The sequence below is a fragment of the Rhinolophus ferrumequinum genome, chromosome 4 (genome assembly GCF_004115265.2).
Source record: "Rhinolophus ferrumequinum isolate MPI-CBG mRhiFer1 chromosome 4, mRhiFer1_v1.p, whole genome shotgun sequence".
Classification (NCBI taxonomy): domain Eukaryota; kingdom Metazoa; phylum Chordata; class Mammalia; order Chiroptera; family Rhinolophidae; genus Rhinolophus; species Rhinolophus ferrumequinum.
Genome location: NC_046287.1, coordinates 59,966,401 through 60,254,758, shown reverse-complemented (window position 1 = coordinate 60,254,758; position 288,358 = coordinate 59,966,401). Strand labels below are relative to the sequence as shown.

General features: G+C 35.6%; 4 protein-coding genes and 3 pseudogenes across 5 annotated transcripts; 6 read left to right on the top strand and 1 right to left on the bottom strand.

Moving 5' to 3' along the window:
* Positions 1 to 2,958: 2,958 nt before the first annotated feature.
* On the top strand, positions 2,959 to 4,035 carry LOC117021437 (annexin A1-like; annotated as a pseudogene).
* LOC117021179 (annexin A1-like) lies at positions 3,358 to 4,020 on the top strand. Its single transcript, XM_033104016.1, has one exon. The coding sequence runs from the start codon at positions 3,358 to 3,360 to the stop codon at positions 4,018 to 4,020; it is 663 nt and encodes a 220-aa protein (XP_032959907.1).
* Positions 4,036 to 44,936: 40,901 nt separating the features above from the next.
* On the top strand, positions 44,937 to 46,211 carry LOC117021599 (60S ribosomal protein L4-like; annotated as a pseudogene).
* A 26,919-nt stretch (positions 46,212 to 73,130) lies between these two features.
* On the bottom strand, positions 73,131 to 169,032 carry ADAM2 (ADAM metallopeptidase domain 2). The gene is made up of 20 exons (XM_033105169.1): positions 168,970 to 169,032; positions 168,316 to 168,392; positions 166,250 to 166,305; positions 161,253 to 161,331; positions 154,131 to 154,207; positions 153,600 to 153,768; positions 149,290 to 149,346; positions 127,756 to 127,827; positions 127,165 to 127,331; positions 125,884 to 125,965; positions 122,007 to 122,143; positions 118,861 to 119,041; positions 116,951 to 117,049; positions 116,641 to 116,836; positions 103,240 to 103,345; positions 98,638 to 98,821; positions 83,336 to 83,410; positions 82,972 to 83,104; positions 74,413 to 74,572; positions 73,131 to 73,164 (listed from the first exon to the last, which is right to left on the bottom strand). The coding sequence occupies exons 1-20, from the start codon at positions 169,022 to 169,024 to the stop codon at positions 73,131 to 73,133; spliced, it is 2,196 nt and encodes a 731-aa protein (XP_032961060.1). The 5' UTR covers positions 169,025 to 169,032.
* Positions 169,033 to 188,567: 19,535 nt separating this feature from the next.
* Positions 188,568 to 203,797, top strand: IDO1 (indoleamine 2,3-dioxygenase 1). 2 transcript variants are annotated; one of them, XM_033105168.1, is made up of 11 exons: positions 188,587 to 188,701; positions 189,282 to 189,465; positions 191,966 to 192,061; positions 192,176 to 192,295; positions 195,338 to 195,456; positions 196,445 to 196,459; positions 198,987 to 199,086; positions 199,638 to 199,755; positions 200,802 to 200,853; positions 201,692 to 201,840; positions 203,240 to 203,797. In XM_033105168.1, exons 4-11 carry the CDS (start codon positions 192,182 to 192,184, stop codon positions 203,593 to 203,595), a joined length of 1,023 nt encoding a protein of 340 aa, XP_032961059.1. In that variant the 5' UTR covers positions 188,587 to 188,701; positions 189,282 to 189,465; positions 191,966 to 192,061; positions 192,176 to 192,181; the 3' UTR covers positions 203,596 to 203,797. The 2 variants fall into 2 exon arrangements, with proteins under 2 accessions (XP_032961058.1, XP_032961059.1); XM_033105167.1 differs by lacking the exon at positions 189,282 to 189,465 and having other exon boundaries at positions 188,568 to 188,701.
* A 6,581-nt stretch (positions 203,798 to 210,378) lies between these two features.
* Positions 210,379 to 211,815, top strand: LOC117021178 (serine/threonine-protein kinase PLK4-like; annotated as a pseudogene).
* An 8,401-nt stretch (positions 211,816 to 220,216) lies between these two features.
* Positions 220,217 to 269,910, top strand: IDO2 (indoleamine 2,3-dioxygenase 2). The gene is made up of 10 exons (XM_033105166.1): positions 220,217 to 220,493; positions 234,610 to 234,705; positions 247,225 to 247,344; positions 249,564 to 249,682; positions 251,574 to 251,588; positions 252,935 to 253,034; positions 254,692 to 254,809; positions 260,493 to 260,544; positions 267,319 to 267,467; positions 268,710 to 269,910. The coding sequence occupies exons 1-10, from the start codon at positions 220,395 to 220,397 to the stop codon at positions 269,063 to 269,065; spliced, it is 1,224 nt and encodes a 407-aa protein (XP_032961057.1). The 5' UTR covers positions 220,217 to 220,394; the 3' UTR covers positions 269,066 to 269,910.
* Positions 269,911 to 288,358: the final 18,448 nt, after the last annotated feature.

Below are 288,358 nucleotides of genomic sequence, written 5' to 3'. Positions count from 1 at the left end.
TTAAAGCAGTTTTTGAGAGTAATTCAAATAAGACTCATGCATATATGCTTGAGTTTTAGACAGTAATTATTCATAATACCCCAGTATGATTTTGTATTTTTAGAAGAATTTAATTAAATTTGAATAAATCAAAATTACTCAGCAAAATGCATCCAAATATAATTACTTGCTAATTGAGTAAAGGTAGTATAACACTAAATGTCAGTCATTTGCCCAGCGGTAATATAAGGAGTATAGTTTGTATCAAATATCATGCTCTGTGGTTCATATTGTCTTTCTAATGTTTGTAGTAACAAGTTTCAGATTAGGTGACTTAACCAAAAGTCAAGCTGAGCTGCAGACCTATGATCTCTTAAATCATAGGTCAGTGCTATTTTCTATGTGCTGTGTTTTTAGGATAATACTTTTCATTTTGTCATTTCTTTGTTTTTGTTTTTCTTTTTCAATTCTTATTTGTATTTGAAAATATTATTTGCCATTGTCACAGAAAGTTTTGATCAAGGTTTAATACATCACTTAAAAATAAAATTAAGTAATACTTTCTATAAGATCCATTAAAGAGAGTCTAGGACATATTCCTTATTTTAATAAATAAATCTTTGACCCAGAATTGAGTGACTTGACATTTCACATATTTTTAAGTTCTAATTAAAACAAAGATGTTTAGGTAAGAATGAACCATTCATGTGTTTTCTTCCTCTAATATATGTTCTATAATCCCCACAGAACTTACTCAAGTGGGCAAAAATTTTGATCTTTTGATGCAGTTCATTCATTCATTCATTCATTCCTCTTTTATTCATATATTTGGCTCCTACCTGGTGCAGGTATTTTTTTTCTTATGTTACCTCTTTTCCTTATGTTACCAAAAACCGTAGGGTAAAAGGCTATTCCAAAGTAGCCTAATATATTCGATATATGAATTAACAAACAGTATTTTTAATTTTGCATTATTTTAAAGGAAATTTTAATTTTTAAAGTAACTGTAGAAGTTTAATCAGATTAATCATATTTGTCCATTAAAAAATATATTTATATTGAGTGTGTCTGTACCCAGAGCTGATGATATTCAACAAGACATTTTGAATAAATCTGTTTTTCTTCCCACCAAAAAAAGAGATAAAGACAGTAAAATATAAACACAAAAGAAATGTAAAACTTCTACTTTTGCTGAGTGCAGCTTAAAGGAAAAAATAGAATGTTGAAAGAAAAATGAGGCGTAGTGGACCAAGAAAATACTACCAGTTCTCATTAGTCTCTAGCTGTCAGCTCACTCCTTCAAATTTGTCTCAACAATACAGACACACCTCACTCAAGGGCAACACATATCCAATGATTAATTGAGGTTGGTTATAAAGGCCTGGACATTTTGGCCCAATCAGTCACAAAATCAGGTACAGTTTGTACTCTGGCAAGCTGTTTATGCTCCATAGCTATCCATGGGTTAGGTCAGGTCTTCGTTGGGCCTGCATGTCAGTTGGATTTCTCCTCTGCTCCATCTTGCTTCCTCTCTCTGATTTCCAGATGTTCAGATCAGTAATAAATACCTTATATCATACTTCATCTAGATTATGGCTTTAGGAAGCTCCAACCACAAACAGTTGGTACTCAGTATAGTGTGTGAAAATAGCCTACAAGATAAATCTTGAAAACTAAATCACTCACTGTCAGTGAGAACCCCATCACTGGTGGAAGCTGATAATATATACGCTGAGTGAACTGGAATAGTATACTCGTGAAAGAAAATGCATTAGCTGGTACAATTAAAATGTACTGGGGAAAATAGTAGCTGTAAGGACAATGGGATTGAACGGCTATTATTAGCAAAATTGAAATCTACAAAAAGATAACAAAAAGGTATGCATTTGAAATCAAAGTGTGACCTGGAACCTCCCCCGACCACCACCTCCCATTAACTTATAAAGAGGCTTTCCTTTCTTAAAATAGGAGTTTAGGGTTGGTTGATAACTTTATTTTCAAATTGAATGAACTCCAGAAAAGGTTAAATTCTCAACCAAGTCTGTTTTTGCCAGGGTTAAGGTTCTTTTGGGGAAAAAACGGAACCTGAACTTGGGATGGGAACAATTGAAAATATTTACCCCCAAATTTTCAGCCTACAAACTTCTGAATCTATAGAATGTAGAACCCTGTCCTCCCATTCCACCACCTGCTCCCAGTTAATGGTGTGTGTTACCCTTGCTTGAAAATAATGCAGAAACCTATCATTCCTAACAGAAATTGTATCCTTGTTGGGATCTTCTCCTTTGCCCTCCTGGCCACTAGCTGAAAATAGAGTTATGGCACAGCAGAATAGAGGCAGAATGTTCTGGAACTAATTAGTAAATTACTAGTATTTTAGTAAATTAGTAAAAGAACTATACCCCATTGGAACTGTAGGTCCAAGCCAGCAGTTACTACCAGTATTCATGGAACTGGATTCTGAGAGTGCTTAATCATAAGACTGGATGAAGGAACATAAGTTTGGATAGGAGAGAGTTTACTGTTTTGGGAGCACTCTCCAAGATATAAGATTTAGCATCCTGACAAGGATCCTAGAAGATAGGATCCAAAATTGTTTCCAGAAGCAAGGAAAAAACATGACGGCCCACTCTAAGTGAAGTTTAAATGACAGAATTATGATACAGACAGTGGAAGAAAGGAAGAAAAGACTCGGGGAATTACATATACTGTAATTTGTATACTGTATGTGTAAGGCCAAATGATTAGACCCAACAGGAAAGCCCAGTGACAGAGGGAGTGTGCTGGTACTAGGGGTGCCAGAATCACTATGTTTCAATGATGAACTTCTCTGTAGCCCCGGGGTGATGGCAGGAGATGGTAGGAGATGACAGAAGTAGGATCACTAGCAATGGGCGTTGTAAGATCTTGAAAAAAATCAAGGCCAGGAGTGTGAAAGGATCAGAGAAGAGTCTCTCTTTAGTTCTTTGGAAGAGGTGGATAAAAAGAAACTTCTTTAAAAATGGCAATGGTATCAGAATTCCTCAAGCAGGCCTGGTTTATTGACAATGAAGAGCAGGAATACATTAACACTGTGAAAGGATCCAAAGGTGGTCCCGGGTCAGCAGTGAGCCCCTATCCTAGCTTCAATCCATCCTCAGATGTTGCTGCCCTGCATAAAGCAATAATGGTTAAAGGTGTGGATGAAGCAACCATCATTGACATTCTCACAAGAGAAACAATGCACAGCGTCAACAGATCAAAGCAGCGTATCTCCAGGAAAAAGGAAGGGCCCTGGATGAAATTCTGAGGAAAGCCCTTACAGGTCACCTTGAGGAAGTTGCTTTGGCTCTATTAAAAACTCCTGCCCAATTTGATGCTGATGAACTCCGTGCTGCCATGAAGGGCCTTGGAACTGATGAAGACACTCTGAATGAAATTTTGGCATCAAGAACTAACAGAGAAATCAGAGAAATTAACAGAGTCTATAGAGAAGAACTGAAGAGAGACCTGGCTAAAGACATCACTTCAGACACATCTGGAGATTACCAGAAGGCTTTGCTTTCTCTTATTAAGGGTGACCGATCTGAGGATTTTAGCCTAAGTGAAGACTTGGCCGACTCAGACGCCAGGGCATTATATGAAGCAGGAGAAAGGAGAAAAGGGACAGATGTGAATGTGTTCAATACCATTCTTACCACCAGAAGCTATTCCCATCTTCGCAGAGTGTTTCAGAAATATGCCAAGTACAGTAAGCACGACATGAACAAAGTTTTGGACTTGGAGATGAAAGGTGACATCGAGAAATGCTTCACAACAATTGTAAAGTGTGCCACAAACCAGCCAATGTTCTTTGCTGAGAAGCTTCATCAGGCCATGAAGGGTGCTGGAACACGTCATAAGGCATTGATCAGAATTATGGTTTCTCGTTCTGAAGTCGACATGAATGATATCAAAGCATGCTATCAGAAGTTGTATGGTATCTCTCTCTGCCAAGCTATCTTGGATGAAACCAAAGGAGATTATGAGAAAATCCTGGTGTCTCTCTGTGGAGGACAGTAAACATTCCTTTGATGATCTCAAGCTTTTTTGATCAGAAGATTTTTTAATCATCTCTTTTCATTCCATATTATAGACTTAAATAGGAAAGTTTCTTCAGCAGTATTAGTCTAGCTAACTGCCTTCTGAAAACTGTAGCCTATAAATCATTTTTTTGTATCACAACTCTGTATAATAGAAATAAGTTTTTGAAAAATATTTTTACCCCGACTATAAAACCCCATAAACAGGTTCTAGTAACATTACCTGAGAAAGATGTCTATGTAACAGGAAATAAAATGATTTTACAGGACAAAAAAAAAAAAAATCAAGGCCAGGATAGCAGAACTTGGCTGCCAGAAACCAGATGGATAAACTTATTGTAATAAGAAGTAGGAACAGAGTAGCAGACATAGATACCTGATCTACAGACGGTCAGAGAGATAGCTAATAGAATATGATTTCTATTCTATTGTGTTCTATGAGAAACCAACAAGGGTATTACCCAGTGTGTACCAGCAAAGGAAATAAAACATGAATGACTAGGAGACCAAAGAGAGTTAACTTAATGAATGCCATAATTCTATGTCCAAATGCTGAATCTAAACCAATTTTCAGAAGTAAAACTCATAGACTTAAGGGGAGCTTAAGGGCCCAAAAGGAAAACTTTATAGCACCTTAGCAGATATTCATGTTAGCAATTCCCCTACTACATCCGTAAATGACATATAACTATTTAATCAGGTGTCTGTTCACCGGGGAAAAGCAAATACCCAAGCATTTTGGAAACTGGTGAACAATTAGTCTTAATTGCTGTGCATACATGGAAGCCCAGTGTCACCATGGTTTCTCTGTGAGAATGCGAACTTATAAAGATCAGGAAATAAATAGAGTCCTTACCAAGTTTCAGTTTACAATGGCTCCACTAAGTCCACAAATTCATTTGGTTGTTATTTCTCAGTCCTAGAAATGTTGTAAGAGAGAGACTCTGTAACTGTCCTCTTCCAGAAATTAGTGCTACCTTTAAAAATCCAAAGGATGCAGAGGTGGTTGCCTGTATAGCCACATTTAATTACTCAGTCTGATCCCTGCATAAACCAGATGGTCCCTGGAAGTTAATAGTTACGTGTTGCGAATGTAGTCACTTGGTAGATGAAGCAGTTGTATCTACTGTGCCAGTGGGCGTCTGTGCTAGAGCACATTAGCCTGGCCTCAGATATGTGGTAGAAGGGTAGTTATTGATCTGGCAAATGTGTTTTTCTCTATTCCTGTTTGAAAAGAGAATTTGGCTTGGAATGGATAATGGCATGAATTTTGAGTTTTCTTCCATGGCTATGTTTATTCTCCTGCCCTCAGTCATAACATAGTTGAAGAGATTTGGGTATCCCAGGAAATACCACATTGATCCACTCCACCAAGGATTTTGTACTAATCTGACTGAAAAGCAAAGTATAGCTACTATGCTGGAGGATTCATAAAAACACATGTGCTACAAAGGGCAGGAAACAGACCCTGGAAATATTCAGGAACCTGTCACATCTGTAAAATTTTTAGGAGTCCCACGGTCAGAGGCACGATGTGGCATCCCCTACAAAGTAAAAGACAAATAGTATCTTGTATATCCTATGGGAAAAATAAATAAATAAAAGTACATCTGGAAGGTCTCTTGGGGTTCTGGACTCAGTATATTCCAAATGGAGAAGTAATGCTTGATTCTGTTTACTGGGTGATATGATATGTTGCTAATGTTGAATGAGGTGAAAAGCAGGAAAGGGTTCTGCAGCATGTCCTGACTGAAATACCAGCAGCCCTGCATTTTGAAACATAAAACATGGCAGACCCAGTAATATGAGAGGTGTAGATTGTGAAGGAAAAAACCGTGTCATTTGGGGCATATACCAAGGCTCTTTGGGAGAATGACAGTGCAATTCCCTGTGGTTCTACAGCAAAGCTGTGCCATTGAAGCTGGGGAAATGTACCACTTTGACAAAACAACTTTGGGCACACTATTTAGCCCTGTGGAAATGAGAATCTGACTTTCATATACCAAGTGACCACGTGTTCATAACTGTGCATCGTAAGTTCAGTCATACCAGAATCACGAAGTTAGATGATTAGATAGATTTAAGTCATTCATTCATCTTGGTGTAAGCATACTCAACAAAGAGAAGGCAGAAGAAAAATCCATGAGCAGAAAATCCATAACAGAATGTCTTTCTCCTGCTTACACCTTTGCTTCTCCCTCAGCTCACACATGGGATTGATTTCATTATGACCAGCTGACATACAGAGGGAACAAGCCTAGGCTTTTTTTATAGATGTGTTCGCTCAGAAACTGGTTATAAAAGGACATTAGCCATACTGTGATCCCACTTGGGAGGATGCCTTGAAAGATACTGACCACCTGGTCATCCAGTATCTGTGGAAGGAGCAATGGCTAGAGGTTACAGTATAGAAGTATTCATGGACAGTGACAAAGGGCCCAGCTGGTTGGTGGGGAGCCTGGATATGGAAAGATTGGAAAATTAGGGACGAGAGTTCTGGGATAGACATGTGGATAGAGACATGGAAATGAACAAGAAATGTGAAGATCTTTGTATTAATTTACCAGGTTAACACTCACCAAAGAGCACCCACCATGGAAGACACACAAAACAACCTAGTAGACATAATGATTTAGCCAGTTTACGTAAACCATCCTTGGTCATCATCCACCCCAGTGCCTGTAGGATGGGCACATTTCTGAACTCTTTCTAATTATTTTTATTACTGCTTCTGAAATAACTGATTCTTTCCTGAGTTTAGATTATATCTTTCCTGAATACTAGCACCATCTGGTCAAATGCAGCCCGGTAACAAAGATATATATATATATATATATATATATTTTTCTTTCTTTTTTTCCCCCTTAACTCTTTGCCTAGGGCAACAAATTCATTAAGGCCATTATGTCCCATTAAATTATTGAGAAGATAGTTTTTCCAAATGTTTTGTCATCACAAATCATGCATCACTCTCCTTTAAGTCTCTGATAATCTTTTTTTTTTTTTAACCACCTCCTGCCAAGCTCCAATTACAATGCCACATATTTTAGGCATATTTTTATAATAGAACTCCACTACTGGGTATCAATTCCTGTGTTTAATGAAATTAAAATAACCCTCAAATGTCTGATATTTACATATCCAGTACAGCTCTTCTGCTATTCCCCATTGTCTGTACAATGACACAGACTGACAGATGAGCCTCTACTTAAAACATTGCTTATCAAGAATATGGTACTGTAGGTACTAGCTTCACAGGCTTTTTCCCATAAATGACATGTTTCAAATATCTCATTTCATTAAGCAGAGCAATTTACAGGGTCAAGCTTTATACCCATTGGAGTAGGAAGTATGCTTTACCACAGGGAGGGGAAGCACATTGTTTTTAACGATAATATAATTTACTACAATAGATATAATCTTTTTCTGTGTTCTATTAGGTAAAACAATTGTTTCTTTCTACTTGCATTGGTAAGGTATACATGGGGAAAATATGGTCAAGATGATTTTTTTGGTTACGCAATAAGTGTTTCATTAGCTTTTTATTGACAAAAGTTTTAATTTGAATTAAAAATAATAATTTAACAGATGTGTTTGCATTTTAAGGTGCTCAAGGTGCTCCATTTGCCTGTTTTGAAGAAGTTAATTCTCTTCGCTATAGAATTGGAAACTGTGGTTTTAAAAATTCACAGCCATTACCTTGTGAACCAAAGTACGTATACAAAAATGATTGTGTCAGTGAATTATATGTTACTTGTCAAGAGATACTAAATAATAATGGACAGTAAATCATATGCCAAGAGAATATTTTGAAATGGCATTATATGTATTTTCCTTACATACAATTGTTTTCTTTTCCCTTATTTTTTTTAGCCTGGTATTGTCCTAATAATGAGACTAGGCTAAAAGAAGGAAGAGGCTTATTACCAGAAGTTGGAGGTGGGCACAAACTGCCAAAAAGTCAGAAACTTGTGCCCTCTATTGAGAATTAAAATTGAATTTTTTATTAAGTCAATAAATGATAATGATCCTAAAGCAAGTGCTTTAAGACATAGCATTGTTTTGAAAAATAGTTTTTTTTGTTTGCTTCCAAAACACTGATATGTAAAGCGTGGCAGTGCTTATTGATAGCTGAATATGGAGTTCTAGAATATAGTTTTACTATAAACCATAGAATAAAAGAATTTATGAAATCCAATAAAGAAAGTACCTATTCCACAACAGATGCTTTCTGAATTTCCTATGGATATTGAAAATGAAAGAATCATAAAAATAGTGACAGATAGAAGGTTGACCAAGATGGTGATATATAGGAGGCTTCTGAATTCTTCTCCTGGCACAGATACACTGAAAGCTCAGGAGAACATGGAGTGATTACCTCTGAAAGAAATACAGAAACCAGCTAAGTGATTCCTATATATCAGGCAAATGAGAAAACAGCTACATCGAAACAGGTAGAGACATACTCTCACCATAAACCCAACCCCTGGCACAGCACCATACAATTGAAAGGGAACTTCCAACTCCCAGTTTTCCCCTAAGAAGCAAAGGATTTGGATCCAATATTTAAGACTCTCACCTGAAGGATGAGATCATAAGATATGTAGTTCTGAGAGCCAAAGAAACTTGCATCCAGGAGATCCACAAGACTATAGCGAACAAAGGAGTGGTTGTTGGACTGTAAGCATTTGCCATGGATTTCTCCCTGGGCGCTGTGCAGAAAGAGCAACAAAAATCACTCATCTCTCAGTCTTTTCCTGAAAGAAATCTATGTGCATACTTAGAAAGCTGCCCCCTTAAGGGTCAGGTTTCTAATTTAGCACACTACTAGGGACTGGCTGCATTCCTCCCCAGAGACTTGGGAAACTAAAGGACATTTCCCCGGCCATCTCCTTGTAGTTCACTGCACCGATTACATGTGGAATCCAAACAAAGAAACCAAAAAATCAAATGCATAGAAATAGAGCATAGAAAAGTGGTTGCCTGTGGGGAAAAAGGGAGACGTTAGTAAAATGATACAGATTTTCAGTTATAAAGTGAATGAGGTCTGAGGTTCTAATGTATAACCTTGTGACTATAGTTGATAACACTGTATTATATGATTGAAATTTGCTAAGAGAGAAGTTAAGTGTTCTCAAACAGAAAAACAGGATAAATATGTGAACTGATGAATGTGTTAACTAGATGGGTGTACACTGATATCAAATCCTCACTTTGTATGATTTGACGTCATACAAATCATAAAACACAGACTAGGAGATTTGTAAGTCTCTTAGAGAAGCCAGTATTCCACCCAATGATCGATTACAAATGGCTAACTAAACTATTTATAGGATAACCTTTGGTATGCTTGTGGCATAAAGGGGAACTAAAAGTTCCTTAATTATCAAGGGAAGAGTGCAGAATTACTGGAAGTATCAGCATGTTGGAAGAATCTTAGAATAAAAATAGAGTCTGTGTATGTGGGGACAGAGTCCCAGAGAGCAGTTTCCAGGCTCTCGACCTCTCGTGAAAAGGTGCTGGCTCAGGTAGTAGATGGCCAACAGCTGTGACTAATTGGACATCAGCTGTAGCCAATTAACCATTGGCCACTAATATAACTGCCGTGGCTATGCTGCGGGAGTTAGTTGGTTGGCAGAGAAGCTGATGGCAGGTTGCGGATCGTGTGGTTCCTGCTTCCTGTGTCTTCAACCCAGCCACCAGCGAGAATACAGTGGTATGACTCCCCTATCAATGGCTCCGTTGTTGTTCCTTTTTGGCCTCACCATATCTTGCTTTTTTGTGCAGGGAGCGGGAGCTGAGACCCTACATGACAGTACTACAGAGATGTACTGACTAAAGATAGTGACAGGGACTCTGGGCATAATCTGAAGGAACTTAAATGGCATACAGAGTGTAAATAAATGCAATCAGCCACGCTCAGCAAATGTTGGGTAACAGATAACCAGACTGGCTAAGCTATATCAAAGTGGGGACAGGTTATGAATTTTTCCCAAAAGGAAAAATTAGGTTGGTATTAAGTCCAACCTAATAATAAAATATGATGAATGCTCTAATACATCTGGAGGCTAGACAACAAAGTTGACCTCTGAAATAGGAAATGAAGTCATATCTGCCAATTTGAGGTTGTGTATAATTTTCAGTTCTGCTGCATTGCTAATTAACTGGATTGCATTCAGTTGTTGTGCATCATAAAATAACGATATTTTGGCATTTTTTTCTGGTTTTAAACCATCAAACAGTATATATGTTACTACCCATGTAATATAACTCTTATTTGGAACTTAGTATCATTAAAAGACAAATGATAAGGACTTTTCTGCTTTCCATTTCCAGGGATGTTCTCTGTGGAAAATTAGCTTGTGTTTGGCCCCATAAGAATACTTACAAAAGTAACATTCAATCTGCAGTTTATTCATATACGCAAGGGCATGTGTGCATATCCATTACTACTGGGTCATCAGATGGAAGTAGATCAGATGGAAGAGATTATGCCTATGTGGCTGATGGCACTGTGTGTGGTGCACAAATGGTAACAAAACACGTTCATTTATATTTAGCTGTGTTAAATCACGTAATTATCAAATATGTTACATGATGACGATCACAAATATACCGAGTAGATTTCAATCAGGTACTATCACTTATTACCCACATTATATTGAAAAGGTAATTAAACTAAGCCTCAATTATCCAATAATACTTTTCCAGTTAATTATCAGTCCTATTGAGAAGATATGCATGTGTTTTAAGCACAAGATTCCACTGTCACTTATTTCCCACATTATATTGAAAAGATAATTAAACTAAGCCTCAGTTATCCAATAATGCTTTTCCAATTACTCTGTCACCAGTCCTTATTGAGAAGATATGCATGTGTTTTAAACACAAGATTCCACTAACAGGTGAATTTTTCTTTAGATCTTTGAATTCTAACAGCTTTAAATCATACAATTCTAATTTTGAGTTTTCAATTTTCCCTGCTTCACAAAGAAACATAATTGAGCTTTCATATTTGTTAAATCATTTACTTATATATAAGGCCAAAATATAAGTGTGAGAAGTTTGGAAGAAACAAACAAGAAGTGTGTTCTAGGAAAGTACTGTTGCACTGATGTACAGCTCATGTACATATGCATATGTACATACATATGAACATTTACACTCACATAGTCATAAGATAAAGGGAGAAGAAAAATGGTTCAGAGATGTAGTTACTCCATCTGGAATTATGAGGGCACACATTCCAGAAAATATAAGGCATCTGAGATTAAAGCAGTTGTAAATCAGTGTGTTGCATGAAAATGGCATTCAGCACTTACTTGCTGAATAAAAATAATTGTATACTTGAAACCTGTATGATTTTACTAGCCAATGTCACCCCAATAAACTTAATTAAAAATAAATAAAACTAAAACAAAACCTTGAAATGGAGAATCACTTAGCCAATTCTTATATTTGGGCGCAGCAATCCTATTCCCTTGGGAAACTTGCTTGCTGTGGTAGGCAGCTTCTAAAATGGCTCCAGAGATTCCACTTCTGGTATTCACTCCCTGTATAGTTTTAGGGAAATCAAAAGAATATAAACTAGGAGAACAATTAACAAAATAGAAAATGATACATGAGACACAGGGTCACATGTCCAGGTGACTAATTACCACTGGATTATCCATTTTGACTTAACAAGGGTTTTACAATGGATACAAATTAAGTTAAAATGTTTATCTTGCCAGATCATTCTGATCACTATTATAACAAAGATACATGATAGTTTACAATCCAAAATATTAACTCATATTTGAAACCCAAACAAAATTAATGAACTATCTTCCAATTTTTGAGGTGGCAAATCATTAACATTAATCTAACCAATTATAACAGAACATTAACATAATATAGAAAACTCCTTTGATGGAGATTCGCAATTTAATTCCCAATTATAAATATGTAAACAAAATTACATGACATTATTGCATAACTAAGTTAAAGCAAACACCCTAAGATTTTTTTCTTAAATTTATTGTTGTTTAGATTTTTGTATTGGTATGCCAGTATCTTTGTATCAGAATCAGAGTAATATGGAATAAAAATCCTCAATTTAAGCATCTCTTATGTATATATAACAAATAATTTTTTTCTCATATCAAATTTGTGAATGATTATAAAATATTGCTTTTTTTTTTAGTACTGTGAAAATAAAACCTGCAAAGAAATTAATTTAATGGGATATAACTGTAATTCCACTACAAAATGCCAAGGGAATGGAGTAAGTAACTTTTATTTTTGTAGTGCTAAATTATGTGTTATGTTTGTGATGAATTTAAAGTAAAAAATGTATCCTGTTTGGGAGAATTAAGGGTCTAGGTTACTTTAAAACTGACCTTGCCTAGAACTAGCTAACCAACATAAAGAAAATCAGCTGAGCTAATTCAAATGCTATTAAACAAATTGTACTGTAGAAGTATTGAGTTTATTTTAAGTACCCTCAGTTTATGAATTAGGAACATGTTTAAATGAAAAACATTTATTTTCTTATGCAAATAAATACATGTTTTATTCATATTATGAACATACCTTGTTCTCCCTCATACTCTTAATAATTAAAATTTATAGCCATATAATATTTTGCAGAGAGTATAGTTAAAAAACATGTTGCCATGTTATAGAATTTTCTGTTTGTTCTTATGAAAAGGTTTCTAATAGAAAATATATTCTCACGTAAAAAACTTAATTTCTTCTCAACTCCTGATCTATTTTAATCTGGTAATACAAATTTGTTGTTACTTTTACATTTAATTTTCATTTCTTAAAATTTATAATTTTGGTCCTTTGTTTTATTATTTTCCTAAAACAAAATCAGTGTATATAGTCAACATTATATGAATGATCTCAAATTCACCAAATTTATCACTATCCAACTTTATAATTTTAAAATTGGTTTAGAATATATAAAATGCCACTACATGGTCTTTAATTTTTTTGTAGGCTGGGAACAAAAAGGATAGCTACATTTGTATGTTTTGTATTTTATTTTCTATAATTGCAATTATTGGCCTGATCTTTTGCTTTCCTTTGTTTAATTATCTGTTTTAAGTCTCAGCATTAATATTTTTCAATTTAAATGTCAAATAAAATCTAACTGAATCTAGGAGAATCTGTTTACTTCCCAATGACATCTCAACAAAAAAGGCAACTCTATCATTTAGAATTAATAGAGTTGATTTACAACTCTATCATTTACAATTCCTGTCAATTTTATGAACATGTAGTTGTTCAGAAATCTCATTAATTGTGAAATGTTGGCAGTTAATATAGTGTTGTTCTTTCTGCATTTATGATATACTTTTTTTTATTGGTAAGAGCTTATTTTTTAGCGCAGTTTTAGGTTCACAGAAAAATTGAGGGGAAAGTAACAGAGATGGTCCATGTATCTTTTGCCCCCACACATGCATAGCCTCCCCAGTTATCAACATCCTACGTCACAGTGGTACATTTGTTGCAATTGATGAACCTACAGTGACACATCATCATCACCTACTGTCCATAGTTTACATTAGGATTCACTCTTGGTGTTGTACATTCTATGAGTTTCAACAAATGTATAATGACATGTATCCATCATTATGGCATCATAAGAGTATGTTTACTGGCCTAAAAATCCTCCGTGCACCTATTTATCCTTCCCCCTGCCTCAGCCTATGGCAACCTCTAATCTTTTTACGGTCTCCATAATTTTGCCTTTTCTGGAATTCATATAGTTGGAAATATACAGTATATAGCCTTCTCAGAGTAGTTTCTTTTACTTAGTAATATGCATTAAGGTTTCTTCATGTTCTTTCATGGCTTAATACCTCATTTCTTTTAAGCACTAAATAATATTCCATTTTCTAGATTTACCACTGTCTATTCATTCACCTACTGAATAACATCTTGGTTGCTTCCAAGTTTTTGCAATCGTGAATAAAGCTGCTTAAATATTTGTGTGCAGGTTTTTGTATAGACATAAGTTTTCAATGCCTTTGGATATATGCTTTTCTCTTGATCAGTCTCCCTAGCAATTTATCATTTTATTACTCTGAAAATTAGTGATCTAAGTATCAATACCAAGAAGTTAAGAAAAGAACAGGAGATTATATTGAAAATTTTTGTCCATGATTGACTGTAAGTGTTAGACATTACTGTCTGGTCCCCATTGTCATGGACAAAAATTTCAGTGTTTCACACTTTACTGTAAAATTTGCAGTATATTTTTTAAGGTACTTCCTATTTGATTAAAGAAAATAATTTATATGCCTAACTTGCTGTGTTTTTTAACCATGAATAGATGCTAATTTTTATTGAAGACTTCCCCCTTTAATCTGTTAATGTACAAATAAATTTATTGATCCTTTAATATTTATCCAACCATTAATTCCCAGAATAAAATCAACCATGGCCTTTTAAAATTTAATTTGTAATGCATTATTTATGTAATTGTTTCTATTTTATAAATGAAACTGATTATACGTTTTATATCTTATACCTAATGTAAAATGAGTCGGGGTGATGTTCTTTCATTATACATTTTTCATAATAATTTAAAAAAATAATTAAATTAATATACATTCTTAAAAGAAGTTTCAGAATACGGTTTCAGGTTACAGAAAAATAAATAGAAAGTATGAAGAGCTCCTCTGTGTTCCTTTGTCCCTTTATGCCCACCCAAGTTTCCCCTGTTGTTAACGTCTTGCAATGTTGTGCTACACTGGTTATAATTCATGAACCAATGTTTATACATTATTATTAATTAGAGTCCATAGTTTACATTGGCATTAACTCTGTGTTTTATATGTTCTACTTATTTTGAAAAATATATAATGTCATGGATACATCATTACAGTATCATACAAAATGTTTTGGTACCCTAAAAATTCTCACATAGTCGACCTTTCTTCCCTCCCCACAAACCCCTAGCAGCCATCATCTTTTTACTATTTCCATCGTTTTGCCTTTCCAGAATGTCATAGAGTTGGAATCATAACTGTGTGTTTGTGTTTTTCAGATTTCCTTCTTTCACTTTGCAATATTCATTTGTTTTCTCCAAGTCTTTTCATGGCTTCATAGCTAATCTCTTTTCATCACTGTATAATAGTACATTGCATGATGTACACAGTTTGTTTATCCATTCCTCTGTTGAAAAACAATTTGATTTCTTCCAATTTTTACAATCATGAATAAAACTACTGTAAACATTTATGTGTACATAACTTTTGTGCGCACATAAGTTTTCAACTCATTTGGGTAAACACCACGGAGCACAATTACTGAGTCATATGGTAAGAGCATGTTTAGTTTTGTAAGAAATCACCAAACTGTCTTCCAAAGTAACTGTACCATTTTGCCTTCCCAACCAATAGCAAATGAGAGCTCTTGTTACTCCACATCCTTACCAGCTTTTGGTGTTTTCAGTGTTTTGGATTTAGCCATTCTAACTGTTGTATAGTGGTAACACACTGTTTTAATTTGCAATTCCCTAATGATACATGATGTTTATCATATTTTCTCATGCTTATTTGCCATCCATACATCTTCTTTGGTTAGGTGTCTGTTCATATCTCTTTCTAAATTGAAAATTGGGTTGTTTCCTTATTGTTGAGTTTTAAGAGTTCTTTGTATGTTTTAGATCAGACCTTAATTAGATCTGTCCTTTTAAATTATTTTTTCCCAGTCTGTGGCTGTTGTTTCATTCTCTGAAGAGTGTCTTTAACAGAGCAAATGTGTTTATTTTTAGGAAATTCCATGTCTTTCCTTCATAGAACATACTTTTGGTTTTGTATCTAAAAAGTTATCTCCAAACCCAGGGTAATCAAGATTTTTTCCTATATTATATTCTATGAGTTTTATAGTTTTGCATTTTACATTTAGTTATATGATATATTTTGAGCTAAGTTTTATGAAACACGGAAGTATTAATTTTTTTGCATCTGGATCTCCAGCTCCATCTGTTGAGGCAATCCTTTCTCCATTGAATTGCCTTTGCTCCATTAGCAAAGATCAGTTGACTAGTTTTTTGTGGGTCTAATTCTGGTCTCTCTATTCTATTTCATTTATCTGTTTGTATATTCTTTTGCCAGGACCACACTAATTTGATTACTGTATCTTTACAGTAAGTATCAGTGTCAAGTAGTCAAATTGATACTACTTAGTTCTTCAGTATTGTGTTGGCTATTCTGGGTCTAACATTGGTTTGCCAAATCAGTTTGTCAGTATCCACAAAATAACAAACTGGGATTTCGCTTGGGACTGTTGAATCTACTGATAACAATACTGAGTCTTCTTATACATGTGCATGGAATATCTCTCCATTTATATAGAATTTGTTTCGTCAGACCTTTGCAGTTTTCTTAATATAGATTTTGTACATATTGTGATTAATTTATAATAGTATTTCCTTTTTTGGTGCTAATGTAAATGGTATTATATTTATAATTTTCAATTATTTCAATTTTCAATTATTCAATTGAATTTTCAATTATTTATTGTTGTATATAAGTAAGCAATTGATTTGGTATATTAATCTTTAATCATACAAACTTGGATAATCACTCCTCAGTTTCAATAGTTTTCTGTTGATTCTTTGGGATTGTTTACGTAGACAATTATGTTATCTGAGAACAAAAACAATTCTATTTCTTTCTTCACAATTTTTATATCTTCAAAATTTTTATATTTTTATATCTTTTATTTCCTGTTCTAATCTTACTGCATTTGCTAGGACTTCTAGTATAATGTTAAAAATAAGTAGTAAGAGGAAATATCTTTGCCTTGGTCCTGATCTTAGTAGGAAACCTTCTAGCTTCTCACTACTTTTTAAATTTATATTTCATCAATGTAGTATGTTATGTTATTTGTACATTTATAAATAAAATGGAACAATTTCTTATTTGTATATTTAAAAATAAATTCAAACCTTTGAGAAAGTCATACTCAAATAACCAAAAGTAATAATAAGTTTCAGTCCCTGAAAAACAATAAAGGGGATGAAATTCATAAACCCAGGGAATACTTCTCACATTTCTTTTTCCTCTTCTTCACATTTTTCTTTCACATCATTTTATGTTGGAGCCTTTCATCTATGACCATTGAAAGTTCACAAAATAAATCCTCTTTTTCTCTGAACCTCATGGCTTACTCTTTTCTCTCCCCTTGTTCTCTTTTTCCTCTTTTTCCCTCAGCTTTGACTCTTTTTAAATCTCTGCTCTTTACTACTTCTCTTTGGGCTTTCTGCTCTTCTCTTTTGTATCTTAGCTTCACTTGTTCTCTGCCTTTTTTCTTTCTTTTTATTTAGGTGTAATTAACATATAACATTATATTTCAAGTGTGCAAATAATGACTCAATATTTCTATCTATTGCAAAATGATCACCACAATAAGTCTATTTAATATTCATCACCATACATAGTCACAAAATTTTTCTTGTGATAATGACTTTTAAGATTTACTCTCCTATCAACTTTCAAATACAGTATGATTATAGTCACCATACTGTATATTATAGTCACCATACTGTATATTAAATTCCCATAACTTACTTTTTTTTATAAGTGCATGTTTATACCTTTTGTTTATACCTTCACTCATTTTTCCACCCCTTACCCCTGGCAGCCGCCAGTCTGCTCTCTGTATCTGAGTTTGTTGGTTTGTTTTAAATTCCACATATAAATGAGAACATGGTATTTGTCTTTCTCTTTCTGACTTATTTCACTTAGCATAGTGCCTTCATGGTCCACCCATGTTGCTATAAATGGCAGTATTTAATTCTTTATATGGCTGAATAATATTCCAGTGTGTGTGTGTCTGACATCTTCTTTATCCATCCATCAGTGGGCACTTTGGTTGTATCCATATCTTTGCTATTGTAAATAACCCTTCACTGAACATGGAGGTGCACATATTTTTTTGAAGTAATGTTTTTGTGTCTTCAGATAAATACTCAGAAATGGAATTGCTGGATGACATGGTAGGTCTATTTTTAATTTTTTGATGAACCTCCATAGTGTTTTCCACAGTGGCTGCACCAATTCACATTCCCAACACTGGTACACAAGAGGTTCCTCTTCTCCACATCCTCATTGACACTTGTTATTTCCTGCCTTTTTGATAATAGCCATTCTAACAAGTGTGAGATAATATGTTGTGGTTTTGATTTGTATTTTCCTCATGATTAATGATATTGAGCATCTTTTTATGTACCTGTTGCCAGTTTATGTCTTCTGCTTCTCACTATTTAGTATAATGCTAGCTGTAGATTCTTTTTTGTAAATATTCTTTCTCAAGTTGAGTGTTTCCCTGCTCTATTCCTGGTTTTCCGAGAGTTTTTATCATAAATGGTGTTATGTTTGGCCATGTCCTTTTCTCTGCATCTATTAATATGATCTATAACTTTTCTTTTTTAGCCTATTGATGTGATTGGTTATAACAATTGATTTTCAAATGATAAACTCACCTTATATACCAGGAGTAAAATCCATTATATTGTGTTATGTTATTCTTTTCTAAGTTGATGGATTTAATTTGCTAACATTTTTGAGGATTTGTCTATTTATATTTATGAGTGATATTGGTCTGCAGTTCTCTTTCCCTGTACTGTCTTTATCTTGTTTTGGTTTTGGAGTATTATGTCTTCAGAATGAGTTTGGAAGTGTTCCTTCTGCTTCATTATCTGGAAGAGGTTGTAGAGAATTTCGTGTAATTTCTTCCTAAAATCCTTGAGCAAATTCATCAGAGAACATAACTGAGACAGGTGCTTTCTGTTTTGGAAGTTTATTAAATTTGATTTAATTTCTTTAATAGATATAGATATTTTCAGATTGTATTTCTTGGGTGAATTTTTGTAGATTGTGTCTTTAAAGGAATTGGTCTATTTTATCTAAGTGATTAATTTGTGCACATAGAGCTGTTTAGAATATTACTTTGTTATCCTTTTAATGTCCATGAATCAATAATGATGGTACTTCATTAATTTCTGATATTGATAATTTGGATTCTCTCTCTTTATTTTTTCTTTGTTGGCCTGCTTTTGGTTTTGTTAATTTACTCTGTTGATTTTCAGTTTTCTATTTCATTGCACTCCCTTTTAATTTTCATTAGATTTAATTTGAACTTCTTTTTCTAGTTTCCTTAGGCTAGAGCTAGATTATGATTTTAGATATTTTCTAATATATGCATTCAGTAGTATACATTTCTCTCTAAGCACTAGTTTTCCTGAATCCCACACATTTTGGTAAATTGAATTTACATTTTAATTTAGTTTGAAATATTTTTATTTTATGTAAACTGCTAGCAATGCAAGCTTGTCATAAAGTTCTATGTTGTTGTCCATTTAAAATACTTTTTGCATCCATCACATAACAACCATGTAGGTAGTGATTTTGCCATTGACCATTATGTTGTCAAAATTTTCACTACTTTTTCTAACCTATTTCTCATATTTCAGTCAATGACTGCATGTACGACTGTGGTCCTATAAAACTGTCACTGAGCTGAAAAATTCCTGTCACCTCACGATGTACCAGCTGTCCGAGCCATTGTAACTTCATAGCACAATGCATTACTATTAAGTCGTGGTGATGCTGGTGAAAACAAACCTATTGTGCTGCTAGTCATTTAAAAGTGTAGCACATACAATTATGTACACTGCATAATACTTGAAAATAATAAACAACTAGAGTTTTGGTTTATCTATTTATTATCTATACTTTTGTTATAATTTTAGAGTGTACTCTTTCTACTTATAAAACGGTTTGCTGTAAAATGGTATGTTGTGTTATATTGGTAGCAGTCTCATACATCTCGTGTTTACCATGTGTATTGATTGCATAATTTTGTCTTGTGCTTGATTTAATCTTATTTAATACAGTAACATGCTGTACAGGCTTGTAACCTAGGAGCAATAGGCTATACAGTATAGCCTACATATGTAGTAGACTATACCATCTAGGTTTGTGTAAGTGCATTCCGATGTTCACACAATGCCAAAATCGCCTAACCGTGCATTTCTCAGAATGTACCCCTAAGTGGCACTTGACTGAATATAGTCTGAATAAACTTAGGAAAATAGTAATTTTATTCATTAGAATTTAGGCATTTTTATATAATATATTAAGACTAACATGATTTATAGTGATTATATGTTTTTTCTGTTTCAGATATGTAATAATTTGGGCAATTGTCATTGCTTTCCTGGCTATCGGCCTCCAGATTGTGAATTCCAGATTGGTTCACCAGGGGGAAGTATTGATGATGGAAATGTTCAGAAATTTGGTGAGTAGAAATTAAACTTTTAAAACAAAATAGAATATTGTTTTATGAAATAATCAAAAAAATGTACTGACAAGTCAAATCTTTCATCATCTCCTGAGTAATTAAGAGTTATCATGAAGAGTAGCTTTAATTAAATTAGTGGTAAACAAAATTTGTAATGAGATTTTTTTCAGAGACACTCAGTTTTAATCAACTCGATTAAATTGGTTAGAATATAGTACTCATAAATTTCAATAAATGTCTGACTTATTTCTCGTAGTATTATAATCTCAAGATCCATCCATGTTGTTGCAAATAGCACTATTTCATCTTTTCTTATGGCAGAATAGTATTCCATTGTGTATATAGTCCGACAGAAAAAGTAGAGAACCATATGATTTCACGGATATGTGGTATATAAAACGGAAAACAACAAAAGAACAAGAAAAACAAATGAAGAAACAAAACTCATAGACACAGATTATAGTTTAGTGGTTACCAGAGGGTAAGGGGAAGAAGGGTGGTAGATGAGGGTAAAGGGGATTACATATATGGTGATGGTAAGAGAACTGACTCTGGTGGGGTGAACACACAGTGTGATACATAGGTGATGTATTACAGAATTGTACACCTGAAATCTATGTAACTTTGCTAACAATTGTCACCCTAATAAACTTTAATTAACAAAAAGGAAAAAAATTTTTCAATAAACGTCATAGTATGAATTAAAAACAAACTCAAATATGGAAGAATTAATGATTTACATTCCATATTATAAAACACTTGGTAGGTTATTTAAAAACAATATAGCTGATGTATTACAGAATTGTACACTTGAAACCTATGTGATTTTACTAACTGTTGTCACCCCAATAAATTTTAATTTGAGAAAACCATAGGATAAAGTATTCATTATGAATGAAATTTGGAAAAACCATATGGCAAAATATGAATGTATATATTTATTACAACATAATAGTAAATCACATTTTGAGTGAGGGAGTACATGTTTATACTTTCCCTTTTTCCTATGAATGAAGACAAGTGTCATACACTATTCTTTGATTCTGTCATTCATTCCTTCATTAATACATTTACTACACAAACATGTTACCAAGTATCTGGCAAGGCAATGAAATTGAGATCCACGTTTCAGAAAGTCTACTCCTGCAGCGATGTGGAGAACAGGTTTCAGTGCATGAGTCTGAATGAAGGTAAATTACTTGGAAAGCAATTGCTTTAATTAAAAGGCCCTGAAGTAAACACTGAAAGAGCAGATACAAAAAGTCATTACATAATATCAAATATTTGTGAATAGCAATGAATAAGAAATGATGACCAGTTGTGTTTGGCACATGGAAAAGAATGTGTAATGATGATATATCCACGTTTCCACAAAAGAATGAGAGGTTTGACAGTGGATGAGATAATGAATTTAATTTTGAATAGCTACAAATTTGGGTTACCTGTTGAAGAATCTATGTGAAGATATCTCGGCATACATTAGAATTTGATAATAATGTTTCCAACTCAATAGGGACATCAGAGATTGGTATTCCTTAGTTACTTTATAATTAAAGTAGTTCGTGGAATGGTAAAAATGTGTATTTTTCTGTGAGATAAGAGATTTGGGTATAACTTCAGGAAGCAATAATATTTCAGAGACATGATGTCTGACATTATTGATAATTTGTAAAGAAAGATAATAAAAACGAGTAGTCACAAGGACCTCTATTTCTTGCCATGATAGAAATACTAGAAAATTACATTAGGTATTTGTTACAGGGCAATAGTATAAGGATATGATTCTTGAGAGAAGAGAAACACATAAGACTCACCATTGTATGTTTGTGAGACAATATCAATCATCCTTGAATATGTGTAATAGAAGATTCAGATGAAAAGGAAAAAGAGAATGAATGTACAGAAAAGATATTTGATAAAATAATGCTCCCAAATTTCCTAAACAAGGTGAAAAATATAATACTCAAATACAAGAAGCTAAGTGAACCTCAGGCAAGATGAATATGAAGAAATCAACAAGACAAGTAATAACAAGTGCTGGAGAGGTTGTGGAGAAAAAGAAACCCCTATACACTGCTGGTGGGAATGGAAATTTGTACAGGCACTATGGAAAACAGTATGGAAGATCCTGAAAAAATTAAGAATGAATTACAATATGACCCAGCAATCCCTCTTCTGGGTATCTACCCCCAAAATCTGAAACCTTTTATCCATAAAGATATATGTACCCCTATATTCATTGCAGTATTATTTAAAGTGGCTAAGACATAGAAACAACCGAAGTGTTTTTGAATAGATGATTGGATAAAGAAGAAGTGGTACATATATACAATGGATTATTACTTGGCTATAAGAAAAAATGAAATATTGCCATTTTTGACAACGTGGATGGATCTTGAGATTATCATGCTAAGCGAAATAAGTCAGACAGAAAAAGTCAAGAACGATATGACTTCTCTCATATGTAAGATATAAAACTGAAAGCAACAAAGGGACAATACAAACAAACAAAGAAACAAAAACTCATAGACAGATCAACAGTTTAGTGGTTACCAGAGAGTAAGGGTGGAGAGGGTGGTAGAAGAGGGAAAACGGGATCAAATATACATGTATGGTGATGGAAGGAGAACTGACTCTGGGTGCTGAACTTACAGTGCAATGTATAGAAGATGTATTATAAAAATGTACATTTTAAACATATTATTTTACTAATGTTGCCCAATAAGTTTAATAAATAAAAAGAACAAATTTTAAAGCAGCTGGAACTAGATTTCTGATATCCTGCAATATAGAGGGAGAAGGTCAACAAAATCATGTCTAAAAGCAACTAAAAAGATTGACTAAAACTGTCAAAACCTGCCATTTCATTACTGTGGAAATTAATCAAAGGCAATCTAAAAACTGTTTATTCTTGAAAACAACTTCAGAAAATAGGAGTGAGAATTTGAGTTCTTGAGGCTGCTCCTATATCTCCTGCCCTAGCTCTGTCAACAAGGTAATTTAACAAAGACTCAGTAAGATACGAACACCATTAGTTTTGCTGCCACTGCTTCAGGATGGGTGGGAAGAAAAAGGGGGTTACTTGATTTGTTGGAGTATTGTCAATTACAGTGCCAATCATTTTATCGGCAGAATATGGAGGACTAACTGCCTTGCTGTACTGAGATGGCAGCCCTTTTAGGAAAAACAACAGACCAGGAAATAACTATGAAGTTAATAGGCAGTGTCAGGAGATGAGACTGTCATAAGGGAAAAGATAAGCTTTCTTTCGCGGTTCCACACAAATTTTAGGATTGTGTTTTCTGTTTCTGTGATAAAAGCCATTGGTAATTTGATGGAGACTGCATTGAACGTAGAGATAACTTTGGGTAGTATTTAACAATCTTAATTCTGATCCATGAACACAAGGTGTCTTTCTTTTTTTTCTTTTTTTCCAATTTCTTTAAGCAAAGTTTTGTAGTTTTTGTTGTACATATCTTTCACCTCCTTGATTAAATTTATTCCTAGGAATTTAATGTTTTGATGCTATTGTGAATGTGAGTTTTCTTTTTCTTTTTCAGATGTTTTGTTGTTAGTGTATAGAAATGCAACTAATATCTGTATGTTAATGTTCTATCCTGCAACTTTACTGAATTTGTTGATTAGTTCCAACAGGTTTTTTTTGGTTAAGTTTCTGGGATTTTCTGTATGTTAGCTCATATTGTCTGCAAATAATAACAATTTTTCTTCTTCCTTTTTTTTTTGGGGGGGGGTGTGCCTTTTATTTCCCTGTTAACAATAGAACTATCTTATGTCCCAGCGATTCCACTCGTATTTATCCAAAGAAATCTGCAACACTAATTTGAAAAAAAAAAAAATGTATGCACCCCTATGTTAACTGTAGTGCTATTAACAATAGCCAAGTATTTCGTCTTTTCTTATGGCCAAGAAATATTCCATTGTGCATATATATGTACCAGATCTTCTTTATCCAATCATCTATTGAAGGACATTTTTATTGTTTTCATGTCTTGGCCACTGTGAATAATGCTGCAATGAACATAGAAGTACATATGTCATTACAAATAAATAAATGTTTTTGGATTTCTTGGGTAGATACCCAGTAGAGGGATTGCTGGGTCACATGGTAATTCTATTTTTAGTTTTTTGAGGAACCTCCATACTGTTTTCCATTGTGGCTGTACCGATTTACATTCCCACCAGCAGTGTATGAGGGTTGCTTTTTCTCCATAGCCTTTCCAACACTTGTTATTATTTGTCTTGTTGATGATAGCCATTCTGACAGGTGTGAGGTGGTATCTCACTTGTGGTTTTGATTTGCATTTCCCTAATAGCTATTGAGGTTTTGCATCGTTTCATATGTCTGTTGGCTGTTGGATTTTCTTCTTAGGATAAGTATCTGTTCAGGTCCTCTGCCCATTTTTAAAATGGATTATTTTGTTGTTGTTGTTGAGTTGTATGAGTTCTTTGTATTTTTTTGATATTAGCCCTTAATCAGAGGTATTGTTTGCAAATATCTTCTTCCATTCTGTGGATTGTCTCTTTGTTTTGTTGGTGGTTTCTTATCCTGTGCAGATGCTTTGTAGTTTTATATAGTCCCATTCATTTATTTTCGCTTTTACTTCTTTTGCTTTTAAGGTCAAATTCATGGTTTAGAAATGGTAGCCTTTTAAACAAAAGGTGCTGGAACAATTATATGTCCATGTGCAAAAACAGAGAGAAAATTTTGAGCTGTATCTAACATCATATACAAAAATTGACTCAAAGTGGATCACAGATCGAAATCTGAAGCCAAAATATATAAAACTTCTAGAAGTAAGCCTTTATAACTTTGGTTAAGCAAAGACCTTTGAATATATGACACCAAAAGCACAATTCAAATAGAAAAAATGATAAATTGGACGTTATCAAAATTATAAACTTTTGTTCTTCAAAAGTCCCTATTAGGTATTTACTTAATAAAGTATTTGCATTCAGAATATATAAAAAATTATAATCACAACATGTAAGTAATCTTTGAAACTTAATAATACAAAACAACCCTATAAAAATGGGCAAAATATTTGAACTAATATTTCATCAAAGAAAATATATGGATGGCAAATAAGTACATATAAAGATGCCCACCATTGTTATTTATCAGGGAAATGCAAATTATAATCACAAATATATATCATTACATTCTTTCAAAAAATGCTTAAATTTAAAGGACTAACCTCATGAAGCTTGGCCAGAATGTAAGGATAGTGTCTCATAACTGTTGTTGTAATGTAAAATTGTACAAAACAGTTCCACAATTCCTTAAAAAGGTAAGCATTTACCTACCATGTAATCCAGTCATTTCAATATTTACCTGAGAGAATAGAATGCTTAAACCCATGCAAAGCTTTGTATACAAATGTTCATAACAGCTTTATTTGCAGTAGATAAAATTTGGGAACAACCCAAATGTAAATCAAGAGGTGATGGATAAACAAAGTGTGGCATATGCAAACAACAGAATACCACTGAACAATAAAAAGGAATTAAGTATTGTTATACATGTACCAATGTGGATGTGTCTCAATATTTATGGTATGAGTAAGAAGCAAGACTAAAAAGAATAAATTACTGTCTGATTGTTTATATTAAATTGTAGAACATGCAAACTAATTGACACTGAGAGACTGCAGATCCTAACAGTTGTTGCCTTTCTGGGGGAGCGGCAGCATGACAGGATTATAAAGTAGCAGAGGAAACTTTGGATGATGGATGTATTCATTATTTTGATTGACGTAATGGTTTCATGGATATACGTGTATACATATAACAAAACCTACCAAATTGTACATTTTAAGTAGGTGAATTTGTTATGTGTCAAACTACCTCAATAAAGCTGCTAAAATAACAAAATTTAAATAATGTACATGAGGGTGTTCACACTATTTTGTTGTCAAATCTCAGACACTAGTCAAACCCATTTTATTTTTTATTAATAACCCATTGTAAGAATTTTACACTCAATGGAGAAAACACACAGACGTCAGAATAAAATAAAAACAAACTAAATATTTGCCTCATTGGGGTATACGTTTGTCAAATGTTATTCATTGGTACAGTTAAAATGTTTCCATTTCATTATATATAAATAATAACTACAATAAAGGAAGGAAAATATCAAATATATGCAACAACCAAGACCATCGTCCCCTAATGAAAATATAATTGTTACAACCAGTTTGGAAAACCATTAGAATATTTGCTAATGTTGAATGTAGGCATCTACTATGACTAGGCATTGCCACTCTCAAGGGCATATATCTGCAAGATATGTGTACATACATTGACTTAAAGACAAGTAGTAGAATATCCATAGCAACATAATTCGTAATATCCACAATTGCAAATTGCCCAGAGGCTCATAGGGAATAGAATACTTTAATGGCTATTACATCTATACAAAGATATAGCATGTAGAGATGAGAAGGAACATTTTGCAATTGTAAGCAACAATATGGGTGAATCCCAAAATTAGGTAAGAAAAAGAACATTAATAGGATTCTATTTATATAAAGTTTAAAATCTGCCGAAAATGATATATGCTCTTAGAGACCAAAGTAGTTGATTATTTTGGGGAAGAATAGTGACTAGAAGAAAGCAGACTGGGGTTTCTAAAGTGCTGGTAATACGTTTTCTGGATTTGGTGCTGGTTATATAGATGTGCTCAATTTAGAGACTTGTTTGAGCTGTAAATTATGGCATGCATGTATTTCTGTTAACATTTACTACATAAATAATAATGGAAAAATCAAGATACTTGGAACCTTTGGAGAGGAATGATGATTAGAAAAATGACCTGTGGATGCGTCTGGGATTCTAGTAGGGTCTGTTTTGAGATCTGGGTGGTTTTGCTAATTCATTGCTAATATATTTGTATATTGTATACTTGTCTGAATTGTGTAATACCTCAATTTTTAAAGTGTAAGAAATAACAAAAGGGTATATAACATATTACAGAATGTTAATGAGGGGAAAACACATATATTACATATAAGTACATAGATATAGATGCAGATACAGGTATAGGTCTAAATAAGGATTTTATTTATATGCATAAAATATAAATACTAGATGGAGAAATACGAGTCATTTAAAAATGGTTTTCTCCACGGAGAGAAACTGACTTGGCAAGGGAAGATGATGGGAGTTTTTTTACAGTATATTTCTTTCTAAATTTTTAACTTAAGCCGTACTAATGTATTATTACCTTTTCAAATATTGATGTCATAAATAAGATAAATGTAGTAAGCAGTACTTAAAACATATTTACAGTACCATAATAATTAAACAAATATGCATAAAATACAAATAGAAAATTTATGGAAAAAGTTTTGGGTTGTACTTAAATGTCCTTTGATTTTCCCTATAAGAGTTTGCAATGTATTAAAATTTCAGTTATGATTTATATAGGAGTGTATATAGGTACATATATATGATTACAGTGAAAGAAATATAAATTTATTTAAATATTCAGTGAATATCCACTGACCTCTACCTTTCATTTCTAGATATAGTTTTTAATAAAACAGACTATCATCTACAACAGAACAACTGGCTTATTCTGAGTTTCTACATTGCTTTGCCCTTTCTTCTACTTTTCACCATTATGATCACGAAACAAAATGAAATAAGAAAATCATGCAACAGAGAGAATGCAGGATATAAAGGGTAAATAATATGATATAAATAATTTATTATCATAAATTGTACTGGTCACTGACCAGTGTCATAAATTTATGTTACATTTTAGGATATTTGTTATATTTATTCCTAAGTATATGTTATTTTTCATCTAATATAAATGGTATTTTTATAATTTTGTTTTCCAAAAGTTTGTTGTTGATACACACACACACACACACACACACACACACGTACATATATAAGTGTATATATAGGGGTGCCAAAAATTTACACATTTTAAGAAAGGAAAAAAACTGTATTAAAATTGTAATACTCAATATATACCAATAATGAAAGATGAATACAAGTCATGTGTATACATTTTTTTGACACCCCCTGTATATACATATATATGTATATAAAAGAGGCATGAAAAAAAATATTATCAAGTGGGGAACCAACAGAACATGTTATGTAAAAGTGAAATGAATTTCTCAGAAATTTCTTTCAGTAATAATGTATTTGTGTATGTATTTATTTATATCTACCCATTTACCTTTTAAATATTATTTATTTATTTCAGTTACAATTGGCATTCAATATAATTTTACATTAGTTTCAGATGTACAGCATAGTGGTTAAACAGTTATATAATTTACACAGTGGTTCCCCTGATTAGCCTAGTACCTACCTAGCACTATACATAGTCAACATTATTGACTATATTCTCTGCAGCACTTTATGTCTCCATGATTATTTTGTAACTACCAATTTGTATTTTTTAATCCCTTAACTTTCTCAACCAGTTTCCCAACACTCCCTCCTCTCTGGCAACCATCAGTATGTTCTCTGTATCTATGAGTCTGTTTCTGCTTTCTTTGTTTTTTTATTTTGTTATTTAGATTCCACATATTAGTGAGATCGTATAGTATTTGTCTTTTTCTGTCTGAATTCTTTCACTAGGATAATGCCGTCTAGGTCCATCCATGTTGTCAAAAATGATAAGATTTCATTCTTTCTTATGGCCGAGTAATATCCCATTGTATATATGTATTACATCTACTTTATCCAGTTATCTATTGATGGGCACTTGGGTTGCTTCCATTACTTGGCTATTGTAAGTAGTGCTGCAATGAACATAGAGGTGCATATATCTTTTTGAATTAGTGTTTTGGATTCTTCTGATAAATACCCAGAAGTGGAATTGCTGGGTCATATGATAGATCTATATTTAATTTTTTGAAGAACCTCCAAACCATTTTCCATAGTGACTGCACCAATTTGCTATTCTACCAACAGTGCACGAGGTTTCCCTTTTCTTTTTGTTTATTTATCAGGCCTGGGGTAGCTCCACAAAAGGCCAAGGGTAACTTGAGGCCGTTTGCCACCTGCCAGTTCCTGTGAGGCTCAGACACTAATAGAGCCTCAGGTGGTACATGAGTTGGCTGAGGTGACATCGCAGGGAATCACTAGACTGAGACGAGTAGTGTTCATCAGGTTAATGTATATTCTGGTTTCGTGTCAGAACTGAGCTGAGAGCTACTCAGTCTCAGAGCACACTGAGGCCAGCCTCCACCCACCTGGGGCCCATGCATCACCAAGAGTGTCTACGAATGAGTGCAGAGTTGGCAGGGTTGGCTCTTGGCCACAAAAGTGCCTCCAAAGTTGCGCAAGTTAGGTAGGAGGAGTCCCAGAGAGTCACCAGGGTGGAGTGAGCAGAGTTCACTAGGCCAATGCAGATTCAGATTTGGCTGTGTGGATAGGCTCAAAACAGGAAAGATTGTGCCCATCTGCCAACTGCACAGAAGGAGAATTCTACACAGGGAAAATGGTGACTGTCCCTCTAGTCCACTCCCTTAAGCCACAGAACTCAGTCCCTTACTATATATGTCTCTGATGCCTCCTGTGTCACCATCCTTGCACTGGAGCCCAGGGTAAGTACCTGTGAGTGAGTGAGTCTGTTCATAGGCCCTTTAAGAAGATGTCTGGGTTTTCTGCAGCCTCTGTCTCACCCAGATGGGCAGAATCCCCACTGCTTTTCACAGATATTGTGGGTTCTCCTCCTCTTGGTACTAGTCCTCCAGGCTGGGTAGGCCAGTGTGGGTCTGGGGTCTTTTGCTCCTCTGGAGGGAGGAGACCTCCATGGCCTGAGATATCCCTACCAATCTTCACTGCCAGCACAGGTGTGGGGCCAGCCTGTTTCGCATCTCTGCCCCTCCTACCAGTCTCTTTTATAAAGTTTCTTCCTTATATCCTTAGTTATAGGACTTCTATTTAGCTAGACTTCAGATGGGTCTCCAGGTCGACTGTTCTATAATTTAGTTGTAATTTTAATGTGGTCAAGGGAGGATGCAGGCACAGTGTTTTCTACTCTGCCATCCTGGATCCTCTCTTTTATCCACCTATCTTTTCATTTGTTACCAAGTACCACTTTCTCAGTCATGAGAACTTGATCATGACATAGCCTTGTATTTTAAATGACACTTGGGCATAGAACAATGTAATATGTTAAATAACTGTTTAAGAAAACAATGTAAATTTACAAACTATTTTTTTCTGAAATCATTAACCTCATCTCACTCGCCTCCACATATCTTAAGATAAAACTATATAGACAGTTTCAATTATTTACTGAGGTTACTAATTTTGCTTTGCAATGATTTCACAAGTTTGGATATTTCAAAGCCACAAGACTTCATATAGCATACTCATATAAAGATTCTATTCAAATACAATGCATTATTGGTGAAACAGAAGTTTTAGATGTGCAGTTCACTTCACATACAAAAATATTCAGTTGGCTCTCCACATGGGTTCAAGTAAGTCATCTGTTATAATTGCATGTTATAAATTGTAATTATTTTTGTTGAAACAGTCAATTATCTTCTTAAAACAGCTTTATTAAAATAAATTTCATACACCGTACAATTCACTCATTTAAGTGTACAATTCAGTGATTTTATTTTATTCACAGTTGTGTAATTATCACCACAACAATTTTAGAACATTTTTTAGAACATTTTTATCACCTCAATAGAGAAATTCTGTTTTCATTAGAAGTTAATCCTAGTGGTTGTCAGGGGCTGGGGTTTGGGGGAAATGGGAGATGTCAGTCTAAGGGTGCAAGGTACAAACTCCCAGTTATAAAGTGAATAATTTCTGGGGATTTAATGTACAGCATAGTGATTATAGTTAGTAAAAGTCTAAAGTATACAACATTTTGGAAAAAAACTTGGATAATTTTGTGGATCTAGAACTATACCAAGAGTTCATACACATAAGAACAAATCATGAAACATAAGGAAAATTTGGATTTAGTCAAAATGAAAGATATTTGATCTGAAAAATAAGAGTAAAAAGACAAATTGCAGTTTAGTAGAATGTGCTTGCAAATCATATATTTGCAATGATTTTCATATATATATATGTATATATATAAATTCATGCTCAACATTTTAAAAACTCTGGTTAGAAAATGAGCAAAGAGATGAACAGAGAATTAGCTGCAGGGATATATGGATGACAAACAAGCACATTAAAATATGCTTAACATAATTAGTCTTTGAGAAAAGGCAAATTAAAACCACAGTGAGATATCATATTTCTCCCAACAGAATGACTAAGATAAAAAATAGTTATAATAGCAAATACTGATGAGGATGCTGAAAACTGGATCACTCATACATTGCTGGCAGAAATGCAAAACAGTATAGCTACTGTGGCAATCAAATTGTCAGCTCTTATCATACAACCCAACAGTTTTACTCTTGGGTATTTTATCCTAGAGACAGGAAATTTTGCATTCACACAAAAACCTGTGCATGAACATTCATAGCAATGTTATTTGTAACAGCTACGAACTGGAAATTATACAAGTACCCTTTTGATGGATGAATGATGAAGCAAACTGTAGAACTGTTTCCAGTCCTCATCATTCCTATCTCATCATCCCCAGACTATTTAAAAATTATCTTTATAAGACACAAAATATCATCACTTATTCACACTTAAAACTCTTGGATGATTTAATACCACTTTTAGGAGAAAATTCATTGACATTAAAGTCATTCATTCATCCAATTTAGCTCAAATTTTAAATGTGATATCCTTTCTGTAGCTACACTTGATATACGTAGAGAAAACTAAGTTTAGCTATATTCCCAGAGAACTTTGTACATCATGCTAACAATAAATTTATAATTTCTATACATTTCTCTTATACATTTCTGGTATCTGGTCAGCCTTGACTTATTTGGATATAGGAATGATGTCCTTCATATTTCGAGAACCCAGGCCTACTGCTTGGTTTCTAGTGGACATTCAAAAAACAAAAAAACTGTTGAATTGAATTTAAATGATTTTACTGTCTATCATCATGAACATTAATAAAAAAATTATAAAATATGCCATTCTAGTAAGACAAAGAAGAATTTAAATAATAGTTTCCCTTTTGGTGAATTAATTGAACACCAGGGATTTAGTAAGATCATGAATAACTAATATTTATTATACCTTCAATATATATCACAACAAAAAAAGTCAAATGGTTAATATAGAAATCATAAAATAAACAGATGTGGCTTTTGGAGGGTTAAATGTTCTGTTAATTATTACATGCACTCAAACAAATATTTTAAAAGAAGCATGGAAAATATATTTTTAAAAAGCTATCTTTATCTTTTTTTCTGTTGACAAACAGGAAAAGTAATCAATTTTTGATTTTAAAAAAAATATTGGGGAATATTGGGGAACAGTGTGTTTTTCCAAGTCAAGTCATTGTCCATCAATCTAGTTGTGGAGGGCACAGCTCACTGGCCCATATGGGAATCAAACCAGCAACCCTGTTGTTCAGAGCTCGCGCTCTAAACAACTGAGCCATCCAGCTGCCCCCCGAATGTTTGATTTTGTCAATAAATATTAATTATAAGGTATAAAAGCACAAGTTTCACGGATGGAAAATTTAAGAATGCCTTGTAAAAAAGTCCTTGCAAAATTGAAATTAGGTAGTTCTATTTTTATATTTGAAGAATTGCCACACTGTGTTCCACAGAGGCTGTACCATTTTATATACCACCAACAATGGCCAACAGTTCTGATTTCTTCACACCCTCACAAACACTTGTTATTTCCTGTTTTTGATTTTTTCGTGTTTTTTTGTTTGTTTGTTTCCGTTTTAATAGTAGCTATTCTAATGGATGTGAGGTGGTAGCTCATTGTGCTTTTTTTAAATTAAATTTTACTGAGGTGACAATTGTTAGTAAAGTTACCCAGATTTCAGCTGTACAATTCTGTAATACATAATCTATATATCACATTGTGTGTTCACCACCCAGAGTTAGTTCTCTTTCCTTCACCATATATTTGATCCCTTTTACCCCCTTCCACCTTACCCTCAGGTAACCACTAAACTATTGTCTATGAGTTTTTGTTCTTTTGTTTGTCTTGTTCTTTTGTTGTTTTCAGTTTTATATACCACATATCAGTGATATCATATGGTTCTCGACTTTTTCTGTTTGACTTATTTCACTTATCATAATAATCTCAATATCCATCCATTTGTCACAAATGGAACTATTTCATCTTTTCTTATGGCAGAATAGTATTCTATTGTGGATATATACCACAAATTCTTTCTCCATTCATCTAATGAAGGACTGTTTGGTTGTTTCCCTGTCTTAATCACTGTAAATAAAGCTGCAATGAACATTGGAGCACACGTCTTTATGGGTAAATGTTTTCAGATTTTTTGGGTAGATACCAAGGAGACGGATTGCTGGGTCACATGGTAATTCTATTCTTAATTTTTTGAGGAACCTCCACACTGCCTTCCATAGCAGCTGCACCAGTCTGCATTCCCACCAGCAGTGGATGAGGGTTCCTTTTTCTCCACAGCCTCTCCAACACTTGTTGCTATTTGTCTTGTTGATGATAGCCATTCTAACTGGGGTGAGGTGATATCTCATTGTGGTTTTTATTTGCATTTCTCTGATGATTAGTGATGTTCAGCATTTTTTCATATGTCTATTGGCCATTTGTATGTCCTCTTTGAAGAAATGACTCTTCAGGTCCTCTGCCCATTTTTTAATTGGATTGTTTGTTTTTCTTTGTTGTGGAGTTGTATGAGTTCCTTATATATTTTGGACATTAACCCCTTATCGGATGCATTGTTTGTAAAAACCTTCTCCCATCAGGTTGATTGCCTCTTTATTTTTTCAATGGTTTCTTTTGCTATGCAGAAGCTTTTTAGTTTGATATAGTCCCATTCATTTATTTTAGCTTTTACTTCCACTGTTTTTGGAGTCGAATTCATAAAATCCTTTTTGAACCCTAGTCCATCAGTTTAGTACATGTGTTTTCTTCTAAGCGGTTTATTGTCTCAGGTCTTATATTTCGATCTTTGATCCATTTTGAGTTAATTTTGGTACATGGTGACAGATAGTAGTCTAGTTTCATTCTTTTACACGTGCCTTTCCAGTTCTCCCAGCAAAATTTATTGAACAGGCTGTCTTTTCTCCATTGTATGTTTTTGGCTTCTTTGTCAAAAATTATTTGACCATATTTATGTGGGTTTATTTCTCGGTTTTGAATTCTATTCCATTGGTCTCTGTGTCTGTTTTTCTGCCAATACCATACTATTTTGATTATTGTCCTGTAGTACAAGTGGAAGTCAGGTCGTGTTATACCTCCAGCATTGTTCTTTTTTCTTCAGATTGCTTTGGCTATTCGGGGTCTTTTGTGGTTCCATACAAATATGATGTGTTTTTTTTTTTTTGTTTTATTTCTTTAAAAAATGCCACTGGAATTTTGATTAGAATGCATTAAGTCTGTATATTGCTTTGGGTAATATGGCCATTTTAACTATGTTGATTCTTCCAATCCATGAGCAAGGAATGTCTTTCCATTTCTTTGTGTCTTCTTCAATTTCTTTTAAAATGTCCTATAGTTTGCAGTATATAGGTCTTTTACATCTTTGGGTAAGTTTATTCCTAGGTATTTTAATCTTTTTTGTTGCAATTGCAAAAGGAATTGGTTTTTTTGTTTGTGTGTTTGTTTGTTTTCTGAAATTTCATTGTTACTATATAGGAATGTAAATGACTTTTCTGCGTGGATTTTGTAACCGGCAACTTTACTGTATTTCTTTATTTCTAATAGCTTTTTGGTGGAGTCTTTAGGGTTTTCTATATATAGCATCATGCATGCTGCAAAAAATGACAATTTAACTTCTTCTTTCCCAATTTGGATGCCTTTTATTTCTTTCTCTTGCATGGTTGCTCTGGCAAGGGCTTCCAACACTATATTGAAAAGCAGAAGTGATGGGGACAGCCCTGTCATGTTCCTGAACGTAAGGCAAAGGGCTTTAGTTTTTCACCAGTAATTATGATATTAGCTGAGGGTTTGTCATATATGGCCTTCATTATGTTAAGGTATTTTCCTTCTTTACCTATTTTATTAAGTATTTTAATCATAAATGGATGTTGTATCTTGTCAAATTCTTTTTCTGCATCTATTGATAGAATCATATGATTTTTATCCTTTATTTTGTTTATGTGGTGTATCACATTGATGGATTTGCAGATGTTGAACCATCCTAGTACCCCCGGAGTGAACCTCACTTGTTCATGATGGATAATCTTTTTAATGCATTGTTGCATTTGATTTGCTAGAACTTTCCATCTCTATTCATCAGAGATACTGGTCTAATTTTCTGTTTTTGTACTATCCCTTGTACTAGGTTTTAGAATCAGGGTAACGTTGGCCTCATAAAATGAGTTAGGAGTATTGTCTCTTATTCAGTTTTTTGGAAGAGTTTAAGTAGGACAGGTATTAGATCCTCTTTGAATGTTTGGTAGAATTCACTAGTGAAGCCATCTGGTCCCGGACTTTTGCTTGTGGGAAGGTTTCGGATGTCTGATTCAACTTCCTTACTGTTGATCGGTCTATTTAGATTTTCCAGTTCTTCGTGTCCATCCTAAGAAGGCTATATGTTTTTAAGAACTTGTCCATTTCCTCTAGGTTATTGAATTGGGTGGCGTATAGTCCTTCATAGTATTCTTGGATGATCCTTTGTATTTCTGTGACATCCATGATAACTTCCCCTCTTTCATTTCTGATTTTGTTTATTAGTGTCTCTTTTTATATTAGTGAATCTAGCCAAGAGTTTGTCAATTTTATTAATCTTTTCAAAGAACCAGCTCTTTGTCACATTAATGTTTTCTGTTGTCTTTTTCTCTATTTCATTTAGTTCTGCTCTGATTTTTATTATTTCCTTTCTTCTGCTGACCTTGGGTTTCATTTGTTCTTCCTTTTCTAGTTCTTTAAGGTGTAATATGAGGTTATTTATCTGGGATTTTTCTTGTTTCTTGAGATAGGTCTGTAATGATATAAATTTCCCTCTTGAAACTGCTTTCGCTGCATTCCAAAAATTTTGGTAGGATGTATTTTCATTCTTATTTGTTTCTATGTATCTTTTGATCTCCCTCTTATTTCTTCTTTGACCCGGTCGTTCTTTAAAAGTATGTAGTTTAATCTCCACATATTTGTGGTTTTTCTTGCTCTCTTTTTGCAGTTGATATCCAATTTCAAAGCCTTGTGATCAGAGAATATGCTTGGTATGATTTCAATCTTCTTAAATTTGCTAAGGCTAGTTTTATGTCCCAATATGTGATCTATCATTGAGAATGTTCCATGTACATTAGAAAAAAATGTATAGTCTGATGTTCTAGGATGAAGTGCTCTATAAATGTCAATTATGTCCATTTCATCTAATGTGTCATTTAGGACTACTATTTCTTTATTTTCTGTTGGATGATCTGTCTGTAACTGTCAATGATGTATTTAGGTCCCCAACCATAATTGTGTTTTGGTCAATTTCTCCCTTTAGTTCTGTTAGTAGTTGCTTGGTATATTTTGGTTCTCCCTGATTGGGGGCATAAATATTGATGACTGTTATCTCTTCTTGTTGTATAGTCCCCAAGTGGGATCTATCTTTGTCTCTTGTTACCGTTTTTAGCCTAAAGTCTGTTTCATCTGACATCAGTATGGCTAAACCTGATTTTATCTGGATACCATTTGCTTGGGGTGTTAATTTCCACCCTTTCACTTTGAGTCTTTGTCCTTGTAGCTGAGATGTGTCTCTTGTAGGCAGCATATGGTTGGGTTTAGTGTTTTGATCCAATCTGCTACTCTATGACTTTGTATTGGTGAGTTCAATTCATTTACATTTAGGGTTTTTATTGATGTATGAAGATTTCCTATCATTCTGTCTTTGGTTTTCTGGTAGGACTGTGTCTTCATTGTTTCTTTGCCTTTTTGTTGCTGTCTGTTATTTCAGTGTGGTAGTATTCTATGGTTTTTCCCTCTATTTCTTTTTTTATGTTAGATATTTCACCTTTGAATTTTTTTGAGTGGTTACCATTATGTTTATGTAAAAGAAAGTTTCATAGTTAGAGTATTCCATGTTCTTCAGCACACTTACTTTCTTCATTCCCCTATGCAGTTCAGGCCTTTACTCTCCCCCCTTTTATGTTTTGTTGTTGCAAATTATCTCTATTTATTCTGTGAGTTGATTCCTGCACTGCAGTAGCAAGTTGTCGTTTTCATCTTTTTTTTTAAGTGTTTTGTTTTCTTCTTTATCCTGTATGTTATTTTAAATGTATAGTGTCTTATTTGGTGTACAGTTTGCCATTTCCTGCTTCTTTTTGTCTGTTCATAATACTACTCATAGTTTTGTATTCTTTTGCTTTTTTGTTTCAGGTTGATAACCTCCTTCAGTATTTCTTGAGTGCAGCTCATGTGTTAGAAAATACCCTCAGCTTCTGTATGTCTGGAAAGGTCTTTATACCCCCTTCATATCTAAAGGATATCTTTGCTGGATATATTATTCTTGGCTCATAATTTCTCTCTTTCAATAGTTTGAATATTTGAATCCACTCCCTCGTGACTTGTAGAGTTTCTGCTGAAAATCTGATGACAACCTAATGGGCTTTCTTTGTAGGTTACCATCTTCTTTTCCCTGGCTGCCTTGAGTATTCTTTCTTTGTCATTAATTTTTGACAGCTTCAACACAATGTGTCTTGGAGAAGGCCTGCTGGTGTTGAGGTAATGAGGTGTTTGATTTGCTTCGTAGATTTGAGGATCCAGTTCTTTCTACAAGTTTGGGAAGTTCTCATCGATTATTTGTTTGAATATACTCTCTGTTCCCTTCTGTATTTCTTCTCCTTCTGGTACGCCCATTATTCTTATATTGCTCTTTTTGATGAAGTCAGAAAGTTCTTGTAGGGTTCTTTCATTTCTTTTAACTCTCAAGTCTCTCTCTTTTTCCATCTGTGTCATTTCCAGATTTCTGTCTTTGATGTCACTGATTCTTTCCTCCATCTGGTCAGCTCTATTACATAAGCTGGCTATTTCATTCTTCATTTCTTTTATTGAGTTCTTAATCTCCAGGAATTTTATTTGTTGTTGTTGTTTTTAATTTTATTCTCTTTGGTAAAATGTTCATTTTGTTCTTTGATTATATTTCTGAGTTCATTAAACTGCCTATCTGTGTTTTCTTGTATCTCATTGAGTTTTTGAAAACTGGAGTCTTGAATTCTCTGTCACTTAAGTCACATATTTCCATGTCTTTAAGTTCATTTTCTGGAGACTATTCATTTTATTTTCTGAGCTGCCTTGTTTCCTTGGTTATTCATGGCAATTAATGAATTATTATTTCTCTTCCTAGGCATGTACAGAAGTGGATTCTGCAACAGGTTGGTAGGAAGTAGTCTTTCCTTTGCTTCCCAGAAAATGCTTTATTTTCTTTCCAACTGCAGCCTTTAATTCTCTCTCATGCTGTAGTATTATATTTTCTCTGCACTGTTCCAGCTTCTCACACCATCAAGGGATTCTACGGAAGGTGGGCTTTTCCTCTGTTAGCAGGTTGCCTGTTCTCAGGGCACCACCTCGTTTGGGGGATTTGTGAAGCTTCTGAAGTTCTGAAGCTCTTCCTGCACCAGATTCAGGGCCTGTGTGTTTCAGTGGCTCTGTTTGCCCTGCGGGGATCTGCCCAGGTAAGTGGGGGTGGGGAGGGGTGGGTTGTGAGAGGTGGTAGTGAGCAATGGCAGAGACCACCAGCACAGCCCAGCCTGCACCCAGGGCTCCCTTCTCTTCTCCAGAACTAGATGAGCTGCAAGTCCCTGGCTGTGGGCCACAGTTCTCAGAACTGTAAATATTTTGTTCTTTTGATCTGACACTGCTACTGTTCTGCTTCTAGCACTGGGCAGTTGGGGGTGGGGCAAACTCTGGGAGGGTAGGTAGGGCCTGCTAGGCTCTGTGCATAAGCCTTCCATCCTCTGCTTGGCAGTGAGGGCTTAAATCGCCATTTTCACCCTTCTTCCCTCAGTCTTTGCTCCAAAGTCTCTGCCGTGAGCATTGGGTTCAGCCATATTATATGTTGATCCCTGAGGTGGGACTGTGGGCCATAACGGGATCCCTAGCAGTCAGAATTCCTCCCCCTCCTGCAGCTGTGGTAGCTCCGGAATGCAGGGAGCTCAGAGCTCTGAGCTACATCTGCGTACTCTGCCCAAGGCCTGCGTCTGTGTACTTCCTGCTTCCCCCATCCACCTCTCGCCCTATTTGCCCACCTTTAGATGATTTCAGTTGCCCGTCTGTTAATCTTGCCTGTCTGCTGCGTAGGGAGTCCTTTGTGAAATTGTAGTTGTCCAATTTGTTGTAAATTCCAGGGGAGATTTCAAGAGGCTCACCTCATGACTCCATTTCTATGATGTCATCTCATTATGCTTTTTATTTGCATTTTCTCAATGATTAGTGATGTTGAGCATCTATTTGTGTGCTTATAGGTCATTTGCATATCTTTTTTCTTCTTTTTTTTGGAGAAATGTCTGTTCAAGTCCTTTGGCCATTACTGAATCAAGTTATTTATTTACTTTTTGCTTTTGGTGTTGAGTTTTAGGATTTCTTTATATAATCTAGATATCAATCTTTTGTCAGATACATGATTTGCAAATATTTTCTCCAGTTTGTTGGGTTACCTTTTTACTGTGTTACTATTCTAGACATATTTCCAAAACAATTAAAAGCAGAGTCTCGAAGAGATATTTGTACACTGATGCTCATTACAGCATTATTCACAATAGATAACAGATGGAAGCAATTTAGATATCAATGGATGTATCCTTGATTGATGAATGGATAAGCAAAATATGGTATATACACGCAATGGAATATTATTCAGCGTTGAAAAGGAAGGAAATCTGACACATGCTAAAACATGGATGGACCTTGAGGACATTATACTAAGTGAAATAAGCCAATCACAAAAGTTGAATACTATAGGTCCACTTTTATGAGGTATCTGGAGTGATCAAATTCCTAGACAGAAACTAGAATGGTAGTTGCCAGGCTCTGGGTAAGGGAGAAATGGGGAGTTATTGTTTAATGTGTACAGTGTTTCAGTTTTGCAAGAAGAAAAGAGATGGCTGTGATAATGTTTGCACAACCATGTGGATATACTTACAAGCAATGAACTGTACACTAAAAATGGTTAAGATGGTAAATTTTATGTGTATTTTAGCACAAAACATAATTATAAGAAATAAATTTTGAAAAAAATTAAGAAGTCACCAACCTATATATTCAAACATGAAATAAAAGTTCTTTCCAAATTAACTTTGTTGACTTTCAATGTGTGAGCTCCATATTAATAGGGAAAATTCTGTACTCACCCTTTTACTTAATTTTCCCAAGCCATAGATTTTTCTAGAAACCAAACGTGTACAAACCTGAACAAATAAATTGATTTAAATTGTTTTTCAGAATCATTTCAAAGTTGTAATTTTTTGTTTCATACTTAAATTATAAATTAATACTGAAGTAATAAAATACATATACACATTTAATATTTAGCTATTAGGACTCCTTAGTTTTCTAAGAAAAAAAAGTTATCTGTAATAGAATTGATTTTTGATATGTGTGTGTGTGTGTGTGTGTGTGTGTGTGTGTGTGTGTGTTTTGATCTGAGATTTAAAGTAGAAAACTGGCAGTAGATATAGTTAAAACAGGCAATTGTCTGCTACTAAACATATTGTGAATTTCTATCTTCTTTTTCCTTCACTACAGTAATTCAGCCATTGTACCCGTCAACTATGACGTGGACCCTTAATATTGACAAGAACTTCACCAGCAAATGGCCTACTTCCAGAGGAGAAAGTGTGTGCTTTATAACCCCTATGTGACCCCTGAAGTTCTTTAAGATGTCAAATTTGGGGAAAATAAAGCATGTGAGCAGCAGGCAGGCTCCCATAGGTTCCTGTGTGCTATGGTGTGCAGGGGGCTTGGGTGGGCGGGCAGAGCAGCTGCATCCTCCACCTGCCACCGCCCTTTTCCTCCTGCTGCCCTGCACCCAGCCAAGCGCTGTGCCCAAAGCATGAGCTGCCACTGTTCCACCGCCAACTGCCATCACTGTGGGGAGGCGCAGCGGTCACACAATGCTTTCTTTCTTGCTGATCCTTTCAGGCCTCGGCTGGCTGACCGCTGCAGGCCATCTTAAGTGGAGGAACTGAGCCATAGGAGGGCTGTACAGCGCAATGCCCATGGCATGGCAACTAAAGCCCTCCTTGCTCCAGAACCCTGGGCGGGGCTGGAGAGAACCCAGTGTCCTGTCAGAGCCTGCCTAGTTTCAGGGTCCTGCTGGGCAGAACCCTGGTTGAATGGCTCAGAACAGGTCTAGGGCAACTGTCCCTCACTTACCTGATGCTGCACTGGCAGGAGAGGGCGCCCATCTTCTGGGGAAGTGGGGAAAGGAGAGAGCCTGGATGGTGTCCTGAGACCAGCACTTCTTTAGGCAGGGCTGATGTCAGCCAGTTGCAAGTGTCTGGAAAATGGTAGGGTAATACTCCCACATCCACAAGAGCCTCTTCCTGGAATCCTAAAGCGTATGAGAGAGAGAGAGAGAGAGAGAGAGAGAGAGAGAGAGAGAGAGAGAGAGAGAGACTGGAAGTGCATGTGATAGGAGAGGCCAAGTATGTGAAAAATTAGGATGCTCTATGACCTCTGGGAATGCTCTTTGATTTGTGTGGCAGCTGTGTCCTATGAAGTCTCACAATACTGACTAGCTAATACTGCATCATTGCTCCTGGGGAAAAATATATATGTATCTCATATAGATTATAATCTTACTTCCAAAAAACAACTCATCCTGGGAGATTCTATTTTCTGTAGTTTGCAAAAGAGCAAAGGAGGTTCAGAAGAGCAAAGTGACTTGCCTGAGGCCACCCCACTAATATGTGCCAGGGTTGATATTCAGACACCCCCCTAACTAGCCACAAAACACAGGTCAGCCTGTCCTTTGAATCTTTAAAGACACATAATGTGTCTAACTTCTCCTCTCTAGCTATGAAAGTCCTCTTTTTCCAATATCAGGCTTTTCTATCTACAATGGAAATCTGTTGTTTAGTGTAGCCACCTTCATTAATTACCTTAGCTAGATCTGCTGGGTTACATGCTGTAGCTTCTATATCAGCTCTTGCTGCTTCACCTTCATATGTTATGGAACTGGCCCCTTTCCTTAAACCTCATGAACCTACCTCTGCTAACTTCAAACTTTTCTTCTGCAGCAGCTTCACCTTTCTCAGCCTTCATAAAATGGAAGAAAGTTAAGGCATTGCTCTGGGTTAGGATTTGGTTTAAGGGCATGCTGTGGCTGGTTTGATCTTCTATCAGACCATTAAAACTTTCTTCATATTAGAAATAAGGCTGTTTTGCTTTCTTATCATTCGTGTGTTCACTGGAGTAGCAGTTTTAATTTCCTTCAAGAACTTTGCATTCATAACTTGGCTAACTGTTGTTGCCCGAGGCTTACCTTTTTCCTTATCTTTGCTATCGACATGTCTTCCTCACTAAGCTTAATCATTTCGAGCCCCAAAATAATTGCAATAGTAACATCAAAGATCATTGATCACCAAAAATATATATAATGATAAAGTTTGAAATACTGTGTGAATTGTCAAAATGTGACGCAGAGATATAAAGTGAGTAAATACTGTTGGGAAAATGGCACTGATAAACTTGCTTGATACAGAGTCACCACAAATATCAATTTGTAAAAACTGTTATATATGTAAATCACAGTAAAGCAAAGCACAATTTTTTAAAAAACAAAACGTAGTAAAATGAAGTGTACCTATACATTATGTTGTTGAAACAGATTTCTGTCTTGAGTAACAAAACAATATATGGTGATGTTATTATTACATGATATCAGGAATGTGGAGGGCTAATTATACATTTTTATATTCAAACAACAGGATAAAGGAAGGATACTAAACGAAATATTTTATTGGTTTGTTTCCTAGAGAGTTTGTAGCAAACACAGTTATAAAATTCAATGTGGCATTAACCTACAAGAGCAATCAATGTCCCACACCACATTAACAGAGCAAAGGAAAAGAACCATGTGATCATCTCAATAATTCCAAAAAAAAATCATTTGATAATATTCAATACTCTTTCATGACAAAAACACTCAACAAACTAGAAACAGAAGGTAACCACCTCACAATAATAAAAGACACATGAAGAAGCCAGTAGCTAACATCATATTCAATATGAAAGAGTGACAAGATTTCCTCTAAAATTATGAAGAAGGCAAGGACGCCCATTTTACCACTTCAATAAAGTACTCAAAATTCCAGACATAGCAATTATGCAAGAAAAAGAGGAGGCATGTAAATTGAAACTGAAGAAGTAAAATTATCTTTGTTCACAGGTATCTTATATGTAGAAAACCCTAAAGATTACACACACACACACACACATCTCTTAGACCTAATAAATAAATTCAGCATAATACAAAATCAAAACTCAAAAATCAGTTACATTTCTATACATTTAACAGTGAACAATCCAAAAAAGATATTAAGAAAACTATTTACAATAGCATCAAAAAGAATAAATATTTGTAGACAACCAAGAGGTGAAAGAGGTACAATGAAAAATACAAACATTACCTATAGAAATTAAAGAAACAAATAGACATTGATTGGAAAAAAATATATTGTTAAAATGCCAATACTACCCTCAGCAATCTATCAATTCAATGTATCAAAATATGACTTTTTTCAGAAATAGAAAAATCCATCCTAAAATTCATGTGGAATCTCAAGGGGTCGCAAATAGCAAAAACAATCTTGAAAAGGGAAAAGTTGGAGGACTCACACTTCCTGATTTCAAAATTAATTACAAATCTACAGAAATCAAAACAAAATGGTATTGACTTGAAGACAAACATATAGACCGATGAATGGGATTAGAAAGTGCAAAAAAAAAAGCCTTTCATGTATATGGTCACATGATCTTCTACAAGGGTGGCAATCTCATTCAATGGGGAAAAGACAATCTTTTCAACAAATGGTGCTGGAAAAAACTGAACATTCATATGCAAAAGAATGAAAATTCGACCCTTTCCTAACACCTATGGTATTTTGCTATAGCAGCCTGAATGGACTAAGACAATTAAGATGTCTTTGATATCAAGGATTATGTGTATGTACCTATCTGTGTATTACTGCACCGTGACAAATGTAGGATAACCCTCAATGAATAATAGATGAATGAGCCTGGAGTGAGTGGGCATCACTTAAGTAAAAGAATTAACAGTGGGGTAAAGATGATTTAAAGTTAGCAGCTTGGGTCTGCACCTTAACTATGCCACTTATTAGTTGAGTGACCTTGGGTGATTCATTTGTAGTACTTTGAGCCAGTTTCTCAGAATCTGTACAAAAATTTTCTCAGGATCAATGGAAGACTTAAATATAAGAACTAAAACTATAAAAGTCTTTGAAGAAAGACTAAGGCTAAAGCTCCACAATGTTGAGTTTGGCAATGATTCCTTGGTAACAAAAGAAAAACATAACTTTTCCTGTGGGAGCCACCGGGTTCAGAGGAGCATGGCTGTCTCTTCTCCTTGCCATGGCGTGTGTTTTTCCACTGATATTGGTGCACTCTGAAAAGTGGGAATCATCTGGCAAAAATGTCATTTTGCCTGCTGTGTTCAAAGCTCCCATTTGACCAGACATTGTGAACTTTGTTCACACCAACGTGCACAAAAACAATAGACAGCCCTATACTGCCAGTGAATTAGCAGGTCTTTAAACCAGCGCTGAGTTGTGGGGTACTGGCAGAGCTGTGGCTCGAATTCCCAGAGTTTGAGGTGATGGAGCACATTGTTCTGGCCAGGGTCCTTTTTGCAATATGTGTCGAGGGGGCTGCATGTTTGCACCAACCAAAACCTGGAGCCATTGGCACCACAGAGTAAACAGAACACAGAATCTGTAAGCCATCTCCTCTGCCTTGGCTGGCCCAGCCTCACCAGCGCTGGTCATGTCTAAAGCTCATTGTATTGAGGAAGTATTTCCTTGGGTGGTTGAAGATAAAGTCGAAGGTTACAAGGAAACTGTTTTGCTTCTTAAGAAGCTTAAGACCTGGAATGGTATCAAACAGGTCTATGCCTCTCAGCGAATGAGAGCTGGCAAGGGCAAAACGAGAAACCATTATCGTATCCAGTGCAGGGTACCTTGCATCATATATAATGAGGACAATGACATCAGCAAAACTTTCAGAAACATCCCTGGAACTACTCTGTTTAATGTAAGCAAACTGAACATTTTGAAACCTGCTCCCGGTGGGCAGGTGGGCCATTTCTACATTTGGATTGAAAGTGCTTTCCACAAGTTAGATGATCTGTATGGCACTTGGGGTAAAGCTCCCTCCTTCTAGATTAACTACAACCTTCCCATGTACAAGATGCTCAATACAGACCTTAGCAGAATCTTGAAAAGCCCAGAGATTCAAAGAGCCCTTCGAGCACCAGGCAAGAAGATTTATCACAGAGTCGTGAAGAAGAATCCACTGAAAGACCTGAGAATCATGTTGAAGCTAAACCCGTATGCAAAGAGCATGTGCTGGAACACCACTCTTCACTATGCCAAGAATCACCATCTCCAGGTGGATAAAGCAGCAGCAGTGCTAGAAACCAAGTCAGATGAAAAGGGGGTGCCAGGCCAGAAGCCAGGAAAGAAGGTTGTTGATGCTACAAAGCAGAAGAAGCCTTTGGTGGGAAGAAAGGCTGCAACTACCAAGAAACCAGCAGCTGAGAAGAAGCCCGCAGAAAAGAAACCCACCATGGAAGAAAAGAAGCCTGTGGCATAAACTTAAATTTGTTTATTCCATAAAGGTCAAATCACTTTGGACAGCCAATTTTGAATAAAAGCCTGATCAAAGAGTCAGTGAGAGGTCCCACGGCTGATTTCTCCCGCCGGGAGGGCAGCCAGAGGGCCCTAGGTAAGACAAAGAACACAGTCTCCATATGTGGGCCCCTCCCCCGCCCCGCTCTTCCAATCCTACCCTGCCCTTCCAGAGACTTAAACCGGCCCCTGAACTGAGGAGAGGTGTCAGATTACAGAGGAGCCGTAGTAGTGCTCAGGCTCTGGGAAGCCTGACGGGCAGCCCTGACCCAGGGAGACTGGGAAGTGTGTGTGATTTTGGCTGGGCTAGGAGAGAAGAGACTCCTCCACCCCCAGCCACCACCTTTTCTGGCCTGCGGGTAGAGGGCGACAGGCGGCTGGGCTGGGAGAGTGAAGACCCCTCCATCCCCAGCCCCCACCCTTCCTGGCTTGCCTAGGGTGGGGCGGGTGCAGCTGCAGAGACACACCTGGAGATCAGCAGTGAGGCAGGCTCAGCTCTGGGCTTTCAGCAGATCAGAAATCTCCCGCCCGCACCCATACACACACACACTGAAGAAGTGCCTTAAGACTCAAGAGTATTGGACACGGAACTGGTGCTGCCACTCTCAGTGTGCATATGTGCAGGCAAGGGCAGAAACTGCACTGACTTTGTAAAAACTATCATCCAGACCCCTCAGGCCCATGCATTTAAGTCTGCAGTCCCAAAGTTTCTCTGGGCACCAGGTGACCGGCTCTGCCTGCGCAATAAGTAGGGGGCTCTTTGATACAGCAGAGGACAACCTGGACATTGCTTGGTGGGCTCAGGCCGAGACGGTCACTGCTTTTTGTTTTGCTTTGCTTTGTTTTGTTTTGCTTTGTCTTTATATCTTTGATATCTTTGCCTGTGTCGAGCGAGGGTTATTGGCTGTTTTTTGCATGTCAATGTACTTGATTTTATTCTTTGCTGTTGTCGTTGCTGTTGTGCTTGGTGATTTGCTTTGTGCTGAAACTGCCCTGCCGGGGCCCAGCTTGAGAGGCACGGGATTCAACATATCCAGGGGCCAACTCCAGACCAAACCGGAGTGCTCCTGGGTTTGACCTGCAGGTCACACACCCAGAGGGGGTTCTCTGCAGGCACTGGAGCCCATAGAGGCCAAACCACATTAGGGTGGTCAACCCTCACGCAGCAGAGCGCCCTGCGGGGGAACAGGAATAGAGAGTCCAGAAATAAATCCACGCCTATATGGCCATTTAATCTACGACAATGGAAGCAAGAATGTACGATGGAGTAATGACAGTCTATTCAATAAATGGTGCTGGGAAACCTGGACAGACACATGCAAAAAAATGAAGCTGGACCACCTCCTTACACCATATACAAAAATAAATTCAAAATGGCTTAAAGACTTAAATGTAAGATCTGAAACCATAAAATACCTAGAAGAAAATATAGGAAGAAGCTTCTCAGACATTACCCGGAGTAAGATTTTTACTGATATATACCCTCGCTTGAGGAAAGTAAGAGAAAAAATAAACATGTGGGATTATATCAAACTAAAAAGTTTTTTTCACAGCAAAGGAAACCATCAATAAAACAAGAAGGGATCCTACTGAATGGGAAAAGATATTTGCCAATGATATATCTGATAAGGGATTAATATCACAAATCTATGAAAAACTCACTCAACTCCAAAAAAACAAACGATCCAATTAAAAAATGGGCAGAGGACTTGAAGAGACATTTTTCTAAAAAGGACATACAGATGGCAAACAGACATATGAAGAAATGCTCAACCTCACTAACCATCAGAGAAATGCAAATAAAAACCACAATGAGATACCACCTCACCCCAGTCAAAATGGCTATCATCAATAAATCAACAAACATCAAGTGCTGGCGCGGATGTGGAGAAAAGGGAACGCTTGTGCACTGTTGGTGGGATTGCAGATTGGTGCAGCCACTATGGAAAACAGTATGGAGGTATCTCAAAAATCTGAAAATGGAACTACCCTATGATCCAGTAATTCCACTCCTAGGTATCTATCCAGAGAAATCCAAAACTTCAATTCAAAAATCTTTATGCACTTCTATGTTTATTGCAGCACTATACACAATAGCTAAGACATGGAAACAACCGAAATGCCCATCGGTAGATGACTGGATTAAGAAACTGTGGTACATTTATACAATGGAGTATTACGCAGCCATAAAGAAGAAAGAAATCTTACCATTTGCAACAACATGGATGGACCTAGATAACATTATGTTAAGTGAAATAAGTCAGACAGAGAAAGATAAGTACCATATGATCTCACTTATTTGCGGAATCTAAAGAAAAGAATAAGTGAATGAACTAATCAGAAACAGTTTTGGAGACAAAGAGGAAAAACTGAGGGTTGCTAGATGGGCGGGAGGGGTGGGGGTGGGTGAGGGGATTGGAGGGCAGTCGGTGACCACAGGATAGCCACGGGTTTGAAAATTAATCTGGGGAATGTAATTTGGTGGTTACCAGAGGGTAAGCGCGTTGGGGGGTGGGGGATGAGGGTGAGGGGAATCAAATGTATGGTGATGGAAGGGGAGCTGACTCTGGGTGGTGAACACACAGTGTGATTTATGGATGATGTGATACAGAATTGCACACCTGAAATCTATGTAATTTTACTAACAATTGTCACCCCAATAAATTAAAAAAATAAAATTAAAAAAAGAGTCAGTGAGAAAGAAAAAAAGAAAACAAAACATAGACAAATTGCCTTCCATAAAAATTAAAAACTTGAGCATCAAAAGACACTACAGAGTAAAAAGACAACCCACATAGTGGGAGAATGTATTTGCAAATCACATATCTGTTAGCAAATCATATATCTGATAAAAGATTAATATCCAGAATATATAGAAACCCCTAAAAGTCAACAACAACAAAACAATCTGATTCAAAAATGGCCGAAGGACTTGAACAGACATTTCTCCAAAGAGATATACAAACGGACACTAAGTACATGAAAAGACTCAAAAATACTCAACTTCATTAATTATTGGGGAAATGCAAATCAAAACCCACAATGACATACCACCTCACCCCCATTAGGGAGGATACTGTCAAAACCCCCTGAAAATAATAACTGTTGGTTTGAAAATAAGAATTGGTGGAACAGGGAAAAGAGAGTCAAATATATGGTGATGGAGGGAGAACTGACTTTGGAAGGTAAACACACAATGTGATACATAGATGATGTATTACAGAATTGCACACCTGAAATCTATGTAACTTTACTAACAATTGTCACCCCAATAAACTTTAATTTTTTAAAAAAAACATATTGAAATGGGTATGTAATTTCCTTGTCTTGTTATTTCTTAGCCTGGTTTTTTAACAGGTTAATGCTGGCCTCATAGAATGAGTGAAGAAGTGTTCCATTTCCTTCAATTATTTTGGATATTTTGTGTAGAATTGAATCATTTCTTCATGTAATGTTTAGTAGAATTCACTAGTGAAGCCATGTGGGCCTCAAGATATCTTTCTAGACAAGTTTTTTACTATACAATTTTAATTGATACATATAGAGTAACTCAAGTTATCTATTTCTTGAGTGAGCTTTAATAATTTGTGCCTTTCAAGGAATTTGGTAATGCATGTGAGTTTTCAATTTTATTGGTATGAATTTCTGTCAGCAACCTTTTATTGTATGAAGTAGCAGTAATGATGGATATTCTTTCATTCCCAATACTGATAATTTGTGGTCTTCTTTTTGGTCCTCAACCAACTGGGAACGTGTATAAATTGTTTCAATTTTCCCTCAAAAAAACCCCACAAAACTTTCTGTTTCCTTGATTTTATATATAGTTTCTCTGTTTTCCATTTTGTCATTGTTGTTTTAGAGTGGACTTTGTTTACAGGGCAGCTTTAGGTTCACAGAAAAACTGAGCACAAAGTATAGATGTTCTCATATGCTCCTTAATTCTCTACATGTACAACCTACCCTACTATCAATGTTCTATACCATAGTGGTACATTTATTACAAGTGATGAGCCTACATTAAAATATCACTGTCACACAGAGTTCATAGTTCACAATAGGGTTCACTCTTGGTGGTGTACGTTCTATTGACTCTGTCAACTGTATACTGATATGAACCCACAATTATACTATCATATATAACAGTTTTACTGCCCTAAAAATAATCTGTGCTGTACCTATTCATTCCTTCCTCCTTGTGACCCACTGGCAACCACTAATATTTTTGTAGTCTACATAATTTTGCATTTTAGAATGTCATATAGTTGGAATCATACAGTATTTAATGTTTCACATAGATTTTTTTCACTAAGTAATATAATATACATTTAAATTTCTCCATGCCTTTTCATGAGTTGATAGCTCATTTCTTTTAGCATTGAATACTATTTCATTGTCTGGATGTACCACTCACCTACTGAAGGACATCTAGGTTGCTTGCAAGTTTTGACAAATATGAAGAAAGACTCTAAAAACATCTGTGTTTAGGTTTTTTGTGTGGAGAAAAGTTTTTAGTTCATTAAAATAAATTACAAACAATGTAATTGCTGGATTGTATGGTTTTCACTTTAGTGGTGCCTGGTACTGGTCACCTCCCCCAGACCAAGGATTCAGGATGGCCGACATAGACCCAGGTACCAAACCCATTACTGCAGATTCAAGATCCAGGCCTATCCCAGTGAACCCAGGCTCCTGGCATGCCCCTAGGACAGTCCTCATGTGCCCAAGTGCCATCTCTATCCATTGCTGACCCAGGGACACACATACCTGCCCAACGACTTCAGCAGCAAGCATGCTCATGGTCACCAATAAATGGGCTACCCAAAATCTTTGGACTGTTGACTAGTAAAGAGTTTTCACTGCCAAAACCAGTCTGTAAAGAATAATCTTCTTAATGACATTCAGTGAAGTACAGGAAAACACAGATAGACAACTAAATGGAATTGGGAAAAGAATGAACAAAATGAGATGTTAAAGAATTAGGAAATATTTTTAAAAATCAGAAAACCTAGAGTTGAATAAAATAACTGAAATTAAGAATACAATAAAGAACATCAACAGCAGTCTTGATGAATCAGAAGAAAGATTTAATGAACTTAAAGACAGAACCTTTGAAATCATTCAATCAGAGGAGCAAAATGAAAAAGGAATTAAAAAGACTGAAGAAAGACTACCTGATTATGCAATACTATAAGAGAAACAATCTAGCATTATTGTATTCTTAGAATGAGAAGAGAAAAAGGAGCAGAAAGTTTATTTAAAGAAATAATGGCTGAGAAATTCTCAAATCTGGGGAAACATTTGGATATCCAAGTTCATGAAGTGAATTAGTCACCCATAAGTCTCAAACAAAACAATCTTTTCAAACACCTATTATAACAATGCAGTATAAAATCAAAAACAAAGAAAGTATTTTAAAAGGAGAAAAGGAAATTTTTATATATAAGGATATCCCAACATGATGACTCTCAGTGAATCTCTCATCAGAAAACTTGCAGGCCAGGAGAGAGTGGGATTCAGGTGTCAAAAGAAAGTAGTCAACCAAGAATACTTTTCCAATCAAAGTTGTCTTTCAGAAATTAAGGAAAGTCACTACTAAACAAATAAAAAATGAGGGAGATCATCAACACTAGACCTGCCTTAAAAAAGCAAAAAAGCTCTACAGCTGAAATCAAAGCACGCAAATTAGTAACATGAAAATGTAAAAAAAAAAATCAGTAAAAGTAAGTATACAGTAAAATTCAGAGTATGCCAACACTTTACTATGGTAGTGTATTAATCATTTAACTCTCGTATACAATTTAAAGAACACAAGTATTAAATATAACTCATAAACACAGACAACAGTTTAGTGGTTACCAGAGGGTAAGGGGGAGGGCAGGTGGTAGATGAGGGTAAACGGGATCAAATATATGGTGATGGAAGTTGAACTGACTCTGGGTGGTGAACACACAATGTGATATATAGATGATGTATTACAAATCATACACCTGAAATCTATGTAACTTTACTAACAATTCTCACCCCAATAACCTTTAATTTAAAAAATGTAACTGTAGCTACAATAACTTCTTAAGGAATACATAACATAAAAAGATGTAAATTGTGACATAAAAAACATAAAATGTCAGTAGCGAGTTAAAGGGTACAGTTTTCATATGCAATGAAAGTTAAATTATCAGCTTAAAATAGACTATAACATCTGTAAGATGTTTTCTCTAAACATGTTGGTAAGCACAAAGCAAAACGTACATAGATACACAAGGGATAAAGAGAAGGAGCACAACATTACAGAAAATCATCAATTCAAGAAGAAAGTCAGAAATAAAAGAAGGGAATATCAGAAAACGATTAATAGCATAGCTATTAGGATAGTAAGTCTATAACTATCAATAATTACTTGAAATGTAAATAGTCTAAATTATCCTGCCAAAAGACATACAGTAGATGGATTGAAAACACAAAACAAAAAAAAAAAACTATTATTCTGCCTACAAGACACTCACTTCAGCTTTAAGGACACATGTAGGCTGAAAGTGAAAAGATGGAAAAAGATAGTCCATGCAAATGGAAACCAAAAAGAGTAGTAGCAGTTATCAGAAAAAGTATACTCTTAAAAAAAAAAGTAGCAAGAAACAAATGACATTATATAATGATGAAAGCGTTAATTCATTAATAGGATATAACATTTATAACTGTTTATACACCCAACACTGGAACACCTAAATATATGAAGCAAATATTACCATATCTGAAGAGAGAAATACACAACATGATGATAGTAGGGAACTTCAGTACTCTCCGTTTAGCAATGGACAGGTCATCCAGACATAAAATCAACAAGGAAACATTGGACTTGAGCTACACTTTAGAGCAAATGCACCTAATAGATATATATACAGAACATTCTATCCAACGACATCAGAATATACATTCTTTTCAAGCACACATAGAACATTCAACAGGATAGATCATTATTAGGTCACAGAACAAGCCATAGCAAATGTGAGAAGATTATAATCATACAAGAATTTTTTCAAAAAAACGACAGTGATGTAGGATGTTGCGTAGTGAATGCTATGGTTCGCAGTCTCATGGAGTCAAAGAATGGATACATGGTCCAAGGAGAGGCAAAGAGTGGCACAGGAAGATAGTTTATTATAGCAAGCAAAGAATTACAGCTCCCGAGCGGGAGGGGGTACCCGAAACTGGGATGCCCACTAGCTAAGGCAAAAAGCTTCTGTTTATGTACCTTCATTTCTACTTGAGAGGGGGATGTTAGGGTGCTGGTGCCTATGGATACAATGTTTCCCAGACTAGCTCTACTGCTCAGCTTGTGGGAGGCTTTTGAAACAAACCCATTTGCCCCAGAGTATGATTGATGATATTTTTGTCCAGGTATGGTTGACCTGTTTTTGTTTTGTTTTTGCTCAGTCTACCAAGGAGTCTCTAACTGCCTGATTTCATACTAACTAACCTGTCTCAGTCCCCACTCTGAAGATGAAACCCTAACTGCCGTTAGGGAGTGGGGGCAATTGACTGCTGTGGCTACTTCAGGCTGAGGAGGGGCATAGAGAGACCGGCAGCTAGGGCTTGTCCAGAGGTCTATCTAAGGGACCTGGGAGACGAGCAATTCCAGATGGGGATAGTGTTATTTCCCAGGCCATCGTAGCCTCCCAAGGGCTGGTCTGCAAGCTGAGATACACTGTAGACCGCAGCATGAAGTAATCCCTGTAATAATGAATAAAAGAAAAATTTAAAAAGCTTCTGAAGTCCCACTAAGCTAGGAAGCCAGGAAATAAGGAAGGATAGATCTATATCGAAAAATCCTGTCCACTGTTTAATGTTGGAAACTATGGTATGAATTTGTTGAACTGTATTCTCATTTAGCTGAGAATTGTCAGAAAGGTTGAAACAGCATAATCCTTTAAAATTGTTACATCCTTGATTATGTTTGAGGAGTAGGTAGTCTATGGCAGCTCTGTTTTCGAGAACTGCTTCTCTGACCTGTCCTAACTCTTGTCCCATGGCATGGCATGAAGTGCCTGTGAAGTAGCATTCAGGGCCTTTGCCATTGAGCAAGCTATGTGACTAATTTCTGCATTTAGGGCAATGGTCACAGCAGGTACCACAAAAAGAAATAAGGATATGTATTCAGCTGGGCTGAGTAAATGTACATCACTGTTGCAGCTAGAAACTAAAGTAACCTCTCTGCGATGTCTGCCTTGATGGGGCTTTTGGGGAAAGAAAACAGTTAAACATTCGAGAGAGTGCTGGTCCCCCAGTATTGTAAGCTGTAACATAAAAGCAGGCAACCTTTCCACAAATGAGAAACCATCCGGCGGGCAATTTGATATGGGCATTGGCATAACTCATAAAAATGGTGGAGCTACAGTTTAGGCTATAAGTGGCTGAAAGACTAAAACATTGTCTGGAGCAACCAGTAAAAACAACACATTGGTCAGCTGGAGTTACAGTTCTTACCTGTAAAGAAAACATTCCTCCATCCTTTTGGGTGCTGGTAGGACCCCAATTGTAAATATCAGTGTAGGTTATGGGTTTATCCACAAATTGAAAGATGGTGTAATTTTTCATATGATTTAAGGGGGTGCAAACTCATACTAAAGAGGAGGTGAAAGTTTGTTCTACGTAAGTTCCTCCTTCAAGGCAAAAGCTAGATACATTCATTATGTGTTTGGCTAAATAAACCCACATGTTTTCATTTCTCTGGAATGGTATGGAGATCTCTTGTGTCTCCTTTTGAAGCATTGTCAGGAGAAAAAACTCCTGACAGGAGAAAGGAGAAAGACTAGATAATAAAATATGATTTATTAAATGGCAGTATTGTTAAGGTCAGAAAATCTCCAAAGGCCAATTAAAATACAGCTTAGGAAGGCAACGCAGAGTACTCTGATTCCTAGACCTATCCAGGACAAGTAATAGCAGAAAGAAATCGAACCTAGGATGGCACATGTAAGTGAAATGAAAAAAAGAAGAAAGCCACTAGCTAGAAGGGTAAAACCCACAAATATACTTTTTCTGAAATCAAATTTAGTCATCGGAGTGCTTATCTGTGCAGTGCACAAAAAGTTTTAGATCCTCTAAAGGCTGACAGGAATATGTAGGATTTTTATCTTCATCTTCTGAGGAGTGAGCTTGTCCAGGGGTGGTTTATCCAGGAGTCAAATTCTGGGGCTTTTACTGCTGTGGGGGTATAGAGAATCATGGTGTAAGGTCCTTTCCACACTGGATCTAGCTTTGGAGACAGAGAAGGAAGAGATTTAATAAGATCTCCTGTGTAAAATAGGGATTTGTGATCCATTCAAGGCTGAGCCTCTGACAATTGTTGAATGGCTTGTTGCAACTGTGCCAGAGAAGTTATATGTTGAGTTAGTTCTATTGTCTCATGATTAATCAGGAGATCATTGGTTAGGAAAGGTCTACCATACAACATTTCAAAAGGGCTTAGGCCACGCTTAATTGGAGTATTTTGAGTACGAAGGAGAGCTATGCTATGGGGAGTAAAGTTATCCAACTTTGACTAGTTTCTTGTGATAAGTTTCTAAGATGTTTTTTGATGATGTCATTGGTCTTCTCTACTTTACCAGAAGATTGTGGTCTCCAACCACAATGGAGGTGATAGTCTATGCTCAGGGCCTTAAAAACACCCTCAGTGACTTAGAATTTAAAAGAAGGCCCATTGTCACTTTGAAGAGACTGGGGGAGGCCAAATCTAGATATATTTTCCATAATTAGTGCCTTAACTACTTTTATTGTCTTTTCTGTTCTACAAGGAAAGGCTTCAATCCAGTGGGTGAAGGTGTGTACCCATACTAGGAGATACGTATATCCTTTGGCCTTAGGCATACGGGTGAAGTCTAATTGCCAATCCTCTCCTGGGCATTTGCCTTGTCTCTGTATCCCTATGTGTATCTGAGAGTGAGTGAGGGGGTTATTCTTATGGCAGACTTCACAGGATGAAAGAATATGTTGAATAGTCCTATGAAGATCTTTTCCTGTGAATAATTTTCAAGCCATTTGTAAAGTTTCGTCCCTTCCTAAGTGAAAGTTTTGGTGGAGAGTTTTCAAAACTTTCCATTGATTGGCAGCTGGGAGGTGTAATGACCATCCTCTCCTAGTAACCAACCCATGGGTTGGGCAGTGTAACCTCTGGTCTTAACCCAGTCTTGTTCTTCTTGAGTATATGGGGCTTAATTTGGGTTACAGTCCCATCCCAAACTAGAGGAGCTAGTATAGGGCTGAGACCCAGTTTGGCAGCGTTTTTTTTTTTTTTTTGGAAGGAGTGACGTTTTTATTTTTGGTGTTTTTTTGTTTTTATTTATTTATTTTAAATTTTTTGTATTAGTTTCAGGTGTACAAAACAATGTAATAGTTAGACATTTATATCCTTCACACAGTGATAACCCCCCTCCCCCATCTACTACCCCTCTGACAGCCATTACGTTTCCACTGTCTCTATTTCTAATGCTGTACTACACTTGTAACTATATATATATATAGTTACTATATATATATAACTATATATATAGTAACTATATATATAACTATATATATATAACTATATATAGTAACTATATATGTATAACTATATATAGTAACTATATATATATATAATATATATATATATTCATATAATTGTAGTTGACATTCATTATTGTTCAGCTTTAGCATCATGTGTACAGTGCGGTGATCAGGCATCTACATCATCCCTGAGGTGGTCTCCCTAATGAGACAAGTGTCCATCCATTACCCTACCAAATCTTTACATTATATGTGGGATCTAAAGAAAAGAATAAATGAATGAACTAATCAGAAACAGTCTCAGAGACATAGAGGCAGCATTTTCAGCTGCCTGATCTGCTAATCTATTGCCTTCAGAAATTTCATCACTCCCCTTTTGATGTCCTTTGTAGTGTATGATTGCTATTTCCTGAGGAGAATGTACCGCCTGTAACAGTCAGTTGATTTGGTGATATTTGATGGTTGAACCATTTGCTGTTAGGAAGCACCTTTCTTTCCAAAAGCTTCTGTGGGCATGTAACACCAAAAAAGCATATTTTGAATCAGTATATATATTGGCTCTCTTTCCCTTGCTTAACTGTAATGCTCAGGTGAGAGCTATTAGCTCAGCCAGTTGTGCACTGGCACCAGAGGGGAGGCTTGTATTTTCTAATATGTTATATAAAGTAACAACAGCATATCCAGCTTTCCAAAAACCATTTTCTACAAAAGAGCTCCCATCAGTGAAGAGCGTCCAATCTGGGTTGTCTAGGTGTGTTTCTTGTAAATCTGCTCTAGCAGCACAGGTTTGTAGTAAAACTTGTTGGCAGTTATAAATTAATCCTTCTTCCACTTTAGGAAGGAATGTAGCAAGATTAAGAGTGGAGCAAGTCCGTATCTGGGTTACAGGACCTTCTAATAAAAGAGCTTGATACCATAGAAGGCAGCTATCTGTAAGCCAGTGACTGTCATTCGCATTTAATAGTCCTTGAATATGGTGAGGGGCATAAATGGTTAAGTCTTGTCCCATTGTAAGCTTGGTTGCCTTGGGGACCAGAAGAGCAGCTGCTGCTACTGCCCGGAAGCGAGCTGGCCAGCTGCTTGCCAGGAGGTCCAGTTCCTTACTTAGATAGTCCACAGGTCGTTGTGTTGGTCCCTTGGGCTGTGTTAGGACTCCTAAAACCATTCCTTTTCTCTCTGTTACATGAAAGGATTTTCCTGTAGATGGGCTTAAAGCTGGGGCACTTAAAAGAGCCTGTTTTAAAAGGCTGAAAGCCTGTTCTGCCTCTGGGCTCCAAAGTAACAGGCAGGTATTTGCACTTTGAGTGTTGTTAATCAGTTGACAGAAAGGGTGGGCTATTTCTCTGTATCCCAGGATCCACAGGCGACAGTAGCTGGTTATGCCTGGAAAGCCCTGCATTTGTTTAAAGGTTTTAGGTAGGGGATATGGAGATGGGATGGATTCTGTCTTCTCCTAGGGCCCTAGTCCCTTTAGAGATAATTAGCCCAACATAGTTGACAGAAATCTGACATATCTGGGCCTTAGCCTTGGAAATCTTGTAGCCATTAGAGGCTAAAAAATTTAGAAGAGCAGTGCTGCCTCGGCTGTTGAGGTCTTCAGATGGAGCACACAATAGGAGATCATCAACGTATTGTAAGAGTGTGCAACTATCATAAGAAAAGTCTGACAGGTTCTTAGAGAGGGCCTGTCCAAAGAGGTGTGGACTATCTCTAAACCCTTGGGGAAGGACCGTCCAGGTGAGTTGTGAAGTCTGGCGTTCAGGATCCTCAAAAGCAAAAAGATATCGTGAGTCAGGGTGTATGGGTAGGCAGAAGAAGGCATCCTTTAGATCTAAAACTGTGTATCATTTGGCAGTCTGAGGTATTTGGGCTCGGAGCATGTAAGAATTTGGTACTATAGCACGTATAGGAATAACTGCCTCATTGATGCTCGGAGGCCTTGAACTAATCTCCATTCCCCATTTGGTTTTGGCATTCCTAAAATGGGGGTATTGCAAGGACTACTGCATTCTCTCAGGAGTCCTTGTTATTTGAGATTGTTAAGGATTGGTATTAGTCCTTCCGTGCCTCAGGTTTTAGAGGGTATTGTCTCCTGCGAGGAAATAGAGTGGGGTCCTTAAGATGGATGTGTACCAGGGGTAGCTGTTAAGGCGCGACCCCCTGTGTGGCCCAAACATCAGGGTTGGTGTCTGCTTCTATTACCGGGAGGCAGCTAGGAGGACTTCCAGGGGCTAAGAGAACAATAGTGCCCATCTCAGTCATAATATCCCTTCCTAATAGTGGGCTACGACTTTCTGGCATGATTAAGAAAGAATGGGAGAACATTAGGTCACCCCATACACAGCCTGAGATTGGTATTTGGCTTGCCAGTTACTCTGCAGATAGTAACATATGATTGGAGAGGGTCCCTGGATTGGAGAGGAGGACGGAAAAGTGGCTCCTGTGTCTAGAAGGAAATCAATGGATTTTCCTTCCACATCTAGGGTTACCCGGGGCTTGGGAGTCCCGATAGCGAAATGGGATGAGGGAGCCATTGGTAGAAGCCCTGAGTCCGTCCCATCAGTCCCGAGTGGGGGTCCGGCTGGGTGAGGCTGGCCCCTGGGGTGGAGGCCTCCGGGGACAGTCTGACTTCCAGTGATCCCCTTGGCAAATGGGACAGGGCTGCGGCGGTCTCCGAGTAAGCTCTAGTTGCCATGGACACTCCCTTCGCCAGTGGCCAGACTGTCCAGAATGGTGGCAGTCGGACTTTCCTCAGGTACCCTGTTGAGCTGTGGTCTGTAAGGCAGCTGCTAACACCTCCGCCTTTTATTTTCCTCTCCTTGTCCTGGGCGTTCTCCTGGTCTCGATTGTAAAAGACAGTGTTGGTTACCTTGAGTAACTGATCCAAGGTGCCTTTGGGACCATTAGCCAATTTCTGTAATTTCTGGCGGATATCTGGGGCAGCCTGTTATAAATTTATCCTTTAAAAGGATTTCCACTTCAAGAGAGTCTAGCCCAATAGGAATGTACTTGATTAGGGCTTCCCTAAGTGTTTCTAAAAAGGCTGAGAGATTTTTCCCCGAGTTCTGGCTAATGGTAGATAGTTTTGAATAATTGATGGGCTTAGTCCTAGTTCTCCTCAGATCTTCTAAAATGCATGCCTAAAGTGCTCTCTCTGCCAATTTCCCTTAGGTGTATCAGGATCCCACTGTGGATCTGTAGTGGGTACTGCTTGCTTTCCTGTAGGAAAGGCTCCAGAGTGGGGTCTCGTTCTGTTTGTTCATCTTGATGTGTAAGGAACTGATCATCTCCAAATATTTTGGCTGCTTGTAAAGCTGCCTGCTTTTCAGAGTTAGTAAGAGTCTGATTTAATAGTAACATAACATCCTTCCCAGAAAGGTCAAAGATCTGGGTTAGGTTCTGGAAGGCTTCTATATATTTGTCAGGGTCATCTGAAAACTTCTCTAGGTCCCCCTTTATTTGTCTGAGATCCTGTAGGGAGAAAGGGACTTGAACCCTGACAGGCCCGAATTCTCCTGGCATTTCCTATATGGGAAGGAGATTTGTTCTTAGTTGGGAGTGCCTTCGTACAGGAGGTCCCAGATATGGATATATGGAGGACAATAAGACAAAGCTGGGGTAGGAGGCAGCTCAGGAGGAAGAGTAGGGTATAGAGCTTCGGGATGTTCCTCTGGCTGAGGATTTGATGGGGGACCCTCCTTTAAGGAGGAGGGTCCCATTGGGGATTCCTCGAGGTAATCTCCTTTGGAGGAGGTGGAGAAGAGACTACAGCCGCAAGGGTTGGGTCTATCTTACACTTTTGGCAAAGATCTGGGTTATCTCTTAGAGCAAAGAAGGCCTATACATAAGGAACTTCTGACCATTTGCCTTCCTGCCTGCAAAATAAATCTAATTACATAATAGTATTATAGTTAGTACTTCCCTCAGAAGGCCAAATGTCCCCATCTTCCAACTTGTATTGTGACCAAATCTCGGAGCAAAAGAAAACCAGGCGCTGCTGCTTCTTCAAAGTCTGAGGGTCAAATTCGTCCCAATGTTTCAAGATGCAATTCAGGGGGGTGAAGGTGAGGGAGGGTTGATTGCCCATCAGGAAGGGAGGAAGAACAGAAAGGTGTCCCTTTGCAATTTGTCTCCCACCACCTTGTCTAGGGCATTCCCTAGAGGTCTGGACCACGGAGACTGCACAATTGGTTCTGAGGCATGTGGGGAGAATTGGCGCACCAGGGTTAATAGTGCTTACCTGGGCTGCCTGGCCATGTCCCCAGTGGGCGCCTACCCAAGTCCATGGATATCCCTGCCTGGTTCTTTGGTGACGACCTATGGGCCAGTAAAGGCTATGGCCAATAATGAGATGTTTTAGAGTACAGGGGTGTATGCCCCAACTTTGGGCATCACAAAAATTGGTGGCATGGTCAATATAATAATGACCTTCTAAATAAAAATATTTAAGAAGGGAGTATATATGATTAAGGCTTGTAAAGATGGCATATGGTCTGGGCAAAAATAGGAGAGGGGTTTTGATTTCCAATAAGTGAGAGGAGGTTAAAAAAAAAAAAGGGGAACAGAAGCCCCAAACGATGTCAGACAAAACTTCTTCTTTGAGGTAAAGTGTATCTGGGATATACTGCTTTTCTCCAAGGATCTTAGCTGATGGTTGGCAGAAGCAAAGATGAAAAAGGAAAGCAGAGAAATATTCAGGGCCCTAGGAGTGCTGTCCCTGGTGCACTTGGGCTGCTAGACAGTTATTGAATGATTGGCAATTAAGAGAGACATCACAGAAGCAACAGAAGGGTTTAGGATGTGCATCAAGACATAGCCATCTACACTGTAATGTTTGGAGAAGATCCCAATGAGATAATATGAGCAGGTGAGCTAAATGCTAGAAAATCTTTATCCTGAGCAACAAGGGATGTCCTATAGAGACAAAGATTCATGTTCTTACCTTAAGGTGTCTTGAGGCTGATGGAGGGTGTTGAGAAGGTTTCACAGGGAAGAGACCCTGGACCAGCATCTCAAGAGCTGAGGAGAGAGTGACAGAATGAAAAGAGCAGTATGGGGGACTCATCCCACTGACACCCTCACGGGTGGTCGGGTTGGGAAGGGACCAGAGAGACCTTTGGAGCTCACCATAGAGTAGCACGGTCAGAGTCCCTCAGTTGTTTACAAAGGCCCACAATCCTGGGTATGTGCCAGTATTCAGCTTCCTCACAGAAAGGGGGGGAAAAAAGCAGAAGGAGTAGGAGAAAGCAGCAGAGAGGGGGAGGGAGAGCCTCTGGACAGCACCCTTCCGGGCAGTCAGGCTAGGGGAAGACCCAGGGAACCTTTGGGACCCATCACAGAGCAGCCGCGATCAGAGCCCCTCAATTGCTGCCAAGAGCCATTCATCCCAAACCTCGCGCCATCTTTGGGCTCCCCTCCTTACAAGAGAGAAGGCAAGAGGAAAGGCAATGTTCCTCCAGCTCAGTGCCAGAGGAGATTAACCAGAGCCCTTCTGCAAAGCCTGCCCTCTGAGTCTTAAGGTTGGCAGCTGTGCTATTCACTTTTAACTGGCTGGCGGAGTCCCAATATTTGTGTGACAGGAGAAAGAGACAAAAATAATGAAAGCCTGTAAGTGGGCAAGTAGACAAGCACAGATAATATTTGCCTCTCCCAAATCCCGAACAAGCCCCAAATGATGTGGGATGTTGCTTAGTGAATGCTGTGGAGCCAACGAATGGATCTAGGAGAGACAGAGTGGCACAGGAAGATAGTTTATTACAGCAAGCAAAGAGTTACAGCTCCCCAGCGGGAGAGGGTAACCGAAGCTGGGATGCCCACCAGCTAAGGCAAAAAGCTTCTGATTGTATACCTTTATTTCTACTTGAGAGGGGGATGTGGGAATGCTGTTGCCTATGGATACAATGTTTCCCAGACTAGCTCTACTGCTCAGCTTCTGGGGAGGCTTTTGAAACAAAACCATTTGCCCCAGAGTGTGATTGATGATATTTTTGTCCAGGTACAGTTGTCCTGTGTTCTGTTTTTGTTCTGTTTCTGCTCAGTCTGCCAAGGAGTCTCTAACTGCCCTATTTCATACTAACTAACCTGCCTCAATAGTATGAAAATAGAAACCAATGACAGAAGCAAAACTAGAAAACTTTTAATAAGAGGTGGAAATTAAGCAACACACTCTTGAAAAACAAATGGGTTGAAGAAGAAAGCAAAAGGAAAATTTTAAAAATATCATGAAACAAACTTTTTAGTTTGATATAGTCCTATTTGTTTATTTTTTCTTTTGCTTCCCTTGCCCAAAGGGATATATCAGTAAAAATATTACTAAGGGCAATGTCTGTGAGTTTAATTCCTATACCTAGAGAATATTATGCTAACTGAAATAAGTCAGACTGAGAAAGATAAATACTACATGATCTAACTTATATGTGGAATCTAAAGAACAGACTAAACAAGCAAACAAAACAGAAACAGACTCAGAGATAGAGAACTGATGATTGCTAGATGGGAGGAGGGGGACTGGGAGTAGATGAGAAGCTGAGAGGATTACAAAGTACAAATTGGTAGTCACAAAATAGTCACGGGTATGTGAAGTGCAGTATGGGGAATATAATCAATACTGTTTAAATTATGTAGGGTGCCAGATGGGTACAGGACTTATTATGGGTACATGGGATCACTTCATAGATTGTGTAGATGCCTGACCACTGCACTGTATTCCTGAAGCTGATGTAGAATAATATTGAATGTCAACTATAATTATATATTATGTTATCTGACAGTTAAGTTCGCGAACTTGTTGCAATGATGTTGCTAACCTTTTTTGATATCAGAGGGATTATTCATTATGAATTTGTACCAACTGAACAAACAGTTAACCAAGTTTACTATTTGGAGGTGCTGAAAAGGCTGAGTGAAAATGTTAGATGACCTGAACTTTTTGCCAACGATTCATGGTTCTTGCATTACGACAATGCACCAGCTCACACAGCATTGTCTGTGAGGGAGTTTTTAGCCAGTAAACAAATAACTGTATTGGAACACCTTCCCTACTCATCTGATCTGGCCCCCAGTGACTTCTTTCTTTACCCAAAGATAAAGGAAATATTGAAAGGAGGACATTTTAATGACATTCAGGACATCAAGGGTAATACGATGACAGCTCTGATGGGCATTCTAGAAAAAGAGTTCCAAAATTGCTTTGAAGGGTGGGCTAGGTACTAACATGGGGGCATAGCTTCCCAAGCGGAGTACTTTCAATGTACAGTGTGATATTCAGCAATGAGGTATGTAGCACTTTCTAGGATGAGCTCGAGAACTTAATTGTCTGACCTCGTGTGTGTGTGTGTGTGTGTGTGTGTGTGTGTGTGTGTGTGTGTGTGATGGGATGTGAGGTATAGCATAGGGAATGTAGTTAATGGTATAGTACCAGCTGTATATGATGTCAGAGGGGGAATAGACTGGGAGGGGTGTTATCACTTTGTGAGGGGTATAAATGTCTAATCATTATGTTGTTTTGTACACCTGAAACTAATTTAAAAAACAAGTAAACAAATAAATAATAAAAAAATAAAAATAAAAAATATCTTGAGACAATTGAAAATGGAAACGCAAAATACCAAAACTTATGGATGCAGCAAATGCAGTTCTAAAAAGGAAGTTCATAGAAATAAGACCTCAAATAATCTAACGTTACACCTCAGGAAGTAGATGTGAAAGAACACACTAAGCCCAAAGTTAACATGTGAAGGAAATAACACAGATCAAAGCAGAAATTAGAAAGTTTAGAGAAAGATACCTGGGCACTGAAAATGGCTTAGTATGAATCATAATGATGAAAAAGCTGAAATGTGTTAAAGGAAGTCGCCATCACTTATTTTAGCTATGCATCAAAATAAACCTACGTTCTATTTATCTTTAGTTCCCATAATTATAAAATGGATAAAACAGAACCATAGCTAGCTTATAAGTATATTGTGATACTAAAATAAGGTATTTTATAGAGTGCTTAGCCATAATGCAAAGAACATATTTTTTACATTTTTGTTATAACCAGAAAGGTACAGGTACATTATGTTGTCGAAACACAGATTTTGGCCTTGAGTAATAGTATATGGTGATGCCATTATATGATAGCTAGAATGTAGAAACAAATTATACACTTTTTAAAATTTTCAAACAATGGGATAAAGGAAGGATACTAAAAATATTTTGTTGGTTTGTTTCCCATAGAGGTTTGTAGCAAGCATAGTCACTAAATCCATCTATACACAGTGTTTTAAAACTGGTATCAAATAACTGTATATTGCAAAACTAAAACTTTATACCCTTTGAACAAAACCCCCCCTTTTCCTATCCTCCCTGGCCCTAGGAACCACCATTCTACTTTCTGTTTGTAAGAGTTTGACTACTTTAGATGCCTTATATAAGTGGAATCATGCAATATTTGTAATTTTGTGACTGACTTATTTCACTTATTATAATGTCGTCAAGGTCCATGTTGTAGCATATGACAGGTTTTCCTTCTTTTGCAAGACTAAATAATCCTTTCTGTGTTTTTATCAGTTTTTGTTGGCCTCTGAAAGGAGTAGGCATGAGTAAGATTGATGTTATATCATCTTAAGTATTTGCTAGATTTCAATGAGGAAGCCACACTTAGAATTTTCTTTATGAGACCTATTTTAATTATGATTATGATTGCTTTATTAACTGTTCTATACAGATATTTAAATTCTTCTTAGGTCAGTTTGAAAGTCTTTAGATAAAAATATTTGTATTTTAAGTAAATATTTAAATTTCTTATTATTTGTAATTACTGTAAGTATGTACCTTTTCTTTCCTGATATTGCTAATTTGCATGTTGAAAATGTTTCTTTACCTTGACTATATTTTGAAAAATTAATTTTATTAGTCTTCTCAAAGAAATAACTTTGGTCTTATTTTTGATATTGTAATTTTCTTTATTTTTCATTACTTTTGTCTCATTTCTGTATTATTTCTTACCTTTATTTTTTGATTCATGGATTATTTAGCAATGTTTTGCTTATTCAAAATATTTGGGGATTGTCATATTTTTATGTTTGTCCTAAATTTTCTTCAGTCTGCAAACATAATCTGACATATTTCAGTCATGAGAAATTGGTTGAGTTGTCTTATGCCTAAGCATAAATATATGTGTGTGTGTGTGTGTGTGTGTGTGTGTGTGTGTGTGTGTGTGTGTGTGTGTACATGTATATATATATGTTTCTGGAAGATATTCGGTTTGAATCAGGAGACTGAGTAAAGAAGGTCACTCTCAGAAATGCTGGTGGGCATCATCCAATCTGTTGAGGCCCTGAATAGAACAAAAAGGCAGAGGAAGGGTGAATTCACCCTATGCTTGAGCTGAGATTTCCATTTTGTCCTGCCTTTAGACAAAGACTAAGTGCCTTTAGACACTTCTGGTTCTCAGACCGGGACTTATACAAGCCCACCCCCAATCCCACTCTTAGACTTTTGGACTTGGACTGAATTATACCACTAGCGTTTCTGGTTTACCAGTTTGCAGATGGAAAGTTGGGGGACTTCTTGGCCTCCATAACCATCTGAGCCAATTCCTATAAAAAAATCTTCTCTATATATATATAGTCGTATATATCCTTTGGTTTTGTTTCTCTGGAGAACCCCAACTAATATAGATTAGGGGATTTTAAGAATGAGTTTTCTGAATTGATTTTGGGATTTCTGGAATGATTTCTCTAATTTGATTACATTTAAAGATGCTGATGACTCTATTTTCAGTAGTAGAGAAAGTACTGAGAATCTATGGCATGAACCTTTTACAGAGATATGCAAAATATCTGCATTGGATATTCTTAATCGACCACTTGTAGGAAGCAAAGAGCCAAGGGACTCTGTATATGATACTTCTGAACATTTTTGGAAAACTAAGGAATATAACTATATTGGGCTGATTGTTCCTAACATTGCTAGACAATGTGGTGAAAGTAAAAAATGAGCTGAGGGATTTGAATTCCCAGGTCAATCATTTCATAAATGACCTAAGAGCTTATAGGTATGCCCTGAAGGAAAGACTTCTCTCCTGAACCTGCAGGATGAAATTGCTGAAAATTAAATGGAGAACCTCATCTTGTGATGGACTAAATTATAGTGCATGTTGAACTCCCAGACTCACAGGATGTCTACTATTAAAGTGAGGGCATTGATTGGGAAAAAAGGGGATCCTGTAAGTTCAGAAGGGGATGTGTGGGAAGACTCTGATGAATCTGGGAACCTTGAGCCCCCAAATTCCGATAAGCCTTCCTTGTAGAAGAGACCTCCATCTACAGTGGAATTGGCCTCCCCACCCACAGTGGTATCAAACTTTCCACCTTCATTTGAGGTGATTAACTATGAAATGGTAATAGTCTCCCCTGAGGCAGCTGTCATGCAAGACAATGTTGATTCTCCTCAGGAACCACCACCCTCACTACCCTTTTTTGCTTCTGGACCTACAACTAGACTCAAGTCCCAGCAGATCCTTAAATTTAAGGTACAAAGTGTGACCCATGAACAGGTGAACTACTCTTCAGAAGAATTAGTTGAGTATAAATTAGGAAACTTGTATAAATTAGGAAATTTATACAAGCAGAAATCTGGGGAACCTCTGTATAAATGGATACTAATGGTGAGATAATAGTGGAGGGAACATAAAGTTGGCTCAGACCAAATTTATTGATATGGGCTCACTAAGCAGAGCTTCTGCATTTAATGTTGCAGCTCAGGGAGTTAAAAGTCCTTTTAACAGTTTGTTTGGTTGAATTAAATATGGCCCACCATGAGAAAATTGTAAATGTCCAACCTCTTTTGTTTGATGTAGAGGAAGGGATTCAGAGATTAGTTTCACCATCACACACTTTCATGATGCAGGGGTAGTGATTCCTACAACATATCCATTCACCGATTCTATTTGGTCTGTGCATAAGAGATGGATTATGAAGAATAACCATGGATTACATTAAGCTTAGTCAGGTGGGGACTCCAGTTGCATCTGCTATACCAGATGTGGTTTCATTGCTTGAGCAACTTGACATATCCTCTGGTTCCTGGTATGCAGTGATTAATCTGGCAAATGCCTTCTCCGTCCCTGTCCATAATGCCCATCAGAAAGTTTAATTTCAGCAGGCAAACCCAGTAATACACTTTCACTGTCCTACCTCAGGGGTCTATCAACTCTCCATTCCTAAATCATAATATAGATCTTGATTGCCTTTCCCTTCTACAAGATATCATACTAGTCCATTACATTGATGACATTATGATGATTGTACCAAGAGAGCAAGAAGTAGACACTACTTTAGACTTACTGGTAAGACGTTCGCTGTCAGAAGGTGGGAAATAAATCCTACTAAAATTTCTGAGTCTTCTAGCTCTATTTCTAGTGAAATTTTTGGGGTTTAGTGGTGTAGGGCATGTTGAGATATCCATTCTTAGGTGAAGGATGAATTGTTGCATCTGGACTGTCCTACAACCAAGAAAGAGACACAATGCCTAGTGGGCCACTTTGGATTTTGAAGAGAACATATTCCTCATTTGGGTGTGTTTCTCCAACTCATTTACCAAGTGATCCATAAAGCTGCTAGTTTTGTGTGGGGCCCAGAACAAGCAAAGTCTCTGCAACAGGCCCAGGCTGCAGTGCAAGCTGCTCTGCCACTTGGGCCATACGACCTAACAGATCAGATTGTCCTGAAATATCAGTGGCAGATAGGGATGGTGTGTGAAGACTTTGGCAGGCCCCATAAGTGCATCACAATATAGGCCTTTAAATTTTTGGAGGAAGGCCCTGCAAAAGAAATGTGGCAATGGCCCTATTCTCATGGCTTTCACGAGTTCCTCACTATCCTGAAGCAGCTGGCTTGATAGAATGGTGGAATGATCTTTCAGACACTCAATTATGGTACCAGCTAGGTGGCAATACTTTTCAGGGCTGGAGCAAGGTTCTCTAGAAGATGGTATATGAGGTCGGACAATGAAGTTCGCAAACTCATCCTAGAAAAAGTGCTACATACTTCATTGCTGAATATCACTACAGTCACCTTCGAAGTACTCCCCTTGCAAAGCTATGCACTGACTCCAGTGCCTAATCCACCCTTCAAAGCAATTTTGGAACTCTTTTTCTGGAATGGCCATTAGAGCTGTCTTTGTATTACCCATGATGTCCTGAATGTCATCCAAATGCCTTCCTTTGAATATTTCCTTTAATTTGGGTAAAGAAAGAAGTCATTGGGGGCCAGATCAGATGAGTAGGGAGGGTGTTCCAATGCAGTTATTTGTTTACTGGCTAAAAACTCCCTCACAGACAGTGCTGTGTGAGCTGGTGCATTGTCATAATGCAAGAGCCATGAATTGTTGGTGAAAAGTTCAGGTCGTCTAACTTTTGCACGCACCCTTTCAGCACTTCCAAATAGTCAACTTGGTTAACTTGGTTTGTCCAGTTGGTACAAATCCATAATAAATAATCCCTCTGATATCAAAAAAGGTTAGCGACATCATTGCAACAAGTTCATGAACTTAATTGTCAGACCTCGTACACATTAAATCAGTGTATACTATATGGTGCTGTTTCTCCCATAGACAGGATTCGTGGGTCCATGAATCGAACAGTGGAACTAGAAGTGGCACCACTCACTGTTATGTCACTAGTGAAATTTTTGCTTCCTGTTTCTATGACTTAATGCTCTGATGGCCTAGAGGTCTTAGTGTCTAAGGAAAAAATGCTTTCAGCAGGAGACATAATGATGATTCCTTGAACTGGAAGTTAAGACTACCACCTGGCCACTTTGGGGCTTCATGACCCTGAACCAACCAGTAAAGAAGACAATTAAGGTGTTGGCAGAGATGATTAGTTTTGACTATCAAGGGGAAATGGGCCTACTACTCAACAATGGAGGTAACAACAAGTATGTCTGGAATATATGAGATCCCTTAGGATGTCTCTTAGTATTACCATGCCCTGTAATTAAAGTCAATGGACAACTAGAACCACTCAGACAGGACTACTAATGGTCCAGACACTTCAGAAGTAAAGGTTTGGCTCAACAAACCAGTTCAGGTGTGTGCTGAAGTCAAAAGGAATACAGAAGGGGCAGTATAAGGTACTTACTTATAAATACCGGCTACAATGACTAGTTATAGAAAGGAAGACTGTAATGTTATGAGTATTTCCTCCTTATTTTGTAATGAATACACTTGTGTGTATATATACATATGAGTATATTACGCAAATATTTTTGTTTTCTTTCCTCTCTTATTCCCTTATCATGTAACATAAGATGTATTGACTTTATGTGAGTATTTCAGTATTGTTATATTACATCATAGTATTGAAGTTATGAGATAAATGGAGAAGAGTAAACATCATTCAAGGATCTTATCTCTTCTGGGGAAGGAATTAGTGCACTTTCAGGTGTATGCAGGATAGCTATATCATGTTAGGCAGAGTTATATCATTTATTTGGAGATTAAGTATGGTTCAAGGAGATCTCTATGAGTGCCAAGTTGACAAGGAGTAGATTTGTGATGGTTAATTTTATGTGTCAACTTGGGGATGACCAGATATCTGATAAAAGATTATTTCTGTGTGTGTCTATGAGTATGTCTCTGGAAGAGATTAGTGTTTGAATCATTAGACTGAGTGAAGATTATCCTCACCAATGCAAGTGGGCATCATCTAATCCTTTGGGGGCCTGAGTAAAATAAAAAAGTGGAGGAAGGGTGAATTTTCCCTTTGCTTGAGCTGAGGCATTTATCTTTTGCTGCTCTTGGACATCCATTGGCACTCCTTGTTCTTGGGTTTTTGGATTCAGACAAGAAAGTAAACCACTGACTTCCCAATTCTCAGACCTTCAGACTCATACTGAATTACACCACTAGCTCTCCTTGTTCTCCAGATTGTAGATGGCAGATCATGGGACTTTTTGGCCTCAATAACCATGCAAGCCAATTCCTATAATAAATCTCTATCTATCTATCTATCTATCTATCTATCTATCTATCTATCTAATCTATTTATCTATCATCACCTATTGGTTCTGTGTCTCTGGAGAACCTTAGCAAATACATTTGTATTATTGATTCCTCTTAGATTGATGCTTTGCGTTATGATATATTCTTTATCTCTACTAATACTTTCAGTGTTAAAGTCTATCATGATTTCTTTTGATTGATTATGGATCATCAGATTATAACATAACTATATACCATTACAATTTAAAATATAATAGTAGCCTTTAATGATGGCATCGCATTTATTATAACTTTTCCTGATCTCAGGTCTGCTGGTTAACATTGTTCCTACTGACTAACAGAATTAATATGAGATAACTTTAAAAATATGTAATATAAAAACTCCTAAACATGCATTTCTTACAAATAAATTATCTATGAAATTATATATTATAAATGTTATATAATATAAATAATATAACATAAATTATATATGAAAACTTCTATTTTTTTTTTGTCAGATCAAAACTATAATATTCAGGTTTTGAATCCCAGGCAATCAGGCAATACATGTACTGTTCCTTTTTCTTTTCCATTTTTCCTGTCCAATGAAGATAATTACTCTGGAAGAATAAATAAAGGGGAAAAAGTCACCTGTATGTCCAATCAAGTTAAAAATGATGGTTAATTCAACAAACAGCATGAAGGTAACCTCATTATGAAGTAGAGTTCTATAATGTAATTTATTTTGGTGTTTTTACTTGTGTTCATAACAGCTTTATTGAAATATAATTCACATACTATAAAACTCATACTTTTAAAGTGTATATTTTAGTGGGTTTAGTATATTCACAGAGTTGTGCAACCATCATTATCTAATTTTAGAATATTTCATCATCCCAGAAAGAAACCCTATATGTAGGTCCCTCTGGCACCTGGCAACAATATATTTTCTGTCTCTGTGGATTTGCTTGTTCTAGACATTTCATATAAGTGGAATCATGCAATATGTGGTCTGGATTCTTCCACTTAGCATGCTTTCAAATTTCATCCATGTGTAGCATGTATTAGTACAACATTTCTTTTTGTGCCTGCATAATATTCCATTTTATGAATATACCACATTTTATTTATTTATTCATCAGGATGACAGCCATTTGCATTGTTCTTATTTTTTGGCTATAATGAATAGTGCTGCAAACAACATTTCTGTACCCATTTTTGTATACATGTAAGTTTTCATTTATCTTGGTTATGTAACTAAGGAGTGAAATTGTTGGATAATAGGTAACTATATGTTTAATCTTTGAAGAACTTCCAGGGTGTTTTCCAAAAAGCCTGTATCATTTTACATTTCCACCAGAAGTGTGTAAGAATTCTACTTTCTCCGAATCCTTCACAACTCTTGTCATTATCTGGCTTTTTGATATAGCCACGTTAGTGGATGTGAAGTGGTACCTCATTGTGGTTTTGATTTGCATTTCTCTGTTGGCTAATAGTGTTGATATCTTTTCATGTATCATACTTATTGACCATTTGTATATCTTCTTTGGTAAAATGTTTAGATCTACTGCCCATTTTAAAATTGGATTATTTGTCTTTTTATTGTTGAGCTGCAAGAGTTCCTTATATATCCTGAATATAAGTCTCTGATTCAAATATAAGATTTGTAAATATTTTCCCCCATTCTGTGGATTGTATTTTCCTTTTATGATGATGTCCTTTGAAGAATAAAACTTTTTTATTTTGATGAAGTCCAGTTTATCAATTTTTCATTTTATTGTTTGTGCTATCAAAAAGGTTTTGTCTAACTCAAGGTTACAAAGATTTACTGATATGTTTTCTTCTAAGACTTTTAGTTTTACACTTAGGTCTCTCATCGTATTTTGAATTAATTTTTGTATATGGTTTGAGGAAGGGGTTCAACATCATTTTTTTCACATATGTACTCGTATATCCACGTGTTCTAGCACCAGTTGTTGAAAGACTGTTCCTTCCCCCATTGAATTATTTTGGCAATTTTGTCAAAATCATCTAATTTATTTTTAATCAACATTTTGAATATGCAAATGCTAAAGAATTAAACATTATTAGAAAAAATTTAAAAGATAACAATGCAATAAATTTTAAATGACAAATTGAATGTAATTTATAGTTTCCTATGTCTAGTTTACTATGTCTGTGATATAGCTTGCATTATTGAAAAATATCCTCCAATATAATTTAAATTATATGCATCTATATGATATCACCATTTAATATATATTTATATTCCTTATATTTATCTCATACATTAAAATGTCTCTGTCTTTCCCTCTTATCCTTAAAAATATGTGATACTCACTGTGATATCATGGATTCTCTGTTTTCCATGCTACTCTTTGAGTTCATTCTCACTTTCAAGTTGCCTATATATTTAAAAGTAAATATAATCACTTAAAATTATATTTTCTTCAAATATTATTCTACAAAACTCTGTACCATCTGTAAGTACTGAAATTTTGAATCCCTTATGAGATCTGGGAGCAGCTACTACTTGAGAACATCTTACCACTGAGAACATCTCTCAGCTGGTATTCAAGACTAACGTGAGAAAAATGCTCAATACTGTAAGTTTACCTGAAAATGAACTCATCATTTTCATATTCATAACATTATTAGCTAACTATCTTAAACATGTTTGCCATGCATCTTCTGCCCTAATTATTTCTAGTAATTTTACTAGCTACTTTTTCACCAAAGATATTTGATGTCAGTTTTACAATGAAATCATCCAATCTAAGAAAATCCCTTTAATATGTTCAAGTATTAACTGAATGTTAGTACAGTTAACTGTTATACATGCTGCATATTATTTTAGCAATTTTACCTAAACTTTTCAAAATATTTCCATTAAATGTATTCCCTTTTAATTTATATTATCATCTCATCTTTAAATATTATAATAAAATTCATTTTAAGTAAAATGGAGGACCCAGATATAAAACTCAAAAACAGAAAAATTTTTATATCATTCCCTGAAGAGACAGAAACTAATTTTAATATTTATTTTTATTTTTGAGCTATATTTTCAGATATTTCCAAGGTGTTTTAATGAAAAATTATTTGTTTTATTTTTTTCTGTAGATTAGCCATGCTATAATCTAGATTTTTTCAATGTTACTATTATATTACTATTTTAAATTTTTTTCTCTCTCTGGCTGCTTGTAACTCAATTTACTTAACTGCACAAAAGGCTAACAACTCTTTTGGATTTCCTTGGTACCTTTTAATAAAGCAGTGCATGAAAAATTTTTGAAATGTATAAATATTAAAAATGTTTAATACATTTTAATAAAGATCAAATGATAAGAGGAGGTAGATAAACATCAACTAAAAATCATTTCTACTTATTTTTAACCCTAACAGAGTCCAAGTTGTTATAAGATTAAAATTGCTGACCTTTTAAAAAATTCTATTCATTATTCATTATATTAATCATTGCTATATTAACTATTTAATGTCCATATGAAGATAAAAATTAAATCTTTATTGTTACTAGTAACATTATCATGATGTTATTTATTAAGATGTTACTATGTATGCCAACAAATTATAATTTGTAATAAATAATAAATTTTAATAAGTAATAAATCTTAAATATGAAATTAACATACTCATTGCTTGTATACTCCTCAGTTTTCCTTTTTTTCCTTTGGAAATAAACCTTTACCAGGATTGCGATCATTACACAGAGAACAACAAAAAACGGAATGAGTAGGAAAACTGGCCATCTCGTAGATTTGGGGTAGTAAGCATTCTCAATATAGAGCCTTTCTAGGAAAGAAAACACCAGTGATTTGAAAGCAATGACCAGAAATACAGCAAAGACATTTCTGTATTTTAATATAACTAGTAGAATAAAAATTTAAACTATCTTATAATTAACATTTTTAATGAATTAGATAAATCGACAGTGTAAGTGCCCAAAGAGACTCTTCTAATTCTTACAATAATAGTCCTATCTTTTTCTTTTTATTAAGAACTTCTATTACATGTAGTCAATTTTCAGAACTGTATAATAGGGATGAAAAGAATTAAAGTGTGATCCCTATAAAAGTTGAATTTTTCTCAATCTCTATTTTTAGTAAGAAATACTATACATATGAAAATTGTAATAAAGTCTAAATTATCTTTACTTTTATTGCATTGATATATGTTCTTATCTAAGAAATTATTGCCGATCCCAAGATCATGTAAAAATTTCCCTATGTTTCTTTCAAGAAGATTTATAATTTTAGCTTCTACATTTAGATTTATGATCTATGCCACATGAATTGTTGAATAAGTTAAAATCTTTGAGATTCTTTGGGGCTTAGTTGTGAGACAGTACAATGTTTTGAACTGACTTTCCTTCCCCCTTGAACTGTCTTTGTACTTTTCTTGAAAAATTGATTAACCTTATATTAAGGGGCAAATGTCTAGACTCTCTGTTTCATTTCATTGATCTATTTGTATATCTATCCTTAACAAATGCCACACTATCTTCATTAATGTAACTATATACTAAATCTATTCTATACTAAATTCAATATAAGGCAAATAGATTAAATTGTCCTTTTTTGTCACTTTATTTTTTTTTTCAGGATAGTTTGGCTATTCTAAGCACTTTTTGTATGCTTCATTTTAAAGTTTATTGGGGTGACAATTTTTAGTAAAGTTACATAGATTTCAGGTGTACAATTCTGTAATACATCATCTATATATCACATTGTGTGTTCACCACCCAGAGTCAGTTCTCCTTCCATCACCATATAGTTGATCTGATCCCCTTTAACCTCTTCAAATTGTTAATGTCTGAAAAACACATGCTTTTATTGGTTTTTATAATTTGGTGAAAATTACATTTTAACAATGATAAACCTTCCAATAGGTGAGTATGGCATATTTTCCCTTTTATTTGTATGCTTAATATTTATCTCCATTTTGTTTTAGCTTCAGTGTAAAGATCTTATGCATCTTTTGTTAAGCTTATTTCTAATATTTTATATATTGATAGTATTGTAAATGGTACTAATTTTAAGTTGAATTCCACTTCCTGCTACTATTGTATAATAATACTACTGACTTAAACATTTTTCCTTTAAACTTTCAAAAAATATTCATTATTTCTGGAAGTATTTTTGTAGATACTTTTGGACTTTCTATGTAATTCACCAAATCATCTGTAGTCTCATTTCGTTCTTTCCAATCTTTATGCTCCTGATCTGTTCTTCTTTTGTTATTGCGATGGCTAGGAATTATGGTAAAAGGTAGAATAGGCATGGTAAGAGCATACTTTATTCTCTTGCTCTCGATATTTTGGGAAAAACAATGCATTTCATTATAAAATATATTAACTATGTTTTTGTTGATGCTTTTTATCAAATGATGAAGTTTCTTCATGTTAGTAGTTTTTTGCTTTATTAAAAATTCATGAAAATGTGGTGAATTTTGTCTAATGATTTTTCTGGATCAAGTGAAAAATCATACACTTTTAAAAAATGTTGTTGATTTGGTGAATTGCACTAAATTACTTTCAAATGTTAAAAGAGTCTTGCATTTCTAAGATAAACCACATATATTCTAGATTATTTTCCTTTTAATGTAGACCGTTATATAGCATGAGTTAATATTTTGTGGAGAATGTTTACATCTATGTTCATGAAAGAAATTATTCTGTATTTTTTGTTAACTTCTTTGTCTGGGTTTGGCATTAGGGTTATATTTTCCTCATACAATGAGATGATAAGAGTCTCTCTCACCACTGTTTTCTAAAAATGATATTTCTTCCTTGAAAAAAAATCGTGAAATTAACCTGTATTTATACTATCTATATCTGTATTTTTGTTGGTGGTGACTTTTAAAAAACATAAAACCACAAATCAAAGAACTTTTGGCTAGGGTTTCTTGGTTATACACTTTAACTTATAATTCATCTTCCATTAGGAATAACCCTTTTTATATCTGAGTTGCTTCTTTCCCATAATTGATTGGGACGCAATCAATTGGGACGCAAAGAACATATGTACTGTTGAAGTCTCACCAATAAAAAGGCACAGAGTAATAGATTAGATAAAAAAAACAAAACAAATTTGCTGCCTCCAAGAGACACATCTTAGCTACAAGGACAAATATAAACTCAAAGTGAAAGGGTGGAAATTGATACTCCAGGCAAATGGTACTCAGAGAAACTAGGTGTATCAGACGAAACAGACTTCAGGATAAAAAGGGTAACGAGACAAAGATGGACATTTCAAAATGGTAAAGGTGACAATACAACAGAAGAGATAACGCATATATATATATATATACGTATATATATATATATACGTATATACATATATACTCCCAATCAGTTAGCACCAAAATATATAAAGCAACTACTAACAGAACTAAAGGGAGAAATTGACAAAAACACAAGTATAGTAGGTGACCTAAATATGCCATTGACAGCTATGGAAGATCATCCAAACAGAAAATCAGTAAGGAAGTATCAGCCTGAATGACACATTAGACCAAATGGACATAATGGACATTTATAGAGCACTTCATCTTAGAACATCAGACTATGCATTTTTTTCTAGTGTACATAGAACATTTTCAAAGATAGACCATATGTTGGGACATAAAATTAGCTTTAGCAAATTCTAGATTGAAATCATACCAAGCATATTCTCTGATCACAAGGGCTTTGAAATTGTATGTCAACTGGGAAAAGAAAGCAGGAAAAGTCACAATTATGTGGAGACTAAACAACATGCTATTAAAGAATGACATGGTCAAAGAAGAAATAAAAGATCAAAAGATACATAGAAACAAATGCGAATGAAAATACATCTAGTCACAATTATTGGGAAGCAGCAAAATCAATAAGAGGAAAATTTATATCATTACAGGCCTATTTCAAGAAAGAAGAAAAATACCCCCCCAAAACAACCTAATGTTACATCTTTTTTTAAATTAAAGTTTATTGGGGTGACAATTGTTAGTAAAGTTACATAGATTTCAGGTGTACAATTCTGTATCACATCATCTATATGTCACATTGTGTGTTCACCACCCAGAGTCAGTTCTCCTTCCGTCACCATACATTTGATCCCCTTTACCCTCATCTACCACTCCCCTCCCCCCAACCCTCTGGTAACCACTAAACTATTGTCTGTATGTATGAATTTTTGTTTCTCATTTGTTTGTCTTGTTCTTTTGTTGTTTTTGGTTCTTATACCACATATCAGTGAAATCATATGGTTCTCTGCTTTTTCTGTCTGACTTGTTTCGCTTAGCATTATAATCTCAAGATCCACCCATGTTGTCACAAATGGTCCTATTTCATCTTTTCTTACCGCTGAATAGTATTCCATTGTGTATATGTACCACAACTTCTTTAACCATTTATCTACTGAAGGACATTTTGGTTGTTTCCATGTCTTGGCCATTGTAAATAAAGCTGCAATGAACATTGGAGCACATGTGTCTTTATGCATAAATGTTTTCAGAATTTTTGGGTAGATACCCAGGAGAGGGATTGCTGGGCCATATGATAATTCTACTCGTAATTTTTTGAGGAACCTTCACACTGCCTTCCATAGCGGCTGCACCAGTCTGCATTCCCACCAACAGTGGATGAGGGTTCCTTTTTCTCCACAGCCTCTCCAATACTTGTTACTATTTGTCTTGTTTATGATAGCCATTCTAACTGGTATGAGGTGTTATCTCATTGTGGTTTTTATATGCATTTCTTCGATGATTAGTGATGTTGAACATTTTTTAATATGTCTATTTGCCATTTGTATGTCCTCTTTGGAGAAATGTCTCTTCAGGTCCTCTGCCCATTTTTCAATTGGGTTGTTTGGTTTTTTATTGTTGAGTTGCATTAGTTCCTTGTATATTTTGGATATTAGCCCCTTATCAGAGGCACTGTTTGCAAAAATCTTCTCCCGTTCAGTTGGTTGCCTCTTTATTTTGTCGATGGTTTCTTTTGCTGTGCAGAAGCTTTTAAGTTTGATATAGTCCCATTCAATTATTTTAGCTTTTACTTCCCTTGCCTTTGGAGTCAAATTCATGAAATGCTCTTTGAACTCGAGGTCCATAAGTTTAGTACCTATGTTTTCTTCTATGCAGTTTATTGTTTCAGGTCTTATGCTTAAGTCTTTGATCCATTTTGAATTAATTTTGGTACATGGTGACAGCAATCCAGTTTCATTCTTTTGCATGTGACTTTCCAATTCTGCCAGCACCATTTATTGAAGAGGCTGTCTTTTCTCCATTGTATGTTTTTGGATTCTTTGTTAAAAATTATCTGTCCATATTTATGTGGTTTTGTTTTTGGGTTCTCAATTCTGTTCCATTGGTCTACGTGTCTGTTTTTCTGCCAATACCATGCTGTTTTGATAATTGTTGCCCTGTAGTCAGGGAGTGTGATACCTCCAGCATTGTACTTTTTTCTTAAGATTGCTTTGGCTATTCTGGGTCTTTTGTGGTTCCAAACAAATCTGATGATTTTTTGTTCTATTTCTTTAAAAAAAAGCCATTGGGATTTTGATGGGAAGTGCATTAAATCTGTATATTGCTTTGGGTAATATGGCCATTTTAACTATGTTGATTCTTCCAATCCATGAGCACAGAATGTATTTCCATTTCTTTGTGTCTTCTTCAATTTCTTTTAAAAATGTCTTATAGTTTTCAGCATATAGGTCTTTCACATCCTTGGTTAAGTTTATTCCTAGATATTTTATTCTTTTTGCTGCAATGGCAAAAGGAATTGTTTTTCTTTTATTTCTTTTTCTGAGATTTCATTGTTAGTATATAGGAATGCAATGGACTTTTGTAAGTTGATTTTGTAGCCGGCAACTTTACTGTATTCATTGATTGTTTCTAATAGCTTTTTGGTGGAGTCTTTAGGGTTTTCTATATATAGCATCATGTCATCTGCAAAGAGTGACAATGTAACTTCTTCATTCCCAATTTGGATGCATTTTATTTCTTTCTCTTGCCTGATTGCTCTTGGAGGACTTCCAACACTATGTTGAAAAGCAGAGGTGATAGGGGACAGCCCTGTCATGTTCCTGAACATAGAGCAAAGGACTTCAGTTTTTCACTGTTAATTATGAGATTAGCTGAGGGTTTGTCATATATGGCCTTTGTTTTGTTAAGGTATTTTTCTTCTATACCTATTTTATTAAGTGTTTTAATCATAAATGGATGTTGTATCTTGCCAAATGCTTTTTCTGCATCAATTGATATAATCATATGATTTTTGTCCTTTATTTTGTTTATGTGATATATCACATTTCAAGCAAGGCCTCAAAAAATTTCACCACCAATCCTTTAGTGTTCCTCCTTAGGAAAAAATCTACTTAAACGCAGAAGATGTTTTTTTTTCTCTCCAAAAAGAGATGAGACTATAACATTACATCTTAAAGAACTAGGAAAAGATGAACAAATGAAACCCAAAGTCAGCAGAAGGAAGGAAATATTTAAAATTAGAACAGAACTAAATGAAATAGAGAACAAAAAGACAATAGAAAAAAATTAATGCAACAAAGAGCTGGTTCTTTGAAAAAATTAATTAAATAGAAAAACCCTTGGCTAGACTAAGATAAAAAGAGAAAGACACAAATAAACAAAATCAGAAATGAAAGAGGAGAAGTTACCTCTGTTACCACAGTATAAATGATCATGCAAGAATGCTGTGAAGGTCTATATGCTACCAAATTCAATAACCTAGAAGAAATGGAGAAGTTCATACAAGCATATAGCCTTCCTAGACTGAAGCACAAAGAACTGGAAAACCTAAATAGACTGATCAACAGTAAGGAAATTGAATCAGTCATCCAAAACCTTGCCAAAAGCAAAAGTCCGGGACCAGATGGCTTCACTAATGAATTCTATCAAACATTCAAAGAGGATCTAACACCCGTCCTTCTCAAACTCTTCCAAAAAATTGAAGAAGAGACAATACTTCCTAACTCATTTTATGAGGCCAACACTACCCTGATACCAAAATCTGGTAAGGAAAACACACACAAAAATTACAGACCAATATCGCTGATGAATACAGATAAAAATATTCTAAACAAAACTCTAGCAAAATGAATACAACAATGTATTAAAAAGATTATATATCACAATCAAGTGGGACTCATCCCAGGGGCACACAGATTGTTCAACATATACAAATCGATCAATGTGATACACCACATAAACAAAATAAAGATAAAAATCATATGTTATCAATAGATGCAGAAAAAGCATTTGACAAGATGTAACATCCATTTATGATTAAAACACTTAATAAAATGGGTATAGAAGGAAAATACCTTAACATAATAAAGGCCATATATGACTAACACTCAGATAATATCATAATTAATGTGAAAAATTGAAGCCCTTTGCCCTACATTCAGGAATAAGACAGGGTTATCCCGTCACCACTACTATTCAACATAGTATTAGAAGCCACGTGCAAAAGAATGAAACTAGACTGCTGTCTGTCACCATATACCACAATTAACTCAAAATGGGTGAACGACCTAAACATAAGACCTGAAACAATAAATTGCACAGAAGAAAGCATATGTACTATATTTATGGACCTTGGCTTAAAAGAGCATTTTATGAATTTGACCTCAAAGTCAAGGGAAGTAAATGCTAAAATAAATGAATGGGACTATATCAAACTGAAAAGTTTCTGCCCAGCCAAAGAAACCATCAACAAAAACTAGAGGCAACCAACAGAATGGAAGAAGATATTTGCAATGAATGCCTCTGATAAAGGGCTAATATCCAAAATATATAAATAACTCATACAACTCAAAAACAAAAAGACAAACAATCCAATTAAAAAATGGGCAGGGAAACATGAACAGAAACTACTCCCAAAAAGACATACAAATAGCCAACAGAAATATGAAAAAGTGCTCAACTTCACTAGCTATTAGGGAAATGCAAATCAAAACCTCAATGAGATATTACCTCACACATGTTAGAATGGCTTTCATCAACAGGACGAATAATAACAAGTGTTGGAGAGGTTGTGGCGAAAAAGGAACCCTAATACACTGTTGATGGGGATGTAAATTGGTACAGCCACTATGGAAAACAGTATGGAGGTTCCTCAAAAAATAAAGAAAAGAATTACCATGGAGATAGAATTCCATGCAAAATGGAATAGTACTCTGCCATAAGAAAAGATAAAATACATCCGTTTGGGACAACATGGATGGATCTTATTATGCTAAACAAAATAAGTCAGACAGAAGTTGAGCATCATATGATTTCACTCATTTGTGGAATATAAAACTGAAAGCAATGAAGGAACAAAACAATCAAACAAAGAAACAAAAACTCAGAGGGTAAGGGGGGAGGGCGTGGTAGAAGAGGGTAAAGGGGTCAAATATATGGTGATGGAAGGCGAACTGACTCTGGATAGTGAGAACTGAATGTGATATATAGATAATGTGTTATAGAATTGTACCCTCAAAACCTATATAATTTTACTATCATCACCTCAATAAATTTCATTTTTTTAAAAAGTAGGAAACTACATTTTTTAAGCTCCTTGACTTTCAGTCTATTAGTTAGATTTGGCCTATGGGAATCACTAGATAAAATTTTAGTTTCAAAAGAGTAAAATAGCCATGATATTTATCCCCCTTCCTCTCCTACATCTCCAATACTAGCGGTGAATGCTCTATAGGTCTATGTCATGCTGGACAACATCTCTCCCTGTGGTCTAGATCCTGATATGTAGCTTTGACCAGAGTTATATATCATGCTAGATGGCTCAGACTCTGGTTGTAGAAATACCACCTCCTTCTATTGCCCCTCCAAGCACAAGAAGTGATAGTGGATGCCTGCTGTTGCTAATCTCTAGTTTGCCTCACCATTTTGTGATTGCTTTTCATCTCTGCCATTATGTCTTACCCGGTGCCTTATATTAAATTCCTTCTGTATAAAGGAATGTGATTTATATTCTTTTGCCTGGGTCCTTACTCATATATTTCATCTATAATGTTCATTATTTATCTTATATTACATTACTCTCTATAGGTAAAACATAAATAGCCATATATTATTTATTATTGATGCCAAAATATAATCTAAATATAAATTGGTAGGCAAGATATTATTATTGAATTTAATAAATTAAAATGTTGTTTTAATTATCTTTTCAATTTGTTATTAATACTTACCAGGGTTGCGTGCTGATGCAGGTGGAAAATTTCCACTGTCAACACTCCCACCAAGCCATGAAGTATCTTCAGTTTTGCAATCTGGAGGTAAAAATGTGGGGTTACAGTGACAGTTCTTTTTATTATTACATACCTGAAAAAGGGAGAAATATCACCTTATAAGATAAGTAGCTCAAATTATTTGTGGTCAAGTATAGTTTTAAAGTAATACCGAAGTCAGATAAGGCTGATTTACTTGTGTGGTTTATGAGTATATGAGTGTGTGTGTGTGTGTGTGTATGTGTGTATGTGTGTAGCTGTGTGTTTGCTTTCCTAGGATCACTCTCAATGATTTGCATTCTTGCCTCATAATACTGGTACTTACACCCTGATTGTTGCATTTTTGTGAATCACAGTCATAGGTGATGTAATTATCTACACATTCCTTATTCTTGCACACCTAAAAGGGACATAAGCCAAAATAAATCAACTGAAATGTCATCTGCATTTGGCATCTAATTAAGAGGGGTTCATTTAACAATAAATATTAACATACTAGCAATAATTGATTATACTGGTGCTGTTTTCTGCACTAGATGAGACTCTGATGATCTGAGAGTAAACAAAACAATAAAAGCATCTTCCATGCTTATGTTGAGATAGAACGTACAGATACAAAATAAATAAAAAAAGATAAACATGTGGTAATTAGTATAATGAAAAAATAAAATACAGAGGATTTATCTCATATATGAGAACAGCAAAACCTTATTGAGCCCTAATGTTGAACAGAACTTAATGAAACACAGAAATGAAAGACAAGGTACTTATAGGAAAAGAAATGATATTTAAAATGACTCTGCATTGGAACATGGTATGAAACTGTTGAGAAATATTAAGGGCAATGTAGCTGTTACACAGAAAACAACCATTAAATCATTAATTAACTAAATGTGTGATGTCTACAATGTGCCTGTCTTGAGAACACAGTAATGAACATAAAAGTTTCATATTGCTGATATTGCAATAAAAGATATAGAAACACACACACAGACAAAAAAGCTAAGTGTGATATGACAGAAGTTGTTATGGCAGGATTGTGTAGGACCTTCCAGTTTTAATCAGAAAGTTGGCCTATAACCTATAAGCAATTGTTTGCATTTAGACATTTCATCGGAAGATGGGAAGCTAATAAAAATAGGTTTTGAAAAAGAGGATGGAAAGGAAAAAAAAATGTAGAGACAAATTCGGATGCCAGGAAAATGATAACCTTAGAGTGAAACTGAGTAATAGTGGCTTAGATGGAAACCAATGATTGCATTTGAGATATAGTTAAAAATTTAAGTATAATTTAGTAATAGATTGTATATGGAAGATGAAAAGAGAGATGAGATGGGTCAATGACACCGAGGTTTCTGGCTTGTCTAACTCTCTTGGTCATAGTACAATTAACTGAGTTATGAAAAGCTAAGCATAAAGCTCAAAAGTTTAGAATATTATTTTTTCAGAGTTCTTTCAACTTGTAATATTAAATAATTTCAAACTAAATTATTTCAAACTATGCTTCAAACTAAAAAAAAAATGTTTATTGCAACTCATAGAAAGCCCTAGAGTGACTGATGATAAACCAAAGAACATGTAATTAGAAATATTATTTTTATATAAAAATGTTTTCTAAATAATATTGGCAATATTTTTTGGATTCTTTCCTGTTGAAAAATATGTGACCATAATATAATAATTATTAAGGTCAGAGAGTGAATCTACTCACATAGGTTTTGCTAAGCATTACTGAATATGGAAAAATATAGTGTCTGATAATTATGGCAACATATACCTCTGTTTAAAACTTAGAAGGAAATATACTGATGAGAAATAGATAGGTTATTTTGAGAGATTGTGGTAATAGTCTAAAAGTTCTAGCTCTGCATACACACTAGTGCTGCTATCGTTAGAAACATATCTGTTCTGTTAGAGTGATCCCTTCATACCTAACTAGAACTTGGGCAGAGAAACTAGTTATATTATAATCTGCAGAGCTGTTTTGCAGAAGAATATAAACCTAATTTTCAGGACAGTTAAATAATTTCTTTGAGCCAGACTAGAAAGAAGTTGAGAAGGGATTATTGGTATTACTGGTATTGTTTCTGTGTAATGAAATATTTTTTTTCTGATTTAGCATGCTTATTTCTGTTGCATCACGCAGGAAGGCTAGGGAGAAACACCATCCAAAGTAGGAATCTAGCTACAAACCACAAAAAATATTTATCTCCATATAAGAAAATAATGATTCATCACCAAACTCTCTGAAATGGATATTTTTTAAATTTGTTATGAGATAAGAAAGATAATTCAGCTTCTTATTCCTTTCACTATGGCAGAATAAGTTTCTACAGACACCTTCTTGTGTGGAGAATCTAAAATGACAAATAAAACAAAAATATTGTACATATTCATTTTTAAAATAACATGGTTTTTACTGGAGATAAAGTAAAAGTTACTTTTAGGTTCAGAAAATGTGAGACAATGTGATTTCTCAAAAAAACCAAAACCTGAGGACAGCATTCCTCCAGGGACTATCAGTGATCCATCATGTAGGATTTAAATGATCATGTGCACACTACACCAGTGACAATTACAAGCAAGTTTTACCTAATCTTGAGGGGAAACAGTCTGGAGAGTGACATCAGCAATGTAGTTCACTAGAAAACGCCCAATCTTGTTCTCCCTTAGTGATATTTTTTAAAAGGAAGGAAAGAAAAAAGGAAGGAAGGGAGGGAGGGAAGGAAGGAGGGAGGGAAGGAGGGAAAGAGAGAGAGAGAGAGAGAGAGAGAGAGAGAGAGAGAGAGAGAGAGAGAGCCCATAGGAGCTCTGGAAGCAGTCTAAGTTCTGTGGCAATGAAGCAAATTCCAATCAAGAAAAAGCCACATTCAACCAACCTAATGGGAGATGATTTTTGCAAACAATGCCTCTGATAAGGGGCTAATATCTAAAATATATAAGGAACTCAAACAACTCAACAACAAAAAAAACAAACAATCCAATTAAAAAATGAGCAGAGAACCTGAAGAGACATTTCTCCAAAGAGTACATACAAATGGCCAATAGACATGAAAAAAATGCTCATCACCAATCATAGAGAAATACAAATAAAATAATGAGATATCACCTCACCCCAGTTAGAATGGCTACCATCAACAAGACAAATAGCAACAAGTGTTGGAGAGGCTGTGGAGAAAAAGGAACCCTCATACACTGTTGGTGGGAATGCAGATTGGTGCAGCCACTATAGGAAGTAGTGTGGAGGTTCCTTAATAAATTAAGAATTGAATTACCATATGACCCAGCAATCTCTTTCCTGGATATCTACCCAAAAAATCTGAAAACATTTATCCATAAAGACATATGTGCTCCAATGTTCATTGCAGCTGTATTCATGGTGGCCAAGACATGGAAACAACCAAAATGTCCTTCTATAGATGAATGGATAAAGAAATTATGGTATACATACACAATGGAATACTATTCAGCGGTGAGAAAACATTTGCGACAACATGGATGGATCTTGAGATTATAATGCTAGGTGAAATAAGTAAGACAGAAAATGTGAAGAACCATATAATTTCACTGATACGTGGTATATAAAACTGAAAACAACAAAAGAACAAGACAAACAAATGAAGAAACAAAAACTCATAGACACAGACAATAGTTTAGTAGTTACCAGAGGGTAAGGGGGGTGGTGGTAGATGAGGGTAAAGGGGATCAAATATATAGTGATAGAAAGAGAACTGACTCTGGGTAGTGAACACACAATTGATATATAGATGATGTATTACGAATTGTACACCTGAAATCTATGTAACTTTACTAACAATTGTCACTCCAGTAAACTTTAATTAAAAAAGTAAAAAAAAGAAAAGAAAAAGCCACATTCACAATAATAGAAAATGTTGTTGCTTGTTTGTTCCCTGTTGCCCTACTCCTTTCCTGGCATGGCAAAGTCTTACTCTGGAGATGGCAGCAGATGAGTTCCCAATTCCCTCCCTTGAACTGAACGGAGCAGAGGAAACCATATTGTCAATATTACAACCTGTCTGAGAGTTGCGTGATGGTCTAGGAAAGATGCATGCTCATGAAAGATAGCAGAAGACCACAGCTTTCTCCTAAGACTGACACTGACATAACAAATCAGTAAAGGACTGTCCCAGCACAAAGCCAGTCTGCAAACACTGGAAGTGACTGTTTTTTTCAAATGTTTCAATTTTCAACAACAAAAAAATTACAAGATATAAAAAAGAAACAGGAAAACATAGCTCATTTAAAAGAAAAAACTGAAGTGACAAAATACTATTTTTAAATAACTGTACTAAATATGCTGAAGAAACTAAATGAAAACATGGATAAAGAATGAAAGTAAATCAGGAAAACGACATAAACCAAATGAGAATATCAACAAAGAGACAGCAATTATAAATAGCAAACAAAAGAAATTGTGGTGCTGAAAGATACAATACAAACATACTTCACGCTCCACTTTATTGTACTTTACAGAATCTGTGTTTTTTACCAATTGAAGGTATGTGGCAACCCTGCATAGAGCAAGACTATCAGTGCCATTTTTCCAATAGTTTTTGTTCACCTTGTATCTCTGTGTCACAATTCAGTAATTTTCACAATATTTTAGACTTTTTCACAATTATATTTGTTACGGTGATCTGTTATCAGTCACTTTGATGTCACCACTGCAATTGTTTTGGGGCACCATGATCCATGCCCATATAAGATGGCAGATATAATCAATAAATGTTGTGTGTATTCTGACTGCTCAACCGCTGGCTGTTCCCAAATCTCTCTCCCTCTCCTCAAGCTTCCCTATTCACTGAGAACAAGGAATATTGCAATTTGGCAAATTAATAACCCTACAGTGGCTTCTATGTGTTCAAGTGAAAGGAAAAGTCTCACGTCTTTCACCTTAAATCAAAAGCTAAAAATAACTAAGTTTAGTGGGGAAGCCATGTCAAAAGCCGAGATAGGTCAAAAGCTAGACTCTTGTGCCAAACAGTTAGCTAAGTTGTGAATGCAAAATCAAAGTTCCTGAAGGAAATTAAAAATGTTAGTCCAGAGAACACAGAATGATAAGAAAGCGATACAGCCTTCTTGCTAATATGGAGAAAGTTTTAGTGGTCTGGATAGAAGATCAAACCAGCCTTAACATTCCTTTAAACAAAAGCCTAATCCAGAGCAAGGACCTAACTCTCTTTAATTCTATAAAGAGTGACAGAGGTGAGGAAACTGCACAAGAAACGTTTGAAGTTAGCAGAGGTTGGTTAATGAGGATTAAGGAAAGAAGTGATCTCCACAACATAAAAATACGAGAAGCAGCAAGTACTGCAGCAAGTTATCCGGAAGATCTAGCTAGATAATTAATGAAGATGGCTAAACTAAACAACAAATTTCCAATATTAAATATGAAACATTTCAATGTGAAACAGGCTTGTATTGGAAGAAGATGTCATCTAGGATTTTCATAGCTAGAGAGGAGAAGTCAATGCCTGACTTCAAAGCTTTGAAGGACTAGCTGACTCTCCTGTTAGGGGCTAATGCAGCTGGTGACTTTAAATTGAAGCTTATGCACGTTTACTATTCTAAAAATCTAGGGCCCTTAAATTATGCTAAATCAGCTCTGTCTTTGCTTTATAAATGGAACAACAAAGTTTGATGACAGCACATCTGTTTACAACATGGTGTACTGAATATTTTAAGCCAAGTGTTGTGACCTACTGCTTAGAAAAAAAAAATTCCTTAAAAATATTACTGCAAGGGCTCTGATGGAGATGTACAATGAGATTGTTTCTTCATGCCTGCTAACATAACATCCACTCTGCAGCTCATGGATAAAGAAGTATTTTAGTCTTTCAAGTCTTATTATTTAAGAAACACATTTTTATAAAGATATAGCTGTCATAGATAGTGATTCCTTGATGTATCTGGGCAAAGTAAATTAAAAATCTCTGGAAAGGATTCACCATTCTAGATGCCATTAAGAACATTCATGATTCATGGAAAGAGGTCAAAATATCAACATTCACAGGAGTTTGAAAGAAGTTGATTCCAAACTTCATGGATGCCTTTGAAAGGTTCAAGACTTCAGTAAAGGAAGCAACTGCAGACATGGTGAAAACAGCAAGAGAATTAAAATTAGAGGTGGAGCCTGGAGATGTGACTCAATTGCTGCAATCTCCTGATAAAACTTTAATGTATGAGGAGATTCTTCTTATGAATGAGCAAAAAAAGTTGTTTCTTGAGATGAAACCTACTCTTGATAAAGAGGCTGTGAAGATTGCTGAAATGACAACAAAGGATTTAGAATATTACATAAACTTAGTTGATAATGCAGCACAAGGTTTGAGAGGAATGACTCCAATTTTGAAAGTACTACTACTGTGGGTAAAACACTATTGAACAACATCACATGATGCAGAGAAATTATTCATAAAAAGAGGCAATTGATGCAGCAAATTTCATTATTTTAAGAAATTGCTACAGCTATCCCAACCTTTAGAAACCACCATCCTAATGAGTCAGCAGTCATCAACATCAAGGCAAGACCTTCTACCACAAAAAGTTTATGACTTGCTGAGGGCTTAGATGATTGATACTATATTTTAGCAGAAAGTATTTTTAATTAAGTTATGTACATTTAAAAAAGAGATATAATGCTATTTCACACTTAATAGATTACAGTATACTGTAAACATAACTTTTGAATACACTGGGAAACAAACAAACAAACAGTGTGACTAGCTTTATTACAATATTCACTTTATTGTGGTGATCTGGAACAAACCTGCAATATCTTTGTGGTTTGCCTGTAACTGAATTGAAAAATTCACTAGATGTGTGCAAGGACAGATTTGGGTAAGCACAAGAAAGAATTAGTGAATTTGAATACAGGACAGTTTAAATAATCGAGTCTGAGATGCAGAAAGAAAAAAGAACAAACAAACAAACAAAAAAGCCTAAGGTATTTATGAAACACCATCAAGTAGATCAATATACACATTATGGGAGTCCCTGAAAGACATGAGAAAGGAAAGGACCAGGGAGACTATTTGAAGAAATGGTGGCTGAAAATGTCCCATATTTGAAGAAAGATGGATTTATAAATTCTAAATCAATGAATTGCAAGTAGGATAAACACTGTGAACAAAAAAAGAGAGCTACCTTGGCAAGCCTGAGAAGCTCAGTTACTGAAAGTAACCACACAGGGTGTTTTAATTATTTTTTTAAAAAATTCCTAACTGAGCAAGTTATGGTGGGAAGTGACATCATAAGGCCTATATGAGAGATTAATCTCTACCTGGATCAAGCCTTGTTTATTGTTTTTGTGCATCTAGAATAACATACTTAAAATGTCAGAATGACCTTTTCTCTAGACCTCCAAAGATAAACACCCATTTGTGGTGAGACAACCCCAACATTCCACATTATTATCATTTACAACATATCTCTGTAAAATATGAATGTTAAATGTTAACTATCTTGTACCCATCCATGTAAAAGAAACATGTATCTCTCCATTTTAGTTTTTATCCAATCTTAAAGATTTCCCTGCTTTACTTTCTCCTGCCTTAATCTGCCATCAATGGATTTCATGTAACTTTTTAAAAATCTTCTCCTTTTATTCAAATGCATAAAATAAACTGCAAAACTGCATTATCTCAACCCTTTGAGATTTTTTTCTAGGACTAGCCCCAAATCCTTGGCTCAAAATAAATTCTTTTAACCTCTTAAGGTTTGGAATTTCTTTTGTTAACAACACAAAGAGACTCACACTAAGACACATTATAATCAAACTGTCAAATGCCAAAGAAAAAGAGAGAATCTTGAAAGTGGCAAGTAAAAATGAATCATCACGTACAAGGGAACCTCAACAAGATTATAACAGATTTGTTAGCTAAAACTTTTGAGGCTAAAAGGCAGTGAGCTGATATATTTGAATACCTAGAAAAAAACAACAACACAAAACAAAAAAATATCCTGCCAACTGAGAATTCTATATCCAACAAAACTATCTTTTAAATTGATGGAGAAATTAAGACATTCCCAGATTGAAAGATGAACAAACAAAAAGCTGAGGAAATTTATTACCATGAGACCTGGCTTACAAAAAACAAAACAAAACTAAAAGGAATCCTTCATGATAAATAAAAGGTTTCTAATGTAACTAAAAGTCATATGCACAAATAAAGAGCTCTGGTAAAGTTAAATAAATGGAAACATAAAAATCTGTATTAATGTAATTTTAATTTATAACTCCATTTAATAAAATTTCTATGAGGTTTGAAAGACATACATGAAAGTAAATAATTTTAAATCTATTTAATGGCTACACAACATAAACATGTAATTTTTGACATCAAAAATAAGTGTTGAACACAAACTGTAAAGGAGTGGAGGTTTTTTATGTGTTTGAAGTTAATTTGGTATCAATTCAAAATAGATTATTATAAATTTAGTATGTTATATGTAATTCTATGGTAACCATAAAAAAAAAAACTGTAGCATATACACAAAAGGAAATGAGGAAAAATAGATAAGTGTCATTACAAAACATCAACTAAACATAAAGGAAGATGATAATGAAACAAATGAAGGATTAAAAAAGCAATAAAAAATACAAAGAACAAATAAAATGGCAAAAAGAAATTCTTTTCTGTGAATAATTACATTAATGTTAATGGATTAAGTTCCCCAATCAAATGGCATGAATTTGCAGATTAGATAACATTTTTCAAATATATGCTGAAAGAGACTCTGCAAAAGACTCACTTGGTATCTAATGACACAAAAAGGTTGGAAGTGAAAAGATGGAAAAATATAATCCATACAAATAATATAAAAAAGAGCACTAATAGCTATAATAATATCAAAGTAGATCTTAAATGAACTATTGTTACAAATGAAAACACAAAACACCAAAGATTTATGACATGATGCAAAACACTGCTGATATAAATTTTAAACTGCAAACCTTCACATTAAAAAGGAAAAAAGATCTTAAATCAACAACCTAAGTTTGCACCCTAGGTAAATAAATAAAGAACATACTAAACCCAAAGTTAACAGGAAGAAGGAAATAATAAAGGTTAGACAACAATTAACAAAATAGAGAGTAGAAAAATGAAAAACCAACAAACTTAAAAAACTTTACCTGGAATGACAAAGAAAAGAGAGAAGACTCAAATATTTAAATTAGAAATGAAAGTAGGGACATTGGTACTAATTTTACAGAAATACTGAGGATTATGAGAGAGTACTATGAAAAATTGTAAGCCATCAATGTGTATAAGCTGAATGAAATGGAAAAATTTATAGGAACACCCCATCTACCAACACTGAATCATGAAGAAATAGAAAATCTGAATAGACTTATAATTCATAAGGAGTTTAATCAGTAATGAAAACCTTGAAGCAAAGACAACCCCTGGACTGAATGGCTCCACTGGTAATTTCTACCAAACATTTAGAGAAAAATTAAATCAATCTCAAACTCTTCCAAAAAATTTGAATGAGAGGGAACACTTCCAGATACATTCGATGATGCCAGTGTTACCCCCAATACAAGAGCCAGCCAAAGACACTATCAGAAAAGAAAACTCCAAACAAATATTGCTTATGAACATTGATGCAAATATCTCAACAAAATACTAGTAAACCAAGTTTAGCAGCATATTGAAGAGTTTATACAATATGACCAAGTGGGATTTATTCCTGTAATGTAAAGATGGTTCAATGTGCAAAATGTAAACAATGAAATAAATTACATGAATGGAATGAAGGGAGAAAAACACAACCACCGCATTTGATGGAGAAGTAATTTGACAAAATTTAATACCCATTAATGATAAAAACATTCAACAAACTGGAAGGAAACTATCTCAATGTAACAAAGCCTATCTATAAAAAACAAGTAGCTAACATCATACTCAAGGATAAAAAAAGCTTTTCACCTAATACCATGAACAAGGATAACTATTTTCACAACTTCTATTCAACATAGCACTGGAAGTTCTATCCACAGCAGGAAAAAGAAACAAATAATATCCAAATTGTAAAGGAAGAAATAAAATGATCTCTGTTCACAGATGATGTAATCTTATATGTAGAAAACTATAAATATTACATACACACACACACACACACACACACAATATTAGAACTAGTAAACAAATACAGCAGTTTCAGGATACCAAATCAACACATAATAATCAGTTGCATTTCTAAACAATAATGGTGCACATTTGAGAAGGGAATTAAGTAAACAGTTACATTTACAATAGCATCAAAAAGAATAAAATACTGAGGAATAAACTTGTTCAAGGTGAAAGACTTGTACACTGAAAATTACAAAACATTGCTGAAAGATGTTAAAGAAGGCATGAACAAATGGAAAGATATCCCATATTCATGCATTGAAGATTTAATATTGTTAAGTGTCAACACTACTTAAAGCAATCTACAGAGTCAACACAATCCTTATAAAATCCCAATTTTTTTTGGCAGAAATAGAAAAAGTCATTATAAAACTTATAGAATCTTAAGGGACTGCAAATAGTTAAAACAATCTTAAAAAAGAAGAAAAATTTGGACACCCACTTATTAATTTCAACCTTACTAAAAAAGCTTTAGTAATCTAAACACTGTGGTACTGACAAACAGACATACAGACCAGTGGAAAAGAATAAAGAGCCCAGAAATAAAATCTTTCAGCTATGATGAAATGATTTTTCAATAAGGTTGGCCACAGAAATTCATACTAAATATTCACGTGCAAACTAATGGACTTAGACCTTTAACTTACATCATATACAAAAAGTAACTCAAAATGAATCCTAGACCTAAAGATAAGATCTAAAACTATGAAACTCCTTGAAAAAAACATAGGGGGAAACTTCATGACATTGGATTTGGCAATGATTTATTGGATATGACAAATTAGAATAGCTATTAGAAAACATGCAAAAGAACAAATGTTGGTGAGGATGTGGAGAAATTGTAACCCTTGTGCACTAATGGTGGGAATGTAAAGTAGTAGAAAACAGTATAGGAGTTCCCCAAGAATCAAACAAATTATTATATGATCCAGCAATTCCACCTGTAGGTATATAACCAAAACGTTTGAAAACAGACACCTGAACAGAAATTTGTACAGTGATGAGAGTAGCATTATTTAAAACAGCCAAAAGGTTCAAATAAACCAAATGTCCATTGACAGATGAGTGAATAAACAACATGTGATATAAACATCAAACAGATTATTTAGCCTTAAAAAGGAATGAAACTTTGATATATGCAACAACATGGATTACTTTGAAAACATTATGCCAGGTGAAATAAGGACTCAAAAGGACAAATATTGAATAATTCCAGTTGCATGAGGTACCTAAAATATTCAAATTTATAGAGACAGAGAGTAGAATAGTGATTACCACGGGCTCTGGGAAGGGGTCACTGGGGAGTTAGAGTTTGATGGGTACAGAGTTTCTGTTGAGGATAATGAAAATTTCTGGAGATAAGAGGTGACGATGTTTGCAGAACGATGTAAATGTGCTAGTGTCTCTGAACTGTACACTTCAAAATGATTAAAAGTGGTAAATTTTATATTATACATATTATACCACAAAATGGTGTTTTATATTCTGTGTTTTATAGACTAGGATAAGAGGTGAAATCACTTAACTCTTGTTATGAAATCAATACTTGAACAACTCAAGGGTTAGGGGGGCTGATCCCAGTACAGTCAAAAATTAGTATATAACTTTTGACTTTCCCAAAACTTAACTACAGTCAGCCCTTGGTATCCTTGGAGGATTGGTTCCAGAACCCCTGTGGGTTCCAAAATCCACGGATGTTCAAGTCTCTTATATAAAACGGCACAGAGCAATGCATACTCTCAGCTCTCTGCATATGCAATTTTTAAAATACTGTTTACAATCCACTGTTGGTTGAATCCATGGATGTGAAACCCATGGACATAGAGAGCCATTTATTTATTTAAAAAATCCATGTATAAGTGTAAGTTCAAACCTGTGTTATTTGAAGGTCAACTGTATATATTGTTATACTCATCAGCTAAGGGCATCCAAAAAACCATATATTGAATTCTGTAGTTTATGAGGAATGTACAATTGGAACAAATATAATTGTTTTCCTTGGTTGAAATGGTGAGGGGAAATCAGAATATTTATTTAATATAATAAAGGGATTAAATGTGGGAAAAAAGGTGAAATCAATCCAGACAGAAATGTTTTGAAAAGTTTTCAAATACATTCATTATAATAAGAAAAAAATCAAAACAAGAAATAAAGGGGAATCCTCAAGGAACAAAGTTTTCAATGTGGTATACATTTGATTAAAATTGATTATGACTGGGGCTTCTGTTTAACAAAGTTACTGTGGTGTTTCTGACCCAGCCAGGTCACTTCCAACAATCTGCTTTATTTCCATCAGTAGTGTGATATACTGATTCGTGTATATCTGCAGGGTTTTATTCTTTTTATAAGTACACAAATGGTTTATGTTTTTGCAACTTGAAACCAGTTCCTCTTTTCCATTTTGGAAAAAAAGGCAAATCAACATTACCTTGCTCACATTTTAGAGATCTTTTCATAGTCAAGGAAGAAAAAAATAACACCAAAGTGTTGGAGTGTTCATAATGATCATGTCTGTTTTCAGTGGTGATGTCATATTCCTCATGTGCTTTCTTGTGATCAGTCATAGTGGGAAAGCTTGATAGTGAGAATCATGACAATTATCTGGGATTTCTTGTTTCTATAATATTCCTCCATGACTCCTTTAGTTGCTTCCTCAGAATCATACATTGATATTTCCTATCCTAATCTTCTTAAAATATTTTTATGAGTATCTGTATTTATTTCTTTCACAAAACAGTTTAAAATCAGGGTTTAGGCTTATAATTTCTACTTGAACTTAATATCAAAACTTTAAATAACAGATCTGGGCAAATCCTTGTTATGTTCTTCTAGGATTAACTGTGTGCAAGTAGGTGGTAATATTTACAACTATTTTGATTACTTAGTCACTAATGTTTGAGAATTGAAACAATATGTACAGAATTCAATATCTCTTCCTATTTGTTGATAAAAGAAAAATTTAAATTTCTTGCAACAATGAGCTCATTTTAAACCGAATGAATATTTTATATATGAGTATTTAAAGAAAACAATGTCTCTGTAATTAGCAGAATACATAAAACTGTTTTAGAGCACTAATATGCAGCTAGCTTGATCATCTTTTGCTAATAGATATATATGATGCCAAAATTTTGCAGCCATCACTTGGATAACACCTCCCACGATCTCCACCCAGTCTCTCTAATCTCTCTACTTTGACACAAAAACTTCTTTAACGTCATTATGTATTGTTTTTTAATGATGAACAGTAGCATGTTTTCAAACTGCTGATGTAGATATCTGTTTGATAAAGCATTACCTTGGTCATGAATACTGTGGTAAAGTAGTGACTGCCAGATATCCCTCATCCTGTTCACTAACTGTGGTGAATAAAGATGCCATACACCCTTTTCCCCCTTAGCTCTTGTTAAGGTCCGGAATTGTCCACCTCAGACAGACAGAGAACCCGCACAATAATGCAAGTCACACAGCTAGGTTTATTTTCAGCCAGCTGGGGTCCGAGTCTCTGCCCGACGCAGCGGGTTTTAACAAGGACCCCCAACACTTAAAGCCAAGGGGTTATATAGCATTTTCAAGGCTTTCCATAGCTTCAGAGAGTACTAGATAAACTTACAGGACTTACATAGCTTCAAAGAGTATAAGATTTACTACAGGACAAGGAGACCAGGAGTATAAGATAAGCTACAGGACTTGCATAGCTTCAAAGAGTATAAGATTTACTACAGGACAAGGAGACCAGGAGTATAAGATAAGCTACAGGACTTGCATAGCTTCAAAGAGTATAAGATTTACTACAGGACAAGGAGACCAGGAGTATAAGATAAGCTACAGAACTTGCATAGCTATAAGGAGTATAAGATAAGCTACAGAACTTCTAGTCTCCCTGCTGCAACTGCCCACATCTTGGAATTTTATAATTATGTTGTTTCAGGCTAGGGGCTGTTAACCCTGACCTAAAGATAGCAGTTCTCATGCTAACAGTCTCTTACACTCTTTACAATAATCCTTCTTGAAATGTGGAGATAGTTGGAGTTCCATCAACCATCTTGAAGCAAAAGGAAGAGTATCACTGTACAGGATCTATAGCTGAAAATAAGACTGAGTCTGAAAATAAGCTGAAAGTAAGACTGATAATTGATACATGATGGAACACCATAACTACTCTGGATGGACATCTCCACAATTTTTTACATGATGGGGAAGAATAACCCATACACTGTTTAAGACATTCTTCGTAGTTCTTGTTTCTGTGCAATTCCTAACTCATACAGTCTGTGGTAGGCTATTTGGAAATAATGGAGAGTTAAAAATTAAAGAGTGTTTTGGCAGTAAGTTGGGAAGTATTTTGCAAAGTGAATTTCATGAAAGCAAAGTTATTACAAAGTTTTTTAAATGGACTTTTGTGTAAAAATTTGGGGTGACAATTTTTCTTTTGTTTGCTTTTTTACTTCCTAATTTTTGAAAGAATAATAGTAAATTAGGTTATGATAAGGCTTTAATATGTGTGACAAACATTTCCATAATTATCAGGTAAAAATAATTATTTTAAATATGTATACATTCATGATTTACAACTAAAATGTGAAAAATTGTTAGATTTCATTTATACCTGGTTACATCCAAAACATAAAATTGTTACTCCTCACTTACAAAAAAAAACTTCTGTTCCCAAGTCAATTATATTTTGCCTTTCCCTCTGTTCTAAGTTAAGTGATTTAATATATTATGTTTCTTATTAAAGCAGACGTTATAATTAAAATTTTTGATATGAGAATAATTTAAGCTTGAGCTTCTTAGTGTATTTATGTATATCTATATCAGTAACATATTTCATAGAGGAAAAATCTAGGAAGGCAGAAAATGTTGATATTTATATCCATACATGCTATAGAATGATAATAGAGCAAAATCAGACAATAAGATGGGATGTTCTTGTAAAAATATATAATTAGTATAGCTAGATAAGTATTCTATATTTGTGTATATATGTATATAAATAAAGAGTTGATAGAAGGTTCATGAAAATGGAAAGAGTAGTTACATCTCAGACATATGCCTTCAATTAACTTTCACTTTACATATGCTTTACATTATTTTAACTACTATTAATTATACTACTAATTAATTAAGTACTAAGTAATTATACCATAAAATAATTCATGACATTAGAAGTATTCTGTGAAATATAATCTAATTTAATAAAATACAATTAAGGAACAATATGATTCTCAATTCAGAGAATATATATAATTTCTATGAAAAAAGCCAGTGAAATATTCATGGTGATATCATCTATAAATGAACACAGATTATATTATGTTTTTCCTTAAGTATATTTTATTTAAAAAAAATTTATTTTATTTTTGAAATTGAATGTGCACTTAAATTACAAGGAAAGTACTAAATATGCATTTAAAAATAAAGTATAATATATTAGGAAGTCGTTTGGTAATGAAAGACTACATACCTTATTTTGACCACAAATTGTTCCATCTTTTACCCACATCTTTTCATTGTCTATATGATTATGTGAATACTCCAATGAGATGCAGACATGTCCATTTATGTTAGAATAAGTAATAGTAGCATTAGGAATATGAAGTATATGTTGTCTTTCATATTTACATATTAATTTTCCACACAGCTGATCCCTATAATTTACCAGTAAATGAAAATCATTAGTTTTAAATACAGATAAATATTAGGATATCATTTCTAAAGCAAGAAATTATAAATAAAACATTAAAGTTTTGGAAAAGATGCATGCTGCAGTTAATTGTGACAAACCAAAAAAATATGAGGGCCTTGCCTACATTGTTAATAATAACTGATCACTTTTAATAATTATGAACTATTTCCTAGTTAGTCTGATCCCTTTTTTTGTAATGATTCCTTCACTCTTTTTTGATTCTTATACATAATAAATTCCTAGTTTATTCTATCCTAAAAAATTAGTAAAGTTTATCTAATCACCAGTCTCATTGGACTTCTTTTTTAGTTTCTCAAACACAATACCTACGTTCAGAACTATAACAAGAGTATGACAAGAGTTTGAGATGCACACTCAAGGAATATTATATGCAATATATATTAAAGTAAAATCACTAAAATACATCATAATGATGATGCTGTAAACCACAGGAAAAAAAATGAAACTAACAGGATATGTACGAGGAGGAAATAAAAGGCATCTGAATTGGGAATGAAAAAGTTAAATTGTCACTTTTTGCAAATAACATGATTCTTTATATAGAAAACCCTAAAGACTCCACCAAAAAGGTATTAGAAACAATAAACAAATACAGTAAAGTTGCTGGCTACAAAAATCAATGTGCAAAAATCCATAGCTTTCCCTATATACTAACAATGAAATTTCAGAAAAAGAAATGAAAAAACAAACAAACAATTCCTTTTGCAATTGCAACAAAAAGAATAAAACACCTAGGAATAAACTTAACACAGGATATAAAGGACTTACACTCTGAAACTGTAAGACATTTTTAAAAGAAATTGAAGAAGACACAAAGAAATGGAAAGACATTCCATGTTCATGGATTACAAGAGTAAGCATAGTTAAAATGGCCATTATTACCCAAAGCAATATACAGATTTAATGCAATCCCCATTAAAATTCCAAGGGCATTTTTTAAAAAATAGAACAAAAAATCATCAGATTTGTATGAAATCACAGAAGACCCCAAATAGCCAAAGTGAGGCTAAGAAATAAGAACAAGACTGGTATCAGTCTTGGTGAGGTATCACATTCCCTGACTTCAGCTTGTACTACAAAGTGACAATAATCAAAATAACATGGTATTGGCAGAAAACAGACACAGTGACCAATGGAATATAATTGAAACCCAAAAATAAAGCTACATAAACATGGACAGATAATTTTCAACAAAGAAGCCAAAAACAAACAATGGAAGAAAGAAAGTCTCTTCAATAAATGGGGCTGGGAGTATAGGAAAGTCACGTGCAAAAGAATGAAACTGCACTGCTATCTGTCACCGTGTAGCAAAATTAACTCAAAATGGATCAAAGACCTGAACATAAGACCTGAAACAATAAAATGCATAGAAGAAAAACATAGGTACTAAACTTATGGACCTTGGGCTCAAAGAGCATTTTATGAATTTAACCTCAAAGGTAAGGGAAGTAACAGGTAAAATAAATGAGTGGTACTATATTAAGCTAAAAAATTTTGACCAGCAAAAGAAACCATCGACAAAATAAAGAGGCAACCAACCAAATGGGGAAGATTTGTGTAAACAAGGCCTCCAATAAGGGACTAATACCCAAAATATATAAGGAATTCATACACCTTAACAACAACAACAACTAAAACAATCCAATTAAAAAATGGTCAGAGGACCTGAAGAAACATTTCTCCAAAGAAGACATACAAATGGCCAATAGAAACATGAAAAAATGTTCAACATCACTAATCATCAGAGAAATACAAATAAAAACCACAATGAGATATCACCTCACCCCAGTTAGAATGGCTATCATCAACAAGCAAATAATAAGTGTTGGAGAGGCTGCGGAGAAAAAGGAACTGTTGGTGGGAAGGCAGACTGGTGCAGCCACTCTGGAAGGCAGTGTGGAAATTCCTCGAAAAATTAAGAATAGAATTACCATATGACCCAGCAATCCCTCTGCTGGTTATCTATCCCAAAAATTTGAAAACATTTATCGATAAAGACATATGTGCTCCAATGTTCATTGCAGCTTTATTCATGGTGGCCAAGACATGGAAACAACCAAAATGTCCTTCGATAGATGAATGGATAAAGAAGTTGTGGTATATGTACACAACAGAATACTATTCTGTCGCAAGAAAAGATGAAATAGTGCCATTTGCAACAATGGATAGATCTTGAGATTATTATACTGAGTGAAATAAGTCAGACAGAAAAAGTCGAGAACCATATGATTTCACTGATATGTGGTATATAAAATTGAAAACAATAAAAGAACAAGACAAACAAATGAAGAAACAAAAACTGATAGACACAGACAATATTTTAGTGGTTACCAGAGGGTAAAGGGGGAGGGAGGTGGTAAATAAGAGTAAAGGGGATCAAATATATGGTGATGGAAAGAGAACTCACTCTGGGTGGTGAACACACAATGTGACATATAGATGATGTGTTACAGAATTGTACACCTGAAACCTATGTAACTTTACTAACAACTGTCACCCCAATAAAGTTTAATTTAAAAATATTAAAATGTATTGGGGTGACAGTGGTTAGTCTGAAAAGCATAAATGCATACAAAGCTTCCATTTTATATTAGTCATGGTATCCAATGCAAAGTCAAAAATGCTAGGCGTATCAAAAAATTAAAATGAGACATAATCAAGGAGCAAATAAATCACTAGATACCACTATTAAAATTACCCAGATCCTGCAATTAGCAGAGAAGTACTTTATAGCAGCTAATAAAAAATTTATCAGTGATTTCAAGGAAAATATCGTCATAATAGCTGGACGTAATCAATATACAAACAAACGGTGAATGTTTAAATAAAATAAAAATTATTGTAGTAAAAGATACATTGCCATTAATTCCTCTCAAAATACTCCCCCTTGCTTTGAACACACTCATCCCATCATTTTTGTCACTTTCTGAAGCAGTTCTGGAAGTTCTCTTTAGTGAGTGTCTTTAGTTGCACTGTCATGACTGCCTCGATGTCCTGAATCGATTCAAAATGTTTACCTTTCATGGTCATTTTGACTTTGGAGAAGTCACACGGTGCCAGGTCCAGTAAATAAAGTGCATGAGGACACACTGTAACCTTTTTATTTGACAGAAATTGCTGTACCAGAAGCAATGTGTGATATTGTCATGATGGAGGATGATTTATGGCACACTTTAAAACACACCTTCTCTCAACTATGGCTCACACACGACTGACTGCACCAAATAAGTTGAAACTTGTCACACACTGTTTACTAACGTTTGACGTGCTGCTTCCCATATTGAAGATCCCTGCCTTTCCGTTGGATGGTACACGGCAGCAGCATTCACCATATTTTCGGATCACAATAGAAAAGCTCCGTGTCACACATTACTTCTGGAATGGTAATTTCTTTCAAATAAAAAATTATGGTGTGTCCTTATCCACCTTTACCAAAGCTGGCACTGTGTGACTTCTGGTTCTTCCCCAAAGTCAAAATGACCATGAAAGGTAAACGTTTTGAATCGATTCAGGACATCGAGGCAGCCACAACAGCACAACTAATGACACTCCAGAACTGCTTCAGAAAGTGGCAAGAACGATGGGATATGTGTGTTCGAAGAAAGGGGGGAGTATTCTGAGGGGAATTAATGACAATGTGTCTTTTGCTGTAATAAATTTTTAAAAAATTAAACATTCACTGTAGTTTTTGATCACACCTTGTATGCTTTAGCAATTGTGAAACAAACTTCGGTGTATTCTAGGTTTGAGCATATGAGGAAACAACTTATAAATGTACTAAGATGTATTTTGTGGTGACCATACTATATGTCAGTCTCATTCTAGTGCTTTTCATGAAGTATCTAAATTTCACACTGGTGCCAGACCAATGATGTTAGTGGAACTGATATTAATAGTTTACATATCAGAAAAGTGGAATATATGTTCAAGATCATACAAGTAGGTAGGCAGTGTGGTTAGGATTTGAAACCATGACATCTAGCTGTACAGTGCATGTTCATAAACATAGTGCTTTATTTCCAAGATAGTAAAAATTCATATATTTTCATTCCATCACTCTAAGAGTAGTCATCCTTTGTAAATTAAAGTGACAGCATGCAAAACAAAAATAATCAGTCCTTCTAACTAATAGAAAATTAATGCACCTACATGTAAATTAAATATTATGTGGGAAGGTATGAGGATAAATTGGATATATGAGAAAGAAGTACAGACATTTTGTATTTCACGTATTTATAATTGTATTAAATATAGTCTTATTTCATGGCCAGGTGAAATTTTAATTACATATAAATTTATCTGGTAATATTTTCTAATTTAAGGAAATAAATGGAGTTTGTCAGATTTTATAAAGCATACTTAGGGTTACACTTTTTGTATCCTGAAGAATCTAAACCACAGTTCCCAGATTGATCAGTCATAGAATTAAGGTATTGAAAACACTCAGGAGGAGCTATACGTGCACCTGAAAAAAAAAAAAGTTTGCTTAGTCATATTGAACTTATACTTATTTAAAATAATTAATGAATACATTTAAAATTCTAAAATGGTTTAAAACATACTGCACAAAATAAGATTATAATATAAAATTGAAAATGAAAACTAGGCTTTTATTTCACTTATATGTACAATATAAAACTGAAAGCAACAAACGAATAAGAAAAACAAGCAAAAACTCATGGACAAAGGCAATAGTTTAGTTAGGAGAGAGGGGAGCTAGAAGAGGGTAAAGGGGGTCAAATATATGGTGACAGAAGAATATTTGACTTTGGTTGGTGAACACACAATGCAATCAGTATATAGGTGATGTATTATAGAATTGTACACTTGAAACCTATATAATTTTTTTAACCAATGTTACCCCAATAAATTTAATAAAGAAAGAAGATCACACATAACTACTTCAATGAGATAACTAGAAGTTGTGAATACTTGTTTGCTATCCAAAAATATATCTTAGACTTAAATATGGTATGCAATTTATTTTCTAATTTTAGTGACTCTAGAAATACATATCTATAAGTATATAGGAAACTTAAAAAATAATTGACTTATTGGTCAATAATCTGTGTTTGCATAAATGTGTTTTCAAGTCAAACCACTCAAATAATATCTTGCTTTTTTCATCATAATTTCCTCAGACCAAAAAACCTTGGAGCCACAGTTGATTCATTTTCACATTCACTATTTAATTCATGCACATAATGTGCATAATTCTCATTTTATAGTCAAGTGATTTTTCAGCAGAGGTTCCAAGTAGGTTGAATGGGGGGATAATCATCTTTTCAACAGTGATGCTGAGGCAACTGGGTATCCACATGCTAAAGATTTAAGTTGGAACCGTTTTTCACACCATCTACAAAAAACTAACTCAAAATGGATTAGAGACTCAAATTTAATAGTGAGAGCTATACAATTCCTGAAGAAAACAAAGGAATAAGTCAGGACCTTGGATTAGGCCATGGTTTCTTAGATATAACACCAAAATCACAAGTACAAAATAAAAGATAAATTGAACTTAACTAAAATTAAAACTGCTTCAAAAAAGGCTATCAAGAAAGTGATGAGATAATCTACAAAATGGGAGTAAATATTTGCAAAACATGAATTTGACAATAAACTTGAATCCAGAATATATAAAGAATTGTTACAACTCAATAAAACAAACAATTAAAAAATAGGTAAAGGATTTGAATAGACATTTCTCCACAGAAGATATACAAATGGCCAATAAGCACATAAAAAGATGTTCATCATTAGTTATTAGATAAACTCCAATCAAAACCATAACAAGGTACTGTTACCGGACTCAGGTCCAGTGCCACTTTTCGCCTGGGGCCCAAGAACTATAGTGACAAGAGTTGGTGAGGAGAAAAGCATTCTTTATTCTAGATTCTGGCAGATAGGGAAGACGGCAGACTAATTAATATCCAGGAGAAAACCATCTTCCCCGAACTGAGAATAATCAAATGGTTTTATAATCAGATAGGCTGGTGGGGGAAAGAACAAAGAAAAATGAGAGTCGGTCACGTAAGTTTCAGGCAATTGCCTCCCAGGGCCTGGTCTCAGAAATCGCCTCCCATGGCCTCGTCAGCTTCATAATGTTATTTCAAACTCAGCAGCCATGGCTGGAGTGTTTCGTGCATCATGAGCAAAAACTGTAAGGGACATAAGTCAGACAGAGAAAGATAAGTACCATATGATCTCACTTATTTGCGGACTCTAAAGAAAAGAATAAGTGAATGAACTAATCAGAAACAGTTTAGGAGACAATGAGGAAAAACTGAGGGTTGCTAGATGGGCGGGAGGGGTGGGGGGTGGGGGGGAGGGTGAAGGGATTGGAGGGCAATCGGTGACCATAGGATGGCCACGGGCTTGAAAATTAATCTGGGGAACGTAATTTGGTGGTTACCAGAAGGTAAAGGGGTTGGGGGGTGGGGGATGAGGATGAGGGGGATCAAATGTATGGTGATGGAAGGGGAGCTGACTCTGGGTGGTGAACACACAGTGTGACTTATGGATGATGTATTATATTACAGAATTGCACACCTGAAATCTATGTAATTTTACTAACAATTGTCACCCCAATAAATTAAAAAAAAAAAAATATCTCCTCACAAATATGAAACATAGTAAAAAAAAAAAAAAAAAAAAAAAACTGTAAGGGTGTTGCAACCATGGATCCTGGTGTCCGGGCACCTGATAATTGAGAAATTGTTCTTTCCAGATTAGTTCCCTACTGATTAATTAGATCAACAAGGTATGTATAGTCTTAAGAAAGGGAACCAAGCAGAGACATTGAATTAAACAGTGAAGGGGAAAAACAAGAGAAAATAGTTAAAGAGCAAACTGTGAGGTAAATCAGGCTATGAGCAGACTGAACTAAATCTAACTAAGTCATTAATTTTGAGTTTCACCCTTACGATACCACTTCACATCCATTAGGTCATCCACAAAATAACTCAATATTACAAGGAAATCAATTAAACTAAAATTAACATATGAATTAATATATAAATCTGATTCTTAGATTCAGATGCAAGAGCGGAGAGCCAAGTCAAGACGTATAAAGAAGATAATAAAAGCTAAGATTACTTGTCTTTGAGATATTAAAATAATTGTAAAGGTAGAGAAATTAAACAGTGTACGACTGGCATACGTAGAGGAAAAATGACCAAGAGAACTGAAGGGAAAATTGAGAAACATTCACACATTTACTTTAAAAACAACCAACCAAACTCTTAATATAGAGCATATATACATTACAGTCCATTCAAGGGTATCAAGTTATGATAATAAAGTGGTTATCAATATGCTGTTAATACTAAATTGGATATATGTCAAACGACACACACACACAGACACACAAAAATGCATTCCTTCCCCCATTCCCTCCTCTAGCCTGAGGCAACCATTATTCTACTTTCTGTCTCTATAATTTGCCTATTTCATACACTGTATATAAATGAAATCATAGAATATGTTTGTGGACCTTTGTAACTGCCTTCCTTACCTTAGCTTAATGTTTTCAAAATTCACTTACATTTAGCAAATATCAGCACTTTGTTAATTTTTATTGCCTAATAATGTTCCATATCTTGTTTATTTTACTCTTTTCTCAGTTGATGGGCATTTGGGTTACTTCTACATTTAGTCTATCTATTATGAATAATGGTACTATGAACATCTGTATACAAGGTTTTGTGGGAACATATGTTTTCAGTTTTCTTAGGTGTATACCACGGGTGAAATTGCTATGCTCAACATTTTAAGGAAGTGCCAAATTGTTTTCTAAGCCATTACAACCATTTTATATTCCTAAGAGCACTGCATAAAACTTCTGATTTTGCCACATTCTCACTAACACATGCTGTTGTCTGTCTTTTTAAATTACAGCCATCCTAGTGAATGTTAAGAAGTTCTTGCTGTGGTTTGATTTGCATTTCCTTTTTTTTTTTTTTTAAGTTAGAGTTTATTGGGGTGACAATTGTTAGTAAAGTTACATAGATTTCAGGTGTACAATTCTGTATCACATCATCTATAAATCCCATTGTGTGTTCACCACCCAGAGTCAGTTCTCCTTCCATCACCATATATTTGATCCCCTTTACCCTCATCTACCACTCCCCTCCCCTTTACCTTCTGGTAACCACCAGACTATTGTCTGTGTCTATGAGTTTTTGTTTCTCTTGTTCTTTTGTTGTTTTTGGTTCATATACCACATATCAGTGAAATCATATATTTCTCTGCTTTTTCTGTCTGACTTATTTCACTTAGCATTATATATCAAGATCCATCCATGTTGTCACAAATGGTCCTATTTCATCTTTTCTTACTGCCGAATAGTATTCCATTGTGTATGTGTACCACAACTTCTTTATCCATTCATCTATCGAAGGACGTTTTGGTTGTTTCCATGTCTTAGCCACCGTAAATAAAGCTGCAATGAACATTGGACCACACATGTCTTTATGGATAAATGTTTTCAGATTTTTTGGGTAGATACCCAGGAGAGGGATTGCTGGGTCATATGGTAATTCTATTCATAATTTTTTGAGGAATTTCCACACTGCCTTCCATAACGGCTGTACCAGTCTGCATTCCCACCAACAGTGTATGAGGGTTCCTTTTTCTCCACAGCCTCTCCAACACTTGTTACTATTTGCCTTGTTGATGATAGTCATTCTAACTGAGGTGAGGTGATGTCTCATCGTGGTTTTTATTTGCATTTCTCTGATGATTAGCGATGTTGAGCATTTTTTCATATGTCTATTGGCCATCTGTATGTCCTCTTTGGAGAAATGTCTCTTCAGGTCCTCTTCCCATTTTTCTCTGCCCAATTGAGTTGTTTTTTGTTGTTGTTGTTGTTGAGTTGTATGAATTCCTTGTGTATTTTGGATATTAGCCCCCTATTGGAGGCACTGATGATTTTTTGTTCTATTTTTTTAAAAAATGCCATTGGGATTTTGATGGGGAGTGCATTAAATCTGTATATTGCTTTGGGTAATATGGCCATATTAACTATGTTGATTCTTCCAATCCATGAGCATGAATGTTTTTCCATTTCTTTGTGTCTTCAATTTTTTTCAAAAATGTCTTATAGTTTTCAGCATATAGGTCTTTCACGTCCTTGGTTAAGTTTATTCATACGTATTTTATTCTTTTTGCTGCAATTGCAAAAGGAATTGCTTTTCTTTTTATTTCTTTTTCTGAGATTTCATTGTTAGTATATAGGAATGCAATGGAATCTTGTATGTTGATTTTGTAGCTGGCAACTTTACTGTATTCGTTGATTGTTTCTAATAGCTTTTTGGTGGAGTCTTTAGGGTTTTCTATATATAGCATCATGTCATCTGCAAAGAGTGACAATTTAACTTCTTCATTCCCAATTTGGATGCCTTTTATTTCTGTCTCTTGCCTGATTGCTCTGGCAAGGACTTCCAACACTATGTTGAAAAACAGAGGTGATAGGGGACAGCCCTGTCGTGTTCTTGAACATAGAGCAAAGGGCTTCAGTTTTTCACCGTTAATTATGAGATTAGCTGAAGGTTTGTCATATATGGCCTTTATTATGTTTAGGTATTTTCCTTCCATACCTATTTTATTAAGTGTTTTAATCATAAATGGATGTTGTATCTTGTTAAATCTTTTTCTGCATCAATTGATATAATCATATGATTTTTGTCCTTTATTTTGTTTATGTGATGTATCACATTGATGGATTTGCAGATGTTGAACGATCCTTGTGCCCCTGGAATGAACCCCACTTGGTCGTGATGAATAATCTTTTTAATGCATTGTTGCATTCGATTTGCTAGAATTTTGTTTAGGTTTTTTGCATCTGTATTCATCAAAGATATTGGTCTGTAGTTCTCTTTTTTGTGTTGTCCTTACCAGGTTTTGGTATCACGGTAATGTTGGCCTCATAAAATGAGTTAGGGAGTACTGTCTCTTCTTCAATTGTTTGGAAGATTTTGAGAAGGACAGGTGTTAGATCCTCTTTGAATGTTTGGTGGAATTCACTAGTGAAGCCATCTGGTCCCAGACTTTTGCTTTTGGGAAGGTTTTGGATGACTGATTCAATTTCGTTACTGGTATCTGTCTGTTTAGATTTTCCATTTCTTCATGGTTCAGCCTAGGAAGGCTATATGTTTCTAAGAAATTGTCCATTTCTTCCAGGTTATTAAATTTGGTGGTATATACTTCTTCATTGTATTCTTGGATGATCCTTTGTATTTCTGTGAATCCGTGATAACGTCCCCTTTTTCATTTCTGATTTTGTTTATTAGTGTCTTCTCTCTTTTATCTTGAAGCCTAGCCAAGGGTTCTACAATTTTGTTAATCTTTTCAAAGAACCAGCTCTTTGTCACATTAATTTTTTCTATTGTCTTTTTGTTCTCTATTTCATTTTGTTCTGCTCTGATTTTTGTTATTTCCTTTCTTCTGCGGACCTTGGATTTCATTTTTTCTTCTTTTTCTAGTTCTTTAAGGTGTAACATGAGGTTATTTATTTGAGATTTTTCTTGTTTCTTGAGATAGGCCTGTAATAATATAAATTTCCCTCTTAAAACTGTTTTCATTGCATCCCAAAATTTTTGGTAGGATGTATTTTCATTCTCATTTGTTTCTATGTATGTTTTGATCTCTCCTCTAATTTCTTCCTGGACCCGGTTGTTCTTTAAAAGCACGTTGTTTAATCTCCATGTATTTGTGTTTTTTCCTGCTTTCTTTTTGCAGTTGATATCCAATTTCAAAACCTTGTGATCAGAGAATATGCTTGGTATGATTTCAATCTTCTTAAATTTGCCGAGGTTAGTTTTATGTCCCAATATATGGTCTATCCTTAAGAATGTTCCATGTACACTAGAAAAAAATGTATAGTCTGATGTTTTAGGATGAAATGCTCTATAAATGTCAATTATGTCCATTTCATCTAATGTGTCATTTAGGGCTGCTATTTCATTATTTATTTTCTGTTTGGATGATCTATCCATAGCTGTCAATAACGTATTTAGGTCCCCAAGTTTAATTGTGTTTTTGTCAATTTCTCCCTTTAGTTCTGTTAGTAGTTGCTTGGTATATTTCGGTGCTACCTGATTGGGGGCATAGATATTGATGACAGTTATGTCTTCTTGTTGTATTGTCCCCTTTACCATTATGAAATGTCCATCTTTGTCTCTTGTTACCTTTTTTACCCTGAAGTCTGTTTCATCTGATATCAGTATAGCTACACCTGATTTTCTCTGGATATCATTTGCTTGGAGTGTCAATTTCCACCCTTTCACTTTGAGTCTATGCTTTTCCTTGCAGCTGAGATGTGTCTCTTCGAGACAGCATACGGCTGGGTTTAGTTTTTTGATCCAATCTGCTACTTTGTACCTTTTTATTGGTGAGTTCAGTGCATTTACTTTTAGGGTGATTATTGATATGTGAGGATTTCCTATCATTCTATCTTTAGTTTTCTGGTAAGGCTGTGTCTCCATTGTTTCTTTGCCTTTTTGTTGTTGTCTATTATTTCTGTGTGGTGGTATTCTATGATGTTTCCCTTTGTTTCTTCTTTTCTTACAGTATATACTTCAGTTCTGGAATTTTTTTTGAGTGGTTACCCTTAAGTTTATGTAAAAGAAAATTTGATATTTAGAGTATTTCATTTTCTTCAGCATGCCTACTTTCTCCATTCTCATATTCCTGTTCAGGCTTTTACTCTCCCCCTTTTTATGTTTTGGTTGCCACAAATTGTCCCTGTTGATGGTGGTCGAATAGTGTCCTTTAGTATTTCCTGTAGTGCAGGTCGTGTATTAGAAAATTCCCTCAGTTTCTGTATGTCTGGAAAGGTCTTTATTCCTCCTTCATATCTAAAGGATGTCTTTGCTGGGTATATTATTCTTGGCTCATAATTTCTCTCTTTCAATAGTTTGAATATTTGAATCCACTCCCTCCTGGCTTGTAGAGTTGCTGCTGAGAAATCTGATGATAATCTAATGGGCTTTCCTTTGTAGGTTACTGTCTTCTTTTCCCTGGCTGCCTTGAGGATTCTTTCTTTGTCATTGATTTTTGACAGCTTCAATACAATGTGCCTTCGAGAAGGCCTGTTGGGGTTGAGGTAATTAGGTGTTCTATTTGCTTCTTGGATTCGAGGATCCAGTTCTTTCCACAAGTTTGGGGAGTTCTCATCGACTATTTGTTTGAATATACTCTCTGTTCCCTTCTCTCTTTCTTCTCAGTTTGGTATGCCCATTATTCTTTTATTGCTCTTTATGATGGAGTCAGAAAGTTCTTGTAGAGTTCTTTCATTTCTTTTAAGTCTCAAGTCTCTTTCTTCTTCCATCCATGTCATTTCCAGCTTTCTATCTTCGATGCCACTGATTCTTTCCTCCATCTGGTCAACTCAACTACCTAAGCTGGCTATTTCATTCTTAATTTCTTCTATTGAGTTCTTAATCTCCAGAAATTCTATTTGGTTCTTTTTTTAAATTTCAATCTCTTTCGTAAAATGATCATGTTGTTCTTTGATTGTGTTTCTGAGTTCATTAAACTGCCTTTCTGTGTTTTCTTGAATCTCACTGAGTTTTTTCAGAACTGCAATCTTAAATTCTCTGTCATTTAGGTCACACATTTCCATATCTTTTAAGTTCATTTTCTGGAGACTTTTCACTTTCTTTCTGAGTTGTCTTTTTGCCTTGGTTATTCATGGCAATTAATGATTTATTATTTCTCTTCCTAGACATATGCAGGAGTGGCTTCTGTAACAGGTTGATAGGGAGAGGTCTTTCTTTCATTTTCCAGTATGTGTTTGTAGAGTGTTTTATTTTCTCTCCGGCTGCAGCCATTTTTTTCTCTCTCACACTGTAGTGTTATGTTTTCTCTGCACTCTTCCAGCTTCTCACACAATGGGGTATTCCCTGGAAGGCGGGCTTCTCCTCTGTTAGCAGTTTGCCTGGGTCATATGTACCGCATCCCTGTGGTATCCTTGTGGATGCAGATAACTTTTGAAGTTCCAAAGCTCTTCCTGCACCAGATTCAGAACCGGTGTTTTTCAGCAGTTCTGTTTACTCCTGCAGGGATCCGCCCAGATAGTTGGGGACAGGAGTGGGGTGAGTTGTGAGAATTGGCCCAGATCAATTGCGGCGACCACCACCACAGCCAGTCTTGCTTCCACAACTCCCTCCCCTTTGCCAGAACTAGTTGGGCTTCGAATCTGTGTCTGTGGACCACAGTTCTCAGAACTGCAAATATTCTGTTATTTTGATCTGACACTGCTACTGTTCCGCTTCTAGCACTGGGCAGGTGGGGGCAGGGTGAGCTCTGGGAGGGTTGGGAGGAGGCGGCTAGTCTCAGTGCCTACGGCTTTTGTTCTCTGCTCGGCAGTGAGGGCTTAAATCACCGTTTTCAGCCTTTTTCCCTCAGTCTTTGCTCCGAGGTCTCTGCTGTGAGTGTTGGGTTCAGCCATGTTAAATGCTGTCCCCTCAGCCCTGTGGGCCATAAGCGGAGCCCTAGCAGTCCAAGTTCTTCCCTCTCCCGCAGCTGCGGTAGTTCTGGGATGCAGCGAGCTCGGAGCACTGAGCTAGGTCTGCGTCCTGCGCCCACGCAGCTCTGTCTCCGCACTTCTCCCTTCTCTCCACCCCTTCTTGCGCAATTTGCCCACCTTTAGGTGAATTCATTTTTCCTTTAAAAGTTTTATGGGTTTTGCTTTACATTTATGTCTATGATACATTTTAAGTTAATTCTTATGTTCGGTATGAAGTAGGGGTTTAAACTCATTCTTTTGCATGTGAATATACAGTTGTTCAAGTACATTTGTTGAAAAGACTTGAAGGGTATTTTTGCTCATTACAGATTTCTAGATGAGCACTTACTTTCTTTTAGCCTTTAAGAGATAACTTTACTTTGTCTTCTGACATCTATAATTGTTGAGAAATGAGAAGTCTAAGTCTTCTTGCTCTTTTAAAGATACTGTGTCTCCTATGCTTTTGTTCTCTATTTTCTCTCAGTTTTGCTGTGATGTCTTTATGTGTTTTTAATTTTTATTAAATTTATTGGGGAGACATTGGTTAGTAAAATGATATAGGCTTTAAGTGTATAATTCTATAATACATCATCTATATATTAAATTGTGTTTACCACCCAAAGTAAAATCTTCTTCCATCACTATATATTTGACCCCCTTTATCCTTAAGATTTTTAGAGCATCTTGAATTTGAGGGTTGACCTGTTTTGAAAATTATTGGTTTTTATCTCCTTAAATATTGCTTCTCTCTATTCGTTATCTTATCTTTTTAATAACTCCCTTTCCTGAGCTAGACAGATTGGGTGAAGCAGTGATAACACAAATCGAATCAGGCAATTATGCCAGGACTGAAGTGCAGTTTTATTCTGTATTTTCCTCATTATCTTGGGTATGGCCCTTGCAAGCTACTGATAGAGAGCCTTCTAAGCGTTTATCTTTTCTTCACTGAAAGTCAGCCAGGGATAAATATATCCCCTTTAGAGAATCTCAGAACAGCTTCCTAGTCTATGAAGTCTGACAAGTAAGTTCACGAACTTGCCACTGTGCACTCACATTGGCAGCACTGTACAAACAGTTCGGTAAGGTTTTATAACCTTGGTATATCAGTGTCTCACAGCTGTGTTCGTGTTGACATATGGCGGTGTCTTGCTGAGTGGCATTCATTATTGTTGCATGCTTTTCTGTGCAACAATACATGCTTTTCTGTGCAACATGTTTTTTCTGTGCCATCACGAGAATGTCTGAACTTGAATTAGAGCAGTGAAGAAACATTAAATTTTTGTTAAACTTGTCAAGAGTGGAAGTGAAATCAGGGACATGTCAGTTCAAGTTTATGGGGATAATGTCATGAAGAAAACTGCAATGTACAAATGTATTAAACATTTTTCTGAGGGGAGAGAACGCGTCACTGATGAAGAGAAGTCAGGGCGGCCTGTAATGAGCAGAACTTATGAAAACATTGCAAAAATTCATTGAATTGTGCATCAAAATCTGACTGTGAGAAGCATAGCAGACAAAATAAACATTGATAGAGAAAGAGGAAAATCTTAACTGAAAATCTTGGCATGAGAAAGGTGTGTGCAAAAATGGTCCTGAAGGAGCTCTTGCAACACGACAATGTACCAGCTCACATGGCACTATCTATGGGGGAGATTTTAGCCAGTAAACAAATAACTGTATTGGAACACCCTCCCTACTTACCTGATCTGGCCCCCAATGACTTCTTTCTTTACCCAAAGATAAAGGAAATATTGAAAGGAAGACATTTTGATGACATTCAGGACATCACGGGTAATAGGATGACAGCTCTGATGGCCATTCCAGAAAAAGAGTTCCAAAATTGCTTTGAAGGGTGGGCTAAGTGCTGGCTTCAGTGCATAGCTTCCCAAGGTGGTCTTAGTGTTATTCAGCAATGAGGAATGTAGCATTTTTTCTAGAATGAGTTCGTGAACTTAATTGTCAGACCTGGTACTAACACAGCCATTTCAAAATGTAGCAAAAGCTTTCAGAAAGTTAAGATTTTCTTGGTGGGATTCCTTCACCATTTGGTCTTTTATCATCTTGTAACTTCAGGGAAATTTATAATCCCTTTTCAATATTTTTGACCCAATTGACCAAGTTCCTGAGCAGTTTCAGAGCTCTGGAATGCCTCATTGGAAAAAACGATCTATGGTTTTGACAGCACCCCCTTCAATTGCAACTGCTAAAAGTTTTCTATTTTATCTTTGTTTTCTAGTAGAAGATCTCTACTTTCAGAATTTGAAAATGTTCCTAGGGACGTAAATGGCTGACAGTTGTCCCCGAAGATAAGCAAAGTTTCTCCCTGTGGAAATTTAAAATATTAGTCTGTCTTTGGTTTCACTGTGCTCTAACGCCTTTAAAAATATCATCAATGAAGTGTATCTTGATTTTTCTAATAATTTTTTTATAGTTGGATCTGTCAATACTTGATACACCCTTTCCTTATTTTTAATATTTAATACAGGCTTTACATTTGATGTGATTGCTAAATATTTATATGTAAATAAACTATCTTAGTATTTGTTTTCCTATCGTATATTCTGTTTTACTCTCGCTTAAGGGTTAATCAAATATTGTTATTGCTTTTGTTTTATCCCCTTTTATTAGCTTTTAGTTTCACATTATTTTATTGTTCTTCTTATAGTTATCTTAGATTATAAACAAATACTTGACTTATTCCAATTTTTAATTTCTTTCTGTGCCGCATTTTATTGGGATGATACATTTTGCTTGGTATTTGATTTCTGGTGAAACTTATGATGTTTGTTCTAGAAGTTAACATATTTTTAACATATTAATAGCTTAATTTCATACTATTTTTTATCTTTTAAATATATATATAGTTATCATTTGTATTTTAGAAGATATGTATATTAGTCAGCAATGACTTTTACTAATTTCTTCTTATCATTCTTCTTGCTTAATTCTTCTTTCTCCTGGTTTAGTCCCTTAGTCTCCTTTATATGGGGTATCACTCACAACCAATTCCACAGAGATAAATTTGGAAAGCAAATTATCTGAGTTCAAATGCTTTAGTATACTTACCCCCCCACACACCTTTTTCCTTTCTTTTTTGTTTTTGTATGTATTTTTTAGCATAGGGATGAATTTCTCAATTCGATCTCCTAGCTTAAACAGAAGTTCTACCTTTTTAGTGATTTAACCAATGTGTTCATTTATTTTTAAACTTTAACCAGTATGACTTTCAGTTCATGGTCTTCTTCCACCCCTCTCTATAGATAGATAGATAGATAGATAGATAGATAGATAGATAGATAGATAGATAGATAGATAGATGATAGATAGATAGATAGATAGACAGATACATTCATTTATCTATCTCTTAAAAATTTCCTCACAGTGATTACTCCTGCTATCTCAGGAAAACACTTTTTCATTCTATAAGTTTCTTTCCTTTTGTTTTTGTATTGTTTATCTTCAAGTCAATATTCATTCTGATTGTATGTTCATTTTGAGAGTTGATAATAACTTCACAACTCCTTTTTTTACACAGAAATTAGAGTACGCATTGCTACTTGTTCCGGTTGAATGATGGTTTGATCCATCTGGCTGTTTCTATAAATACACTAAATATTTCCTCTGTCAATTGCTTTTGATTCCTCTGATATAGACATGAAACATTGTTGCAATTGCTGCTGTTTCCATCTTCTTCAGCAAATTATTCCATATATATGTTTTATTATGGTTTTCTTTATGGTTTTCAACCCCAATGAACAACATTTTTCAATGATTTCATCATTCCTGGATTTTTCAGGAATCCTCTAGGATTTTTCATGAGTCATCCTGGTAGTTTCCTGCTGTGAATGTGTGCATCTATCACTGTGTGTCTGCATGTGTAGTTTAAATTGTGTTCATATACCAACTTATTTATGATCCTTTTAATGTCCATAGGCATATGTATTTATTCTATATTTACTAAGAAAACAGTGGATATGGAGTGAGAGAAGGAAGTGCAACTTGTGTTCGGTCTGCTTTTTTCCTTCTTAAATGCAGATCCTATAGACTTTTAATCTTTCCCTTTATTATTTTGTGGAAATAATTTAGAATTTTAATCTCAGACAACGTGTATGATTTTTTTTCTTAAAGTATTCCTCTTTCTGTAATCCTTGAAAATTGCATTATTTAAAAAAAATCGCAATTACATATCAACATCTATTTGTTTTCCATTTTCAGAAAAATGCATATATAGGAAATCAAATTATAATAAATACCTTCACCAAATGTGTCCGTACATTGTTTTGTTCCACTTACACATATTCCATCCAGACAGAGCCATTGATTCATTCTACATGGATAACCATTATGAATAAAAAAGTCATCTTGACATGATGCAGATGATCCATTGCAATATTCAGGGAGATCACATTCATCTAAGGAAACCCTGCATTCTTGTCCTTTTGCCTTATACTGATGATATGGTGAGGTAAATGACATTGAGTAGAGCAGAATGTGAATACATAAATATGTTAAAGAATAACTTTACTTATGTAGGTAATATGGAAATTTTAAGAATACTCTTACATGACAATTTTCACAGCATTCTCCATTATCACAATTGTAACCGGCTTTTAGTGTACATGAGGCAGCCTCACAGCATTTGTTTTGCTGAGTATCACACTGCTGAAAGGGAAATTGAATACTCTTAAGGTATCTTTTAACTTTTATTTACATTGGATATGTATTTTAATGATAACAACATAGAAAATAGTGTATATATATGTGTGTGTATATATATATACACACACATATATATATATATGTTGTCTATCCTATAGATAGATGTTTAACTTATATGTTAGCAAACAGAAAAAAATAAACCAACTTATTCATTCATGTATTTAACAGAAATTTATTAGTTACCTACAATGTGCTAGACTGCGTTTTTTATATCCCTACAGTAGATTTGACTACATTGGTAGTAGGATTTTCTAAAGTCCTGGAGTCCACCAAAGCTGACATCAAGAGCTCTGGCTCTTGTAGACAGAGATAGTTAAATATAAGACATGAAATAAAAATTAAGATCTAACAATTTCATTATAGTAATTACTCATTATAGTAATTACTCAGTTCTTACTCATCCTTGATGAGTCTACTGTATTTTAATAAGTCTGTAACTTTATGAGTTATTCAAAGTTTACTGTACTTTTAATTCTCTAAAGATGAAGAGCTAGAAAATGATGTTTCTTAACATGATTGAAATTATCACCTTTATATCACTCATCCATATTTTATGATTCCTTGTTTTATGTTATAATTCATTTATGGCCATTGGTTCTGTTTTTTAAAATTCTATTATTGGGCTTAATAAAAGCAACAGATAAGAAAGGAGAAGGCTGGAAACATGATGAATTCATGCATATGCACACACACACACAAACACACACACACACACTTTTTAAATTCCCAGGGATTTGAAACAGGGTTGAATGGGCCAAAAATTTCAATAAGCTATACAAAAATAAATCAAGAATTTCCATAGTCTTAATATGAGTTATAGCATGCATGCACTTACTAGGGCACACTAAATTTGCAGTATTTTCCAGCACTATTCTGCCTAATCTATGTCATTGCTATTGCTATCTATATGGCATTCCAGAGGGTTAAGTTATATGACAGCGATTTGGGACCCAATTATATGACATTTGCTAGAGCTAAGATACACTACCATCAATTTTTATTAGAAATTTTCAAGGTGTTTCCATTCAGACCCAAACAATCAAAAACATGTGGGTGCTGGGTAATAATTTCTTATAATAAAAGCACATCACCCAACTATGCATAAAAATATACAGTTTTCATATTGGGGAGGGTACACATGAATGACCTTAGCTACTGCTAAGGGGAACGCTGAACTCCATTCATGTCTTCTTGATTCTCTCAGGTCCGTACTACTCACTCTGAGTCTCACAATCTCTCTCCCCCTCATTGCATTCCTTTTATTCTAGTCTTCCCATGTCCCTCTGATCCAGCAGCTTTTTCTAAGTTTCTATGGATTCAAAAGCTGGCTTTTATGGATTATGTATTGTCCAAATCTTTTTTACTTAAATATTGACCTGGATTAAACTACTCAAAGCCAGAAATGTGCCTCTTATGTTTTCTTAATCAACTATAAAAGTTTATATCTATCTTTTTGAATGGCAGAGGATTTTAGGTTAACAAGAAATAATAGGGAAGACTCACAAGGGCAAGTTTAAACTTAGGTCAATTTAGCTATAGGATTAATAACTTTGAAAATCACTTGTATGGATAATCTACAAACCACTGAATCTGTATACCAATATATAAATGCTCTCATTAGTTTATTATAATCCCTATATGTCTTCTTAAGTTCATTGTAAAGAAGCGAGTTTGATAAATGATGGAAAATGGCAGTGTACCACTACAAAAATTAATAATTTTATTAATTTATATGCTTCCCAATGAGTACCAACCTCCTGAGTCCCACAGTCACATTGTTCTCCTTGTTCCACTTTTCCATTACCACAAACTGCAGCTTTATATGATGGATCTAAACGTGGCTGGTTTTGAAGACATTGGGATTGTGGCTTTGAAATAAAATGTGCAAAATCTTCCATACTGCAGTTACTAAAGATCTTCACACCACTGGAATGACTAAAAACACATCAAACTTCAAATTTTTATGTAAACCTTGCTTCCATAAACTACTAGCCTTGGAATAAAACTATTCAATAGCATTCCACAACAGACAAAAGGCTCAATTTAGTTAATGTCAAACTTGCACTATTTGTGCATAAGTCAACAGTGCAAGCATTTAAATATTTTCAATAGGAATAAATAATCAATACAATTGTATTGATTCTTACAGTACAATTATTTGTGACATTGATTTCTCTTGTAGCGACTACCTCAAAGAGTGGTCCATCTCTGTTTTATTTGTTGCTTTCTTTTCCGTTCATGGCTTCTGAATATTATAATGCCCTTGTACTGATAAAAGAGATTAGGCTTTTCCCTTTTTTATATTTACTCATAGGTAATCTTATCCCATTATAGGTTTTAATAACACCAACACCTGACAGCTCAGATATTGGTTTTTCTAACTCAAACTTATCACCTAAACTCAACAGTCCAATATCCAATTCTTTACTCAGTGTTTACACACAGAGAGAACATTTTTAAGCACAAATTTAGCAGACTGTTACTACCCTTACTACTCTTTATTCCCTTAATGACATTTATTTTTCTTCAAAATATTTATCAGTAACTGGAATATTATTTATTGATAGATTGACTGAACATCTTGTCCTACTAGTTTTTTTAGCTCTAGGAGGAAAGGTATTCTGACTGTTTTGTTCACTAACACAGAGTTAAGAGTTCAATGACTATTTTTTAAAAAGGAATGAATGCATGGTTAAAACTATCTCTTATATAACAGATTCTTTGGTTCCTGTCTCATTATAATTTTTATTATTCTGAATAGTATTATTCTTAATATTAATAATAGTATTATTCTGAATAGTATTAGTCTGAATAGGTAAAGATTATAATGATGAAGTTCTATAATTTGATGGCAGATATAGCTAATGTGAAGTTATTATATTTTAAATCCATAGACTTAAATCCTAGTCACTCAGATTATTACAGAAAAAAATGTTATTTACATGAGGATTATGAACAAATTAAGGAGTTTTGAATAAACTACCAATTTTGGTATTTTTTTGTTATCACATCCAGGTTGAACATACCCTTTAGTTACAGTAACCATATCTAATGGATTTATTATTACACTGCCAACAATTTAAATGATTTCTATCTAAATGCCAAAAAACCAAAAGGGGAAAATGTGTAGAACTTTAATATTACAGAGAACCAGGCAATACAAGATATGGTTGCTCTGTGTGAACTGTCCCATAGAGGATACACTTTCTGGTAATGAAATTAATGTTACCATTAAAAAGAAATAATTAATCATAATTATATCCAATTGGAGAATTTATTTGCAGTGTGAATCTTTGCACAGATTTGCTGGCTATTCCCATTTCCCATTCTCTCATCTTTTCTTGATAATAGAGTCTCTGATTTTCAGTTCAATACGTAACTTCCTTGTATACTGACTACATTTTTTTTTTTAGCTTTTTGTAAAGTAGGAATGGGCATATATATAGGTTAGATAATTGACATAAAATGAAGCCATCAATTTAAGTTCTAGGAAATAATGTTGAGAGCTATGCTTTTATGTCCCCCTTTATTCTACTGATAACTATAAATTTGGTTAAGTCTTGTAGTTAAAGCTTTCATTATGAGCTATGAAGTGATCTTGGGAATGGAAGCCACTTGTAGAAATCAATGTGAAATTATACTGTGAAATACCACACAAGTAATATAATGCCAGTTTCCCAAAGTAAAAAGAAACTTTTCTTTGGTTTAAGCCATTATTACTTTGGGTTTCCTGTAATTCCCAGCCAAATATAAGTACAGATTCTGTCTCAATAAATACAGGTCTCAGTCAGAATATTGCTGTTTTAGTCACATTTCAAACACATATTTCCTCACTATAACATTGCAAAGCATTGACAATAGAATACAATGTTCTCATTACAATGAGATAGAGAATAATAGAATGGAGCATCTTTTCTTAATCCATAAGCAAAACACATCTCCCATATTCTGAACTTTTAGAAGAAGCAACACTATTAGAAATTTGAAGAATAAAACCTGTCTTCAAATATAACTTTAAAGGAATTATTAGAGGCATCTGAATAACTAACTAAAATCAGAATAATAACATCTCAACACATACTCTTACTTTTACTATGAAGTATGTATAGCATGGAGAGAATCAAGAAAAAATGGAACTCAAGAGAGATTTAAAAATACTATTATTAAATGAGTCTCAATAAACTTTAAAATTATATGAATGTCTAACCACTATGTTGTACACCTGAAATGTCTAACCACTATGTTGTACACCTGAAACTCGTATAAAATAATATTGGATGTCAGTGGTATTTGAAACATAAAAAATAAAAAGCAAAGTGAGGCATTTCAAATTAAAAAAAAAGGAAAAGAAAGATAGTTTTTTCTAAATAACTGATTAGTCTTAATTCTATAAGAATAATGATAATAATAGCAAACAAATTCACTATGTCTTTAAGGCATGATAAGGATACTGCAAAAGACCTTCCCTAATGACAAAGAGAAAGCTGAAAAACAGCATCTATGAGATCAATAGATGGCAAGACCTCAGACTGAGCCAGGGCAGAATGAAGGAGATTCATGCAGACAAGGCCTTACTAAAAAATCATTCTTGTATAATGATCACAAGCCTGTATTGAGCTTATCTAATAAGGCCTTAAGTTATAAAATCATGCAAGTACACATAGTGATAAATGTAACGTTAGATCACATATGACAAAGCAAGTGTGGTCGTAGATTAGGAGATATTGAGATAGATATGCAGCATGGGAATTGGATAATATATTTTGATCTGGGCATCATTGGTCACAGATTATATTCGATCATTATTAATTATTTTAACAGTTTAAACTTTCTTTAAATACACCAAATTTATTTATATACAAACTGTATATGTAAAGCATATCATAGTAAAGCATCTTACATTGCTTCTGGGTTCATTATGCAGACAGATGATGGGCACTGGCATTTGTTAATATCATCATAAGTTATTCCCATACTAAGGCTCAGTAATTGAGCTATAATAATTGCAAGTGATTCCAGACTTATGGTTCTGGGATGCTGGGGAAAAAAATTACATGTACATATTCACCGTTTAGGAGATAACTCACTTACTGAGACAATAATGTAATTATTAAAAATAGTCACATAATAAAATGGAACAGAGGCTTCTAATATATTAGCCACAGAACTGCCATCCATGTTGGCCTAATACGTTATTATCAATATAAGAAAAAAATGAATATTGAAATCTGAAATTTTACCAAAATCTAAATGTATGTATGGTTCATTTGGTGGCATCAAAAAAAGAAAAAAAAATTCCCCAATAACTTAGTTATACAAAACAGCAACTATAGCCATATTTATACTCACAAAATAAAATTTTTAAAGATACACATATATAGTATTAAATTATTAACAGGTTGTGTTCAAATATAATTTGATTATTTAGAGATGATATTTTATATAAATGTTCCATTCTGCTTTTTTTAAAAAAAATCACAAATTAACCCATTGAATTAATTTACATTTTGGTAATAATGACTGATCATTAGAATGCCAACTTTCCACAGTTGTTTAAACTTTATTTTCAAAATTAAAATGCCTTTGTCATTTCCTATTTGTAAAAGTAAAATGCTTATTATAGCACATTTTGACCATGCTAACATATGTAGTTTAAGAAAAATCCACAAATCACAGTTCCTCCTCAAATATATATAATAACATTTTAATGAGTATACTTTAAGATAGGTTTCTAGGAATATATTTTGGTATCTTTATCTTCTGTTTGCTTCCCCAAATCAACTTTCCATCATTTTCTACTCTGCTCTCTAGCCCAGTAGGATGACAAATGGACTATGTCAAAAGGTTCCTGTGCCCTCTGCTTTACTTTGATTGGGTCTAATGGGGAGGAGAGGGTGAGAAAAGAGCAAGGTATTTATTACCAGGGCATCTATGATTGCCTGAATCCTTGAGTGGAGGTCTCCACCTTCTATCTGTGACCCTAATAGAATGTCCTTTCCTTCAAGCCTGGGTGACAAATTAAATATCTTTATTACTAGCCCTGAGATACTAAAAGTCCTTACTTCTTTCATGCCCATTGATAAAGGGTCCCTTTCTCAAATTACCACAGTTGAATGTACCATCCATTTTCAGAGAGAAGGAGGGAGAGGAAAAGAAGAATAAGAAGACAAAGAGGAGGTGGAAGAGGAGGAAGAGGAGGAGAAAGGAGGGAGGAGAGAAGATGGGGGAGCGTGGGAGGGGAAGGGGAGGAAAGAATGTTGGATTCTGTGGAATAGAAAATGAAGGATTCTGCTAAATTTCAATAATGTAAATAATAAGATAAATGATATAATAAATGATACGATATTATGTTATTAGTGTAATTCTTTTAGATTTTCTTGTTTCCAGGATATTGTAGAAAAGTCCTGGCAACGATTCAATCAGTGTAGCTGTATAATTGTTTCTGTGTCCCCCCTTTTCCCTGTTACCTATTATAACTCAGTAAGCTGGAAATAACAACAGCCAAAGTTTCACTTTACTTATTTTTATAAACACAGTCATCAGCACTTCCATGTGCAATTTTTCCTTTATTCTCTGTCTTCTTACTAGTGCATATATTCTAGCCCTTCCTTTCATTGTATGATAGGATCAAATATATGATTTTAGATTTGAGATGACAACTCACAGTTCTGGAGATTAAAAGTGCAAAATTTTCATTTTTTTGTCTTGTTCTTTTGTTGTTTTCGGTTTTATATACCACACATCAGTGAAATGAAGAAACAAAAACTCATAGACACAGACAATAGTTTAGTGGTTAACAGAGGGTACGAGGGAAGGAGGGGATAGATGAGGGTAAAGGGAACCAAATATATGGTGATGGAAAGAACGACTCTGGGTGGTGAACACACAATGTGATATGTAGAGGGTATATTATAGACTTGTACACCTGAAACCTATGTAACTTTACTAACAATTGTCACCCCAGTAAACTTTAATTTAAAAAAAAAAGTGCAAGGTCAAGGTGACAGCAGGGTAGGTATCTGGTGAGTTTTCTCTTCCTGGCTTGTATGTAGAAGGCTGACTTTTCAGTATCCTCACATAGCCTTCTTGAGTGTATGCACAGATAGATATCTCTGTTGTCTTTTCCTCTTTTCATAAGGACACCCGTCCTATTGTATTAGAGGCCCACTCTTATAACCTCCTTTTGGTCAACATACAGTTTTTGAGATTCATCAATGTTGACTGTAATATATATATATATATATATTATTGCTAACAATATCTGAATATACCACACGTAAACCATTTCAGGGATAGGAGAACTCAGTATTGTTAAGACTTCAATGTCTTTCAAATTGGCCTAAAGATGAAATTCAAAACCAATCAAAATCCAAGCAGTTTTTGTTGAAGTTGACAAGCTGATTTTAAAATGGTAATGCAGAATACTTAGAACATCTAAATCAGTCTGAAGAAATAGAAATAGGGTTCATACTACCCTTTTTGATGATTTATTATAAAACTATAGTTATTAAGACAATGTGTTGGTGGTGAAAAGACAGACTATACCAATGATCATAAAAGACTCTGGAAAGAGAGTAGAAATATGATGTCCTGATTAATATAACAAAGGCACCACTCGGGGACTAGGTAGGAAGAGTGCTGCGTGTTTAGTATCTGAAGACAGAGCTTCAACTGTTGCCTTCAACATCTCACTCCGGGGCATATCGACAGCTGCTGATTTTTCCAGTGAAAGGTCAGGCAACGATTATCCCAATGAAATGTGGAGAATAAGAAAGAAGAATATTAGGACGCTTTTCTCTGTTCACTGCTCCCTCTACAGAGACTACTGCCCTTTACCATGAGCCACATACTTTTCAGTAAATAATGGCATTTACTTCTTCTTGGTAGCTAGCCTGGATTTAGAGAGAATGAGTTCTGCTCTTCTTTTTGTTAATCCTGCTTCATGTGAGAGTCTTATCATTTTTCCGTGTTGTAGCTGACTGGGTAAATCAGCCAAATTCCAGCTTTTCAGACTAGGTGATGACTTGCTTATAAATAAATATAAGCCACATTTTGAAATTTGTGTCTCCATTTGATTGATTCATCTTTTTATATCTTCACTTAGCTTCACTTAACTTGTTCCCTGAACTAAGAGTATTATGGATTGCCTCCCTCAAATTCCAGCAGACATTGTATACACACACACACACACACACACACACACACACACACACACACACACAAAGTCAAGCTCTATATGTCAGAAAAACCATAGCATTATGAAAGAGGAGCAAAATCATACCAATTTTAAGTACACCAAAATCTTCTACTAAGATAAATAACGCCAATTAGGGCATTTGATTCTATTATTCTTCACCTTTGCCCCATGAAACAGTTTAAAAGAACTGATAGTTTCAAAGGTTTTGTTTTAATCTGTTTCATAAATATGTTAGCTTCATAATTAAGAAAATGTTCAAAATATAAGCTTGAAATTAAAATCAATTAATGATTAAATACTGAGCACATGAAAATTCATGAGCATTTTATAAGACTAAAATAGATCACTATCTTAACTTTCTAAAAAGGATATTTTGAACTCATAAGAGGAAAATGGTAAGTTTAATGAGGACTTGTTATAGTTCAAACATTTCTCTGAGCAGCAAGGACAAAGATCTTTAGATTCATTATGCAAATTTTAATATACTTTGAAATAATAAAATAAGGAACTATTTAATTACATATGATCTAAATAGCGTTCTACTTACACATCTTAGCCAAGCAAATCAAACCATACCAACCAGAGCAATACCTCCTCCATACTGGCTATCGCACATCTTCCCTTGAAAGGTTGCACCAACATACTTTGATTTTTCTCTGTAACTTAAGTTTAAAAAAGATCATAATCATATAATTTTGTAAAACTAAACAATTAATATTGAATTTCCCTAATACAGCTTTTGTTTTGCATAGTTATACAATAAATTCATACATTTTTCCACGTAACATTAGAATAACAAAGCATAGGAAGTGACTAAATGTGTCTGCTTCTTTTGAAACCAATAAAATAGATTTAAAAAACAAACAATATGAAGTGTATTCTCATATGAAATTTTTAAAAATAATGAAGATTTTGTTATAAGGGGGTCAAATATATGGTAAAGGAAGGAGAACTGACTCTGGGTGGTGAAGACACAATGCAATTTATAGATGATGTATAAGTATTATACAATTGTACACTTGACCTATGTAATTTTACTAATCAATGTAACCCCAATAAATTTAATAAAAATTAATAAATAAAAATTAAAATAAATAATTCCTAAAATATCAAAGTAATAAAAATAAATATAATTTTTTAAATTTAGAAAAATAAGCCAATGCATTTTATAAATAGGCAGAATCACTTTATGGACTGAAGTTTGCCCTTAATCAGACAGAATTAGCTTGCCAGAGGCATGTAAATGTATGACATTTTTGTGGGGCAGAAAATAATTTAAAATATTATGATTTTTTAATCATACGTATGATTTTAAATAATACAATAATATGTATATAGGTTCTGACCATTGATAAAAGAAAAACAAAAAGCTTATTAAATACAAAGGGAAACTTATATTATGGAAAATGCAGCACAGTGTGAATGTGGTATGTTGGAGATGTTTAAATATACAATAGTATTTTCATTTCCTCATTATTTTTGTTTTCATTTTATGGAAATAAAGCATAAAAAGAAGGTCAAATTACTATGTCCATATAATTCAGTTACATTTTTTTCAGATATATATTATTAATATTTCATGTATAGTTAGGGACACTTGATACGTTATACAGGGTAAGCTATGAAGGTATATGGCAACAAGATTGAAGGAGTGATGTTTAACTACAAACCAATAAATACAATTATATCAATAATTCAGCTATATAACCTGTGTTGTAAAAAATAATCTTCACATGATGTTTTATGTAAGAAAAATGGCACAAGATTTTTTTTCTCTAAAAACCTATTAACTGTTAGAAATTAGGTCAAATATGGATACGTTTTCTTTATGTAAGATTTAGTAATGCTAAGATATGCTTACACAAGTAAAAATGCCACATCATGCGGACGCAAAACAAGATAAGATCTTTTCCATTTTAAAAATCTGTGTAATAATTCATTAGCATCTCCAGTTACAGAAATTTTATTTTCATCTATCCAAAGCTCCAATGAAGATAGAATTATTGTAATATTAAATGAAGTAAAAATCTGAAATAGAACACATAAAGAAAATATATTCAAATATTATGGTCTAAATAGATTTGGAAATTAAGTGTGAAAATAAACACTATACTAATGACAAATATTAAACAACTGAACTGTAAGTCTGAATTGGATCTTATAAAGTAAATAATACATACTAATGAAACAAGTAATAATTAACGTTTTGAAATGCTTGTATTTAAATGAGCCCCATGTCAAGATCTTTATTTAATTTAATCCTTACAATAACCTAATTAGGTATACACAATTATTATTATTGCTATTGCACAGTTAGAAAAGTGAAACCTAAAATGGTTATAATTTTTCCTATTCATACAAGATGTGTATTAAGGCAGTGTCATAAAAGAAAACATAGGAATTTTTAAAGTAACACAAGCAAATGCAAAAGTACTAAAAAGTAAACACTCACAGCATTAGTCAATCCAATTAACTGGAAGATTTTTTGAGTGACAACAGCCATATCAGAACCCATATGATTATACTGAAAAAGATAATCACACCATTTAGATCTAAACATACATTGTTTAATATTTAATTATTGCTATTTTGTTTACATTTTAATATATTAAGTTAAAATGTTTAAATTACTAATCATTCATTTTTAAACATTAAATATTATAGAAATAATATGACATATATTCAGTGTGGGAAATGGAATATATACAAAAATACAAAAAGACACGATGAACTCCCAAAAATAGAAGAGGAAGGAACACTACCAAACTCATTTTACAAGGCCAGCATTACTGTGATACCAAAGACAGAGAAGGACACCACACACACACACACACACAAAAATTACAACCCAAGATCTCTGATGAACATAGATGCAAAAATCCTCAACCAAATGTTGGCAACCTTAATTCAACAGCACATTAAAGGGATCATATATCATGATCCAGTGGAATTTATTCCATGGATGCAAAAATGGTTCAACATCCCCAAATCAGTGAGTGTGATACACTACAATAACAAAATGAAGGACAAAAATCATATGATCATCTCAATAGATGCATAAAAGGTATTTGACAAATTCAACATATTTTCAGGATAAAAATTCTCAACAAAGCAGGTATAGAAGGAACATACCTCAACATAATAAAGAACATATATAACAGGCCCATAGCCAACATCTTAATCAATGGTGAAAAGTTGAAAACTTTTCCCCTATGATCAAAAATAAGACAAAGATGCCCACACGCACCACTTTTATTCAACATACTATTGAATGCCTTAGCCAGAGAAATTAGGTCAGAAAAATAAACAAAATGTGTTCAAATTGAAAGGAAGAAGTAAAACTGTTACTACTTGCAAATGCCATGATATTATATATAGGAAGCTGTAAAGACTTCACACACACACACACACACACATACACAAAAGTTAAAACAAACAAATTCAGTAAAGTTGCAGAATACAAAATAAACATGCAAAAATCTGTTTCATTTCTATGTACTAATAACTATCAGGAAGAGAAATTAAGAAAATAATCCCATTTACAATGGCATCAAAAAGAAAAAAGATACATAGGAATAAACTTAAGCATGGAGGTAAAGGATCTAAACAATGAAAACTATAAGATATTGAAATAAATTGAAGAAAACACAAATTAATATACTTCCTTCATATTCATGAAAATGTTGATGAATTACAAGAATTAATATTGTTAAAATGTTTATACTACCCAAAGCAATCTACATATTTGATGAAATCCCTATCAAAATTCTGATGTCATTTTTCACAGAAATAGAACAAACATTTCTAAAATTTATATGTAACCACAAATGACCTCAAATAGCCAAAGCAATTTGAAAAAGAAAAACAAAGCTGGAGGAGCCAAAGAAATTTGAGAAAGAAAAAACAAAGCTAGAGGAATCCTGATCTCTGATTTCAAACTATACTACAAGGCCATAATAATCAAAACAATATGATATTGCCATAAAAATAGACATTTAGAATAATGTCTCAGAAATAAACCCATACATAATGGTCAATTAATTTACAACAAATGGGCCAAAGAATATAGAATGGGTAAAGAACATTCTCTCCAGTAAATGGTATTGGGAAAATTGAACAGCACATGAGAAAAATGAAACTGGACCACTATCTTACACCATACAGTAAAATTAACTCAAAATGGATTTAAAATGTGAACATAAGACCTGAAAGCGTAAAACTTCCAGTAGAAAATATAGGTGGTAAGCTCCTTCACATTGGGTGGTGACAATTTTTTGGATTTGACACCAAAACAAAGGCAACAAAAGCAAAATTAAGCAAGTGGGAATACATTACACTAAAAAGCTTCTGCAAGCATAGGAAACCATTAACAAAATGGAAAGACAATACATATAACAAATGGGATAAAATATTTGTAAATCATATATCTGATAGGGGGTTAATATCCAAAATATATAAAGAACTCATAACATTCCATAGAGAAAAAAAAGCAAACAATCTGATTTAAAAATGGGCAGAAGATCTCAGTAGACATTTTTCCAAAGAAAACACAGAGATTGCCAAAAGATATATGAAAAGGTGCTCAACATCACTAATTATCAGTGAAATGCAAGTCAAAACCACAATGAAATATCACTTCACTCTTGTTAGAATGGCTACTGTCAAAAAGTAAAGAAATAACAAGTGTTGGGGAGGATGTGAAAAAAAGGGAACCCTTGTGCACTGTTGGTGAGAATGTAAATTCTCACTAGTGCAGCCACTATGGAAAACAGTATGGAGGTTCCTAAAAACACTCAAGATAAAGTTACCATATGATCAATCCAGCAATGCTACGTCTGGGTATTTATCTGAAGGAAGCAAAAAACACTAACTCAAAAAAAATACATGAGTACATCTCATGTTCATTGTAGCATATTTATACCATGATATGGAAAGAACATAAGTGTTCATCAATGGATGAATGGATGAAAAAATTATGATATATATATATATATACACACAATAGAATATTATTCAGCAGTAAAAAGAAACAAATCTTGCCATTTGTGACAATATTGATAGACTTTGAAGGCATTATACTAAGTGAAAAAAGTCAGACAGAAAAAGACCAATACTATATGACCTTATTTATATAGAGAATCTAAACACAAAACAAATCAGAAAAACTAGCTTATACATACAGAGAACAGACTGGTGGTTGACAGAGATAGGATGGAGAGTGGGCAAAAATTGTAAAGGTTGTCAAAGGTACAAATTTCAGTGATAAAATAAATTAAGTCCTGGGGATGTAATGTATAGCAGGTTGACTATAAATAATAATACTGCATTGTATAACTGAAACTTGCTAAGAGAGTAGATCTTTATAGTTCTCATCATAAGAAAAAAAACGTAGCTATGTGTGCTTGTATTAATTACACTTACTATGGTGATCATTTTGCAATATATACAAATATAAAATCATTATATTGTACACTTGATACTAATATAATTTTATATGACAATTATGTCTCAATTTTTAGAACTGAAACTACTAGAAATAAGATATAGTTTTATTATCAAATAATGATAATTATTGAAAGACAATGTAAGGTTTAAACTATAAAATTTAAATATGAAGAATAAAGATTAGAGATTGAATACATTCATTCAAATCCAGGTCTTATTGAACCCTCATTTAAATATTATAAAAGTATCAATAGGAAATAAAGGCTCATTTGTTTTCTCACAAGGAAAACAAATGAAGAAAAAGGAAAGACAAAATTTGGAAACTGATGAGTGGATAAACAACAAAAAGAAAATAGAAAATAATTAACACAATAAAGAGCTAGTTCTTTGGAAACATTAATAAAATTGACAAACCGCTGGCAAGACTCACCAAGGGAAAAAGACACAAATAAACAAAATCAGAAATGAAAGGGAAGAAGTTACAATGGATACCACAGAAATACAAAGGATCATACAAGAATACTATGAAAGACTACATGCCACCAAATTCAATAACCTAGAGGAAATGGACAAGTTCTTAGAAATATATGACCTTCCTACACTGAATCATAAAAAACTGGAAAATCTAAACAGACCAATCAAACAGTAGGGAAATTGAAACAATCATCCAGAACCTTCCCAAAAGCAAAACTACAGGATCAGATGGCTTCACTAGTGAATTCTATCAAACATGATTTAACGCCTGTCTTTCTCAAACTCTTTCAAAAAATTGAAGAAGAGGCAATACTTCCTAACTCATTGTATGAGGCCAACATTACCCTGATACCAAAACCTGGCAAGGATAACACAAAAAAAGAAAAATCACAGAACGATATCTCTGATGAGTATGGATGCAAAAATCCTAAACAAAACACTAGAAAACTGAATACAACAATACATTTAAAAATTATACACCATGATCAAATGGTGTTCATTCCAGGGATCCAAGGATGGTTCAACATACACAAATTAATCAATATGATATACCACATAAAATGAAGGATAGAGAATCCTATAATCATTATTAATAGATGCAGAAAAAGCGTTTGATAAGATAAACATCCATTTATGATTATAACACAAAATGGGTATAGAAAAATTACCTCAATATAATAAAGACCATATATGACAAATCCTCACCTAATGTCAACTTAATGGTGAAAAACTGAAAGCTTTTTCCTTAATATAAGGAACAAGACAAGAATTCCCCCTCTCACCATTGTTATTCAACATAGTAAAGCAATCAGAAAAGACAAGGAAATAAAAGTCATCCAAATAGAAAAGCAGAAGTCAAATTGTCATTTTTCATAGATGACATAATTTTTTATGTAGAAAATCCTAAAGATTCCACCAAAAACCAATAAACAAATACAGTAAAGTTGCAAGATATAAATCAATGTATAAAAATTCATTGTATTTCAATACACTAATATAAAATTTTACAAAAAGAAATAAAAAAATAATTTGTTTTCCAGTTGCAACATGAAGAATAAAATACCTAGGAATATACTTAGCAAAGGACGTGAAGGACCTATACACTGAAAACTACAAGACATTATTAAAAGAAATTGAAGAAAACACAAGGAAATAGAAGGATATTCCATGTTTATGGGTTGGAAGAATCAACATAATTAAAATGGTCATCTTACCTAAAGCAATATATAGATTTAATGCAATCCCCATGAAAATCCCAATAGCATTTTAAAAAGAAATAGAACAACAACAACAACAACAACAACAACAAAACCATCAGATTTGTGTGCAATCCCAAAAGACCCTGACTATCCAAAGCAATCCTGAGAAAAAGGAACAATACTGGAGGTATCACACTCCCTGATTTCAAATTACACTACAGAGACAGTAATCAAAACAGCATGGTACTGGGAGAAAAGCAGACACACAGACCAATGAAACAGAATTAAGAACCCAAAAATAAACCCACATAAACATGGGCAGATAATTTTTGACAAGGAGTCAAAAACACATGACAGAGAAAAGAAAGCCTCTTCAATAAGTGGTGCTGGGAAAATTGGAAAGCCACATACAAAAGAATGAAACTAGACTGATATTTGTCACCATATACTAAAGTTAACTCAAAATGGATCAAAGACCTAAATATAAGACCTGAAACTATAAATTCCATAGAAGAAAGCATAGTTACTAAACTTACGGACCTTGGGTTTAGAGAGAATTTTGTGAATTTAACCTCAAAGTCAAGGAAAGTAAAAGTAAACATAAACACCTGAAACCTATGTAACTTTACTAACAGTTGTCAAGCCAATAAACTTTAAAAAAATAAAATAAATGAATGAATGGGACTATATCAAATTAAAAAGCTTCTGTACAACCAAAGAAACCATCAACAAAACGAAGAGGCAACAAACGGGATGGGAGAAAATATTTGCAAACAACACCTCTGAAAAGGAGCTAATGTCCAAAATATATAAAGACCTTATACAACTCAATAACTAAAAAACAAACAGTCCAAGTAAAAAATGGGCATAGGACCTAAACAGACATTTCTCCAAAGAAGACATACAGCCAACAGATATATGAAAAAGTGTACAATTTCACTTGCTATTAGGGAAACACAAATGAAAACCACAATGATACCACCTCACACCCGTTAGAATGGCTATTATCAACAAGACAAACAATAACAAGAGTTGGAGAGGTTGTGGAGAAAAAGGAACATTCATACACTGCAGGTGGGAATGTAAATTGGCACAACACTATGGAAAACAGTATGAAAATTTCTCAAAAAATTAAGAATAGAATTACCATACTACCCAGCAATTCCTCTTCTGGGTATCTACCCCCAAAATCTGAAAATATTCATTTATAAAGAAATATGTACCCTATGTTCATTGCAGCATTACTCGTGGTGTCCAACACATGGAAACAACCAAAGTTTTAATTCATAGATGATTGGATAAAGATGTGGTACATATATGCAATGGAATATTACACGTCCATAAGAAAAGACAAACGCTGCTATTTGCCACGACATAGATGAATCTTTAGATTATCATGCAAACCAAAATAAATCAGACAGAGAAAGTTGAGAACCATATGGTTTCACTCATTTGTGGTACATAAAGCTGAAAGCAAGAAATGAACAAGACAAAGAAATAAATAAAACTCAGACACAGCCAACAGTTTACTAGTTACCAGATGGTAAAGGGTTGGGGTGAGAGAAGAGGGTACAGGGCCTCAAATATATGGTGATGGAAGAAGAACTGACTCTGGGTGGTGAACACACAGTACAATAGGTAGATGATGTATTATAGAATTGTACACTTGAAACCTATATAATTTTATTAACCTATAAAATTTTACTAATTTTTAATTTAAAATTTTTAATTTTAAAAAAGAATGGGTTAGTGTTAAAAGCTTAAAAAAGAATGGATTACTGGTAAATGCTTAAAAAGATTTCAAAAATTTGAATGATAAGCAATTATAGCAATGTAATTTACCTTAAAAACCCCCCAAATATTCAGATTGGCTACATCTGTTACTTCAAAAGTAGGAAAAATTGGCACTAAGAACATGTCAATTGACTTAAAGTTTAAAAAGTACTTAAGACAGGGAGAACTTCCAGAATAGTGGTGTGAAAAAGAATTCATAATGTTACATGCTAAATGATTCCACTTCTATAACATTTTGAAATTTTAAAAAAAGTATTGACACAAAGATCAGATTAGTGGTTGCCAGACAGAGATCAGGGAAACAGGGTGAGGGAGAAGTCGGTGTGGCTATGAGAAGGCTACACAGCATCTTATGATGGAATTATTCTGTATCTCGACTATCAAAGTCAATATCCTAGATGTAATATTGTACTATAGTATTACAAGATGTTACAAATTGGGGGTGGGGGTGAATCCCTTAAAGGATATACAGGATCTCTATATATTCTTTTTTTAATTTTAATACATATTTTATTCATACTTTATCAAGTTTTTTTAAAACAACCAACAAGACTATTGGTGATACATACACAGACAGCACAAATCCACAAACACATAGAAATAAAGGTGAACAATCAGTAGGTTGATCACTGTATGCCAACATTCAATATGACAAAGCTGTAGTACATGCTTCAAGTTCAAGTTTAGAACTCACCAATGTGCAAATAAGAAAGAAGACCAAGGATATAATGTTTGGACAACAGATAGGGCATAAAGGTAATCAAAGAAATTACTGGTAGATTAGTTATTTAAAGTTGTGTTGTGCTCGCTTCAGCAGCACATATACTAAAGTTGTGGTGAAACTAAGAGGTAGTAAAATCATAGATCCTTCAGGATTAGGTGAAAAAGCAAGATGATCTGAGAGATTTAAGAGTAAGAACTTCAAAGTAAAAGTGTTTGATCTCAATTATATATGAAATTTAAAATAAGCAAGCTCATAGATATAGAGAATAGAGTGGTAGTTTCCAGAGGTAGGGTGTGGGGTATGTAAAATGAATGAGAGGAATCAAATGGTAGAAACTTCCAGTTAAAAAATTAATTAAGTCAAGGTGATGTAATGAACAGCATGTCAAGGTGATGTAATGAACAGCATGCTTTATTACATATTTGCAAATTGCTAAGACAGTAGATCTTAAAAGTAATCATGGAAAATAAAATTCTGTAACTGTATGGTGACAAAGGTTAACTAGACTTATTATGGTGATCAATTTGCAATACATACAAATATTTAAATCATTATGTTGTACACCTGAAACTAATATAATGTGTATGTCAGTTATCCTCAATAAAAAAGAAAGAAAAAAAGAAAACTAATTCCAAAGTCTTAAGCAAGGGATTAATACAATCTAATTTATGGTCCTAGCTTAGATTTTGTAATTAAAGATTTTTGTCTTTATAAAATGAATTGGAAACTTTCTAAACAGTTTAGAACACTGATTCTTGGTTTGAGTATGTGTCAGACTTACCTGGAAAGTTAACAAAGCATAGAGACTCAGATTTGTTGAAGTTGCAGGGTCTGGGCCTCTTTTTTTTCCACCAAGTTGCCCAGCTGATTTTTATTCATACCAAACCCCACTAGATTAGAATACAGTGCAATTATCTGTTATTTAAAGGCTAGATGAAATGCAGCTGTGAGCTCTTAAGTTCTTTATGAGTTTTTTAGTAGTAGTTCTTTAATTATCTTTCAAGTTTCTTCTGTGGTAATTGATCTAGTCAATAAAACTATAAAACAATTGTACCCATGAATATAAATGCAAAACTTCTAAATATTAGTGAATATATTCCAGCAATGTTATTCAAAAGAATAACGTGTGATGATAAGGCAGAGTTATCTTCCAGTAACCTAAGATTCAACATCAATGAAACACGTAACATTATCCATTATATAAATAGACAGAAGGAGAAAACCTACACGTTCATAACAGTAAATGCTGAGAAAGCATTTGATAAAATTCAGCAGCAATTTCTAATAACAACTCAATAAATGAAAACCAAGTAAAACTATTTATATATGATAAAGACTAAACACAAAAATGGCAATATCAACAACTAAAACTTGGTAATAAACATTATTCTAATTGAAAAAAACCATTTTAATTCAAATCAGGAACTATATAGCTTGCCTGCTATTCCCTCCATTATTTAACACATTCAGGGGAATTTTTATAAATGGAAAAACACAAGAAAATAAAATAACTATTACAACATTTAGAAAAAAGAAATAAAACTATATCATTGAACTTATGTTTTATACTAGAAAACCCATGAGATTTTTATAAAACTACTGCTATTATTAAGAGAATATGGTAAGGTGGCTGGATATAGGAGCTATCTACAAAAATTAATGATTTTTTTTCCTAAACAGTTTCGAACAGTGATATGAAGAAATTTATTTACAATACTGAAAAATCTAAAGTACTTAAAAGTAAAACAAAAAAGTCTGTAAATCTACATAAAGAAAACTACACTAATTATTAAAAGATGCAAAATCAGTCTAAACCAAAAAGTATATGTTATTCTTGGATAAGAAGACTTCCTATCAGAAACTTCATTATTACCCTAAATTAGTATTAAATTTAAATGTCATGTTAATTGAAGTCCCCTATTCAGGTAGGGGGACTGAGAAAATGAACATAAGCTTGATATGTAAGAATAAGAGGCTGAGAGAAAATGCATAAGAGAAGTATGAGAAAGAACAGAGTAGAGATTTGCTTGCTAGATATCATTATACCCTGTAATCAAGTGAGTATGTTGTCAGTTTGTGAATAGACAATTAGATTAGTGGAACATATAACAGAAAACATAATTACATGTGAGACTTTAATATTTAATAAATGGTGCTGGCACAATCAGCTATTTATCTAAAAGAAAATATAGTTAGACACCCATCTTAAGCTATAGTTTCTCCTATGACATATATAAAAACACACTCCAGATGAAGTAAAGAGTTAAATACAGACAAATCTAGCAAACTACAAAAATTATATAGGAGTTAGGAATACCCTCTTAATTAAAACTGCAAATTCCAAAACTACATAAGAATGTGAAAGCATATTTGAATATATGAAAAATAAGGTTTTGTGTATACAAAAAGCCAACCAATAAAGCCAATTACCAAAGCTAATGCTTTGATATTTTATTGCAGATAATGAACAAAGCATGAATATTTTTAACAGCCAAGATTTCTTACAAATTGAGAAGAAGGTAAACAACCATTTAAAAAATGAGCAAAAGGCATAAGATATCAGTTCAGAAAAAAAGCAAATACCAGTAGCCAGTAAACATTTAATTACGATTAAATTAATTCTCATTTAAAAAAATGGAAATTAAAATCCCAATGTGATAATTTTATGCCCATTGACCTGGCAAAAATTAAAAAGAAATGTAAAACTGATGGTTGGCAGGTATGAGGAAAATAGTACTTTCAGTTTTATCTTAGAGATGTAAAAAGTTATATAGTCTTTTTTTTTAATTAGTTTCAGGTATACAAAACAATGTAATAGTTAGACATTTATACCCCTCACAAAGTGCTAACCCCTATCCCCCAATCTAATACCCCTCTGACATCGTATATAGCTGTTACAGTTCCACTGACTCTATTCCTTATGCTGTACTCCACATCCTGCGAATATATACATACATATATATATATATATATATATATATATATAGTCTTTGTATAAAGCAATGAACAGATGAGAAAGTCCACAAACTTGTGTCACTTTATTGAACATTGAACTTGGATATCTAATCATATACTCTGCTTTCCTTGATTTTAATATGGATGAAATGGTGGCCTATCTAACATTAGAATTACAATTGTACACATTAACCCTCACTCAAAGATGTGACTAAAAATTCCAGCCCACATCATCAATTTTCATTAGTACTTGGCTATTTTCATCAGCAAATAAGTATTCTCCCACATTTAAAAAAAAAGGAAAACAATTAAAAAACAGGCTCCTTTCTCTTAGCTAACACACCAATATTTTGCTTTCATTTATGGTTAGGGACTGCATAATATTTCGGTCAACAACAGACCACATATATGATGATGGTCATTTAAGAGTATAATTTCCTAGTGATGTCATAGTCATCCTAACGTTATAGTGCAATGCATTACATGTTTCTGGCTATGCTGGTATAAACAAGCTCACTGTGCTTCCAGTTGTATAAAAGTATAGCAAATACAATTATATACAATACATAATACTTGATAATGATAACCAATGACTGTTATTGGTTTACGTATTTATTATATATTTTATCATTATTTTAGAGTGTACTCTTCTATTTATAAAAAAAAGTTTGCTCTAAAACAGTATGTCATGTTCTGCCAGCAGCAGCAGCCTCTTACATTTCATATTTACAGTCTCTTGCTTGCATCATTTTTTCTTGGTTTGCTTTAACCTTATGCTGTTTTATGAACTTAGTGTAACCTAAGTGTACACTGTTTATAAAGTCTAGAGTAATCTACAATAATATCCTTGGCCTTTACTTTCACTCACCAATTACTGTTTGAGGGAATCCCATAAACACCACTATAAAAAAAAAAAAGTATAGGATTGTTTTCTGCCTGATGAAATACCACGCGGAACAGAGATGAGATATGCCAGGTGAAACATCCTGTGTGGGCCAGACAAACCCAAGCAAAATCCGTAGCCTGCTAAAGTTGCATAAATGACACCAGTCTAGCATAAGAAAATCTTGCTGGGATAATAATTAATTGAAGAAGTGTGAGCTAAAAATATATTTGTATTTAAAGCCACTAAATGTTGGAATAGTTTTTTAGTGCAATAAAGGCAAACTGATGCACAAAAAGTGACTCAGGAATCTATAAATTACTAGATGTGACAATATATGAAAATACCTAATTTACAAAAACAGTGAAATAAAATAATTACAAAATGTGTGAAATCTATAGGGGAAAAAAGTTCATAAACTACTGGAAGATTTAAAAAGTAATTACAAGGAGTGGCACTCCTGGGATGGTGAGATGATGAGCTCTGCAAATTCTTTCCACAATAAGCAATAACAAAACAAGACAAATTGTCAAAAAAATATTTTAAGATATTGGGAACTGACCAAAGACATGCACAAATTGACAAGTATTTATTAAAGAAAAACTATTAATCTTATAGTAAGAACAGTTGGAAACCTGTGGCATTTTACCTCAGGCTATCCCTATCCCCACTCCAAGATCTATTGTGTGCTACTTTTACCATGGTAGGTTAAGCCATAAAATCTAGCAATTTCCCTATCAGAGGATAATGACTCTATTTGGAGCAGAGCAGGACAAAACCACATGCCCAAGAACAATGTCAAAACATAGTGATCTCTTATGGCAAAGAAATATTGCAAGGTCATTGTCACAGCTAAACTTAGGTTGTGATATTGTTTATTTCATATAACAGACCAGAAGATGAGCCAGATATCTAACATGGAGATGTAGAGAACATAACAGCAATAATGGATCTTGACATTCTCCCATATTTCCTTGACGGTCTTGAATAGTCCATACATACACAAGGTAGTATTCATACTCAGGAGAGCTTGAAAGGGGTCCAAGATATCTACAAATTCATGGCTAAACTTGAGACATCACTCACTAGCAAAGGATATGTGAGAAAATCCTGTAGAAGTCAAAATCTGCCTGGTTTGAAAACTGCCTGAATATTGAATATTTTACCCAATCCACAGATGAATCCATTTACAAAGGGTAAAAGCCTTACTAGCTTAATTGTTGGAGCATAGCCACTGACCAACTATTGGTTGACCACTAAGATATGTTGAGCCAAGGTCAATCACTAGGAATCCTGGCTTAAAAATAAGAACAAGAATTTGAAAAAATAATAGTAGCTAGAGATATCAGTGGTGACACACTGGTAGGGAGACAGAAACTACAGAATTGGAGACAGAATCTACATAATTACTGTAGCAAGGCATTTAACATTTAAATGAAACAATCAAGAAAAATAACAATTGCAAGAGGAGTTTTCAGGATCCAGTGTTGCTAAAATATTTTATATAAAATGTCCAGTTTTCAACAAAAGTATGATATGCACAATAAAACAAAACAATGTTTCTCACATATAAAAAACGCACTTGTTAGAAACTAAACTTAGCAGACAAAACTTCAAAGCAGATACTGAAAACATGGAACAGAAGGAAACGATGTTTAAAGAAGTCAAGGAATAAGGATATTGACTCATAAAAAGATAATGTTAATAAAGAATGTAAGTTATACATAATAATGTACAGCATTAGTACAGCATAATGATTATAGCTAATAATACATTATCATATACTTGAATATTGTTAAAAGAGTAAATCTTAAATAATCTCACCACAAAAAAGGAATTGACAGCAAAAATCCTCAACAAAATATTAGCAAACAGAATCCAGCAATACATTAAAAAGATCATTCACCATGATCAAGTGGGATTCATTCCTGGTATGCAAAGGTGGTTCAACACCCGCAAATCTATTAATGTGATACACCACATTAACAAAATGAAAAATAAAAATCACATGATCATATCAATAGATGCAGAAAAAGCATTTGATAAAATCCAACAGCCATTTATGATAAAAACCCTTAAGAAAGTGGGAATAGAGGGATCTTATCTCAACATAATAAAGGCCATATATGACAAACCCACAGCTAACATCATACTCAATGGGGAAAAGCTAAAACCATTCCCCCTAAGATCAGGAACAAGGCAAGGATGCCCACTATCTCCGCTTCTATTCAACATAGTTCTGGAAGTTCTTGCCACAGCAATCAGACAAGAAAAAGAAATAAAAGGCATCCAGATTGGTAAGGCAGAAGTAAAGTTATCATTGTATGCAGATGATGTGATACTATATATAGAGAACCCTAAAGACTCCACCAAGAAGCTATTAGAGCTGATAGATGAATTTAGTAAAGTGGCAGGATACAAAATTAATATTCAGAAATCAGTTGCATTTGTATATACCAATAATAAAACATCAGAAGGAGAAATTAAAAAAACAATCCCATTTACAATCGCTCCAAAGACTATAAAATACCTGGGAATAAATTTAACCAAAGAAGTAAAAGATCTATACTCAGAAAATTATAAGACACTGAAGAAAGGAATGAAGGAAGATATAAATAGATGGAAACACATATCATGTTCATGGATAGGAAGAATTAATATAGTTAAAATGTCCATACTGCCTAAGGCAATATACATATTCAATGCAATTCCTATCAAACTGCCAACATCGTTTTTCACAGAAATAGAACATATAATCCTAAAATTTATATGGGACCATAAAAGACCCCGAATAGCAAAGGCAATCTTGAGAAATAAGAACAAAGTGGGAGGTATAACAATACCTGACTTCAAATTATACTACAAGGCTACAGTAATCAAAACAGCATGGTACTGGCATAAAAACAGACACATAGATCAATGGAACAGAATAGAGAGTCCAGAAATAAATCCACGCCTATATGGCCATTTAATCTACGACAATGGAAGCAAGAATGTACGATGGAGTAATGACAGTCTATTCAATAAATGGTGCTGGGAAACCTGGACAGACACATGCAAAAAAATGAAGTTGGACCACTTCCTTACACCATATACAAAAATAAAGTCAAAATGGCTTAAAGACTTAAATGTAAGGTCTGAAACCATAAAATACCTAGAAGAAAATATAGGAAGAAACTTCTCAGACATTACCCGGAGTAAGATTTTTACTGATATACACCCTCGCTCGAGGGAACTAAGAGAAAAAATAAACATGTGGGATTATATCAAACTAAAAAGTTTTTCACAGCAAAGGAAACCATCAAGAAAACAAGAAGGGATCCTACTGAATGGGAAAAGATATTTGCCAATGATATATCTGATAAGGGATTAATATCACAAATCTATGGAAAACTTACTCAACCCAACTCCAAAAAAACAAACGATCCAATTAAAAAATGGGCAGAGGACTTGAAGAGACATTTTTCTGAAAAGGACATACAGATGGCAAACAGACATATGAAGAAATGCTCAACCTCACTAACCATCAGAGAAATGCAAATAAAAACCATAATGAGATACCACCTCACCCCAGTCAAAATGGCTATCATCAATAAATCAACAAACAACAAGTGCTGGCGCGGATGTGGAGAAAAGGGAACGCTTGTGCACTGTTGGTGGGATTGCAGACTGGTGCAGCCGCTATGGAAAACAGTATGGAGGTATCTCAAAATTCTGAAAATGGAACTACCTTATGATCCAGTAATTCCACTCCTAGGTATCTATCCGGAGAAATCCAGAACTTCAATTCAAAAATCTTTATGCACTCCTATGTTTATTGCAGCACTATACACAATAGCTAAGACATGGAAACAACCAAAATGCCCATCGGTAGATGACTGGATTAAGAAACTGTGGTACATTTATACAATGGAGTATTATGCAGCCATAAAGAAGAAAGAAATCTTACCATTTGCAACAACATGGATGGATCTAGAGAACATTATGTTAAGTGAAATAAGTCAGACAGAGAAAGATAAGTACCATATGATCTCACTTATTTGCGGATTCTAAAGAAAAGAATAAGTGAATGAACTAATCAGAAACAGTTTGGGAGACAATGAGGAAAAACTGAGGGTTGCTAGATGGGCGGGAGGGGTGGGGGGTGGGGGGGAGGGTGAGGGGATTGGAGGGCAGTCGGTGACCACAGGATGGCCACGGGGTTTGAAAATTAATCTGGGGAACGTAATTTGGTGGTTAACAGAGCGTAAGGGGGTTGGGGGGGGGGATGAGGGTGAGGGGGATCAAATGTATGGTGATGGAAGGGGAGCTGACTCTGGGTGGTGAACACACAGTGTGACTTATGGATGATGTGATACAGAATTGCACACCTGAAATCTATGTAATTATACTAACAATTGTCACCCCAATAAATTAAAAATAAATTAAAAAAAAAAAAAAAAGGAATTGACAATTATGTGACTGGGTGGAGGTGGTAGTTAATACTATGGTGGTAATCATTTTGTAATTTATAAATGTGTCAAATCAACACATAACCTTAAATTTACAGAGTTATGTGTCAATTATATATCAATAAAGCTGGAAAAAATAGAAAAATAATAAAAATGACAAGACTATTAAAAAAGAACTAAATGGACATTCTTGAGTTGAAAAATACAATAGCTAAAATGAGCAGTAGGAAAAAAATGTAAACATGATGATGTGTCAGTAGATACTATACAACATAAATAACAGAAAGGAAAAACAAAAAAGAAGTGAACATAATCTCAGATACCTATTTGGCACTATAATGCAAACCAGCACTTATATGAGAGTCTTAGAAAGAGAACAGAGGGGAAAAAAAAGACAAAAAAACTTAAGTAATGGCTAAAAACTCCCCAAATTTAATGAAAATCATTAATCTACATACTGTATAGGCTCAATGAAGCAAGTAAGACAAAATAAGACATTCAACACAATCACATCATAGTTAAGTTACTGGACATCAGCCATAAGAAAACAAATCTCTAGAGTGAGAAGAGAAAAACGATGTATCACATACAGGGAGGCACAACAAGGTTAAGAGCTGACTTCTCATCAGAATCAGTGGAGAACGGATCAAATTACAAATTTAAAGTGCCAAAAGAAAATATTCTCAATCAAGAATTCCACATCCAGTAAAACTATTCTTCTAAAGTAAAGGCAACAGAAAGGCATTCCCAAAAAGGCAGAGAAAATGGTTGATAGCAGAGCTGTGTGACTAGGAACAATAAAGAAACAAATATTAAAGAAATTTCTTCCAGTTGAAGACACAAGACAATAACTTGTATCTACACAGACAAAGAGCATTGGTAATGACAATTGCAAGGTAAGTATAAAACACAATAAATATTTTGTCTTTTCTTAATAAAACACTAACACTTGCAAAACACAATAATTTAAATTTCAACATGTATTGTGGAGACTTGTGGTTCAGACAAGATGATGTAGACTTCTCTTGCCCTGTCTCCCAGCTGAGCAAAACTGTGAAAAACTATAAACTCTGAAATCATAGAAGAAAAGTCATAAGAGGTCTCTAAAAATATGGAAATAGAAAGGTGCTTATATAGTATGCTAGAAATGGAGGAAAAACAGCTCCCCAGCAACTTCCAACTTCATCCACTGGCAATAAGTAGCCCAGGTACAAATGGAGTGAGAAACCCACTAACACTCTGGTGCCTGGAGTAGTAATTTGTGCCCCACAGCATAGAATCTCTCATGGTCCAACTTGAAACAACAGGTAGCCTGGACCAGTGAAGAGCCATTTGATCTGCTGTCAGTAACAGCAGGGAATGAGTCAAGCTCTGATAACACAAAATAGCTCCACCCTCTGAAGCCATATGTCTCCTACCCCCACCTGTAAACACTAGGCAGAAAAACCCTGAAAGGAACTTCTACTCCCACAAACAGCACTGGGAAAATGTAAGCAGGAATCCCACTAGCACTAGCACTGCGTAGGCCAGGAAAACACTTTCCACCTCCAGGCCTATCATCTACAATCTCCCAGACAGACAGGGAAAGCCTCCACTCCTGCAAGCAGTGCAGGCAGGTCTCAATGGGATCTACAGAAACACTAACTGAATCAAGAAGACCAAAATAGCATCAGGAAGCCTCTGAAAACTTTTGTCATTGAATACAAACACCTAACTTGGTCAGTACTGGTGTGCTAATAAAATAAAAGGTGTATGTAGAATCCAGAATCTCATAACATAATGATCAAAATGTCCAGATAGCAACTGAAAATCACTTGTCAACCAAGAACCAGGAAAATCACGTCAGTGAGAAAAGACAAAACCCACATGTCAACACCAAGGTAAATCATCTGTTTGAACTCTCAGACAAGGCCTTTAAAGTAGCCTGCATAAAAATATGACAACAAGTAATTAAAAATATCCTTCAGGGGGAGTGACATCAGCAAAATGGAAGGCTAGAAAATTCCAACTCCTTTTTCCTCAATGGAAATGTCAAAAGACAATTAGAAACTGGCTGAAATAAACTCATAGGAGGTCTGGCAAATAATCAAAGATCAACAGCAATCAAGCAAATATCAAATCATGAAAAATTCAACTGGAAAATGGCAAGAAATTTTGTAGTGCTTTTACTTTTCTTTGCCCTACTCCCTCTCTGTTATGGCCTGGTTTAATCTAGAGGAGATATTTCCCTCCTTCAAATAAAAGTTTCAGAGAAGACCTTATATGAAATGTTGTAACCTGGCTAATAGCTGCCTGAAAGGCTGGTTTCTGTTGAATCTAACTTAGATTTCAGACAGAAAAAAGGAGTGGTCACTGCTTGTGAAAACTTCAGGGGGATGACAGATCTTCAGATGCCTGGAGCAAGAGCTTACAGGTGAAGATATACGAGGTCTGACAATTAAGTTCACAAACTTGCCACCGTGTGCTTACGTTGGCAGCGCTGTACAAACATAACCTTGGTATATCAGTGTCTCACAGCTGTGTTCGTGTAGACATGGGCGGTGTCTTGCTGAGTGGCATTCATTATTGTTGCTGCGTGTTTTTTGTGTGCCATCACAAGACTGTCTAAGCTTGAATTAGAGCAGTGAAGAAACATTAAATTTCTGTTAAACTTGGCAAGAGTAGAAGTGAAATCAGGGACATGTTAGTCCAAGTTTATGGAGATAATGCCATGAAGAAAATGGCAGTGTACAAATGGATTAAACATTTTTCTGAGGGAGGAGAGAGAATGCATCACTGATGAAGAGAAGTCAGGGCAACCACTAACGAGCGGAACTGATGAAAACATTGCAAAGATTCATTGAATTGTGCATCAAGATCATCGGCTGACTGTGAGAAGTATAGCACACCAAGTAAACATTGATAGAGAAACAATTAGGAAAATCTTAACTGAAAATGTTGGCATGAGAAAGGTGTGTGTAAAAATGGTCCCGAAGGCAGTGGAAATATAATGACTGTATGCAATATCAGGGCGGTAGTAGATTGGGGGAGAGGGGTTATCACTTTGTGAGGGATTTAAATGATAAATGTCTAACTATTACATTGTTTTGCATACCTGAAACTAATAAAAATAATAATAATAATGGTCCCGAAGGAGCTCTTGCATCATGACAATGCACCAGCTCACACAGCACTGTCTGTGAAAAAGGTTTTAGCCAGTAAACAAATAACTACATAGGAACTCCCTACTCATCTGATCTGGCCCCCAATGACTTCTTTCTTTACCTGAAAATAAAAGAAATATTGAAAGGAAGATATTTTATGACATTCAGGACATCAAGGGTAATACAATGATATCTCTGATGGCCATTCGAGAAAAAGAGTTCCAAAATTGCTTCGAAGGGTGAACTAGGTGCTGGCATTAGTGCACAGCTTCTCAAAGGGAGTACTTTGAAGGTGACCATAGTGATATTCAGCAATGAAGTATGTAGCACTTTTTCTAGAATGAGTTTGCAAACCTAATTGTCAGACCTCATACAACAAACCAGTCAAGACCCTGAGGAGAAGCTGGAGTAAACCTCTTTGGAAAACTGAGATATTCAAAAGCAGCTCTGTATGTGGTTAACTTAAGGAAGCTCATAAAGATATATGTTCAGGAAAGATCTGAGAACATACTAAACTTCTACCTCCGATGACCCTTAAATTGAGAACAATCCTAGCTAATTGGCGAAGGACTGCCCTGGCATAGAGCTAATCTGCAAAAACAGCAAGAAGGGGTTATTTTTTTCAAATGCTCAATTTTCAACAAAAATCACCAGGTTCCTTAGTCATTTTGGGCTGCTATCACAAAAATACCATAGACTGGGTATTTAAATAACAGGCATTTATTTCTCACAATTCTGGAAGCTGGAAAGTTTAAGATCAAGGTTCTAGCAGATTTGGTGTCTGGTGAAAACCCTCTTCCTGGTTCATAAATGGCCATCTTGCCGTCTTCTTGCTGGGTCCTTACATAGCAGAAAGGTGAGGGAACTTTTTGGAGCTCTTTCATAAGGGCCCTAATGCCATTCGTGAGGGCTTCACCTTAATGACCTAAGCCACTCCCAAAGGCACCACCTCCAAATACCATCACATTATATTAGATTTCAATATGTATTTTGGAGAAACACAAACATTAAGTCTATACCATAAGACAAACACAGAAACAAAGAAAACGTGGCCCAGAGGAGCAAGATAAATTGGGAGAAACCATTCTTAAGGGAATGCAGACTTACCAGACAAAGTCTTTAAAACAACTGTCTAAAATATGCCCAAAGAGTGAAAGGAAAACACTGAATAAGGATAATCAGGAAAATGACACATACACAAAATAAGAAAATCAACAAAAATATGGAAATTATAAAAAGAAGCCAAATTCTAGGGCTGAAAAATACGATAACTGAATTGAAAATTCACTAGAAGTGTTCAAAAGCAGATTTCAAGAGGCAGGAGAAAGAATCAACAAACTTGAAGGGAGGACAATTGAGTCTGAGGACCAGAAAGAAAAAAAGAAGGACTTGTGGGATACCATTAAACAGAAACAATATATCAATAATGGTAGTCCCAGAGGAAGAGAGATGACTTGAAGAAAAAAATGATGAAACACATAAACCTACAAATTCTGGAAGCTCAACAAACTGTAAGAAGGATAAAACCAAAGAAACCGACACCAAGATACATTACAGTAATTTCCCCTTACCAGGGGCAGAGGGCAGGAAGCTACTTATTACAGTAGATGCCCAGGGGATACCTGAAACCATGAATTGTATCAACCCTATATATACTGTTATTTCTATACATACATACATTCTTATGATAAAGTTTATGGCTTCTCTAGCATATCTAAATTGCCAGCATCATTACTCTTATACTTTGGGGGCCATTCTTAAGTAAAATAAGGGTTACTGAACATAAGCATTGCAATACCATGACAAGCCAATCTAATAACCATGACTGCTGCTAAGTGACAAAAGGGCAGGTGGCCTAACAGCATAGATAGGCTGGTCAAAGGGATAATTCACATCCCAGGCAGGACTATATGGAACATTGCATGATTTCTTCACGCTATTCAGAATAGTATGCATTTTAAAACTTAGAAATTGTTTATTTCTGGAATTGTCTATTTATTATTTTTAGACCACGGTTGACGACAGGAAACCAAAACTGCAGAAAGTGACACCACGGATAAGGGGGAACTATTGTATCATCAAACTCATTATAATCAAACTGTCAAAAACTAAAGACAGAGAATATTGAAAGCAGCAAGAGGGAAGTAACTCGATTATCAGATAATTTCTGATGAAACAGAAAGTAATTAGATTATCAGATAATTTCTCAGCATTAATCTCAGAGGCTAGAAGACAACAGGATGATTTAAAGTGCTGAATGCAACATGGTACAGCTACTTTGGAAGAAGATAGTCTGACAGTTTTTTACAAAATGAAACATACACTTACTATATAATACAGCAGCCATGCTCCTTGATATTTACCTGAAGGAGTTGAAACTTACGTCTGCACACAAACCTGTGCATGAATGTTTATATTAATAGCAGCTTGATACATAATTGTCAAAAGTTGTTGTCCTTTAGTAGGTGAATGAATAAATAAATTGTGGTATATCCATACAATGAAATATTATTTAGTGTTAAAAAAAAGAGATATCAAGCCATGAAAAGACATGGAGAAAATTCAATTCATATTACTAAGGTAAAGAAGCCAATTTGTAATAGTTACATACTGAATATTTTAACTATAGGGCATTCAGCAAAAGGCAAAACTATGGAACAGTAGAAAAGTCAGTGATTGCCAGGCATTGGGAGGATACAGGGATGAATAAAAATTACCAAGAAACTATTCTAAAGGCAGCAATTGTTTTCATTATTTATGTAGAATAAACTTGATTTCCAACTTACTATAGATTTGAAGCAGAGATAAAACAAAGATGATCATTTATTGTCCTGTGTTAAAAATTTATTGCAACTTTTTTATATAACCCCTCATTACTAATATAAATTGACATAAGACATAAATCAAAATATACTTACCAAATTTTTCTCAACTACAACATGCATTTCTATATACTGAGAGAAATCTGTAAGTGGCTGAAAAAAACCCACATCAAAATTTAAAAATTACTTAAATATTTTAGTGTTTATCACTACTTCATAATTTCAGTGTTGAAAATTCACTTTTATATACACAAATAGAACCAGGTAATATAAGCAAAATCAGGTATCACAGAATTATTTTTCAGAATATTGCCTTTGTCACCTCTTTTGCACCTGATCAACCACTTAATTTACTCAAAAAATAACTTTCCTCTACCTTCCATTCTCCATATTCTCATTGGTACTGGGCTATTCATATTTTTCCCTTTTCTGAATAAATCCTTCTATTGTCTCTCCATTACAAAAGGTGTGAATTTCTATTAGCTTAATCATGCTATTATACAATACCATGTGGATTTGATTTATGACCCTGAAAGAGTAAAGACCCATCTCTGTGTTTAGAGGGGTGATATCGCATCGAAGGATGAAGTTAACCCTTGTACAAATCACCTCAGAAAAAGGTGACCAATGGAGAATCAAAAATGATAAACTTTCTTAAACTGGACCATAGCAATCTCAAAATGTAGATTCTGGATATGATGTCATCCACTTAGATCACAGTAGTTAAGGTGGGCACAAAAATGAGGCCTGATGGGAATTTGAACTCTGGTTTATCATTTATGTGATTTAGACTCTCCCCAAAAAACTGGAGGTAAAGTAATAATTATTGTATCTACTATCAAAAAAATGTAACTTATTTTCATGATCATTTTTACATAAAGGTAACCTAGGAGAAATGTACTAGGGAAAACTTGTAAGACAGGCTTTGCAAACACTTTAAGATTATAGTGTAGATGACTCAAAATACCTTGTTACTAAAATAGCATACCATCAACAAACATTGGACAAATATCTAGAAGCAGAAAAGGAGGATAAAATTTCAGAAATTGAGGAAACTTATGTTTATTTTAATGTCTGATTTTTTTCTTTACATTGAAGCTCAAAACTGTCCCATTTAGTTAAACCATTTTCCTTGACATATTAAAAGGAACGATTAAAGAGAAAACAAGAAATCTGAGATTTTGTAGAGATCAGAAATTTAACTCTAATCTGTCAATAGTAGTGGTTGTAGTAATTTAAAGGAAAAGAAAAGTTGAGAAATGATAGTAGGACAAATGTAGGGCTGATTGTTGATCACTCATTTTTCCCCATTTAAAAACTCTATTTATTGGCCCAAGCCTTGGAGATTTCAGGGTTTTGTTCAAAAAATGCAAGTGAAATAATCTTATGATCTACCTGGTTTCTTATCAATTCCATTCAAAATTAAGCATTAAATGTTTCATGATAGTTTGCTTATAGGACTCCATCCTTTCATTAAAGTCCCTAAAAAATGGAAATAATGCTACTTTACTGGAGAGTAACCATAAACACTTAAATTAATTGAGAGAAACAATGTATTAATGCATTGAGGGATTCAAAACTATTTCTTTGTTTTAACCAACACAAGTGTTAGTTGTCTAACCTTCCCTGAAGTCATCCTTGTTCACTTTCATCTTTGAAATTAGAATTGGTGATAGATAGTTAACAATTTATTCACTCATTTAACAATAATAAAATTTTATGGAGAAAAAAATACATAGTTTATTTTAGCCATATAAATAAATTTAAGATAAGGGTGAATAAAATAATACCAGGAAATGTGTGTGTTAAAAGGTGAGATGGCATCAAATTTCAAAAGACCTCAAAACCGATTTTATGTAGTAAGAGAATGACGCCATGTAAGGAGACATCTTATATAGAGTCATATAAGAAGACTCCATATAGGATGTCTCCTTACATGTACCCATTCTCTTACTACCTAAAATGGCTTTTCAGGACTTTTTAAATTTAACATATCTGTTGCTTAGATGTGCATTATATAAAGATTACTTCAACTGCAATAAAGTTTTCTTTGGTCAAGTAAATACTAAAGAATTGGATCTAGGCAAAAAGATTAGAGAACGCTACTGAATGATACAATTGCAATATAGATGGATTAGAGTTAAATTTAAAATATGTCAAAGGTCATTGGTGAAAATATTCAGAGAATGAGAAGGGGCTTGATAGATAGATGATGATAGAAAGACAGATAGATGACAGATAGATAATAGATAAATAGACAAGTAGGTAAACAATGTATTAGTGTGTTTTGTTTAGATTAAGCAACTATTATGTCCAATTTGGAATCAATAACTAAGGAAAAAAGCTTGGAATGAGAGTGAGAGATCTGTGAATCACAATAGATAAAGACATGGAAAAATATAGAAGGCAAACAAAAACCTGAGGCATAACAGGAAATATCAATATCTAGAATCTAAATGTAGAAGGAAAAGTCAGAAAAAGTGAGACAGAATGTGAAGCAGGAGAGTTTTATTGAAGAGTAAAGTGAGTAAAAAATTCCAGGGGGTTTTGATTTTATTTCACCATTAACATTGTACCTAATGGTGATGGACTGAATCCTTTCTTCGTAATATTGGGGCAAGACAAGGATAAGTCTTCTCACCTACTCAACATTATACTGCAGGAGCTAACCAGGGCAATTAGACAATAAAAAAGAAATGAAAGTTATCCTAATTGAAAAGAAAGAATATAAACTATCTTTATTCAAGATGACATGACCGTGTACTAGAAAGTCACAGGATCTAATAAAAAAACTAATGAACAATTTCAACAAATTTCCAAAATACAAAATCAGTATACAAAAATCAATAATTTCCAAACACTAATGAGAAATACAAATTTAAAATAAAAATTAAATGTTCAACAGCGTTTAAATAATAAAACTTGTAGAAAACTAATTTAACAAAAGAAGTTTACTTGATAACTTTAAGACTCAACTATTGAAAACAATTCAGAAAAATATGAAAGAAAACCTAAAAACAAAGCTATTCAATGTTTATGGATAAAAAGAGTTTGTATTGTTAAATGGCAATATTTCCCAAATGAATTTACACAATCAACACAATCCCAACTGACTTTTTAAGAAAATTGAAATAAATGAATTTTAAAATTTATTTGGAAAGTCTAGTAGCAAGAATATCAAAAAAGAAGAATGCACACTTACTAATTCCAAAACTTATTTCAAAGGTATAGTACTAAAAATGTGTGTTTCTGGCATAAAAATAAGCATAAATACCAATGGAATTTAATTGCAATTGCAGAAATCATCCTTAACATTTATGGTCAACCGATCTTTGGGGAAAAAAAGGCCATGATAATTCAGTGGAACAAAAAAACAATCTTTTGACCATATGGTGTTGGGAAAACTAGATTTCCATATGAAAAATTTTGAATTTACCATTTCACATCAGACCACACAATAATTAACTTAAATTGAATCATGTATTAAAATGTAGGAAATTAAACAATAAAACTTATAGGAGAAATATAGAAATACATTTTGTAGTCCTGGTGTGATGGTTAATTTTATCTGTCAACTTGACTGGGCCACAATGTCCAGATATACGTGAATGTATTTGTGTGTGTGTGTGTGTGTGTGTGTGTGTGTGTGTGTGTGTGTTTATGTACATACACATATGTGCACACATACATGTATACATATATCCTGCTGGTTCTGTTTCTCTGGAGAATTATATGCCCTGAAAAAGACTCTTAACTACTGTAGTTGCATATCTGAGATGGTTGACAATCAAACCCAGAATCTCATTTTATGAGTAGATGAATTACAATACAAATTGATTTCCAACATCACAGGGTGTGTACTGTTATAGTGAAGGCATTAATTGGGAAGAAATGAAATCCTGAATATTGGAATAGGGACATATGGGAGGGAGACTCTGATAAATCTGGGGTTACTAAACTCCTAAGCAGCTTCTCCATCCCTGTATGAGGATATTAACCCTGCATCTTGAGGAAAACATAATCTCTGCCCCTGCAGCTGTTGCCTTAAAAGATACTAGTGATTCTCCTCAGGACCCTAGGTATGTATCTTCAATATTTGTGTGAATGGTATTTGTATAATTATATCAAAATTTTGACATACTGGATATGGAGAAAGAAGTACATCTACAGACAATAAAGGTTTAGATCATGGGGGAAAAATGCCACTAACAGCAAAAAATACAAGCTTGGAGTTCTGGAAATTTGAATGACTAGATTTAAGGCTTACAATATAAGTCATAAAGTTTCTGGTACATCTATCTATCTATCTATCTTATATATTAATTTCTGATTTTTATCAGAAAAAAATACATTGTTTATGTTGCTGAATAGTAATAACCATATAGTTTACTCAATTAATTACCTACCTCTATAGTTTGTATTTTATAGGACATTTCTTTTGGCTCAATATCCTCCTCAGCATATAAAGAAGCACCTTCATTCTTATGTTTTACTTGATAAATCACATGTTCAAAACCAATTGAAGGCTCCAAGGGCTCAATTCCATAACTTACATTTTCAAACTGTAATATGCCCCTACAAATTTCAAAAAATAAGCAAATAAACAATACACTTTTTAAAGTTGATAAAATGCCATTTAGTCAGGGTTTTGTTAATAGTATGCAGATAATTTTCAGTCTTAGTCTTAGGTTGTAAAATAGGAAAAAGTTTCTAAGTATCCTCAAACTTATTGAGTGGCACAGAATAGTAATGCTATTGGTATTTGCCTAGCTATTAATATTTCATGGTCCCAAATATATCAAAAATCTTAATACAGGATAAGGGTAGGAGACATTACAAGAATTTCCACACTACACTTTCCAAAAGCAGTTTCCCACACACAAAAAAATATTCTAATAAAAAATCCATTTTGTAGTTATAAAATTATATATCACAACCTGAGTCCAGTACATGTGCTAAGGATCACCATAGAATTTGGATAACCTTCAATGTACCCTTGGTAGAAGCAAAAACTCTGAAAAATAAGAGATAAAATACATATAGCTATATTAGAGTAAATCATGTTAAAGGTAATGTTTTCAAATATTTAAAACAGGTATGTTTATTGTTGTGTATGTGTCAAATACTCATTGTTTCCTAGATAGATTTATAGGATTATTAGATGAGCATTTGGCTCAGTTATCAAAAAAATTTCCAACAGGTTCAAAAAGAATTAGTACATTTCCATATTTTTTCCTGTTCTGAATTAAATGTAACATTCTTGGTCATTAGGATCAAGGTAAAAATCATCAAAAAATTATTTTTCCATACTCTTTTGATTTAATTTTGCAAGGTACAGGTAAAAAACAAAATGAATCCAAAAGAGAAATTTTTCTTTTCATAATTATTTGAGTGTAATAGCAGAGTACCTTGTATTGGATTAACCCTCTTACCAATTACAAATATAAACTCAGAGTTAGCTGCCTGCTGGAATAAAAATGAAAACTCTTTAAAGAGTCACAGGTTCTACAATGTATCGCTGAATATAGCCACTATGGTTTTAAAATATTAAATATGCGATAAAAGAAAAATGTGGCACATAGTCAAGGGAAAAATCAGAAAGAGAACTGATCCTGAAAAAATAACCTAGATTTTGGAGTTAGGAAAAAAAAAAAAAAGGCTTCAGAGCAGATATTAATAATGTAACCAAGAACAAAAAGGAAAATTTAGGCATAATAGGGAAGCAGTTAGGAAATTCAGAACAGAAATGAAGATTATAAAAATGCCAACTCTGAATTCTAGAACAAAAATATATTTAAAATGTAACACATGGGATAGGTTTTACTTACTAGACATTGGAGATGGAAAAAAAAGGTAAAAGAAAAAAATAGACATATACAAATCATCAAATCTTAACATAGCTATAGCAACCTGTGGAACGCTGTTACCTAACATATGTCTAATTGGAGTCCAGAGAAATGGAAAGAGAAAGTAGGCATAATAATATTTTAGGGAAAAAAGATCAAAATTTCCCCCAAATATATTGAGATACTACAATTTGTAGATTCAGGCACTGAATATTCAAATGCACAATGGCTAGATTATTTATAAAAATATAATTCTGACCCATAATGTGCAGCAGTCTGCCCAGGAAATCAACCCCCTTATTGACAATAACTAGCCAGGAAGCCAGCCCGCTACAAATCAGAACTTGTAGGAAGTCATATTGCTATCTCTGGTAACAATCCAGGAAGCTAAATATATAATAAACAGCCCCAAATGCCAAGGACTTAATTAAAAACTGTCAGTTTACCTAAATTTTGTCTCTGCCTCCAACATAAGACCAACCATAGAATGCCAAATATGTACCCCTAGACAATCACATAGCATGTTTCACTTCTAGTTAGTCTACCTACAGCTTCCCTATGCCACCACTCTCCAATCAGGACATACCTGAAGTTTTCCTTACTTTCCACTATATGAAGCTCTACCACTCCTCTGCTGTCTTAGTGTATCTGTCAAAACACAAGTGCTGGTGGCTGACTCCCTTGCTATGTACATCAAGCTCTGAATAAATGTCCTTTGCTTATTTTCATTTGTTTGGTTTTTGTGCATTATCATGATATAATGAACTCAGCACATCATAATAAACTAATGGAAATGAAAAGTGAAGAGAAAATCTTGAAATAAGCCAAAAAAAAGTAACACATAACAGTCAGAGGACTAGTGATACAAACAATGATACTTCTCACTATATATATATCCATAGGTAGATATAGGTACACATAGCTCCAGAGTCAGGCTACAATGAAATAGAATAACGTGCTGAGAGAGAAAAAAAAAAATGCCCTGGCACGTAGAAAAATGTATTAAGAAAAATTATTCTTTAGAAATGAAGATTTGGCTCTCAGGACCACATCAATTACAACTAAACTACAGAACAACTGTCACTGAGAATCACTTGAAGTCTAGCTGAACTGAAACCCTACAACTACAGACATACAGAAGAAGCCACCTCAAGACTGGGACAGAGACACAGAATAGGCTAATCCCAAAACCTCATGTGACCATTAGAAGTTGGGAGTGATATCCTGATTACATAAGTACCCCCAGAGGAGTGAGGGGTCCCAGGCTCCCCAGCCCAGGATTCCAGTGCTGGGAAAAGAAGTCCCCATAACTTCTGGCTGTGAAAACCAGCAGAGATTGTGGATGAGTAAGCCAGAGCCAGAGGGTGGCTACACTCCGAAGTGCTCCTATTAAAGGACCCACGAATGGACTTACTTACTGTCAGACTCACTCACTCTGAGCTTCAGTGCTGAGGCAGCAGCTCTAAAGGCGCCAGGGACATACAGGGAGGAATGAGTGGTCTAGCTTCAGGGTGAGGGCTGGAGGGGCAGCTTTCTTCCAGATGGAGTAGACAGAGTAGCTGGTGAAAGCCATTGCTTCTTTGTTAAGCCCTCCCCCTTCATGCGTGCAGAGGCAGGCAGATGTCATATCTGCATCTCCATCAAATGTACTATCACCTTTCGTCTGCCCTGCCCTACTGATTCCCTGAGACCCCACCCCACCCAACATTTGGGCCCACCCAAGTCACTTTCAGTGGGTTTTCTATAAAAATAACCTATCTTAGCTCATGTGTGGACTTTCATAAAATCTCTCAAATGTTCACAAAACCCAAACAAGCAGCATCTGGCTTCTGTGTGTCTCGTACCTTTGGCTGAGCAGTCATAAGCCTGGCACTAGCAACAGCTGGTCTCAGTTCACAGATTGTCCTCTCAAGGCACCTCCAAGCCTGGTGCGGGAGGGGTCACCTGCAGATTGCTTTGTGGCTTATACCAGGTAGCCCCAGGCAGGGCACATGTTGTGGTTAAACTAGGCTTGCAGTTGGTCCCCTCCCAGGAGGACCCAGTGCTGGCCTTCCTGGTGGCCAGCTTCAGACTAAGCTAGAGCATCACCCAGCCACCTTCAAGGACAACACATCAAGAGGGCAGACTGGACAGGTGCCCTGCTCTGTGGGGTCAGTAGCTCCTCCACTGTAGTCAAGGTCAGTCCTCACAGCCAATCAGGCTGAGGGGCAATCCCTCCCATTGATGTACAAACAGCAACCAAGGCTCAACCACAAAAAGTAGGCACACAAAACACACACAAGGGGCACACTGGAGCACCCAGTTCTGGTGACCAGGGAGACTGCACCACTGGGTCCCACAAGACACCTATTACATAAGGCCTCTCTCTACTAGGACCAGGAGGCATAGCAGCTCTACCTCATACATAGAAACAAACACAGCGAGGCAGCCAAAATGGGGAGACAAAGAAACATGTTTCAAATAAAAGAACAAAGCTCCAGAAAAAGAAAAAAACAAAATGGAGACAAGCAGTCTACCAGATGCAGTGCTCCAAACACTGGTTATAAGAACACTCAATGATCTCTGGGAGAACTTCAATAAAGAGATAGGAAACATAAAAATGGAGATAGGAAACATAAAGAATAACCAGTCAGAAATAAAGAATACAATAACTGAAATGAAGAATACATGAGAGGGAATCGACAGTAGATTAGATAAAGCAGAGAGTTAAATCAGCAATTTAGAAGATAAGGTTGTAGAAAACACCCAATCAAAACAGCAAAAAGGAAAAAGGAATCCAAAAAACTGAGGATAGTTTCAGGAGCCTCTGGGAAAACATCAAACATACCAAATTCGCATCACAGGGATACCGGAAGAAAGGGCAATAAATTGAAAATCTATTTGAAGAAATAATGACAGAAAACTTTCCTAAACTGGCAATGGAAATAGATATACAAGCCAAGGAAGTGCACAGAATCCCAAACAAGATGAACACAAATAGGTCCACAGTAAGACAAATCATAACTAAAATGCCAAAGGATAAAGAAAAAGAGAGAATCTTAAAAGCAGCAAGAGAAATGCAGTTAGTTACTACAAGGGAGCTCCCATAAGATTGTCAGGTAACTCCTCAATGTAAACTTTGCAAGCCAGAAGAGATTGGCAGGAAATATTCAAAGTGATGAAAAGCGAGGGCCCACAACCAAGATTACTCTACCCAGCAAAGCTATCATTTAGAATAAAAGGACAGATAAAGAGTTTCCAAGAACAACAAAAACAAATAAAAACCTAAAAGAATTCATCACCACCAAACCAGTATTACAAGGAATTTTAGAGGGATGTCTTAAAGTTGAAAAGAAAAAAAAATAAATAAATAAAAAGAATAATAAAATGGCAAAAACCACATATCTATCAACAATTACTTTAAATGTAAATGGATTAAATGTTCCAATCAAAAGATAGGGTGGCTGAATGGTTGAGAAAACAAGACCCTTACATATGCAGCCTACAAGAGACTCACTTCAGATTGAAAGGCACACAGAGACTGGAAGTAAAGGGATAGGAAAATGATATTTCATGGGAAAAAAATAAAGCTGAGGTAGCAAGACAAGAGACAAAACATACTTTAAAACCAAGGTTATAACAAGAGACAAAGGACCTTGTAATCCAATTCCTGGGTATTTATCTTAAGAAACCCAAAATGCTACTTCGAGGGAACAAATGCATCCATATGTTCATTGCAGCATTGTTTATAATGGCCAAGATATGAAGGCAGTCTAGGTGTCCGTCAATGGATGAATGGATAAAAAGTAGGTGGTACATACATACAATGGAATATTTCTTGGCCATGGATGAGAATGAGTTCTTGACATCTGCAGTAGCATTCATGGAACTAGAGGGTATTGTGCAGAGTGTGGTATGTCAGATAGAGAAAGACAGTTATAATGTGATTTCATTTATATGGAATCTAAAGAACAAAATAAACAAAATAGAAACAGACTCATAGATACAGAGAATATTTTGATGGTTGCCAGATTGGAGGGCTGTTGGGGGTGAGTGAAAAAGATGAAGGGATTAAGAGGTACACCTTAATTGTTTCACAGTATTCATAGGGATATAGGGTACAGCATAAGGATTATAGTCAATAATATTGTACTAACTGTGTATGGTGTCAGATGGGTACTAGATTTATTGGGGTGATAGCTGGGCGGGGGTGGAGGGTTAGAGGGCAGGATGAAAAAGGTGAAGGGAATAAGAAATACAAATTGGTAGTTACAAAATAGTCATGCAGATGTAAAGTAAAATATAGGGAATATGGTCCAAAATACGGTAATAGCTACGCATACTGCCAGGTAGGTACTAGACTAGTCAGGGAGATCACTTCTTAAATTATGTACTCGTAAATGTCTAACCACTATGCTGTACACCTGAAATTAATATAAAATAATATTGAATATCTAAATAAATAAATAAATAAATAAGATGAGAACTGATGGCTCGTATGACAACATGATGAGCTCCACAAATCTGACCCCAGCAAAATGAATGAAAATTATAAATAAACAACCATTTAAACCCTCGCAAATAGTCAAAGGGACAAATGATTCTAAGAGAAAATGAATAAACAGTTACTCAAGAAAACTTATGAAAATACAGTAAGAAACATGAAAGCCTGTGTTATTTGAGCCAAGACCACATCCTCCTTCCCCCACTCCAAGTTCAGTGAGATACATGAGGCTGCTGCAGGAGTAACACAACATATTGTTTTACAATAAACTTTTTTTCAATAGAAAGAGTACACTCTTTCCAGTAGAAAGAGTACACTCTAAAATAATGACAAAAGTATAGCATAGTAAGTATATAAACTAGTATCATAGTGGTTTATCATTATTAAGTATTATGTACTGTACATAATTGTATGTGCTACACCTTTCCAGGACAGGCAGCACAGGTTTGTTTACATCAGCATCACCATAAATACATGAGTAATGCATTGCACTACAACAATACAATGGCTACGATGTCACTAGGCATTAGGAACTTTTCAGCTCCATTATAATCTTATGGGACGACCATTGTATATCATTGTACATCATTATGCAGCTCATGGTTATATTCATTACATTTGAGGGCAACATTTAACTGAGGTCAATACGCAACAACTTCCATGTTCAGGCTAATAAAACATTCTTTTCTTTGTCTTTGTAATTATACGTTTATCTTTCGTGGTTACCTCCTTAGAGGTAGGGGGCGGGGTTAAGTGTTAGGTATAGTAGAATTGTATAAAATTCAGGCATGGGATATATGTCTCTTTGTCTTTTTAATTCTAACTCTCTCTCTGTCTCTTACACATACACACACATACACACACAGACACACACACATATACATGCAATGTGCACATACATGTACATATATACTTGTGTGTGTGTATATATACATGCATACATATATATATGTCATAATATAATTTGACTATGTATTATTTATATATCTGTATAGACTACTCCATAGATAACTCAAATATATTTGCCCCATCTGTTTAGCAAAATTTAAAGCAATTATTCACATATCTATTATTTCTTCTTTTAGAAGCTTAATCTCTATAAAAATGCTTTAATTTCAAAGTACTGGTAGATTCACTACATAGAAATCAGCAATACAAATGGAAAAATCAATAGGAATTGGTAAGGCAAGGCAAAGGTAAAAAGAAAAAACAGCATTTTAGGTATGGGTAATTAATGCAATTATATGCACACTTCTCTATTATTTTTTTAAAAAAATAGACATAAAATGAAGCTCCCAGCATTCCAAATATATGAAAACTTAATATATTCCTAAATGTACATGAAATTCCGTATGTATTTACTTGGTCTCTGAAAATACTTCAGACATATATGTGGAGTCTTCTTTGCTTCCCATATTTAGCTTTTCTAACCCAAGCTATGTTTTTTCATTTGAAGTATTTCACACCATATTCAATCCTTTCCCCACAGGTACATAAGCACATACATGTACAGCACCATGAAATAATGGCCTAAAAACATCACAATTATTTTTGGTTTGCATAATCATCTGTGTAATAAGCCTTACTCAGACACATCATCAAAAAGAAATAAATTCACGCCAAAACAAAACATAACTGCAACCCTTTGTACTCCAGCAACAAGTGGATCCTAAGTAAGATGATCACAGAAACTCACATAACAAAGGCAAAACAGACAATAAAAATCATACCTGAAACTGTTGTTCGAAAGGTTTCCTACTTCCTGCGCCTTTATAACCATAAACTCTAAAATTATGAGGTAAAAAAGCCCTGTAAAATAAAGATTAAAAGTGTTTAATGAAAAATGTTTTTCCTAAGCTTTTAATTTGAAATTTTATTTTATTATGCTATTATAAATAGGTAGGTAGGCAGAGGGAGAGAGAGAGAGGGAAAACAGAGAGATTGATTCTCTAATTTTGTTATAATTTCACTCAAAAATCCTGGTCTCCAGTCCTCCCCTCACTCACTTTTACCATCACACTGTCCTCCTAGCTGTTTTTTAAATACAAAGGCAAGCTTTTGCCTCAGGGTATTTGCAGAAGTTGTCCTTTCCTGGGAGGTCCTTCAACACTGCTCACTGTCTCAGCTATTTCAAGTCTTTGCTTATATAGGAACTTCTCAGGGAGACTTATCTTGACAAGCATATAAAAAAATTATTAAGCATTAGATTTCCAAAAGATACTTTTTACTTTTCTTTATAATTTTGCTTCAGCATTTACCGTCTTCTAACACTCTTCTTGATCTACTTATTTATTAAATCATTATTAGTGTCATCTGATAACAATATAAACTCAGCGATTCATATCCAGTTTGTTTACTAATGCATCTCAAGCATTTAGAAGAATATCTGAAAAATAGCAAATGGTCAATAAAATAATGAACTGATATGGCATAAATTCAACAGATTAGATGGAGATCTCACATTAAAATATATTATTTGTAAATATGAGAAGAATATGTTTAAAAGGTTCTATAATGAGAAAGGTAGGTGTAGGTATCCAATTTTCATTTTGCCCGCCAAGTATAATATAAAGATTGTGAGTGCCATGACAGTCTGTATTTGTTGAAGCAACAGGTACAAGAGTCAAGCCACTGACACACAGCGCAAAGTTTTTTGTGCTCTTGTCATAACAAAAAACAAAAGGACCCACAATGGGGTGGGACTCCAGGGAATACACCAATTCTGAGTTGAAAGTCCTATAAAGTAATTTAGCTGGTTATATTCAGGCACTATTTGTTGGCAGAGAAAGATTCCAAATATCCATATCTGTCCCAAGGACAAAGCTGCTATTGGGAACTAGAAACAAGTAGAACTTTTGGTGGTCATGCAGGCCAAGGAACTAAACTTAAAATCTCTGAAAATAAGAGCAAAATATTTTCAAAATTAATGATACAGAATCGATATGCTCTGCGTAATTCAAGCACAATAAAATTAAAAAAAATCATACCTAAATATTTTTTAAAAGACTGATGGAAACAAAAATAAAACCTTCAAAGTATCAAGGGAAAAAACAAAGATGTTACCTTCAAAGAAACAGCAAGAAGATCTATAGCTACTTTTTCAATGAAATGAAGAAAGCCAGAAGACAATGAAATGATAATTTAAAGGCTCTAAAGTCAGATGAGATCAGGCAGGTTCAGGGTGGTATAGATGATGTATTATAGAAATGTACACTTGAAACCTATATAAGTTTATTAACCAATGTCACCCTAGTAAATTTAATAAAAATTTAAAACATAATAATAGAAAAAGGGCGAAAGCCATTTTAAAAAAGTCATCCTAGAATTTGTTCCAGCAAAAAAAGTTTTTAAGAATAGAGTTAAGATTTAACAATGAACACAAATATAATTCAAAACAAGCAGACCTGTAATAGAAATACAGAGAAATCCCAAGACCTGAAAATTAGCCACAGGCAGAAACAGAAATGTAAGAAGAAATAAAGAGCATCAGAATGGGTAAATTTATGGTTAAATATAAAGGAATATTGACTTCACTAAAAACAATAGTAAAAGATTATTGGGGTTTAAAAGTATCCAGGATTATGATATATAAAAAATAATGAGAAGGTAGATCACAATAAGTGCAAGTAAAAGGTTTAGGATCTAATAATATAGAGTAATTGGTAAAAGTAATAATGTACATTAGATTCAACAATTCAGAATTAATATGGTAATCTAGAGAAAGTACTAAAAAAAGAGTAAAAGGATACATAACAAAAAAATTCAGTTGATGGAACATAGTGTAATATAAAATAATGGGTGCATTAAAATGGACATAATGAAAAACAGGGATATAAAATAAATGGTACCAAAGAAAAAATAATGATTTCAAAAATATATGGAAAATCAAAGGATGAAGAAAATCAAGGACATCTTAGAACTGTAGAACTAGCTCGGGTATCAAGCCTACTACAGAGTCTTAGTAATAAATACTGTGTGGTGTTTCCATAGATAAAATAGGGATCAAGAATAAACATATAAACTAACAGAAGGGGAAAAAAGGAGTACAGAAAGAGATCCTCTCATCAATAGTCATTTTATTATGTTACAGTGGAGTGAGAAAAAAATTATTTTTCAATAGCATGTGCTGGATTCACTGAATGCTAACATGAAAAAAAATTAAATCTTGACTCCTATGCTCACAAAATACACAAACATCAATTCTAGATGAATTCTAGAGTTAAATATGAAAGTGAAAACAATGAAAACCATTAGAAGAAAATAGCTTGGATTTATGACTATATGTAGACAATGGTTTATTTTAAAACATGAAAAAAATACAAAGTAAAAATGATAATTTGGACTGCATTAAAAGAAAGAATTACAGGCTCAATTTAAAAATCTAGACTAAATAAAAAATTGAAAAAGAAAAATACAGTTTACAAATACTAAACAAAAAGAAAGTTAATGTAACTGCGTGCACATCAGATAAATTAAAATTTAAGACAAACTGCTAGAAAATAGTCATTTCACAATGTTAAAATTTTATTCAAGAAAAGATAAACTATTTAAAATGTTTATTTAAAAACTTTTATAATCTCAAAAGATACAATTCAAAATTTACAGAATACAAAGAAACTTGTCAATTTGAAAATGATTGTGGAAAATTTCATTGCATATATATTACAAAATAATAGAATAAATAAAAATATCAGTTTGAGGGCCGGCCCAGTGGCTCAGGTGGTTAGAGCTCCATGCTCCTAACTCCGAAGGCTGACGGTTCGATTCCCACATGGGCCAGTGGGCTGTCAACCACAAGGTTGCCAGTTCAATTCCTCCAGTCCCGCAAGGGATGGTGGGCAGCACCCCCTGCAACTAAGATTGAACACAGCACCTTGAGCTGAGCTGCCGCCAAGCTTCCAGATGGCTCAGTTGGTTGGAGTATGTCCTCTCAACCACAGGGTTGCCGGTTCGACTCCCGCAGGGGATGATGAGCTGTGCCCTCTGCAACTAGAAACGGCAACTGGACATGGAGCTGGGCTGCGCCCTCCACAACTAAGACTGAAAGGACAACAACTTGAAGCTGAACGGCATTCTCCACAACTAAGATTGAAAGGACAACAACTTGACTTGGGAAAAAAAAGAAAGGCGTGGAGGTACACACTGTTCCCCCAATAAAGTCCTGTTCCCCTTCCCCAATAAAATCTTTAAAATATATATGTATATATATGTATGTGTGTGTGTGTGTGTGTGTGTGTGTGTGTGTGTATATATATATATATATATATATATATATATATGTGTGTGTGTGTGTGTATATATATATATCAGTATATATATATATATCAGTTTGGATATAGCAGAAGAGTTTTATGATATGATTAAAAAACATTGTCTGAAATAACTGGAGAATACATGCTATTTTCTAGTACATATAGAACATTACAAAAACTGAATACACATTACATCAAAAAGTAAATCTCAAGGACTTTTAAAGGATTAAAATTAGAGAATATTCTGTGATCAAAAATTATTAGAACTAAAAACTAGAAAAGTGCCACATGTATTGACACTAAGAGATACAATGACATAATTTATGGGACAAAGTAGAAATGTAATATAAGCTAGAAAATGTTTGCTAATGATGAAATGGAGAAAATTCTACATATCCAAAGAAGTGGGGGGCAGCTAAATAATACTTTGGGGGAAAAATTAGCCTTAAATTCTTAGACTAGAAAATATACAAGTGGTTGATGAGTAATCAACTTAGAATTCATTTAAGGAAGTTAGAAACAAAGATCAAAATAAACCCAAAGAAATTTAAAGCAATGCAATAATGCAAAAATCATATATAATAGATGATCAACAAAACAAAAATTAGTTCATGGAAAGGTTATGTTGAGGTTCATCAAAGAGAAAAGAAAAAAGTGATGAAATAACTAATAGAATAATATTCCTCGCAAAAATGCAGCATTTTTTAATTCAGAAAGAAGTAATTTTGAGTCAGTTCTCAATATCTTCCTTCAAACTAGTATCATTCATTTTATACATAGAAAATGTTTTCCAAGCTGTATGGTGTATAAAAGGATTGCAGCTGTGAAATCTAGAAATAATACAGAAGTATTTCTTATCTTTGTATTGATTTTGTAACTTCGTTTGCAGACTTCTGCTTGTCATTATTCTTAGGAGTTTAGTCTTCTGTTTAAAAGGTCCATCACAATTTTCATTTTTCTTTATTCTTTAGTATCATGTGCTTCTTTTCTCCAAATTCATCGGCTGACATGGAATTAAGTTTGGCTAATTACAATTATATTCCAAATCTTTAATATATTCTGACACAGTATGTAAACTTTTTTTTTTTAATTATCACTACTCTTTCTACCTAAAAATCCTCTATGTTCTTTCAAATAGAGTTGAATGTAAAGAAACTCAAAAGCAAGTAATACTCACGTTTTAATAAAGACAAAAAATTATCAAATGCATCCTTTATAAAGCAACATGGATAACCAAAAATAAATCTGTTGCTACTGGGAAGGAGGAAGATGAGAGCATACTGGTAAACTATGGATTCAAGTCCTAGATATTCATTATAGATTTTGAATGTTGTTTTAAAGAATAAAATAAGAAACAAATAAACAGTCAGTAAGTGGAAACGTTTACAAATACAAAATAATTACATTCTGGATAATTATAAATGATAATTTTAAATAGAACAAAGACAGGTGATAAAATAATAAAGATCACCTACTTTTGCATTAGGTTCACAGTGTATGTTTTCCCTTCAATTACAATGTTGTAGGACACCTGGCAGCAGAATATATTAAAAAGACAAAGAAAATTGAGAAGAATATTAGAAAGGATAACAATAATCACATTCTAAAGTATGCTAATTCAATAAAAACATAAAATTTATAATTTAATAAGGATGCATTTCAATGTAATTTGATATTAAAATATTGGCTTTCATAATAAAAATGGGTGGAATAATATGATTTGTGTAATTTCTTATTTGTTAACTTTTAAATTTATCCAATAAAATAAAATCTGAAAAATTGATTATCTTTATCCAATAATTATATCTTAATAAAAATGGATGTCATTACAAAATTTATGCTTAAAATGAAAGAGTATAATTAAATTAATAGAAATAGTAGAGGAAAGAATTAACAGCACATAGTGTATAATATTTGTAGATTTTATAATGTCTGCTTCAAGTTTAGCTGCAGTAGTCATTGATCTGTTTTATTAATATTAGGATTAGGAAATGATGTTTAACAAATGGACAATTTAGTCTTTATAGATCAATTTGGGGAGCTTTGACATCTTTACATTATTGGACCTTCCAACCCATGAGCATGGGATATATTCAATTTATTTAGGTCTTTAACTCCTCTCCTCTTGTTTTGGTGTCTGCAGTGTCTAGTATGTAGTCTCTTCAGCTGTCTTTGGTCCACTGTTAATTGTTGATATTTTCACTTTCATACTATATTTTTCACATCTAGATGTTCCAGTTATTTTTTTTAAAAAAAGCTCTTAGTCTTTTTAAGTGGAATATTCTCTTCTATGATCTTTATTCTTTATTTATTAATTATAATAATTACTAACATACACTTTTATGTTGTTTGTAGCATTTGTTGAATCAGTAAGTACAATAACCTTATTGGTTCAAAAAATACTATTAATCTCCTGTTCTAAACACTGGGGATAGAGACATTAACAAAATAGTCAATTTTTTTCCTCACATATTTGACAGTGGAGGACAGGTGATTTTTTTTTTTCTACCAATCTTATGAGAATTACTATCATAGAATCTAGTGGAGCCTAGTTGGAGATATTGCCCTGTAAATAGATTCTGTGTATATTTCCTAATATGACCAAGCAATTATATATATTTGTATGAAAATAAACCCTTTTGAAATACGATTAAATGCCTTACCTCTTTTTTCTATTTAAATTATTAAATTTGAAGTTTTCATAAATATGCATTCCTTTTTAAATGATATACCAGGGTGTCAAAAATATATATACATGTGATTCTATTCATCTTTTGTTACTGGTATATATTGAGTATTACAATTTTAATAGTTTTTTCCTTTCTTAAAATGTATATACATTTTTTTGGCACCCTCTGTATTGAATATTTTAAGCTTGTAATATCTGCATTAGGGTGACAAGTGTGTAGTCGCTAAGGAAATATTTGTATTCAAATTACCAGAACATTTACTACCCAACCAAAAGAAAATTAAGGAGGGGTGTATCAAAAAATACATTTTACTTCTGTAGAAATGATTCTAGGAATTAGTAAAAAAGAAATACAAATCTTTCCAATTCAAAGAAAAACTAGTGCCCTGAACCAAGATGAACTAAGATGGCATGAAAAAAACAGCCTTGATTAACATACTTACAATCAAAATGCAAAAATCACTCACATAAACACTTCAGTAAATCAAATGACCATCATCCCACATAAGGAAGCCAAAAGCTTACTTAACAACAAAAACAACAACAATTTCCTTCAAATATAGCCTGGTGAGTGAGTGAAAGAATCTCTAGATGGATCAGGTCAATGATTATTCAATCAAGAGGGAAATAAATTTAGAAGGTGGAACTTGTGTCTTTGATAATAAACATCATTGCGCCATATGTCTATGAAACATTGTTAATCTTGGTTCATTTTCAAAAGGGCTTTTTTACTTAAGAAAATTAGGTATAAAATTCAGCAAGTGTGCATAGATGACAAATGCCAGGTTTACTTTTTAGGTACAAAATAGACACATGGTTTTTAGATTGTGAAAAATGTTAGTGCTTAATTACATGAGATTCAACTCCTTCACTTGACAGTGACCGGATTTTCTCTGGAATTGTAATTTGCATACGTAGTCTGTGAGAATCTGCAAGGTGCAAAACGTTTTATTAGAGCAACACCCATTGCTTCATAGCTTCCTGCATTATTTTCTCATCTAAATTCATGATATTTCATATGCCACCGTTTATTTTTACTATCTTTTCAAATATCCTCAATCTACAGTCTCTCTAGAATAACAAGATTTTGTAAAGAGAGCATGTATATTGGCTTTGGGAATATTGACCTGGGGGCAGACCGTGTTAATCCTGAGGCAAGAGGACAAAGCACTTTCAGTACAGATAAACTCAGATCCTTTTGACCATCCAACTATAGAGCCCAGAGGTAAAAAACGCAGAGGGGTATATGAAACACTGATCCTGAGGCATCCACTCAAGCCACGCATGGCATCTCCTATGTTTTCTATGGCCCCAAGATGAGTAGTAAAGCCCCCTCGCGTCCAATGTGGGTATTGGTTTTGAGAAGGTGGCAATGTGAGAGTGGGCTCAGGCTTCCAGAGTTGGAGCCCCCGCAAGGAAGCACTTTCCCAGGGCTATCCAGCCTCTCGGAAACCCATAGGAGAGGCGACATTCCCGACAGGTTAGAGGAGGGTTTTTTGTTCTTACTGTCCTCTGTTTGGAGCTCGATGAACCCAATGAGCAGAAGCAGAAGGCACAGCATGGCTTGACGTCCTGGATCCCAGGCGGAATAACGACAGTTGGCTTGGCTAGAAGGCTGTTGGAAGCGCGAGGAGGCCCTGTAAGAAGCAGAGAGCTGTGGGTGCAAAGGTGGGTGCGGAGGGTGGATGCTGTGTGCTGTTATTCTGCATAGATATGCAGTAGGAGGCTTCAACTCAGTTTGAGGCCGCTTTTAGGCTGAAAAAAGAGCAGAATCACTTCCAAAGGGCAGGGGTGAAGAAACAGCTAAGAGACAGGAAGACTTATATACACTTCTTAAGAGAACTTTGAAATGAAGTTATAAAATACGTACATATATTTTTTCTACAAACCACAGGCGCATACATCAACTAATACTCAAGTAAACAAACCAGAGTAATTAATACCTATATCCAGATCAAAAAATAAAATATAGAACCACCGAAGACCCCAGATTGCCCTCTGACAATCATGACCTCTAACACCCTATCTTACTTTTGTCTATTTTTGAACTTTGTATGAATGGAACAAATCACCATTCACTTTTTTTTTTATGTTTGAGTTCTTTTAATATGATGATTATAAGATCCAAACATGTAAGTAGCAATAGTTTTTTTCTCGTTGGCATGTATTACACATTGAATGAATATAATACCATCTGCTTTTACATTTTACTGTTAAAATTTGGGTCATTTATAGTTGCAGCTATTAAAAACCATATTAGGCTATTTTATTTCTTGTACATGTCAGTTGGTGAACATCTATAGTGAATTCTCATTGGGTATATTACTAGAGTGAAGTTGCCTGATTACAGAGTATGCTTTAGTAGATACTTCCAAAGAGTTTTCCAAGATTCTTGTACTGATTTGTATTCCAACCAGGTGTGAATGAGAATTACACTTTACATCAATGCCTACACTTGTATTTATTTCATTTTGGTGGATCTGTAGATGTCCTGCATTTTGGTTTTAATATGTATTTCATTATTGTTAATTGTTAACAATTAATTTAGTGCAGTTTTATATGTTTGTTGGTCATTTTTATAACTTCTTTTGTAAATGCCTATTTGAGACTGGTCCATTTTCCAATTGAGTAGCCATGTCCCTTTTCTCATAATAAATAAAAGCTATTAATACATTCTAGATATGATTCCTGTGTTGAATATAACAATTGCAAATATCATCTATACCAGGACTTACATTCAATGGATTTTTATAGATACACATTTATATTCAGAAATTTACTTTTTTTCACAATTTGCTAGGATTTTTATAATATGTATCTTACCATGGATGTTGAATTTTATTAACTGAGGCGATCACATAGTTTTCTCCATTTTCTGTTAATGTTTTGAATTAAAATTATTGATTTTCCAGTGTTGAAACAAATTTGTATTCCTGGAATATACTCTATTTGGTAATGATATATTATCCTTTTTATATTTTGCTGGATCAATTGGCCAGCATTTTAAGATTTTGCATCAATATTTATAAGAAATATTTGTCTGTCATTTTCTTTTATTATAATTTATTGACAGTTTTTGTATCAGAGACATGCTGGTCTCATAAAATAAATTGGAAAATGTTATTCTTGCTCTATTTTTTGAAAGAGTGTGATGTTGTGAATATTTAATGTTTTTTAGAACTTAGAAATTAAGTGATATAGACTTAGAATTTTCTTTGTGAGAATTTCTTTTCTTACTCATAAATCTAATTTTTTAAAAAGTATTCAGATATTCTCTTTCTCCTTCTGCTAGAGAAAGTTGGGTTTCTGATAGAATTGTACATTTCTTCTGAGATGTTAGACATATTGGCCAAAGTTGTTCATGATATCCTTCTCTCCTTTATCATCCTTTTGAGCTCTGTGGAATCTGTAGATAGCTCTTTTGTCATTCTCAATGTTGATTATTTTGTGATTTTTTTTTCTCTTTATTCATGATCAATCATTCTTGGAGTTTATTATTTTTATTAACATTTAAAAGAACTAACTTTGGGATTTTTAAATGTTTTTCTATTATATGTTTATTTTCTTATTTCATTGATTTTTGCTTTGCGTTCATTTCCTTTTTTCTAATTTAAGTGTAATTTGTTTTTTTCTAGCTTCTAAGAATGGAATTTTTTTCTTACTCATTTTAAACCTTTCTTCTTTCTAATATATGCATTTAAAACTATAAATTTAATCTAATTTATCACTAAATTGATATGTATTGCATTTTTAATGTATCATATTTTGATATGCCTTATTTCCATTAATATTCAGGTGAAAATATTTTCTAATTTTCACCGTGATTTCTTCTTTGCCCCATGTGTTCTTTAAATTCCACACATTTGAGGGCGTTCCAATTACATTTTTCTTATTGATATCTAATTTAATTCCATTGAGGTCATAATAATACTCTGAATTATTTTAAGCCATTGCAATTTACTGAGCAAGATTTATTCTGCATTAGATTGTCGATTATAGATAGCTGGCTCCATGTAAACTTTAAAAGAATGTAGATTAGTTAGTTGTGACTCATATTACTCTATAAATGTCACTTAGGTCAAATTAGATGACAGAGTTTCAAATATTTTATATCTTTCCTGATTCTTTCGCCTGTTTGTTTTTGTTAATATAGTCAACTAAGATAGTAGATTTTTCTATTACTCTTTTGTGTTCTATCAATTTTTGATTCTTCTAAGTTGAATATATATTATTTTGTATATGTCATTTAGGGATGGTTTACCTTCTGGGTGAAATAACATTTATCATTATGAATATCACTCTTTATCTGTTGTAATACTCCTTTGTCATTGTCTATTTTGTCTCACAATTCCATAGACAGATTTGCTTTATTATGATTAGAATTTGCATGGGATATTTTAACAAAAATATTGTACTTTGCTTTAAAAGTGTGTCTTTATATGTAAAATGTGTGTGTAAATAGCATATAGTTTTTTATTACTATTAAAGTTTATTGGGGTGACAATTGTTAGTAAAATTACATAGATTTCAGGTGTACAATTCTGTATTACATCATCTCTATATCACATTGTGAGTCAGTTCTCTTTGCATCACCATATATTTGATCCCCTTTACCCTCAATTACCACCCACCTCATCCCCTACCCTCTGGTAAATTGTCAATGTCTATTGTTTGTGTCTAGGAGTTTTTGTTTTTCATTTGTTTGTCTTGTTCCTTTATTGTTTTCAGTTTTAGATATGACATATCAGTGAAATCATATTGTTCTTGCCTTTTTCTGTCTGACTTATTTCACTTAGCATTATAATCTCAAGATCCATCCATGTTGTCGCAAATGGCACTATTTCATCTTTTCTCATGGCAGAATAGTATTCTGTTGTGTACATATACCACATGTTCTTGATCTAATCCTCTATCCAAGGATGCTTTAGTTGTTTCCATGTCTTGGGCACTGTCAATAATGCTGCAATGAACGTTAGAGCACATATATCTTCATAGATCAGTGTTTTCAGATTTTTTGAGTAGATACTCAGGGGAGAGATTGCTGGGTCATATAATAAGTCCATTCTTAATTTTTTGAGGAACCTCCACAGTGCCTTCCATAGCGGCTGCACCAGTCTGCATTCCCACCAGCAGTATATGAGTGTTCCTTTTTCTCCACAGCCTCTCCAACACTTGTCATTATTTGTCTTGTTGATGATAGCCATTCTGACTGGTGTGAGGTGATATCTCTTTGTGGATTTTCTTTGCATTTCTCTGATGATTAGTGATGTTGAGCATTTTTTCATAAGTTTATTGGCCATTTGTATTTGTCCTCTTTGGAGAAATGTCTCTTCAGATCCTCTGCCCATTTTTTAATTGGATTGTTTGTTTTTTTGTTGCTGAATTGTATGAGTTCCTTATATATTTTGGATATTAGCATAGTTAAAATGGCCATATTACCCAAAGTAATATACAAATTTAATGTAATGCCCATTGAAATCCCAATGGCATTTTTTAAAGAAATAGAACAAAAAAATCATCAGATTTGTATGGTAACACTAAAGATCCCAAATAGCCAAAGTAACCCTAAGAAAAAAGAACAATGCTGGAGGTATCACACTACCTGACTTCATTTTGTACTACAGGGCAACAATAATCAAAATAGTATGGTATTGGCAGAAAAACATACACATAGACCAATGGAATAGAATTGAGAATCCAGAAATAAACCCACATAAATATGGACAGACAATTTTCGACAAAGAAGCTAAAAACATACGATGGAGAAAAGACAGCCTCTTCAATAAATGGTGCTGGGAGAATTGGAAAGTCAAGTGCAAAAGAGTGAAACTGAACTGCTATCTGTCACCATGTACCCAAATTAATTCAAAATGGATCAAAGACCTAAACATAAGACCTGAAACAATAAACTGCATAGAAGATAACATCGGCACTAAACTTACGTTCAAAGAGCATTTTCTGAATTTGACCTCAGAGGCAAGGGAAGTAAAAGCTAAAATAAATGAATGGGACTATATCAAACTAAAAAGCTTCTGCACAGCAAAAGAAACCACTGACAAAATAAAGAGGTAAAAACCAGTTTGACAATATTTGGCTATGATTGAAGCAATAGGTCCATTTCATTTACTGTAAATCACAGAGATGCTAAGTTTACTTCTCTCATCTTGCTAGCAGTTTTCTATTTTTCTTATCTGTATTTTTTGCTTCTTTATCTTCTTAAATAATGGAAGCCACTTTAATAGTCCATTAGATCTAGTCTCTTGAATTTTTAAATGTACTAGTTATTATTTTGTTTTTCAGTGATTAGAGATTATATTATATATATTCAACATATTGCATTCCACATACTGTATCAGGAACAATGTAAGAATGTTGCAACAAGATAATTTCACTTAAGCCCTTTCATTTATTATTGTCATGTTTTACACACACACACACACACACACAATTCTAGGTTCACAGAAAAATAGAGTGAAAATAGAGAGATCTGACCTATCCCCTCCACACACACACAGTCTCCTCCACATCATTATTCTGCATCAATGTGATACAGTTATTACAATCAATGAGCCTACATTGATATGTCATTATCTACCAAATCCACAATTTACATTAGGATTAACTCTTAATGTTGTACTTGCACATTCTATGGGATTTGACAAATGTCTAATGACTAGTATCCACCATTATAGTAGCATATAGAATAGGTTCGTTACACCATGCCCCACCTAATCATCCTTCTTTTCTTCCTTTTTAACCTATGGCCACCACTGATTTTTTTTCTGTACTGTCTCCATAGCTTTGCCTTTTCCAGAATGTCATCTAGTTGGAATCACACAGTAAATAGCCTTTTTAGGTAGGCTTCTTTCCATTAGTCATATGCACTTCAGGTTCCTCCATATCTTTTCATGGCATATCTATAAACATTATTTTAATATTTGATTTCCTTAAATTAATGTAATATGAAATCTTAAATGTCATATTTTATATAGGTAAATTCTTTTCTGCTTTTTGTTTTTATGAAATTTTTTTTCTTTCTTTTTTTTTTTTTTGGCCTTAATTTTTACGTGTACCCTATTGGATAAAAAGTTCTATACTGACATTTGATATTTTATTTATTTATTTATTTAGTATCTTAAAAAAAAATTATCCAGGGGTTTTTGCTTTTCATTGCTTCTAATGAAAAGTGGTTTCTGGCTTCCATTACTTCTACATTATTCTTAATTTTGCTCCCCAGAGTATTTTTTTCTAATTATTTTAAAGTCTTTTCTCTTTATATTTGGTTAGCAGTAGTTTGATTATGATGTGCTCAGAAGTGTAACATTTATATTGATTTTTCTTAGGATTTGAGAATTTGTTGAGTCCATGAATTTATATCCTTCATACATTTTAGAGAAATTTTAGCCATTATCATTTCAAATATTTTCCCTACACAATTTCCTCTCTTCTCTCATTCTATTAGTCTGATTCTATGTGTGTTAGATGATTTTTATATTTTCCCACAGTCTCTGAAATTTTCGGCTTTTTTCATGATTTTCCTCTCCATATTTCAGTTTGAATGATTACTATGGTAGCATCTGCATTAAGAAAATAGAATTTTTCAATTGGTGTTTAGTCTGTTATGGCGGATGGGATACCATATCGTTAAATGATTGTTTGAGGAAACAGTGATGGTCATCTAGTTGGTGCAAGATCATTAAGGAGATTGATCTCAGTCTTACTATCATGGTCAAGATAGTCCAGAAAGCACTTGTGGTTCATTTCACTGGTCATGATCCCAGAGATCAATGTGTTTAATCAACCATTTTGTAATTTTCCAAGTAGCAGACCAAACAGCCAGGTTATCAGCAACAGCCAAGTCAAAAAATCTGTACAAGGTTTACTATTATAAAAAGAGTACTGTCAGAGGGGTAGTAGATGGGGGAAAAGGGGTTATCACTGTGTTAGGGATATAAATGATAAAGTCTAACTATTGCATTGTTTTGTACACCTGAAACTAATTTTTAAAAAAAGAGTACTAACGAGAGCTAGGAGGATGGAGATATATATACACACACACATTTTAAGAAAGGAAAAAACTGCATTATAATTGTAATACTCAATATATACCAGTAACAAAAGATAAATACAAGTCATGTGTATATATATATTTTTTGGCATCATATATATATATATATATATATATATATATATATACACACACACACACACACACACACACACACACACATATATATGTAAAATATATATAAATGTGACTTCAGATGTGGAAGCAAGAGTAACATTATATTGCCTGAATCTGGATTCTACTTTCCCACAAGACACAATATAGGATATATATTATTTTCAAGTTACTTTGTGATCTTGTAACCCTCGTCACCCCTTTGAACTACAAGTCTCTGTGATTGATGTTTTGCTGAAGGGAAACACTACAAAAGGCAGTCAGGCTAACCTGGAGATAGTCCTTGGGGTTTTGGACTCCTTGACTCCCTGACATGGCTGCCTTGTATACTACTTTTGAAAAGAAGTTATTTACTTTCTATTGGACTCTTATTGAAACTCAGTTGACCAGTGAGGAGACCTTGTGATATTTGGCCTGATATCCACATACTGGGTGAGTCAACTTGGACTCAATTGCTAACCAGCTATGGTTGTGAAGTTAAAATGTCATATTCAGAAACTCAGCTGGCCTTGCCACAGCACATCTTAGTAAGCCTAAGATGAATCATAATGACCTCCACCATGCCATTTCAACCTCAACCACCTTTCTTAGTTAAGAATGTATGTTTTCTTTGGTTCTTGCAGTTTAACCGGTTGGCAATTAGAAATAATCTTTTATATTCCAGGAGGTGGCACTATAACTCAAGTTTGTGGTTTCTCCTACCAGAACTGGCTCTCAAGGATGCCCTCAGAAGCATGTGCAAGGAGCTGCCATTAGAGTGGGAAGATGTTTGGGCTTAGCACCTGGGGTTTTAGGGATGCCCACAGGCCTGGTGGGAGGATCCTCAATTGGAGCATTCCCAGAAGTCTGTGGGCAGACCTCCTCTGAAATCCCAAAGCTGACACAGGAAACCTTGTTTCTTCAATGCCCATTGATATTCCTGTCTGCCTCCCACTCTTTCTTCTACCTCCCACAGTCACACAGAGTTCACTCCTCAGAAGTATGGGTGCTGCTGGAGAGAAACAGGTCCCTTCAGCTTAACTTGTACAACTGGGCAGCCAGGTGGTCTCTCACCACTTCTGCTTTCCACATCCTCTGCCAGGAGCAGTTACCTCTGATGAAGACAAAAGCCCTGTGTCTTGCAGTATCGCCCTGGGGAGAGGAACCAACTTGGTGAGTTTCTTCACCTTTTCTGCCTCACAATTCATTCTCTATCCCATTCTGATGGCATGACAGATTCCTCTCTCGGGCAGGCTAAATCTCCGTAAGTTCTCTACCAGCTCTGGGTATCTGCCCAGTTTTGTACTCTCAGGGTTCCTTTTCTCCCAATTGGTATGAGTGGGGGTGGAGCAGGCTCAACAACTCCCTTGAATCCAAAGCTCCCACTAAGGTCTTATCTGCCTACTTTTGGATGCACAGGTGGGCAGAAACCTCCTGGGTGTTCTGGTGTAATGTGCAGAGGCACTTATGTTTGGTTCTTGATGTCTAAATTAGTTGTAAATCCAAGGGGAGGGAAAAAAGGAACAACTTACTCTCCCATGATGCTGACATCACTATCAATTGGTTTTTATAAGCATAACTGAACTGTGAAAATAGAACCAAGAGAAAGAAGTAGAATGTTACCAACACCCTTAGAATCCTACTATTACACTCATTTCTAATCTTATATACTCAGAAGTAACCATTGTTTTGACTTCTATCTCTCCATATTAGTTTGTCTTATATTGTTACTATAATAATGTGATTAAAATGTATTGTTTTTGCATCTGGTATCTTTTGCTCAATATTTGCTTATTAATTTATCTATTTATGGATATTTGGGTAGTTTCCTATGGAGAGCCTCCAGTGGAGAGCTAGCACAGATAGTGATACTATGAACATTCTAATTCATGTCTTTTGATGAATATATACTTGCATTTCTGTTGAGAATATACAAAGGAATAAAATCGATTGGTCATAGGGTATGTATCAGTTAGCTATCACAACAATAATACTAAAAAATAGACAAAATTCAGAAACAATTATCAATGTTTTATGTGTAGCACCTGTGACCATGTATTGAGTGGGATGGATCTAATTCAGGCTGCATACCTGTGGATAAGCCAGGGCAACTTTGTTTGTATTGCTTTATGTCATTAAGCATTCAACACTGGTGACTTAGCAGCTGCCCAAGTTAGATTCTTCTCATGGAGATAGTAAAAGCACATTTTGAAAGTCTGACAAGGTCACAACAGTAACATCCCACTAGTCAAAGCAAGTTTCATGGCAGAACCCAAAGTTAATGAGCAAGGACGTATACCCACATCACCATGAGGCCATAGAAAAAAAGCAGTGAAGATTTTGAGATAATAATTTGATCTAAAATTGTATGCATTTGATAGACTGATGTCAGCAAGATGGCAGAACAGAAGTTTTTACTGTCGTCCCCATAGAACATCAGTTTTGACAATCACCCATAGCTGAGAGTACCTTTATGGGAGCACAGGAGATGAGCTGTAAAGTTCTAGCACATTGTTAGAGCAACAAAATCTGAGAATAGATGTATAGAAGAGGGTAAGAAGAACAGTTTCACTTTAGGTAAATGACGCCTCAAATTCAGAATTCACAATACTCAACTACTGTAATGGTGGTGTGCAAATCACTTAACTCTAAGGTAAAGATTAAAAAACAAAAATTGTTAACGCATCACAGATCAGTGCCAAGAGAGACTCTACGGGCTAATAATTTCTCCCATGAAAGAGAGAGAGAGAGTGTGAGTGAAAACCTTGACTCCCCAGCCACAGTGGATACCGCCTAAGAGGCCCACTTCTTTCTCATCCTGCCCAGAGTGCTGTTATCTACATGGCTGAAGGATTGGGAGAAGCTGAGAGCCCAGCAACCAGAACACAGAACTCATCAATAGAATGAGGATCTTACTAACCACTTTGTGGACTTCATGAAAAAGCCTATCCACTAGCCAGTGGGACAACTTACCTGTGGACTTCCTTAACAAATTCACAGGTAATCTAAAGTTCCATGCACCTCACTTAGCCCACTCCCATGGCCAACTCCTGCTCCTGCTCCAGTGGATGATGAGTGCTAGTCTTTGCAGACGGCTACAGAGAATATGCAGAAAGTGGGTCTGGTTGTGGAGGATTGGGAGAAGGCACACAAACTTGGGCATTTCTGGGCACCAACACAGGGAAAACAAATAAGAGGATCTCAGCACTCTCCCTTACTTTGCAAGACTGAGACAAAGCATACAATCTAACAATTCCCCCAGTCAGAGAGAACAAGAAGGGTGAAATAGGCACATCCATAGAAAAACTCTGAAACCTTCAGAATCCCGAGCCAGACAGACTAGTAAATGTATTTCTCTCCTACAGCCAGTCAATAAAGACTGGAGAAGGTAACTGCTTCTTTAAATAAGAAGAGAGCAATGCAAGACTTCAAAGAACATGAAAAAAAAAAAAAAACATCAAGGAAACACAACACTAACAAAGGGACACAATAATTTTACAGTAACTGAACCCCAAAAAGAGAGATCTACAAGTTGCCTGACAAAGGATTCAAAATAATTGTTTTAGGAAAGCTCAGAGAGTTATAATAGAACATGAATAGAACTCTATGAGGTCTAGAAAGAAATACATGAAAAAATGAGGTTCAACGGTGTATAAAAATTATATGAAAACATGACACTGAAATTCTAGAGCTGAGAGATACAATAAATAAAATAAAAAACCATAAAGAGTATCAATAGCAGACTTTACCAAGCAGGAAAAAATACCTGTGAACTCAAAGACAAGTCATTTGACATTATCATGTCAGATAACAGGGGAAAAAAGAATGTAAGAGGAAGCTTACATGATACCATCAATCAAAAATATATGCATGCAGAATGAGAAAAGAAAGAGATGGGGCAGAAAGTTTAGTCAAACAAATAATGGCTCCAGTGACGTCATAGGAATGACAGCAGCGAGGTGGTCTCCTTGAGTTCTTCTCCGGAACCTACCACAAACTGAACATCTATATCCCATCGAAGGACTCTCTGCTCATCACACAGAACAGCTAAGAGATTCATATGAGGATTACTTGAAGGTGGGCAAACTGGGTGAGCAGGGGAAGAAGGAAGGGAGGGAGTGGAGATGTGGCCCGCATCCATAACTGCATAGAAGTAGGGGGTCCCAGGACAGAACAGAGACCACAAGAGCCAGGAGGTGGGCTCTTACCCTGCGTCCCACAACTGACCTCTCCTGCTGAGAGAGCAGCACATCCAGCATTTAAGGCAGTAACCTCATCTGAGACCTCCATCTGGGCCCTAGGTCAGACAAAGGACGGAAACACCAGACCTGGGCCCCTCCCCCCACTCTCCCAATCCTACTCCGGCCCTTCTAGAGACTCAAGATGGCCCCTCAGCTGAGGATTAGTGTCAGACTATAAGGAGCTGTAGCGTTCAAGATCTGAGAAGACCCAGCTTGCAGCTCTGACCCAGGGAAGAGGCTGAGAAGAGTGTGACACTGCTGTGCTGGGAGAGAGAAGACTCCTCTATCCCCAACCCGCACATTTTCTGGCCTGCCTAGGGCAGGGCAATTACAACTGTGGAGACACACCCAGGAGTCAGCAGCAGGTGGCAGACGAAGCTCTGGGCTATCAGCAGCTCAGAAATCTCCCGCCCTAAACACACACACACACACACAGACACACACACACACACACACACACAGAAGAAGTGCCCTAAGACTCAGGAGACCTGAGCACAGGGCTGGCTGTGTTACTCTGAGTGTGCATATGTGCAGGCAACAACAGAAACTGCACTGACTTTGTAAAAACTACCATCCAGACCCCATAGCCCCACTCATCTAGAACTGCAGACCCAGGGTCACTCTGGGCACCAGGTGGCGGGCTCTGCCTGCACAAGACACAGAGGACTCTTTGTTACAGCAGAAGACAACCTGGAGATTACTTGGTGGGCATAAGCCAAGAGTGGCGCTGCTTTTTTGTTTTATTTTGTTTTGTTTTTTGTATTTTTTATATTTTTGCCTGTGTTGAGTGTGGGTTATCAGTTGTTTTTACATGTGAGTATATTTGGTTTTTTCTTTGTTGCTTTTTCTTCTCGATCACACATGGAACATTTTCCAAGATAGACCACATGTTAGGCCACAAAACAAGGCTTGATAAATTTAAGAAAATTGAAATCATACCCATTGTCTTCTCTGACCACAGTGTTATGAAATTAGAAATCAACTACAGGAAATAAAACTGGAAGACACACAAATTCATGGAGGCTTAATAACATGTTAGTAAATAATGAATGGGTCAACCATGAGATCAAGGAAGAAATCAAAAGATATCTCGAGAAAAATGAAAATGAAAACACGACGACCCAAAAGCTACAGGACGCAGTGAAAGCAGCCCTAAGAGTGTAATTCATAGCAATGCAGGTCTACCTAAAGAAACAGGAAAAATCACTGATCAACAGTTTATCCTCACACATAAGGTATCTGGAAAAAGAACAGCAAAATAAGCACAAAGGGAGTACAAAGAAGGATATAATAAAGATCAGAGCAGAAATAAATGAAATGGAGACCAGAAAAACAATGCAAAAGATCAATGAATCCAAGAGTTGGTTTTTATGGAAGATAAAATTGACAAACCTGTACCAGACTCATCAAAAAAAAAAGCGAGAGAGGACCCAAATTGATAAAATCAGAAATGAAAGAGGAGAAGTGACAACAGACACCACAGAAATACAAAAAAATAATAATAAGAAGAAGAAATTACTATAAGCAACTATATGCCAACAAATTAGACAATCTGGAAGAAATGGACAATTTTCTAGAAGCATACAACCTTCCAAGGCTAACTCAAGAAGAAACAGAAAACCTGAATAGACTGATTAGCACCAGGGAAATTGAATCAGTAATCAACAAGATCCCAACAAACAAAAGCTCCCAACAAACAAAAGCCCTGGACTAGATGGCTATACAGGTGAATTCTACAAAACATTCAAAAAAGAATTGTCACCTATTCTCCTTAAGCTCTTCCAAAAATTCCAGAAGGGGGGGAAGGCTCCCAAACACTTTTTACGAGGCAACTATCACCCTGATCCAAAAATCAGACAAAGACACCACAAAAAAAGAAAACTACAGGCCGATATCCCTAATGAACATAGATGCAAAATCCTCAACAAAATATTAGTGAACAGAATTCAGCAATACATTAAAAAGATTATACACCATGATCAAGTGGGATTCATTCCTGGTATGCAAGGGTGGTTCAACATCTGCAAATCAATTAATGTGATACACCACATTAACAAAATGAAAAATAAAAATCATATGATCATATCAATAGATGCAGAAAAAGCATTTGACAAAATCCAGCAGCGATTTATGATAAAAACTCTTAAGAAAGTGGGAATAGAGGGGCCATATCTCAACATAGTAAAGGCCATATATGATAAACCCACAGCTTACATCATACTCAATGGGGAAAAGTTAGAACCATTCCCCTTAAGATCAGGAACAAGGCAAGGTTGCCCACTTTCTTCACTTCTATTAAACACAGTGCTGGAAGTTCTAGCCACAGCAATCAGACAAGAAAAAGAAATAAAAGGCATCCAAATTGGTAAGGAGAAGTAAAATTATCATTATATGCAGATGACATGATACTATATATAGAGAAACCTAAAGACTCCACAAAAAAGCTATTAGAACTGATAAATGAATTTAGAAAAGTAGCAGGATACAAAATTAATATTCAGAAATCAGTTGCATTTGTATATACCAATAATAAAATATTAGAAGGAGAAATTAAGAAAATAGTCCCATTTACAATTGCTTCAAAGACTATAAAATACCTGGGAATAAATTTAACTAAAGAAGTAAAAGATCTATACTCAGAAAATTATAAGACACTGAAGAGAGAATTAAAGAAGATACAAATAGATGGAAACACATACCATTTCATGAATAGGAAGAATTAATATTGTTAAAACGTCCATACTGCCTAAGGCAATATACAGATTCAATGCATTCCTATCAAACTACCAAGGACATTTTTCACAGAAATAGAACATAGAATCCTAAAATTTATATGGGACCATATAATACCCCGGATAGCCTCGGCAACCTTGAAAAATAAGAACAAAGAGGGAGGTATAACGATACCTGACATCAAATTATACTACAAGGGTACAGTAATCAAAATAGCATGGTACTGGCATAAAAACAGACACGTAGATCAGTGGAACAGAATAGAGAGCCCAGAAATAAATGCATGCCTATATGGTCATTTAATCTATGACCATATGACAATGGAAGGAAGAATTTATGGTGAGATAAAGGCAGTCTATTCAATAAATGGTGCTGGGAAACCTGGACAGACACATGCAAAAAAGTGAAGCTGGACCACCTCCTTACATCATATACAAGAATAAATTCAAAATGGATTAAAGACTTAAATGTAAGATCTGAAACCATAAAACTCCTAGAAGAAGTCCAAGGGGAAGGGAAGTAAGAGAAAAAAATAAACATGTGGGATTACATCAAACTGAAATGTTTTTTCACAGCAAAGGAAACTATCAATAAAACAAAAAGAGATCCTACTGGATGGGAGAATATATTTCCTAATGATATATCTTATAAGGGGTTAATATCCAAAATTTATAAAAAACTCACTCAACTCCAAACAAACAACCTAATTAAAAAATGGGCAGAGGATGTGAAGAGACATTTGTCTAAAGAGGATATACAGATGGCAAACAGACATACGAAAAAATCCTCAACCTCACTAATCATTAGAGAAATGCAAATAAAAACCACAATGAGATACCACCTCACCCAAGTCAAAATGGCTATCATCAATAAATCAGCCAACAAGTGCTGGAGAGGATGTGGAGAAAATGGAACCCTTGTGCACTGTTGGTGGGATTGCAGATTGGTGCAGCCACTATGGAAAACAATATGGAGGTATCTCAAAATACTGAAAATGGAACTACCTTATAACCCAGCAATTCCACTCCTAGGTATCTATCTGGAGAAATCCAATACTCTAATTCAAAAAAATGTATGCACCCCGATGTATATTGCAGCACTATACACAATAGCCAAGACATGGAAACAACCGAAATGCCCATCAGTAGACGACTGGATTAAGAAACTGTGGTACATTTATACAATGGAGTATTACGCAGCCATAAAGAAGAAAGAAATCTTACCATTTGCAACAACATGGATGGACCCAGAGAACATTATGTTAAGTGAAATAAGTCAGACAGAGAAAGACAAATACCATATGATCTCACTTATATGTGGAATCTAAAGAAAAGAATAAATGAACAAATCAGAAACAGTCTCAGAGACACAGAGGAAAAACTGAGGGTTGCTAGATGGGAGGGGAGGTGAGGATAAGGGGGAAAGTGAGGGCATTAGAAACACAGTCAGTAACCACAAGATTGCCACGGGGATACGAAAGTCAATTAGGGGAATGTAATCAATAATGTTGTAAAGATTTTGTAGGGTATCTGATGGGTACATGTCTCATTAGGGAGACCACCTCAGGGAAGATGTAGATGCCTGACCACTGCACTGTACACCTGAAGCTGAAACTGAACAATAATGGATGTCAAGTACAATTTTATATATAAATTTATATATATATATATATTATATATATTTTATATATATATATATATATATATTCACAAGAAGTGGAGTTCAGCATTAGGAATAGAGACAGTGGAAATGTAATGGCTGTATGCAATGTCAGAGGGACAGTAGATGGGGGAGGAGGGTTATCACTGTGTGAGGATATAAACAATAGATGTCTATTACATTGTTTTGTACACCTGAAACTAATTTTTTAAAAAATTAAACAATTAACAAAAAGAAATAATGGCTGAAAACTCTCCAAATCTAGGGAGAGGTATGAACATCCAGGCTCATGAAGCTCCTTTAACTCCGAACAGATTCAATACAAAGAGGATTTCATGGAGACACATTAAAATAAAACTTTCAAAAATCAAAGACAAAGACAATTTGAAAGCAGCAAGAGAAAAGAATCTGATCACATCAAAGGGAACACCCAAAAGCTACCAGTGTTTTTCTAGCAGAAAAATTACAGGACAGGAGGGAGTGGGATGATGAATTCAAAGTGCTGAAAGGAATTATAGTTGACATTCAGTATTATTCAATATGTATAGTAAAGATGTATTTAATATAATATATATATATATTAAATTACAGTTGACATTCAGTATTATTCAGCTTCAGCTTCAGGTGCACACTGGAGGAAACAAATAAAAAAAAAACTGACTCTGGGTGGTGAACACACAATGTAATTTATAGATGATGTGATATAGAATTGCACACCTGAAATCTATGTAATTTTAATAACAATTGTCACCCCAATAAATTAAAAAAAAAAAAAGAATACCTGGCAAAGCTGTCCTTCAGATAAAAAAGCAATAGATTTTCACAGAAAAACAAAAGCTGAGGGAGTTCATTACCACAAGACCTGCCTTTCAAGCTGATATGAAAGGATAATAACGTGCCTATAGTAACATGAAAACATATGAAATTATAAAACTCACTGGGAACAGTAAGTATATAGTTAATTCAGAATATTCAACTACTGTAATGGTGGTGTGTAAATCACTTAATTGTATGATAAATGTTAAAAGACAATTTGTTAATGTACAATATAAAATATGTAAATTGTGACATCAAAAACGTAAAATGTGGGGGTAGATTTTTGTACATAATTGAAGTTATCATGTTAAAATAGACCTTTATTACTAAAAGGTGTTCTGTGTAAGCCTTATGGCAACCATAAACCAAAAATGTCTAGTATATACAAAAGATAAAAGAAAAAGGAATCAAAGCACATACTGCAAAAAAATTATCAATGACAAAGGAAGACCACACAAGAGGAAGAAAGGAAAAATGAACTACACAAGAGCCAGAAAACAACTGATTAAAATTCTGACTCTATTTTTTCACCCCACCCCTTTGAGAAAGGGAAAAAAGTAAACACATAAGTCAATATGGTAACTTAGTTAAAAAACAAAAACTAAATTTCCAGCGAATATCTTTGAGTCAGTACTTATTTAGTACAATATCCCATACCTTTTTTATATAAACCTATGATACAGTGAAGCAATAATAAATTGTTAGTACTCATATTCTGCTAGACTTGGTAAGGGGACCAAATGGGGACCTGTTCTGATCTTTGCTTTCAAAAAAGCTCATAAACTCCCTTGATGGTAGATATAAATCAGAGCTTTTCAATAAAAAAATTCAAGATTCTGAATTATTTAAAAAAGCATTCTGCTTATTACACTATGTTAATTAAGACAGAAAACTAGTTGCTAGAAAGATTTTTTTCAGCAACAATTGAAGCACTAGGCACTTTGGAGTTTAGCAGAAACTTGTTTGATTCATCCTTGAACTGAGAGGTATTCGTTTTTGATTCTGTTCAGAAAGATGGTGTCATCTCCGAGTTTTCGCGTTCTGCACTATTGTGCAGTCCTCCATGACTGGATTTGGTTATTGCTGAAGAAAAATCCAGGCGAATGAAGAGTGAGGCTCAGTTGAGGATGTATTTCAGAAATATGAAAGGTGTTCAAGTTTGAAGGAGTTAAAAAGGAGAATAAAAGTAGGATAATAAAATATTGTTTCTGCAGTCAAATATAGAATAGATTTTAGTAAGTAGCTGGATAAGAAGAGCCAACGAAAGTTTTATCAAACCATGCTTCTAAAATAAAATAAAATAAAATAAATAAAATAAAATAAAAAATCAGAGATTTTTCCAAGGCAGAATTATCTAAAACTTCATTACATGCTTCTGTTTTGACTCACCCATAAAAAATTTCAGGTACAAAGAATGAAAAACCATAGGAATAACCACACATTTTTTAATCCTCAATATTTTGTTGGCATTTTTGGCTTCCGTGTAGATATGATAAGTCAACATTTTTGTGTGTTTGTTCATTTCTCCTTGGAACTGATATCAACAGTATCAGCCTTATGAATCATTTTTAAGGAAGTTGACTTATGGTATGCTTTTTGCTATATAATTTTGGTTTCAGTTTCCCTTACCTTTACTATGAAAAGAACATATTCTTATAAAAGGACATCTTTAAAATAAAAGTCATAATGCAATCAAGAAGAATAGTGTGAGAACTATTCTAGAATATAGTAACAAAGTGACGGATTATTAAAATTTTTTGAAGTACCGATAAGCTGGATGACAAAACTGCATTGTCTCTTAATGTACTGAACACAAACTTCTCCTTTCTCCTTTTGATTGCTTCCACTTTAAGATTGAAACAATGCCTGCAAGTGTCCGTATTCACCCCGAAAACCTTTACCAAAGGCAGTCATAATTTGTATTTGAAAGAAATATTTTCAAGGTATTTTTTCCTTTCTTTCAACTTTCAACATATTACAAAGTCTTCAAATGTGAAAGACTGTTGCCGCATCAGTCCCTATCAATCAGCTATAGCATAGATGCAGGAAAATCTCCTAAAAATGACTTATTAGGGATATGGGGATGGAAAAACTGTATCATAGTGAAAAAAGATAAAAGACTGGGTAAGAAAATGGGGAGGTAGAGAGGTACTTCTTTTTAAATTTTTCATGTATTTGCATTATTTTCTACTTCAGAGTCACTGATTAATAGTTCAGTGTATCTCAGGTTGTATTTCATGGCTGCTCAAAAAAGACACTAATGTGTTTAAAAACTCTGACAGGTTAAAAGAAACCCAATGACAGTAATAAGTAAGAGATAGTTTAAGACTTTCGCCTTGGCAATCTTACAAGTGAAGACAGAACTCAGGACACAGGATTGAGAGAAGAGCAGAACAGGCTGAGGGACCAGGAACATTGTGAGAGTACACTCTGTCTCTAAGCTTCCCTGACCAGTGTGTGCCACTAGTTGGATGAGACACTAATTTCTCTGCCCTCTGCTTAGCCAAGGAAGCCTGGAGTGGCAGAAACACAAGATCACACACAGCAGTCTTTTTCAGGGCTCCTTGAAGGGTGACTCAAGTGGGTCAGGTTGAACGGTGGACTTATGGTTCTTCCAGGTGGAATCCAGAATAGTCACTTCTGGACCTCTATGTCAGCAGCCAGCTGCAAAGTTCTCAACTGCCCATCAGATCTAACAAGGAACCCATAGGCCCACTAGAGTTCATATTCCAAATCCCCACAACGCAGGGCTCACTGCCCAAGATGCAACTTGTTGGGGTGAAGGTGGTTAGGGACTCCTAGCTGGCACAGCTCCAGGCACTGTAACCCGTAATCTCTATTTTATATATACAGATAAGTGTTGTTTCATGACTGAAGTGCTCTTACTAGCTACCCAGCTAGTTTTCTGTGACTGTTTTGCCATGCATGTTCTATAAATTAGAGCTTCATTTTTATTTTCAAATACTTGATATGCAAAAGACAGTTTGTACTTGAACTCTGTTTGCATTATCATAAAATAAAATTTAACATACCACTTGTCAATAAAAGAAAAGTAAGCCTATTCAAATCTTTAAATACAACTTTAACTCTTGCAAATGCTGAATGGTCATTAAAAAAAATGGTTTCAAAATTTAAAAAAAAAAGACTTTAACTTTGGGGAAAATTCATTATTTTAATTCAAAGCTTGAAAAGTTCTCATAAAATAAAAATGTTCTCTTCTAGTCACTTATTTTCATGGTTTCTGTTATTTCAGTCAAGTCTTTTCTTCATTTCTCAGTAAACAAAAGACATTCTCATTGATAAAGATTTATTATGGGATATGAAATTTTAGTTTCTTTATATGATGAACAATGATGCTTTTGTGGTTTGTTTATCAAATTACAAATAAAGAAAGTAGAAAATGAAACTATTCTGTAAGTGGAAGTAATTTCTTGCTGCTTACGTGATGAGTTGGCAATGGCCAACTGTCTAATAAATAGATGCTGTGAAGCTTCTCTCAGACTGAGGAGGGCTGGAGGAGTAGACTGCAAGAATGGCACATAAGGCATCTCCTACGAAAAGTTCTTGGAAAATCCACGAAGAATACCACATAGATGAAGATGTGGGCTTTGCTCTGTCAGATCCACTGGTAAGAGAGGGCACTGACTTATGGCAAAAAAATTTTCTTATCACTGTTTAGCTGGATAAATTAACTTCCATTGAAAAAATGTGGTTCAGTAATTTCTACTGAACAAATAGGTAAAGCATGCCAAAATTGGAGACAGTTTTAATATTAGGTTGGTGCAAAAGTAATTGTGGTTTTTGCAATTATTTTTAACCTTTTAAACCACAGTTACTTTTGCACCAACCTAATAAATGGGTATTATTTTATTTTCTTAAAATTTTTGTACCTAGAAATTTAGTGTTAGATGCACTTCTTACTTACTTACACAGATACAGAGAGTAATGAAATAAAGAAACCATGGATGTATTTTGGCTTAATACAATTGCATTTTCAGAGGGCATTTTTTAAAAAACAAAGTAATAAATAATCTGTTAGTCAAAGGACTCCCCTTTCTTGGCTGATACAATTTAACTGTACAAAATATATATTTGTACTTTGATTAGCTTTTGATATGGGACATCTAGCAACTGTGTTATATTAATATTGTGTGTTGTTACTAAGCATAAGATTCAAGGGGGTCTGAACTACCTTTTATTTTTTTTAGAAGTTTTGCCTACAAAGTGCAAGGCAGGAAATGTTTGCCTCAACAACTACAGTTCCTAAATTTGTCTTCTAAAGTATGCCATGACAACTATCTTATCATCAATATTTTAATTATCAAACATTTATATAACTTTTTTAAGCAAGTTACAACTGTTAACTTTTCCATCCTACAACCGTCCTACAAGGTATGTATGTTATTAACCTGATGTTCCTGACGAGGAATGTAAACTAAGCAGAATTTAAGTAATTATCCAGACTCACACAACTAGCAATGGCAGAGATAGGATGTGAGCCTAACCGGTTTGGGTCCAGAGTCGGTGATCTTAAAGTCATTATACTATGCTGCCTGTCTTAAGAGATCACTAGGCATGTTTCCCTCCCGACCTACCACTCTTGGGTTTAACAAGAAACATGAGATGCCAGGAAAGTATTTCTAGGAACCAGTTACATGTTGTGTCAATAATGTATAACAATATATCTCTATTTGTTTGTGGCTCAGGGTCCACACTCCAGAAAGCACTTCTAAATGCAGCAAATATATATATTTTTAGTCCGAGATTCCAACCTTATTGTACTTAGAAATAACATCCTGTGATACAGGCAAATGTAAAGCAAATGCTTCCTCCCAATCCATTTCTTTCTTTTCAAATAATAAAGCTAATTTAAAGATATGAAGTATAGGTTTTAATTTTATTGCCAAAAGTACCTAGTTTACTTTATATTTGCAAATCAATAATAGTCAGACTTACTTTCCTTCCATACAAGCACACACAATTGCTAGGACAAGTTTGTGTCAGGGATGTACTTATCAATGGTAAAATTTTTTTAAAAAATCATCTTTTCAGAAAATACAAAATCTCATTTTGTTTTGTTTTCCCCTGAAGGAGTCAGTTCTCTTAAAAAATAATTATGGTGATTCCAAGGGTTAAAGAAAAACCCTAAACAAAAGCAAAACAAAACTCTTCCTGAGCTACTTAAAAAATAATGCTGCTGAGATGCTTGGGAAGTTAGATTTAGTGTCCTAAAACACACACACAACAATTAAGCGTTAATTATTTTCTTCACTGAAGATCTTTCCTGCAAATTATAAGCTCAAAAAAGTCCACTCTGTCTCATATACTCTATCAGTTTCCCATTCCAAAGGAAAATAATACGTCTTCTGATTCCATATAGATACAAAATACATTCTCTAATCTAGTAGAAGTTGAATAGCCCTCTTGTTATTCTTTATTAATTTATATCATACAACTCAGGCATCCCCTGAACCAAAAGTATATTATGGATTAAATTTTACATTTGTCGAAATTTCTGTCAAATAGGATACTAGTCATGATACATAACAAAAAAGCACTTTTGTTATTTTGGGAAAATAACAACCAGAAATTTGATGTGCTACAAGAAGAAACACACAACAAAAAATATATGAGAACTACTATAAACACTAGAGCACAGCATTTGTGTGGTTAGGGGGAAGAATTCAAAGTAAACAAGAGAAGTGACTATTTAGTGAATATACTGCTTGGATCTTTTTGTTGCTAAAAACCTGCTCTTACAGATTAAGACTGGACAATTATCTGCAGTCCCTGAAAATATTTGAGTTTTACAGTACATTTGTCTTCTTATTTTATAGCTTACTTATAATACTAACTTTGTTTTGCAGCTTAAAACATCACCCATGTTGATTTGAGTTAATCTCTTGATCCATACTCCGTCCTCATAGGTCAGCATTAATGACACCCAGGGCATGTCTGGAAGTAGCTTAATGAAGAAGGGATAAGATCAGGACAAGTAGGGAGTTGTTCAGGGATCTGAATCTCATTTTAGGGTGTTTCCTAGGTCTTTTGTTTGTATGCTTTCCCTAGAGATAAGATTATAAATCTGATAAAATCCAGGAAGTCCCTTTTATTTGGATTTTATTTGTACTTATTGATCAAACAATAAGCCTATAGTGGAACCAAAGTGGGTAATCAACATGTGTACATACAGCGTTTCCTACATGTCCAGTTCTTGTGCCAGGTCCTGTAAGAAATGTAGGATTAACAGCATGATAAAATCCTTACCATCAGGTAATGAGACGTAAAAAGAGCATGGGTTGTTGAAAGTTAGAAACATCTGAATTACACTAAACTATATATACAAAACAGGTTAGTAAACTGTCCAAGCCTTGTTTTCGTTCTTTATGACATGGAGATAACAATCAACTTTTGGGGTCATTACAATAATTAAATGAGAAATTATTAAGCAAAGTGCCTAGGCTACTACTGACATTTAATAAATCTCATTTTTCTTCCATTCAAAAAGACTTAAAATCTAGCCAAAAAGAAAAGAAAAATAATAGCAGATAACAATATATTACTTAACAATGTGAAAAGGTATAACCCATAAGATTCATAATTGGAAATATGAGATAGACTGCAGCAGTCAGGAAGATTTTAGTGAAAGCTTTGAGGTGATTTTTGAAAAACAGGCAGGTGAGAGTGCTTGAGGAGCGAGGAAAAGGAAGAGTGCAGAGAAGGTGCTGAGCCCTGAGTGTGTAGGTGGCAGTGCATGGGCTTGTGTTGCTAGACAGGTAAGTGTGTGCCAGGGCAATATTGCACAGAACTGACTTAGAGGCAAGATGGAGGATCAAAACTATTTTACGGTAACATCCACTAGTACAAAAAAGTCCTATTTCGTTTTTTCAAGGAGGAACTACCTCACCCTTATGATGCCTGGACTTCCATCGCTAAAAATCTGGCTGCCCTGATTCAGAATGGTGAACTACGTGCAGAAGTTGAGAAGGTTTGCATAAGTATTACATTTCTCTTCATCTATAACTTCTTAACATTTTAAATTTGGTTTTGAAGTTATAATGTCACCACATTGATTTGAGTCAACCTCTCCTTTCATTCTCAGTTACCAATGCTCAGTATTGATGACCTCGAAGGACACAAGTCCCAGCGCCTTGCACATCTGGTCCTGGGGTATATCACCATGGCATATGTGTGGAATCGGGGTGATGGAGATGTCCGCAAGGTTTGGAGATTTTCTAATATTTCTTATGCTACATGACAGATTTACATCCAATTACATTTAATGTTTAAAAATCTAAAACTATTATAATTGCATTTTGTGAAACTTGGATAACAAAAAAAGGAAAAGAAAAAAAATCATTCACTGATTTAATATGTCATCTATGATCATTATTGGATTTTTAGGCTTTTACTAATATAATACAGTTGCTCCATTCTGTATATATGTTCTGCTTCTTTCACTCAAATTATATCGTAAACATTTTTAATTACTACACAATCATCCTAGTTATCATTTGAAATCACTTTATAATTTTTCATTGAGCTCCTGGACTTTATTTATTCATTCCACTATTGATAAATACTTTACTTGTTTTTAATGTTATACCATTGTAAATGGCACTACAATCAATACATTTAAATATGAAACACTTTTCTCTATGACTTTTGGGAGATATGAACATTTTATGACTATTCTTAGTTAAAGCTAAAATGCTATCTTACATCTGTCAACATAGAAGAATACATCAGTATCACTCTACTCTCAATAGCAGATAACTTTAGATTTAAAATAATATAATTTTGTATTTTATCTGGCAACCCTAATCACGAGACCAATATAGACCATAATACCTAACCTTTAAATCACAAACAAAGGAATAAAATAGATTCCAGAAACACCTTCTGCCATTGAGTGAAAGTCTTTTTCTTTTTTGACAATGGGAATTTGTATTTTATCTTTTTTTTTCTTTCCATGCCCTTTTAAAGATAGAACAACATACGAGTCCACCTTGTGATGAATCATCCATCTCCTGATACTTAGAGAAGAGGAAAAAGTTGTTCTGCATAATCATGGGAATACCTTATACTTCTTTATAATCATCAAACTGCCATGTCCAGATTCTTAAACAAAAAAGTTTAAGGGTAGTTCCAGTCTTACTACCTAGCTTAAAATTTAGCTAAGCACAATGTCTCACTAGACTTGCTAGAATCTGAGTCTAGCTAAATGCACAGGTATTATATAGAAAAAGAACAACAATAATAATGCAGCATCAGTAACAAAGGGCAGCATATGCTAGGTACAGACTTCAGACAAAATAAATAACAGTTGACTTGATCATGAAATACTTAAAAAAAGAAGTGGAACCTGAATTAGTTCTTGAAAGATTGGTAGAGCTTATCTAAAGAGGAGGGAATCCGGAAAGAGAGAGAAGACAAGCAAAAAATGTGTAGACTTCTTTTTTGTGTGTATATGGCATAATCAAAAGATAATAAATTTATCAGACTGTAGATCACAATTATAAAAGAAAACATAGAAATGTAGTTTTTAAATTTATCTAGTATCTGTATGATTTTCATTTTGAAAAAGATCTTAGAAGCTGGCAGTGTAAATATATATAAAAAGATAAAAAATATTTAAGTGAGGAAATTGTAGGAAAGAGAAAATAGATGAAAAATAAGATACATAGATGTGAGGCACATTTTGCTTGAGAATGGGTAAGAAATTAGCATCTGAGTTTCTTAGCAGCTGCAGGAGTGTATAATAGATTAAGCTGTGTTTGAATAGTTCCTTTCTTTTTCCTAAGTCATTTCAAATTAATTATTTAATTCAATTCCTTCCCTTTTTGTTTCCCTTGACCTTTTCTCTAATTAGGAAAGGAACAAAAGTTATTTCCTTTAGAAATATGCGGAAATCATTTGCCAAACAGAATGCTTCAACCACCAATGGGATGAGGTCTGCAAAGGGAAGCACACATCGAAATGTTACTTTAATAGTGAATGATTCTATTTCAACATTTTTGTTCTCTTGGTTAAACCATCATCTCCAGGTGTACTAAGCTAATCTGAAACCACTAATCATGGGAGTTACATAGCTCCCGTGATTTTCTCAGAACTGTGGAGTGGACCCCCTAGTCACACCATCTCTAACAGTGAAGTCCCGCTACCCACTTACCCCAGATGGGCCATATATTCTTATCTTTTGCCTGGTGAGATACACATATTCCAACCATAGGCTGCTGATGATAAGCATGACTTTAGTTATTATATGGGACCGACCATCTGTCTATAAACCAAATGTAGTTAGATGAGAAGTCAGGCAGATAACTAAAATGTCAACTTTATGACTAATAGAGCAGTTGAAGAATGTAGTTGGAGTATGTGGCAACAATGGTCATCCTGAGTGCACTTACCCATTGAGATTGCCCTGTGGGAGTATGTGGCCAAACAGAGAGCAGAATTCTATGAGTAACAGGCTGAGGAAAAGAACAATTGAGGAGAAAAGGAAACTGAGCTGTAGTTTCACTTCCAAATGCAATTAGCTAAGCCTTCCATACCTCCTCTGAGAATAGGTGAGTGAAAAAGTTAAGCCCAGAGTGTCACTCCAGTTGACATATTCTGCTTGGAAATATAAAGTGTTGGTAGGAGATTTCCCCTACCAACACAAGTAAGCCTTCAAGGCCAAGCACCAATGTCACTCTACGAAGAGAGTTTCTAAAAACTCTGTTTCTAAAAACAGTCAGCAGAGAGTTTCTAAAAACATTCAGCAGAGAATTTCTGCCAGTACTGTGCTCCAAGAGCAGCAATCTTTTTACGCTTCTAGTATGTATCATATCCAAAATTCCTAGCTATAAATGACTTTGAGCTTCTTTGAGACAATTGCTTTTATTTTTGTATTTATTGCTGGTAGATAATGAGTATCTTGCATAGAGGAGTTGCCTAATTAACCAATATTCATGGGATGAATGGTTGAATGAATAGCTGTCAATGACTCACAGGCTATTAGACAGTCAGCAGTAAAGACTTTCTTCCCCTTACCCTCTATTTCTTCCCCCCCCCTCTATGATTAGGTTAAGTCCACATCAGTACAAATTCAAACCTAAACATATAACAGTTACCAGACTAAATTATGAAATTAGGAAGAGAAAATTACATTTGTTTGTTTACAAAGTGCCATTCCATGTAGCATCTAATATTTTGGCACCCAGGAAGCAGAACGAAAGGTAAGATACTTCGAAGTTTAAACTAAATGTTGTGTTTTAATTAGGTCCTGCCAAGGAATATTGCTGTCCCTTACTGTAAACTCTCTGAGAAGCTGGGATTGCCTCCAATTCTGGTTTATGCAGACTGTGTCTTGGCAAACTGGAAGAAAAAGGATCCCCATGGGTAAGTAAACAGTGATTATAACAAAAATGAAAGGACTGCATATTATTTAAATCAAAAGGGAGTTAGTCATTTGTTTACTTTTTAGGTAGCACAGTTTCCTTCTCTGTTTGGAGAGTATGGTTTCTTTGGTGTATCTGTAACTACAAATGTTCATATATGAGAGAGGTATACAATTAACATACAAGGAAATGCACCATTCTTAAGAGTTCGGTTCTGTTAAGGAGTCTGACTACTGTGAGCCTGACATGTGTAACCCTAAGAAAGAGAATCTTTCTATCACCTCAGAAAATTCTCTCCTCTACCCCGGGCAAATACATTCTGATTTGTCATATCAAAAATTAGTTTTTTCTGTTCTTGGATTTCAACTTGATGAAATCATAGAGTATGTACTCTTTTGTGTTTGGCTTCTCTTGATTAACATGTTTATGGGATCCTACAAATGTATTTTTAACTATCCAGCTGAGTTTGAGAGTCAACACATCTTCAGCAGTAGAGAGGGCAATGTCTGTGCTTTCAGAGCAGCTGCTCAGAATTTAGGCCCTTCCTAACCATGTAGTGACGGGATTCGCTACAATAAAGGGATAAGAGAATCGTGGTGCCCCCTGGCTCTGGGTGTGTATCTGCAGAAGAATATTCTAGACATGGGAATAGTTCAAAATGAAAGAATTTTGTCTAAAAAAGTTTTTTGTTAGTTACCACTGACTAACCATGTGTGTTCCTTGCATATTTAATTTTTATTTCACTCATAAAGTCCTAAGTTAAGTGTTTGCAATGACTACTTGAGAGATATAAAAAACAAACATTGTTTTTTTAATTCAACTATGTCTTACCTTTAATAGAAGTATTAAATCTAATAATAGTTTATAAGTAGTATTAAATTGAATAATAATAGTACTAAAACTAATAATAACTCAAAACTATATGATCTTTAAATTGGTTTTCTTTCTCTCTTCCGACTGGCCCATTCCTTCACTGCTGCTTTCATAAGGCCCCTGACTTATGAGTAAGTATTTGATTCTTATTTTAGTCTAAGAAGTATTTGTTATTCAAAGTGAATATAGGTTTATCAATATCCCCAGAATGCATTTATTAAATGGCCAATTGAATTCAGGCAAAAATGTAACTCAAGGAATTGTGGGGTCTCCTACTTGATATGTCACGGGTCTCCAGGGATTGGTTGGAGAAGGACCAAGAGAGAAACACTCAGGAATCTCCACAACCCCAGGTCAACATTAAGAAGTGGAACTCCACTTTTTGTTTTCATAATGGACTTCTGCATGCTTTTATTTAAAGAAAACATTCAATACTAAAACATAATAATAATACAATTTTTAAAGTAGACAACTCATACAGAAAAAAGAAGACTAAATAGTTCCAGCCCTTAATTATATCTATGACTGTCTGTTTGATATTTTAGACATATGCGAAAATAATTCTTACATATATATATATAAATATAATTATACATATAAATACAAAATGCACTTACATCAGTGTATCTATGACTTAATGACCTTAGTGGCCAGAAACATAAATCTGTTCTTTTGGACCAAATCCTTATATTTTTGATCTATGTAATAAGCAGAGGCTAAGAGCTAGGGAAACAAAGGCAAATATTATAGGTATAAGCTTGTCCTGGTGAAGCTGGACTAATGGAGAGGAAAGGATATATATATATATATATATATATATATATATATATTATGCAAATTACTACATGATTAAGAAAAGGTATAAGAAGATAGAGGACTGGAAGCTCCAACCGCATATGAGATGAAGAAGGAATCCCTATAAGAAGTTATTTGTCTTCAAGAGTGGGTAGGAATTAGCTAGAAGAAAGAAAAAAATGAGAGTCATCATAGGGGAGTATAAAGTAAGAGTGAGCGCCCTGAAGTGACAAAAATCTTGGTGCCTTATGAGAACTGAAGGAAGACTAGTGTTGTTGATAAATAATGAATGATGAAAATAACAGTGTTGGAAAGGGATGAAGAAATAAACTTTTAAAAAGATTATGTAGGACTTTAGGCTATAGTAAGCGGTTTAAACAGTATCTTAAAATAAATGGGAAGCTATGGAAGGTTTTTAAATAAGAGGATGATATCATAAGTCCCATTTTATAATTGGGAACACTCAGGCAAAAAGAGATGAAATACCTTGCTCAGGCTAACACAGCAAGTAAGCTGTAGAAATGGTCTGGCTTCAGAGAACATGAATTTAACCACCATGAAACTCATGGATATACAGGTACTGAGACCAGTTTGCACCAATGCAAAACTTCAATAAAAAAGAGAATAGGGTCTAATCAGTTATTTGCATTTCCCAGTCAATTCCTTTGTAAGGTAGATATACCACTGAGAAACTGAATCAGATTCACAGATAAAAAAGTTTATTTCTTGGCCACCATGAATAATGCTATAATACAATGAACACAGTGGTACATATATCTTTACGGATAAATGTTTTAAGATATTTGAGGTAGATACCCAGAAGAGGGATTGCTGGAAACAACCTAAGTATCCTTCAACAGATGATTGGATTAAGAAGATGTGGTACATACATAGGGTGCCAAAAAAAATGTATACACATTTTAAGAAAGAAAAAAACTGTATTAAAATTATAATTCTCAATATATGCCAATAACAAAAGATGAATACAAGTCATGTATACACATTTTTTTAGCACCCCGGTATATGCAATGAAATATTACTAGGCCATAAGAAAAGATGAAATACTGCCATTGTAACAACTGACTGAATCTTGAGAGTCAGACAGAAAATGCAGAGAGCCACATGATTTCACTCATATGTGGGATATGAAACTGAAAGCAACAAATGAGTAAGAGAAACAAATAAAAACTCATAAACACATACAACAGTTGAGTGGTTACCAGAGGGTAAAGGGGGAGGAGGCTGGTGGTAGAAGAGGGTAAAGAGGGTCAAATGGAAGGAGAGGGGGTCGATGAAAGGAGAACTGACTCTGGGTGATGAACACACAATGCAATATATAGATGACGTATTATAGACTTACACACTTGAAACCTACATAATTTTACTAAACAATGTCACCCCAATAAACTTAATAAAAATTTAAAAATATATGTTTATTTAAGAAAAAAGATCACTTCTTAAAATTATATCTCATAGATATCTCTACAAACACTGAGTGTGTGTATATATATGTATGTATACATGTAGATTCAGATATATATATATATATATATATATATGCATGTATATGCATGTGAAAAATTAATGCAATAACAGATATAGTCTTGGAATTTCTAGTTCCAAGTTTTGGAATGGAATTTCAAGTCTCAACTTAAGCTTCTATTAATTATATGATCTCAAACAATGGATCTAACATTAATATTCTCTACTATGTAATGCAGATAGTAAAACCTTTCCTACTTATCTCATAAGACTATATTGAAAATAAAATAGGACAAGTAAAAATGCTTAAAAATTATAATGTACTCAACAAATATACTGATATTATTGCTAATTCTTGACTTCCTTGACTGATTTTCTTAGAAACATGGATATTCTGTTTTCGTTTCCCGGTGGGGACTGCAGTAAAGGATTCTTCCTGGTTTCTCTATTGGTGGAAATAGCCGCTGCTTCTGCAATAAAAGTACGTCTGTTCACACTGGAAAATTTGCATCTTATTTCACATTAGCAGAACAATCACTTAGTAACTGAACTATATTATATATAAAATAATTTTATCCTGATTCTAGCGTGTGATTATTTAATTGGAAGTAAGGGATAATCTGGTAGAAACAAGTATTTTATTTATTGTTGTGAATTGCCTAAAATATAAGATCTAAGAGCCACATCTTTAGAATCAAATTTGAAACCCCAATAAAAGAGAAATGTTTTCAATGCAATTTGGCATTGGAACTATATTACATACTGACATAAATGTAATGGTTTTGACTATTAGAAGTAGAAATAGAAATATATAAAATTCTATAAACTTATCTCAAAATGATAAATGAATAAAAACAAATTGAAGCTTAATTAAATGTAAGAAAATTCATCAAACATTTGGAGGCTACTCTGCCCTAGGAAAAAAGTGGAAATCCCAAATTTAATTTAGGGATTAATATTTAGGAGAATTTTATTCTATGCTACTGTTTAATGCTTAGAAATCTTAAGTGTGTGTGTGTGTGTGTTTTAAAGGTAATTCCCACTATATTCAATGCTGTACAACATCAGGAGCAAGATACTTTGCAAGAGGCATTGCTTGATATAACTTCTTGTCTGCGCGAAGCCCTTAAAGTGTTTCACCAAATTCATGGCAAGTATTGTATGCCATACATCATTCTAGGCCTCAGTCAAATGTTTATAATTATCTGAGATAAAGAGTTGTTGAGAAAATGGAAGCAAAAACAACTCTCATTTAGTACGTAGGTGTGTTTTCACTTTCTATTTTATCTTACTAAATCTTTATACTTTCCAAGTACTAAATTTCATTACGTCCATTTTATAGACAAGGGAATCTAAAGTTGGAGAAATCAGATAAATGACCTAAGATCACATAGGTAGTAAGTGGTGAAGCCAGTATTTCAAGCTAGATCTATTTAACTCTAAGGAACATCCTTGCTTCCCACTTGCCAACGGTACAGGCTGTTTCAAGTTCTAAAAGACTTAGCGTCTGCTTGATAGGCTCTCTCTATGAGTTTGGCTTTTTCACAATTATCTAAGAAACAACATAGAAAATCACTGAAGTCAAACATAATCATAAAATTAACAGTTACAAGACAACAATAACCACAATAGTGCATAAACAGGATTTGCCAAAGGAAATTTGTCCTGCTGGACAGGCTTAACAAATATGTGACTATATCACTGGAATTTGAGTTAATGCTGATTGGTCCTTGGTGAAAAGATTGACGTTTGAATCCAAGACCTTACCAAGCTTTGGGGGCAGGGGAGAGACATAGGGATGTGGTCCGTAGAGCTGCTGGGGATTTTGTTTCTGCTTGTTTAGATTTTTTTCACGGAAGTAATTTATCTGTTATGTTAGTAAGCACTTGAAGTAGACTTCAATAAATATTGACAGTTTAATTGATCTAAGGATGAGTGGTAGGTGAGCCCAGGCTCTTGGACACAAGCTGTGTGTTAACCTCATGGTAGACCTTGTTCAGGAGACACAGTAGATGAGCGGGGCTCACCTGGGAGAGGGCAGTGAGTGAGATCTTGTCTTCAGGGGCTTTTTCTGCACAGACTGAGCTAATGCCTTTCTGGCAGCCTCTGCTGAAATGCACTACCAGTTATTTACAATGTCTTGATTTCTCCTGATTTCTCTGATGGTATTTAACTAAACAACCCATATTTTTACAGACTATGTGGACCCAAACCTATTTTTCAATGTTCTTCGCATATACTTGTCTGGGTATGTAGACAAATGTTTGAATTTTTTTCTTAAATAATTAACATAAAGAATACACCAAGTTCCCACTTGTCATGAGGGGTCTCTGGTCTCACTCCCCACCTAAGAACATGGGATATGGTGAGGCCAAAAAGGAACACCAACAGAGCCATGGATAGGGGGTTCATACCACTATATTCTTGCTGGTGGCTGGGTTGGAGACACAGGAAACAGGAGCCGCAATCCGCCCTCCTCTTCTCTGCCAACCAACCCCACTTGCTAGCTGCAATCCGTGCTTCTCTGCCTGCCAACCAACCAAACAATCAACCTACCAACACCCTACCATATCCACCACAGTTATATTGGCGGCTAATAGCCAACTAATTACAGTTGGTGGCCATCTACTACCCAAGCCAGCCCCTTTCCATGTGAGATCGAGAGCCTAAAAACTGCTCTCTGGGACTCTGTCCCCACACCACTGATGGCCCCCACTATCCATCAGGTTTGGAAAACAACTTATATCCTAAAATACATGTTGTAGAAAAAGAATAAACTATTCTCTCTGTTTTTGCCTGGCCGGGCATGAGATGGAGTATGGACAGAAAAGTTAATCATTTTAAAGAGAGAGGAATGGTCTTTGCTAATGCAAAAGTAGCTTCCATTCATGGAATACTCAGCCAAATTTGCTCAGAACCATGTTATTTATTATTCTTATGCATGCACATGAGTGGAAAAGGGAAGTGGAAAAAGAATAATGAAATCTATCTAGCATCACATCCTATTCATCCTCTACTGCAAGATTTTACGTTTGAAAATTTTGCAATGAATCCAAAAAATGATTTTTCTTTCCTTCCTGGCCTAGCTGGAAAGGCAACCCCCAGCTGCGAGAGGGTCTGCTGTATGAAGGCGTCTGGGATACCCCCAAGAAGTTCGCTGGGGGTAGTGCAGCCCAAAGCAGCATCTTTCAGTGCTTTGATGTTCTACTGGGGGTCCAGCAGAGTACTGGTGAAGGTGAGTAGAAAATGACAAATAATAATCAACTCTTATGTTAACACAATAGTATTTTAATATCTAAAAAATACCTTCTCATCAGCATCTTATCTGATGCTTTTATGAGAATCAGTACAGACTTTATTGCCATCATCCTATTTCATAGGTGAAGAAGACAAACTTAAAATGGGTAAGTGACTGGCTCCTTATTAGAAAGCAGTGAAGTCAGAACGCAAACTCAAGTTCATCACCCTCTCGACCTTGACATTTAAACCTGTAGTGGGGACAGAGCCAGGAGTGCCATTTCCAGGCTCTAGGCCTCACGTGGAAAGGTGCTGGCTCAGGTAGTAAATGGCCATCAACTGTGATTGGATGGCCATCAGCTGTGGCTAGTTGGCCGTCTGCTGTAACCAGTGAGCCATTGGCCACTAATATAACTGGTGTGGCTATGCTAACAGAAAATGGGGGCTAGCAAGAAGATGGGGGCTGAGCTAGCAAGTGCGGATTGCAGTTAGGACGGCAGGTTGCAGACAGTGTGGATCCTGCTTCCTGTGTCTCCAACCCAGCCGCCAGCGAGAATATAGTGGTATGACTCCCCTACCTATGGCTCCGTGGGTGTTCCTTTTTGGCCTCACCGTATCCTGCGTTCTTATGTGGGGAGTGGGAGCAGAGACCCTGCATGACACCCTGCATGACACCTGTACATAAAGCCTGATTGACTGTTGTGAAGGCAATATCACATGTTCTGAAAATGTATGATCAGATTCAGAAAATCACTTGCAAATAAGATAGGACTATGAGTATAAGTTGGGGAGGGAGAGACTTCAGTGACTAGAAGAGGGTTGACCCTGCGCTTGTTCAACCATCCTGCTGCCCTGGTAACCCAGGGGCAATACCTGTACCAAAGTTTGAAGATAAGCCACATTCATTATAAGGGCTTACAGGAAGAACTCCTTTCTACTTTTCTCCTTTTTCCTAAACTGTTTAATAGTCAAAGGGGAAAGCACTGGGCTGGGTAAAAATATGCTTTTTTTCTTAGTTCATTCACTTATTTCAGAATGATCCCTTAAACTGTCTTGGACTCAGTGTATAGATTATATATAGCCAACCTATATCATCTATTTCTTAGAAGGATTAAATTTAGTAGGAAAGTGGGAAAGGACGCACACAAACGAAACTCTTTATTGTGAAAGAATGTGTTTAGCTCATCTGGTTTTCAGAATTAAATATATTTTACAGTAGTTACCTTTACTAGTAACAAGACTAATGGCTTTCTAATAAGATGGTTGTAAACTCACTGCCTCCTGCTGTGATGCTGGCCTGTGATCTTCCACCCACTCTGACTTCACTCTGCCTTTCTCCCTTGGATTGGGGTATGCTTCAGGCTCTCTACTAAATCATCTTTCTCTTGTTCTTTCAGCATCAGCTGCTGAATTCCTCCAGGAAATGAGAACATATATGCCACCAGCTCACCAGAACTTTCTTCATTCACTAGAGTTAGGTCCCTCAGTTCGTGAGTTCGTACGTTCAAGACGTGATGCTAGACTACAGGAAATTTATAATGATTGTGTGAAAGCTATGGTCTCCCTGAGAAGCTACCATTTGCAAATAGTAACTAAGTACATTGTGATTCCTGCCAGCCAGCAGTCCAAGAAAAACCAAACATCTGAAGAGCCATCAGACGAAGGAAATAAAGGAACTGGAGGCACTGATCTCATGCATTTTCTAAAGTCTGTAAGAGGTACAACTGAGAAGGCCTTGTTGAAGGAAGGTTAATATAATCCAAGCAAGGGTACATTTTGTCAGGACAAAGGTGTCTGCATATATTAATGCCACTCATTGTATCACACCTATAATTTAATATGTAACAACTTCTTAAGAGTACATTATAGAAGATTTCAAAATAATTTTTCTGATATCTGTGTATTCCTTTTATGAAAATTAGAAAAGCAATTATATTAGCAGTGTTGTGATCTATATATTATAATCAAAATGTAATGATGAAATTTAATAAAAACTGATGTAATAAATGTTTAAAAGTTGCTTTATTCATAACTATAATTAAATATTGCTCCAGATGAGACCTACTTCACAATAATACCCTGCAAGCAGGGCTAACAGCTTCCTGTGCTTTCCCTATAGTAATATCACACTTTTTCATAATTACCTGTTTACTTGTCTATATTCTCATAACATAGTAAGCTTCATGATACCAGGGACACTATTGTTTATCAGACCTATGCATCCCCAGTTCATAATAGATATTTAACAAATATCTGTTGCATGAATATTTAAAAGATTGAGTGAATTTATGAATAATATAATCTGGGTTAACAAGAGCTCACATTTGAAACAGAATTTCTCCTAGGAGGTCAGAGTTACCAGGTACTCCCACTCTGGCATGAATTTATTTGATAATGGAATCTAAGAAAGTTAAGGCTGAAGAAGAACTTAAAAATCATATAAGCCAAAGTCATTCTAAAGATGACAGTGTTGAGGTTCAGAAGAGTGAAGCAACTTACTTTGAGTCACACAATTTGTTATAAATGGGAGAAGAACTTAAATTTTTTGACAACTCTCATCTTTTTTCACTTGGAGTAAACTAGGTTAAAAAAGAAAGGTATTTTGGAAGGGTAGGTGAGAAACGAGATGACTTAGTAGGATCTCATGAGGTAGTAGATGGTTAGCCAGAAATCAGGTATGCCATTAAAGATGACAAGAGAAAAAGGCACAATGGTTGTATGGGTGCGAGATTAGCAAGCAATTTCAATTTATGAAAAGCCCAGCTCTTGAGGAGGTGGCTTGACTAAGCCCAAGTAAATTTGAGGAAGGAAATATTGTCACACATTTCTAAAGTCAAACATCCGAAAACTGTTTTTATATTGTTTCTCAAACAAACCACAACCCCAGAAAATCAAGTGGAATCTTCCTGCTCATAGCAAACTTTCACCTGATTCCCTGGAAAATACATCAAATGTCAATGGTAATAGTATTTTGGAGATGGTACATATTTTGTTCTTTACTTTCCAACCAATATTTCTTCAATGACCATATATAAGTTTATAATGCAAAAAGTATGCATGCATGAATACATACATACCAAATACATATATGTGTGTGCACATGAGTTCAGTTTTTAAGAGATGAGCAGAAAGATCACCATGTCTTAGAGTTTGATGCAGTTCAGAAAGCACTAAACTGAAAGTCAGGAAACCAAGACATGGGTTCCATGTGGGACATCTATCAGCTTTGTGACCTTAGGCAAATACTTTGTATTTCTGTAAAATGAACACAACAATTGCCCTGCCTCATTCACAAGGTAACTGTGAGGACTGAATGAAGAGCAGTACTATTAGAACATAAGTAAGACATCGCTAAGGATCATTTATTGGCTCCAAGCCAAGGTTTTTTTCCTGTCTTGTCTGCTACGCTGATCACTCTGGCTCCACAGCTACACATCACAGGGCTACACATCAGGTGTTTCTCCTCCAGAGTTAATTTTACCTAATTAGTATTGAATCACCTTGAGATGCAGAGCATCTTCAGTCTCCTTAGCACTGCCCTGCATCATATCTTCTTCATTAGATCATCACATCTATCTCACCTGGGAGGTAGAAGGAGGAGGAAGCAAGGGGCATTTTCCCTGACACTGCACTGTCTTTATGTAGGTGATGCACAGACTGAAACCCGGCTTCAAGTTCTCCACAGTGTGACACTTATGACTCAGAGTCTATTCTCTTCTATCTGTCCAAATAATGGAGACCAAGATTCCTGATTTTCCTCTAACTCATCTCTGGACTGGGAAAGGTACAAGAAAATACTGGATATGTTTCTAAAGAAGTCCTGCTATGCCTTCATCACATGTCATGTGGTCTCTGCTCTTCACAGTGAGTGCTCCTTTGTGGGGAGAAGGGTCGCCAGGAGATGAAGGTAATCTCCTCCCATAAGAGAAGGTTTTAGCTAGACATAATGAATTCTTTAAACATGGATCCTATTTGAATAGAATTAATGATAATTAATTTCATCCCTGTCTGTGTCCTAGTACAATCACAAGTTTGTAGTGGTATGTTCATCCACATGTGGTTTTCCACAAAGTGAGGAGAATTCATCTGAAAATTCTGACAATTATGTTCACAAACTTGTTGCAACGATGTTGCTAACTTCGTTTTATATCAGAAGGATTATTCATTATGAATTTGCACCAACTGGACAAACAGTTAACCAAGTTTACTATTTGGAAGTGCTGAAAAGGCTGTGTGAAAAAGTTAGATGGACTGAACTTTTCGCCAATAATTCATGGCTCTTGCATCACGACAATGCACCAGCTCACATGACACTGTCTATGAGGAAGTTTTAGCCAGTAAACAAATAACTGTATGGGAATACCCTCCCTACTCAACTGATATGGCCCCCAAAGACTTCTTTCTTTACCTGAAGATAAAGGAAATATTGAAAGGGAGACATTTAGATGACATTCAGAACATCAAGGGTAATATGACGACAGCTCTGGTGGCCATTCCAGAAAAAGAGTTCCAAAATTGCTTTGAAGGGTGGACTAGGAACTGGCATCAGGTGCATAGTTTCCCAAGGGCAGTACTTCGAAGGTGACCGTATTGACATTCATCAATGAGGGATGTAGCACTTTTTCTAGGATGAGTTCACGAACTTAACTGTCCTTTGCATACAAAAAATTCAGAAAAATAATTATTCTTCATCTCCTTTTTTCTATAATTAAATTTTTACAATAAATAATTGAAGTTTCTAATGCGTAATTTGCCTCCTGTTTTTTCTTACTCTAATGTATTAAATGTAATATTACATGGTGCAGAGAAAATATTTTTCAGTTCGTATGGCACTGAACTCCTCATACCCTATCTAAGAGCTAGTGCAGAAAGTTATGCAGTTAGTTGGTCATCCATGAGCTAAAAATAGGCATTTAGTCATTTCCATCAAATTGTTTTATGAGACAATAAACAATTGAAAAGCTGGAAGTTCACACAGGCTAAAAATTTGGCATATAAACATTCACTTGATTGTCTGTAAGGTTCTTGTCAACTCTGAGACACAAAGGCTCATACAACGCAGGACTCCCATCTAGAACCTCTAGCAATTTAGCAATCTCTTGTTTAGATCTTTCTCTACTGATAACTGCTCTAACTGGTCTTTATACATTAACTCATTTTATCTTCAGAGCAACTCTATGTAGTAAGTAGTATTATCCTCCCCATTTTACAGACAAGGTAACTGAGATGCAAAGAGGTTAAGATCTTTGTTCAAAAAACGCAGGAGGCAAAGCCAGGGTGTAAACTCAAATACTCTGGCTCCAAAGATTGAGCTCTTAATCACTATAAGAAGAAATATACCCAGCTTCTGTGGGAATACTTCTAGAGAAGAGGAACTCATTAACACACAGACAACTTGACTCACTTTCACATAGATACTCTTCTAGTCACTTGGGATTTAAAAATTAATAAAACACATTCACTACTCCTAATCAGCTTATAGTCTAACACACAAAACATCATATTGTATTTCCATTGGTTTATTACCTTTCTAATTGTTAGACTAAGAAGAAAAATAATATTACTAGACTGACTGGGGGGGATCACTTTGTAAATTATATAAATATCTAACCATTATGCTGTATACTGGAAACTAATATTGAATGTAAACTGCAATTTAAAAAAATAAAATAAATAATGTGTGATTTTTATAGAGGCACAGAATAGGAGATTTATTCTACTTAGAAGAATGATGGAAAGTTTCTTACAGGAGGTTACAGTTGATGCTTACCTTTAAAGTTTAATTAATTGCTACAGTTTAATTGCAAAATGTCTCCTGGATTTCCAGCATTAAATAAACAAGCAAACATGTTACTTTGCTTGTCAACCCAGGTTTATACAATACATGAAGTAAATATAAACAATATGAATTCTGCAAATGGACATCAGAATTATCTAACATATGGAACCTTCTCATAGAGCAACTTTTCAATACATAAATGATATGATTAATAACTAATTAATATTTATATGTACTTCTTACTATTCTAAATGTTTCATATATATCAATTCACGCAATTTTTCCAATGCACCTGAGATGAGTACTAGCTAATTTTAAGGAAATTGAGACCTGATGGAGTTCAGTAGCTTTCAAAAGCCACAGTGCTAGTCTATGTATGGCAAAGTAAAAGACTAAACCCAAGCAATCTGTCTCTAGAATACTTGTACATCAAACCACTACACAGTACAACGTCTGCTGAAGGAAAACTTTTCCTCACAACTGAACCTGCTCCTTTTTACCTTAACAATCAAAGTATTCAATACTCGATTACAAAGTTGAGCATTTTTTCATGTATCTGTTGGCCATTTGTATGTCTTCTTGGGAGAAGTGTTTGTTCAGGTCCTCTGCCCATTTCTTAATTGGAGTGTTCATTTTTGTTGTTGAGTTGTGTGAGTTCTTGGTGTATTTTGGATATTAGCCCTTTAATGGAGGTGTTGTTTATATCTTCTCCCATTTGGTTGGTTGCCTTCCTGTTTTGTTGATGGTTTATTTTGCTGTGCAGAAGCTTTTTAGTTTGACATAGTTCCATTCATTTATTTTTCCTTTTACTTCCCTTGACTTTGAGGTCAAATTCATAAAATCCTCTTTAAACCCAAGGTCCATAAGTTCAGTACACATGGTTTCATCTATGCAGTTTATTTTCTTAGGTCTTATGTTTAGGTCTGTGATACTTTTTGAGTTTGTTTTTGTGTACGAAGAGAGATAGCAATCTAGTTTCATGGAGAAAAGAAATCCTCTTCAATAAATGGTGTTGAGAAAATTGGAAAACCACATGCCCATATTTATGTGGGTTTATTTCTGGGTTCTCAATTCTATTCCATTGGTCTGTGTGTCTGTTCTTCTGCCAATACCATGCTGTTTTGTTTATCGTTGCTCTGTAGTACAAGCTGAAGTCAGAGAGTGTGATACATCCAGTCTTGTTCTTTTTTCTCAGGATTGCTTTGGCTATTCAGGGTCTTTTGTGATTCCATACAAATCTGATGATTTTTTGTTTTTTTCTTTTAAAAATGTCATTGGGATTTGATGGGGATTGCATTAAATCTGTGTATTGCTTTGGGTGATATGGTCATTTTAACCATGTTAATTCTTCCGATCCATGACCATGGAAAATCTTTCTATTTCTTTGTGTCTCCTTCAATTTCTTTTAATAATGTCTTGTAGTTTTCAGTGTATAGGTCCTTCACATCCTTTGTTAAGTTTATTATTAGATAGGTATTTTATTCTTTTTGTTGTAATTGTAAAAGGAATTGTTTTCATTTCTTTATCATTGTTAGTTGATAGGAACACAATGGATTTTTGTACATTGATTTTGTATCCTGCAGCTTTACTGTATTTGTTTATTGTTTGTAATAGTTTTTTGGTGAAGTTTTAGGGTTTTCTATATAAAAAAATATGTCATCAAAAAGTGACAATTTGACTTTTTCCTTCCTAATTTGGATGCCTTTTATCTCTTTCTCTTCCTTGATTGCTCTGGCTAAGACTTCCAATACTATGTTGAATAACAGTGGTGAGAAGGGGCCTTCTCGTCTTGTTCCTTACATTAGAAGACAGCTTTCAGTTTTTCACCATTGAGAATGATATTAGCTAAGGGTTTGGCATATGTGGTTTTTATTATGTTGAGGTACTTTCCTTCTATATCCATTTTATTAAATTTTTAATGATAAGTGGAGGTTGTATCTTATCAAATGCTTTTCCTGCATCTATTGATATGATCATATGATTTTTATCCTTTATGCTGTTTATGTGGTGTACCTCAATAGATGATTGGATAAAGAAGATGTGGTACACACATATAATGAAATATTACTCAGTCATAAGAAAAGATGAAATACTGCCATTTGCATCAACATGGATGGGTCTTGAGATTATTATACTAAGCAAAATAAGTCCAATAGAAAAGCTGAGAACCACATGATTTCACTCACATGTGGAATATAAAGCTGAAAGCTACAATGAACAAGACAAAACAATCAAAGACTGATAGACACAGACCACAGTGTAGTGGTTACCAGAGGCTAAGTGGGCAAGAGGGTGGTAGAAGAAGGTAAAGGGAGTCAAATATATGGTGATGGAAGGAGAATTGACTTTGGGTGATGTATACACAATAAAATATATAGATGATGTATTCTAGAATTGTACACTTGAAACCTATATAATTTTACTAACCAATGTCATCCCAATAAATTTAATAAAATTTTAAAAAGATAAAATAAAAATCATACTTGATTACATGCATTTCCAAGTCGTGAATGGCTTTTTATTATGCTCTAGTAAGAAGAAAGCAGTGGAGGTGAGGGGTAATAAGACCTGCATTTGTTCCCATTACTACTTGCTTCCCATGTGGGGCAAGCAAGCCCAAGCTTTTCAAAATGTCTCTGACTTGGAAGATGACTTGGAGACCTATTGCCGGCTGTGCTTTTGCCATAGGAGCTGCAGCCATGGGAGCTGAAACTAATAGGAGCGGAACCTGATGGGAGCAGAGCTGGCACCTAGAATATGGTGACCAGTATGGGAGAGAAGATGGGCAATTTGAAGGTTGGAAATTTGCTCAGTAAACAATAATTTGGTGGGGTCTACAGAGCTGAGTCTACTCACACTGGTTTAGAAGTTGCAGTCAAAATAAAATATAAGAATGTTAGAATGGTACAGAGTGTCCAACATGAGATGAAAATACATTTCCCATTGGAATATCCTTCTACTTTGGAACTTTATAACTATTTTGGAGATAGCAATTATGCATGCCTAGTATTAGAAATGTATTAGGTTGGTGCAAAAGTAATTGTAGTTTAAAAGGTTAAAAATATTGCAAAAACCGCAATTACTTTTGCAAAAACCTAATACCATAATAGAAAAAGGAACAAGTATCTAAATAACAGAAAGCTAAGATTTCATGCACCAGATCATCACAAAAATGTTGTATCAGTTTTCATGATACAAGCCCACTAGGAACTCACTTCTTACTTATATATAATGTGAACTTCAAGATTGCCAATTTTGGGCTAGCAACTCAATTGAAAATGCTACATAAGAAAGCATTATACATTATGTGGAACTCTTAATTACATTTCCCCCAGAAAGTGCATGTGGACTTGGATAGTATTTGGTCTATGAGCTCTACGCTTTATACATTACATACTGGGAGGCCACCTTTGGACATTGGCACAGTCAAAAACACATTAATAAAGTGGTATTGGCAGATTATGAAACGCTAACCTTTGTTTTTCCTGAATAAGGAGATGTGGAGCCACCACAGGGCTATCAGAAATGCACAGTGTGAACCATTACTTCTTCTTTACTTGTTCACAGGTTAAAATCAATCAGACTGAAAACAAAAGGGCACTGGTGAACAAATTTCATTCAGAGAAGTTTGTGCAAAGTATCTAAAGGAGTTGTTTATATATCTAGTGATGAATATATGATTACTATTTATTATCCAAATGATATTATCTCCTGTTTACAGAATGTGGTAAGCTCCTGGCAACATCAATAGTTTCAGATTTGACAATTTACAGGACAAGTACTGGAGGAAATAGATTTGTTCAGCTTGTAAGATTTAAGTCTCTAAAAAATACATCTATTTTTACAAGACACGGTAAATGTGTTTTGATGAAAAATTACCCTAGTGTTGATTTTGAGGTTTGATTTTATGATTTGGCAAAAATATCCAAAAGAGAAGATTTAAGTCATGGCTGAAAAACTGAGAAATCTTACTCCTTGATAAGAGAAAGTAAAGTTCATAGCTTGAAAGAGGGCATAAAAATATATGTGGTCCATGCTGACAAGAGTCATTGCATTTGTTTAGCACTGGAATCCATAATTTGAAAACAGAAAAATAAAACTATGTCTGCACAGAAACCTGTGTTGGATATTTATTGCAACTCTATTCATGATTGCCAAAACTGGAAACCAACTAAGATGCCCTTCAGTAGGTGAATGGATGAACTTAGGTACATCTTGACAATAGAATATTATTTAGTGCTAAAAAGAAATGAGCAATCAGGCATGAAAAGACCATGGAGACACCTAGTGTGCATATTACTAAGTGATAAAAGTCAATCTGAAAAGGCTACGTACTGTATGATTTCAACTACGTGACATTCTGGAAAAGGTAAAACCAGAGAGACAGTAAAAGGATCAGTGATTGCCAGGAGTTAGGGGGCAGAGAGAGATGAATGGGTGAAACACAGATGATTTCCCCCCCCCTTCTGTTAAGAAACAGCACACATTTTAGGAGAGTTCTGCACCTCCCTCATTGCAAATTGTCCTGTGACATTTATTTTTTTTGTAGTTATTGCCATTTTTATTTTTTAAATAAATTTTTATTAAATTTATTTGGGTGACATTGGTTAGTAAAATTATATAGGTTTCAGGTGTACAATTCTATAATACAGCACCTATATATTGTGTGTCAGTACTCAGAATCAGTTCTCTTTCAATCACCATATATTTAACCCCCTTTGCCCACTTCTACCACCGCCCACCCTCTTACTTTCTGGTAACCACTAAACTGTGTCCTGTGTCTATGAGTTTTTGTTTGTTTATTTGTCTTGTTTGTTTGTTGCTTTCAGATTTATTATTTATTCTTGTTAGTTTCAGGTGTACAAAACAATGTAATAGTTACATATTTACACCCCTCAGAAAGTGATATCCTCCTCCCCTAATCTACTACCCCTCTAACATTGTATATAGCTGTTACAATTCCATTGACTCTATTCCCTATGCTGTACTCCACATCCCATGACTATATATATGTTAAATTACAGCTGACATTCAACATTATTCAGCTTCTACTTCAGGTGTACAGTGCAGTGGTCAGGCATCTGCACTGTCCATGACGTGGTATCCCGAATAAGACAAGTGCCCATCTGACACCCTACACAATCTTTACATTATTGATTATATTGCCCAAACTGTCTTTCATATCCCCATGGCAATATTGTGACTACCAATTTGTACTTTCTAATCCCCTCACCTTTTCCCCCATCCCCACCCCCTCCCATCTAGCAATCATCAGTTTTTCTCTGTATCTCTGAGACTATTTCTGTTTAGTTTGTCCATGTAGTCTGTGCTTTAGATTCCACATACAAGTGAGATCATATGATATTTGTCTTTCTCTGTCTGACTTATTTCACTTAGCATAATATTCTCTAGGCCATTCATATCGTCGCAAGAGGTAAGATTCATTCTTCTTTATAGCTGAGTAATACTCCACTGTATAAATGAACCACTGTTTCTTAACCCAGTTGTCTACTGATGGGCATTTCGGTTGTTTCCCTGTCTTGGCTATTGTGAATAGCACTGCAATAAACATGGGGGTGCACATATTTTTTTGAATTAGCGTTTTGGAATTCACTAATTCAAGAGAAATGTTGCTTTCAGTTTTATATACCGCATATGAGTGAAGTCATATGGTTCTTGATTTTTTCTGTCAGACTTATTTCGCATAGCATGATAATCTCAAGATCCATCCATGTTGTCTCAGATGGCAGTATTTCATCTTTTCTTATGGCCAAGTAATATTCCACTGTATATATATGTACCACATCTGTATCCAATCATCTATCAAAGGGCAGTGAAACTGTTCCGTATGACAGTTTAAGGGTGGGTACATGTCATTATACATTTGTCAAAACCCATAGACTGTATTAACACCTGGAGTAAACTCTAATATAAATTAGGGACTTAGGATGATAATGATATGTCCATGTAGGTTCATTGATTGTAACAAGTGCACCACTCTGGCGTGGGAAGCTGTGCTTGTATGGGGCAGGAGATTTATGGAAACTCTCTGTACTTTCCGTTCAATTTTGATGTGAACTTAAAACTGTTTCAAAAAATTTTCTATTAAAAATAAAACTGCTATGTGACCTTAAATAATTCATTAACCTTTCTTGTGTGTTTTTGCGCATCTAAAATGATCAAAAATAAGTAGATGATATGAAGGTGCTTTCCAACTCTATGATTCAATCACATATATGATATGCAAATTATCCATAAAAATCAATTCATAGGCTAAGTTTAATCTAATGGAAATTATAAACAATAAGTCAACATGTGTTTAAAGTAGAATAGTTTTACATTACTTTCATATCATATTACATCACTTGCTGTAATAACTATTTATATATTTCTATATTTTAAAAGCTTACAAAGTGTTTTCACTCAATGGCATTGTTTCCAATCTATAACCATGTTAGAAAGTCAAAACAGGAACTATTTTTCTTATTTTGTGGTGATTTTCAAAAGTATTGGAGGCAGGGTGAACATACCAATGTGATATGTAAATGATGTATTACAGAATTGTACTCTTGAACCTATTTAATTTACTAACCACTGTCACCCCAATAAATTTTAATGCAAAAATTAAGAAACAAAAAGTAGGCAATACCAGAATAACCTGTCTTTTGAAGACAGTGTCTTTTAAGAATATTACATACAAAACCTTTCAATTCTCCATCAATAGTCAAAGCCTCATGGAAGAGCTCCAATGATCATGCTGATACAACTCCTTTCCACCTAACCATTTCCATTTGAGAACCACTATTTTAGGTCATTGTGCAAACCCAACTGAGGTAGTAACTTGTAGGGAATTCTTTCTCCATTCTGTTCCCATAGATTTATTTTACTCTTTTAGTATAGTTTATTTTGCTCTTATGTAGTGATTATGGGTATGTGTGTGTTATTTTACTTCCTAATTTGTTAGTTCCCTATTTCATTTTTACATCATAGCACTTAAAAATGTATTTAAAATATTGGCTATTAAAAGCATATATGAATACCATGTAGACTCAGAATATTGTTTCATTAATGGGGTTATACCTAATCCAATAAGCATCAGAATATCAACCCTAATTACCCATTTGTTCAGTAACCATTAATAGGCATACATATTATGCAAGTTCCTTAGTTAGATAATAGAGTTAAAAAGACTAAAGGCACCAACCCTACTTTCAAGGAGCTCACTAGTAGGCAATTAGACAAATGGATTATTTCAACACAATAGAATAAGGGCTATATAAACATAAACAGGGAGTATAGCAGTAAAGAGCAGTAGTCCCTATATCAGACGAAAGGGCAGCAGAAGGAGGTTGGGACTTTCCATGGACAAAGCAGCAGGGAAGGAGAGGGTGGTACTAGAAAGGGTTGTGGTAATAATAGACTTTCCTAGGGAAAGTAATACAAGAAGTAAGTTTTAAATGTGATTAGTATATATGCAACTGAAAGAAAGTTTAGAAAATTCCAGGGGGAAAAAGAAGGGTGTGCAAAGAACCGTGGTATGAGCGTGATCTATTTGAGGAAACACACATAGTTCAATACAACTGAAGCATAAAAACTAAGAGTGATAGGTTGGTGAAGTTAAACCATATATGAGTATTGTCTTCAAGGGCCATGCATTGAAGTAGTTTCAAATGACCCTGAAAACAAAGGGAAAGATTTTAAGCAGATAAATGACTTTATTATATTTGCATATTTGAAAAATATTTAAATAAGGGCTGCCCATTGTAAATAAATATTTAAATGACTCGGGCAGGGATGGAATAAAATAGGGCGTAATAATAAAGGCAGGACAGTGAGTCTGAAGGTTGTAAAGGTAATCCATGTCTAAAATGATTGCCAAGTATTATGGGATTAGATCTGAGGCAGAGAGATGAGTTAGGGATTTCTTATGATATAATATTCCAATAGTAAATAGCAAGAGATTGAAAAGAATGGCACTGGGATTGAGGATAAAGGGAAACATGAGAAATATTCAGGCAGTAGGACTGGCAAGATTGGTGTTCTGATGGATGTGATGGAGAGACGACATTCAGGTCTCTAATTGGTCAACTGTGCAGCAGAGGTACTAGGGCCAGCTTCATGGACATTCAGCCTATGCAGTGGCATAGGGTCTTGCATGCAAAAAGGCCTCCTACTTGGCTTAATGCTCTACTGTCAGTGTCTTGAAATACTTAATAATTTTGAAAAAGGATAGTTATATTTTCATTCTTCACTAGACCCCTCAAATTACATTGCCAGTTCTGAGAGATACTAATTCACCAAGACATGGAATAGATGAAGAAAAGGAGCTTTGTTATTATTGTGAGAAAATAAGTGAACAAATACAGCTTGGATCTGTCATTAGGCAGTGAGCTCTCTGCTCAAGACCTTGAGCTAGTTGCTGGAGGTCTTATAAGTCTTCACCTTTGCCTTAAGGAAAATATCTAGTATATGTTTGATGTGTTAGATTTTTTCCCATGAAGCTTCTATAAAGCAGTGAAGTAAAGAAGACAGGAGAGATTCAAGTAGAAATAATGTTAGGAGTTATCAGTCTAGAGATGATAGCTTACATCTTGAAATAGATGAGATCTCCCAGGGACAAAGAACCAAGTGAGAAGGGAGGGAAATCAGGACTGAGTTATGGAGATCACCAACAGTAAACTGTAACCAGAACAATAGGAGATAATAAACAAAGAAGGGAAGTCATGCCTCTAGTGGTTAAGAGTGATGAGTTTAAAGTCAGATGTCTGTGCTCCAGGCCTGACCCCACCACTTATAAAAAATATGACCTTCGGCTTTTACTTACCTTGTCCAAGCTGCAGTTTCCTCAACTGAATTATGGGAATAATAATAATACCTAACTCACAGGGCTACTGTGAAGATTAAATGAGATATTCCGTGGAAGATGCTTAGCTAGGACGCAGCACAGAAGAAAAATCAGTGAATGTTAACTATTAGCTTTTTCCTTATTATTTTTAAGTACGATCAAACAAAAAGTAATAGACACCATAGGAGAAGCCAAAAGAGGAAGAGAGTTTTAACAACAAAAAGAAGAAGAAGAAGTAAGCCAAACCACAGAAGCCTGAGTAGTTAATCAAGGAAATAATCAGGAAGTCCCAATGAATTTATGAAGTAATGAATGAGCTGCACAAGAATGGTCTCAGTGTACAAGTACAGTTTGTGCTGATTGCTTTTGATAATTCAGATTTTGGACTTCATCATTTTGAAACTGATGATATCTGATGTTGCCACCACTAAACAAAAATGATTTCCTAATATTTAAATTGTGAATGTCTTTCTTTGTTTTCTGAATACTCTTTCATTCATTTCCAAAAGGTCCTAATACCTAGTCTAAGAGAAATAGAACCTTTATTGTGTACTGATATTATTGTGATTCATGGGAAAGCTAATTTAGAACCCAGAACTCTGAAACTCAAAACTCCACTGTTCAGAGAGAAAGTTGCTGGGCACAATTATGTTTAACCATTTCTTCTTGATAAATAAGAAACATGCAAAGCAGAGCTTAATGGAGGGTGTGGCCACTATTATTCCTCACTGCAGGGGCAGGGCCTAAAGCAGAACACAGAGACTAGCAGAAACTTCTACCTCGCATTAACACCCAGTTCTAAAATTATAGGGTCCACAATAAGACTCTGAGAGATCATTCATTTAACAAACATTATTGAGCTACAGTCACTGGACTTGCTGCTAAAGAAAAATACAAAGTCGAGTTAGATAGGGTTCTTCAAAGAGCTTACAATCCAACAGACAAGATGAGACAAATACATTAACAACAATTAACCAGGTAGAATTTAAAGTGATGTGAAAGAGGTCCAAGGTAATTGTAGAATTTTGCACAGCTATAAAGGTGCTGGGGGTCAAGTGCTGGACATCCTTGAATGCTAGGCCAAGGAAATGTGAATTTTATGTAATACGAGGTCAGACAATTAAATTCATGCACCCATCCTAGAAAAAGTGCTACATACCTCATTGCTGAATATCACTACGGTCACCTTTGAAGTATTGCCCTTGGGAAGCTATGCACTGATGCCAGTGCCTAGTCCACCCTTCAAAGCAATTCTGGGACTCTTTTTCTGGAATGGCCATCAGAGCTGTCATCGTATTACCCTAGATGTCCTGAATGTCATCAAAATGTCTTCCTTTCAGAATTTCCTTTATCTTTGGGTAAAAAAAGAAGTCATTGGGGGCCAGATCAGGTGAGTAGGAAGAGTTATTTGTTTACTGGCTAAAAAATCCCTCACAAACAGTGCCATATGAGCTGATGCATTGTCGTGATACAAGAGCCATGAATTATTGGTGAAAAGTTCAGGTCATCTAACTTTTTCACGCAGCCTTTTCAGCCCTTCCAAATAGTAAACTTGGTTAACTGTTTGTCCAGTTGGTACAAATTCATAATGAATAATCCCTCTGATGTCAAAAATGGTTAGCAACATCATTGTAACAACTTCACGAACTTAATTGTCAAATCTTGTATACAGTGAAGAGCTCTTGAAAGGCTTTATGGCAGGACCTGAGGTGTACACTGACCCACAAGTACCGTGGCGTCAAATCTTGGGAAGTAAAAAGGTCAAGATTGAATATGCAGACTTGGAAACCTGGGCATAAAATTAATGGATAAGATCAGACAGAAATATTTAAGAACTCTGAGGGAGAGAAATTGTTATAATTACACGGGAAATATTTACATGTTCAGGGCTGAAATAGAAAAAAGTCGGCAACTAAAACAGAAATATTATAGTCAAAATGGTAGGAAATCAAACCAGAAAAACACAACATTAAAAAAGGATTTCCAGAATGAGGGGGAAAGAACATGAGAAAAATAGTTTTTACTATTATCTATAAAGTGTTTCACTTACAGTTTCTCATTCATTCATCACAAAATGTCTGAGATAAACATTACTATTTCCTACAGATGTGGAAACAGAGACTCAGAAATAAAATTCTCACTTTTTTCTCCAACTTGTTAAAAAGCAATAGAGCTAATAGGTGATTAAAGTAGAGATTCATACTTAGCTTGGCCTGGCTGAGTTAACACTGGGAAAGTTCTGGGCTCAGAGACAGCAAGTCAGAATTCTAGTACAATTCTGATGCAAACTCACAGAATAACATTTGGTAAGTCATTTCACTCCCATAAATCTCAGGTTTTTCGTATATTTAATAAGGGTTAAAGTAGATCATTTATTCTGTAATGATCCTCTCCATTCTGATATTTTATGATTTTATGTTTTTATATTGTTACCATAAATTCTTGAGAGGGTTCAGGAGGACTGGAGGAAAAACAACATGACTAACATAAACAAAAATAACTGGGTCATCTTTTTATTTGAGTTTGAAGGAAAGAAGAAGATGATTACACATATAAAGTTTGAGAAATTGCATTTAGGAGGCATAAGACACTGAACTAGTTGGATATTGGGCTGAGGGGAAGTAAATAATAGAGCATGGCTGTTTAGGTGTCTGATAAACCATAAATCAATTAGGCTAATTTTGGAATATAAACTTCAAAGCTGAAATGTCCATGAGAACTGTGAATGATCAGAGCACTTCCTGCTCTTAACTTTCATATTTAACACTGAGGATGGGAGGAAGGAGAACATGTGGATAGATAATCAACAGCCAAATAAATTTGTTTACAACTTTATCACCTAAGTTCAGGGTCCACTGGGCAAAAAGCAGTCTTCAGAATTCTCACAGTGCAGATCTATGGCCTGAAACATATCACTGTATATTGAAGTGAATTCAAACCGTGATGGCACCTTTGACAGACAGCCTGGCAGCCTGATCTAGTGAACAGAGCAAAGGCTTGGAAATCAAGATACCTTAGCTCTAGTCCTCCCTGTACTATTAATTAGTGAGGTGACAGTGGACAGAGTTATGCACATGGGTGTGTCTCAGTTTACTAATCTGTAAAATGGATCTGGTAGTACCTACTTCGTAGGTTAAAATCACCCTTCTCCTTGATACGTTCTCAAAAGATGTTTGATAAAAGTAGAAGGTTAAATCAAATGATCTGTTAGGCTCGTCTCAAATTTGTTAGTATCCCCTACCTCATTTGTTAAACTTAAAAAATAGATATGTCCTCCTTTAATGTGATCGAAGACTTTTTTTAAATTATGAAATATTATTTCTTAAAGTAAATCGAAGCAGTTATAATCTTAGAATATATTGTTCAAATGAGGTACGGAACACTTCTGAAGTTCCAATATGCATTTAGAGTCCTCCTCCCTACCCGACTCACCACCAATCACTGAAATATCTCTCTACATGTAACTAACTTCTGGTTTAAATAGTTTGCTTCTTTGGGATAAATACCCAGTTGTGAAATCCTGGATCATATTACCCTGTCAGGGTATTTGGGATAAGCCATGACAAAAATTCTGGTTTATTTCCCTCCTTTCCAAAGTAGAACAAATTTGTGTCTGGGTTTAAAAGCAATCTTCTCGTATTGCATATCTATGGGGAAAAAAAAATGACGGATTTTTTTTTTTTCCTGAGGTGATTTTGTTTGCCTGTTTGTTTTAATCAGCAATCTTTAACTGTTTACTCAGCCTTGTGTCAGAGAAAGTCCATGGCACTCTGGAATTCAACCTCAGGACAACATTCTCCTGTGCCGCTGACACACTGTGCAACTACCTGCATGTGATTCTGAAGCTCCCTTAACCTGGATTTTTTTATATATTTGGAACAGTTGTCTCTTCAGGAGCAGCTTCAGTGCAGATACTTCAAACAAAGCTATGGAACTGCGAAGTCAGAATTTAAAGACAACACCATCACTATCTTTAGGAAGATTTCACATTTCTGAAGACTATGGCTTTCTTCTTCCTAATCCTCTGGTAAGGATAGAGCATTTGATCAAGTCAGAATAGGTTTCTTGAGATGCTAGTTTGTTTGTTTGTTGTTTGTTTAATTTATATAGTCGTTAAGAGAGATGCAATGCAAATACCAAACCCTTGATTTGGGAAAGATACTAGAAATAGTACAAAGCATAATTACCAACAAAAGAGAAGTGATAGCTACAGCAGAAGATAGCTCAAATGGAATGTTTTAATGCCAGTTTTTTGTAATAGACTGTTAGTTCAGTAAACTTATGAGAAAATCTGTAGTTATGAAGAAATAGACAGAACTTAGATAGAGATCAATTGTATGGGCAAATCAGTTTATCTTGACTTGCCAGGGACAGAAAAGAGAACATCAGGGACCTTGGGCGCTTTCAGTGATGGTAGGAGGGATTACATATTCATAGAGAAGAGGAAGGAACCGTTGAGAAAGAACAGTACATATTTCGTAATTCTCCTTAAGGTTCAAACTGTAATGTAATTTGATTTTAGTAATTAACTCTTAGCAACACTGTTTCTTTTTCAAATGTATCTGAGGCCTACGATGTTAAAACTGCGAGAATTCATAGAAGCATCTAGTCCCAACCCCCACCTTTTACATTTGGATTAGCTGAAGTCCAGAGGAAGTGGCTTGCCCTGTCATATCAGTGGTGAAAGCAGAACTAGTACTCAGGACTCTTGACATTTTTTTCTACTACATCATAAATAAAGGCCAAGACCACTCAGTTAAAACCTCGGGATCTAATGTTGCCATCATTGCAATAATTTACTAGATCAATTTTTTTCCTCTCCTAGGCCTAATTGCCATTTAACTATGATTAAGCAATGGTCTGGAATTCAATGAGCATTTATTGAATACCTACTCTGATCCTTATTTACTTCTGAGTGTTACTAGAAGAATACAGATGAAGATAGGATCCATTCTCTGGTCCCAAAGTTCCCTTGTAGAGCTGTTAGTTGTGAGACCAAGTCAAAAATCTGCAAGTAACTTGAGCATTAAAAGTAATAACTTCAGGGTGTTAGGCAGAATAGGATTGTAGCCCAGAGTACTAGACTATATTCTCTGACACTGCCATTAGGGTGACCAAGATTCTCCATTTACTAAGGGGCTCCCACATGTGGGACTTTCAGGGCTAAACCAGAAAAATCCTGGAAAATCTAGAACACATCAGTCACCCTAACCTGCACTTAATAACTCTTGGGACCTTGAGTGAATCATAAGTATTACCTGACCCTTAGTTTTCACATCTACTAGATGGAGATCTAGTGCCACCCTCATCCACTAGATTGCTATGGAGAATGAAAATGTTTTGATAAATGTAATGTAAGGACTAAGAAGTCAATTCTCCTGACCTTCAGTTCAGTGCTTGTTAAAAGCTCCATTCTATGTGTGTAACTTGATTCAGGAATATTCCCATCATCTCTAGTTCACAAGGAGGAAAAGGCCAATAAGCCAACATGCTCTTATTGGGATTAAATACATACACTGAGCTGATGAAAAATAATATTATAAAGTATATAAACATTTGGGAGGGCCACAGCGATTGAGTCCCCCTCTTTGCTGTTTCTTTTTTTATAAATGAAAAAATCATAATAACATCAAGTGCTGGTGCTGTACTGAGTCAGACCATATTTGTCCTGTGATTTGGTCAGTGGATACTCCAAGAAGAAATTTCCATTCCTGGGCTCATATAAAAACTTCCCTAGCAAACTGGTTCTATGTTTCATAATCATGCCAGATGTCTAAAAACATAGTTCTGTTTTAGTTTTAGTTTTAGTTTTAGTTTTGTCTCATCTGTGTAAAAAGTTAAACATCTCCTTTTCTGGGAAAAGGTGGGGAAGTAAGTTTCCATCAGAATCTTTACTGGTATTACGAGACTCTATGACAGCATCAGCAGGCGCCAGCTGTGTTATAACTGATCAGAAGGGGAAATTTCGGTCATTGACTTTGCTAAGGGCATGAATAGGTTTTGCTTTCCTTTAGTTTAAAGCAAGTGGTGGGAAGGCTGTTCCTTCATGTCAATAGTCCAAAGATGCTCTTTCTGCAAGCTTAGTTGCTTCTTGTAAATATTTACTTCAAAGTCTCTCCACAGAAAACAATGTCAAGCTAATAAGTAAGCAAATGTTCTGCTTTGGAGAAGGGGTTGACTTGGCTTCAAATGCTTTACCGTGCTTTTATTATAAACTCCCAAACATTTCCTGGATCCAATGTTTCAATGTGGAAAATGTATACCTCTAAGACTCATGTCCCTAAATAAGCTACAAAATCTTTCTGTGTGTGCATGTGTGTGAGCATTTGGGTGGTGGGGGGCAGATGATTTTTCTTTAGACATAAAGAATATGAGGAAATTAGCTTATCAGGAAGGAAGGGACCAAGGAGATTATAGTAGGAGATTAGATTGGAGTAGAACTGAGAGACCTTGAAAGTTAGGCTCAGGAACTCAAATTTCAACATGTCCGGTAAATGACATGATGGAATCGGCATTTGAATATTTTCCTAGCAGAATGTTAAGTGCGGGGTCAATGAGAGCAGTGGTTCTTGAACTGCACACCACAAAGAGTTGGGGAGCTTTAAAAAATACTGACACCAGAGCCTCATCCTAAACAGTTAATTCAGAATCTCTAGCCTAAGTGGCTCAGTATTTTAAAAACGCAGAATACATACAGGACAGTGCAACTCCAGATGAGAGGTTGGGGGCAGAGTCTCCACTTAAGAGGCTGGCTGTAGAAATAAAGAGGACATGGCTATGAGAAACTTGAAGTGCTTGAAAGTAGTTCAGATACAAAAACAAAGGAAAGGGGAAATGTTAAATGTACCATGGAGCAGAAGAAAAGGACTGGTACAAATATTCATGGGGATGTGAGGACCTTTATTCTTTATAGTGATCAAGCAACCATTTAGGAAAAAAATAAATACATATATACTGTCCTGTAGAAATTTAAAGCATTTGATAGAAGCAGTGGACTCCAGCTGCATAGAAGGAAGAATAGCAAAATAATTGCCATGGAGAGAGGTGAGATGACAGAGCCTAAGAAAGGATGAAAAAATTGGGCATAGGAAAATACATATCTGCTACTTTTAGTCAAAAGGAGGCTCAAGAAGTGTCTTAGTTTCCTCAGGCTAGTGTAAGAAATTACCACAGTTTTGATGGCTTGAAACAGCAGAAATTTATTCTCTCAGGGTTCTGGAAGTCAAAAGTCTGAAATCAGGCTGTTGGCAGGCCCACTCTCGCTCCAAAGGCTCTAGGGGAGAATCCTTCTGGGCCATCTTCTCATGGCTGATGTGGTAGAATGACTCCACTCTCTGCCTCCATATGCACATGACCTTCCCTGTGTCTGTGTTTGCTCCCCTCTTGTCTATGTCTTTTCTTATAAGGACCCTTTTCTTTGGATCCACTCTAATCCAAGATGATCTTGTCTTGTGATCATTAATTAAATTACATCAGCAAAGACGCTTTTTCCAAATAAGGTTACATTCACAGTTTCCAAGTAGACATATCTATTTTCTTTTGAGGGGGTGGTAAGGGCAGCGGAGGGAGTGTGGTATGGAACAGCACCATTCAACCCACTACAGGGAGTGAGGTAAAAAGATAAAGGGTTACAGGGGAGGGAGATACCTGGGCAATGAAAGCTAAAACATTGTCTTGTCCTGAAATTACCAAACCTGACCAAGGGAGGGTGAAGGACAATGAAAAGAGAGGATGCAAAATATAAAATGGTCAAAGAGACACGTGACACAGTTCAATATAATTCACGAGTTTTGTCATCATAATGTTAACTCATGTTCACCAATATGACATCAATATTTTGAAGACAAGTCACTTCCTATGCTGTTAAGTTGTAGCTTTGAAGTCAGAGGAAAGCTAGAATATGAGACACAGTATGAGCAAAGGTTAGGCAACTAAGTTAGTGCACTTGAGCTCGGGCTCCAGCCTTGGTTTTCATATGTGCCAACAGTAATTATGAAACCACAGTTAAGAGGGAAAGGAGTCTTATCTTCTGTATAAATTTAAACGGATGAACTAGTATTTTTATGTCCCAGTATATGGTCCACCCTTGAGAATGTTCTATATACACTAGAAAAGAATGTATAGTCTGATGTTCTATGAAACTATGGACTGTGGAGTGGGGACAGAGAAGAGTAGCAAAGACATATTCTTGAGAATGCATAAGTACTAAGAAATACAAAAATCTGGCTAGATAGAAAAACAAAAATCTATGTTTCAGTGATAACTTGGCAATTGAAAGACACTTCCATAAAATTTTAGTTATTTTTTCCACATTTTTTTTTCAACGGTGGTCTTTAGATCCTTGGGAAATTATTCTCTGAGACTCATGAGAATCTTTCCTTTAAGACAATTTTATACATTAATTTAGCTGAGAAATATATAGTAGATAGTCAATATGACAAATTCTGATTAATGGCATAGGCAGACTCTATAATAGTCATGCTGATTTGAGTTTGAGTTCCAGCTAAATCTCTTGTCAGTTTTAAAACTAACAAGCCATATTTAATCTCTTTGAACCTTATTTTTCTTATGTGAGGATGATACTTCAGGGACATGCTATGAGTATCAAAGTAAGGAAGCAGTGAAAGGGGGATATGACTACTTCCTAAAGCCCCTTATAATTCTGACACTCTAGTTTGAGTCTAGAACTAAACACTAGGACAGCCCCAGCACTGGATCTTATTGACAACAGGATAAGTGAGGACCATACCGACCAGTTTTTCTAAATCATGAGCAATTTGGAATAGAATATTTTATTCCATTTCATACTATAAGTATGCCAATATTTATCACAGTATGTGTCTTCATTTGATTTTGAGACATATGATTATCATAAATATTACCTAACTGCCTTTAATAAAGCTTATGGCCCTATTATTGATAAAAAATCTTTCAATTATAGGTAATCTCAAGGATGAATGAGTCACATAAATCGATAATCCACTGTTTGAAACCTCACTTCACATTTTTCTTTACTGATTATTTAGTTTATTATTAATCTTTAGAAATTAGAAGACCACTGAGGCATGGTGGCTAAACATTAGCCACAATATTTTTATGAAAAAGTATTATAACAGTGGTTATTTCATTACTAAATTACTAAGTATATTTAATAAAAATTGGAAATGTTTAAAACTGTGAAATTCATTATTCATAACTCCACCACTAAATCAAAATACCTTTGGTGTTTGGAGACAATTAATCTAAGAGTGTGTATAAGACTGTATGCCTGGGTGTGTGTGTGTGTGTGTGTGTGTGTGTGTGTGTGTGTGTGTGTGTGTTTGCAAAGTTGTAAGGTTGCAATTCTATTAAATATCCAAACCTATATTCTACATTTTTAGCTCAATACTATAAAATAAACCTTTGCCTGAAATTAATTATCCTTAATAAAACAATTCCAATGGTTGCATTAAATCCCACTGATATGATATAACACTGAAACTTAAATGGCATTAAACATTTTGGTTAATTTCAATTTCCTCTTTGTAAATAAAACTGATATATAAAACTTCTGTGACTATTCTACCCTCAGTGTTTTAATTCAAACTAAGTGATTTGCACAAAAATTCCCTATCTTGTCCTAAAAATAACTAGTAATCACTAGCTAATTTTGAGAACCATTGTTTAAAACCCTTTCCCTTTCCCTAAAACCCTTTCATTCTAATCTCCAACCATTTGCTCTATCTCTCTAGAAGAGTCAAATTACCCTCACCTTATTTACTATTCTCTCAATTTTTCTGGCATTCTATTCTTTCTTTCTCTTTTTTTAAATTAAAGTTAATTGGGGTGATAATTGTTAGTAAAATTACATAGATTTCAGGTGCGTTAATTTTCTCTATTGTCTTTTTGTTCTCTCTTTCATTTAGTTCTGCTCTGATTTTTATAATTTCCTTCCTTCTGCTGACTTTGGGTTCATTTATTCTTCTTTTTTGAGTTCTTCAAGGTGTAATGTGAGGTTATTTATCTGGGATTTTTCTTCTTTCTTGAGACAGGCCTGTAATGATATAAATTTCCCTCTTAATACTGCTTTCGTTGCATCCCAATAATTTGCTAGGCTGTATTTTCATTCTTATTTGTTTCAATGCATCTTTTGTTCTCTCCTCTTCTTTTTTGACCCAGTCATTCTTTAAATGTTGTTTAATCTCCACACATTTATGTTTTTTCCTGACTTGTTTTTTTTATAGTTGATATCCAATTTCAAAGCCTTGTGATCAGAGAATATGTTTGGTATGATTTCAATCTTCTTAAATTTGCTGAGGCTAGTTTTATGTCCCAGTATATGGTCTACCCTTGAGAATGTTCCATATACACTAGAAAAGAATGTATAGACTGATGGTCTAGGATGAAATGCTCTATAAATATCAGTTATGTCCATTTCATCTAATGCATCATTTAAGGCTGATATTTCTTTATTTATTTACTGTTTGGATGATATATCCATAGCTGTCAATGATATATTTAGGTCTCCTACTATAATTGTGTTTTGGTCAATTTTTCCCTTTAGTTTTGTTTGCAGTTGCTTTGTATATTTCAGTGTTCCCTGATTGGGGGCATAAATATTGATAACCGTTATGTCTTCCTGTTGTATATTCCCCTTTATCATTATGAAATGTCCATCTTTGTCTCTTGTTACCTTTTTGTGTCCTGAAATCTGTTTCATCTGATATAAGTATAGCTACACCTGATTTTCTCTGAATACAATCTGCTTGGAGTGTCAATTTCCACCCTTTCACTTTGAGTCTATATTTGTCCTTGTAGCTGAGATGTGTCTCTTGGAGGCAGCATATGGTTGGGATTAGTTTTTTGATCCAATCTGCTACTGTGCATTTTTATTGGTGAATTCAATCCATTTACATTTAGGGTGATTATTGATATATGAGGATTTCCTATCATTCTATCTTTGATTTTCTGGTAGGACGGTGTCTCCACTGTTTCTTTGCCTTTTTGTTGCTGTCTGCTATTTCAGTGTGGTATATTCTATGATTTTCTCCTCTGTTTCTTCTTTTTCTGTGTTATATATTTCAGTTCTGGATTTTTTTTTTTTGAGTGTTTACCATTAAGTTTATGTAAAAGAAAGTTTCATATTTAGAGTATTGCATTTTCTTCAGCATGCTGCCTTTCTCCATTCCTTTTTTCCAGTTCAGATCTTTACTCTCTCCCCTTTTATGTTTCTGTTGTCACAAATTATCTCTGTTTATGCTGTGAGTTGATTTCTGCACTGCAATAGCAAGTGGTCTTTTTCCTCTTTTTTTTTTTTAAGTGTTTTTTTCCTTCTTTACCCTGTATGTTATGTTTAAGTGTATAGTGTCCTATTCGGTTTAAGGCTTTCATTTCCTGCTTCTGCCTGTCTGTTCATAATACTACTCATGGTTTTGTATTCTTTTGCTTTTTATTTCAGGTCAAATTGCATTCTTCAATATTTCTTGTGGTGCAGGTTGTGTATTAGAAAATTCCCTCAGTTTCTGTATGTCTGGAAAAGTCTTTATTCCTTCTTCATATCTAAAGGGTATCTTTGCTATATTATTCTTGGCTCATAATTTCTCTTTCAATAATTTGAATATTTGAGTCCATTCCCTCCTGGCTTGTAGAGTTTCTGCTGAAAAATCTGATGACAACCTAATGGGCTTTCCTTTATAGGTTACCATCTTCTTTTCCCTGGCTGTCCTGAGGATTCTTTCTTTGTCATTGATTTTTGACAGCTTCAATACAATGTGCCTTGGAGAAGGCCTGTTGTGGTTGAGGTAATTAGGTGTTCTATTTGCTTCTTGGATTTGAGGATACAGTTCTTTCCCAAATTTGGGAAGTTCTCGTCGACTATTTGTTTGAATATACTCTCTGTCCCTTTCTCCCTTTCTTCTCCTTCTTGTATGACCATTATTCTTATGTTGCTCTTTCTAATGAAGTCAGAAAGTTCTTGTGGAGATCTTTTATTTCTTTTAACTCTCAAGTCTCTCTCTTCTTCCATCTGTCATTTCCAGATTTCTGTCTTCAGTGTCACTGATTCTTTCCTCCATCTCATCAGCTCTATTACCTAAGCTGGCTATTTCATTCTTCATTTTCTTTTATTGAGTTCTTAATATCCAGAAATTCTGTTAGGTTCTTTTTTAAAATTTCAATCTCTTTGGTAAAATGTTCATTTTGTTCTTTGATTGTATTTATGAGCTCATTAAACTACCTATCTGTGTTTTCTTGCATATCATTGAGATTTTTTTTTTAGAACTGCAACCTTGAATTCTCTGTCATTGAAGTCACATATTTCCATGTCTTTAAATTCATTTTCTGGAGACTTTTCATTTTCTTTCTGAGCTGCCTTATTACCTTGGTTATTCATGGCAATTAATGAATTATGATTTCTCTTCCTAGGCATTTATAGGAGTGGGTTCTGCATCAGGTTGATAGGAAGAGGTCTTTCTTTTGCTTTCCAGTAGGTGTTGGTGGAATATTTTGTTGTTGTTGTTGTTGTTGTTGTTGTTGTTGTTGTTGTTTTCTCTCCCATTGCAGCCTTTTATTCTCTTTAATGCTGTAGTGTTATATTTTTCTCTTGCACCATTCTAGCTTCTCACATGATGGGGAGGTTCCCTGGAAGGTGGGCTTTTCCTCTGAGAGCAGATCACCTGGGTCTCAGGGCACTGCCTCCACGGGGGTTTGTGGAAAGCTTCTGCATCCCAAAGCTCTTCCTGCACCCAGATTCAGAGCCTGTGTGTTTCTGAGACTCTGTTTACCCCTGCAGGCATCCACCCAGACAGGTGGCGGCAGGGGTGGGGTGGGTTGTGAGAGGTAATTCTGAGCAATGGGGGCGACTACTGGCACAGTTATTCTTGAACCTAAGGTTCCTTATCTTGCGCCAGAATTAGTTGGGCTGTGAGTCTGTGTATGCAGGGCTGTTTACAGTTCTCAGAACTGTAAATATGTTGGTTTTTTGGTCTCACACTGCTACCATTCTTCTTCTAGAACAGGGAGCGGTTGGTCAGGCTCTGTGCCTGTCTTCTGTCCTCTGCTTGACAGTGAGGGCTTAAAGCACCGTTCTGACCCTTCTCCCCTCAATCTTTGCTCTGGGATCTCTGCTGTGAACGTTGGGTTCAGCTGTGTTATATGCTGATCCCTCAGGAGGGACTGTGGGCCATAAGAGGAGTATTAGCAGTCCAGATTCTTCTCTGTCCCATGACTGCTGTAGCTCTGGAATGCAGGGAGCTTGGAGCTTGGAGCTTGGAGCTCTGAGCTCCAGCCTGCGACCTGCAGCCCATGAGCAGCCCACGTCTCAACACTTTCCCCTACCCTCCTACCCCCACCACCCCACTCACCCAATTTGCCCACCTTTAAATCATTTCATTGCGTATCCCTTAGTTTTACCTGTGTGCTGTGCAGGGAGTCCTTTGTAGAGTTACAGCTGTTCAATTGGTTGTAAATTCCAGGCAAAATTTCAAGAGGCTCACCTCACCCCGCCATTTCTGTGATGTAAGTCGCAGACCCCGTATGTGTTTAACCTAGAAATTTGATTTCAACATTCTTTTTTCAAAATTCTGTAAACATTCAGTTTATCAAGTCCTTTTGAAACAACTTTACCATCCTGCTGTTTCCTCATTAATGAGCTAAATATATTTTGGACATACATTTTAATATTGGCATGAGTAATTTTTAAACATTTTATATTGGCATGAGTAATTTTTAAAAAACGTTTTTGAAAATTGTATTTTGACAGATAAAAAGTGTAGAAACAATAATATAAAATGGAAAGTTGGTTTTTATAAAGAAAAGAAAACCAAATATTTTATTATTTTTGTCCATCCCACTTCTCGGCCTTCTGATTATTGGAATGAGTGCAAGAAAAGTATGTAAATGTCTTTCAATTTCCTATCCTCTTGTACCAACCCTCTATCCACCCTGTCCCCATGCCCACCATTCTCTGTGTGTTTATTCCGAAGAGGTTTTGGAAAGTACACTGAACTTTCAGTCAGAAGACATTTGACCTAGACACTGACCAGATGTGTATTATCAGAAAAGTCATCCAACTTCTCTGAGCTTTAATTTCCTCTATTTCAAAAGGGAAATAATGAGATAATATGTGCTAAGTCATAACATGTACAATACAAATGCAAGCATCAACAATAAAATGAGAAGTACTCTAAAAGAAATAATGTCGGAATGGGAATAACTTCCTAAATGTGTTTTAAAACCCAGAAGTGTAAGTGAAAATATTGGTTTATTTAGCTACCCTGTTATAAATGGTTATTTCACACAGGCACATAAAACGCAAAGACCAAAACATACGAAAGACATTCAAACTCACTGATAACCATAGAAATGTTTAAACAATAGAATGATAGCATAAAAATTTCTGGAAAACCGCACACGAAACTTTCAACATTGCTAAGTGGGAAGATGGGAATTAGGTTACTTTTACTATCCATCTTGCAAATTTTGTGCTTTTTGACTGTCTGGCCACAGATATTGATTGCATTATTTTAATCATCATATCTGAGAAAGGTATGTTTCTTGGATGGTGATTTTCCTATTTGTTAAATATTATTAATTATAAATTCTGTAATTACTAATAATTACAGAATTTTAATCCAAATAATACCATACATATCAAATCTTTAAAAATGACCAAACAAAAAAATTTGGTAATGTTCAATGTTGCTAGAATCATAGATAAACTGATACTCCCTTTATATATAAAACACATTATAAATGCAATTATAAATTCATGTAATTTTTCTGTAAGAGCAAGAAGTAGTGTTTAAACCTTTCATGTGCAGAATTTTTAGTGCAGCAAATCTACTTTGAGAAATTTATATTAGTAATGAGAAAACATCTAAAAATACACATATAAGGATAATTGTTTCAGAACTTTTTAATAATAATGAAAAATTATATGCAATTAGTAATATTTATTAATAGAATTTTATAATAGTATACAGGTTTTAAAACAAAAGTGATATACAGAGGGTGCCAAAAAATATATGTATACACATTTTAAGAAAGGAAAGCTGTATTAAAATTCAGTTTTAATATTCAATATATACCAATAACAAAAGATGAATACAAGTCACATTTGACTTCTGCAATTACAAGAGGTGCTCAAAGTGATTACCATCAGCGTCCAGATACTTCTGATTACAGCGAACTATTGCTTGAGCAACGTTAACCAAAGTGTCCACTTGCATACAATTTTTTGGTACCCTTGGTATATATAGTAACTGACATCAAAATGTACGTTATGTAGTAAAAAACTCATCAGCTGATCCTGTCTCCCACACTGTAACTTTAAAAAATAAAGTCTGGCAATCAAAAGGTAATTTACATAATTCAATACATTCTTCAGTGTCTAGAGGAAAAGCCAAAAGGTCTTCCTTTTTCATTTTTAATGAATTGTGAAATATCTTTAAATCCTTCTGCCCCCTGTTCATCACTTTTAAGGTTCCCACATTTGTGGTTTTCAAACTTTTGGGTGCATCAGCTTCACCTATAGGGCTTGCTAAAATGCATACTGTTGAGCCTCCTCCAGAGTTTCTGACTCAGTAGGTCTGTGGTAGGGCCCCAGAATTTGCATTTCTAACAAGTTCCCAAGTAAGGATGAAGTCTTTGAACTGGGGACCACACTTGAAGCCCAGAGGATCTCACAGCTCATAGTTTTCTTGTGTCTGTGATGTGATACAGAATTCCAAACATTAGGAATTTTTAAAGAAGTGAGAGGATAAAAAAGAAGACAGGAAAGATTCCTCTAGCAATCTAAGGGGAAATAAAAAGTAAATATACAAGACTAGAGTGCAGCCTAGATTGAGGCAAAATGTAGTATTTAAGAATTTCCATGTCAGGAAGCAGAAATCCAGGAGGCTTAACGTAACTCTCAGGATAGGATTCCTTATCCAGGAATCAAAATAGGAAGGACAGAGGTAATGATTTAGTTACAAGTTCTTTTCTTCAAACCCACTTTAAAAGACCTTCTGAATATTATGACTTTGCATCTTTGATTTTCTTTTGTGAAGATTATATGCCATTGTCTCTGTAACTACATTCAATTTTTGTTCATAAAACATATGTATGCATCATATAAATGAGACAAAAAAACCAAGTTACCAGTTCAGTCAGGTTATGATACATCTGTCTTGATTCTTGCTAGCGTTCTCAACTCTGCTTTTTAATCTCTCCCTCTTACGGTATCAGACTATAAATGTCTTAAGTTTGTCATTCTTGAATGGAGATAGCTCTGAAACACAAATTTCTCCTTTGCTAATGGTTTAGGGTTCTTCTGAAAAAGTAATTTACATTTTGGTCTCTATTTTCTTACTTCCTCAGCACACTAAAATGTGAACCCTGCTTCAGGAACCTGAACTAAAATCCAGTGCCATACATATTGAAAGACTAGTATGTGTTAGTGACTTCCTAGTTTTTGGTTTCTTTCCAAGTGGACAATTTTACTTTCACTTTATAATGATGCATTTGACTTTCTGATGAATCCCTATTTCTGTGAAAGCCTCCAATGTCTTCTGTAGGATAATTCTCTTCTGACTTGCTTTTTGATCTGCATTGCTTGATTCAGTTTCTCTTTCTGCCTTGCAAATAAGCCCCAGTGTGTTGATCTGTGAAGATCTGTGTTGAACTTTTCTTTTCACTTTGCAACTTCTCCCAAATGACTTTGTACATTCTTGTGGTTTTAACCACAGTGCTCATTTCTACAGTTATGCTTCCCAGTTGCATATTTCTAATATTAATGCTCTCCTGAACTTCAAACTGTATACTCAATTCCCAGTATATAATCATATTTTAACAGTCTACAGATATTTTAGGCTGTATATATCTAAAAAGAAATTCACAATCTGTATACCCTCTCTTTGACTTCCACCTGCATTTCTATTTCAATTTGTGTTCTCACCAATTCATTCAGCCACCTAATTCATAAACATGGAAATCATCCTCATCTCCTCTATCTCTTAACTCAGAGACACAACATTCAGCTGTACAGATTGTACTCTAAAAAATGAGGCCCAGAACAGAGGATAGATCAGGAGTTGGCAAATTTTTTCTTTAAAGGGCCAAATAGTAAATAACCTTAAACTTTGTATACCATATAGATTCTGTTGCAACTACTCAGTTTTGTTGCAGTGATATAAATAAATAAGCATGGTTATTTTTAAATAAAAGTTTAATTACAGCAATAGGTGTAGTTTGCCATTTCTTGGGACAGTCTCAGGGTTACTGAAATCCATGCTATGATCTACTTGGCTGAACAATGGGCCCAGAGTAGGCACATAAAGGATGCTATTGGGCTAGGAATCATTTTGCCTCAGTGCCTCCACCTCTAAATTTAATCATTTCATCATTTAAATTTTACTTTCAAAATGCATTTTAGATACATGCCTTCTCCTTTCCAAATTCATTGTCATTGTCTGAGTTTAGTCCCCAAGCAGTATTTCAAAGGCTTTCTAATCTAACTAAATGTCTTAAAATCCTACAAACAAAATTAACTTCCTAAAATTCAAATCCAGTAGTAGGGCCAACTTACATTAAAAAACTTCTTATGTTTTCTATAAAAAGCACATTTGAACTGATTTTCTAGTCTCATCTTCCATCATCCTTTCTCTTGAACTTTATATTCTAGTAACACTGAATTTTGTGTAGTCCCAAGAAGTATAGTTATCTCTGTTTATCGACTATCCCCTCTGTTTTACTGCCTTCCCATCTTCAAATTTCCACATGGAAAAGTTAATTTCAGACTCTGAAACTGGCCCCAACTATCATATTTCTACAAACACACTCCTTTAATTCCCCAAAACAGTTGATAGAATTAACAATTTCTTCCTCTGTGCAAATTCTTAAGCTTATACACACATCAGTAATTGAACACTTTATTTGGGGATATATCTGATTATGTTTTTTTTCTCCTTTAGTAGACCATATGTTCCGTAAGCACAAGAATTGTTATTTTAGTCATCTGCATATTTGCAGTGCTTAGCACAGAGCCCAGTGTACAGTGAAATCTCAATATTTGTTGAACTGAATTGATCTGAATTTTCTCAGAAGATTGGGATCTGAAAGCAGCTACTTTTAGGCTGCTCTTCAGAGAAGTCTAAAATGCTGAGTTGTTTCTACTTTGAATGCAGAAAGAACTTCCAGATCATTATTGGCCTTGGATGGAAATTGTCAACAAACTTCCTCACTTGATTGAAAGTCACCAGCTTCGAGCTCAAGTGAACAAGGTATATGTATATTTTTTTCTTTTTTTTTTTACGCTGTAATCCCTTCTCACCATCTGATTGAAAGCTTCATGCCACTTTTCTTTCCCAGCATTGTAAAAGAGGGTCAATTGACCTAGGGACACCAATTCATTGCCACTGAGCTTATTGACAAAACTATCTCACCTTTCCTCAAGAGCAGAATGACTTATTCCTGATTTGACACGTGTTTCCCTAAAATTTCCAGAGCCTGCACAAAACAATTCCTGGAACATATTAAGCACTCCACAACTAGTTATTTAAAGAAAGAAGGCAATCTGGTTGGGAATTGTAAACAAGGTGACAGATGAGATCTAGCTGGGGAAAGACAAGCATAGAAATTCCAGGTGTCCTCATTCCAGGTCATGCGGTCAGTGCTCCTCTGCCAAGAGTCAGTCCACCTTGGTTTTACCATGGGGGCCTCATAGAATAGCTGAATGAAGAGAATTTATGAGTTATAGGATCAGGGTTGTCAGGTTCTACAGGAATAATTGATAAGCCTATAAATACATACAGGATAAGATGAGAAATGTTTCCCAAGAGTTTGTAAGGAACAGTGAAACTTCTTGGTCCCAGGAGAACTGACATTACCCCACAGGAATAATCAGAAGGTGTAATAGGAAGAACGCAGATTTTGATTCAGGAAGACCTGAGTTTGAATCATGGTTTTATCACTTAGTAGTTATATAACCTTGAACAACTTACTTAACCTCTGTAATTCTGCTTTTTTATTTATAAAATTAGAGAAATTCTGGTCCCAGAATTGTTGTGAAGACTAAATGACTTTTGAAAACGCCTTTTCATATATCACAATAGTGTTCAATGTATATTTATACTTCTCATTAGTCTCTTTTCCATTTGTCTCAATCTTACAATTTGGAGTGCCAAGTGATTTCAAAGATACAAGAAAGGTTTTTCACTCTCCAAAATTCTTTTCACCGACTTACATATATTGTCTATAATGAAAAATTCATTTAAAAAATAAACATATTGAATGCCTGCTACACGTAGTCACAAGGTTAGAAACCATGTAAGAGATGTAAGAGACTGTCTCCAGTGTCTACGAAGATGGCGAACTAAACCTGAGAATTTATTTTCCTGCCGCATAAAGAGTCATTATCATGACCAAAATAACACAAAGAAAAAGAAGAAAGTAAGAAAATGTCTGTAGTGCAGGAAAACAAGAGAAAATACTAATGATGGGATAAAAACTTTAAGGATTTTTGTACCATATTAAGCAAATTCTACAGACCCACAAATGAGTGTATAGTACTCATGCCAAACGTCAACCAAAGCAGAAAGAAGACCTCCGTCCCCCGCCCCCCAGGAGCCTTTCTCTCCGATCTCAGAGTAGCAGGGCATAGAAGCAAGAGAGGATCTGGGACAGTTTGCAGGAAGGCAGATTAAAGTTCAGCTTCTGAACAATACAGTCCTTTGTACCTGGCTTTCTTCAGGCTTTATTTGGTTAAACTGCCATAAGTAAAATGAAGGACCTGTTGAATTGGTACTCCTCATATGTTAAATGTCAATGAGAAAAGGCCAGAAGTGTCCAGCGAACTTCTGTCCACTGAAAACATGGAGTTGGGGAAACAGCTTAACACAGCAGTGAAATTAATCCCCCGACACTTCCACTAGGTTAAGCAGTGTCTCTTCAGAAATCATGTTTACTCGGAACCTGTGAGTGTGATGTCATTTGGAAATAAAGTCTTTACAGATGCAGTCAAGGTAAATGAGGTTATACTGTATGAGGGTGTACTCTAAATGCAGTAAGACTGGTGTCCTTATAAGAAGAAGGAAGTTTGGACACAGACACACAAGGACGAATACCATCTGAAGATGGAGGCTGACCTTGCGGGCAATCACCAGGAACCGGGAGGCTAATATAGAACAGGTTCTTCCTCAGAGCTTGCAGAAGGAATCAACCTTACAAACACCTTCATTTCTGATTTCTATCCTCCAGAATTGTGAGAGAATAAGTTTCCGTTATTTTGAGCTTCCCAATTTATTTTCATTTGTTGAGGCAGCCCTAAGAAATGAATACAATGGTTTTCGTCAGTCTCTATACTTCTAATTACTTATAAAACATCTAACTAGATAAAACTACTTTTAAGAGACTGTAAAATCGAGACTGTATTAATTCGAAATCAGTTGTGAGCAGCAAACGTAATGGTTTTCAGAACCACACATGGAGTTACAGACTACCATTTGTTCTCTTGGGTCTTTTATTTGGCATAAACAATAAAAAAAAGTGAATTTGCAGTTTTGATCTTACTGTATCTCCAGCCAACCACCTTTCTCTTACAAAGCCCCAATTGTTCATTGACTTTGACTCATCCATCTTTTTCCAGGAAAATTCAGACAATTTTGTGGCAATGTGTCTTTTACTGTAATAATTTTTTTTTTAATTTAAACATTCACTGTATTGTTTGATCACACCTGGTATATAGATAGATGATATAGATATATAGATATAGATATACAGAAAGAGACTCATTATGAGAGATTGGCTTACATGCTTATGGAGGCTGAGAAGTCCCATGATCTTCCTCTTGCAAGACAGAGGCACAGGAAAGCTGAGAACCAAGGGAGCCAATGGAACTCAGTAAGTTCCAGACTGAGTCCAAAGGTCAAAGAACCAGGATTGCTAATGTCCAAGGCCCAAAGAAGACAGCTGTTCCAGCTCAAGCAGAGAGCAAATTCCTCTCCGTCACATTTTTGTTCTATTCAGGCACTCAAGGGATTGGAATGTGACCACCCAAACCAGCGAGGATAGACCTTCTGAGGATAGATCTACTCAGTCTATCAGTTCAAATGCTAATCTCTTGTAGAAGCACCCTTACAGACACACTCAGAAATATTTCACCAGCAATCTTGGCATCCCTTAGTCTAGTCAATTTGACACACAAAATTGACCAACATGGAAAGTAAATAGGAGTGACGTCATAGGAATGGCGGCAGCAGGACGCACTTTCTGAGTTCTCCTCCGGATCTTATTACAAACGGGACCTATAACCCATCAAAGAACTCTTTGCTCATCACACAGAACAGCTAAGAGACTCGTGGATTACTTGAAGCTAAGGATTACTTGAAGGTGCGCTAATTGGGCGAGCAGGGGAAGGAAGGAAGGGAGCGGAGTGAAAACGCCCTGCCAGCGGCGGCGGCGAAATCCCAACCTGCGGCGGAGTCTCAGCCGGTGGCGGCAAAAACCGTGGGGGCACCCGCAGTTCCGGGCATGCACGGGATCCCAGGGCGGAACGGAGAGCACAGAGACCAGGAGGTGGGCTCTTTCCCTGTGTCCCACGGCTGATTTCTCCCTCCGGGAGCACGGCCAGTGGGCCCTGGGGCGGACAAAGAACACAGACTCCATACCTGGGACCCTCCCCCACGCTGCTCTTCCAATCCTACCCCCGCCCTTCCAGAGACTTAAACTGGCCCCTGAACTGAGGAGTAGTGTCAGATTACAGAGGAGCCTTAGTGCTCAGGCTCTGGGAAGCCTGACAGGCAGTCCTGACCCAGGGAGGAGACTGGGAAGAGTGTGATTTTGGCTGGGCTAGGAGAGAAGAGACTCCTCCACCCCCAGCCACCACCTTTTCTGGCCTGCGGGAAGAGTGTGACGCTCAGCTGGGCTGGGAGAGAGAAGACCCCTCCATCCCCAGCCCCCACCCTTTCTGGCCTGCGTAGGGCGGGGCAAGTGCAACTGCAGAGACACTCCCAGGGATCAGCAGTAAGGCAGATGCAGCTCTGGGCTTTCAGCAGCTCAGAAATCTCCCGCCCCCACCCCCCCCCCCATATACACACACACACGGAAGAAGTGCCCTAAGACTCAGGAGTACTGGACACGGGGCTGTTGGGGCTACTCTCAGTGTGCATATGTGCAGGCAAGGGCAGAAACTGCACTGACTTTGTAAAAACTATCATCCAGACCCCTCAGGCCCACGCATTTAAATCTACAGTCCCAAAGGCACTCTGGGCACCAGGTGAACGGCTCCACCTGCGCAAGAAGCAGGGGGCTCTTTGGTACAGCAGAGGACAACCTGGACATTACTTGGTGGGCTTAAGCCAAGACCGGCACTGCTTTTTGTTTTGCTTTGTTTTGTTTTGTTTTGCTTTGTCTTTATATCTTTGATATCTTTGCCTGTGTCGAGTGGGGGTTATCGGGTGTTTTTACATGTGAATGTATTTGATTTTTTTCTTTGTTGTTGTTGTTGCTGTTGTGCTTGGTGATTTGCTTTGTTCTGAAACTGCCCTACCAGGGCACACCTTAAGAGGCACAAGATTCAACATATCCAGAGGCCAACTCCAGACCAAACCAGAGTACTACCAGGTTTGACCTACAAGTCACACACCCAGAGGGAATTCTCTGCAGGCACTAGAGCCCATAGAGGCCAAACCACATTTAAGTGGTCAACCCTCATGCAGCAGAACGCCCTGCGGGGGGCAGAGCCAAGTCTCACAACGAGTCAGCCCAGGAGTTAACCCCACCTACTCACAAGCAAAAAGCAATTAAAGATCTTCTTGAACAGGACAATATATACAACACAAGAGTCACCTTTGGAGCACACACAGAGGAGAAGAACAACGTAGTTCAAGTCAAATATAAAGGACACATACTACATAAGATAACCTAGCAAGAACTAAGAACTCTAGGGGATCTACCTAGTACATCAAAGCAAACACAGAGAGTCAGCCAGAATGGGGAAACAAAGATACACGTCCCAAATAAAAGAACAGAAGAAACCTCCACAACTGGAACCAAATGAAGCAGAGGTAACCAACCTTTCAGAGACAGAGTTCAGAACACTGGTGATAAGAATGTTTAAGGAGCTTAGAGAAGACATAAAGAAGGATGTAGAAATCATAACGAACAATCAGTTAGAACTAAAGAACACAATTACTGAAATTAAGAACTCACTTGAAGGAATTACCAGCAGGTTAGATGAAGCAGAGGATCGAATCAGCGACTTAGAAGACAAGGTAGCAGAGATCACCCAAACGGAACAACAGAAAGAAAAAAGAATAAAAAACAATGAGGATGGCTTAAGAGACCTCTGGGATAACATCAAGTGCAACAACATGCGCATCATAGGAATACCAGAAGGTGAAGAGAGGAAGCAAGGGATTGAGAACATATTTGAAGTAATAATGTCCGAAAACTTCCCCAACCTGATGAAGGAAACCAACATACAAGCCCAGGAAGTGCAGAGAGTTCCAACCAGGATAAACCCAAACAGGTCCACACCAAGACACATTATAGTTAAAATGGCAAAGCTTAAAGACAAAGAGAGAATCCTAAAAGCAGCAAGAGAAAGACGGAGGGTTACATACAAGGGAACTCCCATAAGACTATCAAATGATTTTTCTACAGAAACATTGAAGGCCAGGAGGGAGTGGCAGGAGATACTCAAAGTGATGGAAAACACAGGCCTACAACCTAGATTGCTTTATCCAGCAAGGCTATCATTTAAAGTTGATGGAGAGATAAAGAGCTTTCCAGAAAAAAATAAGCTAAAGGAATTTATTACCACCAAGCCAGCATTGCAAGAAATACTAAAAGGACTTCTGTAAATAGAAGAAAGATCAAAACAACCGAACTACAAATTTAAAAATGGCAATAACTATGTACCTATCAATAATCACTTTAAATGTAAACGGATTAAATGCCCCAATCAAGAGACATAGGGTGGCTGACTGGATAAGAAAGCAAGACCCTTGTATATGCTGTATACAAGACACTCACCTCAGAACAAAAGACACACACAGGCTGAAGTGAAGGGTTGGAGTAAGATATTTCATGCAAATGGAAACGAGAGAAAAGTTGGAGTTGCAATACTTATATCTGACAAAATAGACTTTAAAATGAAGAACATATTAAAAGATAAAGATGGGCACTATATAATAAAAAAGGGATCGATCCGACAAGAGGACATAACCCTAGTAAACATCTATGCACCCAACATAGGAGCACCTAAATATATGAAACAGGTACTGACTGACATAAAGACAGAGATCAACAGTAACTCTATCATAGTAGGGGACTTCAACACACCTCTGACAACAAGGGATAGGTCTTCCAGACAGAAAATCAATATGGAAACAACAGCCTTAAATGATACATTGGACCACTTGGATTTAATCGATATTTTCAGAACATTTCACCCCAATGCTGCAAAATACACGTTTTTCCCAAGCGCACATGGAACATTTTCCAAGATAGACCATATGTTAGGCCACAAAACAAGTCTTGATAAATTTAAGAAAATTGAAATCATACCAATTGTCTTCTCTGATCACAATGCTATGAAATTAGAAATGAACTACAGGAAAAAAACTGGAAGACACACCAATTCAGGGAGGCTGAATAACTTATTACTAAATAATGAATGGGTCAAGCAGGAGATCAAGGAAAAAATCAAAAGATATCTCGAGACAAATGAAAATGAAAACACGACGACCCAAAACCTATGGGATGCCGCGAAAGCAGTCCTAAGAGGGAAATTCATAGCTTTGCAGGCCTACCTAAAGAAACAAGAAACATCACTAATCAACAGTTTATCTTCACACTTAAGGGATTTGGAAAAAGAACAGCAAAATAAGCCCAAAGGGAGCACAAGGAAGGAGATAATAAAGATCAGAGCAGAAATAAATGAAATAGAAACCAGAATAACAATACAAAAGATCAATGAATCCAAGAGTTGGTTCTTAGAGAAGGTAAACAAAATCAACAAACCTTTAGCCAGACTCATTAAAAAAAAGAGAGAGAGGACCCAAATTAATAAAATCAGAAATGAAAGAGGAGAAGTGACAACGGACACTGCAGAAATACAAAAAGTTTTAAGAAGTTACTATGAGCAACTATATGCCAACAAATTTGACAATCTGGAAGAAATGGACAATTTTCTAGAGGCGTACAACCTTTCAAGGCTAACTCAAGAAGAAAGAGAAAACCTGAATAGACTGATTACCACCACGGAAATTGAATCAGTAATCAACAGTCTCCCAACAAACAAAAGCCCTGTACCAGATGGCTTTACAGGTGAATTTTACAAAACGTTCAAAAAAGAATTATCACCTATTCTCCTCAAGCTCTTCCAAAAAATCCAGAAGGAGGGAAGACTCCCAAACACTTTTTACGAAGCCACTATCACCCTGATCCCAAAATCAGACAAAGACACCACAAAAAAAGAAAACTACAGGACGATATCTCTAATGAACATAGATGCAAAAATCCTCAACAAAATATTAGCAAACAGAATTCAGCATTACATTAAAAAGATCATACACCATGATCAAGTGGGATTCATCCCTGGTATGCAAGGGTGGTTCAACATCCGCAAATCAATTAATGTGATACACCACATTAACAAAATGAAAAATAAAAATCACATGATCATATCAATAGATGCAGAAAAAGCATTTGATAAAATCCAACAGCCATTTATGATAAAAACCCGTAAGAAAGTGGGAATAGAGGGATCATATCTCAACATGATAAAGGCCATATATGACAAACCCACAGCTAACATCATACTCAATGGGGAAAAGCTAAAACCATTCCCCCTAAGATCAGGAACAAGGCAAGGTTGCCCACTATCTCCGCTTCTATTCAACATAGTGCTGGAAGTTCTAGCCACAGCGATCAGACAAGAAAAAGAAATAAAAGGCATCCAAATTGGTAAGGAGGAAGTAAAGTTATCATTATATGCAGATGATATGATACTATATATAGAGAACCCTAAAGACTCCACCAAGAAGCTATTAGAGCTGATAGATGAATTTAGTAAAGTAGCAGGATACAAAATTAATATTCAGAAATCAGTTGCATTTGTATATACCAATAATAAAACATCAGAAGGAGAAATTATAAAAACAATCCCATTTACAATCGCTCCAAAGACTATAAAATACCTGGGAATAAATTTAACCAAAGAAGTAAAAGATCTGTACTCAGAAAATTATAAGACACTGAAGAAAGGAATGAAGGAAGATATAAATAGATGGAAACACATATGTTCATGGATAGGAAGAATTAATATAGTTAAAATGTCCATACTGCCTAAGGCAGTATACATATTCAACGCAATTCCTATCAAACTACCAACGACGTTTTTCACAGAAATAGAACATAGAATCCTAAAATTTATATGGGACCATAAAAGACCCCGAATAGCCAAGGCAATCTTGAGAAATAAGAACAAAGTGGGAGGTATAACAATACCTGACTTCAAATTATACTACAAGGCTACAGTAATCAAAACAGCATGGTACTGGCATAAAAACAGAGACACATAGATCAATGGAACAGAATAGAGAGTCCAGAAATAAATCCATGCCTATATGGCCATTTAATCTACGACAATGGAAGCAAGAATGTACGATGGGGTAAAGACAGTCTATTCAATAAATGGTGCTGGGAAACCTGGACAGACACATGCAAAAAAATGAAGCTGGACCACCTCCTTACACCATATACAAAAATAAATTCAAAATGGCTTAAAGAGTTAAATGTAAGATCTGAAACCATAAAATACCTAGAAGAAAATATAGGAAGAAACTTCATAGACATTACCCGGAGTAAGATTTTTACTGATATATCCCCTCGCACAAGGGAAGTAAGAGAAAAAAAATAAACATGTGGAATTATATCAAACTAAAAAGTTTTTTTCACAGCAAAGGAAACCATCAATAAAACAAAAAGGGATCCTACTGAATGGGAAAAGATATTTGCCAATGATATATCTGATAAGGGATTAATATCAAAAATCTATGAAAAACTCATTCAACTCAACTCCAAAAAAACAAACGACCCAATTAAAAAAAGGGCAGAGGACTTGAAGAGACATTTTTCTAAAAAGGACATACAGATGGCAAGCAGACATATGAAGAAATGCTCAACCTCACTAACCATCAGAGAAATGCAAATGAAAACCACAATGAGATACCACCTCAGCCCAGTCAAAATGGCTATCATCAATAAATCAACAAACAACAAGTGCTGGCGCGGATGTGGAGAAAAGGGAACGCTTGTGCACTGTTGGTGGGATTGCAGATTAGTGCAGCCACTATGGAAAACAGTATGGAGTTATCTCAAAAATCTTAAAATGGAACTACCCTATGATCCAGTAATTCCACTCCTATGTATCTATCCGGGGAAATCCAAAACTCCAATTCAAAAATCTTTATGCACTCCTATGTTTATTGCAGCACTATACACAATAGCTAAGACATGGAAACAACCAAAATGCCCATCGGTAGATGACTGGATTAAGAAACTGTGGTACATTTATACAATGGAGTATTACGCAGCCATAAAGAAGAAAGAAACCTTACCATTTGCAACAACAGGGATGGACCTAGAGAACATTATGTTAAGTGAAATAAGTCAGACAGAGAAAGGTAAGTACCATATGATCTCACTTAGATGCGGAATCTAAAGAAAAGAATAAGTGAATGAACTAATCAGAAACAGTTTTGGAGACAAAGAGGAAAAACTGAGGGTTGCTAGATGGGCGGGGGGGGTGGGGGTAAGCGGGAAGGTGAGGGGATTAGAAAACAATCAGTAACCACAAGATGGCCATGGGGTTTGAAAATTAATCTGGGGAACGTAATTTAGTGGTTACCAGAGGGTAAGGGGGTTGGGGGGTGGGAGATGAGGGTAAGGGGGATCAAATATCTGGTGATGGAAGGAGAACTGACTCTGGGTGGTGAACACACAATGTAATTTATAGATGATGTGATACAGAATTGCACACCTGAAATCTATGTAATTTTACTAACAATTGTCACCCCAATAAATTAAAAAAATAATAATAATAATAAAAAAGTAAATAGGTCATGACGGTGGATCCCTCATAAATGAGATTCGTGCCCTTATAAAAGTGACCCCAGGATGTTCTCTGGGCCACTATTGTTATCATGTGAAGATGCAATAAGGGGACAGCAATCTGCCATCTGGAAGAGGGCTCTCATCAGAACCCAGCCATGCTGGCACCTTGATCTTGGACTTCCGGCCTCCAAAACTGGAAGAATTAAATTTCCATTGTTTATAAGCTACGTAGTCTATGGTTCTTTGTCATAGCAGCCCAAACTGACAAAGACACTGAGTTATACCTGTAAGTAGAATGCTATTCGGTAACAAAATGAATAAGCTATTGATTTATTCAACAACATGGATGAACCTTAAATACATTGGGCTACATGAAACATGCCAGTTCCAAAAGCCTACATATTATATGATTGCACTCATGTGACATTCTGGAAAAGGAAAAACAATAAGAACCGAAAACAGATCAATGGTTACCAAGGGTTGAGAGGGAATGAATGGTTGACTACCAACAGGGAATTTTGACGATAATGCAACTGTTCTGTATTGTCCTCAGGTGGTGGGTATATGATTCTATGCATTTGTAAAACCCCCAAAATTGTACATCACAAAGAGTGAATTGTATGCAAATTAAAAAAAAAAATTAACCAGAATGTTGGGGGTTCCTGGGAGGGAATGCAGATGGTGACAAATGACTCTAACTGTCCTACAGTCGTATGACATAACTTCATGAAAGAGTGGGGGGTGGAGGGGTGCAGCTGTCCTAAGTTATTGTGGAAAATGATGCGACTGGAATCGATAAGAATGAATTAAATGAGAACTGTATATAATCACTGTATGAGACTTGTGCCCTCGTATTCTAGTTGGTAAATTTGTTTTTCATGGGGTACACGTTAAATAATTCTAAAACGGCTTTATAAGTATATTTTCCAGAAAAACCTCTCACCAAGAGAAACATTCTCAGTATGGACATTATTCCTTTACCCTAAGACTATACTGTAGACAGCCCATAGCCACTTGTGGCTGTTGAGTACTTGAAATGTGGCTAAAACAAATTGAGAAGTAAGATACGCAATGGATTTTGAAGACCTACTATAGAAACATCTCAATATTTTTATATTGATTAGATGTTAATCATATTGTAGATATATTGACCTAGATAAAATATATTATGAATACAAATTTCACCTGTTTCTTCGTACTATTTTTAAAATGTGGCTGCTAGAAAATTTAAAATGATCAATGTGGCTTTCATATTTTTATCAGACTGTGCTGAACTTGAGAGATCAGGGCTGTGGTCAGCAGAACTGACGTAGCACCCTGGCTCAGCCCTCCTGGCTCTGCAACCCTGGGCAAATACCTTACCCTCTCTGTCTCTCAGTTTTGTCCTGAGGTTTTGGGGAAGACGAAAAACCATCCCGTGTGAAAAGTTTTTAACATTGTGCCTTAGACACTCTAGTAAAAGCTTTAGAATAAGTACTTAAATAAGTAATTGCCGTTCTAATTCTCAGGCTGGTTTCTGTTAAAATGCAACATCTCAGCAGCCCCGCCCCCCCGCCCACCCCACACAAGCCTAGTGAACGTTAAATTGGCTATTCTATCTCAAAGCCAGTTTGGAAGAGGAACAAACATGCCGACAGATGAGGAATGGCTGCCCCCTAGTGGATAGAGGGAGAAGGATTCTGTGATAGAGGCTCAAGGGAGAGCTGCCCTGGGCCTGTGCCTGGGCAGGAGGAGCCGTGGGTCCCAGCCCACTTGGGGTGCCTGTAGCTTAAAGGGAAAGACAAGACTTCCACCGCCACCCCTTCAGAGGCTCCGAATCCCGGAGAGGGGCACCTGGAAAGATCTAGATCAGGCTGTGTCTAGAGCTGAGGAGGGGATGGGGGAAGGAGGCAAGTTGAGGGAGCTGTGTCTGGAAGCTGGAGCTCAGGGGTTGTTGGCTTGAGCTCAAGACAGGGAGGGCTGGCCCAGACAAAACTGAGAACTGGTACTATTTGTTTAGGCATTGCTGTCAGTAATAACTAACTCTTGTACAGGGTGTTGCTTTCAGTGAGGACACTACCTTCCAATGACATATCTTGAGAAGGAAGAACCAGGCATGGAGAAGTGAAGAGACCTAGCCAGGGTCAGGGGGAGTGTTTGAACAAGGGATAAACAACAATTTGGCACAATTCAGCTACCTCCCTCTAGGGATTTGATCAAATTCCTAACTCATTTTACTTATGAATTAAACGGAGGGATTTCAGCCCACAGCACAGGGCTGTTATTAAAGTTAAATGATACCAAGTCAGCAGAGATGCTTTTAAAAGAGGGGATTGTCAAAGTTGCCATTGGGGCTTCTCGTGAAAGAAATGATCACAGTCTTGGGAGCTAATTATTTTAGAACACTCTAACTTCATGGTCTCTTTAGTGATGGAGACCAGTGTCTGCCCAGCACAACTATGGGGACAATTTGGGGGCTTGGGTGAGGCAGTTAGGTCCTTGAACAATATCACTGGGGATATCTCCTCCTATCCTGCAGTGTCCTGGGATCAGGGGAGAAATGATGTGCACGGAGGCTCTTTGTTCCTTCATTTAAATAGAAGCCGCTTGTTCCTTACACCCAAAGAACTCTTGAAGTCACAGACCCCTATGGCCACCCCCCACCCCTGCAACTGATAATTTCTGGACATTCTTTTGAACAGATGCCCCTCCTGAACTGCCAGTTCCTCAGGAGTTACCGGGAACAGCGCCTGGCCCACTTGGTCCTGAGCTTTATTACCATGGGCTATATCTGGCAGGAAGGAGAGACACAGCCCAAAGAGGTAAAGAACAAATAGATGCCTGTCTTGTCATCTGGCAGGTCTGCTGCACCTAGAACACACTCTCTACCTGGCACCACAGTGTTTTCCTGGAAAATGGGTCCTTCTTGTTCTTTTCTTTGGGTGTCAGTGGAAGGAAAGCAAAGGGCTCATTGAAATGAAAGGGTTTTTCTTCCCCCCGAACTACTAGGTTTTTTTTAGAACTCATAGCTTTTAGAATCTATTTTTTTCTGACAACCTCTTCCAAGAATATTTGAAGAGTTGCATCTGAGAGCAAGTTTTGAGATCTCATAAAAAACTTAACGATACCTTACAGCACTTTGTACTCCTATACACATAATTTATCTCAGTCAATTTTCACAATCCCATGAGATCAGTAGAGCTTTGCTGTGCCCATTTTACAGACAGCTGAGGATTACAGAAGTCCAAGGTCAGATAGCAAGTTAGTGGAAAATCCAAGGCCTTCTAATTTCACGAATGTAACCTCCTTCCCCCAGAGGCACACATTGACATTTACAGCACTAATTTTTATTCTTGTTTAATACTGCTTGCTATCTACCAATTATTGGATTGTCTCTTAGTAATTCATTTAAATCTCTTCTGAAATCTTTGCATAACCTTTTATAGTTTCAACCTGAATCTTGAGACATGAAATCTCCCAGTTCCACTCTTTGCAGTATAAAGGACTACTCCCTTTCTATTTATATAAATGTACCTTTTCTAGAAATCAGGGTTGCTCTTGTTCCAGTACTCCATGTTTCTGTGAGCAGCCCATGCCTGTTTTGTTTGCCTGGTTGATCCTACCTCTTACTTCTCAAGTAAATACCTGAGAGTCCCAGAGAGGAAATAAAGGAAAGTGAGAAAGGAGAGAAAAAGAAAAGTATAGCGCTGCTTCAGACTTTTAAAATATCACTACATCTAACTTTAAAAAATCACGTGTTTGATATTGAAAAGTTTAAAATCTAGGCACACGACAGAACATCCCATGGGATTCTCTCCCCCATCTGATCTCCAAAACGTAATCCTAAATTGGGGAAAGGGTAGAGAAGGGTGAGAGGGAACAGAGTCTCCAGCTTCAAAGTGTGTCCATGTACTCCAGGCCCAGTGAGCCGCCCACACCCCAGACTTGGATCATCTCTTACTTTCTTTGTGTCTTTTCTGACTTTTCAACTAAGTAGACACCTCTCTTCTGCACTGCCCTCCTTTTATCCTGTCTCCTTAGAAAAGGTGACCTAAGTTTGAGTTTTAAAACTCTTTAAAGCTCTTCATTGTTTCTACCTAAGAAACAGTTCTGTCCCAAGTCTATTTGAACATCTAAGGGAAAACGAAGACAGAAGCAGCGCTTCTTTAATAAATACTTCTATCTTAAGGGGAAATAAAAATGGAAATGGAAGTGGGAGAAAGGGAGCATAATAATGTTTTTTTTGAATCTAGATGAGCCTTGTCTACAAATTGAGACCCCCTCCATGGATCTGAGTAGTTTTTCTGGACTTGTGGGCTGATAAGTCTTTTCAGAGTGTTCCTCAGATAACTCAGGAGTTGAATGGGGACTGTCTTGAGATGACTTACTTGAAGTTGTTATTGGGTTTGACGTACAAAGTGACTGACAGAGTCAGCTGCCACACAGGATGAAGTGTTCTATCTTCCTCATTTCTTTCCCTGACTGACACATAAACACACACACAACCACATGTATGGGTGTGTATAGATGCACATACATATAATCTCCTAGTTTTACACACACACACACACACACACACACACACACACCCCTACATATCTATGCATATCTGGATAGATAGATAGATAGATAGATAGATAGATAGATAGATAGACAGATGATAGATAAATATAGATAAATGGTATTTTTTCCTCCTGTTTATCAACTCAGCCTCCAATTCATGCTTAAACATTTGGTAATGCCCTTCTCTGAATAGTCAACATTCAGGTAATATTTTATACTATATGTATATGTGTGTGTTCCAATTTGTATTTTTCCACATAAATTTCAGATTGTACTCGTAAACAATATATCCACTAGGTTGTTAACAGAAAAAATGTGAGAGTGAGGTGTGTGTGTGTGTACAGGTCATTCAGGTAATTTGTTTCATCCCGAAGTCATTTCTCTACCACAGGATTGGTGGCATAAAAGACAGCCATGATTAGTTCCTCTGTTGCATTCTTTCTAGAACATGCTAATTGTCTGGATTAATATCTGAAAGGTTCTACCAAGAAATCTTGCCCTTCCCTTTGTTGAAGTCTCCCGGAATTTGGGCCTCCCTCCTATCCTGGTCCACTCGGACTTGGTGTTGACAAACTGGACTACAAAGAATCCTGAAAGGTAAAAGAGAAAGTGCTTTGGATTTGAACAGATGGAAACTCAATAAGGGGCAGTCTTTATTCTCCCTACCGGAAAGGCCAAAGCTTTTTTAGCTCTTTTGTGATCAAAGATGTTCATATTTATTGTCTGCTATATGGTGCCAAAGAATGGGTGAACTTGAACACAAGTTCAAAAATCACAGTTCCCAGAACTTTCCTCTCAACTCACTCTGAATACATTGACACCTACCACTGTTATTTGTTTGTTTCCATATCAAATCTGAATTTCTCAACCTGATCTTCAAGCTCTTGCACAATCAGGTTTCACTCATTCTTTCCCATCAAATTGTTTATTATTCCCTAATGTGTCCTCCATTCAAGTCAAGTTAGGACCAAGAACTTCAATAAATGATCATTTATATAGTGATCATGAAAGATTACATATGAATTGAGAGTAGGTGCTCTAGATATGTTTGACTGAAAATTTGATTAATACTGCTGTCTATTCCACCTAGTTAGTATCATTCCTTTGACAGGTTGGGGATATTGGCATTTGTCTAAAGAAGAAATAGCATGAGTTTTTAAAGACAAGAAATTCCAATAAATAGAATGGGGTAGAAATGGTAAAGTATTGAATTTTCCTTTGAACTTCATTATCACACTCAAATTTATTTCAGGCTGTAGATACAAGAGATAGCACTTGTGTGACTTACTAAAATAGCTAAAATGACATTTCAGTCAGACGTTAGGAAAAAACTTCCTTAGCATTAGGGTTGTGGGTAAACACAGGATTGCCAGAGATGATGAGAAATTACTTTTAAAGAATTAAACACTTAATAAACAATAAATCCTTTAGCACTAATTTTCATGGCCCTTGAAGGAAATGAGATTGGGCCATCTCACCTCTCTCAGGACTTCTGAGCCCTGGGATTTTATGTTTTCTATAATTATGAATTATGATCTTTGACCAATTCTGCTTTAATAACAAAATTGATGACTAATATTACCCTAGAAAGGTGCTGAATATGGCTCAGGATTTGGGCAGAAAAAAATAATAGATGTATGTGAAGAAATGGTTCTGGTTAAGACATCAAATATTTAATAAGCTGAGTCTGTGATTCAAAGAGAAAGAGAGAAGTGGGGAAGGTTGAATGGGAAAATGACTGGACTGGGGTGGTAAAGTAAAAATTACAACAAAAAGCTAGTTTTTCAGTGGGTAAGAATGCAGGGCTAGTTTAATCCCAGAGATGCAAACACAGCCTTGGGGTTCAGTAGTTATTCTTCTTCTTGGTAATGTTTGTTTTGTTTTGTTTTTTGAGTCTGTTAATATGCCTAGCACAGAAGTAAGTGCAATGACGAAATGAAAGAAATGGAAGCAAAGTACACCCAAAATGGTTAAATTACAAAACAAAGCAATACACGGCAAATGCCAGAGTGACACAAACAATAAACCCTTTAGAATTTCAAAGAAATTACATCAATTCAGGCTTTAAAATTCAGGAGAAAGCTTAGTGAAAGGGTGAAATTCCACTTAAAGTAGGTGCTAAAAGGTGAGTAGGAGAATACCAACAACAAAAATATGAGTTTGTGGTAATTAAAAAATACAAAAGACGTAAGATGATTTATCATGATGCCACAGGCTAAATGTTCTGGGGCTGAGATAGGAGTTGAGATTTGGCTCACCCTTTGTCACACAGTGACCCATAGTCTAGTTATAGCCTGTGATAGCCAAAGTGCGCTTGGATACCTGTGTGTGCGTGTGTGTGTGTGTGCACTCGCACACAAGTGCATTTGAACATGAAAGTGTGTGCCTGTGTACATGTGAACCTAGAAGGCATATCAGATTTACAAACTGATTTGTTCCTTTATTTTCTTTTTCTGTTTGTGGTTGTCATTCACTGAAATTTGACTAGACCCCTGGACATAAGGTAAGTTCTCAGAAATCCTTCACTTACTTTAGAATCCATACTAACTTTAAAAGTTTACAATAAAACAAAAAGAAAAAGCATTCCAAAATGTATGTATATTATATAAGCTGTACAAAAATGCATGTAAAAATAAGTCTTAAAGAATGTACCAAAAATTAACAATCCAAAATTTAACAGTGGTTGCCTCTGCTTTTTTGGGATTAGGTAATTAATTTTCTGTACTATATTTTCCAATTTGTACATAATAAAACAAGTAAGTGCAATGCAAGAAAAAAAGTCACTAATTCTTTAATAATCTGAAAATGATCTCTCGTTTCATCATAACTTCTATGAAATGTCAAATTTCAGGCAGTGACTGATATAGCTACAGCAGAATCCCTTTGAAATATTTTGTTACATGGACTGGAGCTCATGGGGCGTGTCTTAGGCTCCTCTTTCCTTAGGCTCCTCTTTCCCCAAAGAGCAAAGCGAGCCTCCAAATTGACATTGCCTCGCCCATCACCAAACCTCAACTCAGTAAAGGGGTTCAGATAAAAGCTGTCACTCGGGAGATGGAGGGATGGAAGAGTGAAGACACCATTTCTCACACTAAAGTCACTGCTGGAACAATGGAGTTCCTGAATTAGTTATCTTTTGTGTTTATTCTCATCTCTTATATTTAATATGTTAGAGGCAGAAGTGACTCATGAAATAAAGTTTTTAGGTTTTGTAGACTGGATCTACATCTGGGATATTTGAATCCATATGATCACAGGTCATTTAAAAGTGATCCCTCTGTAACAGTCTTCCAGCTCTCACCCTATTATACAAAACAAAACAAAACTGCTGATTAGAAAGCACTAGTCTGAGTTATGAAACTGGTCTCCACCTACTCCTGTGACTAAGGAGCTGTATGACCTTGGGCAAGCTGTTTTGTTTCTTTGGGCCATAGTTTCATATCTGTAAAAAAAAAGGAGCAAGGAATTAGCTGTTGTTTGTGGTCATTGTAGCTCTAAGACTATGTATGCTCCTGACAGGAAGGGTGTGATAGGCCATAGATTGGCCTTATAAAGAATCAACAACATCTGCCCACTCATGCTTCAGCTCTTCCACTAGGGGGATGGTCTGGAACCATCAGGGCCATGCTAGACTTTGAAAGTCCTAAGATCAGTTGAACTTGGGCTTGAGTACATCTGTTCCCTTTCCTTTCTGAATGTTGCTGAAGGCAGATGCCCATCCTTGGGGCTTTCCTATAAAAAGGAGAAAGCTGTTCACTGATTCTACCCTGGATATATAGTTGTCTAACTCTGAGGGGACCTATGGGTCATGCATACTCATGGTGTCCAATATGTTATCTCATTCCCAAGGAACTTGGACACCATTGTCTCACTGCCTGGGGGAGAAAGCCTACGTGGCTTTGTACTGGTGACTGTTTTGGTGGAAAAAGCAGCAGTACCTGGAATGAAGGTATATTTTCACTCAAAGCACCTTTTTTTTTTTTTTTTTTTTTTTTTTTTTTTGTCTAAATCAGAAATCAGTTTGAGCTTTACTTCCCACCCAGTCCCTTTCCCTTCAGTGAATTAATTAATGCAGATGAGCATAGGCTTTGTCCTATTGCTTTATGTCTGAGGAAAGAGATCTAAGCTCTAGTCTACAGAGATAATACCTTCCCCGACTTCTGTAAAACTTTGACGTGACCATTGGTCCATTCAACAAACAAGCATTGTTCTAGACAGTGGAACATCTGGGGGAACATCATTCTGGCCACCACTGAAGCTCATGATCTAGTGGAGGCAAATGAGTTGATGTGTAGGGTAATGAGGGGGGGAAATGCAGTGTTTCATGAGAAGACATCTAAAACCTAATCCAGACCTAAAGGGTCAGGGGGTCAGTCAAAGCTTCCCAAAGGAAATGACAGCTAAATTTAAAACCTGAGTGATATATAGGAATTAAGGAAGGGTGATGGGGGCGGGGGAGGTGGGGAGTGGAGAGAGAGAGAGAAAGACAGAGATAACATATTCCTGGCAGACAGAACTGCTGTGCAAAGGCTCAGAGGAAAACAAACCATCATTGAGATTACCTAGTCCTGGGGGATTACAAACTTGAATTCCTTCAGGGATCAGGGAGCTAACAGAAAGGTCAGGAGTGAGACAAAAGATGGTGGAGCAGCAGGTGAGCAGCTAGAGAATTCATGCCTTGCCTAAAGATAATTGAGCTAGGTTTATGTCTTTCCTCACCACCTTTCCTGATAAGCATATATTGAAGCTTACTGTATGCTAAGCAGGTTGCGCAGTCATGGCATAAGTATTATAACATTCTCTTTCACTCTCAACAGTGAAACTACTGTGTTTCCCCGAAAATAAGACTTAGCCAGACCATCAGTTCTAATGCATCTTTTGGAGCAAAAATTAATATAAGACCTGGTATTATATTATATTATATTATATTATATTATATTATATTATATTATATTATATTATATTATATTATACCCAGTCTTATTTTACTATTAGTTTTTGCTTAAAAAGATGCGTTAGAGCTGATGGTCTGGCTAGGTCTTATTTTTGGAGAAATATGGTATATGGTCTCTTTACTTCTCATCAGTGTATTTAGTCCATCTATAGATACAGAATAAAATATTTGTCTTCCAAATATAGCTCAGAAAAGGTAGAGACTGCTAGAGACAAGGAAAATTTCATAATGGGGGTCTCGGCACCTGGAAGCTCTACAGAATCTGTCTGATCTTATGTAAGACAGAGCGTAGCATTGAGGGTGCCCTAATTCAAGATTCAGACACAGAAATTATTCTAATGTTTGATAAATACGGAAGAAGGAAGGGAAAAAAATCATAGTTATGCCCTGAGAGTTATAAGAAGTAGCAATTAGTGGAAAGATCCAGAAAAACCTAACCAAGGGTCTATCTGGGAGATGCCCAGAGAGATCCTCCTTTCAGGCAGACCTCATAGCAAATCTAGTTTAGGAGCACTGCCAGGGGAGTCCTACCAAACAGTCCAATAGTCAGAGGGATACCCTTCACCTGGATTCCCACAGACCTGCTGCTCACTCCACATCAAAGGGCTTTAAGTGAATGCTAATGTACTGAGTGAATGAATCTCCTCCCCAGGCACTTATTCAGGCAGTGAATGCCATCTTGCAGCCCAGCCAGGACTCCCTGCTCCAAGCCTTGCAGCAACTGAGACTCTCCATTCAGGACATCACCAGAACCTTAGGACAAATGCATGGTACGGGGCTCCTGCACGTTTAAGGCTCTGCTTAGTGGCAAAGGGTCTGAAGGTTGGGCAACATCCACAAGATGGCGCTGGTGTATTAGCTTTATTTAATTGTACCAGATTGCTGTTCCTACTACTAGTAGTGTGTGATCTCTCAGTTTGCAGAAAGAGTCTCTTGGTTTTGTCCTTTTCTTGTATTCTCTTGTGATTCGGGTAGTTTCCTCTTCGGTGGTCATACATTTCTTTGCCTATTGAGGTCTTGTATGAAGTTTGGGAGAAGAGGATGAGGCACATAACAGCAATGGCTGTTATGTGTACCCGTCCAGCACTGTTAGGCTACTGCAGAGAGTTGTCATTACATTCTCTAATGCCCCTTTCATTCTTTTTTTTCTCAAGTGGCATTAGGCCTAACTTGATGGCCCTTCCAGTGCTCCTTTTTCTGTGGCTAGTACAGGATGAGTTTTGATAGATGTGGCCAGTTCCTTCCGGGTTACATCTTATTCAGCTGACTACATTCTATCTCCAGTGTAGTCAGCTCTTCAACTTCCTCTATCAGAAGAATCTAAAAAATATACAGGATGTGTGTGTGTGTGTGTGTGTGTGTGTTTTGTTTTTCATTTAAGTAAAATTGGCATATAACATTATATAAGCTTCAGGTGTACAACAGCATAATTCAACATCTGTGTACAGTACGAACGGATCTCCACCAAAGACTTGTTACCATCTATCACCATAGATGATTCTTTTCACTCATTTCTTCCACCTTTCAACTCCTATCCTTTCTGGTAATGACCAATCTGTTCCTTGTATCTATGAGTTTGTTTTGTTTTATTTTGCTTATACATTTGTTTTGTTTGTTTTTAGATTCCATTATGAGTGAATTGACTTTCTTCATCTGACTTACTGACTTATCATAATACCCTGAAGGTCCATCCATGTTGCCACAAATGGCAAGATTTCATTCTTTTTTATGGATGAGCAATGTATATATATATATATATACATATATATATATATATGTATGTATATATATATACACATATATATATGTGTGTATATATATATACATATATATATATATATATATACACACAAACATCTTTATTCATTTATCCATCAATAGGTTGTTTCCATATATTGGCTATTGTAAATAATGCTGCAATGAACATAGGGGTGCATATATCTTTTCAAATTAGTAATTTAATATTCTTTAGATAAATACTCAGAAGTGGAATAGGTGGATGCTATGGTAGTTTTCTTCTTAATTTTGGGGGAATCTACATACTGTTTTCCATCGTGGCTGCACCAATTTACATTCCCACCAACATTTTAGCAGGGTTCCCTTTTCTACACATCATCTCTAACACTTGTTATTTCTTGCTTTTTTGATAATAGCCATTCTGACAGGTATGAGGTGATATCTTATCATGGTTTTAATTTGCATTCCCTATAATTAGTGATACTGAACATTTTTACATGTTCCTGTTGGCCATCTGTATTTCTTCATTGTAAAAAATATCTATTCAGATCCTCTGCCCTTTTTTAAATGGGATATTCACTTTTTTGTTGTGGAGTTGTATGACTTCTTTATATATTTTGGGTACTACTTATTGGATATATGATTTGTGAATATCTTCTCCCATTCAGTAGATTGCTGTTTTGTTTTGATGCTGGTTTCCTTTTTTGCACAGAAGTATTTTAGTTTGATGCAGTCCCATTTCTTTTTTTTTTTTTTTCCCATTTCTTAATTGTTGCTTTTGTTTCTGTTGGCTGTGAAGTCAGATCCACTAAAATATCCCTAAGACCAATGTTAAGGAGCTTACCGCCTATACTTTCTTCTATGAATTTTATTGTTTCAGGTCTTGCATTCAAGTCTTCAATCCATTTTGCATTAACTTTTTGGTATGGTATAAGATAATGGATCTAGTTTAATTCCTTTGCGTGGGGCTGCCCAGTTTTTTCAAACCCATTTATTGATGAGACTGTCCTTTCTCCATTGCATATTCTTGACTCCTTTGTCATATATTAATTGTCCATATATGTGTGGGTTTATTTCTGTGCTCTCAGTTCTCTCCTGTTCATCTGTGTGTCTGTTTTTATGTCAGCACCATACTGTTGTAACTACTATAGGTTTGTAGTAAGTTTGAAATCAGGGAGCCTGATGCCTCCTGCTTTGTTCTTCTTTCTCCACAAAGGCTCTCTTGCCGCCCTCAGCAGTGTGCGCGAGGAAGTGGCCACAGGGTGCGGTATGTGGTATGTGGATGAGGCACCCTGAGCACTGAGGGTGCCCATGGACCACTTAGGGGGATTGGCAGGCAGGGCATCCTCAGTAGCTCATGGGAGGGTGTCTTGATGGAGTCTGTGAGGTGGTTAGTAGGATCTGCATCCCTTTAGTGCCCACTAAGAGGTCTCACAGCCGCTCCCTACCCCCCAGTTTTCCCACTCACGCAGCACACCTCAGTATTCTGGGAGGGTTGGGAAAGACACGGGTCTCTGGAAGCATTCTGTGTACCTGGGAAGCTAGGCACTCACTCATATGTTTTCACTTTCCCTTGCAGGAAATATCATAGGCCAAAAAGGTCTTTTGTGACACTGAACTCTGCTGCCTTGTGAGAGGGGTGTTGTGGGTAAAGTGAAAGGTTCTTACCCTTTTTGGTGCATTCAGTCTCGGATTTTTTTTTTGTTTTGTTTTTGGTCCAGTGTTCTGGAGCTTCTTCCCTGGACTCCTGGACTTTCACAAAGTCACTATCCATGGGTGACTGTATAAATCAGTGTTCTTGGGAGGAAGACATCAGAAACTCTTATGCCATAATATTGATGATGTCACTCTTGCATTTCCCTGATTTTCAATATGTTGACTATCTTCTCTCTCTCTCTCTCTCTCTCTCTCTCTCTCTCTCTCTCTCTCTCTCTCTCTCTCTCTCTCTCTCTCTCTCTCTCCTTCTCTCTCTCTCTCTCTGTGTGTGTGTGTGTGTGTGTTTGCATGTGTGTGTGTTCATGGGTGCCCCTCACTCATGTCCCCGTTTTTGTGAAAGGCATATCTTTCCTTATTTTTCTAATAATCTTTTATCTTTTACCTATGGCTTTTTATGAGTTTTTGTAAACTCTTGAGGCTGATTTTTGTTAGTTATATGTGTTGCAAATGTTGTGGTTCATTTTGTTACACTTTTTGAAAGCAGAAGTTCTTAATCTAAATATAGTCAAAGTACCCGTCCTTTCTTTTGTAAAAGCCTTGGTTTTAGGAGGTCTTGCACAGATATTTCAAAATCTTAGGTCATAAATATATTTTCCTGCATTTTCTCCTGAAATTCTTGTTTTGTCTTTCACATTTTAGTCCTTAATTCATATATAATTATTATCTACAAGTAGTACGACATAGAAAATAAATTCGATTTCCCCTCTGTGAATAATCACTAATTTGCAATACCAGGAGTTTCTGTCAGTTTTTCTTAAATGACTGGATCTGTTTACAAGCTCTCTATTCTGTTTCATTGTCTGTTTATTTTTCCCACCAATGTCATCTGTCTTAAGAACCATAGCTTCATAGTATTTTTCATTTTAAGGTATAAAAAAAAAATCATCACCTTGCTCTTCTTTCCAAGGATGCCTGTCTTGTCTTTGAGCCTTTGCCTTTTATATAAACTGTTAGAATCAATTTGTCAAATACCATTTAAAAAACTCTGTTAGGAATTTGGTTCAAATTGCATTAAATCTGTATATTAATTTGGGAAAAAATACATAATTTTGATATTATATCCAGTCTTTCTGTCTTATGATCAAGGCAGGTGGAGAGGTATATAATAACATGAAAACATTAAGGTTCCTGGACAAGCTACCCTAAATCATGTCTTCATATTAGTGAATATTCTTCTTTTGTCACAAAAGAAGTTTATCTTGATAGAAAACTCTCATTTAGATATATGTCTCCTCTTAGATATTCATGTTGAGTTTTCTCTATTTCCCTCAAATGGACAAACTTTTCTTTAATTTCTTTTAAGATAAAAGATTTAAATATCTTCTGTTTTATTCAAAGTTACTTTATATTTTTGTTTCTAGTGAATGTGGTATCTTTGATTTAACTAACTCCTGACTGTTACTGGTTTATAGAATAAAATTGATATTTAAATATTAACCTTGAATCTAGCACCTTGATAAACACACTTATTAATTCTAATAATTATCTACAGATTATCTGAATTTTCTATGTAGAAATCATATCATTTGAAAATAATGTTCTTTTGTTTCTTCATTTATAATACTTACAACTTATTTTTTTAAATTTTTGTTTCTATTCTTCTGGCTAGGACTCCTAATACAGTATTGAATAGATGTGCTGATCGTTGTTTTGTTCCACATTTTAAGACTTACTTTTTAATATTCTAACATTAAGTGTGTACTGTAGGTTTTCTGTGGATTCCTTTTATCAGTTTGAGGATGTTCCCTCCTATTCTGAATTAGTTAAAATGTTTTGTTTGTTTGTCTTAATCATGAATGGATTTTTTTTACATCTATAGAAATTATTTTACACCAGGATTATTTTGTCGATTGAAATAATCATTTGACTTTTCTTCATTAAATATGGTAAATTGGATAATATATTAAATTATTGCCAGTCATTACTGCTTCAGCAAAAATTTGTATATAATATTTAGCATTTTTGTGGGAATAGAGTACCAAATGGGTAAGACGCAAAAATAACGCCAGAGAAAAGTCTGGCACATGGAGAATTGTCACAAAGAGCAGAGAGAATGTGACATTCTTCAGGAGCACGGAGAAATCCTGAGGCTGAAGAAAGACACTAGTTACCCAAGCCATGGGGCTTCAGAAAAATAGAGATGGAGAACAAGAGAGTAGGTGTAATGGTAGAAAAAGGAAATTGATAGTATGAAGATGTCATTATTTAAGTCTCATAAAAAAAAAAAAGATGTTTTGTTTTATTTTGTTTTCTCTGAGAAACAAAGAGACATAGACAGGAATGTGGATAAGAGAAACATGGTTGGTCACAGAGGGATCCCGTTAAGTGAAGAAAGAGAACAACCTTCAAAAGTTGATGAAAATAAATTTAGTACAAATGTGAAAAATCTGCTTCCTTATATACAAGTTAATAAACTAGTGGAATCAATTATCCCCAAATATTGAATTAGATTTAAAAATAGCTGCCCAGATTAATGAATGCACCTAAACATGGACCTAAATGAACCTGTATCTGACCTTGCACGGCAGTCCCTGGGCAAGAGACTCTCCACTCATCTGTCCTTTGTTGACTATACACAACTTTCCTTGAGGATCGATGGCTTTAGTTTTCCTCTCTTGTGAAAGCCTTGGGAGAGGTGATTCTTTTTCTCCACTTTTGTCTTTTTGACTTTCCACATTTTCTCAAACGTCATGTCTGTTTAAATTATTAATTTTTTAAAGATGGCCTTGATCTCTCTTTTTGTTGTTGTTAAGTACAGAAAAGGGAAGTACCACAAATAGAAAAGGGCAGCATTTGGAATAGTTTAAAAGTTCTGTAAGTGCCAATGAGGGCAACTACAAAAGAGAACATTCCATCCACCTCTTGCTGTTGCCTTCATTCCAGGCCTCCATGCAGATCAGATAGAGGAGGCAGCCCCAGGAGAGCAGCAGAGCTTGTGCATATGTAACCAATTACTTTTTTTGCCTTGTAGTAAAGTTCACATTTTGATTGCTCCTCCAGATTATGTAGATCCAGACATATTTTATGCAGTCATCCGGATCTTTCTCTCAGGGTAAGTATAGTTCAACTGTTTTCTTGTGTGAGGTCTCTGTAGCATTTTCCAAATTTATGGGTATAGAAGCAGACAAAAGCTTTCTTCCTAAAGTAAGTAACCAGCCGAGTAACCCTTGCTAGAAAAGTAATCACCTGGATCCACTCTTGGATAAAAGAAGTGGGGTACCATCTACGTGACAAATAACATTAAAGGTTGAATATTTAAGTTTAGAGCAATTGTCCTTAGGCCATCATATTAGATTCATTAGTATTTACCTTTTTTAGAACCCCACCTTGATTAGAGAAAGGGGAAAAAAAGCCCAGTGTGCCACCCACAAAGCTCAATCATTTATATTCATTCTCTCCCCTTGTTATTGAGGCAGATAGAGACGTAGAGAGTAGCTTAAAAACTTTCTTCCTAGAAGAGCTAACCCAAGCCATTTTCTCATATCCCTGTGTATCCTCCTTTTGTCACATGGCCTGTAATTTCTTTAGAAACAGAACTCTACTTTCGGATATATTTCATATTTTAAATACATTAATTATGTCTTGACATGTTTTAATGAGATTGCTTTCCTATTCATTTTAGCTGAGAGAAATTTTTTTTGTTTTGTAATGGTGAAAAGTGAAAGGCGGAGGTAGTGGATGGATGAGGTAAAAAATGTGAAATAGATGTCATCCAGTGTGCCATCTTGATACCTAGGAGATGCCTGAAGTGTTATTTATAGAAAGAATGTGAAGTTGTGCCTGGATGTAACAAGAGACGTGCCAAACACCAAAATCAATGAATTTATATTAATTTATTGGTTTAGTGATATATTCTTTTGGTGCAAAAATGAGGTGAAAATATGTACGAAGTTTTTTTTATCTAGATTGGGTAGGTCTGGAGTGTGAGAAAGCAGCCTCCCTCTCTAAGGGAGGCCAGCCCTGGTGGGTATTCCTCATTGTAGGGTGTGGTGAGTGGAAGGAAGCAGGAAGGTTTCTAGAGAATAACTTGAGAGTAATGGGCACCTGGTTTTTGGTGAAAAGAGAAAAAAGGGGAAAGGGCACCGAAATGGAATTGGGAGTGTGTCTCAGAATTTAGACTTTCACTCCTGAAACCCTCCCCAAAGAGGTTATACATCCTGAAGAACTCTTGTTTGCTCTCTGTATTTTTTGCATGTAGTCAGGGTCAAGACAAGATCTGATTATAGAATAGAGATTCTACCAACCCATATTAAGCAAAATATATAAATATGCTTTGGTAGGATTAGACAACAACAACAACAAAAAACGGTCAGTTTTTAAATGTTTTAAAATAGACTGAGACTTAGGAAGCACCTAATTCTGGAAAACCTCTTCGTGCTTTCCTTTGTTCTCTAAGGTTGTATTAGTTTTCCTTGTTACATAACAAATTACCACAACTTTAGCAGCTTAAACCAGAACACATTAAGTATCTCACATTTCTGCAAGTCAGAAGTCCAGGTGAGCTCAGCTTGGTTCTCTGCTTACGTGTCTCAAAAGGCCAAGTCAGGGTATCTGCTGGCCTGAGCTGTTATGTGGCGAATCTGGGGCAGAATTCACTTCTAAACTCATTCAGATTTGTGATAGACTCTAATTCTTTGTAGTTTTGATACTTAGGTCTTTGTTTCCTTGCTGATTATTAGACGGCAGCTGCTTTCAGCTTCTAGAAGCCTCCTGAATTCTTTGTCACACGATCTCTTCCAACTCAGCAACGCTACTTCCTATCTTTCTAGTATTTCAAATCTCTCTGACTTCTGCTGCCACTAGCCACTAGTTTTATTGATTAGATTCGGCTCACCTAGATAATCTAGAATAACTCCCTATATTAAGGTCAACTGATTAATAACCTTAATTACATCTGTGAAGTCCCTTTTCCTTGCCATATAATATATGATATCAACAGGTATGCTCTCTCATAATATTAACAGTTCTAGGAATTAAACTGGGAATCTGGGGTCAATGTTTTTGGAATTTTATCTATCATGATTAGATGGGCATCAGAGGGTGACTTTGTTTTCATTAAAATAAGTTCTGGGTCAGTGACACATTTTATCTGTGATCTACATAAATTTCTCCCCTGTTTCTGATACTCAAAAATGTTTCCCATGTAGCTAAACTAAATGACAAGTACCAAATCCTAAGTGTATTGATAAGTACTGATGACCAAAAACATTTGGATTGCTGACAATTCCCAATAGGGTTGTCTTAAAAATTCTAAATCTGCTCCTGTGTTCTTGATGCTTGATTCATTATTTTTATTTACTTTTTAAAACATTTTTATTTAGAAGGATTGAGAGATTTCATCTGCAGATGAAAAACATTCCCTTTATTTCCCACTCACATTAAAATTTTCAGGAAAGTTAATAGCCCCTGTGGAAAACAAATGTCATCTCATTTCTTTTTTTTTCTTTCTTTCTTTTTAAATGTCTGCTTTTCTTGGGTTTGCTAGAAATATGCTACAAAGAAAGGCTAAAAATAACCTTGTCTACAGAGATTTTGAAAGGAAAATAAGTCCTTTCCTTCACAAACAGCAGTTTGGGCCTGAGAATGCATGGGAGCAATCCTTGGGCTTCCCAAAGAAACCCAATTTTCCTTCCTCAGACAAATCTCATCATAGATGGAGAATGTGGGCCTTGAAAGTAGATGCTGTTATCTTTTTTGACTTTCACACTGGTATTTTTTCTATCACTTTCAATGTGGCTTCAACATATCTTCTTTGGGTTAGGGCACTACAAAGAGATTGATTGATGTCTTGGCCATTTGAGCATCTGATGGCTCTTTTAAGCTGACCAGGTCCTTTTAAAAAATACACCTGGGTTCTACACAGTCTAGATATATAATATATAATTATAGAATGCTATTTTTTCATTCATTTACTCATCAGATATTTAATGGGTGCTTACTATATGTCAGGCACGGTTCTAGGTGCTGGGAATGAAGCAGCAAAATAAAATAGCAACTTCATTCCTGTGGAGCTTACATTTATTTTAAAGATGGGTTACAGATGATGAACAAATAAGTATAATCAGAACAAGTAGCATACAATATATGTTACAACAATATGTGATATGAGGAGATATAAAGTAGGACATAGGACATTATGGAATGTTCGGGGTGGTAACCAAAGTTTCTAATTTATATATTGTGATCTGGGAATGCCACACATTTAAGCAGATACCTGAAGGAAGTGAGAAGTAAGCCACCTAGATACTTGTTCCAAGAAAAGGAACAGAAATGATAATGACTCTGAAATGGGAGTATGTTTGTCATGAAGGAAGAGCTGCAAGGAAGCCAGCAGCACTTAGATGGAGTAAGCACGGAGGAGAATGAGAAAGATACAAGTCATATTGGGAGATCAGATCATGTAGGAGATTGTTTGCTTCTTTTCTGAGTGAAATGGGTAACACTGGCAAGTTTGAGTAGAATGACATGATCTGTATAAAGTTTCAAATCATCACTCTGTCTTCTAAGTGAAAAACAGATTATTTCAGAAAAAGAATGGAAGCCAGGAACGTATTTAAGAAGCCTTTACTATAATCCAGGTCATGGCTTGAACTAAGGTGGTGACAGTAGAGGCAATGATCAGTTCTGGATATAGACTGAAGGTAAAGATGACAGGATCTGCAATTGGATTGCATGCAAAATGGAAAAGAGAGAGATCAAAGATGATTCTCAAGTTTATGGCCCAATTTGCAAAGAATGAAGCTGCCATTTTCTCTGACCAGAAAGACTATAGGCAGAACAAGTGTGGCAAAAAGGAGGGGGGATCAGGTGTTCAGCTTGGGACAAGTCCATTCCTGTGGAGATGCCTAGTAGGCAGTCAAATATATGAGTCTGGAATATAGGGGAGAGGTTCAGGTAGAGGTGCAGATTTGGAAACAGAATAGGTTTTTGAATCTATGAGGCTGGGCAAGATCATTCGGGAAGTGACAGTAGTGAGAAGCCCAAGGACTGAGCTCTGAGAGAGTCCAACCCTTAGAGACGGTCATGATGGGACAGAACTAGTGAAGGAGACTGAAATAACTATATAAGATCATCAACAGGATTACAAAGAAAATCTGAACAAGCGTGGTCACTGTATTTGATCCACTTACCACACAGTAGCAGTCACGTCTTCAATATTTCTTCCCCATAGAATATTGTTGAGAAATTTTACTGAACTAGTATCCTGAACTCTTAACAAGTCATGAAACCTCTCATTTAATGCTTCCAGCAGTTTTAGGAAGTAGGTACAAATTAAGAGAACTAAAACTCAGAAGGATTTGTACAAAGTTATAAAACAGTGAAAGGGGAGAGCAGAGATTCCAGCTCACTCTGAATAAATGATATAATGGCTGACATTTATAGAGTGCTTAACATGTTCCAGGCACCGAGCAGGTATTATTTTAACTTGTTCTTACAGCAATTCAATAAGGTAGATACCGATTTCGCTCGGATGAGGAAACTGAGGCTCAGAGTGGTTTATTAAGCCAAAGCACACAGTTAATAAATATCATAGCTGAGATTCAATTATAAATCTGCCTAAAATAGAGCCCTTTTCCCTAACAGCTACAGCATGTTACAATCTTACAATCAAAATCCTTCCTTTGCTCTTCTCTTGTGTCCCTCTGCCCTGCTTTCTGTGCTTCATTTCTTTCTAGAGTGCCCTAACTGCAAAGGCCACTCCGAAAGTCCTCCAGGGAAAACCATAGAACATTCAACCCAAAACAACCCCCAAAAGGAAACAACCCAGCTCCTTATAGCATTTCCTGCCTCAGGAAAGTATTTTTAAAAGGTCATGACTAGCAAGCTGAGCAGACTGTCTATGGCTTTTGTATGTGTGAGATGTGTGTGTTTCACTTCTCCTGAGCAAAAGGACTTTTAGACTTATAGGAAGAGCGCAATAAACCAGGGAAGCCTGTTACTTACACTGTTAACAACAGGGATGGTACTTTGTTCCTGACAATAAGAGAAAAAGATTCTATTTCTTAGTAAAAGTAGATATCTTCATGGTGGGGTCTCGAGAACATGAAAACAGAAAATTACAAGTTTGGGGTTTAAGTTCTGGTTCTCCTGTTCTCTAACAATGTGGCCCTGGAGACTCAATTGCTTTAAGTCTCTGTTTCTTTATCTGTAAAATGGGTTTAAAAAACCTGCCTTGATCTACTCAAAAGAGGTCAAATGAGAAAATGAATGTGAGTTGTTTTATAAACTGTAAAGCACTGTAAGTACAAATATATGCATGTGATCCTGGTGTTATTGTTCTTGTTTCATTATGGAGCCATCCACATACACTCTGTGATTGTTCCAGACTATAAAAAATCAGACATGGAAATCAGTAAAATAGTTGGAAGTAGAAAGAGGAGGACTCAGAGACAAAAGATGAAGAAACGAAATCAGAGTGACAGTAGAGGAGAGGAAAGGAGAGAAGACAGGGGAATAGAAGGGAGGAAAACTCACTTAATCTGAGCTGGACTAAGAGCCTCTATTCCAGTCCTTCTACCTGTCCTTGACTTTAGCTTCTGGTCAGTGCAGGGTTGTATTATGTTGTCTTCGTCACTATCCTTCTTTACAATACCTGCTATCAACAAAGTATTTGATAAGGGCATTCCTATAAAATCAAGCAGTATTTAGAACTGATAGCTTGATGTGACAGCTCTTACAACTGTTTCAGGGAAGAGCAAAGACGTGTGCGTGTGTGTGTGTGTGTGTGTGTACGTGTATTTTCAAATCTCTCCTTGTGGAATTATCAGGTCAAAGTTGACATTAACAAAAGGAGTGAAGATTGTTCCAGAGCCCCTAATTTCTTCCTGTAATTCAGCACTGATGTCATCTTTATAACTGGGTTTTTCTAAGGAATATGCCATGGAACCAATGCCAAGGATTCCTCTCTGAACATCCTTTATTTCTCTAGAAAAAAAATCCTTTAAATGAAGAAAGAGAAGGGCTTCATTCTGTGTCCTGTTATGAAGTTGAGGTCAAGATGATGCTTAAGTACACATCCTACAAAGATACCCAGTCTTTTGCCCTAAAATTACTATTAAAACCATGTTCTCGGGGACCGGCCCGGTGGCTCAGGCGGTTGGAGCTCCGTGCTCCTAACTCCAAAGGCTGCCAGTTCGATTCCCACATGGGCCAGTAGGTTCTCAACCACGAGGTTGCCGGTTCCACTCCTTGAGTCCCGCAAGGGATGGTGGGCTCCGCCCCCTGCAACTAAGATTGAACACGGCACCTTGAGCTGAGCTGCCTCCCGGATGGCTCAGTTGGTTGGAGCACAGGCTCTCAACCACAAGGTTGCCAGTTCAATTCCTTGAGTCCTGCAAGGGATGGTGGGTGAGCAGCGCCCCCTGCAAATAAGATTGAACACGGCACCTTGAGCAGAGCTGCCGCTGAGATCCCAGATGGTTCAGTTGGTTGGAGCACGTCCTCTCAACCACAAAGTTGCCGGTTCAACTCCTGCAAGGGATGGTGGGCTGTGCCCCCTGCAACTAGAAACAGCAACTGGACCTGGAGCTGAGCTGAGCCCTCCACAACTAAGACTGAAAGGATAACAACTCGAAGCTGAACAGCACCCTCCACAACTAAGATTGAAAGGACAACAACTTGACTTGGAAAAAAGGCCTGGAAGTACACACTGTTCCCCAATACAGTCCTGTTCCCCTTCCCCAATACAATCTTTAAAAACAAAAACAAAACAAAACAAAAAAACCCAAAAAGAACAACATGTTCTCTTTGTTGCTCACTCTCTGGTTCCATAGGAGAAAATACACGCTTAACTCCAAGGACCCACTTCTTTCTGACTTTTGCTTAGATGGAAAGACAACCCAGCAATGCCTGTGGGGCTGATATATGAAGGAGTCTCCACAGAGCCCCTGAAATACTCTGGAGGGAGTGCAGCTCAGAGCACAGTGCTTCATGCCTTTGATGAGTTCTTGGGCATTCGTCATAGCAAGGAAAGTGGTAAGTCAGACATTTTTATTTTTATTATTTTTTTAACAGGGTTGAAGAACAGAGATGCTTTTACTGATTGATAAAAGCAAGTATAAATTAAGATGTCACAAAGTCTGTATCTTTCCAAATCAACCAGGAAACTGTGTGCCTGCCATATGTTACTGTGTCAAGTCAATTAATATCAGATCTCAGCAGGATATTGGGTTCCATTTCCAAATCTTAAAATATTGCTATATTTCCAGCTGTTCACTGCAATTTTGTTTGGATCCTTAGGCAACAGCTTCCTTTTTCTAAAATGGGGGAGACTTCTAGAGTTTGAAGTCTGTGGTATTTTGTTGCTAAGTCTGGATATAGCTGGTGATGGGTCTGAGCTCCTTCACTAAATCCCTTCCCCATAAAAATGATGCAACCTCAAGCCAAGTCTATTTAGATGAGAAAAGGGAGAGGTCAGTCATTTTAGAAGCTTGAAAGTGCTCCTTTTCTTACCTGCCAACATGAAACCAAATGTTTAACAGCTGCCGAAAGCACTTCATAGTACAGAGATTTTAAGTTGGAGTAGAAAAAAATGACTAGAATTTGGTGTCACAGCATCCAGTCTCATTCACAAAAAGCCAATTCTCTAGAACTATGATAACTTTTCACGGAAGTTTGACTTGGTAATGTTAGTAGTTGACTTACCATGCATAATGCTAAACACATAATGGATTGCCTATAAATGATCTGTGAACATTTCCTACGAATATCTATTGATTACATTTTAAAACAACTTGATTTCAAGAGGCTATTATTAAAGTAGTTGCTGATTCTTTATTGTCTTTTATAAACTCTATTACTTTTTTCTTCCTTAGCATCCCCTCCAAAGCAAAGCATTCAAGAAACAAAATTCAGCCAAGTATTTAGTAGCTACTCAGTCTCAGGGTTTATGCCTTATATTTCTAGATATTTTCTCATAGTGACTAGCAAGATTGTTGCCCATATGTGGTATATGATAAATGTACACTGGCTGATAAGATCTAGTTCCAACTCAGTTATCTGAGATGTGCTTGCTTCTTTTTCCCTTCCCCATCTCCTATCAATAATCTGGAATGTGCATTTGAGTATTTGAAGTCTACTAGCCTAAGGGCCAGCAAAGTAGATTGGATAGCTAGGACAATAGCAACAGTTTTTGCTGCATTAATGTCTGGAAAAGCAGACGGGGTCTCTAATCTTTCCATGTGGCACTATGACATTGTTCTGGATTATTTCTTTCAGCTGACTTTCTGCTCAGAATGAGAGACTACATGCCTCCTTCTCATAAGGCCTTCATAGAAGAAATCCAGTCATCTCCTTCTCTGAGGGATCACATCCTGTCCTCTGGAAATGGCCAACTTCTGAAAGCCTATAACCAGTGTGTGGAGGCCCTGGCAGAGCTGCGCAGCTATCATATAACCGTGGTGACCAAATACCTCATCACAGCCGCAGCCAAAGCGAAAAGCAGGAGGTCAAGCCAGCTCCCAGAGCCGCCTCAGGCCTTAGAAGAAAGGGGCACAGGTGGAACTGCAGTTCTGAGCTTCCTGAAGAGTGTCAGGAATAAGACCTTAGAAGCAATCCTCCCCCAGAGTAGTTAAGAGAAGGCCCTCTCCCCAGCCATGCAAATGAGCAAACGCAGGTCTCCCCTTATCTTCTCCCCATTGGAGGACAAGTAGGCTTGGAGACTGAGAGTCAGGGTTCTGTCTGGAATAATCTGAAAGGGACATCAGCCCTATTCATGTTCCTGCTCTAGAGAACATCATCTTCTCCTTTGTTGAGATCTGTCAGTCTTCACAGAGGAGAATTTTCATGGCCAGAAACTTTCCTTTTTCTACCTGATCACTGGTTAATAGCAAGCAACTTTTGACATTCCCTCATTGAGAACCCCACAGAGGAGAGAGGTTATCCCTATTCTGTTTGCAAAGCAATAGAAACCAATTTAAATTTCAGAAACCAAGTAAAATTGCCTGTGGACAGAACACCTTGTTGATTTCTTGAAAAAACAAATTAACTATTCATGCACTCATTCATTTAACAGCTTGTTAAATTCCTACTGAACACTAGCTTAGGGATTAGAACAGGGATTTTTGTGGCCCCAGTGCAGCCCTCATCTCCCTGCATGTGCTAAATTTGGTGAATTTGGCTGAATTTAGTGAATGTGATTGGAAATGCTCCAGTGGCGATGTGGAGGAAAGGAAAGGTTGGCAATGAGACTTGGACATCACCAGCATGGAAATGAATAGTTAATGCTATGGGAATGGATGAGACTCTTCACATAGTTCATAAATTTGCAAGTTCTATTTTAGTTTCCTTCTTTATTTTTAAGAGAATGATTCTTTCTCCTTACACTGAAAGTTTGTATTTGTAAAATGAATTAATTGCTCCTTTGGAAGTAAATGAGGTAAGTGGAAATAAAGTGTAAATCCACATGTTTAGTGTGCAAATAAACATAACTTTTTATTGACTTGGTTTCTATCTCAAGGTCTCATACCACTTGACACTACAAAGCTAGAAAACTTTAATCTTGCCAATTCAGGTAAAGCACACTAATTTAGGTTTGCCCCCCACTGTGCACACACACATATATCTGGGATAGTTTCTAAATTCCAGAGCATTGATCTAGCATCATGTCATGAGATAGAGGTACCTGAACGTGGGGTGGAGAAGACTCTGCCTAAGTTAGCATCTACTAAGCAGAGCCTCTCCCTATGTGGGACTAGGGGGAATAGGATAGAAGCACATTGGTTAATGATTCAAAACATTCTCCCTTCTAGATAATGTTCCATGAAAAAATAATGTACCTTTAAAATAATACCTGTGTTTGAATTCCAATGCCTCCATTTAAAAAATTTTAACAGTGTGGCTTTTGACCAATTACAGAAAATCATGAATCCTCAGCCTCCTATTTCTTATAAAATTGAGATGATTAGATTGGTCTCGGGGTGGATATAAATAACAGAAGGGATAGTTCTTGGCAAGGAGGAAGAAACCAATAAAAGTTCATTTGGTTGTGAGGTGGGGCTCAGAGCATCATGTAGATATCTGTTCAAGAGAGGACACTATGTTCCTCAAGCTTCTTGGATTCACAGAGTCTGCATAGCAGTAAAACAACATTTATCATTTATCTTTTGGGGATGCTAGAAAGTAGAAAGTGTGGGCTTCAAGAGTCAAGAAACTTGGGTTTGTGGTCCATCCAGCTTTTTCACATTTTAAGATAGACAAATTGTTTAATCTTTTAATCTTTCAGAGCCATAGTTTACTTACTTGTAAAAGAAGGAATGTTGTAATTACTGCGTGGAGCAAGAATATATAGTCAGTAACTAAATGGTGGTTATTATACTTTTATTCTGCATGTACATGGCCTTGAACTGAAGGGAACCATGCCTAAGAATTCCTAAAAACTAGAAGGCACGTTGGAATTGGTTGTCTACCTCCCTGTATATAACCTTAAAACAAGCAAGAAAATCAAAATATAACTTGGAATTTTCTTGAAATAATACAGGCACATGTGGGGCATAATGATAAGGACCTTCGAGAACTTAAGAAAGGGTCCTGTCTCATTAGACTTCAAATCTAGGTCTGTACCAAATGGGGCCCTGGTTTGTCCCTCAGAGTGACAGGATTACAAAAAATCATCTTAACTGATATACCTTCAACAAATACAAGTTCACTCAAAGAGACCACAGAGTCTAACTCAGAGCAGATTTTCTATAAATGTTCAATAAATGAAAAACTAGATAGATTAAATATGGTAGAAAGAGGCATTTACAAAGTTTTGTCTTCCAAAATTTTCAGATATGTTTCATTTGTTGTTTGTTTGTTGTCATTGCACAAGGATGATATGAATGCAAACAAAAGTGTTTTACTTGCCCATGAACTAACTCCTAATTCATGTGTCAAAGTTTGATTTCTTGGGCCATGGAGTTCCAGTTTTAGTTTTGTGGTATAGTGGTGAAAGTAAAGTTTCCATTACAGCAAGAGAACACATTTTTCTCAAGACTTCTAGGGATGAAGGGTATCCAAATCAGTGAAAAATCAGTGACTTTCTAATGGTAGAAATAATTTTATTAGTATTACTATATGAGAATGCTAATACAAGCTTGAAAAAGTGGCAAAAGTGTAGGTTTAGAAACTAGAGAAATGCAGATTTGAATACTCACTCTGCTGTTTACTTACAACATAAGCCAGGTACCTTGCTTAACATTTCTGAGTCATAGAAATCACATGTGTAAATGAGAATAATAATAGCTACTTTGCAAATACTTTTGTGAAAAGCAAAACTAATATATGTATATTTGCTAGCATGCAGGACATGAGTAAATGGTATTATTATGGTGATGTTGCATATTCCCTGACTACCCCCTTGATCCAGACAAGAAAACAAGTGTAGATAAAAGCTTATGCTCCTCCATTCTCTAGTTTCAAGGAAAATGGAGAAGAGACCCAACAGACATGTAATCAAAAAGTGCTATAGAAACTATTTTCTTGAAGAATGTATGGAATAATGTGTGCATGTACAGGGGTATAAGAAGCAAAATTATGACTGAGAACAAAGAAAACGCCAAATCAGCCCAGAGTTAGAACCTAGGGCATTCATTATGCTCTAAGATTTGTAATTTTTGTTTCACAATAATAAGAAGGGTGTTGTCATAGGATTATACTTTAAATTTATCTAGATATAATCAAAACCAATTGTAGAGTTTAACACATTAGTTTCACAATAATTATAGACTAAATCAACACCCAAATTGAGTGGAATAGAAGGGAAGGCTACAAATTCTTGCCTTTAAAAAAATAGTTTCCTTGAGGATACTCAACCTTACAGTCAGAGACCAAGTAGAGGTAGAGGAAAATACACGTTTACTTCCTATCTTAGGGAGGTTGCATCTTACGTTATTGTAGAGGGCCAGTCCTACAAATGGATGGAGTACGTACCACTTACATGTTCAATTTGAAGGTTCAACAAATTTATGCTAACCCATAGCTTTCTTCCTCAATGCTTTATAATTATTTGAGATTCCTTAATTAGAGCTCTGTATTAGTTTGGGTGTTTCAGAAAAACAGAACGAATAGTGTCTCTGTGTGTGTGTGTGTGTGTGTGTGTGTGTGTGTGTGTGTGTGTGTGTGTTGAGAGAGAAAGAGAGAGATTTATTTTATGGAATTGGCTCATGTGATTATGGCGGCTCACAATTCCAAAATCTGGAGGGTAGACCAGCATGCTGGAGACTCAAGGAAGAGCCAATGCTGTAGTGTAAGTCTAAAGACCAACTGTTGGCAGAATTCCTTCTTGCTCAGGGGAAGTCACTCTTTGTTCAATCAGGCCTTTAACTGATAGGATGAGTCCCACCCACATTATGAAGAATAACCTACTTTACACGAAGTCTACCAATTTAAATTTTCATGTTATCTGAAAAAACCCTCACAGAAACATCTAAAATAATGTTCACTGTGGCCCAGCCAAGGTGACATACAAAATTAGCCATCACGAGGTTCTGATCAAGATGGTAGAATAGGTAAGCACTGTGCTCACCTCTTCCCATGACCACACCAAAATTACAACTACATTATAGAACAATCAACCTGGAGAACCATCTGAAGACTAGCTGAACAGAAGTCCTAGAACTAAAGATATACAGAAGAAGCTACATAAAGACTGGTAGGAGGAATGGAGACGTGAAGTGGTTTGGCCCCACACCCACATGTGACAGTTGAGAATCTGGAGGGAAATCTCAGCTGCAGAAAGCCTGCCTGAGGTTCAAAGTGTCCCATCTCCATGTTGGGCTCCCCATCCGGAGCACAGTGCTAGGAAGAGGAGCCTCCACAACATCTAGCTGTGAAAATTGGCAGGGATTCCATTCATCCAGGTGAGACAGAAGGGAGCTGGAAACTCAGGTGTCCTTTTAAAGGGGCTGCACATAGATTTACTCACTTGAAGACACTTACCCTGGACTCCAACAGAGGAAGAACATCTCAGGGGGCACTAGGGACATAGAGGGAGAAACTGAGTTGTGTGGCTGTGGGATGAGGGCAAGAAGGATGGCTGCCATTGTCACTATGTTGAACCCTCCTTTCACATAGCTGGCCGGAGAGTGTCATCTTTCCTATGTTGAGTCCTCCCTCCACTCAGCCAAATCTGAATCCAATTAGCTGGTGAATTCCATTCACCCCACCCTAATGACTCCCTGAGACCCAGCCCCAACCAACTCGTGTACCACCTGACACTCTTTCAGTGGTAAGCAGATTGCCTTGGCTTGCAAACCTCCTGAGGCTCAGTAGCAAGCAGCCAGTCTCAAACTATCTAAGGTTCTTTCAGCAGTGGGCAGCCAGCCTTGGCTTGCACCACAGTCTTTCTCAAAAACTCTCTAAGGTCCACAGGCCCTAGGTGGGTGACAGCTGACCTTGGTTACCATATGCCTCATCAAGAGGCCCCAGGCTCATAATTGGTGCCAAATCTGAATCTGCATTAACTGCATGAACACTACATACCACCTGGTGATTCCATGATACCCTACCTCACCCAACTTGCATATTGCCCAAAGCTCTTTCAGTGGCTGATCCTTGTGGACAGCCAGCAAACAGTGGCAGGCCTCAGGGTCTCCTGTGCCTTTGACTCATGGAACCTAGGCTTGATACTGGTAGCAGCATGGCCCCTTCCACGTGTTTCCATACCCAGAACAGGCAGCTACCAACTGCAGACCACTTTGTATCTTCTATCAAATAGTCCCACGCCAGTCAAAGGTAGTGGCTGACCTTAGCCTGCACCAGAGACCCTCCCAAGAGGTCCCCAAACTAACACAGCTTCAGAACACAGCAGAGCACCACCCAGATAGCTCCACAAGCAGTACACCCAAAGGGTGATCTCAGCAGGCAGTGGAGGCTGCTGGGCCAAATCCTACTGTGGGATTAGCAACCACACAGCAGCTTGTCCAGGAAGCCCAGAGTCCCAAACAAAATGAACCCAAAGAGGCCTACACTAAGGCACATTATAATTAAACTGCCAAAAGTTAAAGACAAAAGCAGAATCTTAAAATCAGCAAGAGAAAGGCAGCTAGTTATCTACAAGAGAGCTCCCATAAGACTCTCAGCTGATTTCTCAACAGAAATTTTGCAGGCCTGAAGGGATTGGCACAAAATACTCAAAGTGATGAAAAGTAAGAACCTACAACCAAGACTACTCTCGCCAGCAAGGCTATTATTTAGAATCAAAGGACCAATAAAAAACTTATCAGACAGAAAAAAAAATTAAAGGAATTCATCACCACCAAACCAGTATTACAAGAAATGTTAAAGGGACTTCTTTAAAAAGAAGAAGGGGGCGGGCATAAATATGAATACTAAAATGACAATAATTATGTACCTATCAATAATCACTCTAAATGTAAATGAATTAAATGCTCCAATCAAATAGGGTAGCTGAATGAATAAGAAAACAAAACCCATACACATGCTGTCTACAAGAGATCCGCTTCAAATTAAAAGACACACACAGAAGTAAAGGGATGGAAAAAGATATTCCATGCAAATGGAAATGATGAAAATCTGCAGTAGCAATACTTATATCAGACAAAACAGACTTTAAAACAAAGACTACAGTAAGAGATAAAGAAGGACATTTTATAATGGTAAAAGGATCAGTCCAACAAGAGAATATAACCCTTGTAAACATTTATGCACCCAACATAGGAGCACCTAAGTATATAAAACAAACATTGGTGGATGTAAAAGAAGAGACTAACAGTAATACCACCATAGCAGAAGACTTTAACACCCCATTGACATCAATGGATCAATCTTTCAGACAGAAAATCAACAAGGAAAGAGTGGCTTTAAATGATACATTAAACCAGATGGATTTAATTGATATTTTTAGAGCATTTTAAACCCGCAGGAGCAGAATATACATTTTTTTCAAGTGCATATGGAACTTTTTCCAAGATAGGTCACATGTTAGACCACAAAACAAGTCTCAATAAATTCAAGAAGACTGAAATCATATCAAGTGTTTTCTCTGACCAAAATGGTATAAAACTAGAAAACAATTACAAGAAAAAAACTGAAAAAAAATCCCAAACACAAGGAGGTTAAATAACATGCTGCTAAACAATGAATGAATTAACAATGTGAATAAGGAAGAAATTAAAACACACCTTGAGGCAAACAAAAATGAAAACACAATGACCCCAAATCTATAGGACATAGCAAAAGCAGTCTTTTTTTTTTTTTAATTTATTTTTAATTTATTGGGGTGACAATTGTTAGTAAAATTACATAGATTTCAGGTGTGCAATTCTGTATCACATCATCCATAAATCACATTGTGTGTTCACCACCCAGAGTCAGCTCCCCTTCCATCACCATACATTTGATCCCCCTCACCCTCATCCCCCACCCCCCAACCCCTTTACCTTCTGGTAACCACCAAATTACATTCCCCAGATTAATTTTCAAGCCCGTGGCCATCCTATGGTCACCGATTGCCCTCCAAAAGCAGTCTTAAGAAGGAAATTCATAGTACTACAGGCCTACCTCAAGAAACAAGAAAAATCTCAAATAAACAATCTAACTTTACACTTTAAAAAATTAGAAAAAGAAGAAGAAACAAAGCCTACAGTTAGTAGAAAGAAGAAAATAATGAAAATCAGAGTGAAAATAAAGGAAATAGATTCTAAAAAAAAATACAAAGATAAATGAAACCAAAAGCTTGTTCTTTGAAAAGATAAACAAAATTGATCAACCTTTAACCAGACTCATCAAAAGAGAGAGAACCCAGCAATGAAAGAGAAGTGACAACTGACATTACAGAAAACCAAAGCATTGTAAAAAAAAAATACTACAAACAATTATATGCCAACAAATTGGACAATCTGGAAGAAATGGATAAATTTCTAGAAACATACAATATTCCAAGACTGAATCAAGAAGAAACAGAAAATCTGAACAGACTGATAACTGCTATTAAAATCAAATCAGTAATCAAAAAACTTCCAACAAACAAAAGTCCTGGACTAGATGGCTTCACAGTGAATTTTACTAAATATTCAAAGAAGAATTAACACGGATCCGTCTTGATTTTTCTCCAGTGAAGATGGCGCAGTAGGTAAACACTGTGCTCACCTCCTCTCAGGACCACATCAATTACAACTAAACCACAGAACAACTACTATTGAAAATCACCTGAAGTCTAAGTGAACCAAAGCCCCACAACTATGGATATACAGAAGCCACCTCAAAACTGGTAGGAGGGGCAGAGACATGGAACAGCCTGCTCTCACACTCAAGTGTGACCATTAAAAATCAGGAGGGATATCTTGGCTGCAGAGGTCCCCCTGGAGGACCGAGGGGTCCCAGCCTCTCCCCAGCTCAGGGTTTCAATATCGGGTAGAGAAGTCCCCATAACTTCTGGCTGTGAAAACCAGCAGAGATTGTGGCTGAGTGAGATGAAGGGCAGCTACATTCCCAGGTGCTCCTCTTCAAGGGCCTTTGCACAGACTTACTTGCTTACAGACTCACCCACTCTCGAAAGGTGACAGGGACATACAAGGAGGAACTGAATTGTCCTGTTTCAGGGTGAGAGCTGGAGGGGCAGCTTTCTCCCAGATGGAGGAGCTGGCGAAAGCCGTTATTTCCTTTTTGAGCCCTCCCCCTCCCTGGTCCTATCTGAGTCTCCATCAAACTGGCCACGCCCTACTGATTCCCTGTGACCACGCCCCACCCAACTTTCAGGCACACCCAAGTCGCTTCCAGTGGCTTTTCCTTATAAATGTCCTTCCTTGGTTCTTGCTGTGGACTTTCCCAATATCTCTCAAATACTAATAAAACCCAAACAAGCAGCATCTGGTTTCCGTGTGTCTTGTGACTACCACAAACTAAAAAGCTTTTGCATAGCAAACGAAACCCATCAACAGTATGAAAAGACCACCCACTAAATGGGAGAAGATACTCACCAACGATACATTGAAGAATGGGTAAATATCCAAAGTCTTTAAAAAACTCATACAATTCAACACCAAAAAACAACAACAAAAAAAACCCCCAAACAATCCAATTAAAAACTGGGCAGAGGATTTGAATAGACATTTCTACAAAGAAGACATACAGATGGCCAATAGACATGAAAAAATGCTCAACATCACTAATCATCAGAGAAGTGCAAATTAAAACCACAATGAGATATCACGCCACTCCTCTCAGAATGGCTATCATCAATAAATCAACAATCTGTGTTGACGAGGACGAGGAGAAAAGGAAACCCTCATGCATTATTGGTGGGATAGTAAAGTGGTGCAGCCACTATGGAAAATACTCTGGTGGTTCCTCAAAAAATTAAAAATAGAACTACCTTATGACCTAGCAATTCCACTTCTGAGTACCTATCCAAAGAAATCCAAAAGACTAATTTGAAAAGATATATGCACCCCTATGTTCATTAAAGTGCTATTTAAAATATCCAAGATATGCAAGATATGGAAGCAACCCAAGTGCCCATCAATAGTCAATTGAATAAAAAAGAAGTGGTACATGTATACAATGCAATATTACTTGGCCATAAAAAAGAATGAAATTTTACCATTTGCAGCAACATGGATGGACCTAGAGGATATTACGCTAAGTGATATAAGTTAGACAGAGAAAGACAAATACCACATGATTTCACTTATATGTGGAATTTAAAGAACAACATAAATGAACAAACAAAACAGACATAGACTCATAGATACAAGAGAACAAACTGATGATCACGAGATGGGAAGGTGTTAGGGCCTGGGTGAAAAAGGTGAAGGGATCAAGAAGTACAAATTGGTAGTTACAAAACAGTCATGGGGATATGAAATACAGTAGAGGGAACATAATCCATAATACTGTAATAACTGTATGATGCCAGGAGGGGAATAGACTTACTGAAGGATCACTTCCTAAATTATATAAATGTCTAACAATTATATAAATGTCTAACAATGCTGTACACCTGAAATTAATGTAAAATAATATTAAATGTCCACTGTAATTGAAAATTTAAAAATAAATAAATAAGAAAGTAAAAAAGGAGAAAAAGTAAATTTCGCTAACACAATGCTCCCTGAGAAGGACTTGAATTAGGATAAATTATTGTATGTGACACATGCTCTCAATTAGAGAAGAGGGATCCTCCTTTGCAATGATGGAGAGAAGGCAAAAAATTGGTGCAGAGTAGAACTATGCCCTATGAGATGACTCAAAGGGGTACAGCAGTGGGTTGGATAAAATCTACCAGAGAGAAGTGAGGAATACCACCAAAAAAAGTCTGAGTTACTTTATAACTAAAAGCTCTATGCTAGCTGATCTATGTGGAGTGAAACCATTGTGTCTCTTAACAAAAACACAACCCACTGCTCTGAGGTTGAAAACATAGGGCAAATCTTCACCTGGAAAGGGGGGACAAGGCCTTGAAGTCTGAATCCTGTACACAAAATTGACTTTCACCTTGGCTTCCCACACCACCTACCACTGCTGGTGACAAGGAGCACTGATTCCTTTTCATCCTGGGCCCACATCCAGTCTAGCTAGGATTAGTTTGGCAATTTTCAGGAGATTTTAAAGAAAGACTCAGGGATGATTTTAAAAGCAACCAAACAAATAACAGAAAGGAAATACTAGCTAGATGTCATTGTCATGCTTATTCTGTTGGGCTCACAGGCCCCATCGTGATTCCTGGGCTACCTGCAGTAGGTTGGAATCCCTCAAACCAGCACACAAAGATCTCTCACTTTACAGAGTGTCAAGTCAAGACAGTCAGGCTCAGAAACTGAGTTTTTTCCCCTTGCTGTTAGTCTGAAATTCTTTTCTGTTGTCTCAATACAATCTACAGAGCTAAAATAAAAATAAAAATTAACAACAATAATAAAGAAATGTTTAAAACTTGTGAGATCCTATGCAATTTAAGATGTGGGATATAAAACTTTTGGTACCTACAAGCCAATTTGTCCTTCCACAGCAATAAATTTCACCCAACAAATTTTGTCTTGCATTTTCTTGTGCACAGATGTCCTATTTGCTTTGTTAATGGAAGAAATGCTCTTCTCTTTCTTTGTTCACTTAACAGTAAACTTAATAAAGAAGTTGGATATCATTGCTTTCTGAAATGCAATCTCTAGTTAATTTTTGCAGTTTAGCATCTGCTTCTAGTGATATTAAAAAACTGAGTTCTTAAATGTAAGCATCATCAAAAACAAATGATTTTTTTTTTTTTTGCAAAGTAATTTCCTTTGTAAACTCACAAATCTTTTGGCCCACATGGTTCTGTGGCAGCTGTATAGATTTCAAACCAAATTCAATTATGTATCTGCCTTAAATGATCCATAAACAGTTTTTTTTTTCCTTCCTAAAGGTATCCATCCAAGATTTGACCGGTACCCTATGTTGGGAGCATCTTCTCTTAGATCCCTCTGTGGCCCTTTGCAGGCCATATCTCTCCTTACTAGGCAAGGAGTACTGGGGGCCATGGCACTTGCCCTTAGAATGACCAACTGTTTAGATAGGGAATCAGGGACACAACCATACCAGACAAAATACAAACATCAGCAACAATGATAATAATAATGAGGATGCACTAAATGTTATTATCATTAACATATGAAAAATGGACATCTATTTGAAATCATAGTCTATTCAGCATTACCTACTTTTCTGTTACATAAATGTAACAAAACAGAACAATTGGCTAGTTCACAGTGGCAATTCGTAGTAATTAGTAGTAGAATTATTTAAACAAATAATATATAATTGTTCTCATTTTAATTATTTGAACTTTTCAAATGAGTGGTGAAAACATTACCACAATGCTCAGTGTGAAAAATCAAGCTCATACTGTCTCAACACAAAGCCCTAGATAATCCACAGGCAAAGTCACAGACAGACTTAACATTAGGATTACAGTGTGCTTAAATTGCACACTTTGGTCACGTGCATTATTGTAAACGACAAATCACAGTTGCCAACCTCAACCATCAGGGGAAAACCTACTGACAGTGACTATGGAAGATGGATAATCTACACCACATCAATTGGACACTAAGAAGAGAGTTCATTTCAGTCCCTATTTTAGGAGTTTTACTATGGATTTTGCACTTTTCCTTTAATCTTTTGATGCATGATCAAAAAGTGGAATGTGTAATATCCTGATGAAAGGTTTCCCGGGGGGATTTTCAGTGCTAAAAACAGGACGTATCTAGGCAAACCAGTGTGGTCACTCTAATTGCCCTCCAAGAAACCACGCTACCCCAAACCACCACCACTTTCTCAATCATACTCTGGTAACTCCAGAATACCTTGCACAAATAGTCTCAAGACCGCTTCTAGAACTTGCATAGTCCCCTGTCCTACTTTTACTCCTGACTATGCCATTGGTATTGATTTGCCTAGGCCCACACTGAGTGTCTGGGGAAGTGGGCGGTTTCCTTTCAGGTATATGGATGGAGTTTAGCCATATGGCTGGGGTGTCTACAGGCATGATGGAGCAATCCCTGGAAATATGCACCAGAGTCGGGCTGGGAAGAGCAAAACTAGACCTAAGACTGACTATCTTCGTGTCTCCATGTTTGATGTAGAATTCTAAGGAGTCTGAGAATTTTAATTTGAATATGGGCTCTAAGGCCATTAGGAAAGTATCTTTTTCTAGGTAGGCCGACAGAACACCTTTTATTTAATAATTTGCTAACTTGATTTACAACTTCTAAATGTGTGTAGAAATGGTATGTGGATATCCATTTGTACTTTTACCCAGGTCAAGGAAAGCATTAGAGGTGGGGACTGCCTATCTGTCTTATGCTTGAAAGTGTTATATAAACGTCACTTATAAGTCTGGTCCATTACCACCAGAGGGCAATAGCAACCTGCAATATGTTCCACCAAGCACCAAGCCTGGTGTGGATGTCCCACTGCTCTCACAAGCCAAAATATTTTCCTGTTTTTTAGAAGTATCTCTTTCTTTTTCCACATTAGGGCTGGGGGGAATCTTGAAAGGTCATCACCCAGTAGTGCTGTCTCCTTACAGCACTACACTAAATCAATCCAGATAGATCTCTCTCTGTCCAAAAGCAAATCATGTTTTATTTACCTGTAAATTTTAATAGGGATGTTCTGGGTGACAGAACTGTGGATAATGTATATTCCTCTTTTTATATTTTTTCTTTATTAAAAAGCAAAACACTAATATGTGTGTTTTTAAAAGTTGGAGAGGAATTCTTCATCCTACCTCCCTGACAAGTGTCATCTGAGAATCTTTACTATCAGGGAAGCTTAAATGCTGCCAGATGATGAAAAGATTAGTAACAGGACTAAGCAATGCAAAGAAAGATCACATAAGTACTACAAACAAGAAAAGCCAAATAACTGCTTTGGGCTGAGAAAGAGATTAGTTGAGATTTTGTGTACAAGAAAAGACAAATGTCATCTCTAATTAGCTATTTCTCTCCTCATTCCCCCTCACACACATTCTAACACTATTGTACTTAGCCATGTGTCACTTGTGTGAAATGCCTACTATCATAAGAGCTCAGTGTTGTACTCTGCACATGCAAATAGACAGTCCACTTTAAAATGTCACAAGCTAATCTGCTCATTGTCACCAAGTTCAACCTTATTTTAAACTACAAAACAAACATTGGAAAAAAAAAACTTAATGGTCCTTGTTTATCATTTTCCTTGTCCATTAATTTCCAATGAGAAATAAAGACACTGAAGAGAGAATTTAAAATTCTAATATGAAACTAATGAAAACAACAAATCTAGTTACTCAATCTCCCTTTAGGCACATAGCAAACACAAATTTAGGATTAGGGATCTCAATACAGAGGATGAAGCCCACGCAGATCTACTCCTTTTTAGTCACTTGCCTGGGTACAAATTCTAGTTCCTCCCTTCAGTATATCTGTAACACCTTTGTGTGTCAATTTTAGGATAATGACAATACTTGTATTATAGGATATGATGATTATATGAGTTAATACATGTAAAGCACTTAGACAAGTGTCTGCATAGCACAAACATTATGCAACTAAACTATTTGCTGCTATTATTATTGCTATTATGAATTGCTAGAGACTGTTAGACACACTGCTGAACAGTGTGGAAGGAAAGCTTGCATTCTTAAATACAAGGCATAATGTCACGGAAGAGTTCCACTCATTTCTATTCTCCCAGGTTTCACCTGGCAGAGGAGATTTCTGATCGAAGAACCCCAGAGGAAGGCCTTTGGAAAAACTGAGAAATTTCTATGGTATTGTATTTTCAATTTTTAGGGAAATATTTTTCTGACACTGTTTGATTACTGTCATGTTTATTATACAAGAACTTCTTCAATCCCACTTCTAAATTCTAAATCATATGAAATATCTACTTTTAAAATCAAACTAAAGTCATGGCAGTATGGTGGTGAGAACTTACAACACTGAGAGAAGTGGAGATACTATAGGTTTTGAAAAAAAAGAACAAAACAGAACTAGGATTTACGGAGCTAAAGACTCATAAGCTTATTGGCAGGGGGAGCTAATCTTCTGGAAGAAGTGTAATATCCTATTGCCTGACAGGACTGCCTAAGGTGTCAAGTATAGGAAATTTAGCTCCCACATTTCTAATCTCCCCTTTCTGTGCTGGAAACCTCCAACATCTTCTATCAGTACAATATTGTATTTTAATAATAATAATAATAATAATAATAATAAATCCCAAAGATAGAAGTTTCTTTCTCTCTCATGTTTTAAAATATCCAGGGATGAAATGGTTGCTTGATAGAGTCATTAATGAATCAGATTGCTCTTTCTCCCTGCCCTGACATCCTCAGGAGGTTTTGTCCACCTTATGGTTTAATATGGCTGCTGGAGCTCCAGCCTCAATATCTGCCTTCTAGGTCATGGGAAAGAAAGGGGAGAAAAGGACAATTTTATCTTACTTTCTATTGACTATATCTTAGTTTCATAGCCTTCCTAGCTACAATGGAGACTGGTAAATGTAGTCCTTTAATAGAGTAGTCATACAACCAGCAAAAAATAGGGTTCTGTTAAAAAAGGAAGTAGGGGATGAGTGCTTGTTGAGGTAGGCAACAAAACCCATTTATATTATATTTTCCTTAAATCTTCCTATTTCTCAGTGCCCTTTGTGTTTCTTAAAACTTTTTCTCAAGAAAGAATCTAAAACTTACTTCATGGTATAAAAGATTGATGAAGAATGAAAGTATTAACTCTACCTAAGGAATTTGAACTATAATAGCATTAAAGCCTTAAGTATAGTTATTTTTTAAAAGATTTTTATTAAGATACACCTAACATACAATATTACATTAGTTTCAGATATACACCAGAGTTATTCAACATTCATGTACCTAAAGAAGTGATCACCATGATAAGTCCGGCAACCATGCGACACCATACCACGCTATCACAATATTATTGATATTTCCTAGATTCCCTATGCTATGCATTACATCCCTATGACTTATTTGTTTTATACCTGGAAATTTGAACCTCATTTCCCTTCACCTTCCCCCCTTTTTTATTTTTCAATTACAGTTAACATTTAATATTAGTTTATATTAATTTCATGAGTACAGCATAGTGCTCAGACATTTACGTGATTTGAGCGGTGACCCCCGCCCCCGACTAGTTAGGATCCACCTGACACAATAATACATCGTTATTACCATATTATTGATTATATTTCCATCCCCATGACTATTTTGTAACTACCAATTTGTATTTCCTGATCCCTTCGACTTTTTCACCCTGTACCCAACCCCTCTCCTACCTATCACTCGATAAATATAGTATCCATCTGACACCATACATAGTTATTAAAATATTACTGACTATATTTCTTATGCTATACCTTACATCTCCATGACTACTGTGTAACAACCAATTTGTACTTCTTTTTTTTTTAATCCCTTCCCTTTTTTCACCCACCCTCCCAAACCCCCTCCTGTCTGACATCCATCAAAATGTTCTCTGTATCTACGAATTTGTTTTTGTTTTGTTTATTTTGTTCTTTAGATTCCATATATAAGATAAATCACATTGCATCTGTCTTTCTCTGTCTGACATACTCCACTCTGCACAGTACCTTCCAGGTCCATCCATGCTACTGCAGATGGCAAGAACCCATACCCTTCCATTAGCAATATTCCATTGTATAAATGTACCACCCCCTCTTTTCCATTCATGCATCAAGGACATCCAGGCTGCCTCCACATCTTGGCCACTGTAAACAATGTTGCAATGAACATATGGGTGCACATGTCCCCTAGAAGTAGTGTTTTGGGTTTCTTTGAATAAACACCCAGGAGTGGAATTATTGGGTCCTTCTTTGTCTCTTGTTATAGCCTTTGTATTTTTCTAATATTGTAGATTATTTAATGACATTAAAAAACACATCATCGTGCTTATGTGGCAAGCACTCCATTTATCCTCACAATAAGCCTTGAAAGTAGATTATTTAGCTTTTACATATGAAGAGGTTTGAAACAAAGAATTTAATAAGGTTACACAATTACATAATGAAGCTTGGATTCAAAAGGCCATCTGAATCTCAAGCCCATGAGCCTTTCCACACCCACACCGCCTCTTAGCTTTTGTGCAGAACAAGGACAGAATACCTTGTAGGGTTATTGTGAGAATTAAATAAAATAATAAACAGAAAGCTCCTGGAATACAGTGGATATTCAATACTTGGTAGCTATTAAATAACTCTCTCAAGACCACACAATCTGTGGTGAAACCATGATTTAAACTGAGACTGGAATTTTGTATTCCTGGGAGAGTGAAGGAGTTCAAGAAGCTTTTCTTGGCTCCAGCTCCTAATGCAGATTCAGCATGGCCTTTCCGTCTTCCTCATAAAGCCCACCTCAGAGGTCAGAGAAGACAAAACAGGTCTCTTCAGAAAGAAGCGGAACTTGCTTTTGGAAGATTTAAGTTCTGTCAGCTTTTCTCACCTCCCAGCTTCTGTACCTCCAAGTACTCTCTCTTCACTCCGTCGCCTGTCAATTTCCAAAGCATAAGTTTAACCTTTGTTTTAAAGGCTATTTTGTCTGGTATAAGTATGTTTGCTCCAGCCTTTTTTTTTTTTTCCATTTCCTTTTTCATGAAATATTTTTTTTCATCCCTTTACTTTCAGTCTGTGTGTGTCTTTCGATCTGAAGTGAGTCTCTTGTAGGCAGCATACATAAGGGTCTTGTTATCTTATTTGTTTAGTCACCCTATCTTTTGATTGCAGCATTTAATCCATTTAAATCCATTTAAAGTCATTATTGATAGATATGTAGTTATTGCCAATTTATTATTCATATTTTTTTATCTTTTTTGTTTTTTGAATCTTAAAAAAGTTCCTGTAAGATTCCTTGTAATACTGGTTTGGTGGTGATGAACTACTGTAGCATTTTCTTACCTGGGAAGCTATTTATCAGTCCTTTGATTCTAAATGATAGCTTTGCTGGGTAGAGTAATCTTTGTTGTACGTCCTTACTTTTCATCATGTTGAATATTTTGTGTCAGTAACTTCTGGCCTGCAAAGATTCTGTTGAGAAATCAGCTGACAGTCTTGTGGGAGCTCCCTTGTAGGTAATTAACTGCTTTACTCTTGCTGTTTTCAAGATTCTCTCTTTGTCTTTAACCTTTGGCATTTTAATTATGATGTGTCTTGGTGTGGACCTCTGGATTCATCTTATTTGGGACTCTCTGCACTTCCTGGGCTTGTATGTCTATTTCCTTTGCCAGGTTAGGGACATTTTCTGTCATTTTTTCTTCAAGTAGGTTTTCAATTCCTTGCTCTTTATCCTCTCCTTCTGGTACCCCTATGATGTGAATGTTGTTACACTTGATGTTGTCACAGAGGCCCCTTAAACTCTCCTCATTTTTTTGGATTCTGATTTCTTTTTGCTCTTTTGATTGGGTGTTTTCTGCTACCTTATCTTCTAAGTGTCTGACTTGATCTTCTGTTTCCTTGAATCTACTGTTTATTTTCTCTATTGTATTCTTCATTTCAGTTATTGTATTCTTTATTTCTGACTGGTTCTTTTATATGTTTTTTATCTCCATTTTTATATTTCTTATGTCTTTGTTGAAGTTCTCCCTGAGTTCATTGAGCATCCATATAACCAGTTTTTTAACTCTACATCTGGTAGATTGCTTATCTCTGTTTCTATTTTGTTTAGTTCGTTTTCTGGAGCTTTGTTCTATTCTTTTATTTAGGACATGTTTCTTTGTCTCCTCATTTTGGTTGCACCCCTATGTTTGTACTTATGTATTAGGTAGGGCTGCTATGTCTCTCAGTCTTAGTAGGGTAGCCTTATGTAGCAGGTGTGCTGTGGGGCCCAGTGGCACAGTCTTCCTGGTCACCTGAGCTGGGTGTTCCAGGTGTGTCCCTTGTGTGGGCTGTGTGTGCTCTCCTATTGTAGTTGAGCCTTGGTTGCCATTTGCACATCAATGGGAGGAATTGACATTCAGGCTGATTAGTTGTGAGGACGGGCTGTGACTACAGTGGTGGAGCTGTTGTGCAGGGGCTGACCCTACAGAGCAGGATTCACTTTGGTAGGGCTCCAGTGGCTGCCCAGTCTTCTCTTTGGATGTGTCATCCTTGGAGGTGGCCAGGTGGTGCTCTGGCTTGGTCATAAGCTGGCCACCGGGTGTGCCAGCCCTGGGTCCTTCTGGAAGGTGACACTCTGCAGGCCAAGTTCAGCCACACCCTGTGCCATGCCCTGGGCTACCTAACACGAGACACAAAGCAATCTGCAGATGGCCACCACTGGTCTGGGAAGTGCCTCAAGAAATCTCTCAATGGTACCAGCAGAGGCTGGTTGCTGCTAGTGCTGGGCTTGGGACTATTCAGCAAGAGGTATGTGACATGCCAAGGCCAGATGCTTCTTGTTTGTGTTTTGTGAACCTTTGCGAGATTTTAGGAAAGTCTGTAGCATGAGCTAAGCCAGGTTGTTTGTATGGAAAAGTCACTGGAAGGTGCCTGGGTATGCTCAAAAATTGGGTAGACAGGATCTCAAGGAATCACCATGGCAGAGCAAATAAACAATATTCGACAGGTTGATGGAAACTCAAATATGGCAGCTGTCTGAGCCTGCACGCTGAGAGCATTGAGGACTCAACAAAGAAACAATGGCTTTTGCCAGCTCCTCCATCCAGGAGAAAGCAGCCCCTCCAGCCCTCACCCTCAAGACAGACAACTCATTCCTCCCTGTATGTTCCTGGGACTTTTCAAGCTGTTGCCCCAGCGCTGGAGCTCAGAGGGAGTGAGTCCTTCAGCGAGTAAGTTTGTGTATGGGCCTTTTAAGAGGAACACCTGGGACTGAAGCTACCCTTATCTTACCCACAATCTCTGCTGGTTTTCACAGCCAGAAATTCTGGGGACTTCTCTCCCTGGGGCAATGAAACCCTAGGCTGGATAGCCTGGTGTGGGGTTGGGACCTGTTCCTCCAGTGGGGGGAACCTCTGTACCCAATATATCTCTCCTGGTTTTTAATGGTCATACACAGTGTGGGACCAGCCTCTTCCACATCTCTGCCTCCCCTGCCAGTCTCGAGGTGGTTTCTTCTGTTTGTCTCTAGTTGTAGAGCTTCAGTTCAGCTGAACTTCAGGTGATTCTCAATGATGGTTATTCTGTAGTTCAGTTGTAATTTTGATGTGGTTGTAAGAGTAAGTAAGCACAGAATTTACCTACTCAATCATCTTGATCAGAAATTTTCTTAAGTACAGTTATTAAACATTGCTAGTAAAATTTCAAGGGAGGGAGAGGGGAATTAAGGGAGTAGAAGCAATATTTGATAGAAAAAGAGTATGCAATTACAGCACATAGACAGCTCATACCTCACCTTAGGACAGTCAGCTTGCACTAAAAGTTGTAATATTATCTTCCTCTTG

Coding starts and splice junctions, on each gene's coding strand:
- IDO1 (XM_033105167.1), top strand. CDS start 188,606: ATGGCACATAAGGCATCTCCTACGAAAAGTTCTTGGAAAATCCACGAA. Junction 192,062..192,175: donor TACGTGCAGAAGTTGAGAAG/GTTTGCATAAGT, acceptor TTTCATTCTCAG/TTACCAATGCTCAGTATTGA. Junction 199,087..199,637: donor CCGCTGCTTCTGCAATAAAA/GTACGTCTGTTC, acceptor TGTGTTTTAAAG/GTAATTCCCACTATATTCAA.
- LOC117021179 (XM_033104016.1), top strand. CDS start 3,358: ATGAAGGGCCTTGGAACTGATGAAGACACTCTGAATGAAATTTTGGCA.
- IDO2 (XM_033105166.1), top strand. CDS start 220,395: ATGGAACTGCGAAGTCAGAATTTAAAGACAACACCATCACTATCTTTA. Junction 220,494..234,609: donor TTCTTCTTCCTAATCCTCTG/GTAAGGATAGAG, acceptor CTTTGAATGCAG/AAAGAACTTCCAGATCATTA. Junction 234,706..247,224: donor TTCGAGCTCAAGTGAACAAG/GTATATGTATAT, acceptor TCTTTTGAACAG/ATGCCCCTCCTGAACTGCCA.
- ADAM2 (XM_033105169.1), bottom strand. CDS start 169,024: ATGCTGTGCCTTCTGCTTCTGCTCATTGGGTTCATCGAGCTCCAAACA. Junction 166,306..168,315: donor GTGAAGGAGTTGAATCTCAT/GTAATTAAGCAC, acceptor TTCTGCTGCCAG/GTGTCCTACAACATTGTAAT. Junction 103,346..116,640: donor TACGGACACATTTGGTGAAG/GTATTTATTATA, acceptor TTTTTTTTTCAG/GTGCACGTATAGCTCCTCCT.